The 236,377-nt window shown below is 40.6% G+C and overlaps 1 protein-coding gene across 11 annotated transcripts; it reads left to right on the top strand.

Annotated features, from left to right (window-relative positions):
• Positions 1 to 84,178: 84,178 nt before the first annotated feature.
• PAK1 (p21 (RAC1) activated kinase 1) lies at positions 84,179 to 236,011 on the top strand. 11 transcript variants are annotated; one of them, XM_019037331.4, is made up of 15 exons: positions 84,179 to 84,788; positions 165,379 to 165,589; positions 177,955 to 178,055; positions 178,559 to 178,706; positions 183,578 to 183,615; positions 198,940 to 199,059; positions 202,125 to 202,299; positions 204,363 to 204,426; positions 208,675 to 208,723; positions 213,994 to 214,106; positions 217,145 to 217,262; positions 220,502 to 220,601; positions 221,645 to 221,841; positions 225,035 to 225,172; positions 234,672 to 236,011. In XM_019037331.4, the coding sequence occupies exons 2-15, from the start codon at positions 165,400 to 165,402 to the stop codon at positions 234,756 to 234,758; spliced, it is 1,638 nt and encodes a 545-aa protein (XP_018892876.1). In that variant the 5' UTR covers positions 84,179 to 84,788; positions 165,379 to 165,399; the 3' UTR covers positions 234,759 to 236,011. The 11 variants fall into 11 exon arrangements, with proteins under 11 accessions (XP_018892876.1, XP_055212844.1, XP_055212842.1 ...); XM_055356867.2 differs by having other exon boundaries at positions 84,664 to 84,788; positions 165,382 to 165,589; XM_063693407.1 differs by lacking the exon at positions 84,179 to 84,788 and adding an exon at positions 102,561 to 102,576.
• The last annotated feature ends 366 nt before the right edge of the window (positions 236,012 to 236,377 follow it).

The following is a 236,377-nucleotide window of genomic DNA, read 5'->3' as shown; positions in this document are numbered from 1 at the left end:
ATAATAAGAAAAACAAAACAAAATAGTAGTGAAGTGTTGGTGTCATGAGGGGAACAGGAAGCTGTTTGCTAGCTGCTTCTTTAGGTACCTTATCAGCATAAGCATTGTCCTGAATGATGGGATCTGATGCCCTTTGATGCCCCTTGCAGTGAATGACCCCAGCTTCCTTGGAAGTAGAGCAGCTTTAAGAAGAGTTTATTTATTAAGGAGGCATTAATAATGGAGGACCCTTGTGTAGTGAGGAAACCTCTTTCTGCCCATATAACAGCATGGTGATGAAGGATGTGGAAGGCATACTTGGAATCTGTATAGATATTGACACGTAGTCGCTTTGCAAGAATGACAGCTCAAGTTAAGGCAATGAGTTCAGCTTGTTGAGAGGTAGCAGAAGCGGGCAGGGCCATAGACTCAATGATAGATGTGGAAGACACTATAGCATAGCCTGCCTTTACTGGTGATTGGTGATTGGGCCTGGAGGAACTACCATCAATAAACCAAGTGTGGTCTAGGTGGGGAACAGGAAAGAGGGAAATATGGGGAAATGGGGAGAATGCCATGTGGATTAGAGAGATACAGTCATGGGATTCAGATGTAGTATCAGGAATAAGATGAGAGGCTGGATTGAAGTCTGGCCCAGGAACAATGGTAATTGTGGGAGATTCAACAAATAGTGAGTACAGCTGAAGGAGCCGGGGGGGCAGTATAGGCATCAAACGTGAGGAGGAAAATAGATTTTGAAAGTTATGGGAACTGTAGAGAGTAAGTGGAACATAGCTTGTGATTTTGAGGGTCTCTAAAAGTATTAGAGCAGCAGCAGCCGCCGCATGCAAACATGAGGGCCAGCCTAAAACAGTAAGGTCAAGTTGTTTGGACAAAAAGGCTACAGGGCTCAGTCCTGGTCCTTGTGTAAGAATTCTGGCTGCACAGCCCTGCACTTCAGCTGTGTGTAATGAAAAAAGTTGGGATGAGTCAGGGAGAGCTAGTGTGGGAGCAGTCTCTAGAGCTGTTTTCAAGGAATGGAAAAAGGAGTGGGGAAAGGATTTAGGATCTATGGGGTCAGCTAGGTTTCCCTTTGTGAGTTTATATAATGGTTTTGTTAGGATGGCAAAACCAGGTATCCAAAGGCAAAAGTATCCAACCACGCCCAGGAAGGAAAGGAGCTGTTGCTTTGTAGAAGGGGTTGGGGTTTGAGAGATTAGCCGGACATGATCGGCAGGGAGAGCACATGTGTTTTCATGAAGAATTATGATGAAGTAGGTAACGGGTGGAGAAGAAATTTGAGCTTTGGAGGGGGATACCCAATGTCTCTTGGAGAATAAATGTTGAAGGAGCTGGAGTGTGTCTTGTTGAGAAGATTCAAAGGAGGGGCTACAAAGTAGAAGGTCATCAATATATTGAATAAGGTGAGAAGCACATGGGTGGAAATAAAGTACATCATGAGAAAGAGCTTGGCTGAAGTAATGAGGGCTGTCCCTGAAGCCTTGCAGCAGTACAGCCCAGGTAAGTTGCTGAGACTGATGGGTGTCAGGGTTAGTCCAGGTGAAAGCAAAGAGAGGCTGGGATGAAGGGTGTAAAGGAATGGTAAAGAAAGCATCTTGGAGATCCAGAACAGAATAATGGGTTGTGGAGGGAGGTATTGAGGATAGGAGAGTATATGGGTTTGGCACTATAGGATAGATGGGAAGGATGATTTGATTAATAAGGCAAAGATCCTGAACCAACCTGTAAGACTTGTCCGGTTTTTGGACAGGTAGGATAGGGGAGTTGTAACCCTTTTAAAGCGTGCCATGGGATGGGATATTGGCATTGAGTGGGGTAAGGGTGATTAGGTTTTAATGGAATGATAAGGTATGCATGATTGGTCACCAAGGAGGGAGTAGAGGTATCCCATAATTATGGATTAAGGTAGGGAGATACAAGGGGAGGATGTAAAAGAGGCCTTGAGTTGGGTAAAAGTGCAGCAATGAGATGTGGCTGTAGCCCAGGAATAGTCAGGGAAGTAGATAATTTGGTTAAAATGACTCGGCCTAATAAGGGAACTGGGCAGGTGGGGATAACTAAAAAAGAGTGCAGAAAAGAATATTGTCCAAGTTGGCACCAGAGTGGGGGAGTTTTAAGGGGTTTAGAAGCCTGGCCATCAATACCCACAACAGTTATGGAGGCAAGGGAAACAGGCCCTTGAAAAGAAGGTAATGTGGAGTGGGTAGCCTCCATATCGATTAAGAAAAGGATGGACTTACCCTCCACTGTAGCAGTTACCTGAAGTGTCTGTGATGGTCCAGGAGGCTTGCGAGGCGATTGGGCAGCGTCAGTCTTCAGCTGATAAGCCGAGAAGATCTGGGAAGGAGTCAGTCAGAGAGCCTTGGGCCAGAGTTCCAGGGGCTCTAGGAATGGCTGCTGGGTGAGTTGGACAGTCTGATTTCCAGTGGGGTCCTGCACAGATGGGACATGGCTTAGGAGGAATCCCAGGCTGTGGGCATTCCTTGGCCCACTGGCCAGATTTCCAGCACTTGGAGCAAGATCCTGAGGGAGAAAGTCCAGGAGGAATGCCTGACTGCTACGGTTTAGGCGTTTTGAAGTTCTTATGTGCTGGAGATGTGGCTGGGGTTTCTCTCACAGTGGAGGCAAGTAATTGCAATTCAGAAATACACTGCCGCTTGGCTGCCTCTTCTCTATTATTCTACACCTTGAAGGCAAGGTTAATTAAGTCCTGTTGTGGGGTTTGAGGGCCGGAATCTAATTTTTGGAGCTTTTTCTAATGTCAGGAGTGGATTGGATAATAAAATGCATATTAAGAATAAGACGGCCTTCTGGCCCCTCTGGATCTAGGGTGGTAAAGTGTCTAAGGGTTGTTGCCAAACAGGCCGTGGACTGGGCTGGGTTTTTATATTTGATGAAAAAGAGCCTAAACGCTAACTTATTTGGGAGAGGTCAGATAAAGAAAAAGGAGCATTAACCTTGACTATGCCTTCAGCTCCAGCCACCTCTGTAAGAGGAAATTGTTGGGCAGGTGGGGGAGGGCTAGTCACGGAATGAAACTGTAAGCCGGACTGGGTGTGAGGAGGGGAGGTGATAGAAGGATTATAGGGTGGAGGAGCAGAGGCTGAAGAAGAATTGGGATCTGGCTTGGCCTGGCGAGGAGCAGCCTGGGGAATGGGGAAAGGTCAGATGGGTCTATAGAAAAGGAGGATTCAAAGGGCTCAGAGCTTGGGGTGGAGCCTGAAGGAACAGACAGGAGAGAAAGAAGAAAGATTTGGGATGAGTCACATTGGGAGCAGAGACTAGGGAGGGACCAATGTGTAAAGAATGCTTAGACGTCAGGCACCTCAGACCATTTGCCCAATTTTCGACAAAAATTATCTAGGTCTTGTAGGATAGACAAATCGAAAGTGCCATTCTCTGGCCACTTGGAACTATTTTCGAGTTTGTATTGGGGCCAAGTGGTATTACAGAAGAAAATAAGATGTTTAGGTTTTAGGTCAGGTGTTAGTTGAAGGGGTTTTAGGTTTTTAAGAACACAGGCTAAGGGAGAAGAAGGGGGAATGGAGGGCAGAAGGTTGCCCATAGTGAAGGAGGTAAGTCTAAAGAGAAAGGTAGAGACACAGGGTGGAGGGCAGGGGTGAGCAGCCCTGGGCTGTAATGTGGGTGAGCAGCCAAAGCAGGCATCCCCACAGTTGACTTACCACCAAGGAAATGTGGGTAAATGACCAAGGCAGGCATCCCCGCAGTGATCAGACACCAATGGAATGTGGGTGAATGATCAAGGCAGGCATCCCTGCAGTGATCAGACACCAAGGGAAGACTGTCTTCCTAAATTCGTGACCGACGTTGGAGTTTTTGAGTTCACAGATAAAATGTGTCTCCTTTGTCTCTGCTAGAGAGGAAAAAGAGCTGGAATTGGAAGCACAGGGAGACTGAAGGGTAGTGAGAGAGGCTGGAGAAGAGAGTGAAGAGACCACTTACCTGATTTGAAATTGGTGAGATGCTCCTTGGGCTGATTTCAGGACCCAAGGTCGTAGGTGGATCTCCTCAAGGAGTGAGGGCGAGGACAGGGGACCAGTCTCCTGAAGGAATCCCCCTGTCCCAGGTCTTCAGCACCAAATGTTACATGCCTCCGTGTGAAGAAACCACCAAACAGGCTTTGTGTGAGCAATAAAGCTTTTTAATCACCTGGGCGTAGGTGGGCGAATCCGAAAAAGGAGTCAGCAAAGGGAGAGAGATGGGGTGGGACAGTTTTATAGGATTTGGGTAGGTAGTGGAAAATTACAGTTAAAGGGGGTTGTTCTCTTGTGGGCAGGGGTGGGGGTCACAAGATGCTTGGTGGGGAGCTCCTGAGATTCATTGCCCCGGAGAAGGAATGTCACAAGGTCAATTGGTCAGTTAGGGTGGGGCAGGAACAAATCACAGTGGTGGAATGTCATCAGTTAAGGCAGGAACTGGCTATTTTCACTTCTTTTGTGGTTCTTCAGTTGCTTCAGGCCACCTGGATATATATGTGCAGGTCGCAGGGGATATGATCACTTAGCTTGGGCTCAGGCCTGACAACTGGGGTCTCAAGAAAGGGAAAACACCACAGTGAAGAGGAGTGTGGAGTCTGGTTACTTCCTGCTGAAAGGGGGCATTGAAGGGATAGGTTGCATTTTTTCCTTTCTTGCTCTTTCATGAAGAGAATGAAGGGTCACGAAAAACTCGTTCAGGACAGGGAAAACCGGATTCCATCAAGAGGCCCCATGCAAATGGAAGTTGCTGTTACAGGCTGGTATTGGGATTGCATAGCCATCTGTAGGTGGAATCTTTGCAATCTGGAAGACATAAATTTAATGAGCATGTTAAAAAAAAAAAAGCAGGGATCAGATATTAAAAGAAGAATGACAAGGAACAAAGGTCCAAGGAATGGGAGAAGCCAAGTGATTTTTGGAAACCAATTAGTAAAAGTTTTGGTCCAGTCTTGGTTGCTTTGGGAAAGTGTGTGTAGTCATTTGGCTTGTTTGAAAATTTCTTGGACATCAGTTTCCACTTCTCCGGACGCATTAATGTAGGTGCAACAGGTTTTGTTGATGACAGCAAAGACTCCTCCCTCTTCAGCTAGGAGGTAATCCAGAGCACATCTTTTACCAAAAACCAGAGGAACCAGATACCTGCTTTGGAAAGTAGGGAAGTCTAATTACATCTAATTTTCCCCAGATAAGGAGTTTTGCCTCTGGATGGCCTGTTTGATGGTCACCAGGTGCTATTTGCTCCCTTCTAAATTCTAAATTCTCAGGTAAGGAGTTTTTTCTCTGGGGCCTGTTCAATGGTCACCAGGTGATTTTCAGTCTCCTCATGTACTAAGTAGCCAGGGTAGAGAATTATTTCTCCAGACCAATACCCTCACTGTACAGATGGGAAAGACAAGCCTGGAGAAAATGAAAGTGATTTGCCTGGTGACATGAAATCAAGAACTCAAACTGAGGTCTGCTGACTCCTAGTCATGGGTTCTCTCAGCACTCGACACTGCCTTGGCCTCACTTCATGTGCTTCCACAAAGGCTCAGCCCATACCAGGTCCACCCCGTGTCTAATCCACAGCAATGCCAACAACAATGTGAGTGTTTATTATTGTGCTACTTTACATATATTATCTCTAATCCAAACAACATGCTTTTAAGAAAGGTGAGCATATCCCCATTGTAAGAGGAGGAAGCTGCTGCTCAGAGACTTTAAGAGAGTAGCTAAAGTCACAGCTAGTGAAGACAGTTCAGAATTTGATGCAGTCTTTTGGACTCCAAAGCCTATGCTGTTTAGCTACACTCACCTCCATCTGTTCCTGCTCCATCTTACCTTCCCCAGGTTATTTCTTCATCAAGAGCTAGCTCTAATTCTACTCCCTCCCCAAAAGCCCTTCCACCCCAGACCACAGGGATCCCTTCATTGACTCAACTTTCATGGCAATAATCACCTGCATTAGCTGTTTGGCAAAGTCTAACTCACATTGTAATTTATTTTGTTGTGTATATTACTTGCTTCCTTATCTCTGAGGCTGAGAAGGAGAAGACGCTTCCTCTGTGTTTCTGTCCTTGCCCTGTAGCTGTGTTGAGTTGTGTTGATATTGCAAGAGCATAACATTTAGTCTGTTATGAGATTCTGCCCTTAGAAATACCTAGGGAAGGGATGCCTGTAGGCCCAAGCGGAGTTGAAAATTCAAAATGAAAAAGAACAGCGTTCTCTTCGGGTTCAGATTTGTAGTAATATTTATTCTCTTTTCCATAAGTAAGCCTCTAGGTGGCAGTCGAAAGCCTAGTTGTGAGACCGTGAGTGTCTCATAAGTGAAGTCACAAAATCTCAGGCTGGAAGGAGTTTTTCTCATCTAACTACCAATTCAAAGCTAGAATTCCCTCCCTGACATAACAACAACTATGGCAATATTTCTTCCATCTCAGGGGCTGGTGATGAGAAACCCGCTTTTTTCGAAGCACTTTTTCCATGTGTGGTCAGTTTATTAGAATATCGTTCTTGATTTTATGTGAAAACTGCTTCCTTGTAGCTTCTACCTACTCCAGAAAGAAACTAAGTGCATCTGGGCCTAGGGATGTGAGAACAGCAGAGTCTGAAGATCTGGAGAGCGTTTGACTGGCTCAGAGAAGCCTCCTTTTCACTTCTATTCTTCCCAAGGGCTTCTCCCCAAGAGCCTGGACTTCGTTTAGCCAAACCCACTTTCTCTGATCAAAATAACAAAGAGGCCAGGGCAGGCGGTTCATGCCTGTAATTCCAGCACTTTGGGAGGTTGAGGTGGGCTGATCACTTGAGCCCAGGGATTCAAGACCAGCCTGGGCAAAATGGTGAGACCCTGCCTCTAAAAAAAATTTAAAAATTAGTTGGACATGGTGGCACATACCTGTAGTCCCAGCTACTCAGAAGGCTGAGGTGGGACGATGGCTTGAGGCCAGGAGGCAGAGGTTGCAGTGAGCCATGATTGTGCCACTGCACTTCAGCCTGAGCAACAGAGCAAGACCTCATCTCAAAAAAATAAAAATAAAATAACAAAGAGAGATTAATACTGCACTTCCTGGTCTCAAATGTATTCTTTAGAAATATATAGGACAAGGCCAGGTGTGGTGACTCACGCCTAGCACTTTAAGAGGCCAAAGCAGGTGGATCCCTTAAGCCCAGGAGTTTGAGACCAGTCTGGACAATGTGGCAAAACCCCATCTCTACAAAAAAATACAAGAACTGGCCGGGTGCAGTGGTGCGTGCCCAGTTACTCAGGAGGCTGAGGTGGGAGGATGGCTTGAACCTGGGAGGCAGAGGTTAGAGTGAACCGCGATTGCAGCCTGGGCAACAAAGTGAGAGAAAGAAAGAAAGAGAAAGAAAGAAAGAAAGAGGGAGAGAGGAAGGAAGGAAGGAAGGGAAGGGAAGGAGGGAGGGAAGGAGGAAGGGAAGGGAAGGAAGGGAGAGAGAAAGAGGAAGGAAGAAAGGAACAAAGGAATGAAGGAAGGAAGGGAGGGAAGGAAACAAATATATACACTGACTATGTACCCACAAAAATAAAAAATAAAAAAATTAAAAGAAATGAAAAAGTGTATATATAGAACAAACAAGTGTCTCTTCTTCTAGGGATCTAAAGACAGAGATTGAGTCATCCATCCATCCATCCATTTGTCCATCCATCAAACATATCTTTACTTGGAGCCTACTATGTTACAGGCACTGAGTCTGCTAGTGGGCAGTCAATAAGTGATAAATCCCTAATAACCTGATGACTAACTCAGTCACAGGTAGGTCCAATTTTACATGGTACTTTTTTTTTTTTTTTTTTTTTGAGACAGAGTCTCGCTCTGTTGCCCAGGCTGGAGTGCAGTGGCACGATCTCGGCTCACTGTAGCCTCCGCCTCCCGGGTTCAAGCGATTCTCCTGCCTCCGCCTCCTGAGTGGCTGGGATTACAGGTGTGCGCCATCACGCCCGGCTAATTTTTGTATTTTTAGTAGAGACAGGGTTTCACCATGTTGGTCAGGCTGGTCTCGAACTCCTGACCTCGTGATCCGCCCACCTCAGCCTCCCAAAATGCTGGGATTACAGGCATGAGCCACTGCACTCTACATGGTACATTTTTGAGAAGAGATTGGAGAGACAAGGGAACTAGCATTTACTGAAGAGTTGCCTATTAGGCAAGGTGCTAGGTGCTTGCTTTACATGCCTTATACTGTTTAAGACTATCTAATGAGATAGGTTATCTCCATCTCCACTTTACAAAGGAGGAAGCTGAGGATTAGAGAGCTTAATAACTGGACCAAGGACCAACAGCCAGGAAGTGATGGAGCTGGAGTCTGGATACAGAGGTCCCCAACTGCAAAACCACCACACTGTGAGCCTTGCAGCTCACAGTGTCTCCCTAGGACAGCAGAAGGGACAACATGGTCCCCTCCTGTCCTGTGTCTGATATAAATATTGCTTTTTTTTTTTTTTTTTTTTTTTTTTTTGAGATGGAGTCTTGCTCTGTCACTCAGGCTGGAGGAGTGCAGGGGTGCAATCTCGGCTCGCTCAACCTCCACCTCCCAGGTTCAAGTGATTCTCCAGCCTCAGCCTCCTGAGTAGCTGGAATTACAGGTGCCCGCCACCATGCCTGGCTAATTTTGTATTTTTAGTAGAGACGGGGTTTCACCATGTTGGCCAGGTTGGTCTCAAACTACTGACCTCAGGTGATCCCCCCACCTCGGCCTCCCAAAGTGCTGGGATTACAGGCATGAGCCACTGCGCCTGGTGACATATTGCTTTAAGTTAGGTTTTCTTTTCACACTTTCACACCCAAATCCCTCATTTTCAGCTTTTTAAAAAACTTATATTTTTAGAGTGATTTACTTGTGGTTTCTCATAAAAGTCAAATTTCCCATCAATACTTTCTGTTATAAACTTGGACACGGGACAGAGCACATGAAAATCAATATTTCATATGTAATCATGTGTAATTTGGGTATTCATTAGTTTGTTTTTTTTTTTTGTTTGTTTGTTTTTGTTTTTGTTTTTGTTTGAGACAGAGTCTTGCTCTGTCACCCAGACTGGAATGCAGTGGGACGATCTTGGCTCACTGCAACCTCCACCTCCCGGGTTCAAGCGATTCTCATACCTTAGCCTCCCGAGTAGCTAGGACTACAGGCACATGCCACCATGCCCAGCTAATTTTTTTTTTTTTTTTTTTTTTTTAGTAGAAACAGGGTTTTGCCATGTTGGCCAGGCTTGTCTCAAACTCCTGACCTCAAGTGATCCTCCTGCCTCAGCCTCCCAAAGTGCTGGGATTACAGGCATGAGCCACCACGCCCGGCCATAGTTTGTCTTTACTTGATTATATTTATTTTAATTGATCAGTTGCTATGTTAAGAATATCAAAGAAAATAAAAAAGATTACCCCAAGTCTCATATTCTAATACAACTATTTTCATTCTAATTCATACTCATAGTACATATTTTTCTTTGTAAATTCTATCGTAAATAAACGTAGGCTATTATTTTGATTATTTTCACTCAACATTATTTAAGGATCATTTACTCATGTTTCTATGTAGCCCTCTTTTTTTTTTTTTTTTTAGAGGGTCTTACTGTCACTCAGGCTGGAATACAGTGGTGTGATCATAACTCGCTGCAGCCTCGACCTCCTGGGCTCAAGCAATCCTCCCGTCTCAGCCTCCCGAGTAGCTGGGACCACAGGTGTGTGCCATCACATCTGGCTAATTTTAAAATTTTTTGTAGAGGCAAGATCTCACTATGTTGCTCAGACTGTTCTTGCACTCCTGAGCTCAAGTGATCCTCCTGCCTCCCAAAGTGCTAGGATTGCAGGGTTGAACCACCATGCCCAGCCCTATGTAGCCTTTTTTTTTTTTTTTCCAGACAGGGTCTTGGTTTGTGGCCTAGTCTGGAGTAGAGTAACGTGGTGTGGCCTCAACTCACTGCAACCCCCGTGTCCTGGGCTCAGGTGATCCTCCCACCTTAGCCTCCCAAGTAGCTGGGACAACAGAACCACGCCCAGCTAATTTTTCTATTTTCTTTCTTTCTTTTCTTTTTTTTTTTTTTTGAGATGGAGTTTCACTCTTGTTGCCCAGGCTGGTGTGCAATGGCTCAATCTCAGCTCACCACAACCTCCGCCTCCCGGGTTCAAGTGATTCTCCTGCTTCAGCCTCCTGAGTAGCTGCCACGCCTGACTAATTTTGTATTTTTAGTAGAGACGGAGTTTCTCCATGTTGGTCAGGCTGGTCTCGCTTGATCTCAGGTGATCCACCCGCCTTGGCCTCCCGAAGTGCTGGGATTACAGGCATGAGCCATTGCGCCCAGCCTAATTTTTCTGTTTTTAGTAGATACAAGGTTTCTCCATGTTGCCGAGGCTGGTCTCAAACTCCTGGGCCCAAGCTATCTGCCCGCCTCTATGTAGCCTTCCTAAGGATCACATTTAACGGCTGACCAATAGTCTATCAATTTACGTATTTTAAGGCCTTTAGAGATGAAGTTCAAGGATTACTGAAAAAAAAAATGCTTTCTCCCTTTTTAATTCATGATTTAAGCAATCTGCTGAAGCACAGCTTTAATTCTTTTTGCAGTATCCATTCAATGTGTTACAACACCAAGAGGATAGAAAACTATTTTTCTAATAAGTAGGACAGTGTCTTTTTGGTTTTGGAGGTTTTTGTCAGAATTGGATTTGCAGTATTAGTATCTCAAGATAGTGGCCATGAGTCGAATCGGTTCTTATTTCTTCTCAAATCCTCAGTGCTCTGATCATGGCTCCTGCCTGCTGAAGCCCTCAGTTGCAGCTTCTGAAAACCTTGTTAGGCTTCAGTTAGTCAGTTATTCATCAGGGCTTTGCTTGGTGGACAAAGGTTCTTCCTGGTTTTGTTCTTTCAGTGCCTACTTTTTTTTTTTTTTTTTTTTTTTGAGATGGAGTCTCACTCTATCACCCAGGCTAGAGTGCAGTACAACCTCCGCCTCCCGGGTTCAAATGATTTTCCTGCCACAGCCTTCTGAGTAGCTGGGATTACAGGTGCATGTCATCATGCCCGGCTAATTTTTGTATTTTTAGTAGAGACGGGGTTTCACCATGTTGGCCAGGCTGGTCTTGAACTCCTGACCTCCAGTGATCTGCCTGCCTCGGCCTCCCAAAGTGTGGGGATTACAGGCGTGAGCCACTGTGCCTGGCCAGTGCCTACTATTTCTGGCAGTGAGTCAAGCAGTGGAGACCACGGTTTTGTGTTTTTTTGCTGTTGTTTTTGTCATTGCTGTTTTGTGCAATCTTAAATGTGTTTCTTCTTTTTTTGAGATGGAGTTTCGCTGTTGTTGCCAAGACTGGAGTTCAATGGTGCGACCTCAGCTCACTGCAACCTCCGCCTCCCAGGTTCAAGTGATTCTCCTGCCACAGCCTCCCGAGTAGCTGGGATTACAGGCATGCACCACCACACCCGGGTAATTTTTTGTATTTTTAGTACAAAAATAGAGACCGTGCCCGGCTTAAATGTGTTTCTTTCTGCAATCTCCTCTTCTACAGCTTAAAGGCTGCCAGAGGCAGCAGGAGAGAGAAACTGGGATGTGACCAAGGTTAGAGGTTTTTTCCCCCAGTCAGTACTGTAAGGTCATGCTTATCTCTAAGGCTTGTACTTAAAAGAGTATTTCAGGCCGGGCACGGTGGCTCACGTTTGTAATCCCAGCACTTTGGGAGGCCAAGATGGGCGGATCACCTGAGGGCAGGAGCTTGAGACCAGCCTGGCCAAAATGGTGAAATCCCATCTCTACTAAAAATACAAAAATTAGCCAGGTGTTGTGGCAGGCACCTGTAATCCCAGCTACTCAGGAGGCTGAGGCACGAGAATCGCTTGAACCTGGGAGGTAGAGGTTGCAGTTAGCCAAGATTGCGCCTGGACAACAAGAGTGAGACTGCATCTCAAAAAAAAAAAAAAAAAAAAAAAAAAAAAGCATTTCTTGACCTATGGTCGGGGAGCTACTATGGGCCACTCTTCCGATGGTCAGCAGAGGCCTACGAGGCCTCCTGAAGGGCTGGGCCTCTCCAGTTCTTGATCTGCAAATCCATTTTCCCTTTGTTTTAGCTAAGAGGTGGGATAGGAGAGAAGACAAAACATGGGGTATGTTCATGCAGAAGTGATTCATCAAAGTAGAAGAAATATTAAGAAATTTCCAACAAATGATAGAATGTTCTCATTCATCTTAAAATAAGCAGGATTCATCTCTGGGATGATTCATGCTGAGCACTGCAGCCAAATGGAACTGCTGTGGGCAGTAGATATTTATGGATTTAACATTCAAGGTTTTTACCATTCCTGAGTAAACAGTGGTCATGTTCATTTTTCTGAGCCCCAAATCTGAATCCTGCACACTAGGACATGGACATGAAAAGGCAGGCTGGTGGGCTCTGCTCTTTAACATGTGAGGATGCAATGAGAGGTCAGCGGCCTGCAACCCAGAAGTCCCTCACCAGAACCTGACCCTGCCAACACCCTGATCTCAGACTTCCCAGCTTCCAGAACTGGGAGAAATCAATTTCTAGTGTTACTTAAAAAAAGCAAGTCACATAGTTAGTTGCTAAGTTAGCCCAGCTAATGGTCCATCCTTTACAGCACGTGTAGCTTGGTAGCTATATACTCAGCATCATGTGTACACTTTATGAGAAAAATTTCTTGATATAGTGGTACATAGGAACATTTAGGGTTCTAAAAGTACTTGGATATATCCTTCAAAACTGTCAAAGTCTATCATTCTTCAATTCTACTCTGTTATTTCCTGCTTCCATGCCTTTGGATTTACTCTTATATCTGCCCAGCCTCCCCCCCATATCCAACTATTAAAATTATGTTTAAGAAGCATGTCACCTCTCTCAATTAAGTTTTTCTTAATTATTTTTCACTAGCATAATCTCTCCCTGCTTAGGACCTCCTTAGAATTTTGTTTGTATCTTCTTTATGGCTTTTGTTTTATCCAATCTTGTATTAGGGTTCACTGGAGAAACAGAACCAACAGAATATATTTAGCTACATAAGAGGGGATTTATTATGGGAATTGACTCACGCAATTATAGAGGCTGAGAAGGCCCATGATATGCTGTCTTCGAGCTGAAGAACCAGGAGAGCAGGTGGTTAATTCAGTCTGAGTTTGAAGGCCTGAGAACCAGGGAAGCTGATGGTGTTACTCTAAGTCCAAGGCCAAAGGCTGAGAAACTGGGAGGCCAATGGTGTAAGTCCCAGAGTCCAAAGGCAGAGAATCTGGAGCTCTGATATTCTAGAGCAAGAGAGAGGGTTGGTGTCCCAGAAAGAGACAGCATATGCACCCTTCCTCTGATTTTTTGTTCTATCCAGGACCTCACCAGATGTGGTGACGCTTGCTCACATTGGTGAGGGGATCTTCTTTACTCAGTCTACTGATTGGAATGCTGATCTCTGCTGGAAACACCCTCACAGACACACCCAGAAATCATGTTTTACCAGTGATCTGGGTATCTCTTAACCCAATCAAGCTGACACATAAAATTAACCATCACGGACCTTCAATGATAATAATCTGTGTGCTCTATTTTATTTCTAACTCTGAGATTATAGTCATCTTTAGGTTACCAGTGGATCTTATTCATCTGAGAAGGGTCCCTATGTCCCCAACCACCCTACTTTCACAGAGCCCCCACGTGACAGGGGCAAATAAATATTTGTTAAGTTGAATTGGGTTAAAGGCTGGTTCTGTTGCAGCAAAGTAAATAGACATCTTTGGATGATAGTTTTTGCTGGATGTTACTAGTACTTTTGATAGTCATCTATAAATAAAGTGATATTGCTATGTTCTTTGGATAACCTGACCTAGGGAATACAGCAAATATGTGAGTCTGAGCCGGATCAATAGTTGCTCTAACACGGATGTTTAATATTCCTTTCATCTTCTAATTTGACAATTATCTACCTTGTCCAACTCTGCCTTTCTCAAATCTAATTCCTATTCACTCTGTTATGGTACCCTCCTTTTTATTCCCTTTCTTATTACATCATATTGAAACGTCAGAAAAATAGAACACTTGCTCTTGAGAGCCTATTGGCTCAAGTAGTCTCAATGGAGAGTGAATTTAAATGTTCTTTCTTATAGCGACATTTTAACCAAAGCCTGTATCAGCTTTAGAGGCAACTTCTAAACAATTTTGGGACCTGTTTCCTTTCCCTCCCCGAAATCCACTTTTTTTCCTTTCCTTCACAGGGAAGGGAATTTCTTGAAAATATTGTCTACACTGTCTTTCTCTGTATCTTACATCCTATTCAACTTATAGCTTATCTCGCTAACTGTGTCTTAGCCCAGGTTCTCTAGATTGCAGAGCCTGGGGTCAGGATTCAGGTGCTGATTCTCTTTCTGGGAGCTTAGAAAGGGAAAAATGAAGACAAGTCAGTGGAGGCAGGATGATGTGTTACAATGCTGGTCCCTGCTTCCAACAAGCCATGATGAGAAATGGCAGGTGACTTAGCAGGTAGTGTCCTTCAGTCATGGGAGTTCTCTGGCATGGCTGCAAGGAGCAATCACACCTTAAAATGGAAGGGAACAATGAGAAAAACGTATCTGTTTGCCTCACTTCTGTCTCCTATTTCCCATTTGTCAAGGTTTGCCCCACAAGAAGATAATTCCCTTCTACTTCTGCTGTGTAACTTCCATGGTGCATCATCTGGTCCATTGGCACCAGCTCAGGAAGCAAGATTTCATGCCTTGTGGTAGGTATGGCAAATGTTTCATTCTATCTGAAAGTGGAGGAGTAATTTTATGCAGAAGGGAGCATGTGTAGGCCATGCAGGTCTAGGACTTCAGTTCTGACTTCAGGCAACTCAGGGAAGTCAGCAGAGGTCCAGAGTAGTGGGAGGCGGGTGGTGCCTTTGGAGAGAAGGAAGCAGTTGAAGGAATGTGACAGGGAGCACGAGGTTATGCCTGATACACAACACAGGCAGAATTCACCCTCACCTTTCTACTGAAATTGCTTTTGCTGAGGTCATCAAAGAGGTCTTGGCAAATCCAGAGGACCCTTTCTAGTCCTTGTCTTACTGGACAGCTTTGCTCCATCTGACACAGCTGGGCATGTTCTACCCAAAACTCTGTCCTCCTTTTGTTTTCCTGATTCACAGAATAGGTTCTATTCCTACCTCTCTGGCAGTGTCTTCTTAAGGACGTCTTCCTTCTTCCATCTCTTAAAACTGGCTATTCTCTGTGGTTCCATTTTCAGCCTTCTTTCTTGTATCCTCACTCTCCACATTTAGCTGTCTTCTATGCGCTGATCATTGCCAAATCAGTATCTGAGGCCCAAATCTCTCTGCTCCAGGTCTATGTGTATAACTGTTTACATGTCTCTACCTGGATGTTCAACTCAGGATGTCAAATATAACAATGCTAAAATTGATTCATCCTCTATACTGCCCCCACCAACCCCCACCAAACCTGCTTTTTTTCCTGTGACCCTGTCTTGGTAAATATCACAAAACCAAGAACTGGGCAGTTCTCTTGAACTCCTGTCTTTCCTTCACATCTCACATTCAATAAGTCACTATTTTTTTTTTTTTCAGATGGAGTCTTGCTCTGTTGCCCAGGCTGGAGTGAAGTGGCACAATCTTGGCTCACTGCAACCTCCATCTCCCAGGTTCAAGTGATTCTCCTGTCTCAGCTTCCCAAGTAGCTGGGATTACAGGTGCCCACCACCACCCCTGGCTAATGTTTTGTATTATTAGTAGAGACAGGGTTTCACCATGTTGGCCAGGTTGGTCTCAAACTCCTGACCTCAGGTGATCCACTTGTCTTGGCCTCCCAAAGTGCTGGAATTACAGGCATGAGCCACTGTGCCTGGCCAACAAATTTTTAACTTTACATTATTGTGGACTATAGGTTCAATGCTGTACAACAGATCTCTACACTTACTTATCTTGCTTGACTGAAATTTTATGCCTCGGGGTTATTAATTCTTAATTTCCCTCTCCTCCAGTCATTGGTAACCACCATTTCACTCTTTGATTCTATGAATTGGACTAGGCAGAATTGTGCCATATTTGTCTTTCTGTACCTGGCTTGTTTCACTTAGCATAATGTCCTCATTGTTCATTCATGTTGTCACATATTGTAGAATGTCCTCCTTTTTAAAGGCTAAATAGTATTCTATTGTCTGTATGTACCATCATTTTCTTTATCTGTTCATCTGTTGATGGACATTTAGGTTGTTTGTACATCTTGGCTGTTGTGAATGGTGCTGCAGTAAACATGGGGAATGCTAGTATTTCTTTAAGATCCTAATTTCAATTCTTTTTAAACATCCAGAAGTGGAATTGCTCAGTCAAATGGCAGTTCTATTTTTAATTTTTTGAAGAAATTTCATTCTGTTTTCCATAGCAGCTGACCATTTTGCATTCTCACCAATGGTGTGCAAGGGTTCCCTTTTCTCCACATCTTTACCAATAATTGTTATCTTTTGTCTTTTTGATAATGGCTATCCTGGCAGGTGGGAGGTGATAGCTCATTGTGGTTTTGATTTGCATTTCCCTGATGATTAGTGATGCTGTTTATCATTTTTTCATATGCCTATTGGCCATTTATATGTCTGCTTTGAAGAAATGTCTGTTCAGGTCAGGTCCTTGCCTGTTTTTCAATAGTGTATTAGGGTATTAGGTTTTGGTTCTATTTTTTAACGATTGAGTTGCAGAAGTTTCTTATATATTTTAGAGATTAATCCTTTATCAGTTTATGGTTTACAAATATTTTCTCCCATTCTTCAGGTTGCCTTTTCACTCTGTTGAGTTTTTTCCATTGCTGTGCAGAAGCTTTTTAGTTTGATGTAGTCCCATTTGCTTATTTTGTTTTTGTTGCCTTTGCTTTTGGTACTACAGATGAGGTCTCACTTTGTTGCCCAGGCTGACAATTTCTTTCTTTTGCATGTGGATATCCAGTTTTTCCAACACCATTTTTTGAAAATTTGTTGAAAAGGCTATCTTTTCCCCATTGTGTATCCTTGGAATCCATGTCAAAGATCAATTGACTGTGTATATGTGGATTTATTTCTGGGCTCTCTATTCTGTTCCGTCAGTCTATATGTCTGTCTTTGCGCCAGTACCATGCTGTTTTGATTTGTAATATATTCTAATATATTAGCTTTGTAATATATTTTGAAATCAGGAGGTGTGATAACTCCAGCTTTGTTCTTTTTTTTTTTTTTTTTCTTGAGATGGACTTTTGCTCTTGTTGCCCAGACTGGAGTGCAATGGCACGATCTTGGCTCACCGCAACCTCTACCTCCCAGATTCAAGCGATTCTCCTGCCTCAGCCTCCCAAGTAGCTGGGATTACAGGCATGCACCACCACGCGCGGCTAATTTTGTATTTTTAGTAGAGACGGGGTTTCTTCATGTTGGTCAGGCTTGTCTCGAACTCCCAACCTCAGGTGATCTGCCCGCCTTGGCTTCCCAAAGTGCTGGGATTACAGGCATGAGCCACCACGCCTGGCCTTTTAGCTTTGTTCTTTTTGCTCAAGATTGCTCTGGCTATTTCCCTATGGATTTTTCAGAATTTTTTTTTTCTATTTCTGTAGGAAATGCCATTGGGATTTTGATAGGGATTGCACTGAATGTGTAGATCACTTTGGGTAGTATAGGTATTTTAACAATACCAAGTTTTCCAATCTTTAAGCAATGGATGTCTTTCCATTTACTTATGGCTTATTTAATTTCTTTCATCAATGTTTTGAGTTTTCAGTATACAACTTTTTACCCTTTTAGTCAAGTTTAGTTCTAGGTAGCTCATTCTTTTTTTTTTTTTTTGAGATGGAGTCTTGCTCTGTCATCCAGACTGCAGTGTAGTGCTGCAATCTCAGCTCACTGCAACCTCTGCCTCCTGGGTTCAAGCGATTCTCCTGCCTCAGCCTCCCAAGTAGCTGGGATTACAGGTGCCTGCCACCAGGCCCAGCTAATTTTTGTATTTTTAGTAGAGACAGGGTTTCACCATGTTAGCCAGGCTAGTCTCGAACTCCTGACCTCAGGTGATCCACCCGTCTCGGCCTCCCAAAGTGCTGGGATTACAGGCGTGAGCGACCGTGCCTGGCTGGTATCTCATTCTTTTTGATGCTATTGTAAATTAAATTATTTTCCTAATTTCCTTTCCAGATACTTCATTGTGAGCATACAAAAATGCAATTGATTTTTATATTTTGTACCCTGCAACTTCACTGAATTTATTTATTAGTTCTAACAGGTTTTTTTTTTGTTTTTTTGTTTTTGGATAGTGTCTTTAGGGTTTTCTACGTATGAGATTGTGTCATCTGCAGACAGGGAAAATTTTACTTTTTCTTTCTTATTTGGATGGCTTTTATTTCTTTTTCTTACCTAATTGCTTTGCCTAGGACTTGCAGTACTATGTTGAACAGAAGTGGTGAGAGTAGGCATCCTTGCCTTGTTCTTCCATTTTCACCATTAGTGTGATATTAGCTGAGGACTTTTCATTTATAGCCTTTATTATGTTGAGGTAATTTCATTCTGGTCTTAGTTTGTTGAGAGCTTTTATGATGAAAGGGTGTTAAACTTTGTTAAATGCTTTTTCTGCACCTATTCAGAGGATTATGTGATTTTTATCTTTTATTCTGTTAATGTGGTATATTAAATTTATTGATTTGCATATTTTGAACCATCCCTGCATCCCAGGGATGAATCTCACTTGGTCATGATGTATGATATTTTCAGTGTGCTATTGGATTTGGTTAGCTAGTATTTTGTTGAGTATCTGCATCTGTATTCATCAGGGATATTGGCCCGTACTTTCCTTTTCTTGTGATGTCTTTGTCTAGCTTTGGTATTGGGGTAGTGCTATATTCATAAAATTAGTTTGAAAGTGTTCCTTCTTCAATTCTTTGGAAGAGTGAGAAGGATTGATGTTAATTCTTCTTTAAATGTTTGGTAGAATTCCCCAGTGAAGCCATCTGGCCTTAGGTATTTTTGTTGCTGTTGTTGGGAGACTTTTGGTTACTGACTCAATCTTCATACTAGTTATAAATCTGTTTAGACTTTCATTTAGTCTTGGTAGGTTGTATGTGTCTAGAAATTCATTCTTTTTTTCTACGTTGTCCAGCTTGTTGTTGGCATATAATAGTTCATAATAGTCTCTTATGATCCTTTTTATTTCTGTGACATCTGTTTTTCTTTCATTTCTGATTGTTTTTATTTCAGTCTTCTCTCTTTTCTTTCCTAGTCTAGCTAAGATTTTGTCAATTTTGTTTTATCTTTTAAAAAAACTCAGTTTTATTAATTTGTTTCTATTGTTTTATTTTATTTATTTCTGCTGTAATCTTTGTTATTTTCTTCCTTCTGGTAACTTTGGGCTTAGTTTATTTTTTATTTATTTATTTTTTTTTTTAGGTGGAGTCTCGCTCTGTCGCACAGGCTGGAGTGCAGCGGCCAATCTCGGCTCACTGCAAGCTCCGCCTCCCGGGTTCACGCCATTCTCCTGCCTCAGCCTCCTGAGTAGCTGGGACTACAGGCGCCTGCCACCACGCCCAGCTAATTTTTTGTATTTTTAGTAGAGACAGGTTTTCACCGTGTTAGTCAGGATGGTCTTAATCTCCTGACCTCGTGATCCACCCGCCTCAGCCTCCCAAAGTGCTGGGATTACAGGCGTGAGCCACTGCGCCCGGCAATACATTCTTTTTAAAAAAAATTCCTTGGCTTGTTAAGTTAGGTTGTTTGAAATCTTTCTTTATTTTATTTTATTTTTGAGACAGGTTCTGGCTCTATCGGCCAGGCTGTAATGCAGGGACCTGATCTTGGCTCACTGCAGCCTCAGCCTCCCCGGGGTTTAAGCCATCCTCCCACATCAGACTCCTAAGTAGCTGGGACTACAAGCATGTGTCAGCACATCTGGCTAATTTTTGTATCTGTTGTAGAGATGAGGTTTCGCCAGATTGCCCAGACTGGTCTCGATCTCCTAAGTTCAAGTGATCTGCCCGCCTTCCAAAGTGCTGGGATTACAGGTGTGAGCCACTGTGCCCGGCCTTTCTTCTTTTTAAATGTAGGCATTTTTCACTATGAACTTCCTGTTTAATACTGCTTTTGCTGCATCCCATAAGTTTTGACATGTTGTGTTTTCATTTTTGTCTCAAGGTATTTTTAAATTTCCTTTTTGATTTCTTTTTTGACAGAGTTCAAGAGTGTGTTGTCTAATTTTCACGTATTTATGAATTTTCCAGTTTTCCTTCCGCTATTGAAAGGGATGGAGGTTGCAGACACATAGTACTCTGCCACATAGCTAATGTCACTCCTCTCAACATACAGTTTTGATTTAAGAAAAATCATAGTTAACATTTTATATGTTAAAGAATATTGATCTCAGACCAATAACCAATATTATACTTAGCAATAAAACATTAGAAGCATTTCCACTGATGTTAGTAATTCAACTATAATTACCATTATTTAACATTATTCTGGAAGTGCTCATCAATGTAACAATGAGAAAAGGAAATGAGGGAGGTATAAATATTTGATAGGAAGAGATAAAATTATCATTTTTCCAAGATGATATGGTTGCTTGAGAAACTATTAGACTTAAGACACTTAGAAAGTTTGGCAATTATAACAGAAATATTAAAAAACTAATAGCTTTCCTATATATATCAGCAATACTCTGTTAAGATAGATAATGGAAGAAAGAACTCATATATGACAGCAATAAAAAAATCAAAGCACCTAGGAATAAACTTAATGATAAATGTACATATCTACAAAACTTTACCATGAAATCTAGAAAGAAATTTGAATACAGGGAAAGGCAGTCCACATTTCTGTATTAGAAAACTTAATATTGTAAAAGTACTAAATTTCCTCAAGCTAAACCTATAAATTTAACAAAATCCCAATAAAAATACCTGGGAACTATTTTTAGAATGTGAAAAAAAACTATTTTAAGGCTTATTTAGAAAAATAAATGAAGAATGTCAAGCACACTTTTAGGAAGAACAGTAGTGAAAAGTTCTTTTCCTAACAGATATTAATGTGAACTAGCAAGATATAATAACTAAAACATTGCTGTTTTAGCTAAAAAAGAGACAGTTCAGAAATATATCCAAATGTGTGTAAGAGTTTAGTATATAATAAATCTGCTGCCTCATGTCAGTGGAGAGAGTGTTAAGATGAACTGTCTAATCATTAAAACAAAGTTAAATCCAAACGCACATAGTACACTAAGATAAATCCAGAAGGATTAAAAATTTTAATGTAAGTACAAGAAAATACAGGTAAATATTTATAAAACCTTGGGGGTAAGGGGTGACTTTGTAAACATGAAACTAAAGGCTTAAAGTATAAAGGATGATAGATCTGATTATATGAAAATGTAAAACTTTTATGTAGCAAAATTTATCATAAACTAAGTTGAAAGACAAATTACACTGGAGGAAAGTATCCTTAACCAAAGATTCTTTCTTTTTGTTTTTCTTTTCTTCTTTGACAGAGTTTCACTCTGTTGCTGAGGCTGGAGTGCAGTGAATCACCCAAACTCTGGGGCTCAAGTGATTCTCCTGCCTCATCCTCCCAAGTAGTTTGGACTACAGGCATGTGCCACCATGCCCAGCTAACTTTTTCATTTTTTTTAGAGATGGAGTCTCACTGTGTTGCCCAAGCTCATCTTAACTCCTGGGCTCAAGTGATCCTCCCACTTCAGCCTCCCAAAGTGTTGAGATTACAGGCTTGAGCCACCACATCCAGACCAAAGATTCTTCTCTTTAACATTCAAAGATTTTCTTCAAATCAATAAATGAAAATACTTCTCCACTCACACTGCTTCACTTGACTAGCCTAAAAACAAAATTAAATTAAAAAGAAAAAAAGGGGCTGGGCACAGTGGCTCATGCCTGTAATCCCAGCACTTTGGGAGGCCAAGGTGGGCCGATCACGAGGTCAGGAGATTGAGACCATCCTGGCTAATACAGTGAAACCCCATCTCTACTAAAAATACAAAAAATTAGCTGGGTGTGGCAGCGGGCGCCTGTAGCCCCAGCTATCCGGGAGGCTGAGGCAGGAGAATCGCTTGAACCTGGGAGGCAAGAGGTTGCAGTGGGCCGAGATGGCGCCACTGCACTCCAATCTGGGCTACAGAGCGAGACTCTGTCTCAAAACAAAAACAAAAACAAAAACAAAAAAAAGATTGACTAGAAAAGGCATTTTATATAAGAAAAACCCAAGATGGCCAGTAAACGTGAAAAATGTTCAACTTCTTTTATTTATTATTGTTTAAAATTTTTGTGGGTATATAATTATACATGCTTATGAGGTAATGTCATATTTTGATACAAACATACAAGGCATAATGATCAAATCAGTGTAATTGGGATATCTGTCACCTCAAGCATTTATCACCTTCATCTTTAGTCAAAGAAATGCAAATTAAAACCACAAAGAAAAAAACAAGGATTAATAAATGCACTGTAAAGAAGAGTTTGGAGATTCAGGCACTGTCAAACATGGTTAGGTCTATAAATGTATACAGTCATTATAGAGGGTGTTCTACTAGGAATGTATAGCTAAGAAATAATTAAGGAGATATATATATATATACACACACACATATACATATTCTACTAATCTTCTTAATATATATCATGATGTGCTGCCTATAATAATAAAGAAGTGGAAACCTCAGTGACCAAAAACAGGGGATATATGTAGCCATTTCAAAAGAAGTAGAAGAATGGATAGGAACAACAACAACAAAAATTTAAAGAAGGATATATTTATTTACTTGGATTTTTTTGTTTTTTTGAGATGGAGTCTTGCTTTGTCACCCAGGCTGGAGTGCAGTGGCGCAATCTCGGCTCACTGCAACCTCCACCTCCTGGGTTCATGCAATTCTCCTGTCTCAGCCTCCTGAATAGCTGGAATTACAGGCATGTGCCACCATGCTTGGCTAAGTTTTGTGTTTTTAGTAGAGATGGGGTTTCACCATGTTGGCCAGGCTGGTCTCAAACTCCTGACCTCAAGTGATCCACCCACCTCAGCCTCCCAAAGTGCTGGGATTACAGGCGTGAGCCACTGCGCCTAGCCTATTTACTTAGTTTTTTATTGGGGGTTTTCCAGTAAGAACCTGAAAACCCAACATGGATGGAGCTGGAAGCCATTATCCTAAGCAAATTAAAGCAGGAACAGAAAATCAAATACCACATGTTCTTACTTACAAGCAGGAGCTAAACATTGAGTCCATATGGACACAAAGAAGGGAACAACAGACACTGGGAGGTGGAGGGAGGGAGGATGGAGAGGATCGAAAAACTACCTATGGGATACTGTGCTTCTTACCTGGGTGACAAAATAATCTGTAAACCAAAGCCCTGTGACATGCAATTCACCTGTATAGCAAACCTGCACATGTACTTCTGAGCTTAAAATAGAAGTTAAAAACAACAACAACAACAACAAATCCTGAAAACCTCCTGGGCAAATTAAGGAAGGACATTTAAAATAACAAGGCAATCTGGAAATACAGCCAGTAGGGGGAAAAGTGTTAGTTTGACAAGCTGGCACTAGCGTTCTGATAGGGAGAGACTGTTTTGAGTTAGCAAAATAATTTAGAATCTCTGTCAGCTGGAGCAAACAAAAGGAGCAACAAATTGCCTTGCACAAAAGGAAATGGGAATTGGCAATAAGTGCTTTGGAGTTTACAGCTAGAGGAGATTAAATCTGGAAAATGAAAAGGGGAGGAAGGGAAGAGGGGGAGAGGGTGGGCAGCTGGTGGAAGCATGGCCAGTGAGAATTGTCCAATGCCAGGAATGACTGGTGGACTCTTAAAAGAACTGCGAATACTTGGTTTCAAGATGTTCTCTGAGCTTCAATATAAGCTAGCCCCTCTAGCCCCCAAATCTTTCCTCAAAGTTTGCTAAACACACAACCGTATTTAGGCCATCTTTTGGGGAGAGAAGAGGTTGAGCAAGTGTCCAACAGGGTGATGTGTTGTAGAAGAAAGGGCAAGGTGCGCAGGAAGTATAATGAGGAGTGGAGATCAAGGCAGAAAATCAGAGGTAGAGGTGATCAAAAGAAACATACCTCTGGCCCAATATGAGACCCTTCAGAGATATCGGTAGGGACTTGGGTTTCATGACATTCATAGGATAGGGGTTTGAGCAGGATTCTTTCGTATCTCAAAGGTTGGGGAGAGTCCAGAAGGTTGGAGGACCTTGTGAAATATATGGGGGTTGGGTAACATGCTGAGGTGAGGAGAGGGAGAAGCCTTGGAAAATTGTTTAGAAGAATACACAGCATAAAAAATTTACCCATGATGCTAAGATGATAGCAATATTTATTTTTCTTTCTGTTCATCTCTATCTTGATTCTTCTGTAATAAATCCATTTTACTTGAATAAATTTTAAAAAGAAAATGTACTGAGTGGATAGATCAATCCACAGGTATAGAAAGCTGTCTGGTTGTTATCAGGGGCTGAGGGGAGAGGGGAAAGGGGAGTAATTGCTTAATGGGTATAGACTTTCCTTTTAGCGTGATGCAAATGTTTTAGAACTGGATAGAGGTGGTGGTTGCACAACATTATGAATGTACTCAATGCCACTGAATTTTCACCTTAAAAAAGTTAATTTTATGTTATGTGAATTTCACCCCAATAGGAAAAAGGAGGAAAAAAATGTACTGGGGAACAAGACAAGATCAATCAGACTCTGCCACTCTTCTGCTGTAAGTCCTTCAGAGCCATCCTAACTCTTTGGCCTGGCTCCTCATGGCCTATCCCTGTCACTGCTCCAGCACAGCTACCTCTCCCTATAAACCTTGCTCTCCCAGTCATTCAAAACCATGTGCAGTGCTCTGAAAAGGCCTATTCTTTTCCGTCTTCTTGCCTTTGTATGGGTTTTTTCTTTTCTTGGAATGCCCTCCCCTTACTTTCTGCTCATCCTTCAAAACTCTGCTAAACATCTTCTCCTTTGAGATGCTGTCCCTGATTCTGTAGTCTGGGAGTGTCTCTTTCCTGTATTCCAAGAGCCTTCTGGGCATTTCTCTGTTACATATAGGTGATTGTGAACCCCTGGAGAACAGAACCCAGGCCTTACCCTTTGTTTACCTTCAGAAGTTGGCTCAGGACAAAAGCTACAAGGAATGTGGAAAAAATAAGAATAGACATAGAATCACTGAGACTAAAATAACTTCTTTTTCTAATGTAAAAGGTTACCCTGGGCATGAAGTTTAAAAGGACTCAAAGATGTTGAAGTGGCTTACTGAGGCATATATCAGGACTGGTGATATAATATCTTTCCTCTGTCCCCTCCTGCCTTCTTCCTTTTTATGAATTATTTAGAGATTGCAGCATAGATAAAAATTCCAGATAGATTAATAAAAATGTGACTGTAAGTAGCAAAATGATTCTAAATGGGCCTTATGAGGTGGCAGAATGCTGATAGTCTTAGGAAAATAAGGCTAAAAGCTCAATGATTCTTGTGAAAATACACAATAGGTCATAAAATGTATATTTTTGAGACCTACATCCCATCTCAGGATGGTGTTTAAAAATACCTGTCTTGCAGGATTAAAAATGAACTTAATCCCTAACAAAATAACAGATCTAGGCAAAAATCATCAGTGGTTGCTAAAATTATTAGGTGAATGGTTGATAAGAAACTTTGCAATAGATAGATGAGGCTGACAACCTTTGAACCTACTGTACCACCTTTGCATTATTAACAGTGGGACAGCCAGACATTAATTGCCTCCTGATATGATGTAGTAGGAAGTATACAACACCAATTAAGAAATATTCTTGCCAAAATAATTGAACCTGAATTTAACAATTTTCTAACCACTGGTTTGTGAGAAATATGAAAAACCGAGAAGCATGCAAATTGACACCATAAGGATATAAAACATCAAATAAAAAAGATGGGAAATTCTCCAAGACAAATGACTCAATTTCTTCAAGGAATAAATGGTATGAAGAAAAAGGGAGCTGGAAAAGTACAGATTCAAGAAGACTTGAAGACTTAAGACAGGTTGGGTGTGGTGGCTGATGCCTGTAATCCTAGCACTTTGGGAGGCCTAGGTGGGAGGATTGCTTGAGGCCAGAAATTTGAGACCAGTCTGCTTAACATAGCAAGGCTTCATCTCTACCAAAAGTTTAAAAATTAGCCAGGCATGATGGCATGTGCCTGAGGACGCTGAGGTGGGAGAATCACTTGAGCCCAGAAGTTTGAGGCTGCAGTGAGCTATGATTGTGCCACTGCATTCCAGCCTGGGCAACAGAGGAAGACCCCATCTCTTAAAAAAAAAAAAAAAAAGAGACATATGTAACACATACAAACAAAAAAAAGTTATTTTTTGGAGATAATGTAGGAAAATTACATGGATTGGGTATTAGATAATATTAAGGAATTACTGTTAAATTTATTATGTGTGATAATGGTATTGTGGCTATGTTTTCTTAAGTTCTTATTTTTAGAGATTGAAATATTGATGATGAAATGATAAACCTTGAATTTACTTTAAAATGCTCTCCCAAAAATGTGTTTGTGGGGATAGGCTGGGTGGGGTGGCCCGTGACTGTAGGATTGCTTGAGCCCAGGAGTTCGAGACCAGCCTAAGCAGCATAGTGAGATTCCATCTCTACAAAAAATAGAAAAAATTAGCTGGGCATGGTGGCACTCGCCTGTAGTCCCAGCTACTTGGGAAGCTGAGGTGGGAGGATCACTTGAGCCTGAGAGGTTGAGGCTCCAGTGAGCTGTGATTGAGCTACTGCATGCACTCCAGCCTGGGTGACAGAGCGAGACCCTGTCTCAAAAAGAAAAAAAAAAGTATTTGTGGGGATAGATAAAACAATGATGCAGAGTATTAATAATTATTGACTCTGGGTGATAATGAGCACATGGATTCATTATACTTTTCCTTTTTGTGTATAAAATTTTCCGTAAGTTTCTAAAAATAAACCTAACATTCAGTGGCAATGTAGTAATGTTAATAAGCCCATCTACTGAGCCAGGACTATATCATATGAGAGCATTGTCAGACCAATGGAAAGATCTTGGCTTTGGAATCAGAAAGGTGTGAGTTTGAACCCTAGGTCTGCTACTTACTACCTCATTACCTTGGACAAGTTACTTCTCTGAATCTGTTTTCTCACTCATAAGTAGGGATAACATTACCTACATCAGAAGATTGGAGGGACATGTGAGGTGATCTATATAAAGTATCTATCATGTGCCTGGCACAAAACAAATGCTCTATGAATTAATGACCCAGGCCCAGTACGGTGGCACAGGCCTGTAATCCCAACACTTTGAGAGGCTGAGGTGGGCAGATTACTTGAGCTCAGGAGTTAGAGACCAGCCTGGGCAAAATGGTGAATCCCCATCACTACAAAAAATACAAAAATTAGCCCAGTGTGGTGGTGCACACCTGTCATCCCAGGTACTCAGGAGGCTGAGATGGGAGGATTCCTTGAGCCTGGGAGGCGGAGGTTGCAGTGAGCCGAGATCATGCCACTGGATGCCAGCCTGGGCAACAGAGTGAGAACCTGTCTCGAAAGAATAAAGAAAATAAAAAATAAATTAACTACCTTATACCAATCCACTTATTCTTAATTTCCTTCATTGGTTTTTACAATAGATTTAAATAATCCAGAGTGTATGAAACAGAGTGAAATTTCCCCTCACCACACTCTCCAATCTCACTCTCCAGAAAAAGGAGACTTTAGCATGTATCTTTCCAGCCCTTTTTTTTTTTTTGCGATGGAGTCTCACTCTGTCGCCCAGGCTGGACTGCAGTGGTGTGATCTTGGCTCACTGCAACCTCCACCTCCTGGGTTCAAGCGATTCTCCTGCCTCAGCCTCCTGAGTAGCTGGGATTACAGGTGCGTGCCACTACGCCCAGCTAATTTTTGTATTCTTAGTAGAGACCGGGTTTCACCATGTTGGTCAGGCTGGTCTTGAACTCCTGACCTCGTGATCCGCCCACCTCGGCCTCCCAAAGTGCTGGGATTACAGGCGTTAGCCACCGCACCTGGCCTCCAGCCTTTTTCTTTACGTCTATAAATATACACAGGTATATGCAACCACATGTGGTGTTTTTTAACAAAAATGAAACCACACACATAATATTGTTCTGCATTTTACTTTTTCCACATTACAATACATATCTTTTTATGTCATTTCATATGATTCTACAGTTATAATTCAATAAACAATGTTACTCATATGCCTTTCCTCCCTGGTGTATTTCTGTGAGCTAGAATCCTAGAGCAGAGTTGTTGGATGGAAGGCTATGTGTCATGTATCTTTTATCAATACTACCAAATGGTCCTAATGTCCCTCCACACGTTATTTGGTTATTTTCACCTCAATTAAGATCTCAACATTATCAATTTTCCATACATTTCTAAGTTGCATTACTGTCTTTCTGGGTACCACTTCTCAATCGGCCATGAAAGGGTGTCAAAGAATAAATGTGTTAGATTAGCAAAAATCAGCCTCATGGAAAATAGTCAAGCTCCATCCTGCTATTTGTCCGTGTTAGAGAATAATAGGCTGCCTGCTGTTTTCAAGGCTGGATGTAGTGGTGGATTGGATAAAATAAATGAGAGTCCTAGTTTTCTTTGTGAAGAGCTAGTGAAGATTATGTGAGGCAGGATTCTGAAAGAAAGCGGGGGAATAAAACCTCCTCTCCAAAGAGGTCCCAGCGGATGGCAACGGTGCAAAGGTAGACAAAGAAAGAAAGGGGAAGGAAGTGCCACTTTGATTCCCTGGGGAGTTCAAGATCTCACTTTTCCCTCCTGTTGTTCTAGTGGCTTTTAGAAAGGACAATTCCAGAGAAAGATGGTTTCAAAAAGAAAAGAAACCCAAACTGAATCCAATTCTGCCTTACTTATGTAAGAGCACCTGTCATGTGGTGTACAATTGGTCCCAGGCAGACTCCTGAGAAAGATCACTTTGTAAACCACCCTTCTGTCGAGGGAAGGCCAACAATTGTCCTTTGTCTATGGAGCCCTCCCATCATCTCACTATGCTGGTCCAAGCTGCTGAAAGGTTTGGACAAGAAGAAATTATTCCATTGTCTTGTAGAAATTAGGTCAGTAAGGTGATGTCATTCATGATGTAAGGCTTTCCTTGCATCCTGGCTCTTCCTGATGTGGGAAATCATGAGTTGCTCCCTGGCTGCATGTAGTTCTTTCGGTCCATAATATGGGCACATAGAAAATGGCCTGCTCCATGTAAGAGCCATTCAAGTTCTAAAATAATTAAGTTAATAAATGTCCTGATCACTCTTGGACTTAGAGATAAGTTTTAATTTCACACTTTTTTTCCTTTTTTTTTTTTGAGACACGGTCTGGCTCTGTCACCCAGGCTGGAGTACAGTGGCGTGATCCGCCTCCAGGGCTCAAGTGATCCTCCAGCCTCAGTCTCCTAGTACCTGGGACTACAGGCGCACACCACCACACCCAGCAATTTTTTTTTTTTTTTTTTTTTGGTAGGGGTGGGATTTTGCCATGTTGCCCGGGCTGGTCTCAAACTCCTGGGCTAAAGTAACCTGCCCACCTTGACCTCCCAACATGTTGGGATTACGGGAGTGAGCTACATTGCCTGGCCTATTTTACACTTTTAAATCCGAGTTACTAACTCAGTAAAGTTTGAAAAACATCTCATTGTATTCAACCTTCAAAACACTTTTTGTCTTTAATTTGTTTTTAAGTCCAGGATCAAAGTCTTCTACTAATCCACAGGTACAACCAGCAAATGGTTAGTTTGGATATAAGCCTTCTTGTAGACCTGTTGCTTTTTCTTTGACAGGTAATTTTAATTATTTTGACAAACATTTGTGTGTCAGGTACTGTCCCATGTGCTAAAGATAAAGCAAAACAAAACAATGAAAATTCTTGCCCTTGTGGGTTTACATTCTAGTGAGGAAGCTTCATTCATTCATTCATTCATTCAACAAGCACCCATTGATCTTCCAGTATGACTCAGGCCTTAAGCCACATACTGTGAATAAACAGGATTTTAGCTGTAATCTCAGAATTTAGTGGGAGAAATAAGATGTGTGCCCTTCTCTCCTCCAACCCTCCCCTACACAGAGAACACAGAAGAGGTCCGGCTTGCTCAGCTTGCTCAAAGAAAGTTTCTCAAAGAAGATGGCATGTAAGATGAAACTTGAAGAATGAAACTGATGAGGGAGAAAGGCGGTCCAGGTAGGGAAGAGAGCGAGCATGGCATGCACGTGGCATGAGGCATGCTAGGAGATGGATGAATGCAGTTGAATGGATGAAACTACCCCAGTGGAGTGCACACTCCAGGGGGCATGTTCTGGGAACTGTAAGTCCCTTCCTGTGGCTGAAATTTAAAGTATGTTGGGACGGGCAGGAGATGGAGCTGGGGAAGGAGGAAAAGTCCAGACATGAGGCAGGCATGGCTATGGGCCTTTGTCCTGATGACAATTAGAACATTAATGGATCATTTTAAACAGCAATATGCCATGATCCTACGATGTTTTATTCTTTTCTTGATAAAGGTGTATTTGAAAAATTATAAATAATATGCGTTTATTTTGGAAGACTCATTGGGGCCTTTCCGTGGGAACAATGATTTCATTCTCCTATTTTTATTACCAGTACACTGCACATCTCTCTGTGTCTCTCTGTTGCTGTAAAAGAACCTTTCTCTCTGATTGGACTTGACACACAGAAGGATCTCAGTAAAGATTTGCTGTTGTTGATGTCCACAGACACTGGCAAGGTGCAGCCAGATTACACAAGGCCGTGATCTGGTCCAAACGTGACACTGAGAAACTGGAGCTTCACCAGATTGAAAAATTTAACACTTCCATTGCCACTTCACTATCATTATATTTTTTAAATTCTCATTTTGAAAAACTTTTTATTATGGAAAAATGCATATACATTAATGCATATTTTAAAAGTATGAAGAGGCCGGGTGTGGTGGCTTATGCCTGTAATCCCAGCACTTTGGGAGGTCAAGGCGGGAGGATCACGAGGTCAGGAGTTTGAGACCAGCCTGGCCAACATAGTGAAACCCCGTCTCTACTAAAAATACAAAAATTAGCCAGGCATGGTGGCATGTGCCTGTAGTCCCAGCTACTCGGGAGGCTGAGGCAGGAGAATCGCTTGAATCTGGGAGGTGGAGGTTGTGGTGAGCTGAGATCGCGTCACTGCACTCCAGCCTAGGCAACAGAGTGAGGCTTTGTCTCAAAAAAAAAAAAAAAAAAGTAGAAAGCATAGAATGATAAACCCTCATGTGCCCATCATCCAGCTTCAATAATTAACAACTCTTAGCCAAAAATTGTTTTATTTATATCCTTCCCTCTCCTTGACCACTGCATTATTTTGATATAAATCTGAGATATTATATATTTTAGTATGTATCTCTTAAGGATAAGAATCTTTTAAAAATTTTTCAACTATTATTTTAGATTCAGGGGTACATGTGCACGTTTATTCCATGGATATATTGCATGATGCTGAGGTTTGGGGTATAATTGACCCCATCACCCAGGTAGTGAGCATAGTACCCAACAAGTAGTTTTTCCACCCTTGCCCCTTTCCCTCTCTCAGCTGTCTAGTAGCCTGAAGTGTCTATTGTTCCCATCTTTATGTCCATGTGTACCCAGTGTTTCGCTCCCACTTGTAAGTGAGAACATGTGGTGTTTGACTTTCCATTCTGCATTAATTGGCTTAGGATGATGGCCTCCAGCTCCATGTGTGCTGCTGCAGAGAACATGATTTTGTAATTTTTTATGGCTGTGTCATATTCCATAGTGTATATGTACGGCATTTTCTTTATCTAATCCACCATTGATGGGCACCTAGGTTGATTCCATGTCTTTGCTATTGTGGACAGTGCTATGATGAACATATGAGTGCATGTGTTTTTTTGGTAGAATAATTAATTTTCCTTTGGATATATGTCCAGTGATAGGATTTCTGGGTCAAATGAGAGTTCTATTTTTAGTTCTTTGAGAAATCTCCAAATTGTTTTCCACAGTGTGAATAAATTTACGTTCCCACTAACACGGTGTATAAGCATTTCCTTTTCTCTGCAGCCTCAACATCTTTTATTTTTTGACTTTTTGGTAATAGCCATTCTGACTGGTGTGAGATGGTATCTCATTGTGGTTTTGATCTGCATTTCTCCAATGATTAGTGATGTTCACAACACGATGCAATTGGAGAAACTGGTTGTCTTACTAAGGCTTTGACTGGAAGGGTATGTGCTTCCCTTTAAGGAGTCAAGCTCAACTTGCAGAACTAAGAAAAGCTCCTTGGGAAACCTGATCTCACACCCTTGTCTACACAGTCCCCATGCAGGATTCCTAACCTGTGGTGAGTAAAGAATGTTACTTTCCAACAGGCCCAGGAACCACATGTTCTTGGGACCTCAAGAAAAGAGGAGTTTATTCAACTTGCAGGTATTTGAGGATACAAACCCATCGCTGGCCTGGCTTTAAAAGGTCTTATCTGAGATTCCTTGTGGAACAGAGTTCCATTAAAGCCAATCTAAAAGGTCTATGTAGAAATAATTATTCTTGCTGCACTTTATGCAAATAATCAGACCAAGTAGAAGACTAAAGTCTATTTTGCAAACAATGCAATCCTATCATAATTTGTTTTTAATGAAAATGAGGACTAGAGAGTGAAATTATGTTTCAAATTTCATCGTCATTAGATTCTAGACTCATTAGGTGTTTTTAAGTTTTTGCCTACATTTTCGGCTAACCCTGCTTATTCCTGTGAACCATCCAGCTATCTCTGGCTGCAGCTCAGAAAGAACAAAAGGGATGGGTAATGTAGAAATCCGGATCAATATTCTAGTTCTGAGCAATTATCCTGCAAATCCTGCCAGGTGATGGGAATAAATAGGATGCCCTGGAGGTTTCCTTTTTGGGAAAGTAAGATCAAGGGAGCTAACCAAGCCAAGCCCCATGCACCCAAATCTTGGCAAGCATAACTATCACCACTAGCTATCTGGGTGTGTCACAAGACATCCTTTTCTTTCCCTTGTTGGAGGAGGACTCAGTTCCACAGCTGCACCTTAACATTCGGTTTATGATAAGGAGTACATGCAGCACCCGCCTCCTGACACATTTTTTTTTTTTTTTTGAGGTGAAGTTTCAGTATTGTTGCCCAGGCTGGAGTGCAATGGCACGATCTTGGCTCACAGCAACCTCCACCTCCCGGGTTCAAGCAATTCTCCTGCCTCAGCCTCCCGAGTAGCTGGTATTACAGGCATGCGCCACCATGCCCGGCTAATTTTGTAGTTTTAGTAGAGATGGGGTTTCTCCATGTTGGTCAGGCTGGTCTCGAACTCCCGACCTCAGGTGATCTGCCTGCCTTGGCTTCCCAAAGTGCTGGGATTACAGGTGTGAGCCACTGCACCCGGCCTCACATTTTTGACCCAAACTCAATTCCAAGCTTTGGGTCAAAGCCCTAGGAAAGAAAACTGGATCTGAGGGATCCAGAGGCAGACAATAACAGAAATTAAAAGGCACAGCACAAGTGAGCATGACTACTTCCTGCCAATTAAACCAAGCTTCCCATAGAGGTCCCATAAAGGTCATGCTAGTATCCATGGCATAAATGAGGTCTAGGGAATTCAAAGGCTACTGACAGCAGGGAAGATAGGGCATATATGGATAAAAGTGGATACTCCCACTCCCTTGGCCTTCCTGTTAACATGGGTGAAAGCCACTTCAACACCCATGGGTGGCACCCTGTCACAGTCGCCAGGACTCGGGGATATAAGGATGGAAGAGAGAAAGAGCGACACCTCACTTTCTCTCCCTTACATACCCCGCGTATTTGCTAGGAAGAGAAAGAAACCAGGGATGCCTGGTGCCCTCTTTCTAGATGAGTAGCCATTCATCTTTCTGTACCCCTTTCAAATGTATCCTGTAGCCCTGGGACTTCTTCGAAAAACTGCCTTCTTTTTCCTTTTTCCTCCTCTGTCCTCTCTTCACTTACAGGTAATTGTGTCTCCATAGTACGGGACACTCCTCTCGGATGCATCCTCCAAACTGCATTCCCAAACCTTAAACTGGTTGGCTTAGGATTGGGCTTGGGGAAGGGAACCCAGAAGCCTGACATGCTGGCAAGAGGGTAAAAGTTTGTTTTACCAGTCAGGCTTTTGGTCTCCCTTTCTCTGTGCAAACAGGTAAAAGGCCTCAGGAGTTTTGAGCTTTCCTTACCCCCACCTTGTTTCGTTTTGATACGTGTTTTCTAATAACCCAGTTTGTCTCTTCTCCCCTTCAGGCCATCACACTCTAAATGGTCATGCAACTGGAGCCTTGGATGATGGCCCTTTTTGCCAGGGACCTTTAGATAGGCCTCTGAGGGAGATCTGAGAGAGTGCCCCGTCACAGGAAGCAGTTAAGAGTGGTCTTCATCCTTATCCTTATCCTTATCCTTATTCTAATGCAGTAAGATGGACTTCTTTAGAGGGGGAAATGAGACATTCAAATGCATAGGCAGATAAAAAGGGGTTCCTAGAGAACCTCTGACCAGCCCCACAAGTCTTTATATCAGATGCTTTTGTTCAGATGAGGGAACCTGCGCAGGGCTTTGCCTGACCATGCCCACATGTGCACTGGGGGAATGGGGTGGAGCCATGGGCGGGGAGGAGGGCCACAAGCAGGGGGAGGAGCCTGGCTTCCAATTCCTGTGTGGTGGCCTGGGATTCAGTCCCTGAGGTGAGAGGCCTGTTAGCAGGACTCCATCTCGCTTTGTTGAGTCTTTTTTCTTTTTCTCCCTTTTTGCCCAATGAAATCCTGCTCTATTTACCCTTCAGTGTGTCCATGTGTCTAAATTTTCCTGGCCTGTGTCTAGAACCTGTTATTAGCTGAACTAAGGAGCAAAATTCTGCAACAGTATTATCCTGCCTTCCCAATGCAATCTACATTTCCAGGTGACCAACTAGACCTAACTGATAAAGAAAAGTTCTTTACAGACGAATCCCAGCTAAAAAATGTGGTAGGAATGATAGAATTAGGAAAAAAAAAATCAGCATTTTGCAAAGATCAATAAGGGATGAAAGAATTAGATTAAAAGCTTCTGGAGAACTTTACAATAGAGAGATCCGGCTGACACCCCTGGAACCACTAATCAGTGTTGACTACACTCAGAGTGGGACAGCCAGACAGTATGTACCTCTTGAGATGCCCCCTTTATGGGGAGAAAAAAGAAAAGGAACCCAAATCTAATAAGGCCTTTGGGACTAATTTTCTAGTTTACATGAAATACAGGGGACACAGACTCAAGTTTAAGTGACACTACTTATAAATAAATGGATAAATCCAGAATGTGGGATATTTTATAGAACTATTGAACTAGTTTAATCAACAAATCAATAGCATGAAAAAAAGGGTGGGGTAGAGCTGGGAGATACTGTTGTAGATTTTAAGACTCAAAAGACATAACCTTCAAATGCAATGTAAGGACCTTGTTCAGATTCTGATTCTAATGAACTAACCATAAAAAATACATGTATTTAAACATCAGGAAAGTATAAAAATTATCTAAGAATTCGATGATACCAAAGAGTTGTTACTTTTGTTAGGTGTGTTGGTAGCAGTGTGGTTATGTAGAAAATATTTGTGTATGCAGTATCAAGGGAGAGATAACATGAGGTCTGAGACTTGCTTTGAAATACTCAAATAGAAAAAGGAGAGGGATACATGAAGCAAATATGGCACAATTCTAATAATTGTTGAATCTAAGTGATGGGCATTTAAACAATACGATTCTAATTTTGTTTATTTTAAACTGTTTGTATTAAAAAAGTTAGTATGGAGACAGGCAAAATAGAATCTTCTGGATGACAATTCAGCCTGGTCCATGTATATCAATGGAACAAAATAAATGGGAAAAGTTACTGCAAATCAGACTAACTTGCTCATCTTTAGCTGTCAGCTGCCACGATGCCACAAAAGCCCATCTGGTGTCAGTGATGACACTTCAGACGATGAGATCCAGGGTGGAAGGAAGGGCTGCTGGTGGGTGTAATGATTTTCTCTCTCACACATCTCATTTTTGTTAACACCTGAGGTGGCACCTCAGCAAATCCAAGCAGAGTGCCGAGTGGTTTGCAATCTTCTTTTGCATAAAAAACATACTAATTACACTCTCTTTGCTGATTCACTGGGGAATAATTTTTAGCCCTGTAAGTAGATACAACTTTTGTTTTTAAGATGAAGAATTACAAAAACCAGAGATGGCAAACACAGCCAACTGTGTGACCACTCTCCTCTCTAGAACCTGGGGCAAGTAGACTTCGCTAATTGATCACAGCTTTCTTTCCCATTAGATTTGACTTCTCACCATGCTTCTCCAGGTGACCCCATATTCATAATATCTATTTGTCCTTCCTTCATAAAAAGTATTCAAATTAATTTATAGATTAAATAACTTGCTAAGCCATTTTTTTCATTTCACAGCAGAACAAACAAGAAGAAAAATACCTTGAATACCAAGGAATTTAGACTAGATTGAATTTAAGAATACCTTTATGTGGAGATTATTGAAATCTGGAATAATTACTTAGAAAGATTAAGGTGTTTTTCTTAAAAGCCCTGTTAAAAGTGGGCAGAGTTTTATTGTCTGGAATAATCTAGACAGGCCACACAGCAGGAGGTGAGTGGCAGGCGAGCGAAGCTTCATCTGTATTTATAGCCCCTCCCCATTGCTCTCATTACTGCCTGAACTCTGCCTCCTGTCAGATGGCATTAGGTTCTCTTAGGAGCGTGAACCCTATTGTGAAGTGGGCAAGCAAGGGATCTAGGTTGTGGCTCCTTATGAGAATCTAATGCCTGATGATCTGTCACTGTCTCTCACCACCCTCAGATAGGACTGTCTAGTTGCAAGAAAACAAGCTCAGGGCTCCCACTGATTCTACGTTATGGTGAGTTGTATAATTATTTCATTACATATTACATTAAGCACACAATAAATATAATGCACTTGTACATTATATTTCAGGTTTCATCCTGAAACCATCCCTCCCCACATACACACACTGGTCTGTGGAAACATCATCTTCCATGAAACCGGTCCCTGGTGCCAAAAAGGTTGGGGACTGCTGACCTAGGACCAATGGGCTTGACAACCATTCTTTGGCATATGTCAAGCCATCTGGCATTTTTGCCTGCTCAGCATCCCTTTCCCTTCATCCCTGTAATAGAATGTTATTTCCTTTGGGGAAATCTGTGTGTTTGCATAGGGCTGCCCCTTCCTTTTTACACAGTGGGGCAGACCTAGCTAATCAGATTACCTCATTTCTTTGACCACAGAAGTTAATAGTAGGATGGGTGCATGACTCAAACTGGGCACATTAAAATTCTCTCCTGGCCAGATATTTTGGAAGAGTCTCTTTTTCCACTGAGTGCTAAAGTGGCTGGCTCTGAGGCTTGGGTTGCTGGTGGCTATAATGCCCTACGTGTGGAGAGAGCCAACAAAACAGAAATGCTAGAGACAATTCCTTAAATTATTTGAGCCCTGGGTTCTAATTATGCCTGGAGGAAGATTCATCCCTGGGTTATTTAAATATGAGCAGCAATAAATTGCCTTATTTTTTCTTTAGTTAGTTTATTTATTTTTATTTTTTTTTTGAGACAGGGTCTCACTCTGTCACCAACTCTAGACTGCGGTGACATGATCATGACTCACTGCAGCCTTGAACTCCTGAGCTCCAGCAATCCTCCCATCTCAGCCTCCCAATTAGCTGGGACTACAGGAATGTGCTACCGCATCCAGCTTTTTTTTTTTTTTTTTTTTTGGAGAGATGGGGTCTCACTATGTTGCCCAGGCTGGTCTTGAATTCCTGAGCTCAGCTGATCCCCTCACCTCAGCCTCTCAAGGGCTAAGGTTACGGGCATGAACCACCATGCCTAGACTTTGTAGTTAGTTTAAATTGGTTAGTTTAAATTAGGGAAAGTCTTGACTAGCATGGCATGTGAGATGCTTCATTTATTCAATTAACATTTATTAATCTGCTCCAGTCAGTTGACCACCCTGGAGATACAGAAACAAAAGAGTCCTTATCTCACAGTTCACAGTTAAAGAGACAGTTATAATACAGTAATTATATAATACCTGACACGTTACTGCTTAATATGTTCTAAGTACTATTCTAAACATTTTACATATACTAACTTATTTAACTCCGATAACAACCCTTTGAGATAGGTTGTGTTACTTTTTCTATTTTAGAGAAGGAAAATGAAGCACAGAGAGCTTAAAAAAGTTGTCCAAGTTTACTCAGTTCAGAAGTAGAAGATCTGGAATTCAAACCCAGGTAGCCTGGCTTTTAGTCACGACATTCTATAGCTTCATTACACCTAAGGTTCAATGCTGGAGTTATACTGAAAAATAATCAATAATAATGGCTACCATACATTGAATGCACACTGTGTGTCCAGTCCTAAACTAGGTTAATTTCTGCCTTAACACATTAAGTCTTTTCAAGAATTTAATGCAGCAAAGATTATTCTTTGTGTAGTTGAGGAAACTGAGGCTTAGAGAGGTTAAGTGACTTGACCAAATTGCACAGCAAAAAACAAATGGCACAGACTGAATTTGGATCCAGTCATGTCTGCCTCTAAAGCCCTTCCTCTTTCCATGATATTACCTTGGAGGGCCTTACATTCCAACTTTTCCACTAGACGTGCAGCATTTCTAGGATGCTTATGATTGGCTGCCAGCAACAGAAATGAAGTCAACTTGGAGAATTTTCTAACATCAGAAAGTATGGCATATTTTGCTTGCAGCAGTGCTCTTGGAATTTGTGTATACCTTGCAACCTGATACTCCTGAACATATATTTGCTGTAGTTGAGGAGAGAGTAAGACACTTGTTGTAAACATCCCCTTTGGGAGTAAAAAAAGGATGTTATTTATTTATTTTTATGGCAGTCATTCAAATGTTGAAGGAGGAGACACTACTTTTGTGCTGCTTCCTGCCTTCAGGCCAGACCTGAAAATAAGGCCTTTGGATAAGGAATGAGTCAGGTATCCTGGGGACAAAGTGCACATTTCATTAGAAATCCAAGAATGAGAAGGTAGTATTTTGGTGGGAAGGTTTTCTATGATCCATAGAAGGCATTGTTGTCTAATAAAACCATCCCGTAACACAGGAGAAGCTGGTAATGTTCCTCCATGTAACCAAATCATGCACGGGGTTTACTGATGCTCCACATTCCTTCAGGGAAAACATATCAGCTAAGATATACCTGTATGCTTCCTCATCCAAACATTTATTAAGTGCTTACAAATCTCTTTATCTAGATTAACTCATTAAAGCCACATAACACTGCCATGACACAAATGAGAAAAATGAGGCATAAAGGACTTGACTCAGCAGCAATTGAATTATCTGCTTACCAGGAGTCAATGACGTTTGCTAACCAGTTTTTGCCAGGCACACATGGTGTAATTAAATTAAATGTACAATGGAAACCTATGAAATATGAGTGTAAAAAGAAGTTGAGCTATTATTCCTATGAAAGCTAAGTTGGATGTTTTGGAAAGACTTAATAGAGTTTCTCTAAAAAAATTATTGCTATTCAATTAGGTAATGTCATGCTCTTTTCCTCCTCTTTGCCTGTTGCTGCTAATTAGAAGGACTTTTCTCATATTTTCCTCCTTCAAATGTATCCTCCAGGATCCAGCTCAACTATGATCTTTTTTGAGAAACCTCTGATGGTCTGAGTTCTACCAGTTCTGCTACTCGTTAGTGGTGAGTTGCTTAATGTCTCTGAGCCTTAGAGTCTGCACCTGTGAAATGGAGCCAATATATACCTTGCAGGATTGTTATGAGGATTGAGATGATGCTTATTAAGTTATCTGGTCCACAGCAGGTACTCGATAAATGGCCCTAATTTTGATGTGCTGATCCCATGTTAGGAGCTATGGAAACTGATGAATGAGACAGTCCCTGCCCAGGAAGCCTCAGACTAACACATCACTGCCTGCTTTTGGCTCCACTTGTCCCTTAGTGAGCTGAAGCAGATTTTCATAAATGTAGATGGAAACTTTTCTAGATGTTTTTAGACACCAACACCATTATGTCATCCAGGTTTTCAGTTAACATTTGATTTATTAACTAATCCTGAAGAGCGCCAGCACAGGTGACTGTCTTTATTTATTTATTTTGAGATGGAGTTTTGCTCTGTCGCCCAGGCTGGTGTGCGGTGGTGTGATCTCAGTTCACTGCAGCCTCTGCCTCCCAGGTTCAAGTGATTCTCCTGCCTCAGCCTCCCAAGTAGCTGGGATTACAGGTGTCCGCCACTACACCCGACTAATTTTTTGTATTTTCAGTAGAGATGAGGTTTCGCCATGTTGGCCAGGCTGGTCTTGAACTCCTGACCTCAAGTGATCCACCCGCCTCAGCCTCCCAAAGTGTTAGGATTACAGGCGTTAGCCACCGTGCCCGACTGTGACTGTCTTATACTTAGTCACAAAATGATTTGTCCTGAAGCTTAAAGGGGCCATAGGAATAACTTCAAAAGGAATAGGTTCCCATTCATGGAAGCCACAGGGAGCAGGCTCTGGAATCTCTCCAAATTATGGGTTCAAATCATGGCTCTACCATTCACTGGCTGTTTGACCTTGGGAAAGTTATATAATGACTCTATCATTCCTTATCAGTAAAATGAGGATAATAATTCTCATTTCATATAAATGGAATAAGGAGCAAATGAGATGAAGTGACAGGTGTCCAGCACAGTACTTGGCACATAATAAATACCTAATAAATGTGTTAGTCTCCTAATAGGGGACTATAAGTAGGTGGGAATATAGAGAGGACATTCTTAACCGTGAGCTAAGGAATAGCAGGCAGGCCTTCCTTCAATACTTCCTTTCCACCATCATCACAAAGACTCTGATCTGGGTAGCCTATTGCTTTGTCCGTGCACACAGTCTCCTCTCGGTCTTTCAGTAGAAATGCTTTTTTTTTTTTTTTTTTTTGAGACAGAGTCTCACTTTGTTGCCCAGGCTGGAGTGCAGTGGCCCGATGTTGGCTCACTGCAACTTCCACCTCCCGGGCTCAAGTGATTCTCCCACCTCAGACTCCCTAGAAGCTGGGACTACGGGGATGCGCCACCATGCCAGGCTAATTTTTTGTATTTTTAGCAGAGACGGGATTTTGCCATGTTGGCCAGGCTGGTCTCAAACTACTGGCCTCAAGTTGATCCGCCTGCCTCAGCCTCTTAAACTGCTGGGATTGCAGGCATGAGCCACCATGCCTGGCCAGAAAGACTATTAATCAAATTCATATTCCATTATTTACTTGCAGGATTATCTTGAGAGAGGTAATATCAACTAAGATATACCTGTATACTTCCTCATCCAAACATTTATTAAGTGCTTACAAATCTCTTTATCTAGATTAACTCATTAAAGACACATAACACCGCCATGATACAAATAAGAAAAATGAGGCATAAAGGATTTGACTCAGCAGCAACTGAATTATCTGCTTACCTGGAGTCAATGACGTCAAAGAGTCAAAGAGCCTCTGGAAATCTCATTTTCTTTTCTTTTTCTCTGAGACAGGGTCTCAGTCCATCGCCCAGGCTAGAGTGTAGTGGTGCCATCATAGCTCACTGTATGACTTCCTGGGCTCAAGCCATCCTCCCACCTCAGCTTCCCAAGTAGCGGGGACTACAGGTGTGTGCCACCACGTCCAGCTAATTATTGTATTTTTTGTAGAGACGGGGTTTCGCCATGTTGCCCGGGCCAGTCTCGAACTCCTGGGCTCAAGCGATCTACCTGCCTCAGCCTCCCAAAGTGCTGAGATTACAGGTGTGAGCCACCACGCCTGGCCTGGGAACCTTATTTTCTTTATAATATGCAGATACAAGTGAATACACCCTGGAAGTATGATGAAAGGAATAAAAATAGTGAAAAGCATCTAAGCCACTGCTGACACATAATAGGTACTCATAGGTATTCAATGCATTGTAGCTAGTAATAGCATAGTAGGAGACCTCTTCTATGAACTAGAAGTTGGTCAATTAATTGAAAAAGTTGATTATAGGAGGGAATCTTCCTTAAAAAAGGATACAATCATTCTTCCCTTCACCATGCTCTACCGGTACCACTGAGAGCATCAAACCTGTACCATTACAATCCCCAATACTAGCTCCCATCCCCACTCCTGGCCTGTACCAGTAGACATGAGTCACCTACAAAGATTAGAAATACTGCTCCAAACACAAAGTTTGGTCTGCAAATTTGCAGGTTTTCCTGCTCACAGAGACCAAACGAATGACCACATACTGGGGTAGAAGGAGAAGAGGGTGGGGGTGGCACTCACCATGGACCACAGAAGAGGAAGATGGGGAGAAATCTGAAATAGGGGGAGGGGAGGGAAAACTGGAGGCAGGAGGAACCACAAAGGGGGAACTGCTTCGGTGACCAGCTGTCCTTCATGCTGCTGTCTGGAGTGGACTATCAACTGCCTGCAAAATTCGGTTGCCCATGAGCATCCAATTTGAAATGAGCTCTTCTACCCTGGAGGCAGTGGCCTGCTTTCCTTCCCCATTGGACCCTTCCCATGTTAGCAGTATCGACTCTTGTAAGCCCCAGAACATAAAGTGAGGGGACCTGGCCTCCTCAAGGGGTTAAGGTGCCCTGAAGGGAAATCCTTATCCCCCTACCAAAGTGAGACTGGACATAATTAGCTTGACCTTGCCTTTGTGTTGGGATGGTGTGGAACGCCCCCCAACCCCTTCCTTGTTATGCATATTGCAAGCTGCAAACACTAAGGATTTGGGGCGCTGTGTTTTTAAGTCAAACTGGAGACTACCCCCACTCTGAGCTGGGACATAGAGTCAATGCAAAACCCACTTGTCAAAAACAGTGTTCATATTTTAATCAAATGCACACTTCTGATTTAGTTGCTCATGCAGCTTATAATTAGACCTTGTTTTAGGGGACAAAAATTTAAAGCAGCTGTGTTTCAGTGCTATTCAGATCTGTGACTGACCCAGTTTTTAAAAGTTAAAAAATGTGGCATTGCTACTTGTCATGTCTTGGCACCTGGCTTACACTCTGGTAAGATGAGTGTTGGGAAGTATTTTCTGAGCTGTGAGCATGGAAGAGGAAGGGCCTTGGAGCTGAGGGCATTGTATAGCCTGCAGGCAAAACTCCGGAGACATAGATAGCTATCTCTGAGATTTAATGCTGAAAGGAATAAAAATAATAAAAAGCATCTAAGCCAGTGCTGACACTGAAAAGAAGATGGCAGGACAGACTCCTAGACTCACCTTAACAAGACTCCAGACTCACCATAACAAATGATAGATCTTAGAGACAAATCATTGTGGAGGTGTGTATGCTGGTATTCTCGATGTTTTTGCCACCACCATCCTCATGGCAGAAGTGAGCTATAAAGCTGAAGCCTTAATAATAAATCCTGCCCCCGTTCCCTGTGTGCAGAGCTGTCAGGTTCCTTCCTCAACCCTTGCAAGAAAGAAGATGGTTTATTCTAAAGAAACTGAGTGAATTAGGACTAGACTGTATTTCAGGATTGCCAAATACTGTATAATGGTTGGTTCCCTGTCTGCTCGTTATGAAAAAAAGCTTTCAGTAACACAACTCCCACCTCCCTTCCCACACAGAAGTCATAGTCAGCTCTTCTTTGCCCACCTTCTCAAACATGTGCAAGCAAAAACATTTCAGTAAAACAAAAAGGATAAGTTAAACTAACAGAAAGAAACAATACTGGAGGAAGGGGAGATCACTCAGAGGAATAAGCCAAATAAATGAAATAAACAAATTTAAAAGAATCACCCTCCTTAGTATTCTCATAAAGATGATGCATCCACAAAATAAGAACAGGTTGCTATGAAAAGGGAAGACCTCACAGTGCAAGATAGAGGCTTTCCCAAAGTTGATAACAATCCTAACAGTTTAGAGAACATTATGAATAATATTATATGTGAAGCACAAAGAAACTTCCAAATTATCAATTGCAAAGAACAAACTTTGGTCAACCGTAGAGACAAAACTGAATATCTTTCCATTTGCTGAACTGAAAATGATATTACAAAATCATTGTCCTAGGAAGAGCCTATCAAAGAGTAAACAGCTGGCCAGGTGCGGTGTACACACCTGTACACACCTGTAATCTCAGCACTTTGGGAGGCAGAGGTGGGGGAATCATGAGATCAAGAGATTGAGACCATCCTGGCCAACATGGTGAAACCCCGTCTCTACTAAAAGTACAACAATTAGCTGGGCGTGATTGCACATGCCTGTAATCCCAGCTACTTGGATTCAAGAATTGCTTGAACCCGGGAGGTGGAGGTTGCAGTGAGCTGAGATGGCGCCACTGCACTCCAGCCTGGCGACAGAGTGAGACTCCTTCTCAAAAAAAAAAAAAAAAAAAAAAAGTAAACAGCTAAAAGTTGTAGAGAAAATAAGTATATAGAACTGTGTCATGCAGTAAATTAATAAAAATATTGTATATCTCTGGCTGTCAACTGTAAAACTTGTCACTTGTTATAATTTCCTTTCCCACTCTAAATACAAATTTACTATCAAATATAATTTTATAGTCATAATTTAATATTATTTTTCTTAAAGAAGTCCCCCAAATTGTATAAGTTTCAGGGCCCATTAAATCAGGATGTGGCCCCGGCAGTCAGCTACATTGCTTATAAATAGAATAGAGAAGGGGGCAAGCGAACAGAAGGCTAGACACTGTAAGATTTTAATTCAGATACTTTTCAAACACATGAATCTCACTCTATATTGCTTATAGCCACACACACAGATTCTAAAAGTATGAAAACATAAACTAGAAATTACAAGCCAATTTGTGAGAATAGTTGCCTTGGAGTAGGGAGTACTCTATGTTTTTTACTCTAAGAATTCTAAAGCAAAAATGAAAAACTGTTCATGTGGGTTTTTTTATGATGGACACATAGATGTTATATTATTCTCAGTGATATTCTTGCTTCTCCATTTAAATTGTACAACTGTAAAGTCATATTCACTCAGAATTTGGAAGGCATTGTTCGACAGTCTTCAGATATGCCATTTCTCAGGTTATATGCCAGTCAGATGCCATCCTTCATAGATGACCTGTGTTTTTTTCCCTCTTTATCCTGGTGATCCTTCTGTTTCACAGCAACATGTCTGAGTGTGGACCTTGAGTCTCTCATGCTAGGTTTCTGTGAACTTTGAAGCCTGAGGACTCATGTCCTTCAGCTTCAGGTAATTCTTTTCTATTAAATACTTGGTCAGTTTTGTCTCTGCCATTTTGTCTGTTCTCTTTTTGGATCTCCTGTTTGTCAGATGTTAAACTTGCTATTTTTGTCTTCCATTTTATGCAGTTTTTTTTTTTTTTTTTTGAGACGGAGTTTTGCTCTTGTTGCCCAGGCTAGAGTGCAATGGCGCGATCTCAGCTCACCGCAACCTCCGCCTCCCAGGTTCAAGCGATTTTTTTGCCTTAGCCTCCTGAGTAGCTGGGATTACAGGCATGTGCCACCCATGCCCAGCTAATTTTGTATTTTTAGTAGAGACGGGGTTTCTCCATGTTGGTCAGGCTGGTCTTGAACTCCCAACCTCAGGTGATCCACCTGCCTCACCCTCCCAAAGTGCTGGGATTACAGGCATGAGCCACTGTGCCCGGCCGCAGTTTTTTTTTTCTATTATATGGAAGGTTTATTTTACCATCTTAGAAACTTTATATTGATTTTTTGGCATTTATATTTTTAATTTCTGGACTTTTTCCTGTTTCATAACATCCTGTTTGTAGATGCTCTGTTGACTATGAGGATACTCAAGAAGAAAATGAATTAGATGGTTTGAATTATAACATTTGCTTTTTGTATGTTTTTGTGTGTATATTGTTTTATAGATGGAGTAGTTTGAACACACAGGCCAATTTACAGGCGTGAGACACCACACCCGGCCTCAACTTTCTTTAAAGAGTTAAAATGTAGCAAAGTAGTCTATCCATTATAAAATTGTTTAAGTCTTGAAATATAGGTACAAAATACATTAAGAATGCTAAAATATATTTTCAAAGACTTGGAAGAGTAACTTGAACACAAATAAAATGGTCAAAGTTTATTCAAAAAGTTGATAAAATTTTTATATACTCCTTTCAACTGAAATTTGGAAAGATGTTTTTAAAGATTCCAATAAAATAAATGAGAATTAGAACCCTGATTTGGATGTATATGCAACTTCACACACAGACTGTGGTATAAAAAAATTATATATATATATTTGGTTTTAGTCCCTAGTTCCTAGCACAGAGCTCCTAAAACCCTAATTTCCTGAGTGATAGGAGTGTCTTTTATTGTTCATTAGGCACCCCTTTGCACCACAACCAGAGTTTATGCTAATGAAGTGACTCAGGGTGGAGCCCCTAAATAGCTTCAGGATGGGGGCTGGTCTCCAGAAAGATCAAACATGTGATTAGAAGTTGGGAACTTGTATTTTTTCAGAGACAAGGTCTTACTCTGTCACTTAGGCTGGAGTCATCATCATAGCTCACTGTAACCAGTGGCACAATCATAGCTCACTGTAACCTCAAATTCCTGGGCTCAAGCCATCCTCCCACCTCAGCCTCCCTAGTAGCTTGGGACTACTGGCATGCACCACCACACCCAGCTAATTTTTGTATTTTTAGTAGAGATGGGGTTTTGCTATGTTGACCAGGCTGGTCTCAAACTCCTGGCCTCAAGTGATCCTCCCACCTTGGCCTCCCAATGTGCTGGGATTACAGGAGTGAGCCACTGTGCAGGTTGAAGGTGGGAACTTTTAGCTTCACCCTCTGACCTCCCAGAAAGTGAAGGGGGCTGGAGACTGAATTATAAAAGCTCTTGAATAACAAGAGTTAGAAAGCTTTGAAGTTAGTGAACACATCCACGTGCTGAAAGGGTGGAGCACCCTGACTTCACAGGGAACTCCTGTATTTAGGACTCTTGTAGACCTTGTACTATGTACCTCTTCGTCTGACTGTTCATCTGTATCCTTTATAATAAAACTGTAATAGTAAGTGTAGCATTTTCCTGAATTCTGTGAGTCACTCTAGTGAATTATTGAATCTAAGAAGGGTGTCATGAGAACCCCTGAATTTGTAGTTGGCTGGGCAGAAGTGTAGGTATCCTGGGCACCTCATTCACAGATGGCATCTGAAGCAAGAGCAGTCTTGTGAGACTGAGATCAGATCAGTGCTACCTCTGGGACTTAGTGTCAGGATTGAATTGACTTGCCGGACACCCAGCTGGTGTCAGAGAATTGGAGAATTGTTCTGGAAAAATGACATATATTTGGTGTTAGAAGATACTGCAGATAGACTTATTTGCTATTTTTGGCAATGTGCCCTACAAATAAAATTTTTGATAAATTCAATTTTATACAATTTCCATCAAAAAAGAAAATGATTGCTGCATTATTGAGTATACTCTTGACATAAGAGAACTTCTATTTCAACTAGCTGTCAATGAATTCTAAATCCTCCCCTTATAATTTTTGCACGTGATGACTGGAAGAGTTTTCTACGGACTAACTTCAGGCTCCATTATTGTCAACCTTTGCTTCTCTTCCATTCCCCACATACTTGTCATGCTGGACACCATAGTATGCATTCATATTAAATATTGATATTCATATTAAATACTGTTGGCTCTGCACCATCATGCATAATGCTGGTTCTGTTGGTTCAATAACCATATGTGAAGGTTATTGTGAACTACATAAGTATATCTTAGTCTGTTTAGTGTTGCTATAACAGAATACTACAAACTGGACAATTTATTTCAAAAAAGAAATTTATTTAGCCCACAGTTCTGGAGGCTGGGAAGTCCAAGGGCATGGCACTGACATCTGCTTAGCATCTGGTGAGGTCCTTCTTGCTGTGTCATCATGGTGAAAGGCAGAAAGGCAAGAGTGCCAAAGTGAGCAGGCAAGAGGGGGCTAAACTCATTTTTAGAACGAGCCCACTCTCAAGATAACTAACACACTCCCATGATAATGACATTATTTATGAGGGTGGAGCCTTCATGCCCCAATCACCTCTTAACAGTCTTACCATTTAATACTGTCACAATGGCAGTTAAATTTCAACACGAGTTTTAGAGAGGACATTTAAACCACAGCAATGTCCAACTAAATCCAAACTAAAGGTATTCTCAACTCATCTTCCCCTTAGCTGTGTTCCAAAAATGTCTGTAGTCATTCCACTGCCACCCTACATGAGGAGTAGTTGTAGGGGAAACAAAAACTGGTTTTAAATGATTGTGATGAGACAATTTTACCTTTGCAAAATTTTGAAAACATACAACCATGCAACTATACTGCTACCAATCTAGGAAGGGGCCTGTTGAGTGAGAGGCTATGAAGCTTCATCTCCATGAGCTAGGGTCATGGAGCTAGAGTCTAACTCCATGAATTAGAGTCAGATTGCTCTAGTTCCAAGCCAAGCTCTAGCACTTAGGTACTTAACAACTGCAGGACCTTAGGTAAGTTACTGTGAGATGGAGGTTAATAACTACTTCACTGGGTTATTGTAAGAGTTACGTGAGATAGTACTTGTAAAGCACTTAGAATAGTGCTTCACATAGTAAGCACTTAACACTTTCTTCCTAGCAGAGCTTATCCAGTCTCATGGCTTTGAATACTGTCTATATGCTAATGACTCCAAAATTGGACATGTGTGTCTAGGCCTAGTCTATCTCTGAAAGATCTTTAAAGAACTAACAATAATGTCAGCCTACTTTTGATTTACTATTTTTTAAAATTAGTACTGTAATACCAAAACTAGCTGGGCGTGGTGGCATGTTCCTGTATTCCCAGCTACTCAGGAGGCTGAGGAGGGAAGATCACCTGAGCCTGGGAGCTGAGGTTGCAGTGAGCCGTAATTGTGCCACTGCACTCCAGCCTGGGCAACAGAGAAGGACCCTGTCTCAAAATAAAGTAAAATAAAATAAAATTAGTACTGCATATTACAATTTGAAAAATACATAAAAAGTAAGTAGTCTTGGAACCCTTGTGCGCTGCTGGTGGGAATGTAAAATGGTACAGCCGCTATAGAAAAAAGTATGGGGGTTCCTCAAAAAATTAAAAACAAAATTACCATATGATCCAGCAATTTCACTTCTGGGTTTCCACTGTACCTAAAATAACTGAAAGCCGGGCCTTGAACTTTTATGTTTTGGATGTGGGATAAAGAAATAACTTACGAGCCTACAAGGTTGTCCAGTTATTCAAATAGAATTCTACTCAGATTTTCCAAAAAGATAGATCTTGGCTGCTTGACAGATTGTGTTATCAAATAATATTTGTGTACCTGGTGAAATCTTGGAGAAGCCATCGGGAAGGCAAGTTCTATGATTGTACTTGATAAGAGACCACATAGGGAAAAACAGTAATAGATATAATTTGCTTTGTTCCAGGCATATAGTTATCTCATTGAACGTTTAAAATATGTGTTTGTGGTAGTGGGTATTTGCTTCATTTAAACACGAGGAAACTGAAACTGCACAGAAAGAAGTGTCTTGCCCTCGGTCACACAGCTGGCATGTAGACAGTCATTTTTATTCCTAAGCCTGTGTCTTCAACTATATCATATTACCGCCTCCTGGTATACAGTGTGGAAATTGTTCCTAAACCTCAATAAACTTCCCGATTTTCCTTGTTCCCACTTGTTACCACATGAAATAATACAACTGTATGTATAACTGGAAGAACATGTACTTTCATACAATTTTGAATTATAAACAGTTCCTGATAAAGTTAATAACAACTCAGTAATTTATTGCATTATATTGAGAGTGTGTTGCAAGTTGTTTAAATAGCACCCTTTCACAGGCAGTCACACGTATCACCACAGAAGTATGACCATGAAAACAAAATTTAGAGAGGTAATATTTACATTGGCTTTAGCAATGGGGGTATGGCTAAGTCATAATTGAATCACAAAGTACACATGTCTTAATGTCCAGTTATTAGCAGATTATAGGACAAAAATGCTACTGGTGAAAATATGTCTCCCTACATGTTCTATAATGCTTAACAACCTAAACCAAAAAGGGAAAGGTAAGCTAACAGTTATTTAAAATTAAAGAGGAAGAATAGCAGCAATTGAAAATCATGACAAACTCAAGACAACACCAATGATTTGATGATCTGATAACAGAGAGTCTATTCCCCAAATTCAGGGCATTCCAGCTATGTTAGGCCATTTGTGCATTGCTATAAAGAAATACCTGAGACTGGGTAACTTATACAGAAGAGAGGTTTAATTGGCTCATGGTTCTGCAGGCTGTACAGGAAGCAGGGCACCAGCATCTGCTTGGCATCTGGGGAGGCCTCAGGGAGCTTTTACTCACGGTGTAAGGTGAAGCAGAAGCAGGCACTTCACACGGTGAGAGCAGGAGTAAGAGTGAGTGTGGTGGGAGGTGCCACATACTTTTAAATGACCAGATCTCACAAGAACTCATTCGCTATCACAAAGACAGCGCCAAACCATAAGGGATCCACCCGCCATGAACCAACACCTCCCACCAGGCCCTACCTCCAGCATTGGGGATTACAATTCAACATGAGATCTGGGTGGGGACAAATATCCAAACTATATCACCAGTTATCTGTGTGAGGCCATGAACAGTAGGAGGCAAACTGGGGTTGCCACAATTGACCTGGGAGACAGATTTCCTAGTGGAATACTGAAAATTTAGAGTCTTTAATAAACTCTTATAACAGCCCAGTGTTTTTTTATGAACATCACATTTTATAATGGATAATTCATTTAGTAGTTTACTAGTGAAAATGTAGATTTATAAAATTATTAATTTTGGGGTCCATTTGAGGTACATCAGCAAGACTCAGGCCCATCAGCAGATGCTGGCTCATTTTATTTTATTTTATTTTATTTGTTTTTTTGAGGTGGAGTCTCGCTCAGTCGCCCAGGCTGGAGTGCAGTGGCGCGATCTCGGCTCACTGCAAGCTCCGCCTCCCGGGTTCACGCCATTCTCCTGCCTCAGCCTCCCGAGTAGCTGGGACTACAGGCGCCCACCACTGCACCCAGATAATTTTTTGTATTTTTAGTAGAGATGGGGTTTCACCGTGGTCTCCATCTCCTGACCTTGTGATCCGCCCGCCTCGGCCTCCCAAAGTGTTGGGATTACAGGCTTGAGCCACCGCGCCCGGCCAGATGCTGGCTCATTTTAAAGAATCCCTGGGCCGGGCGCGGTGGCTCACGCCTGTAATCCCAGCACTTTGGGAGGCCGAGGCGGGCAGATCACTAGGTCAGGAGATCGAGGCCATCCTGGCTAACACGGTGAAACCCCATCTCTACTAAAAATACAAAAAAATTAGCCGGGCGTGGTGGTGGGCGCCTGTAGTCCCAGCTACTCAGGAGGCTGAGGCGGGAAAATGGCATGAATCCGGGAGGCGGAGCTTGCAGTAAGCCAAGATTTGCCGCCACTGCACTCCAGCCTGGGAGACAGAGCGAGACTCTGTCGCAAAAAAAAAAAAAAAAAAAAAAAAAAAAAAAAAAAAAAAAGAATCTCTATGTAGGGGGAGAGGCATATAGAGAATTAGAGTCAGAAAAGGCTGGTCTTCAGTACCCACTTATGAGACCACGAGCAAATTCTTAGCTGCTCTGAGCTTTAGAATTTGCGGCACTCAGTGGTTTGCTGGAACTCGCCAGTTGTTAAACCACTGATAGTTTAATATCAACTATGGTGGGAGGAGTTACGAAAATTGACAAACACCTCAAATTAGGGATGTCTTTCTCTCACAGGACAGGTTTACCAACATACTGCTGTCACACTCCCCTCCAATGTGCACCAAATCACGTAAAAATGGGGATAATGACTCCCCTGTAAGGATTAAATTGTTTTGGTACTGAACCAAACCTAGGTAATCAATAAACATTTTATAGGGTGGCTGCCAGGCATGATCACATGTAATTCCCAAGGCAGCCTGTGGAGGTAGGCAGTAGTATCTCCCAGGATAATCATGTGTTTTGCAATGCATGAAATCGAGCTACTAAAATATGCACCATCACAAATGAATCTCATAGCTTTCAGTGAGAGAAGTCAGACACAAAGTAACACATACTGTATGATTCCATTTATATGAAAAATTAAGAACTGATGAAAGTTCAGAAACTGAAAGAAGGTTATAGAAGCCAGAAGAATGCTTATCCCGGTGGGGAGAGGGGTGGGACTGATAAGGGGCATGAAGGAAATGTTGGAGTGCTGGAGAGATCTGGATGGTGGTTACACAAATGCATATAGATGCAAAAATTCATCATTATATACTCTTGACATTATTGCATCTTATAGTAGATACTTTTTACCTGAATAAAAAAAGTTTGGTAAAAGGTATATTGGGGAGCCAGGTGTGGTGGCTCATGCGTGTAATCCCAGTGCTTTGGGAGGCCAAGGTGAGAGGATTGCTTGAGGCCAGGAGTTCAAGACCAGCCAGGGCAATGTAGGGAGACCCCATCTCTATAAAATTATTTTTAAAAATTAAAAATAGTTTGGTGGTGTGCACCTGTGGTCCTAGCTACTCGGGAGGCTGAGTTGGGAGGATTGCTTGAGCCTGGAGGTCGAGTTAGCAGTGAGCTATGATTGCACTGCTGTAACTCCAGCCTAGGAGACAGAGTGAGACCCTGTCTGAAAAAGAAAAAAAAAAGTATATTGGATTTGAAATTAGAAAAAGAAGAATCTGAGAAGGCATGTTTTATAAACTGGAAAGCACTGTTCAAACCTTAGTTGCTCTTAATATGCATGTTGCTCTTAATGTGCTTAAAGAAGGCAGAGCTGCAAAGCCTCTTTTACCTTCAAAATCTGAGTGCCCCCTTGCTGGTTAGAGATGTAGACCAGAGGACCCAGTGAAGGAGAGAATCTTAAGGTGCTCTGGTTGCTGATGGCCTTTGACAGCCCCCCTGGCCCCTGGTTGCTCCCCATCTCTGGCCACTCATCAGTCTCTCTAAGGTTCACTTGCTTTTCCTCTGTTACTCTTTTAAAGGCTAGGGTCCCCAGAGCTCTGTCTTTACAACTCTCCTCACTCTACATGCTGCTGACCAGCTGTGTAGCTCCAGTTCTCGTGGTAATTTCCTAACCTCCAATTCAGAGCTTTTTTCTCTGCTAGATCCATACTCGGTCATTCAACAACTATTTATGGGGTTATCTTCTTATGCCAGGTATTGTTCTTGGCACTGGGCCAGACCAGTGAATGAACTAGATGAAGATCTTTATCTTCATGGAGCCTATATACTTAAATCACGCTCCTTGGATGTACTCAAAACTCAGTCTTTCTCATATTATCTCATTGTTTTTATCCCTTGCTTCTCCCCAACCCTAAGTTTGCTCCTCCCATGTACCCCCCAATCTCTATGAAATGCACTGTTATTCTCTCAGAAACCTGGGAGTTATCCCTGACCCCACTTTAATAAATCATCCTATGTCATAGGTCCATCAGGAAGATAATAAATAAATAAACCACCATATGTTGACTATTCTGATTCCTTCATTTCTTTCAACCACCCCGACAACCCACCATTTTTCCTGTATTGTCACCAACCCCTCCTCCATTCCCCTTCTCGCCTGGCTTACTGTTCTCTCTGTCTTGTCCCTGCCTATCATTCTCCATACAGTAGTTATTAATAGGATGATTATAAAATACAAATCGGAACTGGCTGCTTTCTGCCTAAACCTGTCCAGTGGGCCTGCCAGCTAAAAATCTAAATTCCTTACCTTGTCCTTATGTCCTCAATTGTCAGGCACAGTAGTGACAAGCAAAGCTGCTGAAACCTGGGTTTAAATCCAGGTTTGATCTGGCATGACCTTGGGCAATTTTTTGAATCCTCTCTATGCCTTACTTTCCTACCTATAACATGGGAGTAATAACAGCTCCAACCTCATGTCGTTGTGGGGTTAAATTTGTTACTTCATGCAAAGCCCTGAGAATAGTGTCTAGCCCTCAGTCTATGTGCAAGAAGAGCTGGTTTTCTCTCTTATAGGGTTGCTGTAATGTTTAAATGAGTTAAAACATGCAAAGGGCTTGGCACAGTGCCTGGCCCATTGTAAATGTCTTTAAATGTCAGTCGTTGGTTATCATTGCCTCTCTAATCTCACTTCCCGCCCCTTTCCATCCAAACCTGACTGGGAGCCCTGCTGGACTGGCTGCAGTTTTCTCTCTTATACCTCCAGGCCTTGGTGTTCCTCCCTTGCCACCTTTTTCCTCCCCAGGTCCCACTAATCCCTCAAATCTCAGCTCAGGCACCAGTCCCTGGCGCCCGACCTGGCTGGGCTGATTGCTCCTCCTTAGGACCTGCTCTTCTAACACAGCACTGTTCACACTTCTTGTCACTGTTTATTTAAAATGTACTGAGAAGCCCCCATCAACAGATGATGATAAACAAAATGTGACATATACATACAATGGGATATTATTCATCCTTAAAAAAGAAAGTATTTCTGCTACACCTATGACATGGATGAAATTTGAGGATGTTACTGGAAATAAGCCAGTCACAAAAGGACAAATACTGTGTGATTCCACTTACGTGAGATACCTGGGATAGGCAAATTCATAGAGGCAAAAAGTAGAATGGTGGTTATCGAGGGCAAGGGATGGGGAGAGGAATGGGGAGCTGTTGTTTAATGGATACGGAGTTTCAGTTTGGGAAGATGAGAAAAGCCAGATAAATAAATAGTAGCAATGGCCAGGCATGTTAGCTTACGCCTGTAATCTCAGCACTTAGGGAGGCCGAGTTGGGTGGATCACTTGAGGCCAGAAGTTTGAGACCAGCCTGGCCAATATGATGAAATCTTGTCTCTACTACGAATATAAAAATTAGCTGGGCCTGATGGCAGGGACCTGTAATCCCAGCTACTCAGGAGGCTGAGGCAGGAGAATCGCTTGAACCCGGGAGGTGGCGGCTGCAGTGAGCTGAGATTGCACCACTGCGCTCCAGCCTGGGGGACAGAGGAAGACTCCATTTCAAAAAAAAAAAAAAGAAAAAATAGTAGCAATGGTTGCACAACATTGTGAATGTACTTAATGCCACTGAATGGTACACTTAAAAATGGTTAAAATGGTAAATTTTACGTGATGTATATTTTACTGCAATAAAAAATAAATTTTAAAAAATGTACTGAGAAGCAGTTTTAGCCTTGTGGTTCTCATCCTGGCTCCAGATCGTGGCTCCACTAGGCTATCAGGCTGTGTGATCTGGTGGCAAGTATCTGACTTTTCTATACTTCAGTTTCTTCATCTGTAAAAATAGGCAAATTTCCCTCACACAGTTGTTTGAAGATTAAATGAAGTAATGTCTGTAGAATACTTGATATGGTGTCTGGATAATGGTGAGCACTCATAAGTGTTTTCAGGTGCCTAACACCTTAGGTGCTCAATGCACGTATATGCAATGAATGAATGACTGAACAGTCTTCTATTTCAAGTCCCTACCTCAGCAATCCTTAAGTATGGTATGAGAACACAAGAGATCCCCAAAACCTCTTTCAGGTGTCCATAAAGTTAAACCCACTTTCATAATAATACTAAGGTATTATTTGCCTTTTTCAGTCTCATTCTCACACAAGTATACGCAGTATGAAAAGTTCATTGATATGATTTCAGATTCCACATTGCAACAACCTTTAAGAAACTCCCACTCATCAAGTTTTAATGTGGTGTCAAAGAAGAATATTCAAACTTATCAGAAAAAAAGCAATTAGAATACTCCTGCCTTTTCTAGCCACACATAAGATTTTTTTCATTATACTTCAACCCAAAGAACACACTGAAACAGATTGAATGTAGAAGCAAATATAAGAATCCAGCTGTGTTCCATTAATCTAGGTAGTAAAGAGATTACAAAAATATAAGGAATGCTACTCCTTTCACTATTTTTTTTTTTTTTTGCTTTAGAAAGTGTAGTTATTTTTCATGGAAATGTGCTATTTATATTAACAAACTAATAATTTGTTAAGATTGTTTTAAAATAAATTAATAGGGGCCGGGTGCAGTGGCTCACGCCTATAATCCCAGCACTTTGAAAGGCTGAGGCGGGCAGATCACTTGAGGTCAGGAGTTTGAGACCAGCCTGGCCAACATGGTAAAACCGCTGTCTCTATTAAAAATACAAAAATTAACTGAGCGTGGTGGTGGGTGACTGTAATCCCAGCTACTTGGGAGGCTGAGGCAGGAGAATTTCTTGAACATGGGAGGCAGAGACTGCAATGAGTTGAGATCGCGCCACTGCACTCCAGCCTGGGCTGGAGAGAGAGGAGACTCCATCTCAAAACAAAAAAAAGATTCATAAATACTTTATTTTATTACTAATTAATTTATTTTTGAGACAAGGTCTTGCTCTGTTGCCTAGACTGGAGTTGAGTGGTGCAATCATGGCTCGCTGCAACCTCGACTTTCTGGGCTCAAGTGTTCCTCCAGAGTAGCTGGGACCACAGGCATGTGCCACCACACCCAGAAAATTTTTAAACTTTTTTTATAGAGGTGGAATCTCATTTTGTTGGCCAGGTTGGTCTTGAACTCCAGGGCTTAAACAATCCTCCCATCTTGGCCTCCCAAAGTGTTGGAATTACAGGCATGAGCTACCATGCCTGACCTAATACTTTATAACTTCCAATTTCAATTTCTAATATGGTTAATATTGATAGAGATAACCCACATAAACAAAATTCTTTGGGGTTCTCAATAATTTTTAAAAGTGTTAAAAGGTCCTGAGACCAAACAGTTTGAGAACTGCTGTCTTGCCTTGCACTTGAACCGCCACCAACCCATCCAGGGCAATTGGCCTCAGCATGTGCTTTAATGCTGCATAGGATGGGGAGGCCACCACCTCCTGGAGCAGCTGGTTTTATCTTTGCACTACTCTGTTTGCTAAGAAGTTCTGGCAGTGAGTCAAAGATCTGTCTCTCGGAGGCTCCCACTGATTGGCCTTAGACCCACTCCTTGGTTTTACACATTGCAGTTTGGAACCCTCTTCCAGGTCTGGAAGATAGTCATTGATTGCCCTTTGTGGTGGCCCCAGAGGGAATCAGCCCTTCCTTCTGGTGACTAAAGTACAGACACATTTTTCAGAGTCAGCCAGTGATTTGCAGGAGGCATTGCCAAGCCAGATAACTCACAGCTGCTTTCCCAGGAACCAGAAGATCATCTCCAGCCTCACACCAAGTTTGAGAAATTCATGTTGTTATTGTTTTCCTCCATAAGTTAATTTTTTTCCATTATAAATCACATGTGCTTATTAAGGAAAATAAAGAAAAGTAAAAAGAAAAGAGGCTTGAAAAGAAAATTTGGTCACAATTAGCCCTGACTTTCTTGTCTTGGCATCTCTCCTTTTTGGGCTTGCCCTGAATGCCATGCTTTTCATACAGTCCTTACAAGCAGATATGTGCACCATGCCGGCTTGCGAGGTCTGTGGGGTTGACAAGGGCGCCCACCGCTTGGTGGAGTGGGACAGCTGCTGGCGAGTTCATAGCTCCTTGAGGGCAGCTGAGGCAGGGCACTCAGAGGGAACACGAAGCTCCTGCGAAGAAGCCTGATGCTTCTGCCATCTGAAGACACTTCAGGGCAGGTCTCTTCCAGCTATGTGGGGTTAGAGAAGACTGACACTACTACAGTGGTGTCTGGTAAATTTCTTTCTGCATTTTTGCGGGGAGGGGTAAAATAAGAAGTTCCTCTGGGAATTCTACTTCTGAGAATCTATCTTAAGGAAATGATGAAAGATTTAGACACATTATGTGTCTATCATTATTCATAAAACTTGGAAATAAAACTAAATGTTTTAACAATAAAGGTTTAGTTTTAAAACTGTGTGATTGTATATTCTGTGCTGGTTGAAAATAATAGACATTTATGAAGTCTTTAATGACATGGGAAAATTCCCAACATAGTATGTTAGTTGCTCTTGTATATGGCTGACATATACGTAGTTCCTGGATAAATATTTGTTGATCAAAAACTGAAAAATTAAGAAAACTTTAAAAAGAAAAAAAACACATACACATGCACATACACGCACACAAAAGCAGGATACAAAACTGTATTTACAGTATCGTCTCAATTATATAAATATTTTTGTGACAAGTTGGGAATAAAAAGGTCATCTTAATCGTTGGCACCAATATATGTCATAAGGAGAAAACTATCTTGGTGAAAACATTTAAATGCCCAGCAGGCACAGGTGTCAGCAGATTCCCAGCTCAGAGAAGGGGAAGCTGCTTTGCATGAAGCAAAGAGGAATTTGGTTTATGGCTTCTGAAAAGGAAGCGGAAGGAGGAAGGTATTGGTCAGGGTGCTCACAATTGCAAATGACAAAAATTTAACTCTGTCTGGCTAGACCAAAGAAAACCCAGGTATCTAGTTAGAAACGTTTGCATTCAGGGACTGGAGCTTTCCCATCCATATTTGAGCTCTCTCTTCATGTCTTGACTCTTGTTTTTCTTTATCTTGATTCATTCTCAAGCAGGCCTTCACATGGGGTGGCAAAGACACCAGGAGCAATACTGATCTTCCTATCAGAGACCCTGGGGGCAAGAGTCCTTCACTCACCAAACATTCCCACAAGCCTGTCCCTGAGCATCAGTGTGACCAGAGAGGTGGGATGCACCGACTGGTCACTTGTATGGATCACTGGAACAGGGTGGGATCAGCCCTGCTCAAGCCATTTGAGAGAAGGGGTAAGGGTGGTTCCCCAAGGGAAAGCTGTTGCTTATTACCCGAGAAGAGGGGTCGAATTCAGTGAATGCTCAGCAGGCACAGAGAAAAGATGCCACCACAGGGAGTAGAGAGAAGAGAGAAGGATGAAGAAGAGAGGAGTCAGTGGAGAGACTGAGTCCGGGTGGAGTGAAGGGCCGGGGAAGCTCCCCTGTGGCAGATAGTGGTCCTTCCATTTTGAATTGTTTGCTTTGCTATGGATGTGAAACTCTTCTGTATTTCCCCTTCATCCTCCACATTGCCAGCAAATTCTACTAACCTCAAAACTGCTCTATGGGAGTGGGTTTTTTTTTTTTTTTTTTTTTTTTTTTTTTTAGACGGAGTCTCGCTCTGTCACCCAGGTTGGAGTGCAGTGGTGGGATCTTAGCTCACTGCAACCTCCACCTCCTGGGTTCAAGTGATTCTCCTGCCTCAGCCTTCCGAGTAGCTGGGACTACAGGCGCCTGCCACCACGCCCGGCTAATTACCCAGGATTGGGTTTTTGGTGGAAATTGGAGGGACTAAGTTTTGAATGTGGATCTGCACACTGCAGAACAGAGGACCATGTGGGGAGCCAGGAGCCCAGAGGCTAGCTGGCTGTGGTAAGAGAAGGCTGTTGGGAAAGAACTGAATTTTTTTTTTGAAACAGGGTCTCACTCTGTCTCCTAGACTGGAGTGCAGTGGTGTGAACACGGCACACTGCTGCCTCAACCTCCCAAGCTCAAGCAATCCTCCTGCCTCAGCCTCCTGAATAGCTGGGACCACAGGCATGCATCATCACACACAGCTAATTTTTTTGTGTGTGTGGAGACAAGTCTCAGTGTGTTGCCCAGGCTGATCCTGAACTCTGGGGCTCAAATGATCCTCCTGCCTTGGCTTCCCAAAGTGCTGAGATTACAGGTGTGAGCCACTGAACCCAGCCAGAACGGAAATCTTGAGGAGGGCTTTGGATTTCCACAAGACGTGGAATTGGAGGGAGGAATCCAGTCAATTATGTTTCGACTTTTTTTCCTTTTTTTGAGGTGGAGTCTTGCTCTGTTGCCCAGGCTGGGGTGCAGTGGCACAATCTCGGCTCACTGCAACCTTCGCCTCCTGGGTTCCAGCAATTCTCCTGCCTCAGCCTCCTGAGTAGCTGGGACTACAGGCATGCACCACCATGCCTGGCTAATTTTTGTATTTTTAGTAGAGACGAGGTTTCACCATGTTAACCAGGCTGGTCTCAAACTCCTGACCTTGTGATCCACCCACCTCGGCCTCCCAAAGTGCTGGGATTACAGGCGTGAGCCACCGTGCCCGGTTTATATTTTGATCTTTAAGGGCAGGAGGGCTCTCAGTTGAATCTGAGTTATGTATATTCATCTTTGCTATACAAATTCTGTGTTTGTGAATTTTCATTTTTATGAACTGATTATAACAAAATTTTCCAAGGGAGCAAACTTCTTCCACTCACTTATGGTCAGAGCTTGCTTATCTCAGATGCGTGTGTTCAGAGGCCTTCCAGCCACTTTCAGAGCCAGGTGTAGAAGCAGAGATGGAAGTGTTCGCTGATGCTGGATGGTGAATTTATCAGGTGAGTGCTAGAGAAGGTCAAAAGGGTGAGACATTTAGCCAGGCTGTATCCATTCTGTTCTGTAGAAGCCAAAATGCCAGAAAGTCTACTGCTCTGTGTGTGTATGTGTGTGTGTGTGTGCAGTGTCAGCACAAACCAACTCAGTGCTTTGGGAGCAATATGGACCCAGGGCCCACATCAACTCTAAATTAACATTCCCTGACTGTTGGGACAGACAGGCATGTAAACAACTAATTAAGACAAAAAGTGTAATAAAGGTATAACCAAAGTATCACTGGAATACTTAAGAGGCAGTACCTACTTCCTCTAAAGTTGAGAAGGGCAGAGTGGGCATGAAAGACTTCCCAGAGGTGGGATCATGGGTTGGATCTAGAAGGATGAGTAGGAACTATACAGTGAAGGATAAAAAGGAGGAAATGCATTCCAGGATGAGGGAACAGCTTGAGTGAAGACATCTCTAAAACTGTATGAATAGTAGGAACATTTGTCTGAAAAATGTATTTATTTACATGTATACATGTGGAAGAGACTATGCACCAAAATGTTAGCAATAAGCCAGGTGTGGTGGCATGCACCTGTAGTCCCAGGTATTCAGGAGGCCAAACTGGGAGGATTGCTTGAGCCCAGGAGTTCAAGACCAGACTGGGCAACATAATGAGACCCCATCTCAACACAAAGAAAAAAAATGTTAACAATAGATATTTCTGGTAGGATTATAAGTGAATTTTTAAATTTTATTTTCCTCCCTTTAAAAATTATCCTTCTCTCTCTCTTTTTTTTTTTTTTAGTAGTGAGTGGGTATCACTCATTAATATGAAAAGTTAAAGACCTTCTGCCAAGTTTGGTAAATTTAATAGAAGGCTTTATATTAGACTTCTATGTATAAAAAAAAATTTCTTGCAGTTTGAAGAGGGAAGAAAATTTGGCAGGGCATGGTGGCTCATGCCTGTAATCCCAGCACTTTGGGAGGCCAAGGCGGGTAGATCACAAGGTCAGGAGTTCGAGACCACCCTGGCCAACATGGTGAAACCCAGTCTCCACTAAAAATACAAAAATTAGCTTGGCATGGTGGCGCGTGCCTGTAGTTCCAGCTACTTAGGAGGCTGAGGCAGGAGAATCGCTTGAACATGGGAGGCGGAGGTTGCAGTGAGCTGAGATCTTGCCATTGCATTCCAGCCTGGTGACAGAGCAAGACTCTGTCTCAAAAAAAAAAAAAAAAAAAAAAATTACAAGCAAGGGTGTTAAAAATACAACTATTTCTTTGGGCATTCATTTAACAAATATGTATCATGTATTCTTTTGAGGTTGCTCAGATGATACAGGCAGGGAGAGCCCTTCAAAGGCAGGCCATATAGATAAAAAATGAATGTAAGACAAGGCAGAGAGGCCAAGGACTGTGAGAGGTGGGCCGTGGCACCGTGTGTGTGTGTGTGTGTGTGTGTGTGTGTGTGTGTGTGTGTCGGAGAAAGAGCAATAATGAGCTTTTATAAATCACTGCAACGATTCCTGTCAGCATTATCCAAAAAGACAGCAGACATCACACTGAAAGTGTGAATTCTGACCCATGAGTGGGTCATGAAATCAGTTTAAATGGTCAAGACTGGAAATTTTTGTTTTGTTTTTAAATAAACTTTTCCTTTTGGAATAATTTTAGATTTACCAAAAGCATAGAATGATAGTTCAGAAAGTTTCCACATATTTTTCACCCAGCTCCCCCTAATGTTAACATATTACATAACCATGGTACATTTGTCAAAGTAAGAAATTAACACTAATATAATATTATTAACTAAACTATAGATTTTATTTGGGTTTCATCTGTTTTTCCACTAGTGTCCTTTTTCTGTTCTAGGTTTCCAGAATACCACATTACATTTAGAAGATTAGAATTTTTTAAAAAATGAAATGATATAAAATAGAATAGAAAATACTTGCACAGACTAAGGTTAAGTATTATTTTATGAAAAGTTGTTTCTACTACATATGTAGGTTGTATTTCTTACTGAAGGTAGCAGTTTTTTAAAAAAGAAACAGTCTTAGAAGACACCTAAAAATTAAGTATTCTTGCCATTGTGAAGATTAATATTCTAGTGAAAAACAAAAAACACTTGCATACAGCATTGTGAGCACTATATCTCAAAGTCAGAAAATGCAAAGGAACCTAAGACAGTAGGAATCAGAGGACACAGCAAGAGAGAGATCCTTTTGTTCCTTCCATAGTGATGTACTGAACAGCTTTGCCCTTTGGAATAGAACTGACTCCCTACATGCTGCTGAGTTGGATGCAATTCTTGGCTCAAGCAGCTGAACAGAATTCATCACTTGATAGAAATACACCACACACACGATCTCAGAGCCCAGCAATGCTCTCCCCATGTTCCTCTCCTAAGCCAGGCTGTGCCCCTTGTAAATGAATTAATGGCTGTGAAAGCAGTTGGTAAAAGGCAGTTGGTATGTGCACTTTGAGTAAGTCACTTTCCTTCTAAGTGAGTCGCTTTCCTTCTGGGTCTCAGTTTCCTCATCTGTAAAATGGGGCTTCCCCATATGGCTTTTGGGAGAATCAAGTGAGAAGAAGAAAGTGTTTTATAAATTGTTAGGGGCTATACAGATGTATGTAAAAATTATTATTTCAGATGTGAATTGTCATTGGTCAACCTTTTGAGGGCAAGAATTATATTTTATTCATCTCCATACCTCTAGTGCCTACCACCATAGCCATCCCACAGACTCATCTCCATGGGGAGATAAGGACCTGGGCACACCTTCCCCTTCCTGGACTTGCAGATGTTTGCCCAGTTCCTGAAGGCTTCCCACACCCTGTCCTGCTCCTCTATACAGTGGGACAGATTCAGGCTAGATAAGCTCCATTGACCTTGCAGATTCAGGAGTGAGTATGGACCTTCACCAGAGCCCTGCCTAGTGAAGAGCCTCCTCAGTTCAAAGGAGGCTACTGAGACTGGTTATGGGTTCAAATCACCCATTTCAGTTTTTTTATTTTTATTTTTATTTTTATTTTTTTGGAGACATAGTCTGTTGCCCAGGCTGGAGTGCAATGGCATGATCTAGGTTCACTGCAAACTCCACCTCCCAGGTTCAAACAATTCTCCTACCTCAGCCTCCTGAGTAGCTGTGATTGTGGGCACTCACCATCATGCCAGGCTAATTTTTGTATTTTCAGTAGAGACAGGGTTTTGCCATGTTGGCCAGGCTGGTCTCAAACTCCTGACCTCAAGTGATCTGCCTGGCTTGACCTCCCACAGTGCTGGGATTATAGGCATGAGCCACTGAGCTCAGCCTGAGTTTTTATTTTTATTTCTTTTTCTTTTCTTTCTTTTTTCAGGGTCTTGCTCTGTTATCCAGGCTGGAGAGCAGTGGCTCACTGCAACCTCTACCTCCCAGGCTCAAACAATCCTCCCACCTCAGCCTCTTGGGTAGCTGGGACTATAAGCGTGCACCACCACGCTGGCAATTTTTTTTGTATTTTTTGTAGAGCCAGGGTTTCACCGTGTTGACCAGGCTGGTCTTGAACTCCTGGGCTCAAGTGATCTGCTTACCTCGCCTCCCAAAGTGTTGGGATTATAAGATCGAGCCACCTTGCCCAGCCTATTTTTATTTCTAGTTAAAAAATACAGGCCAGGTGTGGTGGCTCATGCCTGTAATCCAGCACTTTGGGAGGCTGAGGTGGGTGGATCATGAAGTCAAGAGATCGAGACCATCCTGGCCAACAGAGTGAAACCCCGTCTCTACTAAAAATACAAAAATTAGCCAGGCATGGTGGTGGGCGCCTGTAGTCCCAGCTACTCGGGAGGCTGAGGCAGAAGAATTACTTGAACCTGGGAAGCGGAGGTTGCAGTGAGCCGAGATGCTGCCACTGCACTCCAGCCTGGAGACAGAGTGAGACTCCTTCTCAAAAAAAAAAAAAAAAAAAGTGTACAGTTCAGTGGTATTAAGTACATCCACATTGTTGTGCAACTACCACTATCATCCATCTTCAGAATACTTTCCACCTTGCAAAATGTAACTCTATGCTCATTAAACAATAACCTCCTTTCTCTCCCCTACAGCCCATCCCCTGGCAACCACCATTGTACTTTCTGTCTCTGTGAATTTGACTGCTCTAGGTATCTCATATAAGTAGAATCATAGAGTTTGTATTTCTTGACTGTCTTACTTCACTTAGCACAATATTGCCAAGGTTCATTCATGTTGTAGCATGTGCAAGAAGTTCTTTCCTTTTCAAGGCTGAATAATATTCCATTGTACTTTGTTTTTGTTTATTCATCCATCCTTTGATGGATACTTGGGTTGTTTCCACCTTTTGGCAATTGTGAATAATGCTGCTATAAACATAGGTATACAAATACCTCTTTGAGACCCTGGTTTCAATTCTTTTGGGTATATATCCAGAAGTGGACTGGCTGGATAATATGGTAATCCTATTTTTATTTTATTTTACTTTATTTTTTTGAGATGGAATCTTGTTCTGTTGCCCAGGCTGGAGTGCAGTTGTGCGATCTTGGCTCACTACAACCTCTACCTCCCAGGTTCTAGTGAGTCTCCTGCCTCAGCCTCTTGAGTAGCTGGGATTACAGTCATGCACCACCACACCTGGCTAATTTTTGTATTTTTGGTGGAGATGGGGTTTCACCATGTTGGCCAGGCTGGTCTCAAACTCTGACTTCAAATGATTTGCCCGTTTTGGTCTCCCAAAGTGCTGGGATTACAGGTGTGAGCCACTGCACCTGGTCTCTAATTTAAAAAAAAATTTTTTTTTTTTTGAGACAGAGTCTCACTCTGTCACCCAGGCTGGAGTGCAATGGCGTGGTCTTGGATCTCTGCAACCTCCACCTCCCAGGTTCAAGTGATTCTCCTGCCTCAGCCTCCCAAGTAGCTGGGACTACAGGCACATGTCACCACACCCGGCTAATTTTTGTATTTATAGTAGAGACAGGGTTTCACTGTGTTGGCCAGGTTGGTCTCGAACCCCTGACCTTGTGATCCTCCCATATCGGCCTCCCAAAATGCTGGGATTACAGATGTGAGCCACCGCGCCCAGCCTAATTTTTAATTTTTTAATTTTGTGTATAGATGGGCGTCTCACTATACTGATTAGGCTGGTCTCAAACTCCTGGGCTCAAGCGATCCTCCTGAATCAGCTTCCCAAAGTGCTAGAATTACAGGTGTGAGTCATCATGCCTGGCCCTATTTTTAAATCTGTAAAGAAAACATTTTCTATAGTTTTCCATGGTGTCTGTATCATTTTCCATTCCCACCAACAGTGGACAAGGATTCCAGTTTCTCCACATCTTCACTAATGCTTGTTCTTTTCTGCCTTTTTTTTTTTTAATGGTAGCTATCCTAACAGGTGTGCTGACATCTTTGTATGTTCCTTTTAGAAACAAAAAATGGGCCAGGTGCAGTGGCATGTACCTGTAGTCCCAGCTACTTAGGAGGCTGAGGTGGGAGGATTGCTTGAGCCCAGGAGTTTGATACCAGCCTGGGCAACAAGACTCTGTCTAAAGAAAAATGTTTAAATGGGATCATGTTATACAAATTACCTGCAGCTTGTTTTTGTTTTACATTTAGCAGCATATCAAGGACATCTTTTCACGCTAGTACATAGAGATCCACACATTTCCCTTTAATGCCTGCATAGTATTCAGTTGTATGGGTGTATCATTTATTTATTTACTTATTCACCTATCAGCGGATATTCAGGTTGTTTCCAGATTTATGAGGTTACAGTGCTGCAATAAGCATTTTTGAACTTCATGTATTTGTGCTATTTTTTTTCTTTGTAGGATAGACTCCTATAAGTGGCTTTGCTGGGTCATAGGGTATGCATGTTTTTAAAAATATTATTAATTGCTGTCAAAGTACCTTCCGATAAATTTATGTCAGTTTGCACTTCCACCAATATTGTATGAGAGTGTTCATTTCCTTACAATCTCATCAGCATTGGCATTATCAATCTTTTGAGTGTTTGTTGAGTGAATATTCTTAAACACATCAAACCGAATATGACAGAAATAATGGACTGGCTTACTCAACATCCAGTCAGTTTATACTTTCTACAGTGAATTCTGTGAACTTGTTTTCTACTATACCTAATTGTGAGACATGCTCAAATCATTACCTTTTCTGAGGCTCAGCTTCCTTACTTGTGAAAAGGAGAGAGTAATACCTATCTTATAGGGGTGTTGTGGAGGTGAAATGGAATGATACATTCAAAACGACTGACGCACTCTCGGTTCAGTAAGGTTTGTGGGTGGTGAGTCCTTTTTCTCTTCCTTCTTTTCAGGATAACTCATCCTATAAGACCAGCTCAAGACTGAGTGCAGGCCAGGCCTGGTGGCTCACATCTGTAATCCCAACAGTTTGGGAGGCAGAGGTAGGTGGATTGCTTGAGGTCTGGAGTTCAAGACCAGCCTGGCCAACATGGCGAAACCGTCTCTACTAAAACTAAAACTAAAAAAAAAAAAAAAAAAAATTAGCTGGGCATGGTGGTGCATGCCTGTGATCCCAGCTACTCGGGAGGCTGAGGTACGAGAATCGCTTAAACCTGGGAGGTGGAGGTTGCAGTGAGCCGAGATCACGCCACTGCAGCTGCACTCCAACCTGGGCAACACAGAGAGACCCTGTCTCAAAAACAACAACAACAACAACAAAAATGACTGAGTGCAATGGCTCACACTTGTAATCCCAGCTACTTGGGAGGCCGAGGTGGGAGGATCATTTGAGGCCAGGAGTTCAAGACCAACCTGGGCAACAGAGCGAGACACCATCTCTACACAATTTTAAAAAAATTAGCCAGGCATGCTGGTATATACCTGTAGTCCCAGCTACTCAGGAGGCTGAGGCAGGAGTGCATTAGTCCATTCTCGCATTGCTATAAAGAAATACCTGAGACTGGGTAATTTATAAAGAAAAGAGGTTTAATGGGCACGCAGTTCTGCAGGCTGTACAGGAAGCATGGTGCTGAAATCTGGTCGGCTTTTGGGGAGGCTTCAGGAAACCTACAATCATGGTGGAAGGTGAAGGGGAAGCAGGAATGTCTTACATGGCCAGAGCAGGATCAAAAGCAGGGGTAGGTGCTATACACTTTTAAACAATCAGATCTTGTGATCAGATCACTATACAGTACCAAGGGAGGATGGTTCTAAGCCATTTACGAGAACTCTGCCCCCAAGATCCAAATACCTCCCACCAGGCCCCTCCTCCAACACTGGGAATTATAATTGAACATGAGATTTGGGCAGAGACACATATTCAAACCATAACAAGGAGGATAGCTTAAGCCCAGGAGTTTGAGGTTATAGTGAGCTATGATTGTGCCACCGCAACCTGGGCGACAGAATGAGACCTTGTCTTAAAAAAAAAAAAAAAAAAAAAAAAAGACCCACCTCAGCTCAAATGCCATCTTTTAATCTCCTAATACCCTGGGCAGAGACATAATTATTGCTCTCTTCTCTGGGTTCCTATTGCATTTAATTAATTCCTTTTATGGGTCATAACATATTGTACTGTGATTTATGCATATGTGTTTGTCTCCTCAACTGGCTTTTGAGTTTTTGTTGTTGTTGTTGTTGTTTTTGTGAGATGGAGTCTCGCTCTTGTTGCCCAGGCTGGTGTGCAGTGGCGTGATCTCAGCTCACTGCAACCTCTGCCTCCCGGGTTCAGGCGATTCTCCTGCCTCAGCCTCCTGAGTAGCTGGGATTACAGGTGCCTGCCACCATGCCCGGCTAGCTTTTGAGCTCTTTGAGAGGAGAGAATGTTCGTGATCCATCTCTGTATCTGCAGAACCCAGTATAAGACTGACACAGGGTAGGGGATGAGTGAAATGTGTTAATTGACTGAATTCACCCTAGCACAGTCTCACTGGACTCTTCAGTTTCCCACTCCTTGTTGCAACACTCAACTTTTAATTTCCATGTGCTTTTTACAGCTCTTTGTTGTCAGTGTATGTGTGTCTTTATAGATGAAGTGTGTTTCTTGTAGACAACAGATGACTGGGTCTTGTTTTTGATCCATTCAGCCACTCTATGTCTTTGATTGGAGCGTTTAGTCCATTTACATTCAGTGTTATTATTGATAAGTAAAGACTTACTCCTGTCTTTTTTAAATTTGTTTTCTGGTTGTTTTGTGGTCTTCTCTCCTCTTTCCTTCCTTCCTGTCTTTGTTTTAGTGAAGGTGATTTTCTCTGGTGGTATGTTTTAATATCTTGCTTTTTATTTTTTGTGTATCTGTTGTATTTGATTTGAGGTTATCATGAGGCTTGCATATATTTTATAACCCATTTTTTAAACTGATGACAACACTGATTGCATAAACTAACAAGCAAAGAGAAAACTAATAAAAACTCTACACTTTATTTTTTTTCTTTTCTTTTTTTTTTCTGAGGCAGAGTCTAACTCTATCACTCAGGCTGGTGTGCAGTGACACGATCATGGCTCACTGCAGCCTTGACCTCCCAGGCTTAAGCAATCCTCCTACCTCAGCCTCCCAAATTGCTGGGATTACAGGTGTGTGCTACCATTTCCAGCTAATTTCTACACTTTAGCTTCACCCCCCTGCTTTTAACTTTTTGTTGTTTCTATTTATATCTTATTGTACTGTCTATGTTGTAGTTATTATTTTTGACAGATTCATCTTTTAGTCTTTCTACATGACTACAGTGTTATAATAGTCTGTGTACTTACTGTTACCAGTGAGTTTTGTACCTTCTGATGATTTCTTATAGCCTATTAACATCCTTTTCTTTCAAATTGAAGAACTATCTTTAGCATTTCTTACAAGACAAGTCTGGTGTTGATGAAATCCCTCAGCTTTTGTTTGTCTGGCTATTTTGAATAATGCTGCTTCATTATTTGAAGGATATTTTCACTGCATATACTATTCTAGGATAAATAGAATAGTATAGTCCTTCAGCACTATAAATTTGTCATGCCACTCTCTCCTGGCTTGTAAGATTTCCACTGAAAAGCCTGCAGTCAGGTATATTAGAGCTCCACTGTATGTTATTTGTTTCTTTCCCCTTGCTGCTTTTCAGGTCCTTTCTTTATCCTTTACCTTTGGGAGTTGGTTATTAAATGTCTCAAGGTAGTTTTATTTGGGCTAAATCTACCTGGTATTCTATAACCTTCTTGTACTTGAATATTGATATCTTTTTCTAGGTTTGGAAAGTTCTCTATTATTTTCCCTTTGAATGAACTTTTTACCCAGATCTCTCTCTCGACCTCCTTTTTATGGCCAATAAGTCTTAGGTTTGACCTTTTGAGGCTCTTTTCTAGATTTTTTAATCATACTTCCTTTTTTAAAAAATTCTTTTTTCTTTTGTCTCCTTTGACTATTTTCAAATAGCCTGTCTTCAAGCTCATGAATTCTTTCTTCTGCTTGATCAATTCTGTGTTAAGAGACTCCCACATTCTTCAGTATATTAATTGTATTTTTCAACTCCAGAATTTCTGCTTGACACTTTTAAGTTATTTCAATCTCTTTGCTAAATTTATTGGATAGCATTCTGAATTCCTTCTCTGTATTATCTTGAATTTTGCTGAGTTTCCTCAAAACAGCTATTTTGAATTCTTCTTCTGAAAGGTCACATATCTCTATTACTCTGGGATTGGTCACTGGTGCCTGATTTAGTTCATTTGGTGATCTCATGTTTTCATAGATGGTCTTGATGCTTGTGGATGTCCATTGGTGTCTGGGCATTGAAGAATTAAGCATTTATTGTGGTCTTCACAGTTTGGGCTTGTTTGCACCTGTACTGGAAAGGCTTTCCAGGTATTTGAAGCGACTTGGGTGTTGTGATCCAAGTTTTTTTTAAAATCACTACAGCCATATTTACCTTAGGGGCAACCCCAAGCCCAGTAACACTATGGCTCTTACAGACTCATAGAGGTAGTGCCTTGGTGGTCTTCAATAAGATGCAGAAGGATTATCCAGATTACCAAGTAGAGATTCTTGCTCCCTTCCTTTACTTTCTCCCAAACACATAAAGTCTCTCTCTGTATGCTGAGCCACCTGGAGCTGGAAGAGGAGTGATACAAGCACCTCTGTGACTACTACCATTGGGACTGCACTGAGTCAGACCTAAAGCCAGTACATAACTGGGTCTTGCCCAAGAGCCACAGTAACTACTGCCTGGTACTTCCTATGTTCACTCAAGGCCCTAGGGCTCTACAATAGAAGCCAGCCAGGCTTGTGTCCTTCTCTTCAGGGCAGTGAGTTCCCCTGACTCCAGGTGGGTTCAGAGATGCCGTCCAGGAGCCAGGCCTAGAGTCAGAAACCTTAGGGATCTACCCGGTGCTCTATTCTACTGTGACTGAGCTGGTACCCAAGACACAAGATAAAGTTCTTCATACTCTTCCCTCCCTTTCCACAAGCAGAAGAATCTCTCCCTGTGGCCACCATGCCCCAGGCCCACAGCGAGTATTGCCTGGCTACCACCAATGTTCACCCAAGACCCAAGGCTCTTCAATCAACTTGTGGTGAATGCTGCTGGGCCTGGGACCCTCCCTTTAGGGCCCTGGTCCCAGGGAAGGTCCAGATATGCCATCCACAAGCCAAGGCCTGGAATCAGGAACCCCAAGAGCCTGCTTGGTGCTCTACCCTACTGTGGCTGAGCTGGTACCTAACTGCAAGACAAAGTCCTCTCTACTCTTTTCTCAAGCAGAAGGAGTCCTTCCCTGTGGCTACCATAGCTGGGAATGTGCTGGGTTTATACCTGAAGCCAGCACATCTCTGAATCTTTCACCCAGGGCCCATGGTGAGTACCACCTGGCTATCCCTGCTGTTTATTCAGGACTCAAGGACTCTTTGGTCAGCAGATGATGACGAATTCTGCCATTAGTGGGTTCTTTTCCTCAAGGCAGCATGTTCTCTTCTGGCCCAGAGTGTGTACAGAAATGTCATCCAGGAGCTAGGGCCTGGAATGGGGTCCTCAGGATTCTACATGTTGCCCTATCCTACTGTGGCTGAGCAAGTATCTAAGTTGCAAGACAAAGTCCTCTTTACTTTTCCCTCTCCTCTCCTCAAGTGGAAGGAAGGAGTCTCTCCTGGAGCCATGAGCTGTGCTGCCTGGTGCTGTGGGAGAGGTGGTGCAAGCATTTCCTTGGTTACCCTGACCAGTGTCTCACTAGGTCACATAACCCCTAAGTCCACTGGCTCTGATCCTGGAACAGCACCCGGACTTGCCGAGGAATTGCAGTCCTTGTGGCTTAGACTGCCTCTCAAGTTTACTTAGAACCCCAGAGCATTTTAGCCCACAGTGATGAGGCTTGCTGGAACTCAGGTCTCAGCTACTGGGATAGACAATTCCCCACCCAGATAGGGCTGGTCTAAATGCTCTTCCATGCTTCCATGGGTTCTGGCTGAGTTTTGGATGGTGTTGCTTCCCACCGTGACAGGGTGGCAGTGAGTTCCAATGCAAAGTGTGCCACAATCACTGTGCTTTCCCTCCCCCAAACATATAGATTCTCTCTCCATGCCATGTGGCCACTGCCAGGGGATGGAAGAGGGGTGGTGTCTACAATTCGAGATTGTTTTTTCTACCCTTTTATGTGCTCTTTAAGTAATATGAAGTTAAAACCAGGTACTATGATTACTCACCTGATTTTTGGTTGTTATGAAGGTGATTTTTTTGTGTGGATAGTTGTTCAATTTGGTGTTCCTGTGGGGAGGACAATTAGTAGAGGCTTTTATTCAGCCATCTTGCCCCACCTCCTCCTCTGCAATTGTCAACTTTTTTTTTTTGAGATTTTTTTTTTTTGCTGTGTTGCCCAGGCTGGTCTTGAACTCCTAGGCTGCTCAATGAATCTTCCCATCTCAGCCTCCCAAAGTGCTGGGATTACAGGCATGAGCCACCATGGCCGGCCTGCAATAGTCAACTTTTAATACCCCCACTGATATCTTAGACTAGGATCACTTGGCTGCAAGGAACAGGAAGCTTTTTAAACCAGCTCAAGAAAAAGGGGTGTGTATCAGTCAAGCTTCAAGTGCAGAAAACAGAAATCACTCTAGCTATGGTAAATGGAAGAGGATTTAAAAGGAAATGAGATGTTTATGAAGTTGTTGCAAAGTTAGGAGGAGTGAGCTGTAGGCCAGACCTCCAGGAATAATCCCCAGAATAATACTGCAAAACTGGCTGGCCACTGGAGCTGCCATCTCTTTTACCGTAAGAGAGGTGGAGAATCAAAAAACCATCGACGGAACTACCGATGTTCAAGAATACACTATTATAGTTGCAACCGAAGAATCAGAATGCTGCTGCTGCTCTAGATAACTCCTTTTTAAAATTTTAATTTTACATTAAGAAGTTTAGGCCAGGCATGGTGGCTCACGCCTGTAATCCCAGCACTTTGGGAGGCCAAGGTGGGTGGGTCACCTGAGGTCAGGAGTTCAAGATCAGCCTGACCAACATGGTGAAACCCCATCTCTACTAAAAATACAAAATTCACCAGGTGAGGTGGCAGACGCCTGTAATCTCAGCTACTCAGGAGTCTGAGGCAGGAGAATTGCTTGAACCCAGGAGGTGGAGGTTGCAGTGAGCTGAGATTGCACCATTGCACTCCAGCCTGGGCAACAAGTGTGAAACTTTGTCTCAAAAAAAAAAATTTTTTCTTATTTTAAAATTTTTGTGGGTATATGGTAGGTATATACATTTATGAGGTATATGGAATATTTTGATACAGACAAACCATGTGTGATAATCACACCAGTGTAAATGAGGTATCCATCACCTTAAGCGTTCATCCTTTATGTTACAAATAATCCAATTATACTCTTTTAGTTATTTAAAATGTCCAATTAAATTATTATTGGCTATAGTCACCCTGTTGTGGTATCAAATACTAGAGCTTATTCATTTCAACTATTTTTTTGTACTCTCTAACCACTATTCCCCTCACCCCCACCCCTACCCCGCTACTCTTTCCGGCTTTTGGTAACTGATATGGTTTTGCTGTGTAACATCCAAATCTCATCTTGAATTCCCAAGTGATGTGGGAGGGACCCAGTGGGAGGTAATTGAATTATGGGGGCAGGTCTTTCCCATGCTGTTCTTGTGATAGGGAATAAGTCTCACAAGATCTGACAGTATTATAACGGGGAGTTTTCCTGCACAAGCTCTCTCTTTTTTTGCCTGCTGCCATCCACGTAAGATGTGACTTGTTCCTCCTTGCCTTCTGCCGTGATTGTGAGGCCTCCCTAGCCATGTGGAACTATAAATCCAGTAAACTTTTATTTTGTAAATTACCCAGTCTCAGGTATGTCTTTATCAGCAGCGTGAAAACAGACTAATACAGTAACCATAATTCTATTCTCTAGCTCCGTGAGTCCAATTGTTTTAATGTTTAGCTCCCACAAACAAGTGAGAGCATGTGAAGTTAGACAACTCCTCTTGACACCCACAAAGTTAGTGACTGGTCACTGAGACACTGCTGCAGGAAAACCCAGTCTCCATAACTTTTCTTCCTGGCAGCAATAGGCGAAGCAGCAGGAAGACAATCTCTGCCCAACTTCTGCTTTCCCAACCACCCATGAGTGCTTCTAATTGGTGGAACCTAATTTGGATATAAAATCTTAATTCTAAGAAAGTCTAAAAAAATGTTATTTCTATCTTTCCAGTCTCTGTAGTAGAGGGTACACTAAAACGAGCTTGGAATACAGGTTGAGCACTAATATACCACATCCACCCCAGGGGGTATATTGCTTAATAAACAATCTAACCACCAGGACCAAAATTTCAGTCAAGCCTCCTGGGGACTGACATGAAGCAGCTGATTGTTGAAGCCACTCTGGTTTTCGCTTGTGGGCCCACCTTGTCTCTGATCTCTACTTATCTCTGTTCATCTTCTCAGCTTTCCTTTTTTTTTTTTTTTTATGGATAACTTTTTTTTTTTTTTTTTGCTTACTCATGGTTTTTCTCTATACTAATGTTATAGGACTTATGGTTTTCTCTATACTAACGCTTACTAAATAAAGCCTTCAGTTTGCTATGGCACCCTACACTCCCATTCTACATTGCCTTTCTAATAAAGCACTTGGTACCATATGGCTGGCTCTATTTTTCATTACCTAATTCCAAATTCCAGAGAAAGAGAGAATCTGATTGATCTAACCTGAATCAGATGCTCATCCCTGGTCCATTCAGCCAGAAGGATGGGACTTTGTGTAACGTAAAGCTCTGCCATTCTATAGGTATTGTCAAACTAAGTTCTTTAGAAAGAAATATGAAAATGGAGGCAAAAATAGACATGTCTACTTTACTAAATTTTCATCTCCATGAATTGCTGTAACCCCTTCAGTTCCATTCTTAGGATGTTATACTTAGTTCTCATTACTCACACATTAGCACCTTCCATATGGCTAGCCATGCAATAGCATTTTTAAGCTTTATTGAGGTATAATTTACATACCAGAAAATTTGCCCAATTTAAGTGCACAGTGATTTTTAATAAATCTATGCAGTTGTGTGAAGATCACTGCAATGCAATTTTAGAACATTTCCAATACCCCACAAAGTTTCCTTGTACCTGTTGGTAGTCAATCACTGCTCTTACCCCCAAACAACAACTGATCTGTGCTCTGTCTTTATAGATTTTCCTTTTTAAAGAAATTTCATGTAAATGGAATCATTCAATATGTAGCAAAGTAGAGTTTTGATAAATGTCTGTTGATAGACTGGTGTGCTAAATTTTTAAAGAGCCCTATAATCCTCCTCACTTTCCTCATCCCATTTCCCAGCGTGTCTATTCCTTTTCAGTGACTTGGTCTGAGTTTTATTTCTGTCCATGGATTACGAACATGCCATTATCTGATGAGGTTGTTTCAACCAGCTGGTTATACTCTTTCCTACTTTCTCCACTCTTTCAGGCCACAGAGACTATTCTTTTTTTTTTTTTTTTGAGATGGAGTCTCACTCTTGTCACCAAGGCTGGAGTGCAATGGCACAATCTTGGCTCACTGCAACCTCCGCCTCTTAGGTTCAAGCGATTCTCCTGCCTCAGCCTCCTGAGTAGCTGGGATTATAGGTGCCCACCACCATGCCCAGCTAATTTTTGTATTTTTAGTAGAGACAAGGTTTCACCCTATTGGCCAGTCTGGTCTTGAACTCCTGACCTCAGGTGATCCACCTGCCTTGGCCTCCCAAAGTGCTGGGATTACAGGTGATTACCTATCATTCAAGAGTGAGGGAAAAGCTGGGTGTGGTGGCTCATGCCTGTAATCTTAGCACTTTGGGAGTCTGAAGTCGGGAGGATCGCTTGTGCCTAGGAGTTCAAGACCAGCTAGGCAACAGAGGGAGATCCTGCCTTTACAAAAAGAAACACTCAAAAATTAGCTGAGCAGGGTGGCGAGTGCCTGTCATCCCAGCTACTCAGCAGGCTGAAGGCTGAGGTGGGAGGATTGCTTGAGCTCAGGAGGTCGAGGCTGCAGTGAGACAAGATCATGCCACTGCACTCCAGCCTGGGTGACAGAGTAAGATCCTGTCTCAAAAAAAAAAAGAAAAAAAAAAAAGAAAAAAAGAGTGAGGGAAAAATAAAATCATTTTTAGACATGTACAAAAACTAATTAAAAGGAATTCAAACGGAATGATCAGTGAGTGTTAAAGTATATTGAAGGTTTCATCTTACTTTGGAGGAGGATGGAGACACTGACAATTTATGAAAGTTTATAGCTAAATTTATATATATCTTTTTTAAGGATAATCATTAAAAGAATAGAAAGACAATTTTTATCTTCTAAGGCATCAGTGGGGCAGAGGGAAGCCAAGAAAATGTTATCAATCCAACAGAATACAGAAAAGAACAATAAAGAAGCAAAATAGGCTGGGCGTGGTGGCTCACGCCAGTAATCCCAGCACTTTGGGAAGCTGAGGCGGGCGGATTACCTGAAGTCAGGAGTTCGAGACCAGCCTGACCTTTACTAAAAATACAAAAATTAACTGGGCATGGTGGGGTGTGCCTGTAATCCCAGCTACTCAGGAGGCTTTGACAGGAGAATTGCTTGAACTCAGGAGGCGGAGCTTGCAGTGAGCCAAGATCGTGCCACTACACTCCAGCCTGGGCAACAGAGCAAGACTCCATCTCAAAAAAAAGAAGCAAAATGGTAAAAAGAAAACATTCAAGATAATAGAAATGAACATAGCAATAATCACTATTAACAAGGAATAGATATTTATTTAGTACCTAATAAGTACAGCACTGTTCCAAGCTATAGAGATATAGTAGTGAGTAAAACAAACTCCCCACACTCAAGAAGCTTACATTTTCCTGGAGAGACATGTTCTAATACAGGAAGACACAATATAGTGAAACAGATTAAACTCACCTATACAAATCCAAAAACTATCATTGGATAAAAATAGAATCTAGCAATTGTGCTACTCAGAAAAGATGTAATTTTTTTTTTTTTTTTTTTGAGATGGAGTCTCCCTCTGTCACCAGGCTGGAGTGCAGTGGCACAATCTCGGCTCACTGCAACCTCTGCCTCCCGGGTCCAAGCAATTCTCCTGCCTCAGCCTCCTGAGTAGCTGGGACTACAGGCACATGCTACCACACCTGGCTAATTTTTGTATTTTTAGTAGAGATGGGGTTTCACCTTGTTGGCCAGGATGGTCTCGACCTATTGACCTCGTGATCCGCCCGCCTCGGCCTCCCAAAGTGCTGGGATTACAGGCATGAGCCACCATGCCTGGCCTAAAGATACAATGTTAAAAGACACAAATCACCCAAATCACAAGCCTAACAACAGAGAATCACCACATAAATCAAAAAGGGAGAAATTGACAAATGCACAGTTATATATATTTGGAGATTTTTTATCACATTTTTACATTAAGTTGATGGATCATTAACTTAAGTTGGAACATTAAGTTAATAGACACTGGAACGATGTAGTTAATATACTTGATATAATAGAAATAGAATAGACACTGGAATGATGTAGTTAATATAATTGATATAATAGAAATAGAATGCTGCATCCAACAAATAGAGAATATGCATTCTTTTAAAATATGCACTAGAACATGTAGAAGGGCAAAAGAAAGTCTCAAGAAAGTTTAAAAAGATGTTATACAAAGCATGTCTCCTGACCACAATGAAATTAAATTAGAAATAATATATTTATTAAGCATGTATTATACACCAGGTAATTTTCTAGAAGCTGGGCACACAGCAACAAACAAATGAGATGAAGTCCTACTGTCATGAAGCTTGCATTCTGAGGGCAAGAGGACAGATGATAAACAAATTTCAAAAAATATTTAGGCTGGGCGTGGTGTCTCATGCCTGTAATTCCAGCACTTTGGGAGGCTGAGGCAGGTGGATCACTCGAGGTCAGGAGCTCAAGACCAGTCTGGCCAACATGGTGAAACCCCGCCTCTACTAAAAGTGCAAAAATTAGTTGGGCATGGTGGCACACACCTGTAATCCCAGCTATTCGGGAGGCTGCTGCAGCAGAACCACTTGAACCTGGGAGGCGGAGGTTGCAGTGAGTTGAGATTGCGCCACTGCACTCCAGCCTGGGCAACAGAGCAAGACTCTGTCTCAAAAAAAAAAAAAAAAAAAAACCGTGGTGGTTACTCAGACAATAGAATTATCTTTACAATAAAGGACTTCCAAAATGACAGATGAGAAAGTGTATATTAAACACCTTTAATAAATATTCTGTAAAATAATAAAATACAGAAAATTTAGATGGACACTTGTATCTCCTAATTTATGTATCTTGGTCAGCTTCTCCACAAGCTTACCTAATTGTTTATATACTTTATACTTATTAAAGTATACTTTTTTTAAAAAAAAAGAAAAGCCTCTCTGATGAGGTAACATTTGAGCAGAAACCTGAAAGGAGTGAGGGAGCAAGATATGCAGCTATGTAGGGGAAGAAAATTCCACGCAGAGTGAATAGCAAGATCAAAAGCCCTGAGTTGGGAGGGTGCTTACCATGTTCAAGAAACAGCAGTGAAAAGATAGTTAAAACAAAACAAAACAAAGCATACATTTGGAAACTTACAAAACACACTGAACCATTAAGGAACAGCTTTTGGCTGTAAGAGTCCTGAGAAACAACAGCTTTAAAAAACTTACTTCTCTTTCTCCTGATAGAAATTCTGGAGGCAGGTGGTTCCCGGCATTAGGTTGATGACTCAAAGTACTTAGTTCAAGATCTTTGTGATTTTGGGCCCAGCACTGTGGCTGATGCCTGTAATCCCAGCAGTTTGGGAGGCCAAGTCAGGCAGATCACCTGAGGTCAGGAGTTTGAGACCAGCCTGGCCAACATGGTGAAACCTCATCTCCAATAAAAATACAAAAATTAGCCAGGTGTGGTGGTGGGCGCCTGTAATCCCAGCTAATTGGGAGGCTGAGGCATGAGAATCGCTTGAGCCCAGGAGATAGAGTTTGCAGTGAGCCGATATCGTACCACTGCACTCCAGCCTGGGTGACAGAGTGAGACTCTGTCACCAAAAAAAAAAAAAAAAGTTTATTTTTCTTGGCCTTTTCTTCATGGTTTCTGAATAGCTGCTCCAGCTCCAGCCTTCGTGTGTACACTCAAGGCAGCAGGAAAGAGGAAGAATTAGGAAATATAAAATGTCTCCAGAGCTCTTCCTTTCCTCTTCTTCTCTCCCTTCTCTCCTTTGGCCCCCTATAAGTTTTCTATGTCTCAGCAACAAATTACCACAAACTTAGTGGCTTACAACAACACATATTCATTATCTGACAGTTTCTGTGGGTCAGGAGTCTGGAAATGGCTTAGATGGGTCTTTTGCTCAGGGTTTCATAGGCTGCAATCATGACATCGGAGGGCTGCATTCTCATCAGCGGTTTCCAAGCTCCCTCAGGTTGTTGGCAAAATTCATTTCCTTGAAGCCATAGAACTCATGACGGTATGCTTCTTAAAGGCCAGAAAGAGAGCAGAAGTAGGTCTGAGTTTGGGAACAGTGGCATCTATTACAATGAGTGCTAATGCTTAGATCTTAACTTTTTTTTTTTTTTTTTGAGACGGAGTCTTGCTCGGCCGCCTAGGCCGGAGTGCAGTGGCGCGGTCTCGGCTCACAGCAAGCTGTGCCTCTTGGGTTCATGCCATTCTCCTGCCTCAGCCTCCCAAGCAGCTGGGACTACAGGCGCCTGCCACCACGCCCAGCTAATTTTTTTTTTTTTGTATTTTTAGTGGAGACGGGGTTTCACCATGTTAGCCAGGATGGTCTCGATCTCCTGACCTCATGATCCTCCCACCTCGGCCTTCCAAAGTGTTGGGATTACAGGCATGAGCCACTGCGCCTGGCCTAGATCTTAACATTTAAATGTTGACTCTCACTCTGTCACCAGGCTGGAGTGCAGCGGCCTGATCTCAGCTCACTGCAACCTCTGCCTCCCGGGCTCAAGCAATTCTCCTGCCTCAGCCTCCCGAGCAGCTGGGACTACAGGCACATGCCACCACGCCCGGCTAATTTTTTTTTTTTTTTTTTTTTTGTATTTTAGTAGAGATTGGGGTTTTGCCATGTTGCCCAGGCTGGTCTTGAACTCCTGAGCTCAGGCAGTCCACACACCTTGGCCTCCCAAAGTGCTAGGATTACAGGCTTGGGCCACCGTGCCAGGCCAGATCTTCACATTTAAATACTATTCTTCATTGAAAAGAATCAGAGCTCTTTGGAGTAATGGCTCATTTGAGGGCTGGGTCAAAGAAAGTGTAAGAAGAGCTTAGAACATCTTGGACCAAAAAGCAAGGAAGAGCTCAAAGAACGATGATGAGGACGTGTCAAAAGGATCCTGAATGGTACAACCATTTTGGGAAACAGTTTGGCAATTTCTTATAAAGTGAAATACAGCAAGTCCTTGAATAATGTTATTTTGTTACAATGTTGATGAGAAAAAAAAATAACTTCTTGGCCTGGGTCACCAGTGTAGTTTGGACTCTGTTTTCTCTGTGTACTCTAGCTTCCTCCCACATTCCAAAGATGTGCACATTAAGTTAACTGGCATGTTTCAATTGTCCTAGTCTGAGTGAGTGTTGGTGTGCATGTGAGTGCACCCTGGAATAGCTTACGTAGCATCCTATACATGGTTGGTTCCTGCCTTGCACCTTAAGCTGCTGGGATAGGCTCTGGCCACTCTCAACCCTGAACTGGAAAAATTGGGTAAATAATGATCTTACTTGTTTATTTTTGAGACATGGTTTCACTCTGTTTCCTGGGCTGGAGTGCAGTGGCATGATCACGGCTCACTGCAGCCTCGACCTCCTAGGCTTAAGTGATCTTCTGCCTTGGTCTCCCAAAATGCTGGGATTACAGGCATGAATCACTGTGCCCAGCCTCTTGTTTTTTGTTTTGTTTTTGAAACAAGGTCTCACTCTGTCACCCAGACTGAAGTGCAAAGGTGTGCGGTCATGGCTCACTGTGGCCTTGACCTCCGGGGCTTAAGTGATCCTCCCACCTTAGCCTCCTGGGTAGCTGGGACTATGGGACTACAGGGGTGTGCTGACATGCCTGGCTAATTTTTTGTATTTGGGTTTTTTTTTTTTTGTAGAGATGGTGTTTTGTCATGTTATCTTGGCTGGTCTCAAATTCCTGGGTTCAAGCGTCTGCCCACCTTGGCCTCCCAAAGTGCTGGGATTACAGGCATGAGCCAAGGCACCTGGTCTGGCCTCTTTTTATTAATCTTTCTTAAATGTATGTATAGGTCACATTGATTTCAATGTTTGATATTAGAGGTGTTTTGGTCTTTATTTAGAAGTTTGATGATGTCTTGTCACCAGAAATATGCCACAGGAACTCAACTCTTATTTATATCAATTAGCCAGCCTATGGTAAAATTGGTTTTGTTATACATTGTTTTGCCTAAAGTTGCAGAACCCATTGATGGCGCTAAGTGAGGACTTACTGTATACACTTATCCTACTTATTTATTCCACTTCTAGCCCGTCTCTGATTTCAGCTGCAGCTTTGCTGGACAGTTTCACTTCTCATCCTGCTAGCAATTCCTAGCATAGAGCAGTCACCTTTGATTAGAGATTGTATTAGTTTCTTATGGATGCTGTAACAAATTATCAAACACACAGTGGGCTTAAAACAATACACATTTATTTTATTTTATTTTATTTTTTGAGATGGAGTTTCACTCTTGTCTCCAGGCTTAAGTGCAATGGTGCAATCTCGGCTCACAGCATCTTCACCTCCTGGATTCAACCGATTCTCCTGCCTCAGCTCCCGAGTAGCTGGGATTACAAGCATGTGCCACCACGCCCAGCTAATTTTGTATTTTTAGTAGAGATGGGGTTTCACCATGTTGGCCAGGCTGCTCTTGAACTCCTGACCTCAGGTGATACACCCGCCTCGGCCTCCCAAAGTGCTGGGATTACAGATGTGAGCCACTGTGCCTGGCCAACAATACACATTTATTATTTCACAGTTCTGTAGTTCAGAAGTCCTAAATGGATGTCAGTGGGCTAAAATTAAGGTATCATCAGGATACCGTCTCTTCCTTTCCAGAGGCTCCAAGGGAGGATCCATTTTCTTGCCTTTTCCATTTTCCGGAGTCTGCTCCCAAAAGCTGGAGAGTCCCTTTCCCCAAATCCTCAATTTACTCACATCTGCAGAGTCCTTTTGTCATAGAAGGTAACATATTCATAGTTCCCAGGGATTGGAATGTGAACATTCCATTGGATGAGCCATTATTCTGCCTAGTGCAGAGATCACGAAAAGACAGATTAGAGTCAATTTACTGGGTTAGGATCCTGGGTTAAGTTACTTAACCCCTCTGTGCCTCAGTTCCCTCATCAATAAGATGGGTGAGGATAACAACAGTATCTACCGTAGAGGGTAGAGGTTTAAAGACAGTGTTTGTAAAGTGCTCAGAACAGTACCTGGCACATAGAAAGAACAATAGGAACACTTATTAAATACATTTTTTTTTGAGATGGAGTTTTGCTCTTGTCACCCAGGCTGGAGTGTGGTGGTGCAATCACAGCTTACTACAACCACTGCCTCCTGGGTTTAAGCAATTCTCCTGCCTCAGCCTCCCGAGTAGCTGGGATTACAGGTGCCTGCCACTACGCCCGGCTAATTTTTGTATTTTAGTAGAGATGGGGTTTCGCCATATTGGCCAGGCTGGTCTCAAACTTCTGACCTCAGGTGATCTGGCTGCCTTGGCCTCCCAAGTGCTGGGATTACAGGTGTGAGCCACTGCGCCTGGCCTTATTAAATATATTTTAACAACATATTGATACTTAGGTATATGTCAAGCACTGTTTTAGGTGCTGAGGATATGGAAAGGAATATGACTTGCTGTCAAGGAACTCAAGAAATTAGATACACAAATGCAGTTACTTCCATAAAAGGCATAGAAATACTATAGAATTACAGTCTTGTTAAGGCTTAGGGAAACTTTAGAAATATTAGTCGAATGAATATGAATATGAATATGAATGACATTTGAGCTCAGCTTTGTACAATGAATAGGTGTTGGCCAGTCAGATAAGCAGGGAAGAGCTCGAAGACATGAAGACATGTGTATTCAAATAACGTTAATATTTCAGTGTGCTTGGAGCAAAAAATAAATGATGTGAGACAAAGCTAGAAAGGCTAGTGTAAGCAGTCAGGTAATAAAGTGCCAAGTTCAGGAGTTTGAACTTTATCCTAAAAGCAATAAAATCCTTTCGGTGTTTAAACGGGAGAACATCATCAGATTTGTGCTTTTATAAGGCTACTCGGGTAACTAGTGAGAAAAATAGATTGAATTTGAAGAGACTAAAGGTTGCTCCAGTTGTTCAGGTGGTGGTAGTAGAAGACGACACAGGCAAGGACTTGAAAAATATTTAGGAGAAGCTACAAGACTTGGTGTCCAACTTGATATGGATGTTGAGAGAGGAAGAATGGGGATCTATTAGTATGTCTAGGTTCCTGGCTTAGGGGATTGTTGAATGGGTGGCCCATTCATTGAGAACGGAAAGGAACGTAAGAAGCAATTTTGGGGGGGAAATAATAATAATAGCCAGCATTCTAAAGGGCTTGTTACTATTACCATGGTAAAACGGAGGCTTAGGAAAACCTAGTTAAGGTACTACTTATTATTACAGAAAAATTACCGCTTAGAAATGTCAAGGTCCTATCACTAATATTTGAATAGCTAGGATTTCAAGCAAGGCAACCTGATTCCGGACTCAGCCTTTCTAATGCTGTCTCAGTTTCGCACATGTTGAATCTGAGGTACGACGAGTATGCAGGTAATGCTGCTCGGGAGGTATTGGGAAATACACAATCTGAGCTCAGGAGAAAGAAAGCTTCGGGTCGAAAGTACCCTCCACGGTAGGGGGAAAAACGTGAAAGGAAGCCCATTCTTTTCGTATGTCAGTTCACAGTAGTTCAAACATCTCCGTTATAATTTCTTTGTCTTCCTCCCACCCCTGCCCCCTCTCCCACAGAAAGAAAACATAATACATGTCTGGCTCTGAGATCACACGACATCGGATAGTTTTCAAATTCAGCCCTTGACTACGAGCTCATAGATGCGGTGGTGCTTTGTTAACCTGAAAAGGACCCTCAGCGCCGGAAGTTAGCCGTCTTTCTCCATCCTGACTACTACAGTAGCCCTCCCAGAAATCGTCCCAAAATTGTCTGATAGAAAGGCTGCACGGAAACAACCCGCCACGGACAGCGGACCGAGAAGAGTGACGCGACGCGATGACGTCACGCAGCAAGCCGGTGATTCCCCAGCCTCTGGCGTCACGCGCCGATGACGTAATCCCAGGCGTTCGCCCTTATGCGGGCCAGGGTTTGGCGTCGCTCCCACGGGTCGGTCAGGCCCTCCCCGCCCCCTCCCACCTGCGGGAGGCGGGGCGGGCACGGCTCCACAGGAGCCGCCGCTGCCGCGCCGGGGAGGGGGAGTAGGGGAGGGGTAGGGGGAGAAGGGGAAAGGGCAGAGGGGAGAAGGAGGGGGGAGGAGGAGGAGTAGTGGAGCCAGTGAACTAGGCGGTCAGGCCTGCCGGGCGGCGTACAATAGCGCGGCTGTGGGCGGGGGAGGCGGCCCTCCCGCGGCTGCAGCCGGAGCCGAAGGTGGTGGCTGCACAGGAGACGCCCCCTCACGGCTTCCCCCACACGCTCCCGCCCCCTCGCTCGCCCATCGCGCTTCCCTCACAGGCTCTGCAGTCCTCCCCCACAGACGCCTTACCCCTTGGACTCTCATTCCCTTTTCCACGGAGCCCCGCGCTCTCGTGAGCCCCCTCGAAGAACCTGGTCTGCGCATCCAGTTACCACCTCCTGCCTCAGAGGCCATCTGAGCCCTTCGCACCTCGCCCCTCAGTCCCCCCTTCCCCCCCCGCCCGCGTCGCCTCGCTCCCTTCCGCCCCCCCATCATCCCTTCCCTCGCAGTTCCCCTGTCCTGAGGGGATCCCCGCCACGGGCAGCGCGGCGGCGGCGGCAGGAGGGAGAAAGTGAAGCGGTAGCTCGCGCACACTCGCGCCCTCACTCCCGGCTAGGCGGCACCCACCGCCGGGAGGAGGAGGAGGAGCCGAGAGGAGCTGAGCGAGCGCGGAAGGTGAGAGCGGGCCTACCGCCCAGTACCCCTCGCGTCCCGGGCTGCCAGGGCTGGGGCGCGGGGGTGGGGACGGGTGGAGTGGGGGTCTGGGCCCATTTATTTCGCGTTGCGGGGCCGGGCGCCTGGGCGGGAGGAGGCGCCAGGTAAGGTGAGGCGGGCGTCGCCCGGCGAGGCCCGCTCCCGTCGAGCCAACAAAGGCCCCCTGTGCGCGTACCGGCGGGGTCGCGGGTCTCAGACGCCGGGCGATTCGAGAGACCTGGGAGAGGGAAGGGGCGGGGCGGGGCCAGGCCAGGCTGGAGCCGGGAGGCCACACGAGTACCGGTCCGGGACCGAGTTCGTCCCGAACTTCGCAGTCCTGCGGCGCTCACCCTGTCCCGCTACGAGGAGGCACAGCAAAGCGGCGCCCAGTTCCTTCTGCATGGAATAAATGACCCCCTTCCAGGCTTGGACAGTCACCTTTAGGGTTCTACTCCCTGAAAAATAAGGGCTGGTAGGACTAGACTAACGCAGCCCCTCCCCCACCCCGGAATATTCTGTAACTTGGGAAGTGAAAAACAACCGGGGAAGGAGATTTATAGTTATTTTATGTTCATTATTACGTTTGAAAAGACATGATTGTTGTAGCCTTCGCTATCTTATTTCAGCAGTACACATTACTGGGAGTGTTTTGGAAGAATAGTTGAGAAGTAGTGGGTGTTGGCGTTGTGAGCAACGTCCTTGGTTTTTAAACCCCTTGGATAATTGTTCTACTGTTACGAAAACTGTGAACAGGGAAGGGAAGGGAAGGGTTAGTTCCGTGGTTACTAATAAAAATTCAGATTCATTAGTCTTGACTTTAAGAATTGTTCCTGAGAACAATCTTTAATTTTGCCTCCTACATTTTTGGGTTCTCTTTCAACTCTGTCAGGAGAAAGTAGGAATTATCAGTACAGATACCTCATCTCTCTTACCTTGTGGCTTCATCTACTTCTTGTGGGACCTTGAGCAGGTCACTTCCAGCCTTAAAAGCTCCAGAAGTTTGGTTTTATGCCCCAAAACGGGCAAGTAGCAAGCACCGACTCAGCTTTCAAGAGTCCACTGAAGAATTCCCACACTGTGAAGTCTTTGCTGGCCTCCATCCTGTCTCTCCTCTCACAGACAGAGCTGATTTCTTCCCATTGGCCCGGTGGGATTTCTACCACAGCACTTAAAACATTTTGGTTCCTATTTGGAAAATTCTAAGTTAGGTGCGTATAAAAACTCCCCACCTCAACTAGAAACTATGCCTTTCAAAAAGGGTTTTGGGAACATTGACCCTGAAAACTTCCCATACTTTCCCTGAAGCTTATCCATACTCTTTTAACTACATGAGCTCATGGGTCTACCTTGGTAAATTTGCTTATTCAGTCAATTCGTTTATCCAACATTACTGGAGTTCGGAGAGCTACTGTGTTTCAGGCCTCTTGCTAAGGCTATGGGGATTCAGTCTATTAAGATATTCCCTGTCTTCAAAGAGCTCAAAGTCTAATGGGTGAGGTAGACAAGTAAACAATGAAGGTCTGCCCTAATCTCTGGGGGACTCCAGTTGTACAGGTAGTAGTGTGCAATAATTGAGGCTGCTGGACCTGTTTTACAAGTCTTCTCTTGGCCAAAGTGAGTCCTGCAGGGAAGGTGACCTGCCTCATCCATAAGAGGGCATTTGGTAAAAAGCTTGTTCAGTTCAATTCAATATACATTTACTAAACACATGTTTTGAGTACCTGTGCTAGGTTTGAAGGAAGCAGTGCCTCAAAGGAAGGTAACCTCAAAGGAAGGTAAACCTCAAAGCTAGGTTTGAAGGAAGCGGTGCATCCAGAAAGATTTCTGTAAAACAAAACCTTACCACATCAGCGCCCCCTACCCCTGACTCTTCATATTCTGAAGATAAATTTCAGAGTAACATGGAATAAAAAACTCTCAGGGATCAGACCACTGCCAGCCTTTGCAGTCTCACTTTCTGTGGCTCCCCTGCCACTCTCATCTTCACTCTTGCATGTTCTGTTTTCTTCCTGGAATGCTTCCCTTCCACCCCTTACCTGCCTGTGGAGATGTCCTTGTTGGGCCTCTGGGATGCAGTCCCTTAGTCTCTCCTTTTCCTGCATAAAATGAGTTGCTCTTCCATCCTCTGGCTCATGTACATACCACTTTTATGGCCTTCTGTAGCACTCTGTTGCAATTACTTGAGTTTGTGCCTGTCTTTTTTTGGTAGCCTGTGAATTTCTTTTCTTTAATAAGCCCTTTAAATGATTCTGATGCTTGCTAAAGTTTGAGAACCACTGGGTTAAAAGATCTGCTCTTAATAAAAACCAGCACCCTGCCAGCTCCTGCTGTCCCGTTTTTCTTCCGTAGCACTTACTGCGTAACATCCCATCCCATCCCATCCCATCCCATCCCATCCCATCCCATCCCATCCCATCCCATCCCATCCCATCCCATCCCTCTCTTGCCAATAGAATGAAAGCTTCCTGAGACTGGGAAGTTTTGTCAGTTTGGTCATTGCTTTAATCCTAGTGCCTAGAATAGTGACTGCATATAGCAGGCACTCAAGTATTTGTTGAATGAATAATGTAAGATGATTTAATCCTGTGTATTGCCAGCTGCGACATTGGGGTTTTACTCAAGAACCGTTCTCAGAATGAATAGGAATCATGGTCCAATGTGCAAATCCAAGGGGATCCTAACATTTTTGGGGGATTCATTTTAGGTTGAGCTTTTCCCTTTATGTGTCTCCAACCAAAGCCTGCAAGAATTTTTAGCCTAGTCTTTTGTTCGTTTGTTTGTTTTAACCACCACCTGAAAACTGCTGTTGCAATATTGCAAGCCAGGATTGTTTCTTTGGAATTTGGAAGTTGGTTTTGCAAGTCTAAATAAGCACTCTTAACTTTTGAGTCTTTTAACTTAAAACTGTCTCTTCCTGGTCTCCTGTGGTTTTTGTCTTTCTCTAGTGATACTTAAAGCTATATAGGGCCTGTTTGACTCCACACAAAGGTTTCTCTTCCTTGTCAAGCTCTTAAAATGCTTTGTTTCTTTCACTTTCTTATTAGCCCTAAGATACCATGCCCAGTTTTCTCCTTTCCTAGCTTCCTTCTGGGAGAGTGGCTTCAATTATTCATCCGTTTACTATAAAATTATGAGTCTTTCTCCACCATGTGCCAGACCCTGTGCTGGGCAGGATGTTCAGCTATATACAAGAGTGCAGCCCAAGTCTTTAAGGAGCTAGAGATAATATGACATGATAAGTGCTGAAATGAAGAGATGAAATAGAGGGATGAAAAAAGGTGGTATATGATCATAAAGGGGGGAGAAAGCTGCCTTTCTGTTTGTTTCCCTCGGTTTAGGAATAATTTGTCAAACAAGCATCATTTTGACAGGCAGACTTTTAAAAATTTTAAGAGGCCATGGGCTTTGTTGGGGAAAACTAAAACAAAAATCAAGGTGGAATCAGCAGTTGCCAATTTGAGACATTAATTCTGTTGTTGCTGGTTTTAATGAATTTTCTGATCCCTCTCCATGTTATTTTTCAAAATAATAACCTGAAAGTGGGAGAAAAATATTTCTTTTTGGCATAGTAAAGAGACAAGTTTAAGGTTATCAAAAGAATACATCTCACTACAGTTTATTATTTTTGAAAAGCTATAAACAATATGCATCTAAAAACAAGAGGCTTTTGACTGTTTATGATAAAGAAATGATAAATGTTTGGAGTGATGAATATGCTAATTATCCTGATTTGATTATTACACATTATATACATATCAAAATATCACTATCCTATAAATATGTACAATTATTACATATCAACTAACAATAAAAGGAAAAATGCATTGATTCAAAATTAATAGTCAGTATATTCAAACTTGAAAATAAAAAATTTAAAAACATTCTCCCACACCAGTATTTGCTCCTTCTGGGTCATTTTCTATGCCCATTATTAAAAAAAAAAAAGTCTCTTCACAGATGTTGTTTTAATTTCTAAGGGGTAATGTAATTTGTAGTGGGTGAAAATGAAACCCTGGAAAAGTTAGGAGACCTTCTTTAGTGTCTATGTTACTGCATGACCTTGTAGAAGTAATTTTTATCTCTGTGTTTTGTCCCAACTGTAAAATGGGGATAGTAATAGTTGCTACGACTAGTTTACAGGATCATAAAGCAATTAAAGTAATGACTATAAAGGAATCTTTGAAAAGTATAATTTGCTTGTTAGTTGTTAGGTGGTGGTCAGCTTACTAAAAATGGCTTACGTTATTGAATACCTGTTCTGTACCAGGCCCTATGTGAGATGTTTAACATGTTCTTTTTAACCCTCAGAATAACCTTATGAGATGATTGCTGGTATCTCTGTATCGTAGGTGAGGAAACCTGAGAGTCATACTAGTAAAGGGAGCTTATTTAAGGTTTTGCTGCAAGTAAGTGGCAGACCAACAATTCTAGTCTGTGTGCACCTGACTCCAGCAGCTATCTGCTATTTTCAGTACACAGGCTGCTTTTAATGTTTCTGCGCAGAGGATATAGGAATGTTTTGCAAGTAAATATATTGCAGTGAGAGTTAAAGTTTCCATTTGGTATGTTTTTTTGTGTGTGTATTAGAAGGCTTGGTGAAGACAGATTTACATTCGTTTACATTTATCATTCATACAGGAAAAATAACATCTTTCCTGGATGTTATTTTGTTCAATCTTCGTAACAGCCCTATGAGATAGGTATTCCCATTTTACGAGTTAGGAGGCTGAGGATCATATTAATAGAAGTCTTGGCTTGCTCAGAGGCACATCATTAATGAATGCCTGAATATTGATTTTAAACCACATTTTAAAATTCTAAGTGTAGTACTTTACTTTGCCACTATAACATATTGCCTTTTAAACTCTATCAGACTAAATTTTGGGGCACTAGACACATTCTTTTAAATTGGTTCCTAATCTCTTTAGCTTCTTCTCCCTAAGAAAACCCTGACTGAAGTCCACAGTTTGAACTAGAAAGGATAATTGCTGATAAAACCCTGTGTCGGATGGTCATGATGTTGCAGACTTAGAAGATAATACCTCTTTACTGAAGCTGCCAGATCAGGCTTTATCCAGTATTTGGAATCACTTGTGCCTGAATATTTCCCTGTGCCATCGTAAATTTATTAACTTAATGTGCCACATTTTTCTACCCTTTTTGTAAGCCTTTTCTTTCATGAATATCTTCTTCTTCTCTCCCATTCTTTTAGTTTTTGAGATGGGGAAAGTCATGTATGTGCTAGGCTTCTCCGGATTATCCCTTCTTGAGGAATAATGTAGTAGTAAGTCTAGAAAGAACCAGAGGTTCATTCATCCCTCATGAGTTTGCGTGGTATTGATTGACTGTAGAATTCATCTAATTCTTAAGTCCATTATGTCTTGGCTTTTGTTCCTGGAGTCAGGGTTAGGTAATTTGCATGCAGGATTGGGAAATCCATTCTTGTTTATGGGCTGCTTTCTTTTATTGCTTTTGTACTTCCAGCCTTCTCCAATATCCCTTTCCCTTTCAGACTGTAAGTACTAACTGAGGCTGGCAAGAGCATTTTCTTCTTTATAGAATCTGCCTTTTGAATCTTTTGGGATGGCAAATGACAATGACAGTATATGCATAGCTTCCACCCTCATCTGCCTGCCTATATCTTTAAGGTCCAGCTTTCCTTATTTCCTCCTGGATTCCCACAAAGCTAAGATTGATGTCTTCCTCACTGGTGGAACCCTTGATTTGTGTATTACTGCACTTACCAAGGGAGGGTATAAGGAAGAGCACAAAATTTGAAGTTAGACAAAGAGCTACTTGGACACTTATTTAAATCTCTATTTGTTCATTTGAAAGAAATAATACCTAACTTACAGAATTCTTGTGAAGATTAATAATATATGTAAAAGTGAGTTGTAAGATACTGAGCTATATAGATGTTAGGTAGAGTAGTTTGTAATTTTATGACTATGATTGTGTGTAGCAGTGGTTTTAATTTTGGCTATGCACTTGAATTACTTGTGAAATTGTAAAGAGTTGCCTTGGCATCTCTATTTTGAAAGGTTTATAGGTGATTCTGATATGCAAAGTTGAGAAGCACTGCCTTATATTAACAATGTTTTGCATAAATGTCTTATGTAAGTATTATATGAAAAGTAATATTTTTATTGCCATTTAAAGTTCATTCATTTGCTAAATACATATTATGCATCAGGCATTGTCATAGGTTCTGAATAAACAGATGAATCATAGCCTCTACCCTTGGGTTTATAGTTTCCGGGAGCAACAGACATGTGCATAGACAATTACACTACATTGAGACAAAAAATGACAAAAATACGGAGATAAGTGCAAGTGCCATGTGAACACAGAGGAAGGGCATCTGCTGCACTTGAAATGGGGGTGGCCTGGCAAGCATTCTTAAAGGAGGTGACATCTAAGATGGGTTCTGAAAAATGAGCAGGGGTTAACGAAGCACAGTCAGGGAGGGGTGAGAAGAAAGGGGAGATGATGGACCCTCTTGAAAGAGAGAGCAATATGTGAGCAGAAGATTTGAGAGCCTGTTTGGGGAGCCCTGTGTAGTTTAGTATGCTTAGAAGATAGGGTGTAAAGTGGGGAGGCGTGACAGCAGAGAGGAGGCAGGGCCCAGATGATGAAGGGCCTTTTGTATAATGTACAAAATACTTTTACTGATATTATCTGACTTTATTCTTTGGACAATCCCCTGGGTTAGCTAGGACAGGTGTTGTTTTATATTCATTTGATAGAAGAAAACACAAAGAGGTTAATTGACTTGCTGAGGCTATACAGCACAGCTAAGATCTGAAGCCAGGTTCTTATGATTGTTTAGTTCATCATGCTTTTTCTATTACACCATAGCCGTCTTAGACTTTTGCGGTGTGGTAGGGAATCAGGTAAGCTCTGTGGATATATGCACAACAATTTGGGAGCTGTAATGTGCTAGACTGATGTTGGCTAACTCATTTTACAGATGAGGAAATTTAGGAGCAGAGACATCAAGCTGTCATTTGAAGACTTTTTTTTTTTTTTTGAGATGGAGTCTTGCTCTGTCGCCCAGGCTGGACTGCAGTGATGCGATGTCGGCTCACCGCAAGCTCCGCCTCCCGGGTTCACGCCATTCCCCTGCCTCAGCCTCCCAAGTAGCTGGGACCACAGGTGCGTGCCACCATGCCCAGCTAATTTTTTGTATTTTTAGTAGAGACAGGGTTTCACCGTGTTAGCCAGGATGGTCTCAATCTCCTGACCTCGTGATCTGCCTGCTTCTGCCTCCCAAAGTGCTGGGATTACAGGCATGAGCCACCTCGCTCGGCCTTGAAGACATTTTTAAAAATTATTACTGTGTAACCACAGCAAGTCACTTAACTTTCCTGAGACTCAGTTTTCCTTAGCTGTCATATAAATGTGTTGAATTTGATGCCAACTTCTTTGCTTGAATATTTTGACAGTGATTCTTAACCTTCTCACCTACTCCCTGCCCTCACCCTTTCTCTGTGATACACCGGGATGTAGTCCATCAGTAACAGTATTTCACTATGGAAATAGTTCCCAATGGGCTACAGGAACAAAATGTAAATTTCCAGTTTTGGGGATGGGTAAAGAGGGACTTGGTATAGTTGGAGGGGCTCTTGGTTCTCCAATTACCTGTTGAAGAATTACTATTAATATTTTATTTATTTATTTTTTTTAAGACAGGGTCTTGCTCTGTCATGCAGGTTGGAGTACAGTAGCTCCATCATAGCTCACTGCAGCGCTGCCCTCCTGGGCTCAAGCAGTCGTCTCACTTTAGTCTCCGAGTAGCTGGGACCACAGGGGCATGCTACTAAGCCCAGCTAATTTTTGTATTTTTTGTAGAGACAGGGTTTTGCCATGTTGCCCAGGCTGGGCTCAAGTGAACTGCCCGCCTCAGCCTCCCAACGTGCTGGAATTACAGGCATGAGCCACTTTGCCCGGCCCAAGAATTACTATTTTATAACATTCCCTCCCACTTATTTTCTCATATGGAATTATCTCACCAGTCCAGAGTCTGAGATTTTTTTGGTATCCAGGATAGATTTTGCTTAATTTAATAAATTACATATGTAATTTGTAAAGTAACTTAAAAAACAATAAAGAACCAGGTGAGCAAAATGAGAAAGCCCATCGTGATAGACTTGAAAAGTCCAAGTTTCCTGGACTTTCTAGAGATTATATATAGGATTATATATATAATTTTTGTGCTTTACTGTTTTCAAAACCCTTTTATATAGAGTCTCATTTAACTTAATTCTGTTCTTAAGGCATCATATTTTTATAAATGAACAGAAGTTAAGTGGCATGATTATGTAGCTGGGAAGTTACAAACTGGAATCTTTAATTCATATTTTCTGTCTCCAAATCTGGTCACCTGTTCCTGATCATTTGGGTGCTGCCCTGACCAGTGGCACTTTTTAAAAAATTGTAGGTTCCTAGGAGAATGGTAAAATATATTTATAGTTCCCTCTAACTCTTTCAAAAAATCGTTTTTTTACTATCCATTGCTACTTGCCGGATAATTGACTTAGTTGACTATGTGGTAAAGGTTCCAGGACAGTTAGGAATGGCTGCTGAGTATATTCTTCACACACACACACACACACACACACACACACACACACACTCTTTCATGTATGTACCAATCCAATACAGCTGGTCCCTGACTTACAGTGGTTCAACTTAATGATTTTTCGACTTTATGATGGTGTAAAAGCAATATGCATTCAGTAGAAACCATACTTGGAATACCCATCCAATCACTTTCAGTGCAGTATTGAATAAATTACATGAGATATTCATCACTTTATTAAAAAATAGACTCTGTGTTAGATGATTTTGCATAACTGTAGGCGAACGTAAGTGTTCTGAGTATGTTTAAGGTTGGGTAGGCCAAGCTATGATGTTTGGTATGTTAGGTGTATTAAATGCATTTTTGACTTAAAGTATTTCAGTGTAAGTTGGGTTTATCAGGTCGTAACCTAATCATAAGTCAAGGAGCATCTGTACAACTCTATAGTGCTTCTATTTATTCCTTAATTAGACTACACATATTTATTGATTTCTTCCTGTGTGCCAAGCATTGTACTTAGTACTAAGGATACACTCATAAATAATACAGGCATGGTCCTTGTCCTTGCTCTTACAAAGATTACATTCCAGAGGGTAATACGGAGAAAAGTAAGTAGATATACAAGTGGACAGTTGCAGATTTTGATAAGTCCTACAAAAGAGATAAAGGACTAATGCAGAGAATTTTGGAGTGATAAGGAAAAGACCTCATTGAGGAAATGATGCTTTTAAACTGAGATGTGCATGATAAATAGATTTTAGTCATGCGGAACATTGAGGGGAAAAAGCATGTCAGGCAGAGGGAACATTTTAAATGCACAAAGGCCCTGAGAGTAGGTAAAAGTTTAGAGATGTGCTGCTCAATATGGTAGCTACTTAGCCAGTGTGGCTGTTGAGCACACTGACTGATTCACATAGAGATGCACTGTAAGTGTAAATAAAATACATACCAGAGTTTGAAGACAATACTGAAAAAATAATGTAAAATAACTCATTAACTTTTTATATTGGTTATATGTTGAATTGTTAATATTTTGAATATATTGGGTTAAAATGTATTTTAAAATTAATTTCACCTCTTTACAAACTTTAAAATATGGCTACTAGAAAATTTGAGATTACATATGTGGCTTTTCTTTAAGGCTAACCGTATCTTTCAGTTGGATAATGTTGGTTTACCTCAACATAGAGGAACTAAAAAAAATTATGGCTGTTGTATAGGAAGCAAGAGTAAATGGTATGAGATGAAGTTGGAGTGGTAGGAAGAGACCTTTCAAAACGCTACCCTGTGTAATATCCTAGTTAATCCGAAGGGACTGAGAGGGGATTATCAAGTCTGATTTTATAGATGGAGACAGTTAGTAATTGCCAAAGTCTCTCTTCTCCTCTCTAGAGTGCTAGAATGAGGAGATGAACAAGCACTTTTAGCATAGTATCTTGGGAGTAGAATGCTCTGTTTCATTGTCAGCTAAAACAAACAAGTAAATAAATATTGATGAAGAATAAATTGATTAATACAAGTTTCCAAGTGGTCTTGAGACTGCCTCTGGCTATCTGTGGTAAGTGGACCCTCTCAAAGACTGAATTTTTCATAAAAATTTTCCTGTAGGCTGACTCTTCTTGAAACTGTTTCATTTTATACTATATTTCTTTAATTTTATGTATGTTAAAAATTTTTTTTAAATAAAACATTGGCAGGGGAGTATGTGCAGTGAACACCCATATACCCATTATTTAGATTCTGTGGTATTTTGCTGTGTTTGCTTTATCGCATGTCTATGTATCCCTTGATCCATTCATTAACCTGTCTTATTTTGAAGCATTTCAAAATAAGTTGCAGGTATCAGTACACCCATAAACACTTTAGCATTCGTATCATTATTTGCTTACATGAAACTATATATACTCTTACTTGATGCTCTGTGGCATTATTTGATGAATATCTGTCTACCCTACTAGACCCTAAGTTCCAGAGAATCGTTTCTCTTTAAGGCTTGGCACCTTCAAGAGAATGAGTTTTAACATAGTACCCTTTTTCCTAAAAGCACCCCCCCACCCCCACCCACCTTTTTTTTTTTTCTCACTGTTGTATCCCCCAGTGCCTAACCTATAGTAGGCACTTTGATTGAGTGAGTGAAAGTGGAGCCAGCATTCAAACTGTGGTCCACATGACTTCTTTTTTTTTTTTGAGACACATGACTTTTTTTTTTTTTTTTTTTTGAGATGGAGGGTCGCTCTGTTGCCCAGGCTGGAGTGCAGTGGCACGATCTCGGCTCACTGCAACCTCTTCCTTCCGGATTCAAGCAATTCTCCTGCCTCAGCCTCCCAAGTAGCTGGGATTATAGGTGCAAGGCACCATGCCTGGCTAATTTTTGTGTTTTTAGTAGAGATAGGGTTTCACCATGTTGGCCAGGCTGGTCTCGGACACCTGACCTCAAGTGATCTGCCAGCCTTGGGCTCCCAAAGTGCTGGGATTACATGTGTGAGCCACTGTGCCTGGCCACATGACTTCTTTACTGAGAACTGTTATTTGATTTTCTCAAGTTCAAAGAACATTAAAAAAAAAAAAATCCTTTCAATGTCTGGTATTAGGAGACGAGAGGAGAGAAGAAACCTTACTGTGCTAAATGTGTAGCTGCCCAGTGCAAATGCCTCTGACCTGAGTAAAAGTTGAAAGTATGTCCTGATGCTATCTAAGGATGTGGAACATTTTTTTTTTTTTGAGACGGAGTCTCACTCTGTTGCCCAGGCTGGAGTGCAGTGGCGCAATCTCAGCTCACTGCAAGCTCCGCCTCCCGGGTTCACGCTATTCTCCTGCCTCAGCCTCCCCAGTAGCTGGGACTACAGGTGCCCGCCACCACGCCTGGCTAATTTTTTTTTTTTTTTGTATTTTTAGTAGAGAAGGGGTTTCACCGTGTTAGCCAGGCTGGTCTCGATCTCCTGACCTTGTGATCCACCCGCTTCGGCCTCCCAAAGTGCTGGGATTACAGGCGTGAGCCACAGCGCCCGGCGATAAGATGTGGAAAATTCTTAAAGCTGATCAGCAGCTACTTTGCTACTCTGGATCTTTCTTCATTTCCTTTAAGCTGAGGAATTGCATGTTACTGAAAAATGGCATTGGACTGAGACCCTTGAAGGCCTATTTGTCTTCTAGTGGGTCAGCTCTTTTTAGTATTATCCAAGGCAATGTTTCAAAATTCGCAGTTTTCTTTTGGATTAGTATGGGTTTCTTTAAAGTGCCACACAATTCTAATAAAGCTTAACATGAATAATGTGACTAACTTTGTTCCATTAAAAATAACAGGGCTTTGTTTCACAAACTTTTGAATCAATTTAAAATTTAGTTATGATGCCATCCTGACAAATAACCCTTTTGTTTCCTTTTTTGTTTCCTTTTTTGGTGTATGTAAACATACATAAACATACATGTAGTTGTAATCATAATGTAGACCTAAGTTTGTGGTTTGCCCTTTTTTCTTGACTTATACACATTCCCGCATGTTACTCTTTAATCTTCATTGTAAAATTTAAGATGATGTTCCATAATTTACCTGAAACTATTGTGTCAGTCAATGTTCTACTGGAGAAACAGAACCAGTAGAATAATTCTTTCTTAGAGAAACTTCAGTTTTGCTCTTAAAGCCTTTCAATTGATTAGATGAAGTCCATCCAGATTATGGAGGATAATATTCTTTACTTAACGTCAGCTGATTGTAGATGTTAACCACATCTGCAAAATACCTTCCCAGCAACATCTACATTAATGTTTAATTGAATAACTGGGGACTATAGCCTAGCCAAGTTGACACATAAAACTATCAGGTGTAGGTTTTTAGGTTTTTCTTTTCCTATTGTAAATTATACTGTAATTTTACCCAATAGCACTGCATATAGCTTTCTCCTTTCAAAGATTACTTCTTTAGAATAAATTTCTATAGGTGGGATTACTGGATCAAGGGTTAGAAGACCTAATGGGCTTTTGACAGGATTTGACATTTGCAAACTGAAAAAACCACTACAGCCTTTCTTTTGATGATTTCTTCAGGAATTGGCCTATTCAACTGACTCATTTACCTTTTCCACAAGCCTAGTTTTCTGCCTGTGTTTTCTATCTCTGGAAATAATTGCATGCTTTTCCTCAGGATTGTCTTCAGTTTTACTCTTATGCTCCTTCTGCCACTTTTTTTCTGCCCTTTACCTCTCTGCCTCCACCCTCCAGACTTTGCCTCATATATCACAGATGAAATAGAAGCTTCATATTCCTACTTAGAATTTACTTGGATTTGTACCCATTCCTTCCTTTGCCCCTTCTTTTACAATGAAATAAGTCATTCTGTTCTCTTGCCTCATCTCTTCTTCGCTTGCTCCTCCACATGTTTTTAGATTGTTTCCCATGGTCCCATTTTAGAAACCTCGCTTTATGGCATCTTTAAATTTTGCCTTCTACTGAGTTATCCTAAGCATCATTCAAACATTCTACTTAAAGGAAAATAATTTTCCTTTTCTTCACCAAAAAAAAAAAATAGTGCTCCTGGGATCCAATGTCAGCTTCTAGATAAACCCTATCTCTGCTTTCCTTCAAAGCTAGTCTTTTTTAAATAGCTATTTACAACTTCTGCTTCGAGTACCTTACCTCCTATTTATTCTGCAGCCTACTCCCCTCCTGTCTCCACAACCTCATCATAACTGCTCTTGCTAAGGCCATCAATGATGTTCATGGTGCCAAACTTACTTTAAAAAAAGAAAAAAAAAGCAAACAAAAAACCTTATAGCCACAGATGTACCCAATAATCCTGTACCTCAATGGCTGGCTGGCTGACTCCCTCCCTCCCTTCCTCCCTTCCTTCTTTTTTTTCTTTCCTTCTTTCTTTTTCTCTCTCCCTTTTTCCTTTTCATCCCCCCCTTTTTTTTTCTATTCTACAGAGTTTGAGAAAGTCTGTCTCGCCTCAGGGCCTTCACACCTGTTCTTTACCCCTGGTTTGCTGTTCGCAATTCTGGCTTCTCCTTCTCATTCAGTAAACAAATATTCATTGTCTACTGTAAACCAGGACCTTTCTAATCTAAAGAAGAGCCCCACGCCGGGCGCGGTGGCTCACGCCTGTAATCCCAGCACTTTGGGAGGCCTAGGCAGGCGGATCACGAGGTCAGGAGATCGAGACCCTCCTGGCTAACACGGTGAAACCCCATCTCTACTAAAAATACAAAAAATTAGCCAGGCGCGGTGGCGGGCGCCTGTAGTCGCAGCTACTCGGGGGGTGGGGGGGGAGCTCAGGCAGGAGAATGGCGTGAACCCGGGAGGCGGAGCTTGCAGTGAGCCGAGATCGCGCCACTGCAGTCCGGCCTGGGTGAAAGAGCGAGACTCCGTCTTAAAAAAAAAAAAAAAAAAAAAAAAAAAAGAAGAGCCCCTCTGTTTTCTTCTTACAGCACTTTGTTATTTTCTGCAATGGCATTTATAATGATTTGTGATTCTATATTTATTTGACTCTTGGTTATGTCTAGACTTTCAACTCCATGGAGTCAAAGGTCATGTCTTTTGGTCATCATTGTACCTCATCACTTAGTACAATGCTTGGAACACAGTGAGGCTTGTAAATATTTGCAGAATGAATAAGCTCATGCTATCAGTCCAATGGATTATCAAGCCTTGTTAGTTTTATCTCTGAAGTTTTTTTACCAGTTTATTTTTATTTCTCTATCCTTTCTGCTCTGATTTAGACTGTAATCATCTCTTCCCTTGACTTTTAGTAACCTATTAACTAGTGTCGTGGCAACCAGTCTTTGTGCCCTCTTATTTATTCATTATTCTGCCTGGAGTAATTTTTCTGATACTGTCACCGTTCTTCCCAAAAGCCATCAGTGTGTCTCCATTGTTTATAGGATAATATGTAAATTAGTTATTCAGGGAACTTAATAATTTGACCTCACCTACCTCTTCAGCATCATCTCTTCTAACCCTACTCTATCTCTCTAAATGGACAGTTTCAGTTTCATTCCATTTTGTATCATATTACCCTGTTCCCTCAGCCTGTAATTCTGTTTTCCTCTGTGCTTTTAAAACTCTTTATTCCTCAAGATGCAACTTGGATGCCAGTTCTTCCATGTAGGCTTCCCCAGTTTTCATCCTCCCATTCATGATTTTAAGTTCCTAGAGGGTAGTACTTTGTTTTGTTCTTTGCTGTATCTTCAGTATCTTGATCAGTGCCTGGCATGTAGTAGGCTCTTAATAAATATTTGTTGAAAAATTGAATAAAATAATTTACTTTTGCACTCCCTCGACATATATTCATCAAACTTTCTTGAATTTTCATAGTACTGTCTCCATCCTTTGCACTATAATTAGTATTGAAGTTCATTTGTTATCTATAGGGACTTATAAAATTAGCCCCCACTCAAACATTCCTCCCTGCTCACCAGTAAGATCTGTACATTCACCCCTCTTTGTCAGTAAGTGCTTTTCTAATGGTAGGATTATTAACATATGAACAATGTAATGCAAGTGGATTCTAACATGAATATTGAAAAAATTTAGGAAGTTGAAATAAGGCAATATTGGATAACGGCCTGAATCACACACACAAAAATCACTGACAAATGAGGATTTGGTAAATTTAGACCAATTTAAAATTGAAGGGAAAATTAATGTGGGTAATGACATAACAGGACATTCGGAGGACAATGATTTGAGTAGCAAAGGATTAAAAGAGACCCTTGGGAAAAATTGATGAAGCTCTTGAATATTTTTATAAAATTGATCCTCTTATCGATATGTTTTGAAAGCCAAATGTGAAGTGACAGATGTTCTTTGTTCTAAGAATTAACTTTGTGGGCAATATAACAAGTTTTATTAAATTAGGAATTATAAACATTTTAAAATGTTTGTCTTGATAAATTAAAGGCCCCATCAACATTTTAAAAAAATTTACTAAGAAATTTTGGTCCCTTGTCAGTTAACTTTAAGTGGTATTTTTGGATAGTAGTTATCCTCACATAACAAGAATCCCCTCTATATATGCTTATTCCTCCATTAGATTTAGTTCCCTGAGATTGGGATTGTGTTTTTTAAATTATATTCCTATGATGGCTACCTCAGAGTCTGGTACATCAGAGATGCCTAATAAATGCATAGAGATAAGAAGTGAATAATAATTGAAGGGACTTGGTAAGGGTCCTTGAAAGGTCCTGTCTGGTACAGAGCTTATACAGCAGGTGTATGGTAACATTTGACTGTCATGCTTTGTTAAGACCAAAAGGAAAACCTCTCTTATTCTTCCTTTTGCCAGCTCATGCCTAGTGTGTATTTTAATATTCAGAATCTGTTCTCTGCCTCAGTAGCTGTTATTTTCATTGTAATTCTTCCTGGAGATTGAGATGGAAATGAGAAAGGCTTTGGGCTGCCGACTGGGTGTCCACATTCATGAGAACTTAGAAATGAAGAGGGACCAAATGCCATGCCTGACCTAGACAGCTTCAGGTCAGCCAGTCATTGCTTTCCTGCCTCTCCCTTTGTTCTCTGTGCTTCTAGCCTCCTATCTGCTGGAGGTTTGTGCTACAGCTGTTTATGCCAATTAATGTAATGCTAATGCGCCCCTTAATGAAGCCATGGAAGCACACGGTCCCAGCCAGTGAATAAGAACTGCAGAGCCGCAGCCTTCAAAGCACCTTTTTACTAACAATTGGACCAGGCACCTGAATATCTTTTCACATTGTTTTTGAAACCATGGAAACAGAAGTTGAACACGACCTTAGTTTTGGAAGTCTAACAGCTCACTTTATAGAATAAGGAAAAATGACAGAGATGATGAAGTTCATGCCCAATTAATAATTCCAAACCTCACATTTCAACAAGGCTGTAACATGTAAATATAATTTTCTCTTCTCTGTATATTGTGTGGCTGTTAAAAATCTCTGCTACTGACCTAACATTGAATCCTGTGGCCCTGCCATTTCCTGACTGTGATCTGGCCGGAGTAGTTTTAGTTAACCTCTGTGGTTTTGGTTTCCTTATACTTAAAATGGTACTAATAATAGTACCTGCTTTGGCTGGGTGCGGTAGTTCATGCCTGTAATCCCAGCACTTTGGGAGCCGAGGCGGGCGGATCACAAGGTCAGGAGATTGACACCATTCTGGCTAACACGGAGAAACCCTGTCTCTACTAAAAATACAAAAAATTAGCCGGGCGTCGTGGTGCACGCCTGTAGTCCCAGGTACTCAAGAGGCTGAGGCAGAAAAATGGCATGAACCCGGGAGATGGAGCTTGCAGTGAGCTGAGATTACGCCACTGCACACCAGTCTAGGTGGCAGTGCGAGACTCCGTCTCAAAAAAAAAAAAACCAAATAATAATAATTGTACCTGCATCCTATGTTTGTTATTAGGATTACATGAGGTAGTAGTTGTAAAGCACTTAGCAAATTTTGGCACATAAGAAGTCCTTAACAAATGTCGGCTATCATTATCATTACAGGATAGAGAAGCTAAAATGATTTTAAATGACTTCTGCTTTAATTTATAGCCCTGCCCTCAAAATCTTTGTTCCTAATTCTTCAATTAGAATATAAGCCTTGTGAAAACAAAGACCTTCTCTGCTTGCTTCTCTGTTGTCCTCAGCACCTAGACCAATTTTTAGCACATAGTAGATACCTAATAAATATTTGGTGAATTAATGAATTCTAGGGACATTTTCTCTGAATAACATCTAGGTTTAGATACTTGAATCTTTTTTTTCCTTTACTGTTGTTTATATGAATTTGCACTTAAAAAATAGTTTTTATGTTGTGTCTTTGATCTTTTTGGGTATCCTTGTTTCCTTCTACGTTGTAAGGCTCCAAGAGTGGGAGAGTGCGATGTCTACTATGGGAATCTCCCTATAGCTTCTAGTATGGTATTTTTTTTTAGATACAGTTATTAGTGCTTAGTAATTACTGACAACTGACTATAAAATTCACTTGTATTCAACATTAATTTTTTGAGCAAAAACTAGTATGTGCGGTGGTATCATTTCCAACTCTTAAGAAGTTGTGAATTTGTAGGTGCAGGTGCAGTCTTTGGTGGCAAGAGACACCTTATTACTATTGTAAATGTTGATCTTTGCACTTGAAATAGCCCTCTCCTTCCTCTCTGTCCCTTTCTACCAGATGACATACCCCTCATTCTTCAGAGCTCAGTCTCCTATCAAGTCTTTCTTCCTTTATGTAAGTCTTTCTTCCTCTTTTTGTAAATCTCTTCGTGGAGGTAGTGGATAACTTTTGCAAATGGGGTTATTTTGAGGGAGGACATTCCACACTGATAGAAGAGCTGATGCAAAGACATGGTAGGAGAGGGCCAGGTGTCATGGGAATATGATAGTAAATATTATATGCTATCTTATTTGTCATGGCTCTTATTAATAGGGGCAAACAGGAGAGTCCATTCTAGCAAGTTTAAGCAAAAAAGATTTATTAAAGGATATCAGAGAGATTTAGGAATCTTTGGGAGAGTTAAAGAAATGGACCCAGGCTGGGCTTCCAGGAACAAACTCCCCAAACTACATTAAATAACTGAGTCCCCAAGGATGCTGCTCTTTGCCAGAATCAGGAACCTGTTGCTACAGTTGCTAGATAGAGAACTATGCTGCCTCTGCTGCAGTTTGTTCCAGCAAAAGGGATGTCCTGTGCCAGTCTCTCCCATCATCCAATTTAGTTCTAATCAGTATCTAGTCTGAGAGCATCTGAATGGTGGAACCTAAATCACATTTAGAAGGAAATCTGAGAAGTAATGGTTTTTTTTTTCAACCTCTGTAGTGCCTACTAAGCTAGAAAGGAGTTGGAATAGGTGTTGAGCAAAGCAGTGTATACATTGTGCCCTAGAGAATATTCAGGTGGCTGTACCCTCTTCTAGTACCAAATTGTACATCATTTGGAATTCGGTAAACAGAAATTCTGACTCAAATTTGGCTTAAATCATGTTGACGTTTTTATCATACTTGTGTTACCTTTATCCACAAGCTGGCTTCCATCATGGTAGTAAATTGGCTGACAAGACCAGCTGGGGAGATAAGCTTCTTTATTCACCAGTGGATGAGAGAGACAGAGAGAGAGAGAGAGAGAGAAAGGGAGAGAGACTGACTGACTTTATTTCAGAAAATGGACAAAAATTTCTTCTCCTCAGTGAAATTGAACCAGTAGAGATCACCTGCCCATCCCTGAACTACAAGAATTTCTAGGGACATGCCAGGTGCTGATTGAGTAAACCTAAATCTGATTCAAGAACTAATCACTGGCAAGGAGAATGGAATTACCATGTTTGGTTTGGATGTACAATCAGGGCCTACTCTTGGAGCTAGGAATGGGGTCAGCTTTCTCTGAGAACAGTGCTTCTCAAAGTGTTGTGTTCTGGGAACTTGCTAAAAATGCAAATTCTGGAGCCACATCTCAGACTTATGAATCAAAAACTCTGGGTGTGGGGCCCAGGAATCTGTGTTTTAACAAGCCCGCCAGATGATTTTGATTTCATGCTAAAATTTGAGAACTGCCTTAGAAACTGTTTGATGAGGGATGAATACCTGATAAAAAAAAAAAAGTCTGGGCTCTGTTAGGAAGGGAGAAGAAGGGAATGGATGCTGGGTAGGCAGCCAACAGCATCCATTTCAAAACTGGAAAGACGGATAGGACCAGTTCATGAGGAATCTTGAATGTCTAGCTCACAAGGTGGTGGTCGTTGTGAGATATAAAACCGGATAATGTGTGTCTGAGGGACTTGTACAATGAAGGAGATAGGTTATAATAGGGATAGAGTATATTGAACTTGGAGCCAGAGTTTGGATTCTCATCCTGGTCTTTTTACCTCATTGAGCTTCGGGCTCCCCTTCTGTAAAATAGGGAATATAACCACTGGGACGTTGAGACAATTAAATGGACAAATATATGTGGAAGTGCCTAGTACGTAATTTAGCATATTAATAGGTAAAGAGCTACAGAATATGAATGATGATACTTGGCTAAAGTAGTATGAATTTTATTTATTTGTTTATTTATTTTTCGAGACAAGGTCTCGCTCTGTCACCTAGGCTGGAGTACAGTGGCCTGATCATAGCTCACTGCAGCTTCAACCTCCTACCTCAGCCTGCCAAGTAGCTGGGGCTACAGGCACGTGCCACCATACCCAGTTAATTTTTTTGTATTTTTTTTGTAGAGATGGGGTTTCGCCATATTGCCAGACTGGTCTTGAAGTCCTGAGTTCAAGCAATCCTCCTGCCTCAGCCTCCCAAAGTGCTAAGATTACAGGTGTGAGCCACTGCACCCAGCCTGGTGTTGGATCTTTGATCATATTCAGATCAGCTCTGGTTTAACTGCATGAACATGGGTTCTGCCTCTGCAGTCTTACCCTGGGGCATTATATGAATTATTTACTTTGGCTGTTACAGGGATAGTGCAGTTCCTTTTGCTCTTATAACTAATATGTATTCAGCTTGCTGTGACCATACATATTTTATGTTCTTCCCTGGCACTATAATTCATTCCTTTTTATTTTCTCCTGTGAGGTAATTAAAATTTGTAATACCATGCCCTTTTCCCCCTTGTTTTTTTTTTTTTTTAATATATCTCACATTTTCTAAATATAGAATACTTACAAGTTCATGTTAAGTTTCAGTGGGAAAGGTATTTAGAATTGGTTTGGACTCTCTCCTTTGCTTTATATATAAAGAAACTAGGACAGACAGGGAAATAATTTTGCCAAAAAAAATTTTTTTTTTCCTCAGACTGAGTTTTGCTCTTTTCGCCCAGGCTGGAGTGCAATGGCGCGATCTCGGCTCACTGAAACCTCTGCTGCCTGGGTTCAAGCGATTCTTCTGCCTCAGCCTCCTGAGTAGCTGGGACTATAGGCGTGCGCCATACACCTGGCTAATTTTTTTATTTTTAGTAGAGACGGGGTTTTGCCATATTGGCCAGGCTGATCTTGAACTCTTGACCTCAGGCGATCTGCTTGCCTCGGCCTCCTGAAGTGCTGGGATTACAGGCATGAGCCACCGCACCTGGCCTCCAAAATCTTATATATCCCACTTCTTCCTTCTTCCTGTTTCTTGGCATGGATGAATTTACATCTGGGGCTTTCATTTTTTTGTTCTGTAATACTAGTAAAAAGTCATTTGTAGATTGTTTAGATCTGATGGGATTTAGTTAAAGTCATAAGCCTGATTTGCTGTGAGGCAGGGCTGATGTGCCAACCTAGGAAGAGAGAAAGCTAGTGAATAGAAGTGTTAGGAATCCAGCAAAGGAAAAAGGGCCCTACCATGAACACACTCTTTACTCCTACTTGGCTTGTTATTAGATGTGCCAACACTGTTATTAGGTGGCTTATGGCTTTTTCTTTCTTTATATCTAGGGTGTTTGAGGAAGGTAAATATGAATTTGAATGGGTAATTTCTACTCTTTGGTGCTGAGCATTTTCCACCTTTGTCTATACTGTAAATAACCAGTCTTTTTTTTTCTTTTAGAAAGTTACTGCTTGAGTGGCAAGGAAATTAGAGAAACTGCTTCTCATAGACTAGTTGGGTTGCTGGCTGAAGGGGACCCTAGGAGATGTCTAATTCAACACCCTTATTTTATGAATGAGAAACTGAAGCCAAGAGAAGAAAAGCAGCTCATTCAATATTATATAATATAAGTTAGTTACAGAGTCAAGACCACATCTCAGCACTTCTAACTCCCTATTAAGTATATTTTTACTACACCTCTCTGCAAGGCAAGTGTAAGAGGAATTGTGGGGTAGTGTAAAGAGTGCAGATTTGGGTACAAACTGTGGCTCTGCTACTTACCTGTTTCTCAGAAAGTAATATCACTTCCTTAAGCACCAGTTTCCTATTTATAAAATGAAATTATGTTGATACTCTGCCTCACAGCATTATCATTAGAATGAAATGTGAGATGCAGGGGAAAAAATGAAATGAAGACTTTAAAGTGGACGTGGCCAATTTACTTATGAATTTTAGCTCCATCACTTATTAACTGTGTGATTTTGGGCAAGTCACTTAATTTCTGTGAATGTAGTTTTTTCTTTGTAAAATTGAGACAATAATAGCTCTCTTACAGGGTTGTTTTGAGGACATTAATATATATAAATGTAGGGGAAAAGAAATATTTTTCCCATTGCTATGTTCATGGCTGAGGCTCCTGTAGCAAAAGACATTAACGAGAGAAAAGCAAGCAAATATATTTAATACAAGTTTTACATGACATAGGAGCCTTCATAAGGAAATGAGGATGCAAAGAAACAGGCAAACTTGTGTATTTTTATGTTTAGGTTTGATGGAAGAAGTGGGTAGTCTTGGAGAAATATGATTGGACAAAGGCGGTATGATGTAATGGTAATAAATAGGATCAGGGTTGGAGGGAACTTAGCAAGGCTGGTTTGTTCAGATTTTTCTGTATGTCCCTGTGTCTTCAGAGAAAAATGAGCCTTTCCTCTGGGAATAAGGAGGGTACCTCTTGAATGAGGATCTGATTACCTGCTTCAGGGGAGAAGGGTGAGGGGAAGCTGAGAGGGAGAATACTTTGTTGCATCTGCTGTTTTCTCATATGCTAAGATGTCATATTTTGGGGTAGCATGTCTTGAACCCCATTATAAAGCATTCAAAGTGGTGGCTGGAACATAATAGGTAGTCAATAAATGTTTGAGATATTCTCAGAAGACTTAGTTCTGTCTTCTCAAACAGTTTCCCTAAAGTCTTAAAATAAATACATCAGAACTTCTTGTTCTGTGGTTTTAAAGTGTTTTGTGGAGTTTGATTCCAGAGGCAATAGGTGGTGTAAGGTATGAGCTTTGCTGTTAGTCAGATTTCCATTCTAAACTCCTGTGGCACATAGGCAAGCTCTTCTGCCCAGAGAAGGGCCTCTAGAGATGGCAGGTTTTGTGGTAAACGGATTGAAAAAGAGGAGGAGGAAACTTGGTAACTGGGAAACTTGGGTCACTTCTGCAGGCAGTTGCAGCCCACTGAATAGCAGTATGTCAGGACCTTAGTGGTGAAACCATTTTTCATTGTGATCTCTGTCTCTGTTATTCTAAGTGTCTCAAAAACTGGAACCATGTCTAAGTCCTCTGCTGCTTCAACACCTGACCCACAGTAGATATGCCAATATATTTTTTTGAAATAATATCTATCTAAAGTGGAGAACTTCTGTGGCTCATAGAGTTCCATAAATCCCTAATGGCTCCTAGTTCTTCACCCCAGCTTCACCTTGCAGAGATATTTGTATTTAACAAGGATTTTCTAGTCTTTCATCATAAGGATTTGCAGGATTTCAGGTCTTGGGTTTTTTAGGCCTTGCTCTGCTGCCTACTTCCCTTTGCAAATATGGTCAGGCCAGACAGCTATTTCCTTCATCCCTAGTCATTGTGTGGGACCTGCCAGGTTCTTTTGGGTTTTTAATGCTGGGGTGGGATTTGTGGTTTTAATGCACAAGAGTTGGGGAGCATGAAACCCACATGATCAGGCAAACATCATTCTCTCAGTGGGTCCAGGGTTATGAGAAAACATAATGCTGGGATGTTCTTTCTTCCCAACTCTACCCCTAGAATTGATACTTTTATGTAAGCCATTAATTCAGTAAATACCTTCTGAGCATATATACTGTGGATCAGACATTCTGCTGGGTGCTTTAAATAATTATCTTTCCAAATACTCACAAGTTAATACTTTGAGTTAGACTGAGGGTATTGCCTTCAATTTCGCAGAAAAGGAGTCTGAAGTTTAGATGAAAGGAAATGACTTGCCTTAGCTAGTAAAGGGCAGACCCAGGATTTGAAACCAAGTCTTCATGACTAAAAGATAATCATTGATTGTCATGCTTGTCTATGCTATCAGAATGGGAAGCTCCTTGAAGATGCATGTCTGATTGAATTTTTGCTCCCTGTTCTCAGCACAGGGGCTAAAACAGAATTTTTAACAAATTGAATATGTAATACATTGGAAAGTCCTAGATAGAATAGGGGAATTGGGGTGAGGGTATTGAGAAACTGTTTCCTAGTCCACATTATTTCCCTGGAGAAGCTCCAGTCCTTAGGGTGATTTTTTTTTTTTTTTTTTTTTTTTTTTTTACCTATAGGATTGAAAAGGAAAGCATTATTCATTCCAGCAACCCATAAGGAAAACTAACACAAACATTGTAATGCTTTAAAGATCTTCGTGTCTCATTGGGAAAATAACACCTCCTTCACTGTGTTATTTTGAGGAAAAGTGAGATGATAAAAGAGTCTGCCTGAACTCTAACGTTTTATGTTAAGTTGTTTTCATGCCTGGCTTTACCTGCCCTATCCCCTTTCTGGGCTTCAGTTTCTCTATGTGTACAGTGAGATGTTGAACTGAATGGTCTTGCTGCTCTTCCTTCCTTCATTAACATGAGAACAGATAGTTGATGCCTCTGATGTTCATATCGTTCCCATTGCCCTTTTCTCTTTAAGCGCACTGCCTAGTTTCCTTTAAAGTCGTTGCCTTCTTTAGTTTTCTTTTTAAGCTGTTTCTGTGTGGGCTAGTGTTCCCTTTTGAGGTTGAATTGAATTGTGTAAGGCCTCAGGAAGTGGTGGAAGCACCTTCCTCAAACCTGGTTGCACCAAAGGCCCATCAAGTCAAGTCTTGTCCCTAAAGAGGAAGAGAAAGCCTGGGGTTCTTAGCCCAGGCTAAGATTGAAGGAGTTTCTCTTTCGAGCTTTCTGGGTTAATTTCAAAACGTACAGGAGGGACATTTTCTTTTAAGTTTCAAACACTCACTCTGTATATCATTAATATTCCTTAGCCATTTTTGTATAATATCATTCTTTAATTTCTATCCACCTTCTTAAATCTGTCCCTTGGGTCAGACAAAATGAATTCAACCTTTCCTCCACATGACAATTCTTTATAATCGCAATAGTGATTTTATTACTGTTCTTCTCCAGCTAAATAGTTTCAAGAGTTTCTCAAATGACTACCTCTTTTTGCCTATTATACCACTTTGCTTTCCACAAAAAACTTCCCATGGGTAGTCCCTTCCTCATGCTAATCTTATTTCTGGTTCTGTATAACCTATCACTTCTTTGTAAGTTTTCACACTATTGCTGAAATAAGCCAAACATTCTTTCTCATGTTCCCTTAACTTGGGTCTCATAGCTTTTTGTTTGTTTAACATGTTTTCCTTTGCTTGCTGTCCTTACACTCAACAACCTTCAACACCAAGTTCAAATATCTGTCTCTGATGCCTTCTCTGACATTGTCCTCCTGTGCCAGGCAGAATTGGTATTTCTTCCTTCAGTGTTTATGTGTTACTCTGTTGTAATGGCTATGACATCATTTCTTATATTATATTTGTACTGTGTTATATTTTGTGTTGTACTGTATTGTAATTAATGTAATTTGTATATTCTACCTCTCCTTAAACACTTCTTCAAAACAACCCTTCCAAGGTTAGAAATACGTAGCAAATACCAGGTGGTCAATAAAAGAGGAAAGTACCACGCATTGAGTACCTTACTGCTGTGCAAGTTGCCTAATAAATATTCCCAATCCTCACAACAGGTCTCTGACATATTTTTCCATTTTTTCCCATGTGAGTCTCCCATTTTACATATAAGGTAATTGAGGCCCAGAGAGATTAAATGATTAATTTCTGATCTCACAGCTGGTAACTCAGACAGAATTGGGATTCAGACCCAAGTTTGCTGATTCCAAAGCTTGAGTTGTATTTGGAACTATTCTACTGACTCCTAATTCAGTATTCTTTCTGTGCACATCAAAAACACACAAATTGAGTATGTAGATGTGTTTAATGCAGTGATGGACTAGAGTTCAAATGGGAGTGTGGTGGAATGGGGAGCAAATAGCTGTGGTACTCTCATAATTGTGTATTAAGAAATAGCCCTAGAGTTATTAATGCCTTAATTGCAACTGTAGGCAATTCTGTAATTTGGCATTTTAAAATGAATCTATTTTGGCTGGGCACGGTGGCTCACGCCTGTAATCCCAGCACTTTGGGAGGCTGAGGTGGGCGGATCACCTGAGATCAGGAGTTCGAGACCAGTCTGGCCAACATGATGAAACCCCCGTCTCTACTAAAAATACAAAAATTAGCTGGGCGTGGTGTTGGGCGCCTGTAATCCCAGCTACTTGGGAGGCTGAGGCAGGAGAATCGCTGGAACCCGGGAGGTGGAGGTTGCAGTGAGCCGAGATCGTGCCACTGCACTCCAGCCTGAGCGCGAGACTTCCCCTGAAAAAAAAAAAAAATCTGTTTCATCTTGTTAGCAGATATAACAACACCTACCTTTGGACATGTTCTGTTCTAAAAAGGGATGAAAAGCTGCTTCTCTCACACTACCACGGGCAAGATAGATGAGCTCAGCTTTGACTTGAAACAGTGTTAGTGCTTATGAAATCTTTCGCCTCCAAGTTTTGTCCTATTTTTGTTAGGTGCTGGTAACCTACCTTTCAGAGCTATAGAATTAGACAATGGGAATAATGGGATTCTTATCCCAACTATTTGAACAGGTTCTCACCAGGGAGAGCCCAAACACAAAGGACCTTTTTGGAGTTGGTAAAGAAGGCCAAAATGTAGACCCTGGGAAACACCTCTGCCTCCTTGTTTTGTGGCATGGGCTGCTGATTCATCCTATATTTTTTTAAGTTGGCTAATAGCGGATGTGTTATAGAAAGGTAACAAAAATAGGATCTAGCTCTTCTTATCTCTGTGTGGTTTTGGGTAAATGATTTATACTTCCTATGTCTTTATGTGTTTTAATCCAGTGATTCTTTCCAGGTGAAGGGATCCTGTTGTATAGGGACCACACATCTTTGCTGCTCAGGGACTATGCAAGTCTCTAGATTACAGCTTCTTTTGCTCTCCTTTTTTTTTTTTTTTTTTTCTTTTTGTCACAGCTCCCCTATTCACTATTATTCTAAACAGTTTTTGAAATCTCTTACCGTCTGATGTCCCCTCACCTATTCTCTTTATTGTTGAGGTTCATACCTCTTGTATAGCTTTACCATCATTTTAGAGTGATTTTGGGAGGGAACATAAGTAAATGTGTTTTCAATCTGCCAATTTTAACTAGAAACAAACTTCAAAGGAAGTTAAACAAATAGAAAACTGAAGTTGCATTTATATCTAGAGTTATAAAAACTTTACCATGAAAGTACATGAGAGGATAGACCTTTCAATGAGATATTCTGGATTCAAATCTTAGCTCCATCATCTATTAACTATATGACCTTGGGTCTGAACTTTCTTTTTTTTTTTTTTTTGAGATAGGGTCTCGCTCTTTCACTCAGGCTGGAGTGTAGTGGCATGATCTTGGCTCACTGCAACCTCTGTCTCCTGGGTTCAAGTGTTTCTCATGGCTCAGCCTCCTGAGTAGCTGGGATTACAAGCCTGCACCAGCATGCCTGGCTAATTTTTGTATTTTTAGTAGATTCAGGGTTTCGCCATGTTGGCCAGGCTGGTCTCGAACTCCTGGCCTCAGGTGATCCACCCACCTCGGCCTCCCAAAGTGCTGGGATTACAGGTGTGAGCCACCGTGCCCAGCCTGGGTCTGAGCTTCTTAATAAAGGATAGGCCAGCACAGCCTAGCATAGAGACAGTGAGTCAAACATTTTAATATCATGAACAACAAATATTATATTTATTATCTGCTACATGCTAGTGCTAGACCCTAGAGATACAAAGATGACTAAGATTCACTTCCTTTCTTGGAGAAGCTCGCAGACTAGTGGCAAAGAAAGAGAAAATAATACTTTAGGAACTGTGGATTGAGCATGTACTATGAACTGTGATAAGTACTGGAGATATAAAGATGAATGAGACAGTTTCAACCCTGAATGTGCTTATTGTATAGTGGGGGTGGGGTGATGAGAAGGAGCCCTGTAAATCAATAACTAATACAACGGACAAGGGAGAATAGGGCATTTACGATCAAGAAGGGAGAAGTGGTATCTGTAAGTTGAAGAAGATACCGCTTCAGGATTGCACTACATGATCTTTAAACTCTCTCTTGGCCCCAAACAGTCCACGATTCTATATGTGATAGATATTATGTATATAAAAAGCTCAAGAGAAATGTAGATTTTTAAATAGCTCACTCTGGTGTGAAACAGAATTATGGAAGTAGGAAAAGTGATTTTCTGGTTATCACATTCTAAAACAACAGTGGTTGTTGAACATTTTCCAGAAAGTGATCAAGAGAGCAAATGTTTCCCGAATACCTTGCCTGAGGTCAGTTTTTCCCTAAGAATGGTAGATGATACCAAAGAAGTATAAAATAGTGTTTCTGCCCTTAAAAAACTTTGATTTCATTAAGAATGTAGGATATATACACTAAAAATAAATTGAACAGTGCCACCAAATAAACTGGGTACAAACTTTAGTAGTTTAGAGAAAGGTGGCTGTATTAGTTTCCTAGTGCTGCTGTACCACAGATTGGGTGACTTAGAAAAACAGAAATTTGTGGTCTCTCAGTTCTAGAGGCCAGAAGGTTGAAATCAAGGTTTTTGCAGGTCCACCTCTGGAGGTGCCTGGCCTCTATCCTAGTTTCTGTTACTCTCTGGCCTTTCTTGGCTTATGGATGGCTTCTTTTCCCTTTGTCCTTTCACCTAATTTTACCTCTGTGTGTGATTGTCTCTTGTGTCCAAATTTCCCCTTTTTATAAGGACACCAATTATATTGGATTAGGGTCCACCCTAATGACCTCATTTTAACTTGATTACATCTGTAACTACTCTAATTCCAAATAAGGTCAATCCTGAGGTATTGGTGGTTAGGATTTTAACTTTTTTTTTTTTTGAGACACAATTCAACCCATAACAGTAGGCTGGATGGTCAAGAAAAGAACTTGGTCAGGTAGGATTTGGATTAGCAGAGAGAAGTAGAGATATTGTGGGATAAGTCCTTGCAGTATTCAGACCTCCATCAGAGGACACTTGAGGTGAATTCATCTTGATGGAACCAAGGAGTTTTAAGATCCTCCAAACAGGGACATTTGGAGGAAAAAGACAACTTCAGTTTTTTTACTTAGTTGTTTTTGTGTATATTATACTATTGTGGGCAGCTTTTCTTTTTCTAGAAGCAATTTTGTTGCTGTATGCCACATTTCTAGTCATGACCATTAAGATGTTGATTGCATGGTATATAACAATTTATTCTTAGGCAACAGAAATTAAATTATTTTAACTTACATGGCCATTCACAATAATAGAAGATGTTTTGCTTCGTAATTGTGATGAGTTTACAAAGAGTTAGATGGCTTCACTCAGAGAATTTCACATTAGAAAATGAGGGTGAATCAGGACGTTTCTCAATCTGTGGCTCTGGGGGTTAGGCCAATAGTTTTTGAGCATGACCACACCCGGGAAGCTTAAAAATATAAGCTTCCTGATGATACCCACGTCCCACCCTGGACCAAATAAGTTAAATTTGGGGGATGGTGGGTGGTATGGGACCCAGGCGTCCGGTTTTTTTTTTTTTTTTTTTAAAGCTCTCCAGGTTTACATACCTGGTTGCAGCTCACTGGGTTAGGAGAATAAGAAGGAAACTGGATTCTTGTCCTTGCTGTGACCTTTTGGCCATTCCCTAAAACTTTCCAGTTTCAAGTACATCTCTTCTGAGAATAAGGAAATCTAGGTATATTATGTCTGAGAATAAAGAAATCTAGGTATATTGTGTCTGGCAAGTTCCATCTGTTTAATAACCATGGGTAAGTCACTGGAATTCTTTTTGAGTCTCAGTTTGCTCATTTATAGAAGAGAGATAATTGAAACTGCTCTCCAGTGTTGCTGTGACAATAAAATATTTGCAGATATTTCAAAATGCTTTGTAGACTCCAGAATACTATATACTGTAAATGTGAGGGGTGTTTTATTTTCATTGACAGACAACTTGCTGAAGATATCACAGCTGCTTGGTGCCCTAGACAGGTTCAGAATTCACACCTTCTGAATCTTTTAATTTTCTCATTAATTTGAACTGTGATTTTGCTTCCTTTTTCTTTTATTAAGTTGTACCTGAATGCCTTCTGTTTTGGATACTTCCAGATCCCTTGGTGTCATTAAAAGCTTACTGAATTAATGGAAAAAACATGGTCTTTAGAGTTGCATGAATTTGAGGTTCAATCCTGGCTCCATTAATAACCAAATCATTTTAACCTCTTAAGTTTCAGTTTTCCTATATGTAAAATGGAGTATTACATGGGAAATAATGTAAATGTACTTAGCATTTTGCTTGATACCTAATAAGCACTGGTGATTATGGCTTCTTGTTATTATGAGGGGCAGTAATAGAGGGGGATACTTACATTACAGTTGGATAAGTGTTGTAGTAGAGGCCTTTCCATTTGACTTCACTGAGCAGAGCCATCTCCTTGTGGTGGCTGTTGGGAATGGGCTTGCTGGGGAGTCTTCCATAGTCTATTATAACAATCTTACTTTGTATAATTCTTTGTTTTTTTTTTTTTTTAAGATACGGAGTCTCACTCTGTTGCCAGGCTGCAGTGATCACGGCTCTCTGCAACCTCTGCCTCCTGGGTTCAAGTGATTCTCCTGCCTCAGCCTCCTGAGACTACAGGCGTGCGCTACCACACCTGGCTAATTTTTGTATTTTTAGTAGAGACGGGGTTTTACCATGTTGGCCATGATGGTCTCGATCTCCTGACCTCGTGATCCACCCACCTCGGCCTCCCAAAGTGCTGGGATTACAGGCATGAGCCACCAGGCCCAGCCTACTTTGTATAATTCTATACTGTTTTAGATACTTTTAGAAACTATTCTTATTTAATCCTCACAATAATCTGCAAGGAAGGTTATATCTCTGTATCTTCAATAAGGAAACCATGGCTAAGAGAGATGAAATGAATTGCACAAGGTCACCTTGTGAATAAGCAGCAGAGACTGTTGTTGTTTAAGGAGAAGCCCCAAGCCTTGAGGCTTTGGGTTTCATTTCAGCTGGACTTTTGGTTTCATAATGGGGGCTTTCTGATGTTAACCCAGGAAACCTTAGTTTGATGGTTGTATTAGTTATCTATTGTTGTGTAGACAAATTACCTGCAAAACTAGCAGTTTTAAAAAAATAAACATTTATTATTTCACACAGTTTCTGAGGGTCAGGAATCTTAAGAGTGGCTGGGCTGGGTGGTTCTGCTTCACTGTCTGTAATGGGGTTACAGCCAAACTGTTGCCCAGGACTGCAGTCATCTGGAGGCTCAAGCAGGGCTGGAATGAACTCCTTCCAAGTTCACTCATGCCGTTCATTGTTGGCCAGCCTCAGTTTCTTCCTGGCTGTTGGCTAAAAGCTTCAGTTCTTTGCCACGTGTGCCTGTCCATAGGGCAGGGCAGTTCACAGCATATCAGCTGGCTTCCTCAAAGAAGAGATCCAAGAGAGAGGAGAGTAATCAAAACAGAAGCTGCTGTGTCTAATGTAATCAAACTTCAGAAGTGACATACCATCACTTCTGTTGTATTCTTTCAGTCACATAGACCAACCCTGTGGGAGAGGACTCTACAGGGATGCAAATACCAGGAGACAGGGAACATAGGGTACTATCTTAGAGGCTGGCTACCTCCAAGTAGTGGTTTTCACAGTGGTAGAAAAATTTTGAGACCAGGCTATACATATCATGTATTAAGAAATTAACTTTAATAAACAGGTTAAGAGTCTATTCCATGTTCTAGGCATGGTGGATATGAGGAGAATTCCCATATGTCTTTAAGGGATAGTTTCTGAGGGTGAAGGGAGCAGGGATTCCTTCAGAAGCCTTCTGGGTCTCATTTTTCTACTATTAATTTTTCTAAGTTGGTAACACAACCATGCCTGTTTTACCAGCAACCAGACACTTTCGTGAGGGTCGGGAACACAAGAAGATTTCTTTGCTATTGGGTGTTACCTGGTGATTTCGTCCTTGCAGGTCTGAGCATTTTGACTCTTACTTGTGGAGAAAATTAGCTGATGAAACTGTGCATCTCCAATACTTAATGCTTTTAAAAACTCACATTCAGTTTTACATGATCATCTCAAAGGAGTAGTGATGAGATGGGAAATCAGCTAACCTTGAAGTCAGTACATCTGGGTTTGAGTTCTTGCTTTGCCACTAACTGACCATGTGATCCTAAGTCATGTTCTCTCTCTGGATTGTAGTTTCCTTAAGTATAACAAGGAAGTGTTAAACTAGAATTTCAGGGCTTTGAAGTGGAGCCTCACAAGCTACCTGGGTAAGGTTGGGAGGTGAGAAGAGGCTGAGGAAATAGAACTTATCCACCTCCATTTCAGCCAGAGAAGCTCTACTTTTCATCTGTTGAAATATTGGCATTACTGTAAGATTTGATTGGAAAAAGAGGTAGAGAGACTTTACAAAAAAGCTTGGAAACCACTGGATTGAGTGATTGAATTCTCAAAGGACTTCTCAGTGAAAAGAAATGGGTTGGCTTTTCTGATGCCGTTGAGCAAGGACTAGCCCAAGGGGTATGGGATTACCCTCCTTTTTACAGATAGGATGGCAGAGAAATGGACCTAGATGTCTCTAAGAAACTTAGGCCTTTTCCTCACCTTCTTTCCTTCAGATTTTTTTTTTTTAAGACAGTATTGGGAGAGATGGGCATTAAATACTGATGGCTGCATCTCCTGTCTCTAAGCTAATTGAAGCTTCTTCAGGAACAGGATCCAGGTCTGCAGGGGTAAAGGCCTTCCCTTGAAAGGCAGAGTATGGAACAGGCCTCTTGGGAGAGGAGGGGGTCAAGTGAGTTAGCAGCAGGTGAGAAGGACTGGTCTTCTAAGTTGGTCTCTGCCTCCTTTGGATTATTTAGCTGTAAACATACTTTCCCTGGCCTATATGGATCCCCAAGCTCATCTATCTTTTGGAGAACAAACTAATGGAGGAGGTAGAGGTGGGAGGAGCAGGTAGAAGTGGGAGGAGCAGGTAGAGGTGGGAGGAATTCAGATGAATCTTGCTTCCAGCAGCTTAGAAGGTCCCTTGTTTTTTGGTGGCTTCAATGCATATTGTTATTTCCCTTGCTGTATACAGCAGGTCTTTACTAGCTGATTGAAGCTTATCTCTAATCATCTTTTCCCTACTGTCTGTTTTCTTTCTTTCCAAGTAAATATTCTATTTTGGAATAGAAGCCTGGAAATTAATGGTTTAGTAGAAAGATTCTAAGAGTTCTACTTAGAATCAGTAGAGGTGAGTCAAGTTCCAGGTTTTCTATTTACCTGTGTGACTATGGGCAAGTTTTTTAACCTTTCTCAGTTTGTTTCCTCATTTATAAATTAGGATTGCTGTGAAGATTAAAGGATATAGGCATGTTAAGTATGGTACTTACCCTTATAGTAAGTGCCCTTATAGTAGGTGCTAAGTATTTATTATTATTTTTGTTCTTTATTTTTTATTTTTAGAGATGGGGGTCTCACTATTTTGCCTAGGCTGGTCTCAAAACTCCTGGCCTCACACTATTCTCCTGCCTCCGCCTCCTCAGTAGCTAGGATTATAGATGCGAGGCCCTGCACCTGGCTATTTTTGTTCTCGTATGTTTGAAAGTTTAGGATAGATGCTAATTAAATTCTAAAAAATACCATTTTATAGCAGAGTAACAAAATCAGTACTGAAGAAATTTTTCAAATGATCTTGTCTGATATATTCATTTTATACTTGGAATTGGTACATTTTACACTTGGAACTGTTCAGACTCAGAGTGAAGCAGTGAATGGTCCAACGTTACCCAGTGGAGACACTGGGGATTAAGTTTATAATACCTGATTCTCCGATGACAGGGGTATCTTAGACTAGTCTGGGTGACTAGGGCTGGATTAAATATCCATACTAGGTTTCTAACTTTATGCTTTGAGGGCCATTGATTTGTGTGACCTGAGAAGCCAGTGGCTACCTTGAGCTTAGGTACTGCTGAGTAGAGCCAATCTTATACCTTCCCACTCTCCTGAGAAATTTTCCCTGATACAGACCCAGGCACCTGATGGTTCTTGACAATTTAAATTTCCTTGACAATTTAGTCCTCTTTCCCTCTCCATATGTTAAACCCAGAAAAGAGAAGGCAAGTACAGTATAGCCATGATGTCTCTGGAAGTGAATGACCCTTTGTACTGAGGTAGAGACATAGAAGGAGGGCAGGAGAAAGGATAGGACCAGAAAAGTCCTTGGGTATTTTTTTTTCTCTAGAAGTCTGCTAAAGGTTATTCTTTGTGTAATTGTCTGAAAAGAGAATTGTAGAATATTAGGGACTGAAATTTCCCTTTAGGGGCATCTAACACAGCCTTTAACCCATGTTTGAACTCTCTCTTCAAAGTTCCTGCCAGGTAGTTTTCCAGTATCTGCATACTTCCATGTTGGCGAGCCCTGTACTTCTAGAAGCAGGCATTTTCTTGGTTAGATATTTTGGCTTTCATTTTTTATTTTATGTATATATATAATTTTGGCTTTTAAAACTAGAAGTAGAAGCAGTTATTTTCTTGGTTGGATATTTTGGCTTTTTGGTTTTAAAAGCCAAAGCCCTAACTTTTAAAAGATAGAAGAGATAGCATGCTCCTCTATAGGGCTTCTAGTTTTAAAACTAGAGTAGAAGCACTCATTTTCTTGGTTAGATATTTTGGCTTTTTCTTTTAAAAACTAAACTAAACTTTAGTTTGGCTTAAAAGCCAAAGTCCTAACATTTAAAAGATAGAGGAGATAGCATGCTCTTCATGGCTTCGAATCACTGGCCTCTCACATGAGGAAACAGGCTTAGGCAAATGAAATGATGTATATCGGACCATTGGGTGTGACTCTTCCACTCTGCCTCCAGCTAAGAGAATCAGGCAAGACAGAGACCCAGGAGCTCAGTTCTAGAGCCTCAAATTCATCCTCATGTCTTTGTGGGTGAGTGGTTTTTATTAAAATAATTTATTTTTTCATAGGCTTGCAGAATGTACTAGTACTAGAAAGAAATTTACTGATCATATAGTCTATTTTAATCACCATTTTATAGATTAATAACTGAGTTCCAGAGAGGTAAAGCCATCTGCCCAATGTCATACACAGAGGTTCTGTGACAGAACTGACGTTAGGACTGTGGTTTCCGGGTAGCAAGACCTAGATGTCTTTCCATAAACAGCTCTTTTAGAGAAGCTGTTACCAAGCTCTAAAACTATATATTTTTAAGTGCCATGTGACCTGTGTACCTTGAGATTTCTATTGGGAGCAACAGCATTAGTTAAAATTACACAGATTTCAATCTAAAAATATCAAGTTGTTCTTCAGCCTAACACGAGAAGGTAAAGGGCTCCATCCACAAACATTTATAGAGCACCTAAAGAAGCTCATTGTCTGTTTTGGAGGTAAGCCTTTGATACAGTTTGGATATGTGTCCTGGGCCCAAATCTCATGTTTAATTGTAATCCCTAATGTTGGAGGTGGGGCTTGGTGGGAGGTGGTTGGATCATGGGAATGGATTTCTCATGAATGGTTTAGCACTATCCCCTTGGTGCTGTTCTCATGATAGTGAGTGAATTCTCATGAGATCTGGTTGTTTAAAAGTGTGTGGCACCTCTTGCACCCCTCTCTCTTGCTCCTGCTCTGGCTATGCGACGTGCCTGTTTCCCTCTTCACCTTCTGCCATGATTGTAAGTGTCCTGGGGCTTCCCCAGAAGGACAGGTCCTTGGGAAGGTATTTTAACTGGGGAGGGTGGGGACAGAGGCCAGTGCTGTGTTTGACCTCTGATGATGCTGGAAAAGAAATAGATGTTGTTTTCAAACTGGGTAGTCCAAGGAGAAGAGGGAGAAGGAAAGGAAATGCTTGTGAGGTACCTGAGACATATTGTTGAGTTCGCTCTTGGAAGCAGCACAAGTCTGGGAATCAGGAGACCTGAGTTCCAGTGCTGGCTTTCCTATTGAATATCTATTCTTTTGTAGATTACTTGCTCATTCTAAGTCTTGGAGATATCTAAAACATTTATACCTATCTAATAAAGTCTAGAAGGGAGATCCATGTACTCTTAAAGAGTTCAGAGGAGTTCACGAGAGAACTTTTGTTTGATTTGTTTAGTCTATATTTGAATTTCTCAATCTTGGTACTGTGTATATTTTGGACTGCATAAGTCTTTGGGGAGTATGGGGCTGTCCTGTGCATTATAGGATGTTTAGTTGCATCCCTGTCCTCTGCCTGCTAGATGCCGGTAGTGGCTACCTCTTCCCCAAGACATGACAATAAAAAACATCTCTAGACATTGCCAAATGTCGCCTGGAAGGCAAAATCAACTTTTGTTGAGAACCAGTGGTCTGTATTCATGTGAATTGTGGGGACAGCTAAAAGATAAAATTAATAATATTATTATAATCTTATTTAGCACTCACTGTGTACCAGACACTGTTCTAAGCCTTTATTTAATCCTCATAATAATTATAAGTTAGGTACTGTTACTATCACTGTTTCACAGATGAGGAAATTGAAGGAAAGTAAGGTTAAGTGAATTAATAGCAGTTAATGTTTTTCTAAGTATGTGTCAGGGACTGTGCTAAGTACCTGACCTATATGTTATCTCATTTAATACTTACAATCACTCTGTGAAGTGAGTTCTGATGTTATCATTGTTTTACAGATGGGAACAGATAGGCATAGATCTGTTGTGTGCCTAACCTGCTACTGAATGTTGACGGCACACTAGGGTAAATGATATACCTCTTTATCTTAATGATTTAGTGTTGTTATCCCAATTCATTGTTTTAGTTTCCAGACGACTTTTTCCTATTTTATCCTCAGAACAGTACTGTGAAATAGGTAGTATCATCCCCATTTTATAGATTAAGAAATAGACTCAGAGAAAGAGGCTTGTGTAAAATCTCATAGTAACTGATGCAACTGACTGGCATCTGTCACGCATTTTAGTTTATTTGTGATTGACCATGATGCTTCCAGCTATACTAAGAAGCAGGCAGTCAGGTGACATACTGTATAGCAAAGAAATACTGAGTCCCTGTTTGAGGTGGAGGGAGAGCTGAGAGAAGCTTCTTCTGATATGTAATTTTGGAGTTTGCTGGTGAAGTTTTCTTCTGCATATGTGCTTTCCCACGCATATCTTACTTCCTGATTGGCACTGGCTGTGTATCACAAGTTGTAATTATGTTATAATTAGATTGTTTATTTCTTTAACATCTGACTTCTGCAGTGTTCTATCCTATAAGTTACATAAATGTAGGACTCTGTTTTGTTCACAGTATTCCAGCAGTGTCTTGCATGCAGTAGTCACTTTATGAAAATTCTGAATCAGTAGGCACATGAGAGGTAATTAAGAGAGAGAGATAAATTGACTTAGTCAAGATTATATAGCAGTTTGGTAGCACTTCTGGGACTAGATCTGATTTTTTCTATCCTTAAGCCCAGAATTCTTTGTACAACATAGTGCTGCTTGCCACATGCCTATCATGATTAGAGCTATATGATTTTGCTCTGTGGTCTTAGGCAAATCTGTTGGTTTTCTTTTCTGTAAACAAAAGTATTACACAGCTGTTCTTTTCTCCTTCCCATCTTTGGTTGCCCACCAGTGATATCCTGATGTGGCCTCCAACCACAGAGTAAGTGTCTACTGAGAAACAGGGAAACCTTACTCTCGCTGCCAACCTGGAACTGGGAATCATGTTATTTCTCCTGAACACCTTCCTATTTCAGTGGTGATGTGGTGGTGGTCATGGTCTACCGATTGAAACAGAAAGCAGAGTTTGGATTATAGAGGAAGAAGGCAGTTGGAGTAGCTACTTTAACCCTTCTTTATTCAGAACTGCACTCTGAGTGCCTATGTACACATACTCTAGCGCCTTCTTACTCTTCATTATAAACATTGGGGTCTGCTCATTTTCCCTTTAGTTTGTTGGAAAAACACACAAATCTACTTAAATTAGTTGAGGAAAATGTCCTCTTCCATTTTCAGTTATTTTGTTCAGTAATACTAGTGATAAGGGATGTCTATTAAGAGAAAATATGTGGGCCGGGCGCAGTGGCTTACGCCTATAATCCCAGCACTTTGGGAGGCCGAGGCAGGCGGATCACGAGGTCAGGAGATTGAGACCATCCTGGCTAACATGGTGAAACTCCGTCTCTACTAAAAATACAAAAAAAAAAAAAAAAAGCCAGGCGTAGTGGCGGGCACCTGTAGTCCCAGCTACTTGGGAGGCTGAGGCAAGAGAATGGCGTGAGCCGAGAGGCTCCTCACCCGGGAGGCGGAGCTTGCAGTGAGCCGAGATCACGCCACTGCACTCCAGCCTGGGGGACAGAGTGAGACTCCGTCTCAAAAAAAAAAAAAAAAAAAAAAAAGAGAAAATATGTGTCTCTGGAAATTAGCTATATGCAAGGCACTTCCATGTCTGTTTTCTTACATAATCTTCCAGCCACCTTGCGAAGGCAGGGATTACTATTTTTATCCTAACTTTACAGAGAAGCTAAGGTTCAGTGTGAAGTCATGATCATATAGATAGTGATAGACCAGGATTTGACCTCAACTTGACTGACCCTTTAATTCCAGTGGGTATTCTTGCCATTGTACCATAGTTGTGTATGTGTGTATGGGTATGTTTAGCAGCTTTATTGAGATAATTCACATACCATGAAATTCACCTACTTAGAGTGTATACAATTCAGTGTTTTTTTTCTTGTTTCCAGTGGGGTTTTAATTTCAATTTTTTTTTTTTTGTATATTCACAGGGTTGTACAAGTACTACAATCTAGTTTTAGAATATTTTGTCATGGCTGGGCATAGTGGCTCATGCCTGTAATTCCAGCACTTCGGGAAGCTGAATCAGGAAGATCCTTTGAGCCTAGGAGTTTGGGAACTAGACTGGGCAACACAGGGAAACCCTGTCTCTACAAAAAAAAAATTTAAAAATTATCTGGGCCAGGCCTGGTGGCTTATGTCTGTAATCCCACCACTTTGAGAGGCCGAGGTAGGCAGATCTCTTGAGCTCAGGAGTTGGAGACCAGCCTGGGCAACATGGCAAAACCCTGTCTCTACAAAAAATACAAAAATTAGCCAGGCGTGGTGGTGCATGCCTGTAGTCCCAGCTACTCGGGAGGCTGAGGTGGGAGGATCAGTGGAGCCCGGGAGGCAGAGGTTGCAGTGAGCAGACATCATGCTGCTGCACTCCAGCCTGGTAACAGAGTGAGAACCTGTCTCAATAAATAAGTAAATAAATAAAATTAGCTGGGCATAGTGGCGTCTCCCTGTGGTTTCAGCTACTTGGGAGGCTGAGGTGGGAAGATCGCTTGAGCCCAGGAGGTTTAGGTTACAGGTGGGCCATGATAGTTCCACTGCTCTCCAGCCTGGGGGTGACATAGCAATACCCCATCCCCACTCCAAAAAAAAAAGAAAAAATATTTTGTCCTCCTAAAAGAAACATGGATGTTGTAATGTGTGTTTTTCATTTTATTGCTAAATAATATTTGGCAGTATTTTTTGCTGAAAAATATTCTATTGTATGGAATTCTGTTTATCTATGTAATTGTATTTACTGCTGAATTCTGTTGTATGGATATACCACATTTTATTTATTCCTTTATCAGTTCATGGATATTTGGGTTGTTTCCATTTTTTTGGCTGCGACTAATGCTACTATGAACATTTATGTACATTTTTAGTGTAGATATATATTTTCATTTACCTTCAAGTATATATTTAGGAGTAGAATTGCAGGGTCATGTGCTAACTCTATGTTTAACTTTTTGAGGAACTACCTGACTGTTTTCTAAAGGGGCTGTACCATTTTACATTTCCACCAGCAGTGTATGAGAGTTCTAATTTCTCCACATCCTTGTAAATACTTGTTATTATCTTTTTATTTTAGGTATCTTAGTGGGTGTGAAATGGTATCTGTCTCATATGGTTTTGATTTGAATTCCCTTAAAGACTAATGATTTTGAGTATCTTTTCATGTGTTTATTGGCCACTTGGATATCTTCCTGGGACAAATGTCTATTTAGAGCCTTTGTCCATTTTTAAATTGGTTTGTCTTTTTACTGTTTATTTATTTTTTGAGACGCAGTCTTGCTCTGTCGCCCACTCTGGAGTGCAGTGGTGCGATCTTGACTCACTGCAACCTCTGTCTCCCGGGTTCAAGCGATTCTCCTGCCTCAGCCTCTCCAGTAGCTGGGACTACAGGAGCGTGCCACCACGCCCAGCTAATTTTTTGTATTTTTAGTAGAGACAGGGTTTCACCGTGTTAGCCAGGGTGGTCTCGATCTCCTGACCTCATGATCCGCCTGCCTCGGCCCCCCAAAGTGCTGGGATTACAGGTGTGAGCCACTGCGCCCGGCCTCTTTTTTACTATTATTATAAGAGTTCTTTATATATCCTGGATACAAGTCTTCTATCAAATATATGTTTTGCAAATATTTTCTCCAATTTTGTGGATTGTCTTTTTACTTTCTTGACGACATTATTTATAGCACAAAAGTTTTTATTTTTGATGTAGTCCAGTTTATTTAGTTCTTCTTTTGTTGTTTGCTTTTGGTGTTATATCTAAGAAACCATTCAGGGTCATGAATATTTACACCTATGTTTTCCTCTGAGAGTTTTATACTTTTAGCTCTTACAGTTAAAGCTGTAATCCATTTTGAGTTAGTTTTTCCATGTGGTATGAGGTGATAGAGGTCAATTTTCATTCTTTTGCATGTTTATATCCAGTTGTTTCAGCACCATTTGTTGAAAAGACTATTCTTTCTTCGTTGCATTGTCTTGGCACTCTTGTTGAAAAATAGTTGACCACAAACATAAGCATTAATTTCTTGATTCTCAGTTCCATTTAATTGATCTGTATCTCCATTCTTATGCCAGTACCATACTGTCTTGATTACTCTAGGTTTATAATCAAGTTTTGAAATTGGGAAGTATTAGTCTTCTTTGTTTTTCTTTTTCAAGGTTGTACAAGTTTTACACTTCTGTTTTTCTTTTTGATGCTATTCTAAATGTTTTTTTTTTTTTTAATTTCAGTTTTTGGATTGTTCATTGCTGTGTATAGAAATACAGTTGATTTTTGTATCCTGAAACCTTGTCGAACTTTTTAATTCCAACAGATATTTTTTTTGGTGTTGATTCCTTAGAATTTCCTGTATACAAGATTATGTCATCTGTGAATATAGATAGTTTTGCTCTTTTTTTGAGACAGGGTCTCATTCCGCCACCTAGGCAGGAGTGCAGTGGTGCAATTGTAGTTCACTGCAACCTTGATTTCTTGGGTTTAAGCATTCCTCCAGCCTCAGCCTCCTGAGTAGCTGAGACTACAGGTGCATGCCACCACAACCAGCTAAACTGCTTTTTTTCTAATCTAGGTGCTTGTGTTTCTTTTTCTTTTCTTTCTTTATTTCTTTTTTTTTTTCCACCTAATTGCTCTGACCAGAACCTTCAGTACAATGTTAAATAGAAGTGGCAAAAATGGACATCTTTGTCTTGTTTCTGATTTTAGGGAGAAAACATTCAGTTTAGTATGATATTAACTGTGGGTTTTTCATAGATGCCTTTTATCAGATTAAGGAAGTTGCCTTCTATTCCTCATTTCTTGAGTATTTTTTTTGTAAGAGGGTATCAGATTTTGTCAAATGCTTTTTCTGTGTCAACAGAGATAATTCTATGGCTTTTTCCCTTTATTGTGTTATTATGGGGTATTAATGAATTGATTTTTTGGATATTAAAACAACCTTGCATATCTGGAATCATTATGTCATACTACAATTACTTGTTGAGCACCAACTGTTTAAGCTTGTGGGAGGACACAGATGAGTAAGATGGGGCTATTCACTTTAATTGAGGAGACAAAAAAAACACACAGGCTTAAACTTCAGAGTACAAGAGTGGGATAAAGACAGTACCTTGTGTTGATGTGTGATAAACAGTTACCAAATGAACTTTAGAGTGACCTTATTTTAAGGCCATTCAGCAGTTATAGGATTGGCATATTGTTACTTTTTGTGACTTCAGGTATATCCTTTCTCTTCTCCAGATATCAGCTTCACCATCTATACGTGGGTAAGTTAGACTTGGTATTTAAGACCCCTTCTAGTTATGACATGTTGTGAAATTACTTGGCTTTTGTGGGGCTTCCTTCACTTAGGTCCTTATGAAGAGTGCCATTTTGATAGCTCCAAGTAGCTAGAAAGATGAGTCTTCCTGTTCTGGTTCAGAGTGGGGGAAAGATGCTTTACTTCTTTCTTCGTTGGCCTTAACTGCACTCTCATCTCAGAGAGATGATTGCCTTCCATATCAGTCCACATTCTGGTGAAAGGGGTAACTCTTAAGAAAGACCATTTCCCTTAGCATCACATAAGTCCTACGAGAGGAAAAGACCACTGAAGAGGGTATTAGGAGTACATGTTTTTCAGGACTCAGCTATATATTTAACTCATTGTTAAACATTGGGTAGGTCAGTTCATTCTGTTCATACTTCGGTTCCTTAGAGAATAACACTTCTATTGCATAATCTCTCAGGGTTGATATGAGACATAAATTATATCCTAGATGCATACAAAGCTTTATATATTGGTTATTTGCAAAGGGTAGAGTTGCATAATGTAGCAGAAATGCAAATTATCTTGTAAATGTTGTAAAATAATGCAGATAATGTAGTAAATACTAGCAAAATTTTGCAAATAATGTAGCAAAAATGCACTAAATAAATCAGTGGTCCCCAACATTTTTGGCATTAGGGACTGGTTTCAGGGAAGACAATTTTTCCATGGACTGAGCTTGTGGGGGTGGGGGTGGTTCAGAATGATTCAAATGCATTACATTTATCATTAGATTCTCATAAGGAACACACAGCCTAGATCCTTCTCATGTGCAGTTCACAGTAGAGTTTGTGCTCCTATCAGAATCTAATGCTGCCACTGATCTGACAGGAGGTGGAGCTCAGCTTTGCTCCCTTGTCCCCTTCTGTGAGGCCCAGTTCCTAACAGGCCATGGTACTGGTCTTGGGAGTTGGGGACCCCTGAAATTAGTTACTATATTTTAGGCTCCTTCTGTGTTTCTGGCACTTTTGATATGTGCTTTAAAGATTCTTTTCCTAACGCTTCACAACAATTATTTGTCCCCATTTAACAGAGAAGGAAATTCCAGTTCAAAGAGATTAAATAATCATCCCAAGGGGAAGAGTCAGCAATCACAACTGGATCTAACTCTAGAGTCCATATTCTTTCTATTATATTTTTCTGCCTTTTGGTAAAGAGATGTTTTCCTCTATTCCACTTGTTTTGAAAAGGTCATGATAGTGTGGGTCACATTGGTCCATTTTAAGAAAGGATAAAATTTGCTTTTGTTGACAGCCACAGCTTGTCCCCACTGTCTAAACAGTACTAGACTTTGGAGGAGACAGTAGGTCTGAGACTAATTTAGTCACTGGTTATTCGGACACTCATAGGACTGGGCCAAAATGGGAACAAGGACTCTTCGAATAGCAAGGTCATTATCTCAGTGTTGAAGGAACATTTGAAGTTATTAAACTTTGTTCTCATCAAATGGGGGAGTCTGAAATATGTTTTTCCTCACCAAAAACCTGATGTCCTGTAAACCTCAGCCTGACTCACTTGAAGACTTGTTATCTTCTTTTTTTTTTTATAACCCCCAATATTTAATCACTATGAGACACATAACCTTCTAATTCTTAGAAGAGTATTTTCTTTGGCACCACACAAGCCCTATATAGCAGGAAGGAAATATGAGGTTCAGAAAGAGTCTAGTCTCAGTCTTACCTTTAACTTCACTGTGTGACCCTGGAAAAATATCTTTCTTCTCTACTCCCACTGCTACTGCTGTATTCTAGATCTTCATCATCTGTTTTGTTTTTATTAAAATAATTTAAAAAACAATATCAAACTTAGTTTTTCTGGGTCATTTGAGAATGAGTTGCTGACATGACCCTCCATCAACCCCACATTATTTCCTACATAATAAGATGGTTGTGTAAGCACAATGCAACCATTAAAATCAGGAAATAAACACTGTTACATTACTATTATCTAATCCTCACACCCATTCAAGCTTTGCCAATTGTCCGACTGTCTTTTACAGCAAAAGAATATAGTTCAGAATCACATGTTACATTTAGAAGCTACTTTTTAGTGTCCTTAACTTTGATAACCATGACACTTTTGAAGATTACAGGCCAATTATTTTGTAGAATATCAGATAAAGCAGGTGTTTTATAGAATGTCATCACCAGTCTTACGTTATGCTTCTTGGGTAGTAAATATTACAGAACTGGTGCTGTATTCGTTTCATTGCATCCTTTTAGATGGTAGTGGTTTTGGTTTGTCCCATGACTATTGATGTTCATTTCAGCATCTTGCTTAAGGTGGTGTCTACCAGCCTTCTTCACTGTGAAGTTACTCTTTTCTCTTTTATAATTAATAAGTATTTTGTAGGCAGTACTATGTAAATATCCCTTTCGTTGCCAAACTTTCAGTGTATTTAGTTACTTATATCGGTATGGACTCATTTTATTTAATGGGTAATAATCTATTGCTAGCATCATTTGTTTTGGTGCTCAAATTCTCTTCGGTTTGGCCAGTAGGAGCCAAATCAGAAGTTGGCTTCTGTCAACTTTTGATATGTCCCTATCATTCTTTGACTACTTCCTTGCTTTCTAGCCCAATAAGATGTTCTAGGTTCATCCTGTACTTTCTCTATACCAGCTAAGGAATCCTGGTGTGTGTGTGTGGTTTTTTTTTTGTTGTTGTTTTTTTTTTTTTTTTTTTAGTGTTAAATGGCATTTAGAATCCAAAATCTGGTTCCTAGATAATGCTCATTGTTATTGGGCCATTGCTGCTCCCAGGCCTTCTCATAGACATAATGAGGAAATGAGGTTCTGACACCCCCATCACAGGCTCTCCCTACTGTGTGGATGCCCTCCTTATCTTGCTTGGGCTTCGGTACCCTATAGCAGGGTGCTCTTCCATGACAACTCTTTCTTAACTGTGGTTGGCTTCTGACACACTACACCAGGGCACCCCTCTCTCCTGATACGGATGCCTTCCTTGCTATACTTAGACTATGATATTCCACACCAGTCCACCTCCCTGCCCCAAATGTGGATGCTCTTTTCACCCTGCTTGGGCTCTGATTCTCCTCACTAGACTACTTGTCTCTTTCTCCCCCTCCTGATGGACTCACCCTGCTTAGGTCTGATCACAGTGTTGGGCTGCCCTCATCATCTCTTAACTAGATTTTTTTTTTTTTTTTGAGATGGAGTCTTGTTCTGTCGCCCAGGCTGGAGTGCAGTGGTGCAATCTCGGCTCACTGCAACCTCCGCCTCCTAGGTTCATGCCATTCTCCTGCCTCAGCCTCCCGAGTAGCTGGGACTACAGGCGTCTGCCATCATGCCCAGCTAATTTTTTTTTTTTTTTTTGTATTTTTAGTAGCAACGGGGTTTCACCGTGCTAGCCAGGATGGTCTTGATCTCCCGACCTTGTGATCCGCCCGCCTCGGTCTCCCAAAGTGCTGGGATTACAGGTGTGAGCCACCGCGCCCGGCCTTAACTAGACTATTATAACACAAAGCCTCCTAACTGATCTCCTTGCTTTCAATCTTCTTATACCTTTCACATTTCTGCAAGAGTGATCATTCTAAAATATAAGTCAAATCATGCCACTGCTCTGCTTAAAAACATTGTAATAGTTCCCTTTTGCTTAGAGAATACATTTCAAGTTCCTTGGGCTGTCATTCAAGGATCTCTAGTATCTGACCCAAAGGTACCTTTCGTCCTCATTTCTTATTAGTTCCTTGGTATACTGTGCACTCCAACTATGGCCACTGGCTACTCCTTAGACATACCCCAGTACATTTACTCTTCTGGCTTTTTGCCTTTATCCTCTCCTCTGTCTGGCTTAGCCAACTCTCTTCACTGTCTGATAAAATCCCTCAGAGTCCTAATTCAGATGTCTGCTATGGATGTCAGAGCCTGAATACAGTGAGGAAGATAACCATAAGAGGAAGGAATTACCTGGTGAAACCTCTCTGACCTCTATAGTCATAAACAGTCCCGTTTTTTTCGACTTCTGATGGAGTATTTACTTCATTCTCTCTCTTTTCACAATCAGCTGTTTACATATCTGTTGCCTCTGATTCATTGGCTGCTCCTTGAATGCACTCAACACAGGGCATTGCATCTAGTAGACACTCAGGGAATGCTGATGGAACTTGTCAAGGGAATGAACTTTGGGTGGTGAAGTTACCACAGCAGTGAATCTGTTGCTTTCATTTGAAGTCCATTCACAGGTCCCACTGAGGTCTGAGAGGCTCTGACTACAAGAAAGGGTTTGGAGTCTGGCATCCTTGGGTCTAGATATCTGCCCTGTGCCAGAGCTCTTTTTGAGAAAATGATATATTCACACTATTCTCCTCTTTAGTAAATTCCAAATATGTCTTTAAAAAAAAATCTACACTGTCATCCTAAATAAAATAATTCCTAGCTACAGGAATATAGGTATTTAAAGCTGCAAATAATAGCAGTGACATCATCCTACTAAAAAAGCCTGCCCCAAATTGTCTGAAGGCCAGCATTGTGATATGTGTCTCCTGACAGCCTATCCCTGCAGAGACCCTCAGTCTGTCTCTGCAGAGACACTTAGGCTGAAGTGTCAGCAAAGGAGGGTTTTAGACTTTCTCAGTGACTTTACCAGTCTGCACTTTTTGGAGCTGTGTGGGAAGCATCACAGGCTAGGTTCCTTGTAGCATGTGGGGGTTTCTAGAGAGGAAGAGAAAGATAGGAGTCTGTATTTCTTTAGATCCCACTACCAACCCCATTTGCTCCAGCCATAGCAACATCTTGAACTTTTTCTTGTTCTGATCATTCATTCTTCCAGGGCTTTGTCCAGGTTTTCTTTTCTACCCTGAGATTGAACTGTCTGATTTCAAAGCCTAGGCTCTTTTGTGTTTCATAATCATAGCACCGAATGTTTTTTTTTTTTTTTAAAGATTGCTCATTTTTGCTTTTCCTGTCAGGTTTTCAGTCTCATTAAAATAATTTCTAAATTGAGATCAGAATATTTTCTAATATACAGATTCAATTTTTGCCTCCACAGGGGTTGAATCAAGGTATACTTACCTACAAGACTAACTCTTATTTTGATTTGGCCTGAGACACAGTAGAATGTTCCCAATTTAAGATTAGCACTATTCCATCTGCCTGGTGCTAACTGAAACTGAAGAGGAAGGAAAGCTTTTATTCTATAATTGTTTGGAGAGCAGCATGGAAAACTCCTTAGAATGTGATGAACTTGATATTTACTAGGTTTATAAGTTTTGGCAAGTGTTAAGCTCTCTGTGCCCCGATTTTCTTACCTGTAAAGTGAGGGCAATAAAGCCAATTTTTAAAGGGCTGTTATTAGGTTAAATGATACGATTCTTGTAGGGTTGACTCTGGTTTTGACTTTGTCACCAACAGTGGGAGGTGGGAGTCATCAACCTAAGCATTGTCCCTGGCTTAGTATATGCCATAATTCCACACTAAAGCTACGTTTACTTCCATTATCTTATATAACCTTCATATTGTGATCAGAGAAAAAAAGATGGTGGTGGTGTTCCCGTTTGTCAAATAAGGAAATTGATACTCAGAGAAGTTGAGTGGCTTGTCTGAAAACAGAGACCTCTGACTCCTAGTCTGAGACTCCTTTTGTTCTTAACGAGTCTTAGGAGAGGGCCGTGTGGTGTAAAAAAAAAAAAAAAAGAGGCCTTCAATTGAAAAGTCAAGAATGGGCTTGGTGCAGTGGCTCAAGCTTGTAGTCCCAGCACTTTGGGAGGCTGAGGTGGGAAGATTCCTTGAACCCAGGAGTATTTTTTCTTTTTCAGAAACAGGATCTTGCTCTGTCACCCAGGCTGTGTGATCATAGCCCACTGTAGCCTTGAACTTGTGGGCTCAAGTGATCCCCCTGCCTTAGCCTCCCAAGTAGCTAGGATTATATGCAGAAGCCACTGCACTAAGAATATCTTGATTTTATAGTTTTAGCTAGGATAATTTGGGAAAGTCAACTCAGTTTCTACTTTATTTAAACAGAAATATGAATTATTCTTTTTAACTCACTTTGGCAAATAATTATCGAGCATTTACTATGCCTTACACGGTGCTAGGCCTGTCCCTTCCGTCAAGCTGTTTATACTTCACTAAGGATAAGAGATACGGATAATTAGTTTAAGTGAAAAGAGTTATAACAAATGTGTATGTGGCAGAAGATAATGGTGGCTGTGGTGGGAGTGGTCCAGGAGGGTGCCACAGAGATAGCCGTGGGGCTGGGCATTGCTTCTGAGGAGAAATCTCAAAGGAGGGTATGTAAGAATTAATTGGATAATGGATATGAATGTGCTTTATTAGTTGCCACATAAATGCAGCTTTTTACAACTGTCAATTCTTACAGAAGGTGCCTCTTTTCTAGAAACCTTGGCTGACCGAGTAGAACACCATAGTTGGAGTCCAAACTTAATTAAAGTGAGAAGAAAGATTTTAGTAGATTGGGATTTTATATTTAAAAAAAAAAAAGCAAAAGCCTGTGTCTGAAGTTTCTGGAATCCAGGAGTCCTTAAAATGGGGTGTGTATGCCTATTAAAATTGTCTTCTACTTTGATGACACAGTGGACCTCAGCCACTTTTGAGTTTATAAAGGACTTATTTATTATCACTTAAAAAAAAGCCACTTGTGCTCCTGCAGCATTTTAGATATTTAAAACAGCCTTGCAAACAAGTATGTATCCTGGGGAATAAAATGAATCAGGACAAGACAAAGAGAAATTGGGCGGCTGAGCCAAAGATATGTAATGTTTTTATTTTTTATATTTGTTTGGGTTCAGTAGATGTAATTATTGAGAGCTTTGTATGTGCTAGGCTTTGTATGAAGTACTGAGGGAACAGAGATCAATGAAGCATTTCGTAAACAAGGGGACATATAGTCTGGCTGGAGATATAAGACATCTGTGGTAAGTGATAAGCATTTTTATGAGGTACTCTAAGATCTTGAAGGTGGAGGACCTACTCAAGCCGTTGGGTAAGGACTGCATCAGAGATGGCAAGTTAGAGGAGAGGACACCTGAAGATTAAAAGTTTTGGAGGAAACAGAAGGGAATAATGGGAGATAAATGTGTTCTATGCAGTGGTAATAGCTTGAAGAAAGGCACCAGGATTTAAATAGTACCTGGTACTTAAAGCACCTACAAATAAAAGAAACATTCCTCAGAATTTAATGCTGGAGTGTAGTAACTGATAAGACTTTGTATATTGTCCCCTTTTTGAAGAGATAGAACATTTTTAGTTAGTGTTAGTTATAAGATTTTATAGTGGAACATTTGTTTTTACTGTACAGTATTTTGTGTTCCCCATTTTATGAGTCTCATTAGGGGCAAATATGCAGTTCCCTAAAGGAGATAATTTAGATACTTGCTTCCCAAGCTTCCTTGCTTCTGGGGCATAGGAAGTGACCTAGGTTTCACCAATCCGATATGCCCAGACCACACTTGGATTTAGCACTTAAAGACTTGAGAGAGGAGGTAATGGGAAACTAACTTTCTTTTTCTGATGGCAGAGGCAGTAGCATCCCCTGCAAGGTTGGGTTCCTGGCACTGAAGTGGCATTGTTGTTTGTGATTGCTGCACAGAGGTTGAATTCTTGATCCAGAAGTGACAGTGGTACCCATTCTAGCATGTAATGATGAGAAGTAGCTGCAGTGGTTTCCTCATTGGACTAGTTCTGCAGTGTAACTTTGTGCTTTATTCTGGAAGTTTAGCCTTAAGCCTATTTTTCCAACCTTCACCAAATTTTATGAGCCACCCAATATTCTTTCAGTACATTGATTTTCACTAGACTCAGATTTTAAATTGATTTTCACCAGACTCAGAGTCTGGTGCTTAGATCTAAGAATCCTTTGAGTCAGAGGTCATCAGACTACAGCCTGTGGGGCAAATCTGGCCCCATTGCCTGTTTTTGTAAATAAAGTTTTGTTGAAACATAGCTACACACATTCATTTACATATTGTCAGTGGCTGCTTTTGTGCTACAAAGGCAGAGTTGAGTTATTGAGACAGAGGTGATAGGGCCTGCAAAGCCTAAAATATTTACTATTTGGCCTTTTGCAGAATTTTCCAACCCCTACTTTAACTAATAATGGTAGTCCCTTAACAACACTGAAATGTTTCCTTCATGAGACAGTGAGTATTAGTTTGAGTTTCACCCTTTTTTCTTAAATTTTGGTTTTGGCTTCCAGGATGCTCAGAGCAAAATTTGGTCATGAATTGCAAAGCATGGAGTGTTGGTACTATGTTTTAATTGTCTCCTACTTTATTACCTGTATTCCACTGATGATTACTATTGTCCTAAGGGATATGTGTGTGTGTGTGTGTGTGTGTGTGTGTGTGTGTGTGTGTGTGTGTGTGTATTTGAAAGCAACTTGAAAGCCGTTTTTGAAGTAGACAGGTTATATTCTTATTCTGTTTTTTTTTTTTTTTTAAGAACTTGGAAAGAGTGATTGCCTGCCTTATTGGGAATATATCAAATTGTGAAGAATATTCTCAGTCTTCCTTTCATATCTATCTAGTATTGTCTTAATTTGCTCAGATCTTTTTCATTCTTCTGCTAATAAGAGGAATTTATTTATGGTTAGAGACCAGTGGCTAATAAGGAATCAATGTTTCAGACTAGTAAGAAGCATCTTTTTCTTGATTCTCTAGTATGCTTCTTGTTTGTATCAATTAGAAATATTTTCAGCTGTAAGTAGTAGAAAACAGTGATTTAAAATATAGGAATTAATTTTCTGGAGGGAGGGCATTGGTTGCTTGTATAGGGTGGGATACAATGCCATTTAGAACCCAGGCTCTTTCTGTTTTTCTACTCTGCCAGCCTTTTCCACTCTGCCACTCTGCCAGCCACTGAGTGTGTGCTTTTCACTCTTATACTTATGACCTCAAGGTTACGAGGCTACTGCAGCTCCAGAAAGAATGTTTGAGAAAAGAAGAAAGGGGCGGAAAGGCAGAATTAGCACTCTGCCTGTGTTCTATTTTATAATTAAAGCAACCATTTCCCCAGAATCCTTAGAAACTTACTGACTAGAACTTTGTCACATGCACATGCCCAACTTTAAAGGAGGCTGGAAAAATGAGTGTTTAATTGTCTCATTACTTTCCTGGATAAAATTAGGGTTGGCAAAATTGGCAAGGATGAAGGGATGAATGGATATTGATTAGGGATTTGAAAGTCATTTGATTTTAGTGACTTTTTTTTTTTTTTTTGAGACGGAGTCTCGCTCTGTTGCCCAGGCTGGAGTCCAATGGCGCGATCTCGGCTTACTGCAACCTCCGCCTCCTGGGTTCAAGTGATTTCTCCCTGCCTCAGCCTCCCAAGATTACAGGTGCCTGCCACCATGCCCGGCTAAGTTTTGTATTTTTAGTAGCGATGGGATTTCACCGTGTTAGCCGGGCTGGTCTCAAACTCTTGACCCTGGGTGATCCACCCGCTTCAGCCTCCCCAGAGTGCTGGGATTACAGGCGTGAGCCACTGCGCCCTGCCTTTAGTGACTTTTTAATATGGTTTTAAAAAATGTATTTGTACGCTGTATGATTTTATAAAAATGTGTGCTGGTGCCTGTGTTTTATTGGAGCTACCTCATTTTGGGCTGGAGATATAGTAGCAAATGAGGAGATATATACTACCTTTCCAGTCTAGAGGTAAAAATAAATACTATCAAAAACTTTCAGTAAATTGGATAAGTGTTTGGGACTTCTCTAAGGGCCATATTTAGGAGTCATTAAATCTGTTTGAGGGATTATAGGAAGCCTTCATAGAAGTGGTGACATTTAAGCTGGGTCCTAAAGGATAAGCAAAGGGAGGAAAACTTATGGGATTATGCAGTAACTTGTTGCTGTATCTTCCCTGCTGAGGGGTTGATTGGCAATGTTAATACCTCAGAGATTGTCCATTTCATTATTAGATACCTCTGATTATTATAATGTTCTTATAGAATTCTCCATTTCTTCCTCCCTTCCCCTGTCTCTTTGGTTGGGAGGGCAAAAGGTGATTTGTACGACATGATGAGAGGAGAACTCTTGGACGATTACTTTAGGCCACTCTAAGACTGCATCCACATTCCTTTCCTAGCCTTCAGGATTCTCTGTAGCTTTTTTTCTGACTGGTCTTTCTAGCTCCATTTATTCATTCATTCCTTCATTCAGCCATTACTTATCTGTCACCCACTGTTTGCAAGGAATAGTTCTGAGGTCTGGAGATAAAGACAAAGTCTTTGCCTTTGTGGAGCATATGTTCCATTGGAGGGAGCCAGCCAATAGGCAAATAAATGTCAGTTGATGATAAGTGCCAGGATACAAATAAAGCAGGATAGGGTGGAATAAAGGGTGCTGATATAGAGTAGAGGGGGATTTTTAAATCATTTTATAAAGAATGGTTAGGGAAGAATTATCTGATAAAGGGATATTTCAGCAGAGACTTGAAGGAAGACAGGGAATAAGCCATATGGATATCTGAGGGGAAATGTGTTTTCAGGCATAGTCACCATAGGGTATGAAGGCCTGGAGGACAGAGTGTATATAGCCTGTCGGAGAAAGCCTTGGTGCCTGGAGCAGAGTGAGTGAAGTGGGGAAAAGTCGGAGATAAGGTCAGTGAAGTAGCAGGGTGAGATGAGGGGAGGAGGTAGAGGAAGGTAAGATCATATAAGGCCTTGTATGTCTTTCTAAGGACTTTGGCTTTTACATTGAGATTGGGGAAGCCACAGGAAGATTTTAAGCAGAAGAGAGTGATGTGATCTGAGACATGTTTTAAATAGATCACCCTGGGAGGCAAGAATGGATCAGTTAAAAAGGATGTTGTAATATTCTAGGTCAGAGTTTCCCAACAGTGGCGCTATTGACATTTTGGGCAGGATAATTCTTTGTTATGAGGGGCTATACTATGCATTCTAGGATGTTTAATAGTATCCCTGGCTCCCACTTACTAAATGCCAGTAGCACTTACCCAGTTGTTTTAATCCAAAATTTCCCTTGACATTGCCAAATATCCCCTGGGGAGCAGAGCAAATCTGTCCTCCCCTCCCTAACTCCTCTTCACCCCACTATTGAGATCCACTGTTGTACACAAAAGTTGCTGATGGTTTGGACCAAAGTGTTAACAGTAAAGGTGATAAGAAGTGGTTGGACCATAGATCTGTTTTGAAGGTATAGTTGATAGAATTTGCTGATGGATGCTTGTGGGGGCTGATAGACAAAAAGTGGAGTAAAAAATGAATCAGATTTTTGGCTTAGCAACTGAAAGAGTAGAATTGCCATTTATTGAGGGATGGGGGGAGGAAACACCTGAAGGAGGAACAGAGTTTTGACCTGTTAAGTCTGACAATCAGTGGCACAGCTTTGTCTCCTATTGTCTTTAAAAATGCTTTTTCTTTTTGAGGGTAAGAACTAGGTCATGTCATCTTTGCATCCATAGTGACGAACATTGTGTCTGGCATGTAGAATATGTTCAGTAAGTGGTGAATGAATGATGAGATTATTTACTATTTCCAAGAAGGACCAAGTTATTTACTATTTCCTAAACCATTCTTACTTTTTTCTCCTTTGGGCCTTTGTTTTTGTGATTCACTCAAGGAAAATCTCAGTAGCTCTATGAAAAATTTACTCCTTCTTCAATACCAACCCAAATACTGCCTCTTCCATGAACCTTTTCCTAGTTCTGCAGGTGTAATTAATGTCTCCCTTCTCTGCACTTCTTTGCCTTTTTTGAAATTCAAGTATACTTTGACTTATAACTGGTTGCTTTGAGTTATGACTGACTGCCACTAAATAGATTTATTAATATCTTTTTCATTTCCATCTTTCTTTTGCTTGTTTCTTTACTTATAGTGTTTTTGTAAGCTACTATTATTATTTATTTTATACTCCACCTCATATCTAGATCTAAGATGCTCTAGATCATCATTACTGAAAGTATACTCCACAGAAAGTGACCTTAACAGGCAATTGGCCTCACCATCTAATTACTACAAGAAAAAATTTCATCTCAGATGTTGTTTTAAATCCAACATCATCATTGTTGACTGATTTCCTTGTACATTTAACTGGTTGTGTCAGGAGATTTATAATTTTCACTTAGTACACATATTGTTTTAAAAGTTATTTGTGGTTGCAAAAGAACCCAATAAAAATAATCATTTTCAAATCCTTTAGGCACTTTAATCACACTAGTCATCAGTTATAAGCTATTAGATTGAAAGCTGTAGTCTCCAAACAAAACCAAATTTTTGAATGATTATTGATCATTTGCTTTTATAATAGAGTTAGCAGGAGTTTCAAACTCATATGCCTACAGAGGAGAGATAAGTGACTTAAAAAGGCCTGGTTAGGCTTAAGATGACTACAGAGACAAAACATTGCTGGCCAAGGTCCATGACTTATAAGAATAATTTGTTAATTATTTACTTTGAAAACCAGAGGACTATTTAAATGAAAGGAGTTATTGCACTTAAAACATGTTAACTGCTAACTTGTGTAACTTCAGCACATCATTTGAGATCTCCAGGATTTAATTTCTTTGAATGTACAGAGTCATCTCTAAAGTTGCTTTTACCTCATTTGATTCTGTTAGTAATAAATAAAACTGCTGGCATCTTACCAGTATGCCTCAATTTCATAAGTATTGTGTTTCATCAGCGGGAACTAAACTTAGCCAAGTTTCCTATAGCAGCACCCACCATTGAAAGAGAGAGACAGTGTATTAGCCAGCCAGTAAACTTTTGGTAACCAAACCAGCGTTTGGTTTTTCAGAACTGAAATCTAAAATAGAAGATGTCTGAATTTGATCCTTCCTGCTGAAGATATTAGTGGTTCTGCCTAATACTGTACATAGATGTTTTGTTGTTTCGTCTACCTGGTCCTATTTATTTGGTTCAGTCATTTTTCTAGTGCAGCACTTTTTAGTTTTGTATTTGCCAACTTCCCCTATTAGTGGTGATTTCCTGGAGACGTAGGCCATTTCTAGGTCATCTTTAATCCTCAAAACCTGGAACAGGCAAGAGCACATGACAGATGTTTGAAAAATGTTTAAAGAGATGGCATACTTATTAGCTTTGTAGGTGACAAAAACTGAAAGAGAAAACTAATATTTAGATGAGTAAGCTTGGAATGATGGGCTGAAGCCAACAAGATGAAATTTAAGAGGAAGACAATGAAGTTCTGCATTTTAAGTCTCAAAAGAAATGGCAACATATGGGCAGACTGGAGGAGACTTAGCATGATGCTATTCTTATGAAAATGGTGGTTTTGGCTGCTGAAGCTCAATGTCAGCCAAAGGCATTGCAGTGTATAAAAATCTAATGTAACTTCAGACTGAATTATTGGAAGTATTAAGTACAGTTAAAGGAGGTGATAGTTCCACTATGTTTTGCAAGGGACAGACTGCACTTAGAGTATCGTGTTTCCCTCAGGGTACCAGGCAGTAAGAGGATCATTGCAAACAGGACTCTATTTAGTGGAGGGTACGCTAGATCATCATTACTGAAAGTGTAGTCTGAACTGTTCCCAGCCCACAATGAGATAAGCATAGAAATTGAAAGTACTTAGAAATCTTTACAGCAATTTGTCAGAGTAATTTTATGTCTAAGGAATCTAATAGGAAGATGAACTTTATCTTGTATGTCTTTGTTTCTTTCTATTTTTTTGCTTGATACTTTTTTATTTTAATAGATTTTATTTTTTAGAGCAGTTTTAGGTTTATAGAAGAATTGTGTAGAAAATGCAGAATCCGGCTGGGTGCAGTGGCTCACACCTGTAATCCCAGCACTTTGGGAGGCCGAGGCAGGTAGATCCCCTGAGGTCAGGAGTTCAAGACCAGCCTGGCCAACATGGTGAAACCCCATCTCTACTAAAAATACAAAAAATTAGCCAGGTGTGGTGGCGTGCACCTGTAATCCCAGCTACTCGGGAGGCTGAGGCACGAGGATTGCTTGAACCGGGGAGGTGGAGGTTGCAGTGAGCCAGGATCACGCCATTGCACTCCAGCCTGGGCAACAGGAGTGAAACTGTGTCTCAAAAAAAAAAAAAAAAAGAAAAGAAAAAAAGAAAACGCAGAATCCCTCTCTCCCCATTTCCTCTATTATCACCATCTCATTAATGTACAATTGATGAATCAATATTGATACATTATTATTGACTAAAGTACATAGTTTACATTAGGGTTTACTCTTTGGGTTGTATAGTTCTGCAGGTTTTGACAAATGCATAGTGTGTGTATCCACGATTATAGTATCATACAGTATAGTTTTACACCCTAAAAATGCCCTGTGCTTCACCTATTCATTCCTTAACCACTAACCCCAACCTTTCAAATACCTGGCAGCCACTTATCTTTTTACTATTTCTATAGTTTAGCCTTTTTCCAAATATCATGTAGTTGGAATCAGCCTTTTCAGACTGGCTTCTTTTACTTAGAAATCTACATTTCAGGTTCTTCCATGTCTTTTTGTGGGTTGATAGTTCATTTCTTTTTTTACTGAATAATACTCCATTGTATGATATACCACATTTTATTCATTCAGTCTTGAAGGATGTCTCAGTCACTTCCAGTTTTTAGCAATTCTGAATAAAACTGCAATAAACATTCATGAGCAGGTTTTTGTGTGAACATAGTTTTCAACTCATTTGAGTAAATACCTAGGAATACTATAATCACATAATGATGATTCAGTCAGTGATGAGCGACATATATGATATAGCCATCATCACATATTAATGCAACACATTACTCATGTTTGTGGAGATGCTGGTGTAAACAAACCTGCTGTGCTGCCAGTCATATAAAAGTATAGAACACATATGTATTTTTTTTTTTTGAGACAGAGTCTTGCTGTCTTGCCCAGGCTGGAGTGCAGTGGCGCAATCTCTGCTCACTGCAAGCTCCGCCTCCTGGTTTCACACCATTCTCCTGCCTCAGCCTCCTGAATAGCTGGGACTATAGGCGCCCGCCACCACGCCCAGCTAATTTTTTGTATTTTTAGTAGAGACGGGGTTTCACTGTGTTAGCCAGGATGGTCTTGATCTCCTGACCTCGTGATCCGCCCACCTTGGCCTCCCAAAGTGCTGGGATTACAGGCATCAGCCACAGCACCTGGCCAATTTTATGTGTTATATAATGTTTGATAATGATGATAAATGACTCTGTTACTGGTTTATATATTTATTATTCTTTTTGTTGTTATTTCAGAGTGTACTCCTACTTATAAAAAAAAGTTAACTGTAAAACAGCCTTAGGCAGGTCCTTTTGGAGGTCTTCCAGAAGAAGTCATTGTTATTATAAGAGATGTCAGCTCCATGCATGTTATTGCCCCTAAAGACCTTCCAGTGGGACAAGATGTAGAGGTGAAAGACACTAATATTGACAGTGGGACAAGATGTAGAGGTGGAAGACACTAATACTGACAGTCCTGACCCTGTGTAGGCCTAGACTAAAGTGTGTGTTTATGTGTTAGTTTTTAACAAAAAGATTAAAAGGTAAAAAAATAAGAATAGACAGGCATGGTGGCTCACACCTGTAATGCTAGCACTTTGGGAGGCCGAGACAAGTGAATAGCTTGAGCTTAGGAGCTGGAGACCAGCCTGGACAACATGGTGAAACTCCGTCTCTACTGAAAATACAAAAATTAGCTGGGCATGGTGGCACACGCCTGTAATTCCAGCTACTCGGGAAGCTGAGGCACAAGAATTGCTTGAACCCAGAAAGTGGAGGTTGCAGTGAGCTGAGATCATGCCACTGCACTCCTGCCTGGGTGACGGAGTGAGACTCTGTCTCTAATAATAATAATAATAATAATAATAATACAAAGAATACAAAAAAGCATATAGAATAAAGCTATAAAGAAAATATTGTATAGCTGTACAGTGTGCTTGTGTCTTAAGCCAAGTGTTACTGCAATAGAGTCAAAATGTTTTTAAAAAATTAAAAAGTTTATAAAGTAAAAACTTACAGGAAGTTAAGGTTAATTTATTGTTGAAGAAAAAAAAATTTAAGTTTAGTGCAGCCTAAACATACACTGTTTATAAAGTCTACAGTAGTGTACAGTACTATCCTAGGCCTTTCCATTCACTTACCTCTCACTCACTGACTCACCCAGAGAAACTTCCAGTCCTGCAAGTTCCATTCATGGTAAATGCCCTTTACATATGTACTGTTTTTTTTTTTAATCTTTTACGGTGTATTTTTACTGTACTTTTTCTATGTTTATATATGTTTAGATACACAAATACTATTGTGTTACAGTTGCCTAGTATTCAGTACAGTAACATGCTATACAAGTTTGTAGTCTCGAAGCAGTAGGCTATACCATATAGGCTAGGTGTGTAGTAGACTGTACCATCTAGGTTTGTATGTGTACACTCTGTGATGTTCGCATAACAATGAAATCACCTAATGACACCTTTCTCAGAATGTATGCCTGTCATTAAGTGACACATAACTGTATTTAGCTTTGTAAGAAATTCCTAAACTGTCTTCCAAAGTGGTTGTACCATTTTGCATTCTCACCAGCAATGAACGAGAGAGTTCCCGTTGCTGCATATCCCTGTCACCATTTGGTGTTGTCAGTGTTTTGGATTTTAGTTATTCTAATAGATGTGTAGTGATATCTCATTGTTTTAATTTGCAGTTCTCTAATGATAAAAGATGCTGAGCATCTTTTCATATGCTTATTTGTCATGCGTATATCTTCCTTGTTGAAGTGTCTGTTCAGATCTTTTGCACAGTTGTTGTTTTTTTTTAAATTGGGTCACTTCTTACTGAGTTTTAAGGGTTCTATGTATATTTTGATACAAGCCTTTTATTAGATGTGTTTTCTCCCAGTCTGTGGTTTGTTTCTTTGTTCTCTTAACACTGTATTTTGCAGAAATTTTAAATTTTAATCAAGTCTAACATGTCAGTTTTTTCTTTCATGGATCTTGCTTTTGGGGCTGTATCTAAAAAGTCATTGCCACACCCAAGGTCATCTAGATTTTCCCCTACATTATATTTTAGACATTTTATAGTTTTGCATTTTGCAAATGCAATGGTTTGTGATCCATTTTGAGTTAATTTTTGTGAAAAGCATAAAGCCTGTGTCTAGGTTGATTTTTTTGGATGTGGATGTCAAGTTCTAGCACAATTTATTGAAAAGACTGTCCTTTCTTCATTGAATTTCCTTTTCTCTTTTACAGTCAGTTAACCACATTTGTGTGGGTCTATTTTGGGCTATTTACTTCAATTCCACTGATCTATATATGTTTTCATTAATACCACATTGTCATTATCACTGTAGCTTTATAGCAAGTCAGTCTTCCAATAGATATCAATATAGTTGTATCTATAAAAATATATTGCTTAGGCCACATCCCAGACCAACCAAGTCAGAATCTCTGCTGGGACTCTAGTATATTTACACATATTTAAAGCTTTCCAAGTTATTCTGGTGGACAGGGAGAATTAAAAGCCACCATACTAAACCATAAAATCATCACCTCCTTGAAGATGTGGTTCTGTTCACTGATGTGTCTATCCCCAGTGACTTGCATAAGATGCTTAAATAGTTGTTGAATGAACAAACAACTAAAAGAACTGGGAGTATTTATCTTGGAGAAGAGAAAAAGTGGAGGGGCATAATAAATTAGCCTACATACATACATAGTTGCAAGCCTTTAATGTGACTTGCCCTGGAGGATGTTGCTCCTGGAGCAGAATTAGAAATTTACAGAGAGCCACCTGGCTGAATGTGAGGAAACACTGCCTCATAGTGCTGGTGGAAAGTGAGCTCCTCATTCCTGCATGTATTTCAGAAAAGCCTGGAAGACCATCTATAAGAGGATGCTGCATGGAGTGGGAAGTCGAGTAAGATAAGTTGCTATGATTATTGATTATTAGTTTGAAAAGCCGTGTCTAAGGCAGAGGACTACTTCTGGCTCTCATTCACCCTGTGTAAATTGGGATGAAGGACATGGTGTGGGGTTAAAAAAAAGTCTTAAAATGACTTTGAAGCTGAATCCTCAGACTACAGCAATTCTCCGGGTCTCTATTATTGACCAATTCTTTCTTTCTTTCTTTCGTTTTTCCTTTTTCTTTTTTTGAGATGGAGTTTCGCTCTTGTTGCCCAGGCTGGAGTCCAGTGGTGCGATCTCAGCTCACTGCAACTTCCGCCTCCCTGGTTCAAGGGATTCTCCTGCCTCAGCCTCCCGAGTAGCTGGGATTACAGGTGCCTGCCACCATCCAGCTAATTTTTTGTGTTTTTAGTAGAGACGGGGTTTCACCATGTTGGCCAGGCTGGCCTTGAACTCCTGAGCATTTACCAGATGTGTGGTCTTGGAGAAATCACTGACTTCTTTCACGATCGTATTCTGTTTTCCACCAAGTTCTGCTGCTGCTTCTTCCAAGCTGTGTCTTTAGAAAATAGGCTTGCTTCTTTTTACATTATCTTACAATATGTTAGTCTAAATCATTACTATTTTCTGTTGCCTGAACCTCTGAGAGAATTTATTAACTTATTTCCACTCCTACCCCCTTTCTCCACTGAACAGCCAGTGATCTTTTAAAAAATGTAAGTTAGAGTTTGTCATTCTGCTTTCAAACCTTTCAAAGCCTTCCCACTGCTAAAACTTGGAACAAAAGCCTAACTCCTAATTATGACCCGAAAGAGACACCGCATAATCTGACTTCTGTCATGTCTCTTAAGAGCAGGGTTTGGGAGGGGGAAGAGTGAGGTAATACTACCTCCTAGGGAGCATTTGCAAATGTGTGAAGGTGTGTTTTATTGTTTCAGTAATTGGGAGGCACTACTAGAGGCACTACTAGTCTGGGCCGTGTTGGTAAATGTTCTATAATGTGTTGTTCAGCTCAGGTTCCATCACAATGCCTGATGCGCAATAGTTGGTTAAAAAATACTTATTGTATGAGCCCTGGACATTTTCCCTGGACCTCCATTTTGACGTATGTGAATTGGTATAGTGCCTACTTCATAAGGTTGTTTTGAGAGAGACATAACATTTATAAAGTACCTAGTACATAATAGTTCTTAATAAATGGTAGCAGTGGCCAGGTGTGGTGGCTCACACCTGTAATCCACAGTTTGGGAGGCCAAGGGAGGAGGATTGCTTGAGAACAGGATTTGAGACCAGCCTGGGCAACATGGCAGACCCCATCTGTACAAAAAATATAAAAATAACTGGGTGTGGTGGCAGGTACCTGTAGTCCCAGCTACTTGGGAGGCTGAGGTGGGAGGATTACCTGAGCCCGGGAAGGTCAAGGCTGCAGTGAGTCAAGATCCAACCACTGCACTCCAGCCTGGGCACACAGCAAGACTCTTGTCTCAAAATAATAATAATAATAATGTAGCAGCTGCTGAGCTTTGTTTGCTTAGAAGCAGCTATAGGGGCCCACCTAGCATTCTTCCTGGAGCATTAGAATTAGAACCTGGCACGTTTGGGGAGGGGGGAGGTGTATCTCTTTCTCTGAGGCCTAATCTGAATCGTAGGTCTGACCTGAGGAATCCTAGAAGGGACTCCTCTATACTCATCTGTAGAAACTAAGGCACAGAGGAGCTCTGGTTGTCTTTCTTGACTCTGGAGCTCACACAGGCCTCTCTGACAAGCCCTGGAAAACCTGGCGCTGGAGAGAAATTACCTCCTGCTGGAGACTGAGTGGGGAGAATAGCTGAGAGGGTGGGAAGATAGCTGTCTCCCCGCCCTCAGCTCTGCTTTGCAGAAAAGGAGAAGCGCGGGGCTTCCTCCCACCTCCTTCCCTCCTTTCTTCCCCCGCCCCTTCTGTTTCGCCAACCGCGACGCGGCGCCTTCGCTGCCGCCCTGCAAGAGCGCGAGCGTGCTGCACCTCGGGAGCTGGCGGCTGAGCTGCCAGGAGCCCAGCCCAGCTGAATCGAGCGGAGCCGGTGGAGCAGGGGCCTTGTGGGTACCCGGCTGGGCAGGGAGAGGTGCGGCTCTGCGACGGAAACAATCGCCAGAGATGCCGGGGCCAGCCTTCCCCACCAGGTAATGCTGGCCCTGCCTGGGGCTCCCCTAGCTGGGCCGGGTTCTGGGGGATCTCCGCCGGCTTTCGGAGAGTGGTGACACGGGGTCCAGTAGATTTTGAGGGGTGTCTTTCCTCTTACCTTAAGGGACCCTAAATGAGAGAAAGGGCTGAGGGTGGAACCTTTAGATGAGCCCACCCAGGGCTAGGCCTGCACTGGAATCAGAGCTCTGCCCAGGGAAGGGTGTGAAGGGGAAGCTGCGCCTTTGGGGAACTGCTCAGCCTCAGAAGCTCTGCTCCTTTGCAAGCGCCCTTCTGCTTGGTGGCCAAGGTGGTGCTTTCCTCTGCCTTGGCTTAGTCGCTGGCCTGCTGGGACTGTGGGGGCTTTTCTGTGTTAAGAGGTTGAGTGAACTGGGAGGGAGGAGACCTGGGGGGACTGGTCCTATTCAGACATCCTCTGTGGCTTGAGTTGCCATATCTGTGCGGTGAAGGACTTGACATTGTTTGTTACTCTGGCTTTTCCAGACCGTCAAACCATCTTTTGGAAAGGTGAGCTGGTTTAAAGTGCTAAAATGGGCTGCAGAGATGTCCCCCTCAACACTGTAGAAGAGAGGAGAACTTGGGAAGTAGACCTTGGTATCCTGTCTTCCAGCCAGCCTTTTCAATGGCATCTTGCTGGTTCTTCAGGGGCAAAGCAGAGACTGAGAATGCTGATGCTTATTTTAGTGTGGTGCGTAGATGTGTTAGGTGTAGGGAGGTAGGGTTGGGAAGTAGAAGGTCAAGGTATGTTAATGATTCTAAACTGGCCAGTTTTTCTGTCCTTAGGTATAAAGTTGCGTTAAACTAGACTCTCTTCTCTGGAGCCCCTTCCTTATTCTGCTAAGTTAATGACAGACCTGGCTGTGGTAATATCTTAATCACTATAATTCTTTCCTTCTTTATTACCTGGCACCAAGAAGCTCATGTCAGGCCCGATAATAACCTACTTTGATTATTTTGGACCTCTTTCCTCCCCCTAGTTTTTTCATGACTCTACGTCTTCCTCTCCTCACTTTTCTTTCTATTTCCTCCTCCTGATCATTTTTCCTGCCCCCTGCCTACCTTTTCTCCCACCGTCCCCTTCACCCTTCCTCCTCCCCTCATGCTTCCCCTTTTGTATTTCTCCCCCTGTGTAGCCAGTCTTTCCTTCCCTGTCTTGGATCCTCCCCCTCTTGATTAGGCTTTCTTCTCTTTTCTAAAATTTTTGGTTAAGCTTTCTTATTATTAGTAGGTTACTGGTTTGTAGAGACCTTTTCCTGTGTTTATGAGGTCCAAACATTATTTTCTACCTAATTCACTTGCATCTAGCTTTTACCTCCAAATTCTATCTTCCCCAGGACCATTCTCTCTCTTTGCTGCCTCTGTGCCTTGCCTTGGGGCTGCCAACAAGCACTCCCTCTTCCTGCATTTGTTTCCCATCTTTGTTGGTGGTGGTGGGGCAGCAAGCAGGTATGCAGTAGGGAATAAGCAAGATGGGAAGTGGGGGGCCTGAGTGGGAGGAGAGCAAGAATGTCAAGTAGTGCTGGGCAGAGGCTCAAGTTCCCTTTAGTGAGATGAGTGACTGGGAGGACCAGAAACTCTGGCAGCTGTGAGATAGTGCTGATCTGGAGGAAAGGAGGTAGCCCAGGAAAGAAGAGGGAGGATAGCAGGGATGGGTTGGAGGGACAGGAGGAGGAGGAGGCCTGGAGGAGAAGACAGTGCTCTTTTGAAGAAGAGGGTGGCCTGGACAAGATAGTGGTTATTTGTGTGTAGAAAGAGAAAGATTATAGTCTGGGAAAGGGGAATATATAGGTTGATTATCTTCCCCTTTGATGACTGGCTTTTTGAACTGATTTTTACTCAGCAATTTTTTTTTAGTTAAAAATTTTGAAAGAATTTACCATGTTTATCATGTTTAAGTTACAGTTCAGTTTCAGTAAGTACATTTATATCTTTTTTTCCCCCTTCATCCTCCTCACTCCCTTTCCTGGCCTTTGGTAACCACCAGTCTACTCTGTATCATCATGAGATCTACTTTTTTTACCTCCTACATATGAGTGAGAACATGTGATATTTGTCTTCCTGTACCTGGCTTTTTTTTTACCTGAAAAAATGGTATCCAGTGTCATCCATGTTGCTGCAAATGACAGGATTTTATTCTTTTTTATGGCTGAATAATATTCCGTTGTGTGTATATATAAATATATACACATATATATATTGTGTATATACACATTTTCATTTTGGCTATTATGAATAGTGCTACAGGATTCATGGGAGTGTGATATCTTTCATATATTGATTTGCTTTCTTTTAGATATATACTCAATAGTGGAATTGCTGAATCATGATAGTTCTATGTTTAGTTTCTGAGGAACCTCCATGCTATTCTCCATAGTGGCTCTACTAATTTACATTTTCACCAACAGCATATGAGGGTTACTCTTTCTCCCCATCCTTGCCAGCATCTGTTATTGCCTGTCTTTTTCTTTTTCTTTTCTTGAGACAGGGTCTTGCTCTGTTGCCCAGGCTGGAGTGCAATGGTATGATCATGGCCTACTGCAGCTTCAACCTCCCAGGCTCAAGCAGTCTCCTACCTCAACCTCTGAAGTAGTTGGGACTGCAGGCACATGTCAGCATGCCTGGCTAATAAAAAAAAATTTTTTTTTTTTTTAGAGGTGTGGTCTCCTTATGTTGCCCAGAGTGGTTGTGAACTCCTGGGCTCAAGTGATCTGCCTGCCTTGCCCTCCCAAAGTGTTGGGATTACAGGCATGAGCCATCGTGCCCAGCCTTTGCCTGTCTTTTTGATACAAGCCATTTTAACTGGAGTGAGATGATATCACATTATGGTTTTGATTTGCATTTCTCTGATGTTAGTGATGTTGAGCATTTTTTTCATGTACCTGTTGGTTATTTGTATCTCTTGTTACGAAAAATGTCCGTTCAGATCTTTGCCAGTTTTTAAATTGGATTACTTGTTTTTTTTGCTATTATGTTGTTTGAGCGCCTTATATATTCTCATTATTAATCCTTTGTCAGATGGATAGCTTACAAATATTTTCTCCCATTTTGTTGGTTGTCTCCACTTTGTTAATCAACAAAATTTTTGTGAGCACTGTCCTTAAAGTGGGGGAGTTAGAGGGAAAGCAGAGATGAGAACGACAAGATTACTGTTTTATTGGCACTCACTGTCAGAATGTGGAGTGTGTGTGTGTGTGTGTGTGTATTTCTCCATAGTGGCTCTACTAATTTACATTTTTGCCAACAACATATGAGGGTTCCTCTTTCTCCGATCCTTGCCAGCATCTATTATTGCCTGTCTTTTTCTTTTTCTTTTCTTGAGACAGGGTCTTGCTGTTTTGCCCAGGCTAGAGTGCAATGGTACGTACGATCGTGTGTATGTGTGTGTATGTATATATGTGTGTACATGTGTGTATATATGTATGTACAATATTCACAGAGCTTTGAATATTGCATCCATCCATTATCAAATATCTCTGAACCATCTACTCTATGCTAATTATGGTACTAGGTTGGTGGGGATACAAAAATTGAAACTGGCCTCAGTTGCTGCCCTCAAATGCAGATCAAGGAATGTGGACGCTCATGTGGTAAGTATTGTAGAAGGAAGCACAAGGGGCTGTGATAATGCAGAAGAGGGCACTTTTGATTTAGCAAGACAGTGGCAGAGCTAGGACCTAAACTTAAGTCTTCTCTGAAGGTGATATCTATTCTCTTATACCCTGTTATCTCCTGAGTTTGTGTATACATACAGTGTACAAAGAGTTTTCCTATATCCTCTTTTCTGCCTACTTTTGGGGCTAGACTCTAGGTACTGCTGACATGAAAAAAAGAACAATCCCATGTGGCAGGTCACTGTGCCATAGCCAAACAAACACTCATTACCTTGGAAGGGAAACAGACTTCGTCCCTGTTAACTTCTGGCTCGAGGCCACTTGGGTGACTATATGCTGAGCTCCCTCTCTGAGTCATTTGATCTCTTCCTTCCTTTCCTCCCTGTTCCATTTTCTTAAATTCAATTTCTGGCGGGTTGTAGAGTCCAGAGACCAGATGCAGCTAGGCTAGGCATTTTTGCTTCCACTGGCCTCTATAGAATAGGGATTTAACACCTCATAGGGTTGGTGAGGATCAGATGAAATAATGAATGCGTGAAAATGCTTTGTAAAGTGCTATATAGGTATCATTTTGGTTGTTCCTGAATGCATTTTCAAGCCGTGAAAAAATGCTCAGATGCTATAGCCTGAAAGCCTAGGGTTGCCACTGACAGGCAAGAATAGGCCCTCAGTATAGACACCAAGATTTACTAGACCCTTTCTCTGCCCTCGAAAAACTCACAGACTAATAGGAGAGGATTGAGCCTCAACCCCCCATGAGTAAAGGAAAAGGAGTGGGGTAGATAGGGCTTTAGGACTGGTAATTTAGTTCCATGGTCAAACAAAAACCATGAAGTATGTGCTTTATTTAAGGTCGAACAGATAGTAGGTGGCATTTATAAAAGATACTTTTAGTGACTTCTTATGATGTAACACAAAAAGGGGAAGGGGGACTTAAAAGTAGATTGACTTCAGTTCAAATCCTGGTTCTACCACTTACTGTTACCTGATTTTTAATCTTTTTAAGCTTCATATATAAAAATGGAAGATAGTCATACCTACTTTGAAGGGTTATTATAAAGCTTAAAAATAATCATATAAAAAAAGAAATAATAATAATTATATAGTAGGCACTAAATAGCTATACTTATTCTACAAGTCCCCTGACTCCTAGGCTATTAAGGGCCCCTCTTCTGGATTCATGCAGCACCTATGTCTTTCCTCTCACCAATCAATAGTGCCAGTTACCATATTGTATTGTTATTGTGGTTAACGTATCTGCCTTACCCATTAGTCTGTGAGATTTTTGAGGGCAGGGACAGGGTCTAGTAAATCTTGGTGTTGATACTGGGTGTCTACTCTTTTTTTTCCTTTAAAATCGTATCTCTGTCTGTTGCCCAGCCTGGAGTGTAATGGAGCAATCTCAGCTCACTCACTGCAGTCTTGACCTTTTGTCTCAAGCAATCCTCCCACCTCAGCCTCTTGAGTAGCTGGGACTACTGGTGCATGCCACCACACCTGGCTAGCTTTTGTATTTTTTGTAGAGACAGGGTTTCACCACATTGTCCAGGCAGATCTCAAACTCCTGAGCTCTAGTGATCCACCCACTTCAGCCTCCCCAAAGTGCTGGGATTACAGGCATGAGCCACCGCACCTGGCTTTGAGTGCTTACTCTTGTCAAGTCCTATTTAGTTGCTGAGTATACTTTGGTAAGCACAGCAGACTTATGAAAGCATATCGTTGCTCCTTTACAAAGCTTATCACTTATTGAGGGAGATATATAATAAGTAAACAAATATAATTACAACTCATGATGATGCTGTGAAAACCAAGAGTTCCATTTGGTCTTGTTAGATTTGAGATACTGATGAGAAACGCAGGTGGAGTTGTCTAATAGATGGTTTTTAGGCTGAAGAGAGCTGTTTGGTCTAGAGGTCAAAACTTGGGCATCATCAACATATTAATAATATGTAAAGCCATGAGAATGGAGGAAATAATGTTGGGAAAAGTGTAGTGTATCAGTAAGGAAGGTTCCGAGCAAGAAAGGTCCCAAGCTTTGGATGTGTGGATGATAGCTGGAGAAGGAGGATTCTGCAAACGAGGTAGGAGTAGACAGAAAGATGGAAGGAAAGCCAAGTGAGTGTACTTCCCTAGAAGACAAGAAAGTAGAGTATTTGAAAGAGAAGAGAGGTCAATTGCGTTTAATGCTGCCAAGATACTGAGTAACGTGAGGACAGAAAAATAAGCATTTGATTTGGCAAGATGGGGATAATTGATAATCTTGACAAGACTGCTTTTGATGAAATGGTAGATTGTTAGTTGGCAGACAGAAGGGGAGGAAGTGGAGATAGTTTAAGTAGACAGTTGTTCTGAGAAGTTTTGCTATGAAGGGGAGCAGAGAAATAAGTGGTATTTGGAGGAGGATGTGGGTGTCAAGGGAAGGGTGTGTGTGTGTGTGTGTGTGTGTGTGTGTGTGTGTGTGTGTGTGTGTGTCTCTGTCTGTCTTTGAATAGGAGATGCCAAAACTTGTTTATGTTCACCCAGTATTTCTCAGATCAGTCCAGAAATTTAGATACCATCTTAATTTTTCTTTTTTTTAATCACATGCTGTATCTAATCTTTAAATCATTTGACTCTACCTTCAAAATGTATCTGCCTTTGAATTACTTCTCTCCCCCTATTGCCAATCATCTAAGCCACCATTAGTTTTCACCTGGATTATTGCAATAACTCCCTAATGGTCTCTCCACTTCTGCATTGTTCCCATGCAGCCTGTTCTCCTCTGCTGCTAGAGTGGTCTGTTTAAAAACAAATCAGATCAGTGCTCAAAACCCTTCAGTGTCTTTCCACACTTGCTGAAAAGCCAAATTTATTGTGGCCTATAAAGTTCCACACTGTCTGACCTCTGGTTACATCTCTGATCCCAGTCACTTACCATATTTCTCTTTGTTTACTCAACTTTAGTCTTGCCAATCTTTTTGCTGTCCTACATGCCCAGTGTATTCTCATCTAAGACATTTGTACTTATTACTCCTTCGCTTAAAATGCTTTTCCAGATATTACTATGATTTGCTGTCTCATTTAATTGAGGTCTTAAGTAACTGTTTCTCAGAGAAGCCTGTCTTGATTATCTTCTCTTATGTACCATGCCCCATGCATGCCCCTCCCCCTCATATTCACACATACACGTGGACTTGATATTGTATATTTATTTGTGTATTTCTCTGTCTGCATCTCTTACTAGACCATAAACTCTATGAGCACAAGGCCTTTCTCTTACTCAACTAGATTAGTATTGGTACTTTGTAGATGCTCAATAAATGTTTGTTGAATGACTGAATATATCTAACAGAGAGGGAAAGGTTGACATAGCTGAAAGACCAGATTATTCCAGGTGAGAACGAGTGAAGGAATACAGGGATAAGAGAGAATTGGCTTCAGATGAGAGGAAGAACACCTCCTTCGTTGTAACTGGAAGGAAGAAGGAGAAAATGGATGCAGATACAGGGAGGCACATAGATTTGAGGGTAGGAAGATGTAGTTCATCTGCCAAGATTTCTGTTTTCTCATTGAAAGTAAGCTCATTGGCCGGGTGCAGTGGCTCACATCTGTAATCCCAGCACTTTGGGAGGCCGAGGTGGGTGGATCACCTGAGGTCAGGAGTTCGAGATCAGCCTGGCCAACATGGTGAAACCCTGTCTCTACTAAAAATAAAAAATTAGCCTGGTGCGGTGGCCTGTGTCTGTAGTTCTAGCTACTCGGGAGGCTGAGGCAGGAGAATCACTTGAACCCCCGAGGTGGAGGTTGCAGTGAGCCGAGATTGCGCCACTGCACTCCAGCCTGGGCGACAGGGTGAGATTCCATCTCAGAAAAAAAAAAAAAAATAGAAAAAGTAAGCTCATTAGCTAAAGGAAAGGGCTAGTGGAAAATCCAGTTGAATTCCCATTTGAGGTAGGGTAATCATATGTAGGAAAGTGTCTTAGCCTATTTTGTGTTGCTGTGATAGAATACCACAGACTAGGTAATTTCTAAAGAAAAGAAACATATTTCTTAAAGTTCTAGAGCTGGGAAGTCCAAGGTACCTGCATCTGGTGAGGGCCTTCTTGCTGTGTTATTCCGTGGTAGAAGGTGGAAGGGCAAGAGAGCAAGAGTAACAAGGGAAGTGGGGGTGAACTCATCCTTTTGATCAGGAACCCACTCTCTTGATAACTAATTTACTCCTGTGATAATGACATTAATCCATTCATGAGGCCAGAGCCCTCATGACCCAATCACCTTTTAAAGATCTCACCTCTCAACACTTGCAGTGAGGATTAAGTTTCCAATACTTGAACTTTGGGGGACACATTCAAACCAAAGCAGAAGGTAATCATAACTTTCAAGTGAAAGCAGTTAACTGGGTTTTGTAGTGTTCTCTAGGACATTTGGCTGCTTAAGTATAATGACAGTTGGGAGAAAGTTGAGTTCAACTATCCTAAAGCTAGGATTTTGCCAGTTAAATTTTGGAGAAGGAGGGAAGGGCAAGGGGTTGATGGTTTTTGATGTTTGAGTAATTTTGATGGATCATGATTAGATAAATAGAGGAAAAAAAGGCAGGGGACTGCTGGATAGTTTATTGGAGCTCAAATTGAAGTCTAGGAATTGAAGTGGAAATTCTTGAGCAAGGTTGTCTCTGGAGTATATATGATTCATTCTATATATTGGAATTGTTGCACATTTTGGTGATAAGGTCCTGGGTGTAATCATGAGAGTATTGGCTAACTTGGACTGGAGGTCAGAAAATGGAGTGGCCAGGGTGTTGACATGATCATCATTGTGGCTGTTGAAGTCACCTAGAATGATGACTAGAGGGGTTCAGAAGAAGATTGAACCAGGAACTAAAGCCTTTCAGTGGGAGTGACCAGAAAGTGAATAGTAGTCTGCAAAGATGTGCGATAGCAGCCAGTGGAAGCTACTCAAAGGAAAATATAGGTTTTTACAAGAGGAAGAGAAAGACATGGTTTGGAAATGGCACTGAAAATTAAGGACTACACTGATAGGTAGGCTGTAAGAGGGAAAACAGCTTCCAATTGAGAGGGCTTGTAGAGAAGCCTCTTCTTCAGGGCATAGCCAGATTTCTTTTAAGGTAAAGGAGCGAGAGTGTAGCCAGTGGCAAATGAGAAGTTCCAGAGGGAATAGTGGAAGGGTTCCAGAGTCACCATAGGGGGAGGGAATTTGGTCAGGTTAGAGGGTTCACAGAAAAGTTTGGAGATGAGAGTTTGAGTGATCATGGATGACTGAAGTAAATGAAAACTGTAGGACTGATTGATTGATTTAGTCCTAATTACCTTTTAGAGGTGGGAGGACTGTCCCGTTTTCATGCTATGGTTTTTGACACTTTGAGATAAACTTTTCCATTGAGGCAGCATGTGGCAATGTGGGAAATCAGGACATGTTCAGGCAGAGATTGGCTGGAAGGTCAACCAACTAGGAGACAGTACGATAGATTTCATTGTTTCCTGGGAGGTTGAACGAAGTGGCCCCTTCATGGTTCCTTCCAGCTCTCCGATTGTAAGGGCCTCAACTTTATGAGGCCTTACAGGCCTCAACCTGTAAGGCAGGTCATCCAATGGGAGGTTTGGAGGTTTGAAGGTTAAATTTCAATTTTTGCCTGAATTATTGGGAATAACTCAACTGGGGTTGCAGATTAGGAATTTCCCAAGATGGTAGGCAGAGGATTATAAGACCTGTAAATATTGGTTTCTGGAAGTAACTCTAGTGACTGTCTGCAAGGTGGTAGGAGTGAGGAAGTTGCGTAGGTGTGGATGGGGGTGGGGAGGATTAGAGGTACAGAGCCAGCCTAAGAGAACTTCAGTCTCTCACTCTAAATTTCTCTGCCGTTTCCACTTCACTTTGCTGCCTCTCATTCTTCTCTAATTGTAGGAAGCCTCCCAGATACAGTCACTTGTTCATTCTGTCTCAAATTACATAATTAGTGTAGAAAGAGAGTTTTCAAGAGAATAATCAGAAGCTAGCCATGTTTTTATCACTCTTTCATTTAGTGATCTTAGGTAAATTGCATACCCCTATAGGTTCCAGGTTCCCATAAAATAAAGGTGTTTATTTTATAAAAATAAAACTGGCTGATTCTTCAGGATCCTTTCAGGTCCTGTGTTTTTTCTGCTAACCCAGACTGCCTTAGTCAGTGAACCTTGGCTAATTACCAAGTGTGTACCAGCTCAGCCTAGGGATATAGAGATTAAACAAACTTCAGTTTTTTCCCTTGAGTTATTCATGGCCTGGTGAGGACAAGAAGCATGGATTATGGTTGATATAATGAAGTTTGGAAATTGTTGCATAGAAGTACACATAGAATGCTATTACATTTCGGGAGCAGAAGTAGTGGGATCTGTTAAATTTGGGGGAAAGTTAGAGGTGAGGGGCTTCTGTGAAGGTTTCATAGGGGAAGTGAGTCAGGTTGGGCCTTGAAGAATGAGTAGGAGTTTGCTTGGCAGACAAGTTGGGGCATTTTAGGCAGAGAAAACAGCATAGGCAAAGGCAGGAACATGAAAGCATAGTGAGCTGGAATGACATGTTTAGGGAATAGTAGAGATGAAACTAAAAAGATAGGTGGGGGAAGGAACAAATATTTGTTGAACATTTATTTTGTGCCAGGCAGCATGCTAGGTGCTTTTATATATGCTTGTTAATTCTCGTGATAACTTTATAAAGTAGGTAGTCTTGTTTGCGTTTTACGTAAAAGGAAACTGAAGATCAGAAAGTAAAGTAGCTTTCCTAACCACCCAGAAACAGCCAACAGTTTTCCTCGCTGTTGCTCTAGCAGTTGTTGCTAAACCAGAGCAAGTGGCCAGGCTGCATAGTGGGAGTATCTTTGACATGTTAGAAGGACATCCCTCAGCAAATTCAAGACTGCAGCATTCCAGTCCCCTGCCAAAGAAAACCTCCTGGCACAATATAATTAAAGATCAGATTCTCATAACCAGGCGTCAAGGGCATACAGTACTCCCCAGTTCTGGATGGAGTGTTGGTCATGCCAGTTGCAGCTGCTGTGGGCTGTTTGGACTAAAAAGTGTGATTAGTATATGGAACAGGTTTTATTTCTTCTTCTCGAGTTAATATTAGAGGTTATCTAGTCCTTTCCTTTGACTCTAGAGTCAGCAGTGTAGTGTGGTGTAGTGGTTCTATCACCACACAGGCCTAATTTCAGGTTCCTGCCTCTGCTGCCCACTAGCTGTATGACCCTGGGTGACTGGCAGCATCTTTGAAGCTTTGCTTCTTCTTCTGACTTGTTTACTGTTCTGTCTTCAGCACTTCATGCATAGCTTGTCAAACAGTAGCTGATGAATTAATATTTGCACTGATGAATGAGAAATATGATACCAAATAGATTTCCAAGTTTTCAGTAAACTCCAAAGTGTGATCTAATGTTAGTGATTATTAAAACAGCCCCAAATAATGCTTAAATCCTAGTTGTAAAAATGGTTAATCCTGAAGGTTTCCTGTGGAAACTGTTTCTAGAATTTTAGCAACTCTCTTAGGCAGTGTGGAAGACTCTCTTAAACTCCAGGTCTCATTGTGTGACTTGGACTAAGCACCAGAATTCGTTTATCTTCTGTGATGCTTAGTCCCATTGTATGAACTCAAGGCATCACTCAGTCCTCAGTGCAGATGGGTAGCAGATGGTCTCCTCCTCCAGGCAATACCTCTTTTCTCATTGTCATCTCTCCACAACCTTGTTTTTTAATTAAAAGCCCCATCTTTTATTTTTAACATGGGGCATTTATTGCACAATTCTAGAGCTGCTTAGAATGGACCATTTTTCTGTCTAGTGCTCTACGTGGTGCAGAACATAAAAGACCTGCTGTGATCTGCACTGTCCCACTTTTTCAGTCTCCCATTTTAGTCCTTTATGTTGCATTCTGCCACACTGTACTCTCACATTTATGTTATTCTGTGGTCTGGATGCATTTGCCATCATCTTTCTCCATGAAAATCATTCACTCATTTTTTGTCTCTTTTCTTTGGGCCAAGCACTATATACTAATGCCTGGACCTACTCCAGACCAATTAAATCAGCGACTCTAGGGGTAGAGTTCAAGCATTAATGTTTTCCTCAACATTTTATTAGGTAAAATTTCAAAAATTGGAAGAATCTTACAGTGAGTACCTGTGTACCCACCACCTAGATTCTCCTACAATTAACATTTTCATATACTAACTTTATCATATCCATTATATATTGACATGTATATTATGTTATATCCCTGTTAATTAATCTTATTTCTTAAAAATGCATTTGAAAATAAATTACAGATATTAATATACTTCTCCCTGAGTACTTCAGCACTGGTGTAAAACTTCAGCAGTGGTGTAAAACGTGTTTCCTGTCAATGATTTCTCCCTTCTCTGACTGATAAAAATCTTACTCATCCATCAAGGCCAAACCCTAACTTCAGCTCACAGGGGATTCTAATAGCCTAGAGTTAAAGACCACTAGTCTGACCTATTTGTTCTTTAAGCTGCTACTCTTAATACCACCTCTTTTCTGAAACCTCACTGATCACTCAAATTCAATTTAACATTTCTTTCATGTGTGTTTGGACATTTTACTGTCTGTACTGTTCTACAGCACTATTCACAATTGGCCTGGCATTGTGGTTTTCTAGGTTCCGCCTTCTGCTAACTAGATGGTGATAGCCTCTAGGGTCAGGTCATATTTTATTCATGATCTGTCTATCTACCTATCTATTTGTCTTCCTTCATCTATTTATTCTTGGTTTCTAGCATACATAGCACCTTATATATTTTTATATGTAAGCTGAACTGCACTTGAACTGCACTTGAATGAAGAACCTGCAACTGCAGCAAAAGGTGTACATACCTTTCATATGTGTTTGCTTACATATTCTGTGTTTATTTTTTTTGATTGGAGGAATAAGAATTCATTTATCTTTTCTGGCACTTAGCTCATGGTAGACTTTTAGTAAAAGTCAAGTCCAGCCTAAATGTGCTAATAGTATTTTAATATTTGCCATTGGCTAGATTTGACTGAACTAATCATAAATCAGAAGTAGCGGAACACAAAGGGGCTAGAATTACCTCAAGAACAGTATAGTTGGAAAATCCTTTGGCAGAGAGTTTAAAGATGAGGTCTGATTAAACAAACAAACAAACAAAAAACTAAAGACAGACCTATCGTATGATCCAGCAATCCCACGGCTGGGTATCTACCCACAAGAAAGGAAATTGGTATATTGAAGAGATATCTGCACTCCTGTTTGTTGCAGCACTGTTCAAGATAGCTAAGATTTGGAAGCAATCACAGTGTCTATTTACAGATGAAAGGATAAAGAAAATGTGGTGTATATGCACAATGGAGTACTATTCAGCCACAAAAAAGAATGAGATCCTGTCATTTGCAACAACATGGATGGAACATGTACAATGGAGTACTATTCAGCCACCAAAAAGAATGAGATCCTGTCATTTGCAACAACATGGATGGAACTGGAGGTCATTATGTTAGGTGAAATAAGCCAGGCACAGAAAGATACACATCGCATGTTCTCACTTATTTGTGGGATCTAAAAATCAAAACAATTGAACTAATGGACATAGATAATAGAAGGATGGTTACCAGTGGCTGGAAAGGGTAGTGGAGGGCTAGTGGAAAGGGAGGGATGGTTAATGGGTACAAAAAAATAAAAAGAATAAATAAGACCTATTATTTGATAGCACAGCAGGGTGACTGTAATCAATAATAACAATTGCATATTTAAAAATAACTAAAAGACTATAATTGGATTGTTTGTAACACAAAGGATAAATGCTTGAGGGGATGGATACCCCATTCTCTATGATATGATTATTTTGCATTGCATGCCTGTGTCCAAAATATCTCATGTACTCCATAAATATATACAACTACTATGTGCCCACAAAGACTAAAAATTAAAGATGAGGTTTGAGTTTTGCTGGGAAGGATAAGTAAAATTTCTATCAGTTTAAAGAGGGTTCTATCCCTACTCTACCTATAAATTGCTGTGTGATCTTAGGTAATTTCCTCTTGCACTCTGGACTTCAGTATTCCTACCTGTAACATTAGGCAGTCAGGTTGGATGACTTCCAAAGAAGCCTTTGGCTTTGATGTTATGTGCATCTTAAAATAGTTGATTAACTTGGTTTTGTTTTATACCGGTGACTGTGGAATCCAGGGTAATAAGAGTAGAAAGAGGTAGTTGTTGGTGAGCACATTCCTTCTCTGAATCCCTGTCTACTTTGATTCAGTATGTAAAGTACCTTACACACAGTGGCTACTTGAAAAGTGTTTTCTTTCCCGTCTTTCTACTGTAGCACTGTATCTTTATGCCTTGTATAGCATGCTTCAGAAGAGGCACAAATCACTTCCCCTCCTTGGTTGCCTCTTGACCAGTATTAAGTCTAGAGACTGCATAGCGAGAAATATCAAATTACAGGTCATAGGTGATGGGACTTCTACAGGGGCGATGGCTTATGAGTTGCAGAGCCAGGACTTAAACCTGGGTCTCCTGACTTTAATTCCAGTAATCTTTTAAAATATTGCCCTACCTTTTGAAACCTCACAGTGATCCTGCATTTATTATAGAGTCATTCAGTTGATTCATAATTAATGCTTCAATATAATTAGTTGCTCATAAATTATTAGGTTCCCTGAGCCTCTGGGGCATTGGTAAAATGTGATCGCTCTGTCTTTCTCTCTGTCTGTTGTATTCATTTGTTGTCCAGGATGGATAGAATGGTGCTGTCTGAGCTGTTATAATGTTGGCCTCATGCCTAGCTTTATATTGCAGCACATCTGAGGCATTGGTTTTTCATCCTTCCAAACTTTTGGTCTACAGAGACTATTAGAAGATTAAGGTGTGTTTACTCACTTCATTCAAAAGTTGAGCATGTTTGTTGTTTTGGACCTGTTTTCCTGTAAACAAAGTTTAAAATGGTACAGGTTTTAAAATGTGCTAATTATTATGAGTGTAGATATACAAAATGACCATTGGAGGATCAATGAGGGTAAAAAGAGGAAAGACTTGTGGAGAACCTATAAGAAAGGGCTTGTTGGAGGGCTGCAGGGAAGCTGGAAAGTAGTATAGAAACCTTAAGTTAAGTAAGTTCAGAAGGAAGTGATTAAGAAAGCACAAAATTGTGTTCTGTGAGTATAGTTGAAGGTCCTGGAAATGTTTGGCATTGAGAAAATAGATTTGGGAGGTCTCAAAAGAGTATTTCAGGTATCTAAAGTTCTGTCTGGGGAAGAGATAGTGGTCTTTTCTGAATAGCTCTAAGATACAAGATTTAGTACTAACAGATGGAAGTTTTTTCTTTGTTTATTCATTCGTTTGTTTATTCAACAAATCTTTATTGATTACCTGTTCTGTGCCAGGCGTGGTGTTGCAGATCGAGAAATACATAGGACATGAACTTTGTTCTTGATGTGTTTATAGTCTATGTCTAGCAGGGGAGAGGGGGGAAAGGGAAAGCAAATGTGTAAACAAATTATTGCAATGCAGTGTAAGAGCTTATTATAAGTGATAACTCATTAAATGAGATGGCTGAAGATAGAAGAGACAGTCTTTGGAGATTTTAGATTTCCTGTCATTGCAACTTTTCAAGCATAGACTGGATGACCTAGGCTGGAATGTAGTAAAAGAATTGAAATATTAGATTCCAGTGCATATTTTAGGCTTTAAGTAATAATGGAATCTCTTTGAAAGTGAAGATCTATCACAGAATTCTCCAAACATAGTAAAAGGACTGAGAAATGGAGAAAAACCTGTATCAGGAAGGTTGGTGAAACCTTTCTTGGCATAATCGTGGGCTGTGGGCCTGAAATGGAGTTACATTCAGTGAAGCTGTTGGTTGAAGGACCTGGGAGGCAGGGAAGGACTTGACTAGGGTATCAGATGGCTGCAGGGAGTGTAATTTTGGAACTGGCAGCCTGGAGTGGGAAGGTACACTTGAGAGCTGAGACAGTAGAAGTTCTCTTGGGGGAGCTGAGAGACTTGAGTTACAGTTGGGAGGGAAAACAAAGGTAAATCTGGGAAGAGAAACTGGAAGAAATGGATAAAAAGCACATCAGAGTTAATCTGCATTAACAAGATTGTCCTTGCTTGCTTGATTTCTTTTGTTCAAAAAGAGAAGGAGCAGTTGGTTTGCCAAAGGTGGGTCAGGATGAATTATGCAAAGAAGTGGGGGTTAGGGTTTGGCCTTGATGGATGAGTAAGATTTTTATCAGTCAGAGAAGGGAGAAATCATTGACAGGAAACACGTTGGGGTGTGTGTTTGTGTGTGTGTCTGTGTGTGTGTATAAGTAAATAAGAATACAAGTACAGTGGAACAGATTTCTGAGGTTTGAATTAGTTTGAATTAGACTGTGTCTAGGTGTAGTGGCTTAGTTGATAAGGCAGGTCGATGTCAGATAGTGAAGGACCTTGAATTTTATCGGTACTAAACTTCCTAAAGGCAAGGTATATATCTTTATGCAAAGTTGGATTAATTAAAATATTTGAGTTCACTATGAGCTAGATACTATATAAAGCATTGTTGGATTGCAAAGATGACAAAATTGGGCCCAACATTTGAGGAACATTCTGGCTCCCAGGGAAGACATACCTGTAAACAATTATAATAGCAGTAATAAAAGGGATAACCTGGAAAGTTACCCATTGCTTTGGGAATATGGAGGAGGGGGCACCTAACTTCTTGAAGTGATGAGGACACATTTCCAAATGGGTTCATGGAAGAAATAACAATTGAATTAAGCCTTGAAGGATGAGTGAATTCATAGTTGAAGCACAGGGAAATTGGTATTCTAGGCAGAAGGATCAGCATGCACAAAAGCATAGAAGTGTAAAAGCTATGGGATATTTGAAGAAGTTGGAGAGGTTGGGTGTGGATAGAGTGTAAGGGAAATTAGAGTGGTAGTGGTGAGAAATGAGGCTAATTGGTGCATTTGGTCAAATAACAGGGCCTCTAAAAGCAAGCTAAAAACATCAGCTTTTATCCTGAGATGTCAATGAAGGGTATTTTGTTTTGTTTTGTTTTGTTTTTGAGACAGAGTCTTGCTCTGTTGCCAGGCTGGAATGCAGTGGCGTGATCTCAGCTCATTGCAACCTCCGCCTCCCGGGTTCAAGCAATTCTCCCCCCTCAGCCTCCTGAGTAGCTGGGACTACAGGCGCGCACCACCATGCCCAGCTAATTTTTTGCATTTTAGTAGAGATGGGGTTTCACCATGTTGGCCAGGATGGTCTCAATCTCTTGACCTCGTGATCTGCCCACCTTGGTCTCCCAAAGTGCTGGGATTACAGGTGTGAGCCACTGCTCCCAGCCAGTGAAGGGTTTTAAAAGTAGAAGAGTAGTATGTTCTAAGGTTACTGACAGCTCCTGGATAAAGGATTGAGGAAAAAGCTGGATGTGGGGGGATCAGTTCTTTATTAGAAATTGTTAAAAAAAAAAAACTCCTATAGATTTTATTGATAGTATTTTAAGTAATTGATGCCTAAAGCGGTAGTATTCAAATCTGACTGGCATTGGGATCACTAATTTTCAAAATACAGAATTAGGTCTTAACTCAGCCGTTCTAAATCAAAATTTATGGGGGCCAAGCCAGGATATCTATATTTCTAAAAGCTCTTGGTAATTATTGTGCTGGTTTTTTGAACCCATTATTCTCTAAAGCACTGTTGTGTTTAACTCCAAAGAGCTTATATTTTAAATAGTCATGGTTAAATGTATAATTTCTACTGCAGCATGGAAGACTAATGAGAAATATTTTTAACTCTGGATACATTCATATGTATCCAATGTCAAGGACGTTTATTTAAGATAATAACATTTTCATTAAAACTATTGATAACATGTGTTAGGGAATCCCCACCATCTTTATTTATTTATTTAGAGACAGAGTCTCCCTCTGTCACCCAGGCTGGAGTACAGTGGTGCGATCTTGGCTCACTGCAGCCTTTGCCTCCCATGTTCAGGTGATTCTCCTGCCTCAGCCTCCCTAGTGGCTGGGATTACAGGCACCCACCACCACGCCTGGCTAATTTTTGTATTTTTAGTGGAGAGGGGGTTTCAACATGTTGGCCAGGCTGGTCTCAAACTCCTGACCTCAAGTGATCCGCCTGCCTTGGCCTCCCAAAGTGCTGGGATTACAGGCATGAGCCACCGCGCTTGTCCTATCCCCTATCTTTTAGATTTTATTCTACTGTTTCTCAGAAGTAGTGGAGATTTTGCCAGTAAATTCTGCACCGTATAGGACAGGATGGTTACTGCATTGACCATTTTATATTTAGAAGAAGAAAGCCAAGCACAGTGGCTCTCGCCTGTAATTCCAGCTGCTTGGGAGACTGAGGTGGGAGGATTGATTGAGACCTGGAGTTTGAGACCAGCCTGGGCAACATAGGGAGACTCTTGTCTCTAAAAAAAATTTTTTAAATTAGATGGGCATGGTGGCGCATGCCTGTAGTCCCAGCTACTCTGGAGGCTGAGTGGGGAGGATCTCTTGAGCCCTGGAGTTTGAGGCTGCAGTGAGCTATGATTGTACCACTGCACTCCAGCCTGGGGTAACAGAGCAAGAATCCCATCTCTCTCTCTCTCTCTCTCTCTCTCTCTCTCTCTCTCTCTCTCTCTCTCTCTCTCTCTCTCTTTTAAAGAACAAGGTAGAATTTCAGAGGAGGGAAACACTGGAGAGATTATATAGTCTCAGGGGTTAGCAAACTTTTGCTGTAAAGGGCAAGATAGTAAATAATGTAAGTTTGTGGACATACAATCTCTGTTGCAACTACTGAACTCTGCCAGCATCAGGTAAAAAAAAAAGCCATAGACAATTTATAAATGAATGGGTGTGGCTGTGTTCCAATAAAACTATCTACAAAAACAGCAGCTTTGCTGACCCTTGATACAGTCCATTCCCAAGAGGGAAAGTGTAACTTGTCTAAGGTTATAAAATTAGAGGTTGGCAGAGAACTCACTATGTGGAATGCTGTTAGCAGTTTTATTTAATCTTCACATAGATGAATAAATGAAACCTAAGAGGTTAAAGAATTTCTCTGAAGTTAGTAAGTGGTACTGGGATTCACACTAGTTTTTGCTAGGCCAAATTTCTGCTTTCAACTACATCGTAATGGTTTTCCGTGCTTTGCAATGTCTCAGAATGGGAATGCAAAGAAAAGCAAGATATTGTGATTTTTCATTAGTGCTTGGCATATAGTAGGCATTTACATCAGTGAGTGTTAGCAATATCATGGTGTGCAGTGGAAGGACTTGAGCTAGACCCTGAAGGAAGGGCTGTATAATTTTGATTCTTTGCAAGTTTTTAACATGTATTTCCTTTTGGTCAAAAATAATAAAAGAGTTATATTGTTCTTATTTCTGATTCTAGTAGCTGCTGCTGGTGGTGACAATGTCAAATAACGGCCTAGACATTCAAGACAAACCCCCAGCCCCTCCGATGAGAAATACCAGCACTATGATTGGAGCTGGCAGCAAAGATGCTGGAACCCTAAACCATGGTTCTAAACCTCTGCCTCCAAACCCAGAGGAGAAGAAAAAGAAGGACCGATTTTACCGATCCATCTTACCTGGAGATAAAAGTATAGTATTTGATTTTCTTCTCATCATTTGTATGCTTTAAAAAAATTATTTTGGGTAACCTGGATAAAAGATCTGTAGTCTTTGACTTAATTTTCCTTTAATGTTTTCTTTCTGGTTAAATATTTCCCTTTCTCCCTACAGTGGCTGAAGCAAAATGGAAAATAGACCTATTTTTATACTCTATTAACTATATCTGAGCAAAACTGTAAGAGAATAATTATGCTCTTGCCAGATTTGGGACAATCTGAAGTGATTTATTTATTTTTAAATTCTTAAACTGTTTATGAAGCCACAAAATGTAAGAAAAATTGAAATGTCTTTATTTGGAATTTTTTTTCCCCCCGAGTTAGTTTCAATTGGAAATGTTTTCTTTCCAAAATCTTGATTGCCTTTTCTTTATTCCAGCTTCCTGGTCCCACTTTCAGGTTTGGGGACTACATATCAGTAAGAATGGCAAGTAACAGCTGAGAAAAGGATGCAGAGATAACTAGCATTCAGCATGAGTTTACTATGAATAAATTATCCTGGGCAGCCTCATTTCCTTTTTATTGATAAAACTTCTGTTAATAGAAGAGTAACCATATGATGAATAGTGGTGATTTTAACACTGATTTTAACACTGTTGATTTAACAGTGTATATGAAAAAGTCACCAAGATCCTCATAGACAAGGTTGTAAAATAAAGGTTTTGGTGTCCACAACAAAAGATGACTTTTGTTTGGTACCGAAAATGTTGATTTAAGTGGCTGTTGCTCTGAAGTAAAGTTCTCCTTATATTTGTGGGCCCTGTTCTTATGGCATGCTAAAGATACTGGCTTTCCGTGTGTAAGTAGTTACCATGAGCTTCTGGTTTAGATGGAGCTGGGTCACCACTTACCAGCTTTCTGATCTTAGGCATGTCAGTTAACTGCTTTGACCTTTATTTAGTTTCCTATTTTAAAAGTGAGATATCATTTCATAGGGTTGTTGTGAAGACTACATACAAAGTTCCTAATAGAGTACCTTCCACACAGAAGGTATTTGAATGTTAGTTCTCTGTCTCTTTACTCCTTTGTCTCTGTCTCTTTACTCCTTTGTTGATGAATAGAAACTGGGAGGCATAGCTAGTAGACTACATGGTAAAATCAGAACTGAGATTCTGAAACAGTAGGGCAGATACAACAAGCACAATGGTGGATTGCGGAAAATATCTCATGTTGTAGAAAAATATAATTGCCTAACTACGGATCAGGGGAGATGGTAGATGGTAGTGTCATTAGCCCAATAGGGAACATAGAAAGAAGGAACAAATTAGGAGTGTTGGTGATTGGAGAGCAGGGAAGATGATGATTTCGGACACATTGCATTTGTAGTGTCTTTATATAGATATGTCTTATAAGCAGATCTCATGTATTGTAAATGTCGTACAAGTGAAATGAGAAATAATAAGGACTTTTAATGAGTACATTGGGCTTATATCGTTATGTGTATGAATCCTTCTACTTCACCTTCCCTTCCCTGTGGGTTTGGTGGGTTTGGGTAGAAAAGAAGGCCAGGCACAGGGGCTCATGCCTGTAATCCCAACACTTTGGGAGGCCGAGGTGGGAGGATTGCTTGAGCTCAGGAGTTTGAGACTAGCCCGGGCAAAATAGCAAGACCTTGTCTCTACTTAAAAAAAAAAAAAAAAAAAGGAGTCGGGCATGGTGGTGTGTGCCTGTAGTAACAGCTGCTTGGGAGGCTGAGGCAGGAGGATTGCTTGAGCCTGGGAATTTGAAGCTGCAGTGAGCTGTGATCATGCCACTGCGCTCCAGCCTGGGTGACAGAGTGAGATCGTGTCTTAAAAAAATAAAATAGGCCGGGTGTGGTGGCTCATGCCTGTAATCCCAGCACTTTGGGAGGCTGAGGCGGGTGGATCACCCGAAGTCAGAAGTTCAAGATCAGCCTGGCCAACGTGGTGAAACCCCATCTCTACTAAAATACAGAAAATCAGCTGGGCATGGTGGCAGGCGCCTGTAATCCCAGCTACTCAGGAGGCTGAGGCTGGGAGTATCACTTGAACCCGGGAGGCGGAGGTTGCAGTGAGCCAAGGTTGTGCCATTGCACTCCAGCCTAGGCAACAAGAGCTAAACTCCATCTCAAAAAAATAAATAAATAAAATAAAAGATATGGGTAAGGTGCTTAACCTTGATTTCCTGACTAATTCATTCATGTAGTAGCTGCCAACTTCCTTGGTACAAGGGCTATGATCTGAGACAGTGTTAAATGCCCTGCAATCTTCTTCCACATATGTAGCCACTTTGTTTATCCCTCAATTTAGATGTGTATTTATTTTTAATATTGTATCTTATCAACCAGTGTTCTTGATCTCTATAAATAGGCTTTCAGCCCAAGTGTCTACATGTAGTGGAAGAGGACTTTTTAAATTAAAAAGTTTAAATTGTTCTTGCTGACTCAAACTAGAAAGGTAATAAGATTCTCATCCAGTAGGCATCATCAAAACTAAAAACATGTATGTTTCAAAGGGCATCATCCGGAAAGCAAAAAGGTAACACACAGAAAGGAGAAAAATTTCCCAAATTACATATTTTATAATGGACGTGTATCTAAAATATGTGAAGAAGAACTATTGCAAGTCAACAACCGAAAGACAAGTAATTTTAAAATGGGCAAAATATCTAAATAGACATATCTCCAAAGAACATATACAAATGGCCAAGAAGCACATGAAAGGATGCTCAAATCATTAGCCATCAGGGAAATGCAAATCAAAACCACAATGAGATACCACTTCACACTCACTAGGATGGCTATAATAAAAAAGATAATAACAAGTGTTAGTGAGGATGTGGAGAAATTGCAACCCTCATAATTGCTGGTGGGAATGTAAAATGGTGCAGCCTCTGTGGAAAACAGTCTGGCAGTTCCTCAAAAGGTTAAACATAGAGTTACCAGCAGTACATGAGTGTTTATAGCAGCATTCATAATAGCCAAAAAGCGGAAACAACCCAAATACCCCATCAGCTGATGAATAGATAAATAATAAAATGTGGAATATCCATACAATGAAATATTTGGTAACAAAGACATGAAGTTCTGATCCATGCCATGACATGGATGACCCTTGAAAATGCTGTGTTAAGTGAAAGAAACCGGTTACAAAGGATCACATATAGTATGATTCTATTTGTAGGAAATGTCCAGCATTGGTAAATTCATAGATAGAAAGTAGATTAGCGGTTGCCTAGGGCTGCAGAGAGGGAGAGGCAATTAAAACTAGGAGATGATTACTAAGAGGGGTGGGGTTTCTTTTTGTAGTGATGAAATGTTCTAAAATTGATTTTGGTGATACCTGTCCAGCTCTCTGAATATATTAAAAGCCATTGAATTTTACACTTTATGGGTGAATTGTTTGGTAAGTGAATTATATCTCAATAAAGCTGATTTTTAAAAAAGAAGATTCCAGTCTGAAACAGCAGATCGAAGCAGAGCCTTCAGACATCATTGGAACCTGAAGGGACAATCTTATGTGCTATATGGGAAAGTGGGGGTCTAGATATTGGGATTATAGTATTGGTTCTTCCATAAATTGGCTGTCTGATTTGGGTCAATTATTTCTCTGTAGACGTCAGTGCCTTCATCTAGAAAAGGAGAGAGAGCAGTAGGCATGTGCAGTTTCTTTTAGCTTTAGAATCCTATGGCCAGGCACGGTGGCTCATGCCTGTAATCCCAGCACTTTGTGAGGCCGAGGCGGGTAGAATCACGAGGTCAGGAGATCGAGACCATCCTGGCTAACACAGTGAAACCCCGTCTCTACTAAAAATACAAAAAATTAGCCGGGCGTGGTGGCGGGTGCCTGTAGTCCCAGCTGCTGGGGAGGCTGAGGCAGGAGAATGGCATGAACCCAGGAGGCGGAGCTTGCAGTGAGCCAAGATTGCGCCACTGCACTTCAGCCTGGGTGACAGAGCGAGACTCCGTCTCAAAAAACAAAATAAAATAGAATCCTATAATTACATAAATGTGATATTGCAAAGGCGTGGTTAGATCAGGCTTGTCTATATAGGTGAAAAGAAAGTAGGCCATTGTAAAGTACTTTATTCAGTGATACAGTTGTAGAAAATCCTAGGCTAAATCTAAGTAACCTTAGGCTAAGTCTGATCTGAAAATACATCTCATAGCCTCAAGATCAAAACTGCATCTCTGTAGGCTGAAGGCATAGAGGTAGAAAACATACAGAGTTATAAGAAGTTCTCGCAAAATGATCTAACTATCTTTCATCCTTTGGTTATAGATTTTCTATATTTGCCCTGGGCACATAGGTTTCTTCCCTTTGCTTTAAGACCCTTGATGGCTATAACTAATGCATACATCAAAATGAAAGAAGTCTGAGGTGTTTTTCTTTTGTTTGGAGCCTTTGATCAACCAGTAAGCTACTCAACTTAGTCCTATAAGGATACACAGCAGTGTTGGTAGTCTTTGAAGTGGTATATGCCCTTCATGTAGTATTTGAGCATTTATACCAGCTGCATAGAGTTATGTCTGGAACTGGACTTATAACACAGATTGAGTCCAGCCACTGACATTTGTTAACTCTGATTTATTTTTTTAATTTCATTCCAATATCCTCACTTCCCATTCATCCTATATCATTAGTAGGCTTTTGTCATTTGACATAGTAGATATAAAAGCATTTTCTAAACTAAAATGCAATACAAATAGGAGGTTTGTTTTTTAAAAATGGAAACCTCATTTATTGTTTTATTTGATACCTACAACAACTCATTTTTAGTTGGGGAGGCTAAGGCTTAGAGAAAAGTAAGTTGCTCAGGGTCTCACAAGTGGAAAGTAGGAGAGCTGAGTATGGAACTAAGTCTTCCTAAATTATCTGTTCCATTGTAACATAACTATCTCTCTTAGTTGTTCTCAACCCTGATTACATGTTGGACTCACTTATGGTGCTTTTAAAAAATACAGGGCGGGGTGCAAGTGACCCCAGAAGTTTGGGAGGCCGAGGCGGGCGGATCACTTGAGGTCAGGAGTTCTAGACCAGCCTGGCCAACATGGCAAAACCCTGTCTCTACTAAAAATACAGAAATTAGCTGGTTGTGGTGGCAGGCACCTGTAATCCCAACTACTCGGGAGGCTGAGGCAAGAGAATCGCTTGAATCTGGGCGGCAGAGGTTGCAATGAGCCAAGATCATGCTACTGCACTCCAGCCTGGGTAACAGAGTGAAACTCCATTACAAAAAAAAAAAAAAAAAAAAAAAGGCTGGGCGTGGTGGCTCACACCTTTAACCCCAGCACTTTGGGAGGCCAAGGCGGGTGGATCACTTGAGGCTAGGAGTTCGAGACTAGCCTGGCCAACATGGTGAAACCCTGTGTCTACTAAAAATACAAAAATTAGCTGGACGTGGTAGTGGGCACCTGTAATTCCAGCTACACAGAAGGCTGAGGCAGGAGAATTGCTTGAACCCAGGAGGCAGAGGTTGCAGTGAGCTGAGATCACACCACTGTACTCCAGCATGGGTGACAGAGCAAAATTCTGTCTCAAAAATAAATAATTAATTAATTAATTAATTAATACTGATACCTGCATTCCATCCAGACCTTTGGAGTCAGAATTTCTAGAGGAGTTCTCTTGGGTCTCTAGAGAGATTTTTGGGAGATGAGAAAGAAGAATGATCTGTAGGCTGTAGTAATGGTTGAGATTTGAGCTGCCAGTGGGTAGAATGTCTTTGGGCATTACCTAATGCTGACCTCTCTAGCATGGCCTCAGTATGTGCCTGGGGGATGCATAAATGATTGGAAAGAGAAGCTGTAATTGAGGGCCTGTAATAGGTGATGCTGAGTTGCAGAATTCCATGTGGGAAAGCCTGGTTCCTGTGGTTAGGATCTGGAGCCTTTGGTTTATTCTAAGAAGTCTTTCAGCATTTAGTTTGAAATCTTTTTCTGGCTGCATTTTCACAAGCGAAGTGGAATTCTCTGAGCTTGGGAAGAGTTTAGCAAAGTTAATTTTAACATTGGACTATGTCAGTGTTTATCTCTCCAAGTTTGGAACGTTTTACTGCCTTGAGCTCAGATTAGCTCAGTGGAGCCAATGAGAGGTGCTGCTTAAAAATAATTTTTTTAAAAAAGGCCAGTGATTTGTGCTAAGACTTTGATGGCTATACCAAGACATGGGATTTTGCAGTGTCAGCCTCATTTCCCATGCTATCAGAAAGCCAAGTGGTCTAGGTCAAAGATAGGGTTAAAGCTGGGATGGGTGAGGTTGGAAGCTTCTTTTCCCGCTTTATTTTCTCAATCCCAAGATCTCTAGATACATGAAATCAAGATGATTCTTTCCTCTTTCTCACCTCAACCAGTTTCTCTGTCTTAATGAATGGGCTGAGAAACCTAACAGTTTTTTATATTAATGACAACTCATGTTTGTAAAGTTCTTTAGTTTACAAAGCACATATATTTCCTGTAACTTAAAGAATTCTTTTTTTTTTTTTTTTTTTTGAGACAGTCACGCTCTGTTGTCCAGGCTAGAGTGCAGTGGCGCGATCTCAGCTCACTGCAACCTCCACCTCCTGGGTTCAAGCAATTCTCCCTGCCTCAGCCTCCCAAGTAGCTGGGATTATAGGCAACTGCCACCACGCCTGGCTAATTTTTGTATTTTTTAGTAGAGGCGGGGTTTCACCATGTTGGCCAGGCTGGTCTTGAACTCCTGACCTCAGGTGATTTGCCCGCCACGGCTGCCCAAAGTGCTGGGATTACAGGCATGGGCCACTGCGCCCAGCCAAGAATTCTTAACATCGTTGTAGGAATCCTTATTTAGATATAAGTCTTCTGTCAGTTATATATGTTACAAATATCTTCTACTGTGCTCTTAGCTTTTATTAGATTAAGTAAATTCCCCTGTAATCTTAGACAGATGCTTGGCATGATGTGAGATAGAATTTTAATATGGTCAAATTTATTAATTATTTCCTTTCTAATGCTTTGTGGTTCTATTTTTGAAATCTTTACCTACTCAGAGACATGAAGGTTTTTCTATTGAGTTTTCTGTATTCACGTACATGAGCACATGATCTGTAAATTGTAATAGTTCTTTTTCTTTCTTTGTAATCCTTCTCCTTTTACTTCTTTTTCTTGCCTAATTGCACTGGTTAATACCTTCAGTACTATGATGAATAGAAGTGGTGAGGAGGAATACCCTTCTCCTGTTTTTAATCTCAGGAAAAGCTTTCAGCATTTTAGAATTGAGTATAATGTTTGCTCCAGAGTTTTTGGTAATTACCTTTTATTAGATTAAGTAAATTCCCTTGTAATCCTAGTTTGCTAAGAGTTTCTAATCATGATTGATATCACATTTCAGCAAATGCTTTTTTCTGCATTAATTGAATTGATTATATATATTTTCTTCTTTATTTTCTTAATATAGTAAATTACATTCACTTTTTAAAAAAAAATTGAGATATAATTCACATGCCATACAAGTCACCATCTTAAAATGTACAATTCCATGGTTTTTAGTATATTCATAAGATTGTACAACCATTACAACTAATTCCAATACATTTTCATCACTCCAGAAAGAAACCTCATACTCATTGCAGTCATTCCTCATTTCTCCCTTCTCCCCTGGCAACCACTAATCTACTCTGTGTCTATGGATTTGCCTATTCTGGACATTTCATATAAATGGAATTACACAGTATATTGCCCTTTGTGACTGGCTTCTTTCACTTAGCATAATGTTTTCAAGGTTCATCCATGTTGTAGCATGGATCAGGACTTCATTTCTCTTCATGGCTGAATAATAGTGTATGGATGTACTACATTTTATCTATTCGTCACTTGAGGGACATTTGGGTTGCCTTCACTTTTTGACTGTTATGAATAAGCTAATGTGAACATTCACATACAAGTTTTTGTGTAGACATAAGTTTTCATCAGATTCCTGCAGACATACTTCTAGTCATCATAAAAAATTTGCAACTGCAGCAGTAGTCCCAGAGATACTATATCCCTGGGATATGGGACCATCAGGATCCTAGGTTTGCTTTATTTTCTCCATTGTGTCTTCCCTCAGTCCGAAGCTCTTAGTGCCTTCCTGCCTGCAGTCATGTGCTTTGTGAATCTGGTAAGAGTTTATGAAATTTGGTTGACTTGCTGAGCAGGTGGAAAGATGGAAGAAAGATCACACTGCTTACTTCTCTTAGCCTCTGCTTATTCTGTTTCTTTTGGAAATGCCCTTTCCCATCTCGGTCTGGCTAACCCCTATTCATCCTTTATGACTTCTTTCAGGTATTATCTTCTCCAGAAGAGTGGTTTATTACTTACCTTCTTCTGTACACAGAGCATGCACCATTGTCCTATTTTGCAGATTGAAGACTTGAAACTCAGACTTTCCCTGGGTCACCCAGTGAGTTACTGGCAAAAATAATACTGAATCCTTCCTCTGAGATTCTTTCCACTAACAGAAATTTCTTTTAATTCCCTGACCTCAGCTGTTTAGCTCCTGGGTTTGTGGTGATGAGCCAGTGAGACAGTGACTGGCAGAGCTTGGTGAAGGGCTGTACACAGGTGAAGGGGATGATCGTTACTTCCAAGAAGGGATTAGTTGGGTTCCAGGTGGCTCTGGGACTGTATGACTTCTCCATTTCTCTCCTGTATTCCTGCCTCTTGAATCCTGTTTTCTGCTGGTGATCTCCAACTGGTGAATACTCAGTCTAAATATTACACAGTACCAGGCCGGGCATGGTGGCTCATGCCTGTAATACCAGCACTTTGGGAGGCCAAGGTGGGTGGATCACCCGAGTTCAGGAGTTCGAGACCAGCCTGGCAACATGGTGAAACCCTGTCTCTACTGCGAATACAACAAGTAACTGGGTATGGTGGCGGGTGCCTGTAATCTCAGCTACTTGGGAGGCTGAGGCAGGGAGAATTGCTTGAACCGGGGAGGTGGAGGTTGCAGTGAGCTGAGATCACGCCATTGTACTCCAGCCTGGGCAACAAGAGTGAGACTCTGTCTCAAAAAAAAAAAAAAAAAAATTACACAGTACCCAAGCTAAATCCTGCCACCTAGATTTCCCCGTTCCTTTTACTTCTCTCCTCTCCCACTTCAACCAAGTCATTGCTATTCTTGTACTCCGCGTCTAATCTATGTTAAACTGTTATTTCAGTTAGTAGTTGATACCAGTCAAATCTCAGTAGGGATCAGGGGTATAATAAAGAGTGAAAGACTTGATCAGGTAGACTACAGTCCTGTGCTCTGTGAATCAGGACAAGTCAACTTACATCCCTGGGCCTCTTTCCTTAGGGAATGGGATCATGGTCTCTAGTGTCACTCCCTAATATTTTCTTTCTTTATTTTTTTGAGACACAGTCTCACTCTGTCACCCAGGCTGGAGTGCAGTGGTACAATTTCAGTTCACTTCAACCTCTGCCTCCTGGTTCAAGCTATTCTCATGCTTCAGCCTCCTGAGTAGCTGGGATTACACGCATGTGCCTCCACGCCCAGCTAATTTTTGTATTTTTAGTAGAGATGGAGTTTCACCATGTTGGCCAGGCTGGTCTTGAACTCCTGACCTCAAGTGATCCGCCTGCTTCAGCCTCCCAAAGTGCTGGGATTACAGGCGTGAGCCACCGTGCCCGGCCATTCCCTAATATTTTCTAGAGTGTTCTTCAACTAAGTAAGCCATGTGCTGTATTGAAATTCAGAAGTACAGTGATTGTAATTGGAAGTGGTAATTTTGGTCCTCAAGAAGCTTACATTTCAGATTTTTAAACTAGCAAGGAATTATATAAGATAGGAAATGACTAGATGCTTGGTGGTGTAGCAGACTCAGTGTCTTGGGAATTAACAGGAAGAAGAAAGGTCAGGAAATCCTTCCTGGAAAAAGTGGGACCTGAGCCAGTCTTTAAAAGATTGCTGAGATAGGGAGAAGAAGAAGAGAGCATTCCAAACAAGGAGAAGAAAAAGCAAGCAAAAAGTTGGAGGTGGGAATGTGTGAGGTATATTCAAAGGTTGCAGGGTAAAGAGTGCTCAGTAGAAGCGGAGCTGACTTTAGCATTACCCTGTGTGTTCATGTATTAAATGATTTCATTTCTCTGGAACTCTTTTCTGTAAACCACTCATGCTTTGAGCTAACTTTCTTTTTGGGTCTCCTTTACCAAAGTTTCTTATGCATTTGACAGTTCATGCCTGTGATGTATTATATAGTGTATCAATTATATATAATAGAAATAATGTATAAACATGCATAGATATAGAAAATAAAAATTGAAATAAAACACAAATATAATTGTACTTCCCTAAGTGACTAGATCAGAGGGAATTTAGAAACAGAAAGTAGTTCCAAAGCCCTGCCACATGTTCCAGTGCATTCTGGCTATGAGAAAGACAGATGGACTTACGTCATAAAGGACTGCTTGACTTGGGGCCCTGGTATACCCCTTAGCCTTCTCTTTCTCAAAGCAGCTGTTTCTGAGAGGGAAATTGCCAAGTGCATAAATAGCTTAAACCCTAGCACTTGGCATGTAGGCAAATGGTTCTCATTAAGATACTGAAGAATGAATGTTTGGAATCAGACCTGGGTTCAAATCCCAGCTCTCAGTAGCTGTATGAGTAAATTACTCAGTTTCCTCATCTGTAAAATGACAGTAGTAGTATTTATCTCATAGGATTGTAAGAATGTAGTAATATCTATCTTGTAGGATTGTAAGAATGAAGAAAAATACTATATTGACATCATGGTTTGTATACATGGCAAGTTCTTAATGTCATTTCTTCTTATTACACTGAAGAATGTTTTCTTGATTCAACTTGAAATTTTTTAGGGGAGGTAAAATAGAATGTGAAGAGCCTTGGCTTTGATGCCAGACTTTTTGGATTTTAATTACTTAATGATTGTAGGCAAGTCTGTTCCCAAATTTTCTAATCTACAGGTAAAACTTACCTCAGGATTGTGGTGATTGTATTAGATGATATATGTGAAATACCTATTTAAAACTGTGGGATGCCATCTCAGGAAGGAATCTTAACTGCAGAGCTTTGAGGAAGCATAGGTTCTTGTTTTCATAGATTCACAGAATGTAGGCGCTTGAGGGACCCTTAAGATCATCTAGCTCATCCTCTCCCTTGTTTAGATGAGAAAGCAGAGATCCTGGTCTCTCTTTCTGTCTCTCTCTACACACACACACACACACACACACACACACACACGCACGCACGCACGCACGCACACACACACACACACACTCTGTGGTGAGGTAGAGGTGAAACTGGCTTGAACTCTAGACCTTTTTGTTTTTTCCTTCTCATTTTGCTACCTTTTATCAGGGTTTTGCTGGGTCTGTGGAGGTGTTAGAACTTCAGAATTTCTTTTGGTTAGTGTGTTGAGCTCCCAGACAGCAGGGTTTTAAAATAAGGTTCACAGGTGCTGGGTAACAAGTGTTGTGAAAGTCAGGCCAGAGCTGCTGAAATGAACATTTATTCCTGCCCTGGAGAGAATTTTTGTGTCTTAGGCAGATTCTTTAAACTCCTTGCCCAGTTGAGTTAAATGTCTGGTCATTTTTTCCTTTCTTCACTTACTGTCTGAGCACCTACTTTGTCCAGGTGTGTGCTAGCCTCTGGGAAGCTGTGATTAAATTGACATGGCCTCTGCACTTAGAATTCAGTCTGGTATGGAAGATAAACACTTATAATAGTCAATTACTATTACATATATTGGGTGCTGTGGGAACAGAGAGGGTAAAGAACCACCCAGCCTAGAGATCAAGGAGGGCTTCACAAAAAAGATGACTTACTCTATATCAACTGGCTAGTTACTGGTAAAACCAGGACTGTTAACTCTGACAGACGATCTTTTTGCCTCTCCATTTTATTGTTTTTTGTTTTTTTGAGACAGGGCCTCACTCTGTCACCCAGGCTGGAATGCAGTGGCATGATCTCAGCTCACTGCAACCTCTACATCCTGGGCTCAAATGATCCTCTTGCCTCAGCTTCACAAGTAGCTGGCATTACAGGCATGCACCACCATGTCTAGCTAATTTTTGTATTTTTGCAGAGACAGGGTTTTGCCATGTTGCCTAGGCTGGTCTTGAACTCCTGGACTCAAGCAATCTGCCTGCCTTGGCCTCCCAAAGTGCTGGGATTACAAGCATGAACCACCATGCCCGGCCACCTCCCTTACTTTAGTTCAACAAGAAATTAAGTCTTTAAACATGCATTGAGTATCTGCTCCAATCCAGGTCCGTAACTGAGCTCTTCTACATATGTGAAATATTAATAGATAGACTTTGCCCTCTCAAGGAGACTACAGCTCAATAAAGAGCTAAAATAAGCCTAAAAACAATAATGTTCCTGTTTTTTATTTCCTTTTCCCTGTTTCTCTTGCAGCAAATAAAAAGAAAGAGAAAGAGCGGCCAGAGATTTCTCTCCCTTCAGATTTTGAACACACAATTCATGTCGGTTTTGATGCTGTCACAGGGGAGTTTACGGTAAGTCCTGGGTCACAGAAAGGTCTTTAGTCTTTTAGAGTTCTGACTGTGCACTGTTAGATTCAACCCTTTCTCATCTTCCTGATGCTTCTATCTTTGCCTGAGACCCTGATTACAATTTTCTCACGTTCATGAGTGGGACACTTTCATCGCCAAAATTGTATCCAGAGAAGCCTTTCCATCTCCGTTCCTTAAATAATAAACCTCTGTTAAATGGTAGGCTTGGTAGCAGGCTCTGTGTGGGGCACTGATCATGCAGGAACAACATCCTATCCTACCATCCTGGAGGTATAGCCTGGTGAAGTAGCAGACATCTTAAGAAATGACTAATTCAATGAGAAAGATTATAAAAGAGGCTTGTGTAAACTCTGAGGGTATAGAGAGAAAGGAATGACTAATAAATGCATCTTTTGCTGCTAACAAGTGTCAAAGTTAGCTCTGATGTTCTTTCAGGGTCCCCTGTGACTGTGCCTTCCTGTTAGTCTTGCATGTCTCTCTTACAGGGAATGCCAGAGCAGTGGGCCCGCTTGCTTCAGACATCAAATATCACTAAGTCGGAGCAGAAGAAAAACCCGCAGGCTGTTCTGGATGTGTTGGAGTTTTACAACTCGAAGAAGACATCCAACAGCCAGAAATACATGAGCTTTACAGGTATGAGAACTGCGTCCAGGGCAGCCTCAGCAAGAGATGGTTTTAATCTGGGTGGGAGAGCTCACATGCCTATTGGTCTGGGATGAGAGAAGAAAGTAGTGGAAAGAGTGGAAGTGGCACTTTAACGTGGAATTTTGGAATTTGACAGCCAAGATGATGGACTTTGCATCAAACTTGAGTCTTCACTCTGTCACTGCACACGTTTTTTTAAAAATAGCATGGTATTATATAGAGAGAACACAGGTTTTGTGCTAGAAGGTCTAGATTCTGACCCTTACTAGGTTCTACCAGTCACTTCATTTCTTTGCATCTCAAAATGGGAATTCCTATCTCAAGAGGCTGTAGTGAGAAATGGCTGGGCGCAGTACCTCACGCCTGTAATCCCAACACTTTGGGAGGCCAAGGCAAGAGGATCGCTTGAGGTCAGGAGTTCGAGACCAGCCTGGGCAACGTGGCAAAACCCTGTCTCTACAAAAAATACAAAAATTAGCCGGGTGTGGTGGTGCATCCCTGTGGTCCCAGCTACTTGGGAAGCTGAGGAGAAGGGATCACTTGAGCCTGGGAGGTGGAGTTGCAGTGAGCAAGGATCACACCACTACACTCCAGCCTGGGCAACAGAGTGAGACCCTGTCTCAAAAAAAAGAGGTTATAGTGAGAAATAAGTGAGCTGATTGATGTGAGAGTTCTTTATAAGTTGTAAAACATCACCATGGAAATGTAGCTATCATTGTCATCATTATTGTTAATATTATTATTAGTTATTTAATAACATTAATGTATGTCTTCCTCAGGGAACTAATTTTTATTAGTTAAATGAAAAACAGGCCAATAAAGAATAAGTTTCTTTAGATGTACCCTCGGTAGAAGGGACTATATTTTTCGGAGTGTTTTTAATAGCAGAATTGGGATTAGAACCCAGGTCTCCTAATTCCTGTAACGTCACCTTTTGAATTTACTACTTGCCCCTAATAATGTTATTTGGAGGCTCTCCTTCCACAGCGGACCAGCTTTCCATTGTTTTGCAGGTGTGAGAACCAAAGAAGGCCTTTCTAATATGCTAAATTAATAGTGGGCTAATCTTTTAATTTCTAGGCTCTTTACTCATGTTGCCTCCTTCAAATGGCAGTATTGTTGGGAAGGTGAGAACCAGGATGAACTAGTGAATTTTGAAGGATGCTTTCCCCAGCCAGTATCTGGCTTGTTTCAAGGGCACAGATGGTGGAGATGACAGGCTGCAGCTTCACTCATGCTGCTATGGTGGTGCCCAGGAGAGGGCCATGCATGTGCCCAGCAGTATTTCCTTCCTCTCGTCTGGCCCCGCTGAGTCTGTCTCACTTACTCCATTGAGGGACTGAGTCATTTCAAGGAGGAATTGGGCTGGAGGGCTACTGAGTGGGAAAGTTTTCTAGTCAGGAAATTAGAGTTTGTGTTTAAGGAACTTGTCATGGAAACATCAGGTTAGAGGCTGTCTTTGAAAACCTCAGTGGCTAAGTCTTTGCAAGGATCTTTCCTGCATGTATGTATGTAAATATGTGCTAGTGGCATGTAAATGTGTATGTAAACAGAGACATAGCCCTGTGGGTTTGCATATATTTGGAATTAAAGCCTACTTAAGTATTCATGAACAAAGATAAAGTCCACTCAGGTATTCATGAACGAACATATGTATAAATATACACATTCAGGTAATTATGTGTATGTTCATTCGTGCATGCACATATGAATAATATTGAGTGTATATGTACAGATAAGTGTGTACATCTACTTTTGTATGTACAAATTTGTGCACATGTATATATATGTATGCAAGAATTTTAATTTTCTATAAGTTGAAGACTAGGGCCAACTCTAGGCAAAATCGCATATTTGGCATAGGTTTTTTTAAGTGTCATATCTCTCCTTTCCCTATTTACCGTCCTCTTATACTATTAGTTATGATAATACTACCTCATTTGTATATGCTCACATGTGAATTACCTCATGTGATTCTTTTCCTGGAGTCCTATGGTGTGATCTTGGCTCACTGCAGCCTGTGCCTCCTGGGCTCAGGTGATTCTCCTGCCTCAGCCTCCTGAGTAACTGGGACTGCAGGCGTGCACCACCACTCCCAGCTAATTTTTGTGTTTTAATAGAGACGGTTCACCATGTTGGCCAGGCTGGTCTGGAACTCCTGACCTCAAGTGACCTGCTCACCTTGGCTTCCCACAGTTCTGGGATTACTGGTGTGAGCCACTGAGCCTGGCTCCCTCATGTGATTCTTATGATGGCCTTAGATTGGCAGGGCAAGGACTATTATGCTCATTTTATATGCTCAAAGAAATTAATTAGGCTCAGAGAAGTTAAATGACATACCCCAAGTGACTCAGCTGATACATGATGGAAATGTATTTTAAGTTGGGCCTTTAACTCCTTTGCTGCCTATAACTGAAGCACAATCTTCCATGCTAATTTTTTTGTCAAGTATTTCTATTTTTTCAACACTTAATTTTTTTTTTTTTTTTTTGGAGATGGAGTCTCACTCTGTCACCCAGGCTGGAGTGCAGCAGCGCGATCTTGGCTCACTGCAACATCCGCCTCCTGGGTTCATGCAATTCTTCTGCCTCAGCCTCCCAGGTAGCTGGGACTACAGGTGCACGCCACTATGCCTGGCTAATTTTTGTATTTGTAGTAGAGATGGGGTTTCACCATATTGGCCAGGCTGGTCTCGAACTCCTGATCTTGTGATCCACCCACCTTGGCCTCCCAAAGTGCTGGGATTACAGGCGTGAGCCATGTGCCTGGCAACACTTAATTTTTTATACCTGTTAGTAGCTAATGTAATAGGGAAAAAGTAGACTAGATTGACAACTCAACTGGGTCTTAGCCCTATTTTGCCACTGACTTACGTGACCTTGAACCAATCTTTTTCCTTTTCTGCATCTCATTTTACTCATCTGTAAAATGAAAGTGCTGGAAGCACTTTCTGTTCCGTCATTCTGTGCTTTGGAATTTGATTTTGATATATAGAAGTTCATCACCTTTAAAGGGAGTGTTTACTTATTTTTATATGACATAACAAGTATGCCTATTACCAAAATACCCAATCTTCAAAAATACTAGCAGTACGTAAAGTTGGGGGTAGTACAGTGAAGGCATAGTGTTGTACTCTGCCAAAGTTGATAGTCTATAGTCTTTTGGACAAGAAAAAACAAATGAATTATGTTCAAAGTATATCCTGAATTTATTTCTCCAGAATACTGCTAGCTATTCTGGATTTGTTATAAGAACAAGTTGTCAGAGCTTGCCTTATTTCCTGCTTTGTGGGTTCATGATTTGCTGTAGGGTCAAAGAAGCTGTATCTAGTACTTTTTTACATGATGGAATTGGAATTGTACATTCTCTGGGCTTGGTTCTTGGTGAGGAATATATTGGATTTGGTAGAATATTTCCCCTCCTTAATTCTATTAGTGGTGAATTGGCAGTCAGTTTTTCTTGGACCCATGGGAATTAAAGAACAAAACTGAAGACATTACCTGGTCTTTAAACTTACTTTCTTCCTAAGATCTCCATTGGGTCTCTCTTTCAAATTTTATGAAGTCTAAGATACCACTGATGGTAAGATGTACAATTATTTACATACCAATCAAAGAAAATAAAGCTGCCAATTAAACCATAACATGCTTTAGAAAGTAGGACACACCTCTGTTTCAGAGACGTTAATGTGAAAAAATGTACATCTCAGAATCAGTGAAACATGGTAATTGCTTCATTGAGGGAGCTTGATTCTATTCTTGGAAAACAAGACCCTACTTTTAATTAGACTTGACAGGATTAATACCTCTCTTTTCCTCAACCTTAGTCCTTTTGTCCTTGTGGGCAGTAGATATGGATATAGAAGGATCCTTTATGAAAGCTGAAACTGGAGACTGGCCATGATTTGGCATGGATGACTCAGGATGGTGCTATGGATTCTTTCCTTTTCTTTTAGAATGCAGATTTTCTTGGCCATTTAAGCCTGACAGTGATATAGCTGATGATGTGGATACAGTTCTAGCGTAGTATTTAGAATGAGACCAGAATTCAAATCTAATTCCTCTCTTTAACCTGTGTGTACCCTGGGCAAATAACAGTCATGTGCCACAACAACAGATCACATATACAATGGTGGTCTGATAATTAATATTATAAGGGAGTTGAAAAATTCTTATCACCTAGTGATTCCTGAAGTTTAAAATAAATGTAGCATAGCCTAAGTGTACACTGGTAATGTCCTACTTAGGCCTTCACATTTACTCATCACTCACTCACTGACTCACCCAGAGCAACTTCCAGTCCTGCAGGCTCTATTTATGGTAAGTGCTTATATAGGTGTATCCTTTTATTTACCTTGTAAACCATATTTTTTATTGTACCTTTTCTATGTTTAGATATACAAATACCGTTGTGTTACAGTTGCCTGCAGTAACGTGCGGTACAGGTTTGTAGCCTAGAAAGCAATAGGCTATACAATATAGCCCAGGTATGTAGCAGGCTATACCGTCTAGGTTTGTGTAAGTACACTCTATGATGTTCACATAATGACCAAATTACCTGATGACACATTTCACAGAACATACCCCATTGCTAAGCCACACCCAACTGTACTTAACATCTCTGAACTTGTTTCCAAATCAATAAAAGTAGATATAATAATAGTACTCAGAGCCATAATGAGGATTAAAGAAGGTGATATGTATAATGCGTTTAGCATGATATCTAGCCTGTAGTACCAGTCATACTATTACTATTCTCTGAATCTGGCACGTGCTTGACCAGATAGACTTCTTTTGCTGTCCAGAAAGAATTAACTGTAACTGTTATTGACTAAGTCCCTTGTCTTTCTTCCTGTGCAGATAAGTCAGCTGAGGATTACAATTCTTCTAATGCCTTGGTAAGTCTTTATTTACTCTTGATGTGGGCAGATGTGGAGGTAAGGATCAAGACAGTGTGGTAGAAGCAGAGCCTGAGCTGGGAGGCACTCATATTAGTCACTCCTGCACCCTTGGCCTCAGAATTCCTATCTATCCAATAAAGAAATTAGATATAATAAATAGGGGGTATCCCTTTCAGCTTTAATGTCCTAGAAATTCTTTCTTTGTGATAATTTTTTTATTTTTAATTTTTATGGATTCATAATAGTCATAAAATGTTCTAGAAATTCTAATTTTGGAACCAGAAGGTATGGCTTTAGACTCAGTTTTAATTTGTAGCTTTGAACCTTGGGAAAGTCAGTTTGCCTCTTTGAGCTTCAATTTCTTCATCAATAAAATGAGGATGATACACTGTGCCCTCACCTGGACATGTCTTCAGATACCTACATTTAGAAGAAAATTTCCTCTTTGGTCTATGGAGTCTGCAAAACCAAGATTAGTACTAATTGTTGAAGGGAGCAGATTTTATTCATTTAAAGTCATTCATTCTGTCCTCTGAAGTTGTAATGAATGCTTTGACACTCAAATGGATGTTATAGAAATCATGAAGAATTGGCTGGAGAGTAAACTAGATGATCTCTCTGTCTCTCTTAACTTACAAATTCTATTTCCCAGGGCACTTAAAAGGATAAAATGTGATGTTGATGTATTTGAAAGGGTCCTATAAATAGTAAAATGTGATGCATATAAGAGAATACTGCCTTTTTTTTTTTTTTTTTTTTTTTAAAGAGACGAGGTTTTGCTCTGTTGCCCAGGCGGGAGTGCAATGGTGTGGTCATAGCTCAGTGTAAACTCAAACTCCTGGGCTCAAATGATGCTCCTGCCCCAGCCCTCTGAATAGCTGGGACTACAGGCATAAGCCATCACACTCAGCTTATTGAGTGTGATGTCAAATTGTCAGACAGACAATTTTTTAAAAGTTTTGGTAGAGATGTGGTTCTCATTACGTGTTCTCAAACTCCTGGCTTCAAGTGATCCTCCTGCCTCGACCTCCCAAAGTGTTAGGATTACAGGTGTGAGCCACCACACCTGGTTGCTATTTATTTTTTACATCTGATGTTGTCTCTTGTACATAGGTGGTTATGCCATATTGATTTACTAAACATTTGCAAAAGCCCTAGTTTATACTATGCCAAGTCCGGTGTGAATAAGTGACATTACAGAGATGGTCAGACATGTCCCAGTACCTAAGAACCTCCCAGTCTTGAGGTTGAAGACCTCAAGCAGCCAGTTCTTCATGATTCCTGTTTGTGCTTGAAGGCACAGACAGACAATTATAGTGCAGCATGCTAACCTTCATGAAGCCAGGGGCTGTTCTGACTTGTTAATTGTTATATCCTTGGCATCTGGCAAGTCTTGGCATTTGGTAAACATTTACTGAATGAAAGGTTGGATGTGTCAGAGAAAGCTTCCTGATGGTAAAGTCTGAGCTGAATGAGTTAGTTATCTAGAGCAGGGATTAAGGGGAAATGTGGGTATTCCACACAGAAAGAGAATAGCATGTATGTGGGCAAGGAAGTTCATGAGGCATACTTGCACAGGGAACTGCGAAGTGGTTATGACTAGAATGTGAATAGTGAAGGAAGTAGAGGTGGGTGATGAGGAGGATTGGTAAGCAGGACGGATCATGTAGGAGTTTGACTTATCTTAAAGGTGATGAGACGCTTAAAGAACTTAAGCAGAAGAGTGGTTAAGTTCTAACACAATACCGAGTCACCATCAAAATACTTTGAACCATGCTTCCACCAGTGGGGACTGGTTTATTCGGAGTCATTTTTACACATATTGATTATAAAAAACAATATTCACACGTTCAGTGCCTTGCAACCTGTTGGATCCTTTCTTACTGACTCTCTGAATCCTCACAGGAGCTTACTGAGGTAAGTTATTATCCTTGTAGATGATAAAACTGAAATGGAAAAGAGTTAATGGCAATAGGCATCTGATTCCCAGCCTATACTGCTTTCCCCTGATTCGTGCTGCCTTTCATCAAATAGAAGAGATGTGATTAAAAGATGGGAAAGAATTTGCAAATATAGGATCTTTGAATAGTAAGCTATTAAAGAAGAGGCTTTAAGCCGAATTGTGCTTTGTGGCTCAAATGTCTTTATGCTTTTGTAGGAAGAGTGATAGCTATCAATATTGAGTGCCTACGATGCACGGTGTTAAAAACTTTATGTAAGCATGATTAGCCTCACAATTACTTATGTACAAAGTATTGTCATCTCCATTTCATAGGCAGAAAAACAGAGTTTCCTGAAGACTTATAATTAGAACCACATTACAACTGAGGTCTTGTGAATCTCAGTTTAGGGTTCTTTTCACTGTGGCAAGGAACAAAAAAAGATGTCATTGAGGTCTTATAAAGGAGACTGCAGTAAAGCTGTAGCTATGTTGTTTGTTATTGAGGAGGAAGAGCCCTGGGGTTCATGCCATATGGCAGGGAGGATAACACCTGCTTGGTAAAAACTTGTACTGGTTTAGTATCTACAATTAAAACCACTAAGGCTGTCAAGGACATTGTTCTCCCCCAGTTCAGAACATTTGTCCAGCACTAGCTCAGTGCTCTATATATCCTTACTAGTTTTACATGGAGGATATGTTTTGTATTATGGTAGCATGTCATCATTTTCCATGTTGGTTTCAAACAGATGATTCCACTTGTGAAATAATCAAATATAATTGCTGCCTAAGAAATTAAGACTCAGAAAGATTAAGGGACTCACTCCCTACGTTTGAATGAGTTAGTAGTAGAAACCAGCACAAAATTCTGCTCTCCTGAGCATTCATGTATTCACTCATACCCTAAATATTGACTTAGTATCTTCTTTATGCCAAAGTACAAGTGACACAAAAATGAACCTACACTATCTTAATCCTTGAGAAAAAAAATTAATGACAGACTGGGGAGATAAGGGCTGCAAGAGAGGCATGAATAATGTACAATAGGGTTATATTTGATGGAGTGATTTATTCTGCTCTGAAGTACAAGGAAGTTTGCAGAGTTCTTGGTCCTTAAAGCTTTGTTCGTTTAACAAACATAATCTTAAAGTCCCTTTTAGCTCTAAATTCTGTTATCTGTGGTTCACTGGTCTGAGATCTGACTCTAAGATTCCATGGCATTTTAATGCCTGATTCTCATTTATAAAATGAATAGTTACCACATGATAAGTTCTTTGGGTGCTGAGAAGTCAAGGACTAGTAAGATCTCTGCTCTTGGTCTCACAATTTTTGTGATGAATCAGAACATGTAAACAAGGATTTATAATGTAGTGTTAAGTAAACATCAGGTAATGATACCAGGCAGAGAAAAAGGCAGTGCTTTCCTGTCTGATGGACAGCATGAACAAAAGTTGGGTTAAGGATCCAGTATATTAGGCCAGAGAGCTTGGAGTTTGTGCTGGAGCTGAGGGACTATTTTAAGTAGAAGATTGATGTAGTTGGATATGTGATGTCTAAACTAACATCTTAGATGTCTTTGGAAATTGGATCAAGATAGTAAACTGAATTCATGTGCCCATCTCTCTTGCTATCTCAAATTTCTTAATTTCAGAAAAGATTTCTTAAAAATCAAATTAAAAGCAATGCTCTGAAACAAAAGCATGACGTAAATCAACTGTTATGAGGAATTCATGGAAGATAGAAAGCAGAAAAGGTCAGATTGGTCAGAGCAGAAGAAGCCACAGCTTAAAGTATGTGTAAGAGAAGATGCCTAGGAAAATGAAAGTAGCTCCAGAGAAAATGGGCTGAAAGAATATATACAAGAAGCAGGAAAGAGTCATGGGTCATCTTCAAGGGTAAATTAATTTAATTCTACCTTTGAAACAGTAGGGGCAGCCTCCTCCTTACAGTGAACAAAAGGCAGCAGGTGCATTTGATTCTAAGCTAAAATCAGCTAATTTTCTAAAGAAAGTAAACTGCCTACTTGAGGAAAGCTCTTGCTGTGGGTATAGGGGCCTGAGAGAGAAACAGAGAGGAACCTGAGTTAACTGCAAAATTCTACCGCAGATATAAAGAAAAGGAAACAGGAGAAGTAGCTCTGTAGTGAAGGAAAATACATTAAAGTTTTCCATCCCGAGAGTAAATTTCTCATACTTTTGATACCTGGGAGGAGGGGAATCTCTACTTTTCCATGCCTACATACCCTAAAGTAACACTTGCCAATAACCATCTCTCCGTAACTCACAAACAGATCGTATCAGACCTCCCATTCAGAGTAGGACAGTGGAAAAACAGACTTACATAAGTTTCAGAAAAACTAATGCTAATTACATACACTAATCTATCCTTCACTTATAAATATGAATGAATAGCTAAGGATCTGCAGACATTTGAGAGAAACACAACATTAAAGAGAGGAACCAAGATAAGGAAGGAAAATTAGCCCCAGAGGAAATAGATAATTCAGGAAATAACTTTTTAAAAAATCTAGTATTATCGGAGAGGATCTGTAGATGTTTCATCTACAAAAACACCCTGCTATTAGAGCAATCAGAGGAGGAAAGAGTGTTCTTAGTATTAAAAACATAAGACATAAATTTATGGCTGGGTGCAGTGCTCACACCTGTAATCCCAGCACTTTGGGAGGCTGAGGCGGGTGGATCACCTGAGGTCAGGAGTTCGAGACCAGCCTGGCCAACATGGTGAAACCCCATCTCTACTAAAAATATAAAAATTAGCTAGGTGTGGGGGTATATGCCTGTAATCCCAGCTACTCGGGAGGCTGAAGCAGGATAATCACTTGAACCTGGGAGGCAGAGGTTGCAGTGAGCTGAGATTATGCCACTGCCCTCCAACCTGGGTGACGAAGCGAGACTCCATCTCAAAAAAAAAAAAAAAAAAGAAATGTATAAGGTTTAAACAACAAATGCATATAAGTGAATAGGGAATTAATGATATAAAATATAAAAGATAGAAAATCTGAGAATAAATGACAATAGAGGGTTGGTCAAGGGGATTCAAGCATAAGCAGAGAACAGAGGCAGTAGAGTAAAAAAATAAAGAAAAAATAGAAGAAAAAATTCCCAGCTGAAGAAAGGCGTGAGTCTTCAGATGAAGGGCCTGTTAATGACCAAGTCAGATAATTGAAAAGAGATCCAAGAATAAAGAGAAAAATCTTAAAAGCCTCCAAAGAGAATATAGTTCATGTCCAAAGGAACATTAGCATCAGACATCTTGTTAGAAATACTGGAAAAAACAGCAGTATCTTCAGAGGGATGAGGCAAATTGTTTAGAACCAAGAATTTTGTACCTAATCAAACATTTAACTATAAGGTGTCAATATAAAGGTATGTTTGGACATGTGAAGATCAAGGTTTACCACCCACAGATCACTTCTGAAAGGCTAAATACCAAATAGTAATATCAATTACCTCTGGGGTTAATGGTGATTAAGAATACTCACTTAAAAGTATTTTTACCGGCCAGGCACGGTGGCTCACGCCTGTAATACAAAAAAATTAGCTGGGCTTGGTGTTGTGTGCCTGTAATCCCAGCTACTCAGGAGGCCGAGGCAAAAGAATCACTTGAACCAGGGAGGCAGACGTTGCAGTGAGCCGAGATCATGCCACTGCACTCCAGCCTGGGCTGCAGAGTGGGACTGTGTCTCAAAAAAATAAATAAATAAAAAATATTTTTATCCAGGTATTTGATTAAAAAGTCAAGTAGGACTTGTAATAAGTAGCTCTCATTCTGGGATCTTCCTTCACCATTGTCTTGGCAATCCCTTTGCATTTTTGTGTTGGTATTCCTATTTTTTCTATGCCACACCTACATTATTTTTTGTTTACTTTTGAATTTGGTGGAGCATATCCTCTAGTAGCTTTAAGAAAGTAAATGGAAAGTAAACATTTAATAATACCTTTCAGGTCTCAAAATGGGGCGTTCTCTATGCTACCCTCACGTTTAATTAATACTTCAGCTGCTTATAGAATTGCAGGTTACACATATTTTTTCATCAGAATTTGGAAAACATTACACTTTTGTCATCTAGCTTTCGGTACTGCTGAGTCCAAAGCCATTTTATTTCTCCTTCTCTGTATGTGACCAATCTTTTTTCTACTCAAAAAGCTTGTAGGATCGTCTTTGTCACCATTGCTTAGAAATTTCACAATTATATTCCTATTTACATCTATTTATACTGCAGGGAGCTTTGTGAACTCTTTCAGCCTGGAAACTCTGCCCTCAGTTCTAGGAAATTGCTTGAATTATTTTGTTGATGATTTCTTCCCCTTGCTTCTTTTGTTGTCTCTTCATGGAACCTCCATCATTTAGATCTTGGACCTTTTTGTTTGTTTGTTTGTTTTGAGACGGAGTCTCGCTGTGTCACCAGGCTGGAGTGCAGTGGCATGATCTCAGCTCACTGCAACCTCTGCCTCCCGGTTCAAGCAATTCCTCTGCCTCAGCTTCCCGAGTAGCTGGGACTGCAGGCATGCACCACCATGCCAGGCTAATTTTTTTTTGTGTATTAGTAGAGACGGGGTTTCACCATGTTGGCCAGGATGATTTCGATCTCCTGAGGTTGTGATCTGCCCGCCTCAGCTTCCCAAAGTGCTGGGATTACAGGCGTGAGCCACCACGCCCAGCCCTAGATCTTGGACCTCTTAAACTAATTCTCCATTTTTTAAAGGATTTTCTCTCTTTTCCTTGCGCTGGTTTTTATTCTGAGGAATTAGGAGACTTCCTCAACTTCATCTTTCAGTCAATTTAATTTTTCATTTCTATTCTCATGTTTCATTTTCAATCACTTTTTTATTTTAAGAAAATATATAGCATTCTTGTTTCCAGAATTGATATATTTTCTTATCTCTAAGGAAGGTAATGACAGGCTTTCTTTGGATGTTTTTTCCTTCCTGTTTAGTCTTTTTTTTCCAGGTGGCCCTTTGCCTCATTTGTTTTGGTTTCACACTTTTATGTTAGAGGTTTTCCTTGCATATTCAGAGGTCTGCTCATATTTATGATTGGGGTAGTAAAAAGCTCACTAGAATTTTAAGCTCATTGGTGGTGGACAATTCAATACTTTTAATAAATTTATAGAGTTGTGCCGCCATCACCTGAAAAAGTTCCCTAGTGCCCTTTTACCATTCATTCAAACTCCCATGCTCAGCCCTAGGAAACCACTGATCTGCTTTTGGTCTTTATAAATTTGTCTTTCTAGACATTTTATATAAATAAACTCATACAACATGTAGTCTTTTGTGTTTTGCTTCTTTTATTTAGCTTTGAACTTTATCTATGTTGTAACATGTATCAGTATGGTGTATTTCATTTCTTGTTATGTCCAAATCATATTCCCTTGTATGGATACACTACATTTTATTTATCTTTTCATCAATTGATGTGTACTTGGGTTGTTCCCACTTTTTGGTCATTATGAATAATGCAGTTATGAACATTCACATACAAGGTTTTGTGTGGTCTCATTTCTTCAGAGTATATACCAAGGAATGGAACTGCTGGGGCATGTGGTTAACTTTATGTTTAACCTTTTGAGGAACTGCCAGACTTTTTTCCACAGTGCTGGCACCATTTTATATTCCCACCAGCAATTAATGAGGGTTCCAGTTTCTGCCTATCTTTGCCTGTCCCTGTTGTTGTCTGTCTTTTTATTGTAGTCATTTTAGTGGGTGTGAAGTGGTATCTCATTGTGATTTTATTGGATTTCCTAATGGATAATGATGTTGAGCATCTTTTCATGTGCTTATGGCCATTTATATACAATCTACTTCACATTAACAGTAACTGAAATCCAGTAAAATATGTAAACTTTGCCCCAGTATATCTTCATTCCTTGCCCCTTCTTTATTCTATTACTGCCATTCTTTCATACACATGAATGTGTATGAATCTGTATGTGTATATGTGTGTGTGCACGTGTACGTACTGTATATATTAGAAGCCTAACAATTGCTTTATACAATTATGTTTTTTAAAGAAGTCAATGGAAGAAATAACAAAAAGTATTTTTTTAGAGTCTTCCATGTTAATCTACATATTTACCGTTTCCTCTGCTCTCCATTATTACTTGTGGATTTGAGTTACTATTTGGTATTACTTCCTTTCAGTCTGATGGGCTTCTTTGAGTATTTCTTGTAAATCAGGTCTGATAGCAATAAATTATCTTTCTCTTTGTTAATCTGGAATGTCTTTATTTCATCTTCATTTTGAAGGATAGTTTTGTTGGGTATAGATTTCTTGACTGGCAATTTTTAAAAATTTCAGCTGTTTGAATATGTCATCCCACTGCCTTTTGACAGTGGGATCCATTTTTTCTGATCAGAAGTTTTTGTTTTGATTTTTAAAATACTCTGATCAGCAGTCAGCTGTTAATTATACTGACTGGCCTTGTACGTGATGTCAGTTTTCTCTGGTTGCTTTAAACATTTTCATGTTGACTTTAGCTTTTGGCAGTCTGACTGTGCGTTTAGGTGTTTTTTTTTTTTTTCTTTTTCTCTTTCTGAGACGGAGTCTCGCTCTGTCGCCCAGGCTGGAGTACAGTGGTGCGATCTTGGTTCACTGCAACCTCTGCCTCCTGAGTTCAGGCGATTCTCTTGCCTCAGCCTCCCGAGTAGCTGGGATCTCAGGTGCATGCCACCACAGCCAGCTAATTTTTGTATTTTTAGTAGAGATGGGGTTTCACCATATTGGCCAGGCTGGTCCCAAACTCCTGACCTCAAGTGATCCGCCTGCCTCAGCCTCCCAAAGTGCTGGGATTACAGGCATGAGCCACCGCTCCCAGCCAGGTGTGAATCTTTTTGTGTTTTCCTACTTGGGATTTATTGAGGTTCTTGGATCTGTAGATTAATATTTTTATCAAATTTAGGAAGTTTTATCCTTATTTCTTTAAATATTTTTTCTGTGTCTTTTTTTTTCTTCCTCAGAGACTCTCATTATATGTATGCTGGTGTGCTTTATGTTGTTCCACAGCTCTTTGATGCTCTGTTTTTTTTTTAATTTTTTTTTTACCTCAGTTCTTTATATTAGATAATTGCTATGGGTCCATTTTCTTTTTTCTTTTCTTTCTTTTTTTTTTTTTTTGAGACAGAGTCTTGCTCTGTCACCCAGGCTGGAGTGCAGTGGCGCAATCTCAGCTCACTGCAACCTCTGCCTCCTGAGTTCAAGTGATTCTCCTGCCTCAGCCTCTTGAGTAACTGGGACAACAGCCACGTGCCACCGCACCCAGCTAATTTTATTTTTATATTTTTAGTAGAGATGGGGTTTCACCATATTGGCCAGGCTGGTTGTGAACTCCTGACTTCGTGATCCGCCCACCTTGGCCTCCCAAAGTGCTAGGATTACAGGTGTGAGCCACCGCTCCCCACCTCCATTTTCAAATTCATTGATTCTTCTGCCATATAGAATCCCCTGTTTAGCTCTCTGGTGAGTTTTTCATTTGTTATTTTATTCTTCAACTGTAGTATTTCCATCTGGTTCATTTGGAGTAATGTCTACTGAGAATTTCACTCGTTGTTAGGCTTTCTTAAAACTCTTTAAACATGGTTTCTTTTAGTTTTTTGAATGTATTTATATCTGAGTTGAAATCTTTATTCTCTAAAGCCAACATTTGGGGACATTCAGAGTTTCTGTTGATTGCTTTTTTCCCCCTAGGTCATGCTTTCCTGTTTCTTTCCATGTCTTTTAATTTCTTGTTGAAAATTCAATATTTAGATAATATTCTGTACCAATTCTGGATACTGATAGCCCCCTCCCCCAAAAAAGTTGCTAGCTTTTTTATTTGTTGGTTTTGTATTATCTTACTAGGGATAAATCTGTGAAATAGTCTTTATCTGTGGTCATTGATGTCATTGCTCAGTGTTTGTTGTTTTTTTGTTTGTTTTTGTGGTGGTTTTGTTGTTGTTGTTTTGTTTTGTTGCAGCCTGGCTTTCCAGAGATTACTTCTATGTTTGCTTAGCTGAATCTTTAGCCAATGATTTGACACAGATGGTGCTCAAAGACTTCAACTCTGTAAGGCTTCTTTCCTCTGTTGATGGATCTATGTGTAGGTAGGGGAGTACATTTACTGTTTAGGCCTTTTTCAAGTCTGTTCCAGCTTTTACTTTATGTTGGGCTCTTTTGAATCTTTTATGTGTATGCACATAGCCAGGCATATGTGACTAGCCTGAGGCTTTTCTAGCGTCTGCTGTACCTGTGAACAGCCTTAGCCAGAAATTAGTTTGCCCTACTCAGGACTGTAGCTTCAGGCTAATACAGCTGAATAGTTGACCCTCTGCCGCTACCACCTTTGGAAGTCACTTCCAATGACAGTGCCACTGGGCCTGGGCATTGCCCATATCTCCAGCACAAAGTGAATGTTCTTGGACTATGCAGTTATACCCTGGTCTGCCCTGATGGAACCCCTACACTTCTGGAGTTGGGGCTCGGATGGATGGGAACATCCCTTGCCCAGAATGCCAGAGATGCTATTTTTAACCCAAAGTTCAGGAGTTTATCAGTCATAAGCACTTCTCAATATTTTGTTGACCTTTGTTGGATTTCCAGGGAACTGAAATGGTTTTTGTCAATTTTGTCCAGATTTATAGTTGCTTGTTGGGGAGAGGATTTGCCAGTCTTCTTTCTCTGCCATACCTGGCAGTCTGCTTATAATATTTTTAAAAAGATAAAGGACAGATTATTCTGGGCTGTAATGAAAGATGCATTAGAGAAGGCAAGACTGGGGGCCCAAAAAGCAATGAGGAAGACTTGTAAAGGATTGGTAAAGGTAAGAGAATATGGTGCCTAAGTGAAAGCAGTGGTTATGAGGCTAAGGAACAGAGGGTTTAATGGAAAGAACTTTTTGAATCCTGATATGGTTTATTTTCGTTTTTATCATACTGCTTCTCATGGAGGGAGTGGGGAAAGGATTTTATGTTTAGTCAGGTATCAATCCTTGGTCTCCCTATCCCAAGGAAAAGTATCAAGTTGATCTTGTAGGGTGAGCATAGTCTTCCTACTGGGACAGAATGCTTAGTGAGCACACCCTGGCTACCATCTCATCTCCTCTCTGGGTTGGGTTGTCACATTTCAGTGGCCATTTTCAATCTGTTTGCATTATATCATTCCGAGCTGCCCAGAGCCTTGAGTTTTGATTCCAGTACCTAGTCATTTTCTTCTTCACTATTTTCCTTGACCTTAAAACTTCTATTTGATCAGGCAGCAGCCACCCGAAATTTCCTTAGGATATAGTCTTATCCTTGACCGTGTTAGCTGAACCTTGGAGCCTTCCCAAGGTGGTTTTTAACTGGCCCGTTAAAAACCTGGCCTGTTGAGAACTGGTTTTGATCATGTTGAAGATATAATAAAGCAAACAGGCTTTTATAGGATATGAAAAAAACCATCAGACCCACTAATTTTTACTGTAGAATGTAGGCTAATGGTTTAAGTCAGTTAATAGTACAGTTCTTCGCCATTTTGGCATCTTCCTTCACAATCCTGTTCCCATTATCTCCACTTTTTCAATTACTGAGTGCCCCATCATTTAGATATTTCATTCCAGTTTATACTACTATTGGATAAGACATATTCATTTAGCAATCCTATACTGAGCACTTTCTAATCATCTGGCCAACATCATTATCATAGCTAATATTTGAGTATTTTAAAAATGAATTTTACATAGCTTTATCTCATTTAACCTCACACTAACACTGAAGTAAGTACTAATACGGGCTGTATTTCATAACTGAGGAAAGTGAGACAGAGAATTAATATCTTACACAGAACTCATAGTTTGTAAGTGATAAAGGCATGATTTGATCCTAAGCTAGTTGATTCCAAAATGTTGGTTTTTAAGTATTATTCTATCCTGCCTGATAAAACAGACAGTTCAACATAAAACCTTAATTGGAGAGAATTATAAAGTAGCCAGTGATATTGTGTTAGTACTTCTAATGAAGAAGAAAAAGAAAAAAGAAGGAAAATCAAACTAAAAATTGGTATCAGTGGAAAAGTACATAAAGTATATTCCAACAGAGGACGTTTGAGATCTGTCACTAGAAGAACAATTGAGGAAGATGCAAGAAGAACGAACTTACAGAGTAGTTACAAAGAAGTTTCCAGTGTATTTATTCCTTATTGTCATCTGGTTATATGCTAAGAATATACACCTTTAAGCAAATGCCCAAATTGCAAGGATATAATCCAGGGTACTATTCATACATTTCTATAATAAAGAAAACCCAAACCGGCAGATGAATTTATATAGAAACACCTTTAAAATATTGTTGAACAATTGATGCTATCTGAAGTTAGTAACCTTAAATTAGTAACATTAGTAATCTTAAATTAGTAACATTTGTGTTCTACAGTGTTTTGGTTCTAGTATCTTGTTTTCAAAAAAGTAGACAGTATCACAGATTATATTTAATATTCTTGCCTATTTGCAGTAGAAAACTTGCCTGTGATGAATATTTTTGTATTTAAGTCAGTGGAGATGGTATATTAGTATATATGTATGAACATATGATGAATAAAAGTGCTATTCATACAACATTTCAGGAAGTAATAAATTTGGTACTCTTTCTAAAAGCTTTGAGTACTCTATCAGACTATACTTTAAAAGAACTGAGAACCAAGAACCCTTGAGTTTGTTAGAGTTATAGGTGCAAATTTTCTTTGGTGCTTTTCACTATTTTGTTATAAAATAGGAATTTGTATTTTATTGCCATTGATTAAAAAAACCTTTTTTCTAATTTGTGAGAAACATCTTAATAAAGCACTTTAAAAAGAAAAAAAATGTATAGATTACATCACTGTTCTACTCACAGTCCTCCAGTGGTTTCTTATTCTAGGTCTAAACTCCAGAGTTTTTATTACCGCCTCTCTGACTTTACATAATCTGATTCCCAGCTAACTTTCTGACCTTGTTTCTTTCCTTACTTCCCCTTACTAACTTTGTTACACCCACATAGGTAGAATTCTTAAGGGTTGTGGGAACATACCAAGCATGTTTCTATCTCAGAGTCTTTAACTTCTTCCATCTGCTAGGAATATCCTTTTCTCAGAGAGCCCCATGGCTTGCTCCCTTAATTCATTCAGGTCACTGTTATATGACATCTTATTAGAGAGGCTTGCCTGTGCCTATCGTATCTAAAATAGTATCTCCCCACCTCGTCAACCAATCTCTGCTCCTATATGGAGCAGACACTTTGGTGATTGTTTTTTACTCTATTCTCTTCTAGAATGTAAGTCATAGAACCAGGGACTTTATCTGTTTTATTCTTTATGTAGCCCCAGAGCCTAGAATGGAGCCTGGCACACAGTGAATGGATGGATGGATGGATGGCTAGATGGGTAGATGGATGATGAATTGGAATGTCTGGCTTTTGTTTGAAACAGAGATTTGTGGTTATTAGACATAATGATAATTTAATTGATTCCTTACATCTCTCTAGCTCTTTACCATTTTCAGTGATTTTATGCTCACTTTGCCTCATTTAATCCATTCAGTGGCCTTCTGAGGTAGGCAGAGAGCTGTAGTCATTATCCCTGTTTTATAAATTAAAAATGTGAGACTTAACTTAGACCCTTGCCCAAGGACACAGGGCTAAGAAGTAAAAATCTGGATAATAACCTAGACCTTTCTCTCTCTGACAGATGTTAATATCACTGCCCAAAGCTATCACCTATGGAAAACAGAATCTTTTACTGAGGAAGGTGTTGAAATCCCCTTCTCTACAGTTTTATAAGGCAAACAAACCTAGTGTTTACAGTATACATCAGGGGAGCTCCAGGGCTACCTGATGATGAAGAGCCTTGCTGAGTCAACTGTATTCCCACATTAGGTTTTTAATTAAATTTTGTTGAGTGGAATAGTGGGGAGAAAATAAATTAGAGCAGAAAAATATCGAAATACATATTTTGACAGGGAAAGAACCTCTATTGAGTTTTGGAACTTAAAGTGATTTAAGGTCATCTTTCAAATTATAACACTCCTCTTCCTTCACATTCCTTAGGTGATTAAACTTCAAACCAAGAGGACAGATTTATTGCCTATGGTCACCACAACTGCTTATATATGCCCGACACTGTCAGTTTTTAAGTTATGCTTTGTGCTGGATGCCCTGTTAAAATCTATGCCAGTTTTTCTTACTTTAGTATGTCAAATGTGGTAAAAGACAGTCTCCCACAGTCAGTACCTCTAGTATATTATTCCTTAGTTCTTCCATTTATCCCGTTATTCTGACTCTTGACCTTCCTCTTAGGAGGCTCCAGGTGTCAGGCAGGAGGGGCTCTCATCCTCTGTCTATCTCCTGTACCAGATGGTCACTACTTTAGGACATGGACCATCTTTTTCATCTTTGTACATTTATGTCAACAGTACCTATCACAGTCTTACTGAGCACAAAGTAGGTGCTCTGAAAATACCTGAAACTATTGAATTATATCAGTATATATTAAAAGATCCCCATTGCCTCTCCAGTTCTTTGCTGATCAAATGATAGAATCATTTGATATCTATCAAAAATCTCATATTTTGGAGGCATTTTGTCTCTTAATTCTGTGTAATAAACAGTAATGGTATGCTATTTTTGCCTGGACCTGCCCTAAAACCTGCCACTCTTGGCCCAGCTCTCTTATAGTTTGCATGGGGAAATCAGGTTGTCACAGATTGTAAGCAGATCTAATTAGTGGTAAGTTCCATTCCAGGGTAGGGCAGAAGCTTAGGGAAATAGATAGTATCCAGTCTGGGGAGAAATTCATTGTTCTCTTTAGATAACATGATCCTGATGCCGATGTTCTTTATCTTCAGGTTGAGGTGAGGACCCCTGGTAATGTAATGGGTTCAGGAGATTTTTGCAAAGAGAGGAAAAGGACAGGGCAAAAGCCTGTTTAGACTGCCATTTACCATATCAGGAGAGAGTAAGAAATTATAGTGATGAATTTTGAAAAATTAGAAACTTTTGATCCCTTCCCTACATTTCATACTTTATTTCCTATTCAGTGTGGAGAGCAAAATTCATAGAATAAGAAGGTACTGTGAGCTTGTCTTCAGGGGTTGGGTTGGGGGAGAGGCAGGTAGAAAAGCTGTAAGCTAGCTTCCCATTCACAGCTAGGCTTTGAGTGGGAGAAGGAAGCCTCAAGGGACTGAGTGGATAGTGATGGCTAAAAGAAGAGGGAGAAACAGATTGAGCTTCTGAGACTAGCTACACAAAGGTGAGAGCTTGGAGGCTAATGTGTATTTCAGAAGGGGTATCAGGATGGGGTTTCTCGTGGGAGGTTTGGTGATCCTGATAGTTAAGTTCCATGGCAGCTGGACCAGATGCATCTTGCTTTTCTTCTTTGCACAGAATGTGAAGGCTGTGTCTGAGACTCCTGCAGTGCCACCAGTTTCAGAAGATGAGGATGATGATGATGATGATGCTACCCCACCACCAGTGATTGCTCCACGCCCAGAGCACACAAAATCTGTGAGTCTTTGGGGACCTGGGCAGTTTTGTGATTTATTAGAGTAAGTGGGGAGAGGGAGGAGTTGGTGCTGATACCTAGAAGTTTAATATTCTGGTAGGCGTCCTTAGATTTTGGAGCTGGTGAAATCACTGAACTACCTTGACTAAAGGTACTTTCTGTATGATTAAAGACAAAAAATCATGTATTTATTTATCATTGGTTTGCAGATAGTCCCAAAGTGTCCTAGGTAATTGATGTTTATACCAGTCCAGTCTCAGTTCTCCACAGATAGGACAGGAAGATATATAGGATTGATGCTACTTAGTGCAGGACTGACATAAATTATTCCAGTCTCCAGGGAAGCAACAAATTGTCTTGCTACAGATCTTTTCTTCTCTGTTAAATGTGCAGTGTTCAGCCTCTTAGAGCATTATTGATAATATTGAAAGACCCAAGAGAATATATAAATACATTAGTGCTATTAATATGCTGGGCATCAGGAGTGCATTTTGATGCCGGATGTTGGCAGTGATTTCTATTTAACTTCCTTTGAGGTTCCTGCATCTCTGAGAATAGCCATGGTCCCTCTAACCTTGCTTTGAAACATCTAGTCCCTGTGCCTTTTACTTAATTTGGCATCACTGAGCACTGACCTACCATCAGATGATACTCTACTAGTGTTTCTTTGTTTAGGTCTTTTACTAAGATGAGAGCTCCATAATGAAGGAACCGTCTAGCACTTCTGTGATCATGAAAGAAAAAAAAAAGGGCTACCTCTGGAATACAGCATTCAGGGAGGTGTTCAAACAGAAATTGGTTGAATGACTATTGGAGATGCTGTGGAGGAAATTCAAAGGAATTATATGACCTATTAGGATGAGAACTTACAAACAGAATCTGTGGAATCATCTTCTCTGTAGGTCAGAAAGTTACCTCAAGGGAAAAATGCGCTTCAAAATTGGAGAGTCGTTAACACTGATATGGTTTTTTTTGGTTTGTAGACATGTTCATTTAAAACATTTTTTTTCCCCACTAAACCATGAACACCTCAAAAAGTAGAGGAAATCCATATGTATGTATTTCTAGTGCTTAACATAGTTCTTGGCACCTGCAGAGGTGGGTAAATATCAGAGGACAGTAAATATTGAATTAATTAATTAATTAATTGATCTTCATAGCATTTCTTTCTAAAAAGGTATTGTTAATTCCTAATTTATAGAAGAAGCAGCTGAGATTTGGAGAGGTGAATTGATCTGCCCAGTCTCTTAGTAAACAAAAGAGCCAGGATTTGAAAGCAGGTAATTAACCCCAACTCCAGGTTGTTTTCCACCATAGCACAGTGGTATTTTTGTGTGTACAAACCTGTGCTAGGAGCCAGAGAAGGAGACTATTAAAGAAGGAAAAGGCAAGGTTTCTGTCTTCAAAGAGATATATCAGGACAGGCAAAAGAGGACAAGGCATGGAAGTATAGGTTTAGGTGCCTGGGATATAGTTTGTCTACAGGTACGAGAATAGAAAATTGAGAAATCATTATGCTAGAGTAGTAATCAGGAAGGAAGCCATCGCCTCTGATCTCAGTGTCTTGGCTTATTGCTGTTCCCACTACTGGAATGTTCTCTCCCATTTCCACCTATTAAAAGCCCGTCCAGTCAAAAGGTAGCGTGGTCAAGCAGTCCAAGGTGCAGGATTTAGTTGGCTTTATTCTCTGTGGAGCCGTGGGTTTGAGTCCCACTGTTGCCAATGGCTTTGCATCATCGCAGATAAATGATCATCATAGATAAATGATCCTCTATTCTTTGTAGAAACCTATCCGTCCTTCAGGATCCAGTTGCAGGATCCTGTTTGTTTATTTATTCCATCAAATATTTACCTGAATGCTTGCTTTTTTTTAGTAAGTGATTAGATGGAGGAACTCATGGATGAATGACCCACATTCCCTGTCCTTATACAGTTTATGGACTATGCAAAAGATAACTGTGATATTTTTATGATAAAATCTGTTAAATACCTTGAAGCATCTCCTGGGGAAAGGAAGTATAATTTATGATCACTTCTGAACCTCAGTAGTATATAGCTTGCTCATTTCTTTATAACATGTATCACTTTTTGCCTTGTAGTTATGATTTTCTCACCTCCTTTATAAGAATGAGAGGTTGGGGCAGCATTTTGTACAGGGTGAGGCAACAAATAGATTCTCAGTAAATGTTTGTTATGTAAATGAATGAATAGGATATTTAATATTTTTAAAAGGTAAAATTTGAGTGCTTAATGTCTGCTGGGGATGAGTCTGATTACCTCACATATTAATCAGTTTACTCCTACAGCAACCCCAAAAGATAGTTATCATTATTATCACCATTTTATAGATGAGGAAACTGAAACACAGAGAAGTTAAGTAACCTGCCCAAAGTCATGCAGAAGGTAAGAATAATAAGAGTTGGGATTTAAGTTCAGGCAGTCAGGTTCCAGAGTCCATGTTCTAAATCATCACACTCTACTACCTCTTGATGAAGAACAAAAGTAGTTCCTTCCCTGCAAGGGTTCAGGATGTAAGGAGGGAGTAACTCAATAGAAGTTGGTGTTGTACTGGTAATGCAAAGTGCTATTTGCATTACTACAGGATATGTCTTTTAACTTGGGGAAGCATAAAATATTACAAATGAAGGGGATTCTTATCTAATAGAATTGTCTTCAACTAATTTCTTTTGTTACAGAATATTTCTTTTAGCTTGGGGAATACAGGATATTTCTTTTAGCTTGGGGAAGCATAAAATATTACAGATGAAGGGGATTCTTATCTAATAGAATTGTCTTTAACTAATTTCTTTTGATAGTTGTCTAGCCTCTATTGAATATCTTTAGTGCTGAGACTCTCACTTCTTTTGTTTACAGTGAGAGTAAGGAAGGCCATTTTACCCAGAATGGGTGGGCCTGGGCACAGAGGAGGAGTAATATAGATTTTGACATAAGAGAAAGGATGAGTTTATTGGGGTTTGCTCTGTGGATGTTCTAACCTCACATCTAGGAGAGGTTCCCCTATGCTAACAAAGGCTGGTCTTGCCAAAATTTTGCACTAATAATGCAGGTATACACACGGTCTGTGATTGAACCACTTCCTGTCACTCCAACTCGGGACGTGGCTACATCTCCCATTTCACCTACTGAAAATAACACCACTCCACCAGATGCTTTGACCCGGAATACTGAGAAGCAGAAGAAGAAGCCTAAAATGTCTGATGAGGAGATCTTGGAGAAATTACGTAAGGAATTTGTAGCTTTCTGAACCTTTCTTTGTTTTATGACTGGTCAAGCACAGAGATTTGCTGGTCGTAGGCTTGGTCCATGCAGCTGGCTGGCCATGCTTGGTACCTTAGGCACAGACTGCTTCTCCTCACCCTGCCCCTGAACCTCCCTTCCTTGTCTCACAGCCCTGGTTGGATACTATGTTAGGATGGGGATGTGGTGAGAGTGTGGATAGCTCACTTTGAGGGCAGGGCACCCCTCACCCCTAGGCATGTATTATAGAGATGACAAATAGTTTTTCCCTAATGAATAGCCTAGAATGCCATGTTGAGAAAGACTGAGGACCTAGTGGAAAAGGGCGCTGTGATCAATTATTGATGTTTTGCCATTGACCTAGGAGAAGACACATCTGCCATCTTGGTTGTAGGAAAAGAGGGAAGGGAAGTTAACATTTTATGAACCTATAGTATGTATCAAATGACAAGCAAAATATTTTCTTGATTTTTTAAAAATTTAATTCTCTTATTAACCCTGTGAAGGAAAGCATTATGATCCTAATTTTTGCAATTAAGATATCTGAGGCTCAGGGAGGCTAAATATCCTGCCCAAAATCACGCAGCTAAAAAGTGACATGGCTGAGGTTAGAACACAGTTTTTGTTCCTGTAAGTAGAGCATACTGCCTCTTGCTGTCAAGTGGAAACTTCCATTTTACTTTCTTTAGCTGCCAGAAATGGGGGTATGTTAGGGTAGCTTATTTCTGTGTTTCAGTAAACTGCAGAAGAATTCATGTTAGAAGGAAGAACTAGGTTGATCTGTGGGCTTGGAAGAATCATTTGACAAGGGCTTTAATTTATTCACTGTATCTACTTACTTCCAAAAAGGATTTGATGTGACCGATTTGGTGACGTCTGCAAACTGGCATTGCTTTGTGGTTCTCTAGTTCTTCCTGATTAATTCCTATATGACTTTAAAACAAATTTTCGCTGTTTTAAAAATTGCCCTTTTCTGGATCCCTCATAAAATGACAAAGTAAGAAAAGCCACTTACCTAGTCATCTGTTTACTCCTGTATGTAGTCTTGTTCTCTAAACCAGAGGTTTTTTTTTGTTTTGTTTTAACAATAACACTTAGAATTATGACTTAGAATTAAGACTTGGCCTGGGAGTTAGCACACTTGAGTTGAAGCTTCTGCTCAACCACTGACTTGTGTCTTAGGCAATTTTCTACTGTTCTCTAAACCTCATTTTTCTCATTTTTAAAATACGGATGTTAATACTTGTCTCATTTGCAAATCAAATCAGTAATATATGTGAAAAGTACCAATTCCTAGTAATTGGGTATTAATGGAGAGCACATTGGACCGGGAGACTAAAAATGAAACTCCTAATCTTAGCTCTGACACCAATTTGCTGTGTGACCTTGGGGAAGTATCTTCTTCCCTTCTGTGGTCCTCAATTTCTCCATCTCTAAAATACAAGTTATAAAACCCAATGGAAAACCTCTATGTCGTTGCACTTGAAATATTCTTTGTTGTAAACCTCTTCTCTACTTTATCTCTCTGGCTTTTACTTAAAGTGGGAATCAGTCCATATATCACCTTTCTGAAGTTTTTCCAGTCTTTTGTGTGTGTGTGTGTGCCTCTTTCTGTACCCCTTTGGCATTTATCACAGCAATTATTATATTTTCATGGAACTTTATGCTTACTTATCTGTCTCCTCCATGAAATTGACCTTCTTGAGAGCAGGGACTGCCTTGACTGTGTCATATCTCTTCATTCCTAACACAACATATGGCTTGGTGCGTATTAAATGAGTAAATATTTACTGAATGGATTAATTAAAAAATGAATGACTTTTAGGAGTTTAGAAATGGAATAGCTTACTATGAATCAAAGCAGTCAAGGTGATGAAACTTTTGGTTGAGACTTACGGGGGAAAAGCTGAGGGCCTGTTTAGCATGCTTTTTGGCTATTGGAGGTAGTTCTTTAACCCTTGCCAACTACAGGGGTTGGGGAAATGTGGAACCTTTTTTGTATCTTGATTTGGGAAAAAATGATTCATGGTCTCTGTTTCTTTCAAAGGAAGCATAGTGAGTGTGGGCGATCCTAAGAAGAAATATACACGGTTTGAGAAGATTGGACAAGGGTTAGTAGGGGCATTTTCTTTCCCTGGAGAAATGACTTTAAAGTGTGTGTGCCGGCATATATGATTTTGCTTTTGTTTTGCCTCTCATAAACCTTGTTCTTCTTTCTCCACTTTACCCCTCACCCATCTGGAGTTGTTATGTGAGACTGACTTCAGATTTGGCAGAATTATGCTTAATGTGAGAGATATGCCATTAGCTGACCATGTTGCTAAAAATACCCCTGCAGTGACAGTGAGAGAACGGTTTTTTTTCTTAGCACAAAACCAACTTCCCAAATTACAACTCTGCTTTTCTGGATGAACCCTGTTTGTCCTAGTGCTGAGATCCACCAGCACTAATATAAAATGGAAGACCCAAAACTATAAACCCTTCTACTACTGTGATAGGACCTGTTTTTCTAGGTAGATGCCAGAATTTATCCTTCTAGTATTCATCCTTCTCTGTATCTTATATGCTGCCCTCAGTGTAATGAATTCAGCAAATCTTAACTGAGTTCCTATTGTGTGCAAGGCACTATGAATTCAGAGACAATCTCTGCTTTCAAGGACCTCAAGTCAACAGAAAAAGATAGGCAAACAATTGTATAGTCATATGTTGCCTAACAAAGGGGATATGTTCTGAGAAGTGCATCCTTAGGCAATTTTGTCATGTGAGCATCATAGAGTGAACACAAAACTAAATAGTATAGCCTACTACACACCTAGGCTATATGGTATAGCCTCTTGCTCCTAGGCTACAAGCCTGTACAGCATGTTACTGTACTGAATACTGTAGGCAATTGTAACACAATGGTAGTTGTATATCTAAACATAGAAAAGATACGGTAAAAATACAGCATAAAAGATCAAAAAAAAAAAGGTATATTTATGTAGGGCACTTACCATGGATGGAGCTTGTAGGACTGGAAGTTGCTCTAGGTGAGTCAGTGAGTGGTGAGTGAATGTCGAGGCCTAGGACATTACTGTGTACGCTACTGTAGACTTTATAAACCCTGTACACTTAGACTGTACATTTATTAAAAAACAAAGTAATTGTGCTATGACATTACAACTGCTACAGTGTTACTGGGTGATAGGAATTTTTCAGCTCCATCATAATCTTATGGGACCACCATCATATGCGGTCCATTGTTGACTGAAACGTCGTTACGTGACACATAACTGTCCTGTGTTTTTAAAGTGTTTGGCTGTTATTTTGAGTGAAAGAAGCTAGATATGAAAAAGCAGATACTGTCTCATTTGATTTATATGAAATTCAAGAACAGGCAAAAGTAATATATGATAATAGAAGTCAGAATAGTAGTTATTTCTGGGAGGAGGATGTAGAGTGGGAATAGGCATGAAGGAATCTTCGGGGGTAATGACTGTAGTGTCTTTTGAAAGTGGCCATTATTTTGAGTGAAAAAAGCCAGATATAAAAGAGCAGATACTATGTCATTCTATTTATATGAAATTCAAGAACAAGCAAAACTAATGTATGATAATAGAAGTCAAAACAGTGTAGTTATTTCTGGGAGGAGGATGTTGAGTAGGAATAGTCATGAGGGAATCTTTGGGGGTGATCTTGGTAGTGAACACATGGGTGTGTACATATATAAAAATCAAGTTGTACACTTAAGATTTGTGCAAATTAAGTTATACCTCTCTATAAAAAATAAAAATAATGAGATTTCTAAAGACCCACCAAAAGAGATAAAATTAAAAAGAAACTGAAAAAGAAAAATGTCTGGCTCTCAGTGTTAGTGGAATGAAAGCATTGTTGCTAATGATGTCATTGAAATTTTCTTTTTTTTAAAAATTATACACCCAAGAATTTCTGAAAATAAAAGATTGCATAATATAGGGAGGTTCTGTTTATACAGCATTCTACAGTTCACATCTGTTATTTGCATTTATTGTTTAATCCTCAGAACAACTCTGGGCTTGAGTGGATCATATTTTTTTCTAGTTCCAGTGTTTTTCAAAATAGACATACTTTTGTGAGTTTGAACTGGTGTAAGGTATTTAACACCTTGAGAAAAAAATTATTTTGCTTACCTCAGAGTAATGTGGGATGGTATTTCCTTTAGGTAGTGAAATTGGGATATTAAGAATGTAGCAGAAATGTACATGGACAAGCATAGGCAAGTCAGGTTTCTTCTCTGGACTGGAGTTTCTTCCTGTAAATTTAAGGAAGACAGATTGTGAATTGAGGACCTTTTACCTCCAGAACTTTTGTGACTTTTTTTTTTTTTTTTTTAGTTACTGATACATGAGACCTATAAATAGGCAACATCTGCATAATGTTCTTTCCTTGCTTACTTGACAGGTCTGTTAGTGCTAAGGGAAGAATGAAATATTTATTAAGCACCTATGTTGATGTTTCCACATTGCATAATTTTTAAAATATAACTGCCACACCAATATGATGAATTGGTAATATTGTAATTTTTGCTTGCTTTTATTTCTCCTTTAAGACCTGAAGATTATTATTCTTTTGGACTTGGAATTCATATGTCTAATTATATGTCTATTCAAGTTAGAAATAGGTATTAAGCAGTGGGCCTGAGTAGCTTTCTAGAACTTTGTAATCATGGAGACAGTCCCCTGAGGCTTGGGCATGTTTGTCCTTTAAGAATAGTACATCTAGTAGGATCAGGAAGGGATGGGGATAGGAAGACAGATACCAGCTTTATAACAGAAGATAGCTAGGGGCAGGATAATCAGGCAGTGAAGAAATAAGTCATCCAATCCTTATTTTATAGCCAGTATGTTATAGTCACAGTTTCCAGGCATGTAGCTAGGGTCCCAACTAAAGAGTGATGATTAGGGAGCTGGTGACCATAGTTTCTAGCTGCAAGGTATGCTTACACATGACTTTTCCCCCTGGATTGACCTGGAATTATAATCTCAGGGCTTGCCTAGGAAGCAGTCTTGTAATAGAGCAGAATTTTAATTTTCTTCAAATTGCATCATATGTACCTAACATATGGCATGTACAGGTACAAATATGTGTTACAAATTACTTACCTACAAATACACAGGGTTTATGGTCTTAAGCATAAAATGAGGGTTTTAGTTATTTTGAATGGATTTAGTTATTTTGAATGAATTATTACTTTCCTAGCATTATTTCTGCATTTCTTCCCCCCTTCTCTGTCTGTGTATATGAACGTGTATATACTTAACATACATATGTGTACACACGTGTCAAGTGGGGTCATTCTTACCTTGGGGGTGGGGCAGAGGTACCCTCAGATCTTCTGGGAGCATGTATGTTTGAAAGAGTATATTTAATATCATTTTATGTTTGAAAAATGAAAACTAAAAACCACTTTTATAATACAAACTACAGAAAACAAAACTCACATATCCTGTTGATGGAATAAATGATTGAAAACCATTATTTTATTTTAAAGGATCCAAGTGTATCCTGTAATATCAGAGTGGGAAGGGTACTTTGAGATTAGATTATTCAGTGTGGTTCTTCAAGTTTTTATAGTTTTTTACTATTTATAGTTTTTAAAGTAAATTTTCACTAAAGATAGCATACATAAGTGTACAACTCAATGAATTTTCAAAAAGTGAACACGCCTATGTAACCAGTACCCAGATTAAGAAAAAGAACATTACCGACACCCTGGAAGTCCATATTCCTTTTTGATAAATAAATAAGATATGCTGGCCCACCCCCAAACACATTCTGAAATTCTCCCCAGGGCCCCTTTCTCCCCACCTGTCACCCCCCAGTTGAAAATCATAGATCTAATCTTATCCCTTTTATAGATGAAAAGTTTGAAGTCACAAGAAATTAGAGCCACGTGCCAAGGGTGATGGAGGAGAGGAGAGAAGCAAGCAGGAACAGGAAATTAAATATATATTGAGCATCTGTTATATGATATGCAGTTGGCTAAGTACTTTACATGAACTAATCAATTTAAATTATCTTGTATTCTCTTATGTCCACTTTACAAATGAGTAAAGTGAAGCTCAAAGAAGTTAAATAACTTTCTTAAGATCCTACCTAGTAGGTACTAGGTAGAAGTAAGTACCAGGTTGGAATTCAGGTCTCATGGCCACTAGAGCCTACATTCTCTGTACTACCTTTTATAGCTTCTTAAATGTGAGAATGGATGCTGCAGGGAGAGGATTATTTTTACTGCTCTTGTTTTTGACACTCACAGATTGTGTGTAGAACTGCATTTGACAAATATCACTTCATTGAACACTGTGTTTTTTTCCCTCTTTCTCCGCCACCTTACTGTTCAGTGCTTCAGGCACCGTGTACACTGCAATGGATGTGGCCACAGGACAGGAGGTGAGTATCTACCACCCACTGTTGCTCCTTTAGTTCTGTTTCTTTTTATTTGGGATTAATTTTTAGCCCTTGTTAGGTCAACAGGAACAGTTCTAGGTTTTTTTTTTTTTTTTTTTGGGATGGGGTCTCACTCTGTCATCCAGGCTGGAGTGCAGTGGCGTGATCTCTGCTCACTGCAGCCTCCGCCTCCTAGGTTCAAGCAGTTCTCCAGCCTCAGCCTCCTGAGTAGCTGGGATTATAGGAACCTGCCACCATGCCTGGCTAATTTTTGTACTTTTTAGTAGAGGTGAGGTTTCACCATGTTGGCCAGGCTGCTCTCGAACTCCTGACCTCAGGTGATCTTCCTGCCTCGGCCTCCCAAAGGGCTAGGATTACAGGCGTGAGCCAGTGTGCCCAGCTGGAACATATCTAGTTTCTTACCGTAGCATACAAAAGCCAAATAGCAGGATAACATTATGAAACTTAAGGTTTGGACTAAGGTGAAATAGTTAGATGGAGGGAAGTGGATGGATTTGAGAGATAACTTAGCAGGTAGGTTCGACAGGATTAGATGATTGAATGTGAACATTACTTACAAGTGGGTGATATTCAAGGAGAAAGGAAAAAGAAATTGGATACTGCCTGATTGCCAAGTGGATAGTTGCTTACACAAGTTTGGGGCTTGGGGGAGAAATCTGATCTACAGGAGATTTAAACCATGTCTCTTGACTCCTAATCTACTGGTGCTACCTTTACTTTCCACTGAACAGTGAAATCCTCGTTTATTTGGAGGCAGCTTTTTGTCCCTCTCATTTCATTAAGCCATGAGAACTATAGCTAAAGCCTGCTGACCCAAGGTCTTATATTCAGTAGAAGAAAGATATGAAGGGAATATAGAGTACTTGAGGTTTCCTTGCATTTTAATATTTGGTTGCAGAGTAGGAGTGTCAGCCAATGAACTGTGGATGGCAGCTGCCCCAGAGAAGTTCTTACTTCAAAGAGTACCAGTACACAATAATTGAGAGAGGCACCTCCTCTTCCAATGAAAATAGAGTTGGGCTTCTGTGAGGGAGGCTGCTAGAAACGTGCTTCTATATTTTTGGTGGTTGAAACCACGTGGCACCCTGGAGAAGTCATGGTTAATAGGGGTAGCACATATCTCACTAGGCTCTTGTGAGTTTTTACAAGTGTTAAAGCCAAATATTAAGGCTCCACCTAGGGTAAGCCAAGTTTTAAAAACCATTATTATGGTTAAGGATTTATTCATTATTCTTTGATGTGAGAATCCAAAGACCTAGATGCTTATAAGCCTTTAGCTACTTATATAACCTTGGGCAAGTCATTTGACCTCTCTGAGCCTGAATTTTATATATTTATAAAATGTGCATAATAAAATGTCCACGAAAGTGTTGAAAGAATTCAGTAAAGCAATACATGTGAAAATGCATTATAAACTTTATGAACTACATATTCATATTTATTCATTTTTACTCATATACATATGTATGTATTCCACAAAGCATTTGCTTTATGCCACACCTTATGCTAAGAATTCTGTGAAAGTTCACAGACATTAAAATTATATGTAAATGTAAGAGACCATAATTTCCTTTGTGTACATACAAAAGCCTTGTAATATTGACACGAATCTGCCTTAAAGTAAAAATAATGGTGAGGAAGGAAGGATAATATTATCATGGCATTTTAATGATGGTGAATATGATGCAGAGATTAAAATAAAGAAGGCTATACCAATCCTGAAAGGAACTCTATGAGGTAGGTAATATTATTTCTTCTTTACTGCTGAGGAATTTGAGGCTCAGGGTGTATAAATAACTTTTTTTTGCAAAGTTGTACTGTCAGCGATTACCAGGGACTGGATTAGAATCTTTGACTCCTAATCCTGTGTGTTTTGGGCCGCAAGAGCACAACAGAGCTGAGGTTAGATACTAGAGTCCCTTCTGGCCTCTCAGGCCTCACAGGTAGGTGATGATGGTGGTTCCTGGAAGCCCTGGAAGCTGGCTGTGTGAGAAGCTGGCCAGAGGAAAGAGAAATTTAAATTCATTGTATGCCTGTCTTGTGGTTACAAAACTATGAATGGAAGGGAGTCCATCAGAGTGGCTAATGCAGTGTGGTCAGGAAGCCTTCATTTCCTGCCCCAGGGAGAATAAATCTTTATTGGAGTTCACGGGATGCTCTCAGTCTTTGTGAGTGCATGCTTACTGGGGGTTATCCAGCTGAGAAGGGCAGACCTATTGTCTCACATATAGGAAGAATGTTAGTGCTGGGAAGTCTTCCAGTTAACATATCCAACAATTATTTTTCAAGTGTGTTTTTAGAGAGAATGTGTACAATAGAAAGAACAGACTGGAAGAGGCTTTGGAGTCACATGGACCTGTGGGCATTGATTATGACCTTAGAATTTTCTTATGAGTCTTAGCCTCAATTTTCTTACCTGAAAATGCAGATCATGATTCTTACTTTGTAGGGTTGTGTGTGGTTAGGTTTTACTGTGATAATATAAGTACAGCATCTAGCACAGAGCCTGGCACACAGTTGGTATTTGATAAACAGTAGCGGTGGGAGAGTGGTTGCTGTGCCAAGTACTTATTAAATGCTGTTATTACTGTGATTACTATTTTTGTTATTGTCTAAATTTATTGCTTAAATTATTTACTTATATGTGAGTAATGCATTGGCCATTGTCTCACTTGGTATTCAAAACAATCCTGAAAAGAGGGGAATCAAGGTTGAGATTATCTTCAATGTATTGATGAAGAGACTGAGGCTCAGAGAGCTTGTGATTGGTCAAGGTCAGTAAGTGACAGTCAGATCCTGAGCTTAAGTCCTCAGAGTTCAAGTCCAGTTCTTTTTCTGTTACAGGAATGCTATCTCCTAGCCTATATAGGTGGGGCTTAGGTGAAGGACACTTAGCCTAGCCCATAGTTAGTAGCTATTGAAAAGGACTCCTGGTCAGGCGCGGTTGCTCATGCCTGTAATCCCAGCACTTTGGGAGGCTGAGGCAGGCAGATTACGAGGTCAGGAGTTCGAGACCAGCCTGGCCAACGTGGTGAAACCCTGTTTCTACTAAAAATACCAAAATTAGCTGGGCTTGATGGCAGATGCCTGTAATCCCAGCTACACGGGAGGCTGAGGCAGGAGAATCACTTGAACCCTGGGGGCAGAGGTTGCAGTGAGCAGAGATTGCCATTGCACTCCAGCCTGGGCAACAGAGCAAGACTCTGTATTAAAAGAAAAGGACTCCCGTGTCCTTCCCTAGCCTCCATGTTAGCCTCTTTCTTCCTCTCCTCCCCTGCTGCTGCCAGCAGTGACCACTGTGTGGTTCGTAAGCAGTGTCCCAACCTCCAAGATGGCATGAGTAACTCAAAAGACATTCTTCTGGCTCCAGTCCTTAATGTGCGTTATAAGGGCTAACTATACTTAATATCTTTAGATCAACATGTTGCTTTTCAAACGTTAGGAAAAACTAATGCTCAGCTGTTATAGACAGCTGCAGCCAGACCAGAAGCCTGACCTAACAGGAAACCCCACTGCAAAGCAATTTTTCCTTACTTGAGGTAGGGAATGGAGGTGGTCAGATTTTTTTACAGAATTACTTCTATTCTAAATGATTAACCTGGTCTCTGCAAGAGACTGTCCATTCTCGACTTGAAGGAGTCAGGGATTTGTCACATAAAAGTTTGAATCATTCCTTCTTTATACTTCTTGCTGCTTCTAGAAAGACAACTTAGTTCTGTTAGATGTTCGTGTTCTTGTCCACTAAGCAGGAAAAAGGAAAAATATCTCTAGAGAATGAACACTTAGAAAATAATTTAAAGTATACTTCTATGGGATAGAGGAGCCATTGCCATTTTTTTTTTGTTTTTATTTAAAAACAAAATACTTTCCAACCTACTGACTTCTCTCTTGCCCTCTTCCTTTCTACAGACATTTGTTGAGCACCAACTCTATGTGTGTAAAGGCCTGTGTTTGGCATTGGGGGTTCTGGGCTTTCAATCAAGCCCTCAAACCTCTCAATACACACAAACATACACACTAATCATTATACATGATAGCAAGTTGTAAGTTCCATAAGAGAGGGATAAATATGATCTTATAGGGCTTTAAAGAAGGGAAAAGGCATATTGGGTTTGGACAATGAAGTTTCCTTTGGCCTGATACAAAAAGAGTAAGTAGCTTTTGAATGTATGGAAATGATACAGGCTGTTCCAGATGAAGAGAAGATTCTGAACAAAGGAAGGGGGACTAGATACCAGGGAGAACATGGAGTGTTCTCCATGAACACTCTCCTCTGTGAAGGAATAGAGTTGGAAGTAAAGTAGGGGCCAGATCATGAGAACTTTGAATGTTGTACTGAGAAGCATTTCTAGGCAACCAGGAGCCATGTAAGTTTTTGAACAAGGTTATCAAATGTGTACTGTGGGGGAAAATTAATCTGGCTACATGTACAGGATAACTTGGCATCCCTTTTGAGGGTTCTAATCCTGATTTTGCTATTGAATAGCTATGTATGCAAGTCACATCCTCTCTGAAACACAGTTTCCCCGTCTGTTGAATCATTAGTAATATTTAGCACACAAGGTGTCTTTGAAGATTAAATGAAATAACAAATTTGAGAACACCTTATAATAGTACCTTACACATAGAAGGAATTGATACCAAGTACCTTAGAAACTAACGTATACCGTATATTCATGTTGTCTGGAAATTTGTTTTTATTTCTGTAGATAGAGCTCTCATCCTCCTTTTCTCTTCTTTCTTAACCTGATCAACTCTGATTTATCTTTCTACGCCAGGTTCAGAAAGTCACCTCCCCCTTTATGAAGCCTCTATACGTAGCCAGATTGAAAGCGTTCTTGGCTTTTGCCGTATTTTATGTTTCGCTAGCATTTTGTATGAACCTCTGTTATAGCATCTCTTTTCTGTTGTGACTTTTTAAAAGTATTTTTCTCCACCAAAGTTTGATTCTGAAACTTTGATGTGTATCACAGTGACCTGGAGGACTTTTTACATCACAGAGCTTCTGATTTAGTAGATTTGGGGTGGGACCCGAGGTTTTTATTTCCAACAAGCTCCCAGATGATGATGATGCTGGCTTGAGACCTCACTTTGAAGAGCACTGGTCTACATAGACAAATTGTGAATTACTCGAGGGCTAAGACTGTATCTTACTCATCTTTGTTTCCTGAGTACTTAATGTCTGGTACTTAGCAGGTGCTCAATAAATGGGAATGACTATGGTTGCACATTGAATATACTCTTGATTTCAGGTGGCCATTAAGCAGATGAATCTTCAGCAGCAGCCCAAGAAAGAGCTGATTATTAATGAGATCCTGGTCATGAGGGAAAACAAGAACCCAAACATTGTGAATTACTTGGACAGGTATGGAGTGGTGGGTCCCATCAGAGGGAAAGGGCCTTTGGGACTGATTGGTGGTGAAGCTGTTAGAGAAGAGGGCAGTGCCAGCCCTCCATTTATGAGTCTTCTGTGATGCTGAGCTCTCTGTATGTGACCCTGTGTAATGCTGGACACCTTTATTGCTGGGAAATCCTTCTGTGTTAGGCTGAACTCTACCACCTTGTAGCTTCTAACAGTTGATCCTGGTACTGTTTGTTTTGCCTAAGGGAAACCTACCAGCCCATCTGCCTGAGTCAAACATCTAGGTCCTTAACTCATTTTACATCCCAAATCTTTCCTTATTCTGCTCATCCTCCTGAATAACTTGTTGTTTGTTTATGTTCTCTTAAAATGCAGTGTGCAGAACTAGATGTTTCATTTGAGATCTGACCACTATGGAGAGAGTGGGACTCTTTCTAAACTCAACACAGTTTAATGATTTCATTCTTGTTTTATCTTTTAGGTTGTCTGCTTTGACTCCCAGTAAGTTTGCAGTCAACTAAAATTTCTGATTTTTTTTTTTACATAAGCTTGCATTAAACTGGAAATGTAGAACTTTTTCACTATCTTCATTAAGTCCCATTTTTATTATTTTAGCCCATCATTCCAGCTCATCAAAATTTTTTTGCAAAATAGTAATAGTGGTTGTATATAATATTTGTATTGTGCTTTACTTTGTACCAAGCACTTTCACGAACAGTATCTCATTGTGAGTTAGGGTTTTTTTATCCATATTTTACAGACAAGGAAACTGAGGTTTATAGATGTTAATAACTTGTCCAAGAGTAGTAAGCCATAAAACAGCAAAGCAGTGTTTTGAATTTGAATATTCCTAGCACCAATATCTAGCACCTTTCTATTATATCATGTTCTTTTCTCCGATACCTGAAAAAAAAAAAAAAAGTTAAGCTTCTTGCCCAGGGTTCAGAGACATCATAGGTGGAGGTGAAATTGGACTAAATCTTGGACTCTAATTTCTTTACCTCTTATATTGCATGACCAGCTACCTCTTCCTGTTACTGGTAGATTTCATAAGGGTGCCTTCTTGTTCTGCATCTAAAACACTAGTAAGCTTCAGTTTCCTTAAAGAAGAAAAGCGTTGAACTTTGACATTCCCAACACTATAAAGAATAAAGCCTTCTTCTTTGAGATGGCTGTGTCTCCTTAATGTGGGTCCTGACTGGCTCTGAAGAATCCTCTGAAAGTTAGTACCTTATCATCTCTTTCAGAACTTATTATACAGAGAATATAGCTCATGCAAACTACTGAAGGTGACAGGGGTATTAGATTTTGGTTCAGGATATGGAAAAATGAAAGCTGTCAGTAAGGGTATGGCCTGTCTCACAAAATGGTGAGTTCCCCATCAGTGGATGCATCTACATGGTAAGACGATGTTATTGAAGGAATTTGTGTTCTGGGAGTAGGATTAAGAGACTTACAGATTTGTTTATTAATCATATCTTTACTAGTATTCCCGGAGACTTTTACTCTGGAAATTAGAAGTAAATAATGCTATCTTTGCCCTCAAATAGTTCCTGGTCTGGTATAAAAAAAAAAAAAAACCTCTGTAAGGTCATGGAAGAGGATATTAACCTGAGCATTCAATGAAGGTGTTGCAAATGAGGGTCTGTGGTTTTTGTGAGATGTCCCAGAGGGGAACTCCATCACATATGGATGAACTCATGGGCAGAACCCTCATGATGTAATCACCTTCCAAAGGCCCCACCTCCTAATAACATTAGTGATTAGATTTTCAACATATAAATTTTGAGGGACACAAACATTCAGACCATAGCAGTTCAAATCCCCATAGTCTTCTCTCTCAAAAGAGATTGTTGAAGAAACACTTAGTCTGTCATGTTTATTTGTCAGGACATTAAAAAATTATAAATCAGAACACAGAGTTTTATGGAAAGATCTGTCGATTAGTAGTCAAAAAAATAGGATTCAAATCTTACCCTTGCTTGAGTGCATTTGTTAAAATCTTCCAACAGTCTCCACATCTGTCCAGCAGTATTCCCAATATCAGGATGAAGATAAGATGATACCACACAGTTCAAGCCAATGCAAGAAATGTTTTTTTCCAATCCAGCTTCTTTGTCCAAGACTGGCAGAAGACTTTAGGGCTCTAGGCTCGCCTTGTTTTTATTTGTCCGATTCTATAGTAAGGAAACATCGACCAGATAGGCTAAGTGACCTTTTTATTTATCGTGTAATAGGGTTGAGTGATCCAACTCCTGAGTGAAACTATCACTTCTAACTCATGTCAGCCCATAATCTCTCCGGGGATATCTTACTAAATGGTAGTCTTGGCTTATCAGAAGGCTTTGGCTCCGTAAGCCCTTGCTAAATTCATTCCATTCTTGAACCACAGACACTCAAAGTAGAGGTCAATTGTCAGCATAATGACTATGTATACAACACTTTGCAGCTTTTAAGGGGCTCTTATAAACATTATTTCGTTTAATATTTATAGTTATCTTTTATTTTATTCATTGATTTATTTAGTAAATATTGGCATCTGCTGTGCTGGACTCTGGGGATAGAGTCTTGAACAAGACCCAATACTTGGTCTCATAGATCTCAGATCTGGTAGGACTCTCTGGGAGGTTTAGTAGCTCTCTCTTCTTTGGGTAACATGGACTCTAAATCCTATCTTTGTCAAATGTTTGGATGCTTCTAGAGGTGTGGGAATCATGTCAGTCTTTCTGATTTTAGGATGTCTTCCTTTGTGTTGTGATGAAATATAATTTTATTGGATCACTTCAAGCTAGAGATCTTAGTTCTGCCCTTTGGGGCTTCACAGAACATGTATACTTGGTTTTCTCCAGGAGCATCCTTGAGAGATTCAAAGTTAGTGATTCTGTCCCCCAGATTCTGCTTTTCCCCAAAGTAAAGAACCTTTTACTTTACTTTGTGCTAAGACGTAGTTTCACTCTGTATATGCTTAGCCTTTGAAACCCAGTGCTATGGCTCAGTGTACTCTGATTGTTCCCTCTCACCCTTTATCTGTATTCCTGCAGTTACCTCGTGGGAGATGAGCTGTGGGTTGTTATGGAATACTTGGCTGGAGGCTCCTTGACAGATGTGGTGACAGAAACTTGCATGGATGAAGGCCAAATTGCAGCTGTGTGCCGTGAGGTAAGGCCAAGGGCCAAGCAGTCTTGGGTAGAAAGCTGCCTCCATATTCCTGTCTCCTGAAGTTCCCTGTACAGTGAGATCTCAGCCTGGGCTCTGTGGAATTGGTAGAAATTAGTGCTGACACTGCTATCATTCCTGTATTGTACCTGTGTTTGTCATTTCTATCACCATGATTTTTTTTCTTTAACGATAACTTTATTCTACCCATTGTAGAAAAATTATAAAGTACTAGAAAGTATATATTGTAAAAAGTCACTCATAATTCCAGTCTTAAAGATAACCACTTGCCTAAGCACGTTATAATATGTTCCTTTATCTCTTTTATCTGGGCATATATTTCAATCATTTTTATTCTGCTTTCTTGCTTTATTTATGTGCTATAAGGAAAATAAAACAGAGTAAGAAGGTAGTGATGGAGGAAGTACTATTTTAGACAAGATAGTCAGGGAAGGTTTTGCTATAGATTTGAGTAAACATCTGAATGATATATAAAAGCAAGCCAGCAAAAATCTAGGGTAAAATACTTCCAGGAAAATAAAAAAAGAAAACAAAGCTCAAATAGATACTCCCTTTCTCCTCATTGCTATTAAATGTCTAGAATCGATAATACGCTGATGTAAGAGGAAAAAAAGCCCTCCAGAAGGCCTGGACAGTGTCCTCAGGGAATAACCACATTTCATTTCCATTAGAGCAAGAAGATGAAGGGAATATTGAGAGACATTGAGGATATTGGGTGTTTTGCTGATGACAGACTGGACTTTCTGATGGCCCAATAATGCAAAAGTAATTGCGGTTTTTGCCATTACTTAAAAAAAAAAAAATACCAAAAACCACAGTTGCTTTTGCACCAACCTAATAGAAAAGTTAGGAAATTAGGGGAAGCATAGAAGATGAGATGAGGTTCAGATTTTTGTGGAGATGAGTATAATAGTATGATGGGGGTTTGATGGTGCAAGAGCTGAAGGCATACTGCTGAAATTATGTAGTTATATATTTAATCAGTGTTAAGAAAAATAAAATGTGAAATCAATACTGCCCTAGAAAATAATGGTCCCCTTTGCAAACAACTTTGGGATCTAGAATGTTCACAAGTAATTGGAATTAATTAATGGAATTAATACCAGGCTGGGATTCTTAGGGGTTCTGACTTTTTTTTTGTTCCACTACTAATGCAGTATTTTGTAACCTTCTTTTCATTATCTCCTTCTTAAGGAGGCTTTTTCCTAATCATACTCCCTTCCATGAAATTGTAATATCACATATACATAGCTAAGCTGTTTGGGTCATAAACCATTGTAATACCTAAGATTTTTTTCACCCCACCCCCTTACCCTCAGGAACCAAGTTTCACTAGTGGAGAATACATGCATATGTATACTTTGGGAAATCATTTTGCCTCATTATTAATCTGTAAAATGGAAATTGCAACATTCACACTATATATACCTTAGGGGTGCTATATGGATCAAAAAGCACTTGGAAAAAAACGTTAATGTTGTATAATAGATGGTATTACTATTCTTCAGTTCTAATAGAGATCATCTTCTCCTTTTAAAAAATCTTTATTGAGATATAATTCACCCATTTAGAGTATATAATTCACTAGTTTTTAGTATATTCATAGAGTTGTACAACCACCATCATAAAGAATTTTAGATCCTTTTTATCACCCCAAAGAGGAAATTAATATCCATTAACAGTCACTCCCCATGTCCCCTGCCCTGACTCTCCCAGCCCTATGTAACCACTAATCTATTTTCTACCTCTGTAGTTTCCCTGTACTGGGCATTTTATATAAATGGAATCATGTAATATTTGCTCTTTTGTAATTGGCTTCTTTTACTTAGCTAGCATTATGTTTCAAAGATTCATCCGTTTTGTAGCATGTATCAGTACCTCATTCCTTTTTATTGCCAAGTAATAGAATGGACATTTGGGTTGTTTCTGTTTTTGGCTGTTATAAAAAACAAAAAAATTACTCTATGAACACTTATATACCAGTTTTTGTGTGGAGGTATGTTCTCATTCTCTTGGATATATAACTACAGGTGGATTGCTGGTCATATGGCAACTCTATACTCAACTTTTGAGGAACTGCCAAACTGTTTCCGTAGTAGCTGTACTGTTTTACGTTCCTGCCAGCAGTGTATGAGGGTTCCAGTTTCTCAAGATAATTCTTTCTCATCATAATTTCTGACATCCTGAGACCTGTTTCTCCACCCTTCTAAGAAGAGCAGCTCTTACATTTTCAGGGAGAATCCAATTCTGGATATTGTTTTATTCTTACTTTAGCCATTGGTATATTCTTAGAAAGTAAAGTATTAGGTTAGGACCATTTAAATAGTATTTTCATGTTCACTTATATCTTTAGTGTTTTTTAATTGGTGGAAGTTTCTAAAAAATTAGTTTTGGGTCAATGAAATCAAATTATTGATTTAGTAGAAAAGCTGAGATGATCTCATCTGATTCCCACATTTTATAGATGGAAGTCCAGAATTATATAGTCAATGGGGTAGCAGCAGAACCAGGCATTTTAATTGTACCATTGTGTCTCTTTATTACTCATTCTGCCTGCTAAGTATAGGTGTTTTCCAAGATTCTTTTCTTTCTCCTTTACCCTTTGCCAGGTTCAACCATTTTTATAACTCAAACAAAAATCATCTCTTCCCAAATGACTTGTAAATATTTACCACTGTATGGAACCTAAGATTCATAAATTCAGTTGCCTACTGGACATTTGTCTTCAGATGTCAAATTCAGCATATCCAAAATAGTACAAAATATCTCCTCACCAAAATAAGATTATCCTGCTAACTTACTGCTTCTAGTATCACTTCCATATGTCTGCTTCCTCAAATATGACCCTTATTTGTTGTTTTCCTCTGGTCTGTCATTATAAGATCCTTTCCATTTTTCTTCAGTAATTTCTCTTGGGCCTTAGGTCCTTTACCAAGGATCTAATTTAAAAAAAAAAAAATACATTGGAGGAACTCCTTTACTTAAAAAAACTGTTTTAAGGTGAAAGGCAGCATGGAGTGTTAAAAGAATGTTTAGCTAGGAGATGGAAGACTTGTTTCTAGATCTGGCTCTGCGATTGATTTGGGGCAAGTCCTTTTACTCAGTGGGGCCTTACTTCCTTTATTTTAAAGTGAAGAGGTTGAATTAGTTGATTTTCTATTAAGTCTTCTGTATTATATGTATGTCCTTTCTTTCTCCCCCTGCCCACACCACTTCAATAGTGTCTGCAGGCTCTGGAGTTCTTGCATTCGAACCAGGTCATTCACAGAGACATCAAGAGTGACAATATTCTGTTGGGAATGGATGGCTCTGTCAAGCTAAGTAAGTAGGAGCCTTAGGAATGATAATACTTCTCTCCCCGTGGGGCCCTGTCTCCTGTGAGATGGTCATCATATAATAGTAACTACGACACTCACCAAAGGGTCTTTATGATTTCATGGGATATGAGGGCTGTTTTATATTTTCTGTATTAATCATAGGATATCATTTCATTATTTTTTCATTCATTTATACATTTAACAACAACCACAAAAAAACTTTGCTGAATGCTTACTCTGTGCTAGGTCCTGTGATGGGCACTGAGAGTACATTTTCCCTACCTTCTCAATCTAGTATGGAAAACTTGTAATAGATAATTAGAAAAAAGAGTTTTGTGTAATTTCTTTCATTCAGTTATTCAGCAAACTTTTATTGAATGTCTAGTACATGCTGGTCTTTCTAGGGATATGAGGACAAGTAAGAAGACATAATCCATACTCTCAAAGGCTTCCTAATTTAAATAAATTTATAATTGCAATATAATGTAAAAACCATGGCAGGTAGAACATTTTGTTCAAAGGTTTAAAGACCAGTAGACCAGACAAACAGGGTGTGTCATGGGTGGATGGGCCGTTTATGGAAGGACTGCTAGCAGCCCTGGGTCTGGGGCATAAAAACAGGGCCATGCCTAGTCATAGGTGATTGGGGTTTAAATCAAGGACTCGTGCCCAAGGAATAAGACAAGGACCTAGTCGCCAGATTTGGGATTATGGGAATGGTTTTTCAAGAACAAAGCAGAATTGGGACGAGCAATCAAGACCAAAATGGGCAGCTTGGACTTTAACACTAAGTCCCCTGGTTTGAGGAGAAGTAGGAGGCCAGAGATGGTGTTTCTTATATTCCTTCTATTTCTCTTCAGGGTTCAATAGGAAATAGGCTAGGAGCTAGACATGAAGGTGGTAGTCAAGTGACTTTGGAGAGACAAAGGATAGCAGAGCTGGAAGCCAGGCAGATCTTGTCACCTATGTGTAGGTACACAGTCAACACTTAACTGAAGTGAGTGTATATCCTAAATGTATGTTCTTTCTCTTATTTTTCTTTTCTAGCTGACTTTGGATTCTGTGCACAGATAACCCCAGAGCAGAGCAAACGGAGCACCATGGTAGGAACCCCATACTGGATGGCACCAGAGGTTGTGACACGAAAGGCCTATGGGCCCAAGGTTGACATCTGGTCCCTGGGCATCATGGCCATCGAAATGATTGAAGGGGAGCCTCCATACCTCAATGAAAACCCTCTGAGAGTGAGTGTTACCAGTTCTATTTCTAGTTATTTGGGCTGTTGTCTCTAGTCCCAGGAAATAAGAATCCAGGGTGTTCTCTGTGGTTTTCAACCTGGAGATCCCTTTTCTGGATACAACTAGTCACTGTTGAACTTAAAGTATAAATGGTCAAAGAAAAGGAATATTAGAAGTCACTCATTCATTTATTCAACAATTATTTGAGTCCCTGTCAAGTGCAAGAAACTATTCTAATGAAAATAAAATAAATTAATATGTAGTAACAGATGGTAAATGCTGTGAGAAAAAGCAAAGTAAGGGAGTTAACAGAGTAATGGAGGAACAGGTGTGCTATTTTAGAGTAGAGAGGGAAGTTCTCTCTTATAAGTTATTTTATTCTGCAGAGTTGGGAAGTCATTAGAGGGTTTTGAGCTGAGGAGTAATGTGATCTGATTTATGTTTTAAACAGATCATTTTGGCCGCTTTTATGGAAAATAGACTGCGAGAGACTGTTGTAATAGTTCAGAGTGGTGGTGTCTTGGTAGGAGTGGAAGTGAGAAGTGGTCAGATTCAGGAAATTAAAGGACTAGCTGACAAGATGAACTGAATATTAGAGAAAGAGGAATCAGCAATGACTACAAGATTTTTGGTCTGAATTGCTGAAAAAATTCAGTTGCCATCTGTTGAAATGGTGAAGAGCATACTTAAGTTGGGTAATAAAGAGCTGGTTTTGAATGTGCTGATTTGAAGTGTTAATTGGACATTTAAGTGGAGCTGGAGTAGAGTTTGGCTTAAGAGTCTGGAGTTCAAGGGTGAGAAGTCAGGACTATAAACATAAATTTATTAGTAGATAATATATAGTTGGTATATATAGTAGGTAGATGAGATCACTCACCTAGGGAATGAGTACAGTTAAAAGAGATTTGAGTACTGAGCTCTAGGTTATTCTACTGTTTACAGGTTGGAAGAACTAGCAAAGTAGACCAAGGAGTGGCCTTTCTAGTGTGAGAGAACAGAGAAGTGTCTTGGAGGTGAAGTGTCCTGGAGATGAAGAGAACAGTGTGCTTCCCGAAGGAGGAGGAGGGTAGATTATGTGTCAAATGTGATTGATAGGTTAAGATGAGACTGAGAAATGAACATTGGATTTGCCAATGTAGAGGTTCTTAATGACCTTAACAATCAGTTATCAGTAGAGAGATGGGGATGAAAGTCTAATTAAATTCATGAAAGTGGAAGAAGAGGACATTGAGATGGCATGTATAAACAGGTTTTTTTTTCTCTTAAAGGAATTTTGCTGGGAAGGGTAACAAAAATGGAGCACTATCTTAAAATGGAGTCAAGGGAGGGTTTTTCTAAAAGATGATGTCTGTGTGCTAATGGGAATGATTTAGTGGAGAGGAGGAAAATGGTCATGTACAAGAAGGAAGTGACAACCATAGAAGTGATATCCTTAAGTCGATGAGAGGGGTTTGATCAAGTACTGAAGTAAAGGACATTAGATTAGCATGGACAATTTATCCCTTGTAACAGAGCATCTCAACACAGGTGCAAATAGGTTGGTAATCTTGGTGTGGGCAAATGTGAAATTTATTCTGATTGCTTTTATTTTCTCATTTATTCCCACCTCCCATCCAGTGCAGGAATTCCCTGTGCACTGTTGCTGGTAGGTGGTCATCTACATGCTCATGTCATCCTTGGATATCTCTGATTATTGGAAATTGCTTCAGTGCACCAAACTGAAACTACCTTCTGTAGTTTCTATCCTTTGATCCCAGCTTTGCCTCTGACTCCACATACAACATACTCTTCCCTCCCTTAGAACGGCCTTGCAGATATTTGAAGATGATAATTGCTGGGATATGTTGGAAATCAGAGAATGATCCTAGACATAGACATATTTTTTTATTTTTATTTTATTTTATTTTTTGAGACGGAGTCTCACTCTGTCACCCAGGCTGGAGTGCAATGGTGTGATCTCAGCTCACCGCAACCTCCACCTCCCAGGTTCAAGCGATTCTCCTGCCTCAGCCTCCTGAGTAGCTGGGATTACAGGCACCTGCCACCATGCCCAGCTAAGTTTTGTATTTTTAGTAGAGACCACATTTCGCCATATTGATCAGGCTGTTCTCGATGGTCTCGAACTCCTGACCTCAGGTGATCCACCCACCTCAGCCTCCCAAAGTGCTGGGATTACAGGAGTGAGCCACCACGCCTGACCCTAGACATATCTTTTTATGTTTCCGGACCTTATCTGTGAAGTGAAGATGATAAGTCTTGCCCTATTACCCAGAGTTAATTGTGGCCATTAAATTAGACAGTGCTTATGTAAGTACTCTTTGAATTAAGTGCTGAGTGCTTGTAAAGATTTAGTCTTACTGTTTTTCTTTACCTTTCCCAGGAGACGCTTCATTTAGGGGACTAGAGTGGCAACAGTTTTCACTTACATTTAATATTCCTCTCCTGCTAGAAGAGATCAGTTCTTGGATGACTGAGGTGAAGGCACCAGGAATAATTTCTGCCAGCAGCTGGGCAGATGTTTAACTCAACAGGCTAAATGGATAATAAACCCTTCAGATGTGTAAGCAAGAATAATAATAAAGCCAGGCACAGTGACTCACGCCTGTAATCCCAGCACTTTGGGAGGTTGAGGCAGGCGGATCACTTGAGTCTAGGAGTTTGAGACCAGCCAGGCCAACATGGTAAAACCCCGTCTATACTGAAAATACGAAAAGCAGTCGGGTGTAGTGGCTGGTGCCTGTAATCCCAGCTACTTGGGAGGCTGAGTCAGGAGAATTGCTTGAACCTGGGAGGTGGAGGTTGCAGTGAGCCAAGATCGTGCCACTGCACTCCAGCCTGGGCGACAGAGCAAGACTCCATCTCAAAAAGAAAAAAAAAAGAAGAAGAAACCCTTAGGTCTGTAACATATTTCATAAGTTTACAAAGTACTTTCAAATACACTATCTTATTTTATTTTTACAGACATGTGAGATGGGCATTATCATCATCCCTACTTTACAGACAGGGAAGTTGTACATAGTCTCATGGCCTTTATATGTTCAACCTGATCCTTAGGTCATACTCTTTCCAGTATATATACACAGCTGCTACTTTGCATCCTAGAGCATAAAGCAGCTGACCATATTTCTAGAACTTGTATATGGGGAACAAGAGAGAGCCTCAGTTGGAGCTCAAGGTGATTCACCATTTTTATTGCCAGGCCTTGTACCTCATTGCCACCAATGGGACCCCAGAACTTCAGAACCCAGAGAAGCTGTCAGCTATCTTCCGGGACTTTCTGAACCGCTGTCTCGAGATGGATGTGGAGAAGAGAGGTTCAGCTAAAGAGTTGCTACAGGTAACTGTCCTTATGCAGGGAAGCACCTAATTCAGGGAATCACTAAACCAGGCCTTTTTTACTTCATGTTTGTAAGGTACTGGATATTATAGAACTAGGCTTCTCTTCTACCACTTCCTACACTCACTCTGTTCCTACTGCCCTTTTATCCCTGGGCCTTTGCTCATTTATTTTCTTAGCCTCTTTCTCAGCCTGTTAAAACTCTACACGTTCTCCTAGGCTCAGTTTACGATCTATTTTCCGAGCACCTATTGAGCTTTGCTTGTAGCTTTTTTGCTTGCTTCCTTCCGTCCTTTCCTTTCTTCTTCCTTTCCTTTCTTCTTCCTTTCCCTTTCCTTCCCTTGCCCTGCCCTGCCCTTGCTCTGGCCTGCCCTGCGCTGCCCTGCCCTGCCCTGCCCTGCCCCTGCCCTGCCCCTGCCCTGCCCTGCCCCTGCCCTGCCCTGCCCCTGCCCTGCCCTTGCCCTACCCTGCCCTGCCCTGCCCTGCCCCCCTCCTCTTCCCTCTCCCCCTTCCTCTCGTGCCCCACAGGGTCTCACTCTGTCACCCAGGCAGGAGTGTGCAATGGCGTGATTTTGTCTCACTGCAGTCTTCCTCTCCTGGGTTCACTCAAGTGATCTTCCCACCTCAGCCTCCCAGGTAGCTCAGACTACAGGTGCACGCCACCATACCTGGCTAGTTTTTTAAAAACTTTTTTGTAGAGACGGGGTTTTGCTATGTTGGCCATGCATGGTCTCAAATTCCTGGGTTCAAGCGATCTGCCCACTTCGCTTTCCCAAAGTGCTGGGACTACAGGCATGGGCCACAATGACCAGCCTGCTTGTATCTTTCAGTAGCACTTCCTTTGTTCTGTTTGAATTAGTCTGGCAGAGTTTGTTTGAGTCTTGTTGAGAAATGGCTCTCTGACACCCAAATCTTACACAACTTATATTTTGCTGGGATTAGCTCAAAGGATACATTTTTAGCAAAGGAACATAAGTTTATTTTATTTTATTTATGTTTTATTTTTCTTTCTTTTTTTTAATTCTTTTTTTTTTACATTTTATTATTATTATACTTTAAGTTTTAGGGTACATGTGCACAACGTGCAGGTTTGTTACATATGTACACATGTACCATGTTGGTGTGCTGTACCCATTAACTCATCATTTAGCATTAGGTATATCTCCTAATGCTATCCCTCCACCCTCCCCCCACCCCACAACAGTCCCCGGTGTGTGATGTTCCCCTTCCTGTGTCCATGTGTTCTCATTGTTCATTTCCTACCTATGAGTGAGAACATGCGGTGTTTGGTTTTTTGTCCTTGCAATAGTTTGCTGAGAATGATGGTTTCCAGTTTCATCCATGTCCCTACAAAGGACATGAACTCATCATTTTTTATGGCTGCATAGTGTTCCATGGTGTATATGTGCCACATTTTCTTAATCCAGTCTATTGTTGTTGGACATTTAGGTTGGTTCCAAGTCTTTGCTGTTGTGAATAGTGCCGCAATAAACATACGTGTGCATGTGTCTTTATAGCAGCATGATTTATAATCCTTTGGGTATATACCCAGTAATGGGATGGCTGGGTCAAATGGTATTTCTAGTTCTAGATCCCTGAGGAATTGCCACACTGACTTCCACAATGGTTGAACTAGTTTACAGTCCCACCAACAGTGTAAAAGTGTTCCTATTTCTCCACATCCTCTCCAGCACCTGTTGTTTCCTGACTTTTTAATGATCGCCATTCTAACTGGTGTGAGATGGTATCTCATTGTGGTTTTGATTTGCATTTCCCTGATGGCCAGTGATGATGAGCATTTTTTATGTGTTTTTTGGCTACATAAATGTCTTCTTTTGAGAGGTATCTGTTCATATCCTTCGCCCACTTTTTTGATGGGGTTGTTTGTTTTTTTCTTGTAAATTTGTTTGAGTTCGTTGTAGATTCTGGATGTTAGCCCTTTGTCAGATGAGTAGTTTGCAAAAATTTTCTCCCATCCTGTAGGTTGCCTGTTCACTCTGATGGTGGTTTCTTTTGCTGTGCAGAAGCTCTTTAGTTTAATTAGATCCCATTTGTCAATTTTGGCTTTTGTTGCCATTGCTTTTGGTGTTTTAGACATGAAGTCCTTGCCCATGCCTATGTCCTGAATGGTATTGCCTAGGTTTTCTTCTAGGGTTTTTATGGTTTTAGGTCTAACATTTAAGTCTTTGATCCATCTTGAATTAATTTTTGTATAAGGTGTAAGGAAGGGATCCAGTTTCAGCTTTCTACATATGGCTAGCCAGTTTTCCCAGCACCATTTATTAAATAGGGAATCCTTTCCCCATTGCTTGTTTTTGTCACGTTTGTCAAACATCAGATAGTTGTAGATATGCGGCGTTATTTCTGAGGGCTCTGTTCTGCTCCATTGGTCTATATCTCTGTTTTGGTACCAGTACCATGCTGTTTTGGTTACTGTAGGCTTGTAGTATAGTTTGAAGTCAGGTAGTGTGATGCCTCCAGCTTTGTTCTTTGGGCTTAGGATTGACTCGGCGATGCAGGCTCTTTTTTGGTTCCATATGAACTTTAAAGTAGTTTTTTCCAATTCTGTGAAGAAAGTTATTGGTAGCTTGATGGGGATGGCATTGAATCTATAAATTACCTTGGGCAGTATGGCCATTTTCACGATATTGATTCTTCCTACCCACGAGCATGGAATGTTCTTCCATTTGTTTGTATCCTCTTTTATTTCATTGAGCAGTGGTTTGTAGTTCTCCTTGAAGAGGTCCTTCACATCTCTTGTAAGTTGGATTCCTAGGTATTTTATTCTCTTTGAAGCAATTGTGAATGGGAGTTCACTCATGATTTGGCTCTCTGTTTGTCTGTCATTGGTGTATAAGAATGCCTATGATTTTTGTACATTGATTTTGTATCCTGAGACTTTGCTGAAGTTGCTTATCAGCTTGAGGAGATTTTGGGCTGAGACGATGGGTTTTTCTAAATATACAATCATGTCATCTGCAAACAGGGACAATTTGACTTCCTTTTTTCCTAATTGAATACCCTTTATTTCCTTCTCCTGCCTGATTGCCCTGGCCAGAACTTCCAACACTATGTTGAATAGGAGTGGTGAGAGAGGGCATCCCTGTCTTGTGCCAGTTTTCAAAGGGAATGCTTCCAGTTTTCAAAGGGAATGCTTCCAGTTTTTGCCCATTCAGTATGATATTGGCTGTGGGTTTGTCATAGATAGCTCTTATTATTTTGAGTTATGTCCCATCAATACCTAATTTATTGAGAGTGTTTAGCATGAAGGGTTGTTGAATTTTGTCAAAGGCCTTTTCTGCATCTATTGAGATAATCATGTGGTTTTTGTCTTTAGTTCTGTTTATACATTGGATTACATTTATTGATTTGCGTATGTTGAACCAGCTTTGCATCCCAGGGATGAAGCCCACTTGATCATGGTGGATAAGCTTTTTGATGTGCTGCTGGATTCGGTTTGCCAGTATTTTATTGAGGATTTTTGCATCGATGTTCATCAAGGATATTGGCTAAAATTCTCTTTTTTTGTTGTGTCTCTGCCAGGCTTTGGTATCAGGATGATGCTGGCCTCATAAAATGAGTTAGGGAGGATTCCCTCTTTTTCTATTGATTGGAATAGTTTCAGAAGGAATGCTACCAGCTCCTCCTTGTACCTCTGGTAGAATTCGGCTGTGAATCTGTCTGGTCCTGGACTTTTTTTGGTTGGTAAGCTATTGATTATTGCCTCAATTTGAGATCCTGTTATTGGTCTATTCAGAGATTCAGCTTCTTCCTGGCTTAGTCTTGGGAGGATGTATGTGTCGAGGAATTTATCCATTTCTTCTAGATTTTCTAGTTTATTTGCATAGAGGTGTTTATAGTATTCTCTGATGGTAGTTTGTATTTCTGTGGGATCGGTGGTGATATCCCCTTTATCATTTTTGATTGTGTCTATTTGATTCTTCTCTCTTTTCTTCTTTATTAGTCTTGCTAGCGGTCTATCAATTTTGTTGATCCTTTCAAAAAACCAGCTCCTGGATTCATTAATTTTTTGAAGGGTTTTTTGTGTCTCTATTTCCTTCAGTTCTACTCTGATCTTAGTTATTTCTTGCCCTCTGCTAGCTTTTGAATGCATTTGCTCTTGCTTTTCTAGTTCTTTTAATTGTGATGTTAGGGTGTCAATTTTAGATCTTTCCTGCTTTCTCTTGTGGGCATTTAGTGCTATACATTTCCCTCTACACACTGCTTTAAATGTGTCCCAGAGATTCTGGTATGTTGTCTTTGTTCTCGTTGGTTTCAAAGAACATCTTTATTTCTGCCTTCATTTCATTATTTACCCAGTAGTCATTCAGGAGCAGGTTGTTCAGTTTCCATGTAGTTGAGCGGTTTTGAGTGAGTTTCTTAATCCTGAGTTCTAGTTTGATTGCACTGTGGTCTGAGAGACAGTTTGTTATAATTTCTGTTCTTTTACATTTGCTGAGGAGTGCTTTACTTCCAACTATGTGGTCAATTTTGGAGTAGGTGTGGTGTGGTGCTGAAAAGAATGTATATTCTGTTGATTTGGGGTGGAGAGTTCTGTAGATGTCTATTAGGTCCTCTTGTTGCAGAGCTGAGTTCAATTCCTGGGTATCCTTGTTAACTTTCTGTCTTGTTGATCTGTCTAATGTTGACAGTGGGGTGTTAAAGTCTCCCATTATTATTGTGTTGGAGTCTAAGTCTCTTTGTAGGTCACTAAGGACTTGCTTTATGAATCTGGGTGCTCTTGTATTGGGTGCATATATATTTAGGATAGTTAGCTCTTGTTGTTGAATTGATCCCTTTACCATTACGTAATGGCCTTCTTTGTCTCTTTTGATCTTTGTTGGTTTAAAGTCTGTTTTATCAGAGACTAGGATTGCAATCCCTGCCTTCTTTTGGTTTCCATTTGCTTGGTAGATCTTCCTCCATCCCTTTATTTTGAGCCTATGTGTGTCTCTGCACGTGAGATGGGTTTCCTGAATACAGCACACTGATGAGTCTTGACTGTTTATCCAATTTGCCAGCCTGTGTCTTTTAATTGGAGCATTTAGCCCATTTACATTTAAAGTTAATATTGTTATGTGTGAATTTGATCCTGTCATTATGATGTTAGCTGGTTATTTTGCTCGTTAGTTGATGCAGTTTCTTCCTAGGCTTGATGGTCTTTACAATTTGGCATGTTTTTGCAGTGGCTGGTACTGGTTGTTCCTTTCCATGTTTAGTGCTTCCTTCAGGAGCTCTTGTAAGGCAGGCCTGGTGGTGACAAAATCTCTCAGCATTTGCTTGTCTGTAAAGGATTTTATTTCTCCTTCACTTATGAAGCTTAGTTTGGCTGGATATGAAATTCTGGGTTGAAAATTCTTTTCTTTAAGAATGTTGAATATTGGTCTCCACTCTCTTCTGGCTTGTAGTTTCTGCTGAGAGATCAGCTTTTAGTCTGATGGGCTTCCCTTTGTGGGTAACCCGACCTTTCTCTCTGGCTGCCCTTAACATTTTTTCCTTCATTTCAACTTTGGTGAATCTGACAATTATGTGTCTTGGAGTTGCTCTTCTCGAGGAGTATCTTTGTGGCATTCTCTGTATTTCCTGAATTTGAATGTTGGCCTGCCTTGCTAGATTGGGGAAGTTCTCCTGGATAATATCCTGCAGAGTGTTTTCCAACTTGGTTCCATTCTCCCCATCACTTTCAGGTATACCAATCAGACGTAGATTTGGCCTTATCACATAGTCCCATATTTCTTGGAGTCTTTGTTCGTTTCTTTTTATTCTTTTTTCTCTAAACTTCTCTTCTCGCTTCATTTCATTCATTTCGTCTTCCATCACTGATACCCTTTCTTCCAGTTGATCGCATTGGCTCCTGAGGCTTCTGCATTCGTCACGTAGCTCTCGTGCCTTGGTTTTCAGCTCCATCAGGTCCTTTAAGGACTTGTCTGCATTGATTATTCTTGTTATCCATTCATCTAATTTTTTTCAAAGCTTTTAACTTCTTTGCCATTGATTCGAATTTCCTCCTGTAGCTCGGAGTAGTTTGATCATCTGAAGCCTTCTTTCAACTCGTCAGAGTCATTCTCCATCCAGCTTTGTTCCGTTGCTGGTGAGGAGCTGCATTCCTTTGGAGGAGGAGAGGCGCTCTGATTTTTAGAGTTTCCAGTTTTTCTGCTCTGTTTTTTCGAGACAGGATCTCTCTCTGTTGCCCAGGCTGGAGTGCAGGGCGCAATCATGGCTCACTGTAGCCTCAACCTCTCCAGGTTCTGCTGATCTTCCCACTTCAGCCTCCAGAGTAGCTGGGACTATAGGCATGCACCACCATACCTGCCTAATTTTTCTATTTTTTGTAAAGACAGGGTTTTGCCATGTTGCTCAGGCTGGGCTCAAACTATCTGCCCACCACAGTCTCCCAAAGTGCTGGAATTACAGGCATGGCATCAGCCACCATGCCCATCCATGGAACATAAGTTTAGAAGATAATTAGTGAGTGTGGCTTTTGGAGTCTTTACACTTTATTCATTGGAAATCCTCAGATAATGGCAATGATACTCTACTTATTGAGAGTGAGATTTTGCCAGTTTGTGGGGAAACCCGGAGTCAGGGGTTTACTAGGCCTTTTATACTCCTGCCTGCCTAATCCTGATAATTTTATATGGTTGCAAAAATTGCCTTTAGCAGGCCGCATCATTTGTATTTAACATATATGTTTCAAGTACAATTTCTTATAACTAGTGTTCTTTTATTGTATTGCCCACTAGTGATCTAATAGTAAGTATCACATGCAACTTTATGAAGGCATGCACTGTCATTTGCTTTCGTATTATGAAGCCCAGAAGTGACAGGGCAGGGCAGGGCAGGGCAGGGCAGGGCAGGGCAGGACCTAGCATACTGCCCTGTGTTAATTATGAATCTCTTTCCTATTGGATTATAACCTCTATTTTATTAATCCCTGAGTCTCATGTTTTACCTAGGACCTGACTCAGGATAGGTACTCAAAATATATTTATTGAATTGAATGAAATTACTGGAAGAACCCACATTGGAATATCACCCTCTGGAACATACTTAGCATGTCTTTGTAATTGAGGTTACTGATTATGGCGTACTGGCCTATTAGATATGAGATCTGGGTTCTGCCAAGTATAACCCATTAGTCTCTAGTATCTGTTGGAACTAAAAGTCTCTTAGTACAATGTAGGACCCCTTTTGCTGTTCATGAGAGTTGTATTCTGGAAACTGTAGGCACTGGGAAATGTGTAAATACTATATGCTAAGCCTGCGATTAGTAAAGATACCATTCTTAATTAAATACCAAATTATAGTTCTTGAAAGATTAGTGCCCTCTAAAGTTTTCTTCCTGATATAGTAATATAACTAGTAATAAATGCGTTATATTGAATCTTTACCATATTTTAGGCACTAAACACTTTATATATTTAGGCACTAAGCACTTTATATATTGTCCTTCACAACAACTCTGTGAGTCATAGGTTCTATTATTCTCATTTTTACAGGTGAGAAAACTGAGGTTTCAAGTGTTTAGTAACTTTTCCATGATAGCTGGTAAGTAGCAGATCCAGGATTTCAGCCTGTTTGGCTCTCAAGTGTGTATGCTCTTGGCCACTGCTCTTAATAGGCTCAAAGAGTATCACAACTGGAAAGCCCTTAGGGCTCATCTAGTCTGTTTTGTTTATTAGACAGAGAAGGAAACTGAGGCCTCCCAATTCGATGTTGGATCATGCCGCTCTCAACTTAGGGGAATTGTAGAAACATGTGATCTGAGAAAGCTGGCTTTTTAACTTGTTGGTGTACATTGTAAATATTGAAAACCATGACTTTGAGAATCACAAATCATAAAAGCTTCACATCTGTTTCTCCTGTGAGAACACACTTACAGACAGAAATACATAGAATGTTATATATTGGAATTCATATCTTCATGATTTAGCTAGGATCTTTTATTCCTTTCGTAGTAATAGTACGTTCTTGTTCTCAGTAGCTCTTTATACTATCTCTGTCCCAACAGAAGTTGAAGTAATTCTCAGCAAAGAATATTAGTATATATGTTTCTCTCTCTTTCTCTTTCTCTCTCTCTCTCTGTGTGTGTGTGTGTGTGTGTGTGTGTGTGTGTACATATATACAATATGACTAATCAAGGGAATTGTAAGTATGGCAGAAGAATCAGATATGCTCATGTGAGTTAAGTAGTTATGCTTAGAGGTCAAATCTGGTTCTCAGTTTCCTGGTAGCCAGGGCAGAAAAGGAAATGTGATTGTTCCTATATTTTTTATCAAATAGAAGAACATCCTACAGCTTTAAGACACAAAGCTTTTTTTACTACTAAATGTTTAAAAAGAAAAAAAAGCACCATTTTTAAGAGGCTCTGAGAATTACATAAGGAATTGTTAGACCAGGCACGGTGGCTCATGCCTCTTATCCCAGCACTTCGGGAGGCTGAGGCCAGTGGATCAGTTGAGGTCAGGAGTTCGAGACCAGCCTGGACAGTAAGGCAAAACCCCGTCTCTACTAAAAATACAAAAATTAGCCAGGTGTGGTGGCAGGCGCCTGTAGTCCCAGCTATTTGGGAGGTTGAGGCAGGAGAATTGCTTGAACCCAGGAGGCGGAGGTTGCAGTGAGCCGAGACCGCACCACTGCACTCCAGCCTGGGCAACAGAGTGAGACTCCGTCTCAAAAAAAAAAAAAGGAATTGCTTTCTGTAACAGTTTTACTGAAAATTTAGATGCAATTTTCTTATAATATTTTCTCCTAAATAGTCATTAAAGGTTGAAGGTATGGCCCAAAGTACAGCCCAGTGAAAGTGATTTGGGAAAGGACCAAGCTACTGAACTTTTTACTAAATGAATTAGCATTGTTGCATTTGAGGATAGAACAATAAATTCCTAGATCAATGCTCCTAAAATGCAGTATTGCGATATACTACTGGGTCATGATCTATTAATACCTTCCCCAGAGGTAATTATTCAGATTATCACCATGGTTAGGCTTACCTCGGAAGAAATGGAATAATACAATATGAACTTGCTTGTCTGGCTTCTTTCCCTTAATGTGTCTGTGAGATTCAACCCATTGTCAGTGTACCAATTACTTATTGTATTGCTGTGTAATTTTCTGTATAGTATTATATGAATATAACACTATTCATTTTTCCATTCTCTTGGACATTTGGGTTCTTTCTGGTTATTGGCTATTATAAGCAAATCTTTTATGAACATTTCTATGTGTATCTTTTGGTGGCTATACAAACTAATTTCTCTTGGGAATATACCTAGGATTGGAATTACTAGAGTATAGGTAGATGTATGTTTATCTGTAAGTAGATGCTGCCAAACAGTTTTCCAAAGTGGTCTGTTTTAAGATGTCCTTCAATTTGGGGATGATCAGAAGCTTTCCACACAGCACCCTTTACAAACAAAGATGCCGTTATGTCTTGTAATGGTTACTGGGGAAGAATGTTAAATAGTCATGTGTCTTTTGCTATTTTTCTCCTTTCTAGCATCAATTCCTGAAGATTGCCAAGCCCCTCTCCAGCCTCACTCCACTGATTGCTGCAGCAAAGGAGGCAACAAAGAACAATCACTAAAACCACACTCACCCCAGCCTCATTGTGCCAAGCCTTCTGTGAGATAAATGCACATTTCAGAAATTCCAACTCCTGATGCCCTCTTCTCCTTGCCTTGCTTCTCCCGTTTCCTGATCTAGCGCTCTCAAGACTTTGATCCTTGGAAACCGTGTGTCCAGCATTGAAGAGAACTGCAACTGAATGACTAATCAGATGATGGCCATTTCTAAATAAGGAATTTCCTCCCAATTCATGGATATGAGGGTGGTTTATGATTAAGGGTTTATATAAATAAATGTTTCTAGTCTTCCATGTGTCAAAATCCTCACCTCCTTCATAACCATCTCCCACAATTAATTCTTGACTATATAAATTTATGGTTTGATAATATTATCAATTTGTAATCAATTGAGATTTCTTTAGTGCTTGCTTTTCTGTGACTGAACTGCCCAGACACCTCATTGTACTTGAAAACTGGAACAGCTTGGGAATGCCATGGAGTTTGATAATCTGCCAGGGACATGAAGAGGCTCAGCTTCCTGGACCATGACTTTGGCGCAGCTGATCCTGACATGGGAGAACAACCACATTTTTCTTTGTGTGTGCTTCTAGCAGCTGTTCGGGAGGACCTTGACCCAATAGTGTTCCCATGCTGTTTCTTGTGAAATGCTCTCGGCTATGTAGCAGCTTTTGATTCCCTGCATACCCTAGGCTGCTGCCCCTATCCTGTCCCTTGTTTATAACATTGAGAGGTTTTCTAGGGCACATACTGAGTGAGAGCAGTGTTGAGAAGTCGGGGAAAATGGTGACTACTTTTAGAGCAAGGCTGGGCATCAGCACCTGTCCAGCTCTACTTGTGTGATGTTTCAGGAACTCAGCCCCTTTTTCTGCCTGAGATAAGGAGCTGAAAGATTAACTTGGATCTTCTAATGGTCCAAATCTTTTGGTCACAATAAAGAGTCTCCAAATTAGAGACTGCATGTTAGTTCTGGATGGATTTGGTGGCCTGACATGATACCCTGCCAGCTGTGAGGGGACCCTGTTTTTAAGATGCATGGCCAAGCTCTCTGCAAATGGAAATGCTTACACTGGGTGTTGGGGATGTTTGCTACCTCCTGCTATTTTTGTGGTTTTGGTTCTCCCAGTATGGTAGGACCCCCGGCCAGCATTGTGGCTTGTCATGTCAGCCCCATTGACTACCTTCTCATGCTCTGAGGTACTACTGCCTCTGCAGCACAAATTTCTATTTCTGTCAATAAAAGGAGATGAAAATATTCTATTGGAGTATGCCTTTCTTTTTTCTCTTCGTTTTTTCTTTCCTTTTCTAATTTTTTATATGAAATAATGAGTAGTTTCTTCCTGAACAATTTGAGAGTGGTAAGTTGCAGATAGAATGCCCCTTTACCACTATATACCTGAATGTGTATTCTTTCTTTTTAACACTTTTATTTTAAATATAAATTAAGAGAAATGGGCCAAAACCATTTGTATTGTTTAAAGAATAATTATAAACACACTTGTATCCACCAAATCAAGAAATGGAACACTGACAGTAAGAACCTTCTCTATCTTGTCCTTCCTTTCTCATTATAGCCCCCACCTAAGAGATAACCACCATCTTGACTTTTATTTAAATAACT

The sequence above is a fragment of the Gorilla gorilla genome, chromosome 9 (assembly GCF_029281585.2).
Source record: "Gorilla gorilla gorilla isolate KB3781 chromosome 9, NHGRI_mGorGor1-v2.1_pri, whole genome shotgun sequence".
NCBI classification, from domain to species: domain Eukaryota; kingdom Metazoa; phylum Chordata; class Mammalia; order Primates; family Hominidae; genus Gorilla; species Gorilla gorilla.
Note: the sequence above shows the minus strand (reverse complement) of the source record. Positions and strands in the feature narration are given on the sequence as shown.

What these genes read in the sequence shown, in the direction of transcription:
- PAK1 (XM_019037331.4), top strand. Translation starts at nt 165,400, where the DNA reads ATGTCAAATAACGGCCTAGACATTCAAGACAAACCCCCAGCCCCTCCG. An exon ending in ATGTGGCCACAGGACAGGAG is followed by an intron (nt 208,724 to 213,993) that starts GTGAGTATCTAC and finishes TCTTGATTTCAG; the next exon opens with GTGGCCATTAAGCAGATGAA. An exon ending in TTGCAGCTGTGTGCCGTGAG is followed by an intron (nt 217,263 to 220,501) that starts GTAAGGCCAAGG and finishes CCACTTCAATAG; the next exon opens with TGTCTGCAGGCTCTGGAGTT.